This window comes from Moschus berezovskii, chromosome 11, assembly GCF_049115385.1.
Source record: "Moschus berezovskii isolate FMDL1 chromosome 11, NW_MosBer_1.0, whole genome shotgun sequence".
NCBI lineage: Eukaryota > Metazoa > Chordata > Mammalia > Artiodactyla > Moschidae > Moschus > Moschus berezovskii.
Window position 1 is genome coordinate 20529759 of NC_142470.1, and position 214104 is coordinate 20743862.

The 214104-nt window shown below is 46.4% G+C and overlaps 2 protein-coding genes across 8 annotated transcripts; one reads left to right on the forward strand and one right to left on the reverse strand.

Annotated features, from left to right (window-relative positions):
• Positions 1–44941: 44941 nt before the first annotated feature.
• Positions 44942–62276, reverse strand: E2F6 (E2F transcription factor 6). 2 transcript variants are annotated; one of them, XM_055400268.2, is made up of 7 exons: positions 61864–62276; positions 53288–53342; positions 50412–50628; positions 48037–48193; positions 47496–47609; positions 45970–46126; positions 44942–45514 (listed from the first exon to the last, which is right to left on the reverse strand). In XM_055400268.2, exons 1-7 carry the CDS (start codon positions 61960–61962, stop codon positions 45465–45467), a joined length of 849 nt encoding a protein of 282 aa, XP_055256243.1. In that variant the 5' UTR covers positions 61963–62276; the 3' UTR covers positions 44942–45464. The 2 variants fall into 2 exon arrangements, with proteins under 2 accessions (XP_055256243.1, XP_088697317.1); XM_088841191.1 differs by lacking the exons at positions 53288–53342; positions 61864–62276 and having other exon boundaries at positions 48037–48225; positions 50412–50519.
• Positions 62277–79001: 16725 nt separating this feature from the next.
• On the forward strand, positions 79002–210117 carry GREB1 (growth regulating estrogen receptor binding 1). 6 transcript variants are annotated; one of them, XM_088841193.1, is made up of 34 exons: positions 79002–79112; positions 137911–138067; positions 142748–142867; positions 144261–144437; positions 152303–152485; positions 154499–154642; positions 156016–156144; positions 161573–161686; positions 162188–162331; positions 164058–164243; positions 167231–167581; positions 168754–168882; positions 169555–169683; positions 170310–170507; positions 171153–171333; positions 173279–173471; positions 175455–175591; positions 177167–177506; positions 178661–178776; positions 180084–180283; positions 182100–182189; positions 182282–182326; positions 184385–184992; positions 187447–187549; positions 191834–191992; positions 192962–193104; positions 196512–196673; positions 197564–197768; positions 200218–200392; positions 201968–202186; positions 203803–203938; positions 205023–205223; positions 205893–206031; positions 207377–210114. In XM_088841193.1, the coding sequence occupies exons 2-34, from the start codon at positions 137911–137913 to the stop codon at positions 207538–207540; spliced, it is 5877 nt and encodes a 1958-aa protein (XP_088697319.1). In that variant the 5' UTR covers positions 79002–79112; the 3' UTR covers positions 207541–210114. The 6 variants fall into 6 exon arrangements, with proteins under 6 accessions (XP_088697319.1, XP_088697318.1, XP_088697320.1 ...); XM_088841192.1 differs by having other exon boundaries at positions 173276–173471; positions 207377–210113; XM_055399923.2 differs by lacking the exon at positions 79002–79112 and adding an exon at positions 79124–79602 and having other exon boundaries at positions 173276–173471.
• Positions 210118–214104: the final 3987 nt, after the last annotated feature.

Genomic DNA, 214104 nt, shown 5'->3' on the forward strand with positions numbered 1-214104 from the left:
GTTTTGAAGATCGCGCTGTGACTAAATAGCTAGGCAGTTCACTTCGCTATTGGACTTGGGTAATGATGGTTAAGCTGCTGGCTAAATTCATTAAGCTCCATTATTCCTCCTGTATTGCATCTGAGGAAACCAAGCAAACCCTTCCTGATCTCACCTTGGTGGAGAACCCTCTAAGGCACAGTCTTGCCTTCACGAGCATATAGCCTAACAGAGGACTAACAAGAGAGGTGAAAGTACAACAAACTGAAATATGGTGGGACTCTGTTCAACAAGAAAGGCTCTCAGATGCAAACTAGTATATATAGAAAATGGATATATAACAAGGTCCTACTGTATAGCACAAGGAGCTATATTCAGTATCCTGTGAGAAACCATACAGGGAAAGAATATAAGAAAGACTATACGTCAGTCACTCAGCTGTGTCCAGTTCTTTGCAACCCCATGGACTGTAGCCCGCCAGGCTCCTCTGTCCATGGAATTCTCCAGGCATGAATACTGGAGTGGGTTGCTATTTCCTTCTCCAGCTGATCTTCCCAACCCAGGGATCAAACCAAAGTCTCCTGCATTGCAGGCAGATTCTTTACTATCTGAGCCACCAGGAAAACCTATTTGTATGTATATATAACTGAATCACTTTGCATATATATATCAGTTCAGTTCAGTCACTCAGTCATGTCCGACTCTTTGCAACCCCATGAACCACAACACTCTAGGCCTCCCTGTCCGTCACCAACTCCCGAGTTTACCCAAACTCATGTCCATTGAGTCAGTGATGCCATCCAACCATCTCATCCTCTGTCATCCTCTTCTCCTCCTGGCTTCAACCTTTGCCAGAATCAGGGTCTTTTCTAATGAGTCAGCTCTTCACATCAGGTCTTCCCTGGTGGTATATATATATAAAACATATATATATATATAACACATATATACACAACTGAATCACTTTGCTGTAAAGCAGAAATGAACATGACATTGCCATTTAACAAGTATACAATGTTGTCAAATGAACAACTATTCTTCAATAGAAGAAAAGAAAGGAAGGAAGAAAGGCTATCAGCAGTTGAGTGACTGCTATATGTTGTTGTTCAGCTGCTAAGTTGTTTCTGACTCTTTGTGACCCCGTGGACTGTAGCCCACCAGGAGCCTCTCTGTCCATGGGGTTTCTCAGGCAAGAATACTGGAGTGGGTTGCCATTTCCTTCTCCAAGGGATCTTCCCAATCCAGGGATCAAATCTGGATCTCGCATTGACAGGCAGATTCTTTACCACCAGGGAAGCCTGACTGCTATATACCAGGTGTTATATAGACATTATCTCTAAATTTCACAACAACTTTATCAGGAGACATTACTATATGCCCTTAAAAAAAAAAAACCAGGAAACTGATGTTCCAGGAAGTTAATTAAGTCTTCCAAAAGCACATGAGTAGTAACTAGTAGAATTTAGATTTTTTGGGGGGAGACTTTTCAGTTTCTTTTTTAAAAAATATAATTTAGAATTTGATTCCAAATCTGGTTCATTCTAAAGCCAGTAGTCTTCCCAGAACAATGTATCACCGTCTAAATAACTAATAGATTACACAAGTAAAACCTTAATAATTCATGCATTGTATGATTCAGGAATGCCATTAAGGGCTATGCTTTGCCAAAACCATTCAAAGAAACACTGAAACATTCCGTCAGTCATCAGCAGTCCAGACTTTAGTCTAGACTGATTCCCAGTAATTTATGGGATGGGAAGACTTCACTAAATTAATTTACTATTCCTGTTTTGTGCTTATTAATTGCTTTGACAATCATCCAGATGCTTGTGTTGACTCGGTCCAGACCTGTGGTGCAAACCATGAGGGACACGGGGAAGGAAGAGGGCCTGGATGCTGTGTTTTCAGGGTCTCTGACTCAGGCAGGGGAGGGGGGCAGGCCAAGCTAGGGGTCAGTGTGTCCCCTGTACATTTTGGGGTGGGGAGTGGAAATGGCATTGGATTTGGAGCCCAAAGAGTGGTCTTTTCACTCTTAACCACACTGGCACTTAGGCAGAGTCCCTCTCCCTCCCTGAGCTCCAGCCTCCTCAACTTTAAAATGCCCTCGTTAAATCCAACTTGCCTCCCTCTCTGCATTGTAATAATTATGGCTATTAGTGTGTGGCAATCATTAGTTGCTATGTACAAATAATGGTTAAATTTTACTGGCACTTCGGTTTATTTCCTCGCAACCCTAAGAAAGCTGGTCCTATTATTAGCCCCATTTTACAGATGTGGCCACTGAGCCCTTAGAGGATGAAATAATTCATGGTCCCAAACCAAGTCTGCAAGGACCCAGAGCCTGACCTGGACAATCTACCATTTATCAGATTGTTATGATTGCCCTGCAAGGCCCTAATCCAGGAAGCCCGGGGTGTGACCTGTGCAGGGTTGGAACTAGGGAGGGGATGGATACTCTGAGCCTGATTGCCTCACCTTTTTCATCATCACCAAGGAAACGAGCCCTTCCTTGTGTTGCCAGGGAAACCATCTAAGCTCTCTCTTTCTCTCACCTTCACCATGGAGACAGCTGCTCCTAGAGTGGGAAGAGGTCCCCGACAAGGGAGTGGGGACAGCATGCCTCCAGACACTTCTTTGTTGCCTGCAGGGCCGCGTCAGTAGGAACCCGAGCTGGGAATTGAGGAATGTGGAAGCATTCTTGGAGCTGCACAGAGATACAGTGTCAAAGCCAGGATGCCCCTGGGGAGCACAGGTTACAAGAATAGTCTTCTGAATTTATTTCTAGAGGCTGCCTTGCCTTTAGTCAGCCATCGTCCAGTTCAAAGGAAATTCCCAAGTTTTTGTGTCTCACAAATGTTGAAAACCTGTCCAGCCAGGTCTTCTCTTTGTCTAATTATGATTCCCACCTGCTGGGTGACATTGGGTAACTTAACTGTGTTTCCCTTGTACCTGTCAAATAAAGTGTATGGGCAAGCTCAGTGGCTCTCACAAGTGCAGATTTCCCTATCATTGCAAGTTCTTTAAAAACATGAGGCTCCAACCTAGTCTGCCAGACTTGTGTTTTGCAAGATAAGGACATGCTTAGTCGCTTCAGTCGTGTCCGACTCATTGCGACCCCGTGAACTGTAGCTTGCCAGGCTCCTATGTCCATGGGATTCTCCAGGCAAGAATATTGGAGTGGGCTGCCATGCCCTCCTCTAGGGGATTTTCCTGACCCGGGGATATTCCAGACCTAGGGATCAAATGTATGTCTTCTGGGTCTCTTGCATTGCAGGTGGATTCATGAACATTTAGAAACTCTGTTTCATCTCCAGAGGAAAGATGGTATGATGATGAAGTGTGTGCAATGAAACCAGAGCACCAAGCTCAGGTCCCAACCCCAGGACATCCTCCTGCAGATCATGTGCTGACTTGATCTCCACATCTCAGTTTCTTTGGGGGTATAATTGGATTAATAATCGTACCTATCTGCCCAATACTACTAATATTAGAGAAATGCAAATCAAAGCTACGATGAGGGTGATTTCACATGGGTCAGAATGTCCATCATTAAAAACTCATCAAAAAGTAAATGATGGAAAGGGTGTGGAGAGAAGAGAATTCTCCTACACTGTTGGTGGAAATGTCAGGTGATGCAGCCTCTGTGGAGAACAGTATGGAGGTTCCTCAGAAAGCTAAAAAGGGGATTACCACGTGACCCAGCAATCCCACTCCTGGGCATACATTCAGACAAAGCTCTAATTCAAAAACATACATGCACCACCATCCCCTTGCCTCTTTTCATAGCAGCACTATTTACAATACCAAGACATGGAAACAGCCTAAATGTCCATTGACAGATGAATGGATAAAGAAAATGTGGTATATGTGTACAGTGGAATACTGCTGCTGCTGCTAAGTCGCTTCAGTCGTGTCTGACTCTGTGCGACCCCATAGACAGCAGCCCACGAGGCTCCCCCATCCCTGGGATTCTCCAGGCAAGAACACTGGAGTGGGTTGCCATTTCCTCTTCCAATACATGAAAGTGAAAAGTGAAAGTGAAGTCGCTACTCAGCCATAAAAAGGAATGAAATAATGCCATTTGCAGCAACATGGATTGACCTAGAGATTATCATACTAAGTAAGTCAAACAGAGAAAGACAAATACCATATGATACCACTTATATGTGGAATCTAAATTATGACACAATAGAAACTACCTACGAAATAGAGACTGACTCATGGACATAGAGAACAGACTTGTGGTTGCCAAGGAGGAGGAGGTTGAGGTTACAAATATAAGCTTTTATATACAGAATGGATAAACAACTGGGTCCTACCATATAGCACAGAGAACTATATTCAATACCCTCTGATAAATCATAATGGGAAAGAATATTAAAAACAGAACGGATATTTTACAACTGAATCACTTTGTTGTACAGCACAAATTTACACAACATTGTAAATCAACTCAACTTCAATAAATAAAAATTTGGTCATGAGAAATCAAGGACAATGAAAAATAAAGGGTGGAAAAATACTTTGAAATGCTTTATTTAATATTTTAAATGGCAAAAATTGATTTAAAGTTATATAAAAATATGTATGGAATAAAAAATAGAATCTATCTCTTAAGGTCCTTGTAGTGATAAATGAGATAAACTGCACAGAGCTTTTAGCACAAAACCTAGCACAATGGCAACACTCAAGAAATGCTAGCAAATATTATCACGATCACCATCATTTCATACAGATTTTAACAACAAATGAAGTAAAAAGAAAGAAAGAAAGGAAAAAGGACCCAGTCTAAGCCAAAAGACAGTGTTTCACTTGGATATACTTAGCTTTGGGAGGAATTCTTTGGCGGCCCAGTATTTAGAACCCAGCCCTTCCATTGCAGGGAGTATGGGTTCAATCTCCAGTCAGGGAACTAAGAAACTGAGAGCTGCAGGGCTAAAAAAGTAAAAATAAATAGCTTTTGGTAAAAGCCAGTCTATTTTCCTCAATGACTCTCCATTCCATCAGGCTGGAACAGAGAGTCACCACAATCTGTGCCTTTTAGTTTCCTTCTGCTCTAAGAGGCAATGCTTTTGTAACTCTCAACAACCTTGATTGTCCAAAAAAGTGTCCAGGGGCCCATAGCCAGAGATGAATGACAAATCAGGTGTTATAGTGATCAGCCTGCATCCGAGGCAGGCCCGACTACTCAGCAAGGACCTCTCTGTGCGGGGCCAGACGGTTTCAGGAAATGAGGAAGCATGGACAGGCAATCCTCCTCTGTGCCTCTGCGACATCAGGGTTAAGCCACACCAGCAGTTAACTGAGGTCCTGGGGCCCTGGTCTGGGGTGTTTCATCCTCTGCTCAAACTGTTTGTTTGGTCCAGTTCTGCCACACCCAGCTCCACGCCCTTGGTTGCAGGGACACGCAGAGCCCTCCAAGCAGAGGGTGATTCCGAGAGGCCTTGTCTTCCAATTTAGTCTCCCTCTGCCTCTCCCCACGGAAACTAGGTGGTAGAAACAGTCGGAGAAATCAACAAACAGGCAGAGCCAAGGAGACCGAAGATCCGAGAATCCAGAGAGAAAGGCCTTCAGAGGCAGAATGAGTAAGCAGCTTCGTCTTTGGCCTTGCATCTTCTTTGCTGTTAAACAGGGGCAATCCTGCCCACCCCACAGATGGGATGAAATGAAATGCGGGCTCATAATCTTAATATTCATTCAGGAGTGGGTCCAGGTTTTGTGGGGCCTGGGGTCGCTAAGGGTCGGACACGACTGAGCGACTTCACTTTCACTTTTCACTTTCACACATTGGAGAAGGAAATGGCAACCCACTCCAGTGTTCTTGCCTGGGGAATCCCAGGGACGGGGGACCCTGGTGGGCTTCTGTCTATGGGGTCACACAGAGTCGGACACGACTGAAGTGACGCAGCAGCAGCAGCAGCAGCAACTGATTCAGTTGGGAGAGGCCTTTTTAAGAAGAAGAATGCAAATTTACAAACACCAAATTGAATGTGAAAGGAAATGTTTACTTAGGAGAAAGAAGTTGCAACAAATGACAATTAAAAAAAACCCCAATACTACAAACATCACAAAATCCAGAACAATAACATATTTTATTAATTAACTTATCTGCTTCGATACTAGTATATTCCTAGTTTTTTGGGCTGCATATGCTTTGATCGCCTCTTCGTATTTTATAATAACATTTTCTATAGAGAGATGATAAAATCGAATCAGTCGGTTCCACAGCACAGCTGATCAAAGTTGGTTTTTTATTATGGATAGTTTTGAGTAGATGTCAACGAGGAGAAAATTCTCCGCTTGCCATCTTACCTATTCATGATTGGAAGAGTTTCCCTTGGACTTATTCCAACTTGCTGCTTCTCCGCAGCCCCACATTCTTGTAGCCAGCATGTGTTTATTCCACAGTACAGATTTTAGCCTTGCAACCTTGTCTCGGTGGGATTCACACAGCAGACCCTCAGAGGATGCCTGGGAGCCACTCTTCCCCAGAAAGGATGTGTTTTCAAAACATGTTAATATATCCATGAACCCAAACAAAATGTGTCTCTCGGGCCACTCCTCACATTTCTGCAGCCCAGGACAAGTCCACATTCTTGTGTTTAAAATAAATACTTGAAAATTATCCACCAAGCCAACAGAGTGGCTCGTCTTCCATCCTCCTACCTTGATAACCTTCAAAAGTTAATCACGCAGTCGCATCCGACTCTTTGAGACCCCGTGGACTGTAGCCCTCCAGGCTCCTAAGTCCGTGGGATTTCCCCCAGGCAAGAATACTTGAATGGGTTGCCATTTCCTTCTCTGGGGGATTTTCCTGACCCAGGGATCAAATCTAGGTCTCCTGCATTGCAGGCAGATTCTTCACTATTTGAGCCACCAGGGAAGACCCATGATAACCTGCAAGGCCAGGTTCAAATTTAGAATTCTCAGACTCCTCAGAGTTTCAAGTAGAATGCGTTGTGTGGCAGAAGTTGCTCCTGGCCCCCGCCCACTGCCTGCCCCCTTCTCTTCCAGGAGACAGCGCTGCGTCCATACCCACACAAGCACCCGGACACTGGCTGTCAGTTGTGGGAAGCTGAACTCATGTACTGCATCCTTGGGTGTAGTTGCTCTCTGGCTTCCAGTTGGGTTTGGCCCATGGGAGGCACCCACAGGAAATGGGAGGGGGTGAGAGGACAGAGCGATGGGGCATTCATTTCTCAGGCTCGGCGACACTCCTGCAGGCACAACTCTCACTGAGATCCGGTAACGCCTCCCTCTGTCCCTCCAGGCCCATGGGTGGCAGGGGCTTTCCTGTTCTTGCTGGCCCAGGATCTTCATTTGTCCATCCTGGTTTCAGCAACTCTGCTTATACCTTTGTAAACAGTCCCTTTATTACAGTCCCGTGAATCACCTCTTTGAAGCATGCCATCTGTTTCCTGCTGGGAGCCAAGATGATATAGTTGTTACTATTATCCCTACAATACCATGCCTTTTAGTCTAAGAAATATGTCTGATCTCCTGTGTGACCCTATGGAGCCTGCAATCCTTTCCAAGCCTCAGTTTCTCCATCTGTTAAATGGGAGTATAATAGCCAGCTCCTACTTCAGAAGGATACTGTAAGAATTAAATTAGTCAATATAGATGAAAATACTCTGGGAAAAAATATGATAGTAACTCTATTGCTAGATTTAGTAAAGGTAACGTGCATGCTAAGTCACTTCAGTCGTGTACGACTGTTTGTGACCCCTTGGGCTGTAGACTGCCAGGCTCCTCTGTCCATGGGATTTCGCAGGCAAGCATACTGGAGTGGGTTGCCATTTCCTCCTCCAGGGGATCTTCCCGACCTGGGGATCAAGCCCACATCTCTTAGGTCTTCTGCACTGGCAGGCAGATTCTTCATCACTAGTGCCACCATAACAATAATAATAATGTTGTTCCTGCCCAGAGAGCTCCTCTAATCCTTCTCTCTCCTTTCCAGCACCAGAGCAGTGACTGAGTCTTGTCTCTGGGAAGGCTGGTGTCCTTTTTTGCAAAGTTCTGTGCTGCTGAAAGATGAGACTTTGTGACCAGAGACACACAATTCACAGAGCTGTTGCCACCGCATTTTGACAAATGTCCACAGAGGGCCCAAGGCTGTGCTGCAGCCCCTTGGAGTTCTCTCTCCCCAGCAGACCCCAGGGCCCTTGCAGCCTGTATCTAAGCTGTATCTGCTGAGAGCAGAGCCTGGGGCCATGGCTGAAGCCACGTGAGAACCAGGGTCCCTCTCCGGGGAGCAGAGAGTGGGTGGGGTCTGACTCAGTAATAGCTGGTATGGACTCAGGCTGCTCCATGCTCCTGGCAGAAAGAAAATAGCTGCTGGAGGATGCATGACCAGGTGGGCTAGGATTGCCCTACTGGGTACGGGGCTGGTTTTCTGTGCCCATTTAATAACAGCAGCACATCCCTGAGGGATTCTCCTGCTGCCCCTGTCCAGCTTCTTCATCCATCAAGTCTTTCCACTGTCCTGTCTTTCCAGCCCACCCCCTCCACCAGGCTGACAAGGGAGGTGCATTAGGATTAGCAAGGTTAATCAGTGGCCTCCATGTGATCCAGAGATCTCTGCCCCACGTTGTTTGAAATCAGAAGTCAGTATCCCTGATGCTACAGAAAAAAACAACAGTGAATCAGCCATCTGTTTCCTCTGCAAAGCTGACCCCAAAGTTTCACGCATGATGTCACTGGCACATCTGGGTTCCATGGGTTTCTATGGTCTAGCCTAGGAATATAAACCCTCATTAATTACACGGTCCCTTTGGGGCGTCCCAGGTGGTCAGTGGTAAAGAACTCATCTGCTAATGCAGGAGACCCAGGTTCAATCCCTGGGTCTAGAAGATGCCCTGGAGAAGGAAATGGCAACCCACTCCAGTATTCTTGCCTGGAGGATCCCATGGACAGAGGAGCCTGGGGGGACAGAGGAATCTGGCAGGCTACAGTCCATGGGGTTGCAAGGAGTTGGACATGACTAAGTGACTTGACAACAACCCATGGGAAAGTGTTTTTTGATCTCAAACTCTGCGGTCCAGTGAAACTTTTAGACCAACCTTACGTTGGGAAATGTCTGAATTGACTCAGACATGACCGTTAGCTGTAATACAGCAGTGAGGCTGGCCTTGGAAAGCTGGGTGGGCTTTGGCAAGGGAGAGAGAAAGAGAAGCATAGGTGACATTCTGAGGCAGTCACCAGACAGCTCAGAAAGGAAGGTGCCCTGGGGTTCATCTCTGTCGAGAGACTCCTCAAGAGCAATCCTTCTCTGGTTCTGTTTACTCCCTGAGACCTTTCTTCAGGAGAAACTATGGGGGCAGGAGTATGAGGCAGAGGCCTTCTAGAGACTTCCAGGTTTAAACCTATCCCATGGACACGAGACAGAATCCCTTATAGAGAGCCGTATTATAGCCAAGTGCCAGGGTATATATTTATCTGCGCTTGAGATTCTCATCCTTGTTTAAAGAAAAAGCCACACATTTGGCCAAAAGACAAAGTGGAAAAAAATGTACTGTTGAACAAATATTCAGGATAGTTGCTCAGAATGTTCAAAATGATGAACTAAGTGGAAAAAAAAAATGCCTGTGGCAAATTGTCAGCAGGCTATATTTGGGGGTCCAAATACAGGGCTTCCCCCCCACCCCAACTGATTTCACACAACTCCGATGTTTTTCCATGACTATTTATAACTATTCCACACATTCACACACACAAAAATGCAGTGGACATCCGACTTTAGTTTTTAAAATGACTAAAATGTTCTAAACGTATCAGGTTACAGCACGTGAGAGCTTTTAAAGTGGCTGCCATTAGACTTGCTTACTGAAAAAGGGATTAATCAATGTGCGGAAAACAACGTAACAGGATCCTTTGGGAATCTGAAAGTATGAAAACAACTCTGAAAAATTTTTCTTTTTCAAAATGTAATTCACTTCAACAAAACTTTATTGGGCACCAACCATGCGAATGGGCAAACTTAAGACCTAAATAGAGGAAGACACAGTCCCTGGTCCCAAGGAGTTTTCTGGGGGGAACAGAGAGTGGAATAAAATATGTGAAAAGGACGATTAGTGCCTTAACAGAACGACTGACAAATGTATTAAGTACTCAGAAGAAGGGATGCACGTAATGGGTACTGGAACATCTCCCAGCACCCACTCTTCCTGCTCTTTTGGAAGACACGTGGTTCAAATGCTCGCTCCCCGCTTCAGCTGTCCAACACAGGACCAGCTTGGCTAATCAGCGCACTCTATTTTTCTGGGCACAGTGATTGGCTCGGGGTAATGATGTGCTCTAAGGCGGACCAATCAGAGTGAGGCTCAAGCTTTCTGCTAGATTGGTGCATCTTTTTTGTTGACTAGGAAGGAAGAAGCCAGCGTCTTCCTTCTAAAACAGCTGAAAGCTATTTTGTACCTATCAGGTGAGTCAACCTTCAGATGAGGTTGAAGGCAGATGTTGAGTGAAGGGAGAGAAACAAGTCCCCGAATCATCATAATATCCCTTATATAACACCATTTTTATTTTGGATGTTTTGATCATAGGAAACAATAAATTCCTCTTCTTGCTGACATCAGTCTGACTTGGGCCTTTTGAACTTCCTATCAAAATCATCCTTACCAATACAGAATGAAATAAGGTGTGCTTCCTGGAGGAGGTGGCTAATAACCTAAAACTTGAGGATGTGTAGGATTTGGATCAATGATAGGGGAAAGGGTAAGGATACGTTTATCCTGAACAGTTCAAGGCAGCTGGATGTGGGATGAGCCATATTCCTACCGAACCAACCCTGGAAAGATTATTGGTCCCTGTTGGATCATGCAAGTATAAAGGACAGGCTAAGAAATTTGCTCCTAATTTTGTAGGCAGTGTTTGTGTGGGTGTCGTGGGAGGCTTCCCTTGTGGCTCAGTTGGTAAAGAATGCACCTGCAACACGGGAGACCTGGGTTCGATCCCTGGGTTGGGAAGATCCCCTGGAGAAGGGAAAGGCTACCCCCTGCAGTAGTCTGGCCTGGAGAATTCCATGGGCTGTGTAGTCCCTGGGGTCACAAAGAGTTGGACATGGCTGAGCGACTTTCACGTGGGAGGTTGTCCCCTGCTTCCTCAAATCCCTTCTCAGGTACTGGGAGTTCATGGTACGCATTAACACTTTAGCATCTGCTGTTGAGATGATCATGGGTCCAACGTTACAGCAAATGTAAGACAAAGCCAGAATGCTCCAGTGAAGAAGCAGAGACTGACTGTACTTGTCTCCTAGGATTGTCAAACAAAATACCACAAACTGGGTGGCTTAAAACAATAAAAATTTTAATTCTCACACAGTCTGGAAGTGCTAAATCCAGGTGTCAACAAGGGCGTACTCCCTCCGGAGGCTCTAGGGGAGGTTCTTTCTTGCCTCTTCCTTCTTCGTGTGGCTCCAGGCTTTTCTCGGTTGTACCAGCACAACACTAACCTCTGCCTCTGCCTCTGCCTCCACGTGGCTTCCTGCCCTCCACCTCTCTGTGTCCTCTCGTCTCTCTCATGGGACACCAGTCACTGGATTTAGTGTCTTTCCTAAATCTAGGACTTCCCTGGTGGCTCAGACGGTAAAGCATCTCCCTACAATGCGCGAGACCTGGGTTCAATCCCTGGGTCAGGAATATCCCCCTGGAGAAGGGAATGGCACCCCACTCCAGTAATCTTGCCTGGAAAAAGCCCATGGATGGAGGAGCCTGGTAGGCTACCGTCCATGGGGTCACAAAGAGTCGGACATGACTGAGTGAATTCACTTTCTTTTTTCTTAAATCTCGGATAATTCATCGTGAGATACCTAACAAATTATATCTGCAAAGACTCTATTTTCAAATAAGATCATATTCTGAGGGTCCAGACAGCATGAATTCAACCCACTCCACTGACCAAAACCCACAGACAACTTACATCAGTTAAACCATTTCCTCCCGCTTTCCTGTTGGCAGCTCTAGGGACTTTGTGGGCATTGCTGGGCCCTCAATCCTGAGAGCTCCTCAACTGTGCCCACCTTAAAAATTTGAGCAGTTCATTTATTGAGAACTTTCACTAAAAGAAATACTGCCCTAGGGAATTCCCTGGTGGTCCAGCGGTTAGGACTCAGTGCTTTCACTACTGAGGCTCTGGGTTCAATCCCTGGTTGGGGAACTAAGATCCCACAAGCCGAGCGGCGTGAAAAAGAAAGTGAAAGTGTTAGTTGCTCAGTTGTGTCCATCTCTTTGTGACCTTGTGGACTGTAGCCCTCCAGGCTCCTCTGTAATTCTCCAGGTAAGAATACTGGAGAGGGTAGCCATTCCCTTCTCTAGGCATCTGCCAAGTGGTGTGGCCTGGAGTGAAAAAGAGAAAAAGAAATATTGCATGGCCTGGAGTAAAAAAAAGAAAAAGAAATAATACACTAAAAGCCTCCTCTTGAAGTGGAGGTACTCTCCTTGGCATCTGACAGGACAGAATTCTTCAGGGGAAGAAAATAGCAGAAAGAAGAACGTGGCAGAGAGGCCTTATAACACACCCGCTCATCCCCCTGCCCTATAGATTCGGCTCAAAAAAGCAAAGAGACTTGCTCAGAGAGGAGGGCACTGTGCCAGGGTTAAAGATACTCTGACTGCAAACTTACATTATTAACTATTCTCACACTGCTTTCTTGATTCAGAAGGACAAAAATAAGGGACAGCATGAGACTCTAATGAATTACCTGACTTTCAGCTATCCTGATGGCCAAGTTAAAGGAGAATAAAGGAAATTCACTATACAGTGTATTTGAAACCCTGAGCTCCACCTCTGAATTGACAATTTTTACTTTCAAGTGCTTTTAACGGCATAGTGTTGGAAAGGAGTAAGTCATCAGGAGATTGATGCGTTGGGGACATTTTGTTTCTGGGCTGAGCAGTGGCCTGACGGTTGCAGGGGCAGGTGAACAGGAAGACCTTTTGGAGGACATGCATGGATGCATGTTAAATCGCTTCAGCCACGTCCAACTCTTTGCAACCCCATGGACTGTAGCCCACCAGGCTCCTCTGTCTATGAAATTCTCCAGGGAAGAATACTGGAGTGGGTTGCCATGCCCTCCTCCAGGGGCTCTTCCCAACTCATGGACTGAACTCAGGCCTCTTACATTTTTCTCCTGCATTGGCAAGCAGGTTCTTTACCATTAGTGTCACCTGGGAAGCCCTTTGGGGGACATAATCCAATTTATTTATGTTCTCTATTTGAATCTGGAAGGTGGTCCTATCATGTCCTTGCTGCTGATTTCGTCCTACTGAGGGCACCTGTCACAAGTTGTGTCTCTCATGCTTTATTTTCTTTTTAATTTTATTTATTATTTGGGTCTTAGAGGTGGCATGCAAGATCTTTAGTTGTGGCATGTGAACTCTTAGTTGCAGCATGTGGGATCTAGTTCCCTGACCAAGGATTAAACCCAGGCCCCCTGCATTGGGAACACCACTAGGGAATTCCCTCTCATGTTTTCTTATTTCATTCATTCACCTAACATCCTCTGGAAAAAAAATACAAGGTAGAAAAACAAATGCCAAAAAGCGGTGCCAGATACAGAGTTTTGGAAACTGAGAGGAAAGGGGGATGAATAAATGAAGAACGAATGTGTCATGGATGAAGGAGCTGACAAGCAAGTCAAAGACCAAGAGGAGATTCCATCTACCTGATAGCACCTCCCCTGCCATGAGTGCTCATCTAATTTTCCATTGTCATCAGACATCTGCATACAGAATCATAGAGTTTGCCTTTAGCATGAGTGAAAGATCTCGAAGAATCTCAGAGGTCTTTAAGATCCCACCCGTCAAGATGCAGTAATACAAACTTTGGTGCTTCAAACTCTACAGATTCAAAATACTGAAGTGAAAAGGTGAAAGTTGCTCAGTTGTGTCCGACTCTTTGCCACCCAGGCAAGAATACTGAATACTGGCCAGAATACTGGAGTGGGTAGCCTCTCCCTTCTCCGGGGGATCTTCCCAACCCAGGGATCGAAACCAGGTCTCCCACATTGCAGGCAGATTCTTTACCAGCTGAGCCACAAGGGGAGCCCAAAATACTAGGTGTATGACATTCATAGCTCAAACTACCTCTGCTCCCTACCTGCCTATTTCATCTGCTGCTGAACATCTGGGAGATGTTAGGACTCTAGCCCCTTGCTTGTCTCCCGCCTCCACGTACCCCAGAGAGATTCTCCTCTAAGATAATGCCTCTGTCCCTTTACATTTCCCTCCCACTTCTGGTCAGAGTTCCTCTGATCCCTTACTTAAGATTTGGGTTGTGTCTTCTAGTGAGTGTAATGCCATGGATGCCTTTAGGGAGGAGGAATTCGAGGAGATGGGACTACAGCATCAAAGCTGCAATGCGGGGGAGAAGAAGGGAAGGGTTGGTTCACGTGGAATAAGAGGTCCCTTTTATGGTTGTGACTTACTTTGGTGGTTTTAGTCCTAAGTGCGGTTCTAATAAGCATTAAAATGAAATAGCCATGTACATAATGACAGAAACTTGCCATTAGCATGAGTGTCACATCTGCAAGGACTGAGTGATTGTCCAGTTCATGACCTTTATTTTGCAGATATGAAAACTGGGTCCTGGAACTTCCCTGGTGGTCCAGTGGTTAAGATGTTGCCTTCCAGTGCAGGGGATGCTGGTTTGATCCCTGGTGGGGGAACTAAGATCGCACATGCCTGCAGCCAAAACAGGAAACAGAAGCAATATTATAACAAATTCAGTAAAGACTTTAAAAAAAAAAATCAACATAAAAATTTTCTTTCCTTTTTTTAATTTTAAAAATTTATTTATTTATTTTAATTGGAGGCTAATTACTTTACAATATTGTAGTGGTTTTTGTCATACATTGACATGAATCAGCCATGGGTGTACATGTGTTCCCCATGTTCCCCATCCTGAACCCTCCTCCTCCCACCTCCCTCCCCATCCCATCCCTCAGGGTCATCCCAGTGCACCAGCCCTGAGCACCCTGTCTCATGCATCAAACCTGGACTGGTGATCTATTTCACATATGATAATATACATGTTTCAATGCTATTCTCTCAAATCATCCCACCCTTGCCTTCTCCCACAGAGTCCAAAAGTCTGTTCTTTATATCTGTGTCTCTTTTGCTGTCTCGTATATAGGGTCATCATTACCATCTTTCTAAATACCAAGAAATTCTTTCTATATTCCTAAGAAATTTCTAAATTTATTTTAAAAAAAGAAAGAAACTTGGGCCCAAAGAAGCAAGTGGTTTGCTCAAGTGAATGATAGAGACTCCAGGTCTCTGACTCCCTAGATTCAAAGTCTAAGTTTTTTCCACTAAATCAGTGGTTCTCAGCCTGGATTCACACTAGAATCACTTGGGGAGTTGTGGTTTTCTTTCTTTTTTTTTTTTTAATATTGATACCTATATCTGAGTGGATGGCTTCGCAAGTGGTAAAGAATCTGCCTGTCAATACAGGAGACCTATGGGTTCGATCCTGGGTTGGAAGATCACTTGAGGCAAAAATGGCAACCCACTCCAGTATTTTTGTCTGGAGAATCCCATGGACGGAGAAGCCTGGCTGGCTCCACAGGATCGCCAAGAGTCAGACTTGACTGAACAACTTGACACACACACATCTGAGCTGAGCTTTCCCCTGGGGTTCAGATGTAACTGTCCTTAGATGGAGCTCAAACCACTAGACAAGAGCTGGAAGCATTTTATTCCTAGCTAAGTCTTCTACCGGCTCCCCTATTCAGTCCCTTCATATGAAATAAAGAAAAAAATTTTTTTCTTTCAATTCAAATTAAAAGCAGAATATAGTTCAGTTAGCGAGTCAGAAAACATTCAAATGAAAATGGCATGAAAGACAAATTAGTCTGCTGGTTTCTTAAAAATTTAGCTGTGGATCCCTTTCTCCAAATGAATTCTTAAGGGGTTATGAGTTTAGTCACTCAGACACGTCCAGCTCTTTGCGACTCCCAGGCTCCTCTGTGCATGGGATTTTTCAGCCCACAGAGGATCTTCCCAGCCCAGGGACTGAACCCGCATCTGCTGTGTCTCCTGGATTGCAGGCAGATTCTTCACCAGCTGAGCCATCAGGGAAACTCTTAAGGGATGGCCCAGTATTTAAACAGTTAAGGTTGGAGCTCGTTGGGTTGCTATGGGCATAGGGGTCCGAGACCAGGCAGTGGGCATGACAGGGGGAGACAGGAAGCCCCCGGCTGCAGAGATGAGTGGGGCTTTGGCTGTGGTCTTCAGCGCAAACACCTGTGTTTCTCTGCTCATCTGTCAGGAAAAGTAAAATAAACTCAAGGAGGAGGAGAACTGATTCAGTGGACCAGGGAATGCAATTGGGAGGGGGCTGGTAAGTTTGTTACTTCCATTCTAAGATGTTGGAGGTTGTAAAATGTACTGTTGATTGAATAACAGCTTTCTGGGGATTAAAGAACCACTACTTGTTGATGTCTAAAGTTTAAGAAAAATTAATGGATGCGTGCATGCCAAGTTGTTTCAATCATGTCCGACTCTTTACAGCCCTATGGACTGTATCCTGCTAGGCTCCTCTGTCTACGGGATTCTGCAGGCAGGAATTCTGGAGGGGGTTGCCATTTCTTCCTTCAGGCGATCTTCCCCACCCTGCGTCTCTTATGTCTCCTGCATTGGCAGGCGGGTTCTTTACCACTAGTGCCACCTGGGAAGAAAAATTAATGGAGGGCATGGCAACCCACTCCAGTATTCTTGCCTGGAGAATCCCCATGGACAGAGGAGCCTGGTGATCTATATATAGTCCATGGGGTTGCCAACAGTTGGACACAACTGAGCGACTAAGCACAGCAGAGCATACATTTATCTGTACAGTTGATTTCTTTTGTTTGTTTTTTTGTGTGTACAGTTGATTTCATGTAACTTTCCTTTTCAGTGAACAGATAACATTTTTATTTAAGCATATCCCAACTGTGAAAATTCTTGTGAATTCCCTTCTGCTGTTGGCGGGCATGCATAGAATCCAGATGACGTGCGCTCTTCAGACCTGAACTTGTGACCTTGGTCCCGGGAGCACCTTTGGAATTGACTAGTATATTGGGATTCTAGATTGGCATTTCCTATTTGGTTAAACTCCCAGTTTCAGTCCTTAATTGAATGACCTATTACTGGAATTAAATCAATTTTCTTGGAAATCAGCCAGGAGCTTTTGATGAATGCTTGTTCTGGAGCCTGAGGAAAAATCACTTTTTAGTTAAGAACTGACTACATTAACCTTGCTTAACTTAGAAGCATCTAAGATACATTCTGAGAGATCTGGGGATTTCAATTGCATTTTAATGGGTTGGGACATGAGAGGCAGTGTTTGGCATATAAATAACTTTTTTTGTCTCAAGGCTGCTGTGCAGTGTAAGATTATGAAGACAAATTTAGATGAGAGTTAGAGATCCAAATTTAAGATTCAGCAATGCGTGATGGCAGCAGTGGGAAGAATTTGACTGTGGGGAAGATGGGGTAAGTGCAAGCATTCTGGGCAGAACTCGACCTTCTTCAGGCAGGTGATGGCCATCAGACCATCAGGGAGGACCAAGGCCTGGAGATGCCCCAACGGTTGTCTTTTAATGTTTGATGTTAGCTGTCGGCACATCTTTCAGAGCAGTTAATCATGTAAGAAAATATTAGGTAAATATGGAACTTGAAGAGGGGAGTTAGGGAGGAGTTTGAATTTTCTGGTTTGGGCAGGTGGGGACACAGAGTCATTCCAATTTACATATGTCCTTATTTTCTAGCTTGCCAGGATTCAAACACATCAGATATGGTGTCATCAATGGATAGAGAAGGAGGGATAAACAATCCTTTTTAAATTTTATTTATTTAGTTAGTTATGGCTACACTGGGCCCTCCCTGCTGCATTTGGGCTTTCTCTAGTTGCATTGAAGGGGAGCTACTCTCTAGTTGGGGTGCAAACGCTTCTCACTGAAGTGGCTTCTCTTGTTGCGGAGCATGGCTCTAGGTGAGCAGGCTTCGGTAGGTGTGGCGCAGGACTTAGATGCCCCACAGCATATGGGATCTTCCCAGGTCAGAGGTTGAACCCATGTCCCCTGCATTGGCAGGCAGATTCTTTACCACTGACCCATCAGGGAAGTCCTGAGGGATAAACCATCTTTCAAGTTCATTTTTTATGGACTACATTTTTGGTTTTAAGACTTTGAGCAAGAAGTCCAGGAATGCACAAAATTGCACGGGAAATGAAAGAAAATGAAGCCGTACAGTGAAGACTCAAAGATCTGCCTTTGGAAGATAAGAATGATCCATGGCTGTCTAGCAAAACCCTCCTCCAGGCCCTGCATGTGGAGAAACGAGGATACCCTTCCCAGACCTAACACAGAGCTCCAGACCAAGATGCACTGCACCCTTTTTCTTTCTGACCATAATGGTCCTTGTTGGGAGGCAGGGGAGGAGGGGGGATAAGACTTGTTTTCATTTTCAGGGGTCACCCTGACGGGTTGTAGTCCGAGAACAAGTGGAGGCTTTAAAATCCACACATACACAAAATAGTGCTGCAATTATCCTTCAATTAAAAGTAAATTTAAAAAAAAAAACCACAAAAAGACTAGCTTAGTGAAAGTGAGTTTGCTATTGTGAAACCAGAAGCAACATTTGAGACTTAATTCTGACCTAGTGATACTGTCATAAATAAACTATTAATAGAATCATTTCCATTTTGTTTGGTAATTTTAGATCACTGACATGGAAGGTCACGTTGTTTTGTTCTCCTGGTACATGAAGCAGACTTCTGGGATTCTCTCAGTAAACCCACACGGTTTCTGTACGATGAGGAAAGCTGCCCACACAGTTTCTGTATAATGAGGAGAGCTGGCTTTGTGCTTTTCCAGGCAGAATCCTAGTAAGTGTGCTTATTGGGAATTCTTACCCATCATTTGGAGCCATCACCTTAGTCATGTTTATGGACAAAGTAGGAAAGGATGTCTAAGTCTCTGCGTGAAGAGGAAGTGGTCCCAGAGTCCAGATAAAATCTTACATTGCATGGGTTTTATGAACACAATTGAACCACTTGGCATTTTAAGACTAAAGAATCTTTCAATCTCTCAGACTCTGGCAGGAGTAAGAGAACATCTTGAATATTTATAAAAATTCTATGGCCTCTTTCATCATCCCACTTGAAGGGATAATTCAGTTTTCTGAACCCCAGTTTTCCAAGGCTTTCCAGAATGGACATATGCCATCAGCTCCCCCTGCAGGTCTAAGTCTTTCCTGCCAGGGAATTCTTGGAGGTCTGCTGTGAAAATGGATTCTGGAGAGATTTACTCATGTTTCACAGATGGAAAGCTTCAACTGGCTGGAACTGACCATCCTTCTGCTGGGAACTGCCCATCCTGGAAAAGCACCTGGGTTTGAGCCTGTAAGAACATAAATCCGCCACAGGAGAACAAGGTCTCAAACAGGAATTCCAGGGCCCAGGGAGTGAGTTCCTTGCACAAAATGCATTTCTAAATATTCTTTTATCTCTTTTCTTTGTAAGCATCATGACCCTTTGGGAGATTCATCACAGATAAAATTGCCTCTGTGAGATCCGTGGGCTAAGAAATCAAACATATACTCATGGTGTGATAAGTTCACACGCTGTTTTTTCTGAAGAAGCTCTGGAGTGTTTCAGATTGTATATGCTAGTTTGCCGATCCATTCAATAAATACTATGTCAGGCATCCTGACGTGTGACCGATACACGGCAGATCTTGTTTTAGGCACCTGGATAAAGAGAGGACCCAGACAGACTAAGCACGGCCTGGTGGGACGTAAGCACCATGTGGAAGACACACAAACAAGAACATGAAGAACTGAATAATATAATTTCATGTGGAGATAGTGCTATTAAAAAAAGTAAAGCAGGATACAGGGCTGGAGTAATGGGGTAGGTGGTTACTCTTTCTCAGAGCGTAGTCAAGGTTTCTTCAATCAGAACCCGGATAAAGTAAGACAACAATCTCACCCAAGGTGTGAGTGGAGAGCCTTTCAGGGGCATAAACAACAAAAACAAATGCCCTGGGACTAGAATGAGCTCAGTGTGTGCCAGGAACAGCAGGAAGGCCTAGAATAGAGAGAGTTAAGGGGATAGTAATGGGAGATGAGGTCCAAGAAGTAGGGATGTAGGCAAGATCCATTCTGTGGGATCTTATAGAACTGATGCCTTCAAATTGTGGTGCTGGAGAAGACTCTTGAGAAACCAGTCAATCCTAAAGGAAATCAACACTGAATGTTCACTGGAAGGACTGATGCTGAAGCTCCAATTCTTTGGCCACCTGATGCGAAGAGCTGACTCATTGGAAAAGACCTTGATGCTGGGAAAGATTGAAGGCAAAAGGAGAAGCAGGCAGCAGAGGATGAGATGGTTGGATAGCATCACTGACTCAATGGACATCAATCTGAGCAAACTCTGGGAGATAGCGGAGGACAGGGGAGCCTGGCGTGCTGCAGTCCATGGGGGTCACAAAAAGTAGGACATGACAGCGACTGAACAACAAGTTAGAATACGGAGTGTAATTTTTATGAAATGAGAAGATTTTGGAGCCCTGAGAGTAGGGAAGTGACGCAATCTGATTTATGGTTTGAAAATTTCACACTGTCTACTGTGTGGAGGAAATGCTCAAGGAGAACATGTTTTCTAAGGAGAAACACTCAAGGAGGCAGAGAATCTAGTCAGGAAGCTTAATAATAAGAGATGACGGAGGCTCGCAGGTAGTCATCTCAGTAGGAAGAAATGGATATATTCTGGATGTATTTTGAGGATGAAGCCTTAGGACTTGCTAGTGAGCTGGCTGTGGGAACAGAGAGCAAGAAAGCTATTAAGTTTGACTCCTAGGACTTTGGTCCGGGCATCTGGACAATCAGCTGAGCTTGCTCAACCAGGGGAAGCACCCGCTGGAGAGGGTGGGCAGAATCAGGAGTTTTGCTTGGACAAGTTAAGTTGAAGAAACTTCTTAGTCATCCATCTGGAGACGTCAGGATGGCAGCTGGAGTTGTGAGTCTGGAACACTGCGCTCAGCGCAGGAACACCCGGAAGAAACTATTTCTGGAACGAGGAGCTCCCTTCTGCAAGATGTCGTGACACTGGGCTGGGAGCTGGCTCCTCTCCTGGGCCCCAGTTTTCTCATTTGTGAAGTGGTGGAGTTGGTTGGTCTCTTAAGGGGCCTTTCTGATAGGCAAGTGTAAACTCGAAATGTTAACTTTGAATTCAGGGAACAGCAGCTCGGGCAAGGCTGCTGAAGTTGGGACATAACATCAGAAAGAGGTCTAAGCCCCACAGGAGACTGGCAGCTTATCTTAGGATTCAGAATTGGAGACGTGTCTTTGCAACCATAGCCACTGCTTGTTTCTGAAGTGGGGGAGGGAAACATTTCAGCCCCAGAGGGTGAACTTCTCAGAGTCAAGCAGTGGAACATCCGGTGTAAAGAGGATTTAGGGGGGAAGGGCAGTGAGGTGGCCCTGATGTCAGAGCCCTGGGCCCCTTATCATGAGAACCCATAGCTTATGGACACCTGGGTCTGCTGGGAGCGCTGCAGTTCAGGAAAGAGAATGTTGAGAGGACAGCTGGTTTGGTTTTTTGCTTTCCTTTCCCCCCCTACTGTCCTACACTGCCTAGATAAAATTGCAGTTTAATTTTTGTCTCCTTTCTCTGAAGGAGTCCTTAGTGGAAAGAAACCTTACTGGTTTGTATTTTGTCTCACAGCTTCACCAAGTGCTATTGCGTCTCTTATCCCTTCACTTGAGCAGCAAAACAGTCCTGTGGGCTGGGAAGGTTATTATCTAATCTTGCTCTAGAGATGACGAAACTCAAGGTCAGAGAGGTTAAGTAATGTGTTCAAGACGGCAAAGACAATAGAGGGATGAACTTATTTTTGAACTCAAGCTCTGTGGATCCCTAACTCTCCCCTCTTACCATGATGTCATTTGACTTTCCAAACTAAGAGGCTCGATAAACATTGCTTGACCCAATTCCAGATACTAACTACTATGGCACAATTATTTAGTGCTTTCCTGTTTTAGACTGGAATGTAATTTTAAATGACTTTGTTTTACTTTATCATGTTGCTTTATTAAGTTTTCTTTACACTGATAAAGTAACAAGACCTGTGACACAATTCTGAAATAATTGTTGTTTTTTTTAAAGCACTTCAAATAAAACCATTAGGCAATATAGCAAGTTTAGAAGTTTTGGGATTTCTTTTCCATAATGATATGCAGCAGAAAGGAAAGAAGATCACTAAAACTGTACTATTAGAGGGAAGACTTATATACAAGTTCATGCATTTCAGTGCATGTGAGTTGTAGGATAAGATTGCAGGGACCCAGAAGAGCTTTATAGTTTGTTGCAGTTACTACTGTTGTGTAACTAATGATCCCCCCATCCCCCCCAAAATTAAAATAACTACTCTTATGGATTCTGGGGTCAGACATTCCAACAAGGCAGTGGGATGGCTCTGGAGCCTCATGATGCCTGGGAAAGTGACTCAGCAGCTGTGGGTTGGATGCTGACATGTCTGGTGGTCCATCTGGCTGTTGGGTGGGTGGGATGTCAGCTGGGGCTGTTGATTGGAGAATCCACATGTGGCCTTTCCGTGTGACTTGGGCTTCCTCACAGTGTGGAAACTTCTTATGTGCAGACCTGGTTCCAAAAGCGAGTGTCCCGGAGAACAAGAAGTAGCTGCATTGTCTGTTTAAATTAGCCTTGGAAGTCCTACATCATCAGTTTCACTTTCCATTGGTTACAGGCAAGTCACAAGCCTGCCTAGATTCAAGGGCAGGAAACAAAGAACCTGCCTCTGGATGGAGGGCTGGCAAGGTTGCCTTGTAGGTGAACCTACCAGGTATGATGGAAGTTATTGTTGCAGCCATCTTTGGAAAAAAATCACCTACCATTCTAGTGAGGATTTGCCACCTTTCAGTTCAGTTCAGTTCAGTTCAGTCGCTCAGTCATGTCCGACTCTCCGCGACCCCATGAATCACAGCACGCCAGGCCTCCCTGTCCATCACCAACTCCCGGAGTTCACTCAAACTCATGTCCACAGAGTCGGTGATGCCATCCAGCCATCTCATTCTCGGTCGTCCCCTTCTCCTCCCGCCCCCAACCTTTCCCAGCATCAGAGTCTTTTCCAGTGAGTCAACTCGTCGCATGAGGTGGCCAAAGTATTGCAGTTTCAGCTTTAGCATCAGTCCTTCCAATGAACACCCAGGATCGATCTCCCTTAGAATGGACTGGTTGGATCTCCTTGTGGTACAAGGGACTCTCAAGAATCTTCTCCAACACCACAGTTCAAAAGCATCAATTCTTCGGTGATCAGCTTTCTTCACAGTCCAACTCTCACATCCATACTACAAGACCTTTTAGAACTAACACCCAAAAAAGATATCCTTTTCATTCTAGGGGACTGGAATGCAAAAGTAGGAAGTCAAGAAACACCTGGAGTAACAGGCAAATTTGGCCTTGGAGCACGGAATGAAGCAGGGCAAAGGCTAATAGAGTTTTGTCAAGAGAATGCACTGGTCATAGCAAACACCCTCTTCCAACAACACAAGAGAAGACTCTACACATGGACATCACCAGATGGTCAACACCAAAATCAGATTGATTATATTCTTTGCAGCCAAAGATGGAGAAGCTGTATACAGAGAGCAAAAACAAGACCAGGAGCTGACTGTGGCTCAGATCATGAACTCCTTATTGCCAAATTCAGACTGAAATTGAAGAAAGTAGGGAAAACCACTAGACCATTCAGATATGACCTAAATCAAATCCCTTATGATTATACAGTGGAAGTGAGGAATAGATTTAAGGGACTAGATCTGATAGATAGAGTGCCTGATGAACTCTGGACGGAGGTTCGTGACATTGTACAGGAGACAGGGACCAAGACCATCCCCATGGAAAAGAAATGCAAGAAAGCAAAATGGCTGTCTGAGGAGGCCTTACAAATAGCTGTGGAAAAAAGAGAAGCGAAAAGCAAAGGAGAAAAGGAAAGATATAAGCATCTGAATGCAGAGTTCCAAAGAATAGCAAGGAGAGATAAGAAAGCCTTGCCACCTTTGGGTTTCACCAATACTGAAGGGACATACTTACACCAAATATCATTAAAGTATGGCTGGGGGGTATGGCTTATGGCCAATTACACCTGGCTGAGTTTGAGTCAATTCTCTCAACCATTCAACTAACCAACCAACCAACCAACACAGGAACCAAGTTGTCTAAAGCAACACTTAATGGGGACAGATACTGAGCTTAGAGCCAAGGTAACATCAGTGAATCGAAATATCTCCATCCTCAATGAGCTCCTGGATCTTAAACTTTAGTGTACATAAGGCTATCTGGGATAAAAGTTTAAAATAGTTTCCTGTCTCCCATCCTCAATCCTGATTCAGTTTGTCAGTTCCACTTGGAGTCTGGGAATCTGCACTGTAACAAGCCTCTTGGGTGCTTCTGGTATAACAGATGAGGGCTCTTTGAGACTACTCACGGATCTAGCAGAGCTAGCAATGTTGTTCAGAGAGTGAACTTTTTGCCTGCTCTGTAAAAGTCCGTCTGGGCCCTTTAAATATTGTCAGCCAGCACAATATTACTCTTTGTCGGTAGAGGGCACTAGAGAGACATTGCAGGAGGAAAAAGGGTTTATTTTCTGGTTGGGGCATCCCTGGTGGCTCAATGGTAAAGCCTCCACCTGCAATACAGGAGACACAGGTTCTATCCCTGGGTCGAGAAGATCCCCTGGAGGAGGGCATGGCTACACCCTCCAGTATTCTCGCCTGGAGAATCCCATGGACAGAGGAGCCTGGTGAACTACTGTCCATGGGGTGACAAAGAGTCAGACACAACTGAAATGATTGAGCACACGGCACACCACTGCAAATACAAGACAGGACGCGTGGGAGAATTCATTATTTCTTTTCATATTTATCACGGCACGAAGTGAAAATAATGCTCGCTTCACATTTCATCTAAAACATTTTGCAGTTCTGTATAGAGGTATTTACATTTCACTTTATCATTTTCAACTCATCTACTTAAAATATTGATGTAAAGAATGATACCAATGATTTCACTTTGCAAGTCATGGTGTTAATAGGGTATACCCCATAATCCTCACAGGAAAGGGAGAACTGGAAATTTTTAAATCCTCTCTTTCAGATCTGTACTGATCATAGTGATTTCTAGAAGAAAGGTTTTGATACCGCTGCCAAACTATGGCCCATAAACATGTGCCAAGTGAGCTGTTTTCCATGGGGATGGCTCATCCAGCTGGCGTCATGCTACACGGTGAGCTGCTAAAGATACCACGGTCTCAGGGCTGACGTCAAGCAGACCTGAGAATTCTACACAGCTGATGGCTTGCTCTGAGTCCCAAATAGGAAACATGAGCTTGCCCACATAAGAGGTTCCAACTAACCTGACAAATGAATCCTCAAATGCTCCTTGTGATCACTTTTTAAAAAAGGTCCAATGATTTTTCATTGTCTCAACTGCTGTGGAAATTTGCCTATCACACACACTCACACAAAAGACAAAAATCAAGTAGAGTATTTCCTAAGGCAGGGTAGAAAGAACAAAGTATAAAAAAGGACAAGCCGTTCCACTGCTGAAAAAAAAAATAGATGGAGATTCTTGATCAAGGAGACACATTTTTAGGAAAGTGAGCTGTACTGTTTTATTTTTAAAATAAGATGCCATGAATGACACACACTTTACAGCAGGTATTCTGTGTACTAACCTCTCCCCTGGTTTCATTTCAGTTTTTCTACCCTTATTTATCCTTTGCCCCAGTTTCCTTAACTCATTTTTAAAAAATCCTATATTGCATATTTTTATAAGATGGAAAGTTAATACAATGTGAAGTGTTAATAAGTAAAAAGGTCATATTTCAAAGTATTAATAGCTTTCTAAATTTTCTGTGACAGATTATTTCAGGTGAGTCTGTTTAAAATAGTTCAAATAAAATTATCTAATTGAATATAAAAATAAATCTAGATTTCTGAAATCAAGACCTAAATAGTTACCACAGAATACATACACATGTATATACATATACATTTAGACACTCATTATATATGCATATATAATGATCTAAACAATTACCCCAGGATATATAAACATATGCGTGTGTGTATATATTATGTATATGTATTCTGTTTAGATCATTTTTATACATAATAAGACATATAAAAATAAATATTCTAGATTTATGAATCAAGATCTAGTAATATCTAGTTACTCCAGAATACATATACATTAAAAATATATATACATGTAAATACACACACATATGCATTATACATACATGTGTATACACACATATACATATATACATGTATATATATATTTATGTATATGTATTATAGGGTAACTATTTAGATCTTGATTTCAGAAATCTATAATATTTATTTTTATATTTCTTATTATACATGCATGCATATGTATATATATATTTTTACATATGTATTCTGGAGTAACTGTTTAGATCACTGTATGTATATATACAAAATTTTCTATGTATGTATATATACAATATAACAGAGACTTCCAACTACAGTTCCAAGGATTTACTGCCCAGCTAAGACAGCCTTATTAATGAATTACAATACCAGTGTTACAGCAGCCTACTGTTTTAGTCAGATTGCTTCTTTTCACCTGGTATCCTTACACTGTACATATTCATACTCATATATACTGGTCAAGAGAAGAGAGCTTTGATCAGTGGTAGAACAAACAGAACCAAATACTAGCATGGTTTGATAGTTAACATTTGCTCCAACTTCTAAAGCATCGTCCAAAACTTGAGACAGTTTCTCATGCCTATAGCATGAACCAAAAGAATTCTAGAACCCCAAAACACATAGCCCAGCAAGGAGATCACTCTGTCTCTAAAGGGAACCTGGGACTATGAATCACACTGTCTCAGGTCCAATTCCTGGTTCTCATAATATCTAGCTGTGTGGCTCTGGGCAGGCATTCACTTAACCCTTTTGAGCCCCTTTTCTGTCATCTCTAAAATGAGGGCGATGATACCTATCTGACAAGATAATGTGAGGATTCAACTATTTATGTCTCTGCTTCCAATGACTGGCATATGGCAAGCACTCAATAAACGTTATTATTATACATGGATAATAATTATAACAGTCGCAAAAATGTAAAATGATTCATAAGAGCACAACAGACCGAGGTGTAGCTGAAATTGCTACAATTCACTGCCCAACGACATACAATATTTACCTACAATCCAATTTTCCTTTTTTACCAAATTAAGTCCTGCAGTGCAATGGAGAAGAATGATTCTTTGCCAGGATTGTAAATATATTTCCAAGGTGAAATACAAAATGAGAACCTGTCTCAGTGCAACCGAGTAGGCTTGTGGTGACGTTTCTACTGAAGCTGTCAGTAGAGGATCTGAAAGAATTTTGCAAAGTACTGGACATGATGTTCAGCTACTTGAAAAGCTGACAAGTACTAAGCAATATATTGCCTTGTTATAAATAGCAAGTGAGTGTCACGTTCTTTTCTCTCTTCACCAGATTACATGATTGACTAAGTCACCATATGTTAAGTGGAAACAAATTTTTAAAGGCTTCTAACTAAGCAAGATTTCTATCTTTCTTATAAGTCTGATATTTTTCACCATGAATATATTTAAAAATTAATTTTTATTGGAGTGTAGTTAATTTACAATGTTGTGTTTCTGCTGTACAGCCAAGTGAATCAGTCAAATATGTACATATAGTCACTCTTCTTTAGAGTCTATCCCTTTATAGGTCATTACAGAGTCCTGAGTAGAGTTCCCTGTGCTATATGGTAGATCTTTACTAGTTACCTATTTTATATATAGTAGTGTGTATAAGTCAGTCCCAATTTCCCAATTTATCCCTCCCACCTATTTCCCCCTTGGTAACCGGAAGTTTGTTTTTTACATCTGTGATTCTGTTTCTGTTTTATAAATAGGTTTGTACCATTTAAAAATATTTCACATACAAATGGTATCATGTGATATTTGTCTTTCTCCGTCTTATTTCATTCAGTGTAACAATCTCTAGGTCCATCCTTGTTGCTGTAAATGGCACTATTTCATTCCTTTTTTATAGCTGAGTAATATTCCATTGTTTATATATACCATGTTTTCCTTATTCATTCATCTGTCGATGGATATTTAGGTTGCTTTTATGTCCTGATTATTGAAATAGTGCTGCAGTGCACACTGGGGTGCTTGTATCTTTTCTAATTATGGTCTTCTCCAGATTTATGCCCAAGAGTGGGACTGCTAGATCACTTGGTAGCTCTATTTTTAGTTTTTTAAGGAACCTCCAGAATGTTCTCCATAGTATTGTACCAGTTTACATCTCCATCAAGAGTGTAGGAGGGTTCCCTTTTCTCCATACCCTCTCCTGTATTTGTTTGTCAATTTTTTGATGATGGCCATTCCGACCAGTATGAGTACATTTTTAACTATCCTAACGCTAACATTTTAACTATCCTAACATTTAAGTCAACCAGAGTTGTTTAAGAAATAGGCAAGTGTGGACTTCTTGGTGGTCCAGCGGTTAGGAATCATCTCCCAATTCAGGATACGTGGGTTTAGTCCCTGCTCTGGGAAGATTCCACGTGCCACAGGGCAGTTAAGCCAGTGTGCCACAGTTACTGAGCCCACGCTCTAGAGCCTGTGCTTTGCAACAAGAGAAGCCCACTGCAATGAGAAGCCCATGAACCTCAATGAAGAGCAGCCCCTATATGACGCAGCTAGAGAAAGCCTGTGCACAGCAGTGAAGACCCAGTGCAGACATAAATAAACATTTTTAAAAATAAATAGACAAATGTAAAGATATCTTACAAAATGAAAAATCAGTTTAACGTATGGATTCCAAACTCTGTGAAAGTCACCATGAGCCTGTTTCCCAGGGTTGGTTTCTCTCCTGCCGTGTGGTCTGTGGCTGACTCAGCTGCCTGGATTCCCTGCTTGGGCTTGGGTAGAATCCAGGTGCAAAGCCTGCCATTTAGGAAGAGCATTTGAAGGTTTATTTATTTAGGTCTTCGATTTTTCACATCAGCATTTTGTAATTTTCTGCATATAGAACCTGTACACATTTTGTTAGGTATATAATCCAAGTATTTCGTTTTCTTTGGAATAAACCATAAATGGTGGAAAGGTTAAGAATCTTTAAAAATTTGTTTTTATTAACAACAACAAATAAACAGATCTTAAATGTGCAGTTTCAATGGGTTTTAGCAATTGTATACACTGTCACCACTAAACAATACAGCATAGAGAATATTTCTGTAGATGAAAGAGTAGATGTTCTTCACCCCCCATGACACATCCACTGTTCTTAAAAAAGAAAATTGGTAGAAAGTTTTACTTGTTGGGTCAAATGCTTGTTGCATTTGAAGTGCTAGTTACAAGAAAATCAAATACCTTCAATGTATAAATGCTATTAAGTTTTTAAAGGACTCTGGAGTATAAGTAAGTTTGTTTAAAGAAATTTAGTCTATTCAACCTGAATCAGCTCTGTCAAACATTAATTAAAAGCCTCATTTAAAAATTAAAAAAAAAAAAATTGGCCACTTCCAGCAGCTTGTGGGCCCTCAGTTTCCCGACCAGGGATAGAACCCTCGCTCTCTGCATTGGAAGGCAGAGTTTTAATCACTGAGCCACCAGGGAAGTCCCAACATAGAGAACATTTCTGTCACCACAGAAAGTTTCCAACATTCCTTGGAATACCTCTTTCCAGTCAATTACTGATCCCACATTCTCACACACAGGCCCACAAAGTCTTCTCATTTTTTTCCTAGGGCTAAAGTTATTAAACTCTGAACTGTATTAACATGGAATTTTACATCATCTCAGGTTAGACTGACCCACATAATGGTGACTGTCTGAAACAGCTTATGTTGGAAGAATGAGATACTGATGTCAATTAAAATATTGGTGACCTTGTTCAAAAATGTTTCTTAATGAAATTTTTAAAAATTTTCTTGTAAGAGTATTTAAGTGATACTTTTTTTTTCTACTTTGAACTTTTTGAGTCTGAAAATTCATTATTCTGATTGAAATTTTTATTTTGAATGTTTCGACTTCATGAGTAAAGATAGATGGATAGAAATAAAACTAGCAAGAAGTGTGGATGATTTTTTACGTGTCTCTGCATTTTCCAAACTTTTTGCTACAATCATATGTTGCTCTTAGAATAAAGCAATAACATTTGCGTAAAATGTATTTTTAAAATTATCATGTTGAATCCCTTTACATGACCTTTGGTCAAAGTGTCAGATAAGTGTTCTCATTTAAGAAGCCCCACAGACTACAAGCTGTGGTACTTCTGTTTCTCCTCACCTAAACACTAATTGGCCCCCTTGGTGCTTTTATATGGACTGTGATGCATTTTGGGAAAAGATAAAAGATAGCATTATAGATAAGAGAAAGTATTGACCGGGTTTGTTATACTCACAGGAAGAGGCAAAGTTCCATTTCTCAGAATTTTAATATATATTCTTTCCAGCTCATAATACATATAATTTCTTTTTCCCTTATATTTTTTTGAGGAAAAATGAGTAGAGATTTAAAAAGCAATGTGAGTTTAGTGAAATGGTCATGCCACCTGTGCTGGACTGGATTTACCTGACCTTGGTATTCAAAACCCTGATGCTTCACAGCTGCTCATCAATCATGCTTCAAGCAAGCTAGGTGATGAGTTTATATTTCATTTACATGCATTCCACATTTGTGGATACCCTAAAATTAATGCTGAATATGCCTTATTGATAACTATGCCATGAGATAAATCAGCTTAACTGCTTTAATAGCTTTACCTTTTATTAGAACCACCATAATTAATCTTTGACAATGAAACATTTATTGATTAAACATTTTAAATACCAAAATATAATTGTTTAAGCTTCAGTTCAGTTCAATTCAGTCACTCAGTCGTGTCCGACTCTTTGAGATCCAATGAATCACAGCATGCCAGGCCTCCCTGGCCATCACCAACCCCCAGAGTTTACTCAAACTCACGTCCATCGAGTCGGTGATGCCATCCAGCCATCTCACCTTCTGTCATCCCCTTCTCCTCTTGCCCCCAATCCCTCCCAGCATCAGGGTCTTTTCAAATGAGTCAACTCTTCGCATGAGGTGGCCAAAGTATTGGAGTTTCAGCTTTAGCATCAATCCTTCCAATGACCACTCAGGACTGGTCTCCTTTAGGATGGACTGGTTGGATCTCCTTGCAGTCCAAGGGACTCTCAAGATCTTCTCCAGCACCACAGTTCAAAAGCATCAATTCTTCGGTGCTCAGCTTTCTTCACAGTCCAACTCTCACATCCATGCATGACCACTGGAAAAACCATAGCCTTGACTAGACAGACCTTTGTTGGCAAAGTAATGTCTCTGCTTTTTAATATGCTATCTAGGTTGGTCATAACTTTCCTTCCAAGGAATAAGTGTCTTTTAATTTCATGGCTGCAACCACCATCTGCAGTGATTTTGGAGTCCAAAAAGACAGACTCTGTCACTGTTTCCCCATCTATTTGCCATGAAATGATGGGACTGGATGCCATGATCTTAGTTTTCTGAATGTTGAGCTTTAAGCCAAGTTTTTCACTCTCCTCTTTCACTTTCATCAAGAGGCTCTTTAGTTCTTCTTCACTTTCTGCCATAAGAGTGATATCATCTGCATATCTGAGGTGATTGATATTTCTCCCGGCAATCTTGATTCCAGCTTGTGCTTCTTCCAGCCCAGTGTTTCTCATGCTGTACTCTGCATATAAGTTAAATAAGCAGGGTGACAATATACAGCCTTGACGTACTCCTTTTCCTATTTGGAACCAGTCTGTTTTTCCATGTGCAGTTCTAACTGTTGCTTCCTGACCTGCATATAGGTTTCTCAAGAGGCAGGTCAGGTGGTCTGGTATTCCCATCTCTTTCAAAATTTTCCACAGTTTATTGTGATCCACTCAGTCAAAGGCTTTGGCATAGTCAATAAAGCAGAAATAGAGTTTTTCTGGAACTCTCTTGCTTTTTCGATGATCCAGCAGATGTTGGCAATTTGATCTCTGGTCCTGCTGCCTTTTCTAAAACCAGCTTGAACATCTGGAAGTTCACGGTTCACATATTGCTGAAGCCTGGCTTGGAGAATTTTGAGTATTACTTTACTAGTATGTGAGATGAGTGCAATTGTGCGGTAGTTTGAGCATTCTTTGGCATTGCCTTTCTTTGGGATTGGAATGAAGACTGACCTTTTCCAGGCCTGTGGTCACTGCTGAGTTTTGCAGATTTGCTGGCATATGGAGTGCAGCACTTTCATAGCATCATCTTTCAGGATTTGAAATAGCTCAACTGGAATTCCATCACCTCCACTAGCTTTGTTCGTAGTGATGCTTCCTAAGGCCCACTTGACTTCACATTCCAGGAGGTCTGGCTCTAGGTGAGTGATCACACCATCGTAATTATCTTGATCATGAAGATCTTTTTTGTACAGTTCTTCTGTGTATTCTTGCCACCTCTTCTTCATATCTTCTGCTTCTGTTAGGTCCCTACCATTTCTGTCCTTTATTGAGCCCATCTTTGCATGAAATATTTCCTTGGTATCTCTAATTTTCTTGAAGAGATCTCTAGTCTTTCCCATTCTATTGCTTTCCTCTATTTCTTTGCACTGATCACTGAGGAAGGCTTTCTTATCTCTCCTTGCTATTCTTTGGAACTCTGCGTTAAGATGCGTATATCTTTCCTTTTCTCCTTTGCTTTTTGCTTCTCTTCTTCTCAGCTATTTGTAAGGCCTCCTCAGACAGTCATTTTGCTTTTTCGCATTTGTTTTTCTTGGGGATGGTCTTGACTCCTGTCTCCTGTACAATGTCATGAACCTCCGTCCATAGTTCATCAGGCACTCTGTCTATCAGATTTAGTCCCTTAAATCTGTCACTTCCATTGTATAATCATAAGGGATTTGATTTAAGTCATACCTGAATGGTCTAGTGGTTTTCCCCACTTTCTTCAATTTAAGTCTGAATTTGGCAATAAGGAGTTCATGATGTGAGCCACAGTCAGCTCCCGGTCTTCTGCTGACTTTTGTTTTTGCAGACTGTATAGAGCTTCTCCATCTTTGGCTGCAAAGAATATAATCAATCTGATTTCAGTATTGGCCATTTGGTGATGTCCATGTGCAGAGTCTTCTCTTGTGTTGTTGGAAAAGGGTGTTTGCTATGGTCAGTGCGTTCTCTTGGCAAAACTCTATTAGCCTTTGCCCTGCTTCATTCTGTACTCCAAGGCCAAATTTGCCTGTTACTCCAGGTGTTTCTTGACTTCCTACTTTTGCATTTCAGTCCCCTATAATGAAAAGAGCATCTTTTTTGAGTGTTAATTCTAGAAGGTCTTATAGGTCTTCATTGAACCGTTCAACTTCAACTTCTTCAGTGTTACTGGTCAGGGCATAGACTTGGATTGAATGGTAATATTGAATGGTTTGCCTTGGAAACTGTCGTTTTTGAGATTGCATCCAAGTACTGCATTTCAGACTCTTTTGTTGATCATGATGGCGATTCCATTTCTTTGAAGGGATTCCTGCCCACAGTGGTAGATATAATGGTCATTTGAGTTAAATTCACCCATTCCAGTCCATTTTAGTTCGCTGATTCCTAGAATGTCAACGTTCACTCTTGCCATCTCCTTTTTGACCACTTGCAATTTGCCTTGATTCATGGATCTAACATTCCAGGTTTTATGCAGTATTGCTCTTTATAGCATTGAACCTTGCTTCTATCACTAGTCCCATCCACAGCTGGGTGTTGTTTTTGCTTTGGCTCCATCCCTTCATTCTTTCTGAAGTTATTTCTCCACTGATCTCCAGTAGCATACTGGGTACCTACTGACCTGGGGAGTTCATCTTTTAGTGTCCTATCTTTAGGCAAGGGGGCATAAAATGACTGATGGGGAGTGATGGGAAAAGTTTGGTACAGTTCACTCTATTTAGGATTTTATTCTCATGAGCTTTATGTAGATTTCTGACAGACAAATATGTGAAAAAAATCATTACATCTAAAAAATAAAAGGAAGAAATTGAATCAGTGTAATTCATGCTGCTTTCACTCCTGTGTATTTGCAAGTAATTATTAGCTTAATAATAATAGCCTGAACATGATCACTAGGATAAGTATTCACATGTTTTGGTGTCAGGCGTTCATTTCCTTGTAATTATTTTTAAAACTTGAAGCATGACTTCTTCTTACATTATTGGGAAAGGGATGTTTTCCTCTTGAAAATTACTCAGAGCCCAGAGTTGTACCATCTTTTCTTAATGGGATGTTTCCTTTCATCATTTTCTTCATGAGATTTGACCGCTCCTGCCCACATTTTCCATCTTATTCTCCATTCCAGGGCATGGAAACAGCTTTATGGAAAGGCTAGCTTTGTGCCATTATCAAGAGGACAGACCAACCTTGAGGCCCTTGGACATGAAACCCCACCCTGCCATGCCCCCCACCCCTGCTGCTCTGTGCCCGGGCTTGCGGATCTGACCTCCCGGGGACACCATGGCCCTCCAGGTCTGCACCTCCGCCATCTTTCATGGGTCAGCTACAGTGAGATGGAGAATGGCCCTCTCAGGTCTTCACTTGTCCTATGTCTCATGGGCTTCCCATTTGGACCCAAGAACATTGCAATCAGCTCACCTTGACAGAGGTCTGTGCTGAATGGTTCTCCTTCCCTAAAGGAGCACAAAATTCCTTGGAGATTTCTGAAGACAGTCCACTGAAGACTTCAAAGTCTGGGAGGCCAGGCCTTGTGAACCAAGACAACTGAACCAGTGCAACCTCCTCCATGGCTGTCCCTGCTCCGGAGGATGGCTGGCCAGGAGGGCCATGTGGGTAAACTGTAAATGGGACTGAGAAAGCCCTGGGCCTAATCAGAAGCCTCCACACTGTGTGACTGCTCCCTCTAGGACTCTAAGGAGGCTCAGCACACAGAGGAAAGACATGCCCTTGGGGACAACAGTCACAGCTGGCTCTGTGAATTACCCACACCCAGCTCCAACCTCTCCACCTCTTAACAGAATTGATACACAGGCAAGGACAGCTAGGATCACTGGACACTAAATCCTGAAGACAACAGCACTGTGACCATCTTAGGAAATGAATAGCGAAAGTGCTGTAACTTCCCACTTTCTTGTGCTCAGTTGCTAAGTTGTGTCCAGCTCTTTGCCACCCCATGGACTGCAGCACACCAGGCTCCTCTGTCCATGGGATTTTCCAGGCAAGAATACTGGAGTGGGTTGCCATTTCCTTCTCCAGGGCCTCCCTTTCTTAATGGAAGATAAAATCTGTGCATCCCCATCTATTTCTCTGGGAGTTAGAACTCATTTGGCTGTGGCTGGAGTATTTGGTGCAACAATAATCTGATCTTGGAAGGCTGGAATGCTGTGGATTCCTCCATCCACCACTGTGCCAGGACATGGATCAGACAAGGGTCCTCTGAAAACAGCACTGTGCCCTCTACCATGCAAGGAGCCCCTCTGGTGGACTGATACAGATTCAAGCCTAAATATCTGTTTAGTTACCGTCTCAAAGCAGAATTCAGATCCACCTCATTTCTATTAGATTTTCAATTTATCAAATATTTACTATGTGCCAGTTCTGTACATTGCAATTGCTTCAAAAGTAAGTATGTAGAACCACTAATTCATTTAATCCTCACGCAACAATCCTACACATTTGTTATTGTCATTTTTGGATACATCTTTTCATCTTTCCAATCCAGTGCCCATTGACAACTAGGACCCAAACTGAACCCAGACTAAACAAACATGTGTATTCCAATGCAATTCCAAGTCACTTTTGAGAAGGGAATTGCTGCCCACTCTAGTATTCTTGCCTGGAGAATTCCACGAACAGAGAAGCCTGGCAGGCTACAGTCCATGGGGTCACAAAGAGTCAGACACAACTAAGCGACTTTCACTTTCTCTGAAAATTTAATCAAAGTTATTAAAAGCAAAACACCCTAGTTCATAACTTCAATATAACCTATACATTTTCTAGAATGGCTGAAGAAAATGAAAGTAATCTTGTTTCAATCTAAATGTCCATTGACAGATGAATGGATAAAGAAGATATAGTACATATATACAATGGAATACTACTCAGTCATTAAAAAGAATTAAACAGATACCATTTGCAGCAACATGGATGGACTGTCTTATTAAGTGAAGTAAGTCAGAGAGGGAAAGACAAATACCATATGAAATCAACTTACATGTGAAATCTAAACTATGGCACAAATGAACTTATCTATGAAACAAACAGATTTGCAGACATAAAGCACAGACTTGTTGTTGCCAAGGAGGAGGGATGGGTTGGGGGATTTGGAATAAGCAGATGCAAGCTATCATATATAGAATAGATAAACACCAAGGTCCTATTGTAGAGTTAAGGAAACTATATTCAATATCCTGGGATATACCATAATGGAAAAGAATATGAAAAGAAAATATATGTATAGCTGAATCACTTTGCTGTACAGCAGAGTTTAACACAACACTGTAAATCAACTGTACTTCAGTAAAATACATTAAAAAAAAAAATCTTGTTTCCTTGCCAGTTGTAACTTCTCTCCTCAAGCCCCCTTCACACCAGCAGGGAGAAACCTGATATTTCACTTTACTTCAGTTCTGTTCAATCACTCACTCACGTCTGACCCTTTGCGAGCCCATGGACTGCAGCACGCCAGGCCTCCCTGTCCATCACCAACTCCTGGAGTTTACCCAAACTCATTTCCATTGAGTCGGTGATGCCATCCAACCATCTCATCCTCTGTTGTCCCCTTCTCCTGCCTTCAATCTTTCCCATCATCAGGGTCTTTACAAATGAGTCAGCTCTTTGCATCTTCACATTAGACCATTATATCTACTACTGTGGGCAAGAATCCCTTAGAAGAAAGAGAGTAGCCATCGTAGTCAACAAAAGAGTCTGAAATGTAGTACTTGGATGCAATCTCAAAAACAACAGAATGATCTCTCTTCGCTTCTGAGGCAAACTGGTAGTCCAAGTCTATGCCCTGACCAGTAATGCTGAAGAAGCTGAAGTTGAATGTTTCTATGAAGACCTACAAGACCTTTTAGAACTAACAACCTGATATTTACTGAATGCTTATTCTAAGCCAGGTGCCACGTTTCCCACCTCAGGCTGACCATTTTAATGAGTAATGACCCTGAGCTCAGAGAGGTTAAGTAAAGGACTTATGGGCCTTTGCCATTAAGTGGAAGATCCTGGATTCAAGCCCCCTTTGTCCCCCTTTTAGAAGGTGGAGACCTTGCCTGTTTGTCTGCACGAATCTAACACTTGCACAATGTGCAACACATGTCTGCGGAACGGAAACAGATTCCAGTCTTCCTGACTCTAAGGGGCTCTCACTAGGATTACTGTGCTATTGTCTAAGATCCCAGCCTGACCTCACCGCTAACTGGTAAGGTTTATTCTCCAGTGACTAGAGCGTCGTGGAGGCTCTATCACAATGCTTTTCAAATTGTAGCTTGAGAATTATGAAGTCTTCAAAAAAATGAAACCCGTGGAAGAGTGTATTGCAGGGGAGTGAGGGAAGTGTTGTCAGGAAGCATCTGTGTGTGCGCTGAAGCTTGAACGTCATCCTTGCTGTCCTTTGACCTCTCTCTCTGCCTCTGCACATATTGTTGCCTCATCTGGAGTGTTCCTCCTCTTGCTCTGTCTGGGGCCCTCCAGCTGCCCTTCAGGTCAGCCACTCCATTCTCACCTGGTTAATTCTCACCCCTTCCTGTTTCCTGGGTGGGGGTCACTTGTTTGCCGCTCTCTCCCAGTGCTGTGGGTAAAGGCAGGGACCAAGTCCTGCTGGCTTTTATCTTTCAAATGCCTGTAACAGAGCTGGTCTCAGGAGGACTCAGAAACGTTCAGTCTTTTATAGATCCCTGCCTGCAGTTCACCTTTATTGACCATCCATTTATTTCTTAATATGTCATAATTTCCCATTATTATCATATTCAGCTTTTAATAGCAACATAATTCCTCTGTGACCAAAGCTTAAAAATAATGAAAAGGTTGAAGACAACTCATATCCATTATGATTCTTAGATTTGTCTTGAATGAGCTGAGGACCATGTAACACATTGGTGATGTCATCTGCTTTTTGTTTCCCCCTGCTTCCAGTACTGATGGAAGTCTGTTAGTCACTCAGTCGTGTCTGATTCTTTGTGATCCCATGGACTGCAGCCCTCTAGGTTTCTCTGTCCATGGGATTTCCCAGGCAAGAATACTGGAGTATGGTGCCATTCCCTTCTTCAGGGGGATATTCCTGACACAGGGATTGAACCCATGTCTCCCACATTACAGGTAGATCCTTAACTTTCTGAGCCACCAAGGAAGCCCCAGTATTGATGGAACCCCATTTAAATTAAGAATGCCATCGGTGCATATTTCAGAAGATCCATTCACTTTTTAGGGTAAAGAAATGATGATCAGGGAGATCAAACTGGTGCTCTGTGACAACCTAGAGGGGGGATGGGGTGGGAGGTGGGAGGGAGGTTCAAGAGGGAGGGGACATGTGTATACCTATAGCCGATTCACATTGATGTATGGGAGAAACCAACACAGTATTGTAAAGCAGTTATCCTTCAATTAAAAATAAGCTCAAAAAATTATAAAAAAGAAGTCAAAAGTATGAGGCAATTAGATGAGTAGGTAAGAGTGTATTTTTAAGAGAGCTTTTGTGGCTCCTTTTTAACGTTTGAGCAATGTAAATAAAGAATTTAAGTTGTTAAAATGGAAGGAAAGAAATAAACCGTGATCAAAAAGAGGCTGACTGACCCTGTAGGAATAAAGTGGGACAAAAAGATGAGTAAAACTTACACTCTGGGATTTGAAATTCTCTCTTCATAAATAAATTGATTACAGGCGACAAAAGACACTTAAAGGTAAGAAACCTCACGGAACTCTGGCTAAACCTGAAAATAATTCCCTCCACCCCATCAATTTCGTGCTTGCTCTTTATTTTTCCACTACAACAGCTGCCTTTGGGAACACCTAGAGTAAATTCGAGAAAAATAGGCAAAGAAGATCAGTTACCAGTCTAATGTGGGTTGGATGGTTTGCTTTTCTTTCTGCCTACACAGCACCTATGCTTCAGGACTGAAATGCTGCAAAAATGCTGGGCCGTGCTTTCCAGCCCAACCGCATGGCCGCTCCATTCATGAGCGGAGTGGCTCTGTGTTGGAACACACTCAGGGCACAGACCCGTGGGCTGCATTCTTGGCCCCACACTTCAGGGCAGTGTAAACAGCTGAAGTGGCCACCTTTGTAGATACCACTCCTGGGTTTTAAAACGACTGTAAGGTTTTACCTCCTCTCAGCAGAGTTTCAGGCTATAAATAGAAGAGAACTAGGTATTTACCTACCTTCCCCACAGTTCCTGCACCCACAACAGAGAATGTAAGGTAACCTTGGAGACGAGCCATGAATCATTGCGACCAATCCTCATCTCAGTAAAGGAGAGTGGAGAGGAAGGAGGGAGACGACTGCTCCCAATGGGACTGGCTTGTACTTACACAAGTTCAAACCGTCTTACCATCACATACCATCAGAATGCAGATCTCCCAGAAACTTCCCCTATCACAGCCATCTGCTTGGACTGAGGGTCACTGAGGTCATCTTAGACTCGGGAATCAATTTAGAATCATAGGCAAGGAGAACTAGAGCAACCCCTTGAACACTGTTAGGGGCACCCACCCTGTGCAGCTGAAAATAACTTCTTTTTGGTTGTGCTGGGTCTTCACTGCAGTGCGGGCTTTTCTCTAGTTGCGGAGAGTGGAGGCTACTCTTTAGTTGTGGTGCTTGGGCTTCTCATTGCAGTGACTTCTGTTGTGGAGAAGGGCTCTAGGACTCACGGGCTTCAGGAGTTGCAGCACACGGGCTCAGTAGTTGTAACTCCCAGGCTGTAGAGCACAGGCTTAGAATTGTGGCATATGGGCTTAGTGGAAAAGACTCTTGAGAGTCCCTTGGACAGCACAGAAATCAAACCAGTCAGTCCTAAAGGAAATCAACCCTGAATGTTCACTGTAATGACTGTTGCTGAAGCTGAAGCTCCAGTCCTTTGGCCACCTGATGCAAAGAGCTGACTCACTGGAAAAAGACCCTGCTGCTGGGAAAGACTGAAGGCAGGAGGAAAAGGAGTCGACAGAGGACGAGATGGTTGGATGGCATCACCAATTCAACAGACATGAATTTGAGCAAGCTCTGGGAGATGATAAAGGACAGGGAAGCCTGGCATGCTGCAGTCCATGGGGTTGCAGAGTCAGACACAATTTAGCAACTGAGTAACAATGGGCTTAGTTGCTCAGAGGCATGTGGGATCTTCACGGATCCGGGATTGAACTGATTGGCAGGTCTCTTGCATTGGCAGGCAGTTTCTTTACCACTGAGCCACCACACACAACTTTACAGTCTGTTTTCCTGTTTGTGGTTCCCCTGTGAATTCCGCATCTGTGGCTTCGACCAACCTGGGATCATATAATCCTGCAGTATTTGTTGAAAAAAAATCCACATGTAAGTGGATTTGTGTTAATCAAGGGTCAATGGTTTGATGGAATTTTAGTTAGCCTCCAGGTGAGATTAACAGGGTGGTTTCTCTTATGCCATAGCTGGCCAAGGGCAGGGCTGGGGCTGCCACACCTTGGGGCCATTACAGTAGGAAGTTTCCTCTCCTAGATCCAAGCCCACCCTTCTGTTCTGTTGCCCTGGGGCTGGGCCCTGCAGACTCCATGGCCCTTCCTTCCTGAGAGCTGGCTGTGTGCTGAGAAGGAGGCAGTGGAGGGAGAATGGATGGCGCAAGAGGAGAGAAGAGACTTCCCTTTATCTAGCTCCTGTCAGCATCCCTGCAGTGACAGAGCGCTGAGTGGCTCGTTTGCAGGTGCCTTTAGTCACTCCAGCTCCAGCCATGGTGTCCTCTTGGAAGGGCCAGCACTAGTGGCTGTGGCCCCATTAACAGTGTGTGCACCAATGTCTCTCCCCGATCAGACTTGAGCACCAATCACTAGCTGGGTGTCTCCTTCACCAGAGCACTGGTGTGGCATCTCCTCCAGAGATGTGAAGACCTCTCCTGTGGGCTCCCGCGTTATGGGAATGCTACTTCATCCTGGCGGGTGGCACCTGCTCCCTGAACTATTACTGTTTGCTACCTCGAGGTCCCTTTTTGCTACTTCAGCCTCCTTGTATTAACTCCCTCTGAAGCAATACCTACTGTGGTTTTTCTACTGGACCCTGCTTGATAGGATACTTGGTATTAAGTGCGTGTTGTACCATCTTCGGAACAAATGTATCTTACTGAAAACATCTAAGGCATTTGTTACTTTCTGTTCAACAGATCTGATGCATGGACCGACATGATGTTCTGAGAGGTGTGAAGACGAGATGTCTGCAGACTAGATTATGGCAAGAACAGAGACAAGGACACACTCTAGAATATAATGCTGATTCCGTAACAGTTGTAATTTCTTTCTTCCCAAGTTAATTTCATTTAAAGCTTAACATGCAATAGTATGAATTCACTGTATCACCAAGAATGGGCTCTGAAAATTTAGTCAATGCTATTCATTCTCAAGCAGCATCTGCTTAATTGGAAACAAGAGATCTGACAACTGTTAATCTTCCACTAGGTGGCAATCATTACACAAATTCGTGTTCGACTCCCATGACGCTAATAGCCAATAGATTCGACAGTTAAATTTTACTGCTCAGAAGCAACCCACAGCAATTGGGGGTGTGCCAAAGGTACAACACTGGTTTGGTGTGAGGCTGTTTTGAGTCTTTCACTTACTGACTTGTAGCAGAGACTGCTGTGTATGCTTAGCCCTCTAGGCTCCTCAGTCCATGGGATTTTCCAGGCAAGAATACTGGAGTGGGTGGTCATTTCCTCCTCCAGGGGAATCTTCCCGATCCAGGGATCAAACCCTCATTTCCTGCATTGCAGGCAGATTCTTTACCCACTGAGCCAGCAGGGGAACCCCACAGCAGAGACCACTGGTTGTCCCAAAGCATACTAGTTAGGATAGGCTTGATTATGTCACAGTAACAAATTATCAGCTCCAAACAAAATGATTTGACACATTTCATGCTGCACGCAGACTGTCAGGACAATTCCATACAGTCTCAGGGATCCAGGCTGACGGGGACCCCAGGATCTTAGAGTTGCATCACCTACAACATACGACTCTTTTGGTTGCTGGGGCAGGAACAGCTACTGCAGAATGATGTGTAGTCTTTTCACCACATCATTGCCTCCTCGTAGCTAACTGGCCAGAACTTCTCACGTGGTCTTACTAGGAGGTTGTCTTCCTGCCCAGATGGGAGAATAAGATGGTCACGTCTAACCCACTGTGTATCTATTCTTCTTTCTTCAACAGCAATAGAACTCTGTGTTAGCTGGACATGGGGCTGCCACTCCACCAATGAAGATTCCACTTCTAAATCTAAGGGGCTATGCCGGGTGTAACCTAATGAGAGGTGTAGGAAGTGTCTTCAAGTAGAGGTGTACCCTTCTCTCTTTTCGTCCTGCTTGCTGGCTAGTATACAGACACATGTCCGGGGCTCTTCTGGGTTCTGAAGCGACCTTGGTATTGGAAGCCACACCTGAAGAACTACCTGGAAGGAGCCCTGGTCCCTGTCCTCGTGGAGGCCACACCAACCCTGACCATCGGAAGTGACAGAGAAGTTGCATCTTCTATGCCACTATAATTTGGGGGTTGTTTCCTGCTACCTGCAGCTGAATTTAATCCTAACATGGGTTCTTTTCCCAAGAAGTAACATTCCTCCTCCCGTTCCACATTCAGAATTAACTGACAGACACAGAGGTCTGAGAAATGGAGGTCACAGTGACTCTATCATTATTAATAATGCTGATTGGAGATATGGCTTTACATTGGTGGACAAAGGTTGTGCAATTTCCTAAAATCAAACAATGAAGTTGACTCTGGCTGTCATAGATGACTTCTCTGTAGCAGGCAACAATGTTTGCTAATGTTTTACCCACAGTAAAGTGTCTTTCAAAACAGTCATCGAGCTTCTCAAACCCTGCTGCTGCTTTATCAACTAAGTTTATACAATATTCTCAATCCGTTTGTTGTCACTTCAATTTTCACAGCATATTCACTCAGATTAGATCCCAACTCAAGAAATCATGTTGTTTCATCAATAACAAGTAACTCATCTATCAAACTTTTTATAACAAATGTAACAATATGAAAAAAAATTGACATACTGCAAGAATTACCACAATGTGACACACAGACATGAAATGAGCAAATGCTTTTAGGAAAAGTGCTCACGGACTTGCTGGATACAGCGGGCCCAAACCTTCAGTTTTTAAAAATCACAGTATCGCAAAGCATAGTAAAATGAGGTATGCCTGCACACAGAGATGGGCAGTGCTGTTCAGGACAGAGCAGGCAGGAAGAGCCTGGAGGCCAGGTTTAATGATGTTTACTTTAACAGTTGTAAAAAGAAGAGACCAAACACCAGAAGCGGGAGTGAGGAAAAAGATTCATTTATGTAACATGCCTATAGTTTACAGAGGGCTTTTGTTTACATGATCTCGCTTTACCCTCAGAATGATTTGCAAAGTAGAACACTTCATCACATTTCACAAGGAACTGCTGCTTAGAAAAATGCTATCACCTGTGGCCATGCTTCCTTTGTGGGTTTTGGGGGCACCACCTTTAGCCATTTTTTCCCTCCTCTTCTTTCTCTCTTGGGAAAGGCTTTTTCTTTGGTGAAAGTGTTAAATTGCTCAGTTGGTCCGACTCAGCGACCCCATGGAAATCTCCAGGCAAGAAACTGGAGTGGGTACCTCCCCTTAAAATAAACGCTAACGGGCCTTTCCTCTTCTCCTGCTGCTACCCTCTCACTAGGTGGCCTCATCCACTCTCATGTTTATCCGTCACAGGTAACTGACAGCTGCCGAATCTACAATGCAGAGCCTGGAACCCTCCGCGGAGCACTTAACCTATACACACAACTTCTGCCTCGTGGCCAAGGCCTGCAGAGGCAGCCGGTAGGGACTGTGAGGAGAGAAGAGGCTGGTGTTCAGCTGAGGGACAGGACTGCAAAAGCCACTGGAGCTCAGAGGTGTGCGAATCCTAAATACTCAGCACAATTTTCCAGCATGTTGATTTTTTACTCCTAAACTAACTTTTTTCTACATGGTCCTAATCTCACGTTGCTTCAATTCTTTCTTTGAAAGCAAGAGATGTTTAAAATATGAATATGAATGATACAAGAATCTTGTATGGTATGAGCCAAGTATTATCAGTCTAATTCTACCATTCACTCACTCACTCGATTTATTCAAACATTTATCGAGTGCTTTTCAATTGCCAGGAGTGGCGCAAGACGCTGGGCTTAACAATGATTAAGACAAAGTCCCTCAAGGAGCTCACAGTCTAATGGTAAACTACTGAGTAAACTGGGGCACAGAGTGGTAATGACTTACCTGATGAGGTAGAAAGAGCGCGGTGCTCAGGAACGTGGGACTAGAGCTGGAGAGAGGGCAGGGGACCACTGACTCATCGTAAATAAACCCCTTTGGTTGAAAAGCAAGACTGCGTACAGAAACATATTACAAAATCTTGCAAAAAAGGTTAAAATAGTTTTCAACTGTCACCAGGACTGAAATAATTCCATGTCTTGCACGGAATTCAGTCATGAGCTGATGGCATTTCTACACTTTTCCCAAAGCTTGGGGCACATCACCAGTCTGCATGGACACAATGACTCTAGAAGAGCCTGAAGTCCAATTTTAGCACTGGGAAACCTACTGAAATACTTGCATTAAATCCACAAACTTTTAACTGCACACATATTTATGGTACTTCTACATGTAGAAGTTAGGGAAAAAACTCTCCTCTAACCCTCATTTAGAGGATTCTAATAAGTTATAGACAGACCACAGAAATTAGAGAATACGTTTGTTATTTTCCATATTTACATTATTTTGGCTATACAAGGGTGAACAGTCTCACTTAGACATATTTCACAAGTGATCTAGACATTATACAAATATGTACAAAGACGTCACATCAGGTGCGCGCGCACACCCATCCATGCAGACATGAACCCGTGTAAGGCACCTTCTTTTGTGATGACGACTCGTGATCTGCGCGGCAGAGGGCAGAGTCCACGAGGAGCTGTCCACCCTGCCTGCCTGTCTGTTTCAGTGACAACTGTGTGATTCAGTAATTTCTGTAGGCAAAATGACTGCTGCACTGGCAAAAAAGCAGTGAATAATTATAAAAAGAGCTGTTTTCAAATGCAGAAACCGCCATTATCCAGGAATCTAAGGAGCAAAGTGTTTGGAGGCACTCCTGGCCTTCTTGCGGCTTCCAAGAATGAGAAAACCGCAGGCACAATTTATTGCTCTGAGGACCTTTGTCCACACAGGAGTCCAAGAGACTCAATGCACGGACCCTCAAACACCATCAGTTGCTCACTTCAAGCACTTCTTCACTTTGCTGTGGAGGATTTTCTTCTGAAAGATAATAAACACGGGAGAAATCTTAAATGAAGGTCTCAAAGGCAGGCAGCTAAAAGAACATTCAAGACAAAATAGGAAGACCTCGGTCAAGAACCATATTCTTAACGTGAGTGGCATAATGTTTCCAGTCTCACAAGAATAATAAACCAGAACTTAAGCATGAGCCTGAGGGCCTGGGTCAGAGGATCAGACAGCCGTCTCTACAGAGACCACACTCCGAAACCAACTACGATTCTAACTTTTCACGGATATCAAAATTACATGGGATTTAACAACAGGGTTATTAGAAACAGTAAGCAACTATAGTAAGAATTATCCTGTAATTTTTAACTTATGTTTTTGTAGCTAGGAAGAGTAAAAATACCTGTAAGGCCATAATATAAAACTGTATACATTAAAAAAATCGTTAGAATCCTAAATTTTCCTAATAACAAAATCGGCCTATTTACCTTTCTCAGGTTGAGGGTACTCCGAAGGCTTGCTTTTGGATGAAGAGGTCCCTGCACTGTCTGATGTTTTATTCCTTGAGTGGGAACCCTGCTCCACTTCACACAAATAAACGTCAATGGGTCCTTTGGTGCTCCTGATATGTACTGTGATAGAATCCTAGCAAAAGATACAGAAAACATTAAGATGAATGAGAGAATTCATGAATGACATTTTTTCACTTACTGGAACTGTGAAAGTTTCAAGGGACACTTTTGGAAATTCTCATAAAGGTAGTTTCTTTGCTGTCATATATTTGAGAATATCATGTACTTGCTTCGCCTGAACCACAGGAAGCACTCACTAGGAAGCATCACCTTGAAGTCACAATTTGAGTGTGACTGGAATAAACAAAAAGTTTGTAATACACTGTCCAGTAACAGCTAGGGTCTCATGTGGACTGTGGTATTCTGGGGACAAAAGGGAAGGTGGGTGAGAGCGGCCTCACTGAGGGAGGTTAAGTCCCCTACTGCAATGAAGAGAACATGACTTCAGCACTCACAGGTCTATCAGGCCATCAGCACTCCATCCGTCCTAAGAAGGGTCTCACTCCTTGGTTCTGATTCCACCCTGACCACGCATCTACCAACAAGTATCTTTCAACTCAAACTTTCCTGCAAGCATCTGACAGCGTTTCCACTTACACAGTAATTTTACTTTTCATTTTAAATGTTTAATTTAGTATCCTCTGTTCGTGAGTCTTTTATGAGTTTGGTTAGTGAGTTAATTCCCCAGAGCCCTGTTTGGCACTGGATCTTAACACTGAGGCCAATTCTTGGTGATTCCTCTAAGAGGCCATAATAGTACAATGACTAAGAACAGACTCTGAAGCCAAACTGTCTGGGTTTGGATTCTGTTTCTCTCACTCACTGTATGATGGTAAGAAAGTTTATCTTCTTGTGCTTTAGATTTCTCACAATAATCATGACTAGAGTTTGCTGTGTTACTCAAAACACATTAAACACATTAAAATGGGTGAAGTGCCTTGAGTCGTGGATCAGGCATGCAGCTAACATGCACACACTAGTTATTAAGTTATTGGCACTGCAACAACGCACAGCTGAAGTAGCTGGCTTGCCTCCCTTTGTTGTTGTTTAGTCACACGGTTGTGTCCTATTCTTTGTGCTCCATGGACTGCAGTCCACCAGGCTCCTCCATCCATAGGACTTTCCAAGCAATAACACTGGAGTGGTTGCCATTTTCTTCTCCAGGGGATCTTCCCAACACAGGGATTGAACCCGCATCTCCTGCACTGTAGGCGGATTCTTTACTGCTGAGCCACCAGGGAAGCCCGTTTCCCTTTAAACCTTCTTAAGAACAGGTGGGGTGGAGAATTCTGGCTTGGAGAATCCCCATGTACAGATGAGCCTGGCGGGCTAAAGTCTATTAGGTGGCAAAAGAGTCGGACATGATCTGAGCAACTAAGCACACGCACACACACACAAACATGCATGCACATGTGCGCACACACAAAAGCAGGGCTACCTACCTCTCTAGGAGCTGGAACATCCAATCTGGTTTCTGCCGGCGCTTTAACTGCGATTACAATCTGTTCATGGAAGGCCTGGATGCTGTGAATGTCTTGATACGTCACATACGCTAGTGTAAAAATCAGTTAAGGGTCTCTAAGCAGAGGGTGGAGATTAAATGTAATTCTTACTCTTTCATCAACGATCCTTAGGATTTCATGAAGTGTTTTACAATGTAACTCAAAAGAATTCTTCTGCATGCAGCACGGGGAACAGGGCAGCAAAACTGTCTAGGAGACTTGGGAGGAGATCAGAATCAAAGACAATCTCCCCCTTTGGTCCCAGAGACACTGACCTGAAGAGCAAGACCATCCAACTGTGTCAGGCTTGGTGGCCTGGAAAGGCAGTTTCAGTATCATTTCTATGGCAGTTCATTCACTTCTAAAGGTCTGGTTTTGTATCTTAAATATATTAATTAAATTTCCAAGCTGAGCCTACTATTTAAGGTAACTGCTTTGGGAGAATTTTTTTTTTTTTTTTAAAGGTACAGATTAAAGGATATCTTTCATTTTCTTTGTCATCTGTTAACTCAAACAACTGCTGAGCACAATCCTTGATTAACTCATCCAGGGCATCTTCCATTGCTGATAAGTCAGACAGCTCCTCCTGCAGCTTCTTCTGTTGGGGCACTGCTCCAAAATTGCTAAGATCAGATCCACTTTAAAAGAGAAAGATCACCATCAACAATATCTGGGAGATTACAAATTAATACAAGTTAGGTTACTGGAATGTCTCCAGATGTTTATACCTGGTGTCTCCCACAACAGGTAACAAACTCCACTCCTGTTCTCCTGTTTTTCTAGACAACCATTACTTCTCTTTGGTTTTTGTCCCCATTTCTATTCCCTGACACAGAAACTTTAAACACAAAACCAACATCATAACCCTCTGGAAATCAGAAGTTGTACGGAAAGCTTCCTGAAGTTGAGTGAGCAGTGACCTGAGTCAGCAGCACCCGGTTTCAGCCAGCTTTACTTTCCACAGTATGACTTTTGACAAGTTCTTATCCTTTCCTGTTTGTGCTCAGTCGTGTCTGACTCCTTTGCCACCCTTTGGACTGTAGCCTGCCCGGCTCCTCTGTCCATAGGATTTTCCAGGCAAAGATACTGGACTGGGTTGCTATTTCCTCTTCCAGGGGATCTTCCTGACTCAGAGACCGAATCAGCATCTCCTGTGTCTTCTGCATTGCAGGTGGATTCTTTACCTACTGAGCCATGGGAAAAGCCCTTTTGACAAGTGACATTCTTTTAACCCTTTAGTTTTTACACTTGAAAAACAGCACAAACTGGCCAAACGACAGTTCATCTTCTCAAATTCTGTCTTAATTTTTCCCTACAGTGCATATTTAATCTGGTTCTACCTGAATATAATGATATTTTTTCAAAGATTTATTTTATTACGGTCTGCCCCAATATGATGTGACTTGAGCAACTACTGATACTCATTCTTTTCTTTGATCTTTATAGAAAATTAAGAGGGGAGAGGCTGTTACAACTTTACCTTTTGCTCGCTAGTTCTCAAATCTGATTCTAATTAATGATTTAGAACACAGTCTGACATTAGCCCCTAAAATCTTAGTTATTATTCAGCAAACTATTCAGATTAGAATTCAACTTGCATTTCTGTACTACTAAAAAAATAACCTCCTTTTTGAACCCCTTTCCTCTAATAGCGAAGTTAACTACTGAGAATCATTTAATGATCTTTGCTGGTAGATTTTTCTTTTGCCTGCAAGGTATCGAGGTACTTATATGCTGGAACTGCTTCTTACTGATTCAAAATACTTGTGTCTTGTTAACAGCTCCCTTCCTTTGTGTGTCCCCCACACTTATCTATATGTAATATCTACATTTATACCATAAGGTCTTCTTTCCCTGAAATCCTTCCTAATCATACCGATTGACTTTGAGATAGGCAGCCTCCTGATTTTTTTTTAATATTCCAGGAATCGTGTTTCCAAGCCTGACCTGCACCATAACCATTGGGGGTTGCTGTTAAGAAGGCGGGTATCTGCCTTCTCCCAGAACTGAATTACAGCCCCTTGGGAGGAGGCCTCTCCGTGTTCACCACACTCCAGTGCAAGAACCACTGTTTTACCGCCTTAACTGATTTTCCCCCTGGTATCAAGGATCAACTGGAACTGAGGAAATATATATTTTTTTAATTCCTACACAATCAGATGCCCACTTACCTTGAAAAGTGAAATTCCTAAAACTAATCATGACTCCACTCAGCTTTTCCATAATACTGGGATGATATTATATGGCTTTTATTAAAAAGCAGAGACATTACTTTGCCAACAAAGGTCCGTCTAGTCAAGGCTATGGTTTTTCCAGTGGTCATGTATGGATGTGAGAGTTGGACTGTGAAGAAAGCTGAGCGCCGAAGAATTGATGCTTTTGAACTGTGGTGTTGGAGAAGACTCTTGAGAGTCCCTTATACTGCAAGGAGATCCAACCAGTCCATTCTAAAGGAGATCAATCCTGGGTGTTCATTGGAAGGACTGATGCTAAAGCTGAAACTGCAATACTTTGGCCACCTCATGCGACGAGCTGACTCACTGGAAAAGACTCTGATGCTGGGAAGGATTGGGGGTGGGAGGAGAAGGGGACGACAGAGGATGAGATGGCTGGATGGCATCACCGACTCGATGGACATGAGTTTGAGTGAACTCCGGGAGTTGGTGATGGACAGGGAGGCCTGGCGTGCTGTGATTCATGGGGTCGCAAAGAGTCGGACACGACTGAGTGACTAAACTGAACTGAACTGAGGGGGGAAAAAAAACAACCACTCATAGTATCTAGTTTGTTTTAAGGACAGTATTGTCACTTGTTGAGGAGAAAAAAAAAAAACCATGAAGTTTGAAAACAACTCACATCCATCGAATATGATTCTTAGACTTCTTTTCAACCAGGTCGATTCCATCTAAGACGTTGGTGATGTCATACACTCTTCGTTTTCGTACTCCCAGTTTCGTTGCAACCTTGTTTAAGTCAAGAATGCCCCCAGGAGCAGATCTGACAAGATCCATAAATTTTCGAGTTAAATAAACCAGTGATACATCAAAACGAGGTCTCTTCACTTTTAGTGCTTCTGGGAAACAAAACAAACACAATTCGTAAAATTTTAAATAGCATTTCTTTCTCAATTCATTAAAAAGGCCATTTATTTCTTCTTGATCAATAACCACAGACATCTACAGATATTCTACCCACGGAACAAATCATAGCTAATTTTTACAAAATCTACTTCTCAAAGTGGATGAAAACTTATTAGCCTATTCCAGGTAAACAAAGCGTTAGACTTAAAGGACTATTTGAAATATGTAACCAGTTTCCAGTGAGTATGTGGATCTGAACGGCATCATATCAGACATAAATGCTGACCCTGCATCTGTATCCATACTGCTCTCAGGAACAGGATCAGAAATGATGTTTAGAATTAAATTTCTCATTTAGTCCTCAAGTCAAGAAATTCTTTACGAAGCAAAGAGAGATTTAGCTTTAAAAAAATGTTTAAAATGTCCCTATATGTGTCATAGTGTAAACCAACCTGATGAAATCTGTAAAGGGCTCAAATCAGTCTTCTAATTAGCATGGTTAGGATATATCTTGAGGGAAAGTGGAGTGACTATTTTTTAAAATATTCATTACCCTATACTAATAGATAAGCAAAATAATAGGGAAAAATCTCTTTAATTCCCTCATTTATTCATTACTATGGTTTCCCAGATACCCCCTGACACTACGCACACACTGTCACATGCTCACGTCAACATGTGAATATATATAGTCTTAAAAAACGAGAAGAGAAACATACCACTTTTTAACATATTGTTTTTTAATTCAGTATTATGAACATTCTGATATGTCAACAAATTTATTTCAACTTTATTCTTTACGGCTGCATGTTTAACTGCACGGAATATTTGCTCAACTCAGCCCAAGGCTGGCAATTCAAATTATTTCTAATTTTACTATTTTGCACAATACTTCAATGAATCTCCTGCTGCTGCTGCTGCTGCTAAGTCACTTCAGTCGTATCCGACTCTGTGTGACCCCATAGACGGAAGCCCACCAGGCTCCCCTGTCCCTGGGATTCTCCAGGCAAGAACACTGGAGTGGGTTGCCATTTCCTTCTCCAATGTGTGAAAGAGAAAAGTGAAAGTGAAGTCGCTCAGTCGTGTCCGACCCTTAGCTAGAAGCTAAATTTTTGCATGCGTCTTTGTTTCCTTTAGATAAGTTTCAAGATGTGGAATTGTTGAGCAAAAACATATTTTTAAATGCTGCCAAACGTGCTATTCAGGATGTGGGTTCGATCAGTTTTACAAAGTTTATAAGGGCCTCCTCTCTTGCCCTTGCCAAAACTGAATATTATCACTCTTTCCATCTTTCCCAGTTTGATACTAAAATAATAGTTCTTATGGTTTAGTGTGCAGAGGAAATAAATTCTACAAATAATTTAGCTGTCCTCCTGGTGTGGAGTGATTGCACGTCTTTTCCTACTTCACAGCACACCAAAGAATGCTTCAAAGGAAACAGGCATCCTATCTTCAATCAGAAACGCTCTTCTCCAGAACCTCTATGATATTATATTCAACTTAAAGACCACTGGTGGTTACTCCAAGAAACCAAAGGACATATTTTATAACGTAAATGTCTTCTATGTGGAGACTACTCCTATACTTAAAGATTAAACAGGATTAAATAGGAATTAAATTTTTTTAAAAAAGTAGAAGATAGTCACCACTCCATAAAACCTTGCAAGATTATAAATGAGAAATTATGACTTTAAAAACATTTACATCTGACTCTTGACCAAGGCAAGAGTTAACCTGTGTATAATTATTTACTATATAATTTGAATCCTATCTTCAGATTCAATCAACCCATCTGTCTGGCTGAGTGAAATCACCATCGTGTTTCTGTGTTAGAGACCCCATGGGCAGCGGGGAAGGCCTGGCAGAGACGACCGGTGTGGGCAGCTGTGCCAGGGCGGCCTGCGCAGGAAGCAGAACCTGACCCAGGGATAAGACTGCACGCTCAAATCTGAGCAGGGGGATGAATCCTGACTGGACAAGTTACTTAATCCCCCTGGGCCTCTATTACTTGTCTATTGAATAGGAATAATAATTCATACCTTTACTTTGAAAAGTTGCTATGATAATCCATTCAAAGAGCTGAATACAGGCTAGGCACTGCATGAGCTCAATACATGTGAGACATGAGTCTAAGTCATGGCATGGGGCAGACGAAGGAAACGCTTCCAGAGGAAAACTGGGGGCCAGATATGGGTGGGACTGTGGGGGTTGCCGAGGAGAAATGAAGGCTGACGTTCAGATTCACACTGGGTGTCTCGGCACCGTCTAGCCCCTGAGATTAGGACAGGAGCAGATGGAAAGAGCACAGGAGCCACGGGAAACCAGGAGGGCAAAGACTGTCCTCACGTTTGTTGCCAAATCGCCTTCAGTTCCACTGACGACAACTGCTCTCACACAACTCTAGGAAATATCCCTGAACATGGACCATTTAGGAAAAAAAGACATCTCCAAAGCAATGAAGAATAAACTGGCATTTGTGCAGTTTCGTGTGCATTGACAGCCCACAACCTCAGGAGATTTTGCTGAAATTCCAAGCTTGACATTTCAGTCTACAAATAGTACATTTTAAGTTACTCATCAACTCAGGTACCTTTAAAATAAATCACTGAAGTCAAACAGCAAAACCTAAAACCTATTCAGGAATCAACTTACTTCTCATGGACACATATTGTACATTATCTTCTAAATTAATCCTTATTTTTGATGGCTGGAAAAAAGAAGACATAGAAATTTAACTTAGTAACTTAAATACAAGCAAATGAATAGCAGAAAAAAAAAAAGCAAATGAACAACATTTTACTGGATAATACAAAGGTTTGTCCTTTTTTTTACCCTGGGAAATAATTGTGGTGTGAGGAAACCAGTCCTTCTCCTAAACTCTATTTATGCTGTTATCACATCTGACACTGTTTACACTTGCGTTTCTGAAACTGCACAGGCCTCCATAGGTATGGAAAGTGGAAGTGAAAGTCGCTCAGTCGTGTCTGACTCTTTGTGACCCCGTGGACTGTATAGTCCATGGAATTCTCCAGGCCAGAATACTGGAGTGGGTAGCCTTTCCCTTCTCCAGGGGATGTTCCCAACCCAGGGATCGAACCCAGGTTCCCCTCATTGCAGGCGGATTCTTTACCAGCTGAGCCACAAAGGAAGCCCATAGCTACGGAATCAGAGGTTAAAGAGAGGCAGTGGGGAGAGAAAGGAAGGGTGGTGGCAGTAGAGGAGTGCGAATATTGGAACTTACTACTACAAGGACATTAATTTATTGACTGTATCAGGTACTGGGGATAAAGGGGAATTCAGAGGTGATCAAGACTCTGTCTCTGATCAGGATCTGTCTCTGACTCTGGAAGGTGCAGGAGAGATCTACACCCAAACGAACAAATGCTCACCCTTTGCTAACTAAGTGTTACGTGGCTCCAGAGAAATAAGCTCACAAACTTTCATTTTCACAAGCAGCCATGCAGTCCCACAGTAATTAATGTAAAAACAGCATTTCTAATCATGGAAAATAATGCATGTAATGTAACTGGAAACTTCGGTATTAATAAAACACTTCTTGTAAATCCCTGAGGCAACCAGGAAATTAGTGTAACAGGAGCTCCACTGTCAATGCTCATCATTTTACCAGCTACTTGAAGGCTATGAAGGCTTACATAAACTTGTCAGAACATTTGCAGTATATTTAAAAATTGTTTTCTGCAAAACATATATAAATCCTAACCATGAGGCTAATAAAGAGAAACCCGTATTAACTTTTTGCTTAGAACAAAGTGTAATGATGTCATGTGTCTCCAGACAGGCTGTGGGCAGGTTTAGCTTCTGTTTAAGTGAAAAAACTGCCCTCAATGGGGCTGCAGCAAAACTGGGGGAAGAGGATTTTCATGAGCAGCTCTAAGAGCATAGTCACCAGAACTCTGGGGTGTAGCCAGCAATTCTCAGGAGAGGGACCCCCAGCCAAACCTTGGAAGACAAGCCAGATTTTGCGGAACCTGTGGGAAGTTGGGGAGAGAGGATAAATAATTCTTGGTGCAGGAAGTGACATGAATAAAGGTATGGAAACACAAACCACCTGGCACCTTTCACAAGGCAGCCTGGCTGGCCAGTGTGAAATCAACTTGTCACTGAGGCTGGAAGGGCCTGCCAGCACCATGCTTGACACGGAGGACTATGAAAGTCATGCCCTGGAGTTTGGCCTTTAGGTTGTAACCAGTGCAGAAATGCCACAGATTTCTGAGCAAGACACGACATCCTTGGGCTCACGGGTCAGAGATCCAAGAACGGTGGCAATACGGCAAAAAGACTGAGGAGTGGGGAAGCCTGAAGGCGAGGCGAGCAGCTAAGCAGCTCTCTCCTTGCTGGTGTTACTATAGGAGCCTTGCACAATGGTTCCCTCATCATTCACGACAAGACGACGGCATCTGTCAGCAAGCTAACTTGACGCGGAATAACTCCCCTGAAGCAGAATTCCACTGTAAAATTAATTTAGCTGTTGGAATTTAAACACCTGCAGGTGCACCTGCTGGGTGCAAAACCAGAGTGGGGAGAGCCCATCCCGGGGCAGGGACTCTGCTGGCTGGCTCTCAGCGCAGTGCTGACAACAGGGACACGCCGAGAGGAAGAAAGCGAAGTTGCTCAGTCATGTCCAACTCTTTGCGACCCGGTGGACTGTAGCCCACCAGGCTCCTCTGTCCATGGGGATTCTCCAGGCAAGAATACTGAAGTGGGTTGCCATTTCCTTCTTCAGGGGATCTTCCCGACCCAGGGATCGAACCCGGGTCTCCCACACTGCAGGCAGACTACCCTCTGAGCCACCAAGGACATTTTGAAGGGCAGTCCTATTGAAGCCAAACTTCAGACCAGGGTGACCAGCTGTCACTGTTTTACATTCAACCCTTCTGCTAAAAGACTATGAAACAGAGTTGAACTATTGATGCAAGATTCTTAAAAGAAAAAAAAAAAATCCATCCTCATCACAGGGACCTGAAACACCCATCAACAAACACCCTAAGTTGCTACACTACTTCAATGACTATAGTGTCACAATCGACCCTGAGAATGCACATGGATGGGATTAACAGAGCAGCAGCCCTAGGCTCCCACTCAGACTACCTCCCCATCTGCTCTCCGCATGTGCCCCAAGGGTGCCTTCCCTGCTCCAGACCCCTCCCTCTGGTCTCCTTATCTGCTGCTGCTGCTGCTGCTAAGTCACTTCAGTTGTATCCGACTCTGTGTGACCCCAAAGGCGGAAGCCCACCAGGCTCCCCCGTCCCTGGGATTCTCCAGGCAAGAACACTGGAGTGGGTTGCCATTTCCTTCTCCAATGTGTGCAAGTGAAAAGTGAAAGTGAAGTCGCTCAGTCGTGTCTGACCCTTAGCGACCCCACGGACTGCAGCCCACCAGGCTCCTCCATCCATGGGATTTTCCAGGCAAGAGTACTGGAGTGGCTTGCCATTGCCTTCTCCGGGTCTCCTTATCTAGAAGGCTGCTATTCATGGCTTGGCACGGGGATGATGGTACCTCAATTAATAACATGAAAACGTACGACTTTCTTTCCCCCACATTCTTTGCTCTAAACTACACATTGGCTATATTGAGATCTGTGGGGAAACAACATCCATTCATTTTGGTTGCCGTCCCCCGCCCCTGGTTCCCTAACCGAGCAAAAAAACCCTATCTCTTTATTTTGGAGGACTCACGATAGCATCATGGCCTCTCAGGGGCAGACCTCCCAAATAAAGATTGTGTAAATCCCACAGACCTACAATTCAGGAGATTTCCAATGTGTCACAGCCATGACACACTCATCTCATTCATACTCAAGAGTTCTTAGCTAAGATGGGGTTCAGGACCACCAGGACTTCTCAGGTGCAGGGAGACTCTTCCCTCACCTGTAATACAGTGAAGGGACAGACCTCTATTAGAGCCCACTTTCCAAGTTATTGTGAAGATCAAATGACCAATTCTGTAAACTGTAAAAATCCCAAGAAAGCATAAGAGACTATTATTGTTGTTGTCCTGTTTGAACCAGAACAGTTCTTGGCATATTCAGGCACTTGGTAAACATTTGTTAAACTAATGAATGGAAGAGTGAAATAGGATCTTGCCACAGATGACGTCAACTGATAAACAACAACGTGTATTTACAGACATAGGGACACCGGGAAAAGGTGCCCTCTTGGATATCCCATCCATAAGGATCACTGAGACGAGGAGGCCTCATGTTCTGTTTTCTAATACAAATTTATCACCTGGGGAGACTTAGTCTGACAATCCTGGTGAGCCTTCCCAGCTATGCTAACTCTGGTGAACCACATTCAACAGACAGGTGAGGAGCTTTTCGTTGTCTCACAGGCCTAAAGATCTGGAGGAACTATATTTGAGGATGTACTTAACAAGCTACACCGAAGTAGCCTGAATTCCTACCTTATTCTGAGCATAAAATCTGGTATTTTGAGGCTCAAATTATCCCAGATTTGGCCAATGGGAACCTTTTCAAAGCGGCTCCTGTACAGGACACATCTTTTACCTTCTCAGCGTCTCGAGGATGGCAGTCCTCAGAGGAACATCTTCAACCTTCTATGGCACTAGATGCTGCTGCTTCCAGTGCTGACAACCCACTCCTAGGGGCACTGCCAATGTTTCTGTTCCTTCAAGGAAGTCTCCCTGAGAAGCTATGCCCAGGCATTTCCCTGAGGACCTGCCCACGGACAGCCTGCTCTGCTCAGTAGCGTCTGACTCTCTGTGACCCCCCCGAGACTGTAGCCTGCGTGTCTCTGTCCATGGGATTTCCCAGGCAAGCATACTGGAGTGGGTTGCCATTTCCTCCTCCAGGAGATCTTCCAGACCCAGGGATCCAACCTGCATTTCCTGCATTGGCAGGAAGATTCCTTACTGCTGAGCCAGCAGGGGAACCCAAAGGAGAACCTGGTAGCAGCCAAACCTCAAGACTGGGCTTCCTTAAAAAGCTTGTGGTTCAAACACTCAAACTGCTCTCCTCACTTGTTTGGGTCTATTAGCTTGCTTCCATCTTGGCAGAGCCTCCAACTGAAGCCATTGAGGCTGTCAAATACTCAAATTGCTCCTCCCACTCATTAGGTCTATTAGTCTGTCTCCATCCTGAAACCACTGAGGCTGCGCTCAGTGCACACAGCTCTCTAAGAACCAGCAGCTCCTGGTGGGCAGGTCAGCACATTCCAAGTCATTTCACTTGATGCTCCAAGTTCCCACATCTCAAAACCTACACTTTGCAATTTGAGATCTCAAAGGAGAAAGAAGTAAAAGGTGAGTTTTAGGGGCTAAAATCTTAAAACACTGCTTATAAATTGGTTAAAAATGTCTCTATACAGAGATGCTTGCTTGTCCCGAAACAGCCTGTTTGGGGGAGTAATACCCCTTTAAGAGCTCTGCAGACATATACCTTTTTCCAGGGGTATGCTTTCTAGTCAGACATGCAAGTTTTCCTTATTTTTCAATGTGTAGACTAAATTCTATCTCGAATCATGTTGTGCCTTCGTAAAATTCCAGTTTTCAAGCCATTTACCCCTAGGGGGAACATCAAATACTCAGCTATACACGTAACTATTTTTTTGCATAGCATTTAATAATACATAGTTTACTAAATACTTCTAGTCATTCTCCAATTTTTCTAAAAAATGCTGAGAGAGGTGTTGAAATCACCATTTCACAGCCAGGAAAATAAACATTCATGCATTCAAACATTTAGAGAGTACCTACTTCATTCACTTAACAGCTATTTACCAAAATAGCTTTTTTGTTTTTGCAAGAAGCCCGAGATATGCTGGGGACAATGAAAGGCCAGATCTGCTGCCCAGGGCCTGAAGTGCCCCCATGGTGAGGAAGGGGTACGCAGGAGGCTCACAAGAGTGCCCAGCCCAGCCCACCGGCTGGGTCAGCAAGGCTGCCCACAAATGACCTGTAATGGGAACCACGGGAGGTAATAAGGGAAAGTGTGCTCTAAAGAAAAAAATTTTTAAAGGGGGAAGTGCAGAAATACAGAATTCCAGAAGAATATAGACATATGGAAAATTCAGCAACCATAAGCAGTTCAGCAAAGATAAACTCAGGAGTCTGATGACATTAAGTTTCTCCTCTATGATGAGAGCAGCTGGGAACCATGATAGATTCTTTAAGCCAAATGACGTGATCGGAAATACACTATAAAAAGACCATTATGGTTAGTTACTATGTGGAGAATATATAGAAAAATCAGGGGCAAGATGAGAAGCAGGAAAACTAGTTGAGAAGATAGCGATCCGAAAGGCAGATGACAGCTAGAAGTGGCAAGTACTGGTGACTAATTTCTATTAGACAGGATGGAGGGGGTCCATCTGGAAAAGGTAAAGATGATGCATGGGCTTCCCTGGTGGCTCAGAGGTTAGAGCGTCTGCCTCCAATGTGGGAGACCCGGGTCCGATCCCTGGGTCGGGAAGATCCCCTGGAGAAGGAAATGGTAACCCACTCCAGTATTCTTGCCTGGAGAATCCCATGGACGGAGAAGCCTGGTAGGCTACAGTCCACAGGGTCGCAAAGAGTCGGACACGACTGAGCGACAGAACGGAACGGAAAGATGATGCATAGGATACCAGCTAGGGCAATATGGAGGGTGTGGTACCATTTGTTGCAATATGAGATTGAGAGTTGTTGCTTAAGCAAGACAATGAATTCCACTTCAGGTATATGAGTTTGAAATGTAGGTAGAGGTGTGTAGTAGACAATTGGAAAGCTCTGAGCCCAATTTACAGATTTGGGAGTCATGACATGGTAACCAAAACTACCAGAGTGGATAGTTGTTGTTTAGTCGCTAAGTTGTGTCCCACTTTTGTGACCCCATGGATTGTAGCCTGCCAGGCTCCTCTGCCCATGGGATTTCCCAGGCAAGAATACTGGAGTAGTTTGCCATTTCCTTCTCCAGGGGATCTTCCCTACCCAGGGGAATGAATCCATGTCTCCTGCACTAGCAGGCAGATTCTTCACCACTGAGCCATCAGAGAAGCCCTACCAGAGTGGATAAGACTATCTGAAACTTCAAGGGATACGTGTATCTTCTGATATTAAATGCAAAATAAAGTGTTTTTTCGAGTAAGAGTTCAGAGCTTATACCAAATTCTAAAATAAAAAGAAGAAAGTCTATGACAAACCTAAACAGCATATTAAAAAGCACAGACATTCCTTTCCCAACAAAGGCCCGTCTAGTCAAAGCTATGGTTTTTCCAGTAGTCATGTATGGATGTGAGAGTTGGACTATAAAGAAAGCTAAGCGCAGAAGAACTGATGCATTTGAACTGTGGTGCTGGAGAAGACTCTTGAGAGTCCCGTGGACTGCAAGGAGATCCAACCAGTCCATTCTAAAGGAGATCAATCCTGAATATTCACTGGAAGGGCTGAAGATGAAGCGCCAATACTTGGGCCACCTGATGCGAAGAACTGACTCACTGGAAAAGATCCTGATGCTGGGATAGATTGAAGGCAGGAGGAGAAGGGGACGACAGAGGATGAGATGGTTGGATGGCATCACCGACTTGATGGACATGAGTTTGAGCAAGCTCCAGGAGTTGGTGATGGATAGAGAAGCCTGGTGTGCCACAGTTCACGGGTGGCAGGGAGTCAGACACTACTGAGCTGAACTGAAAAGAGTAAGACCACCAGTACAGATAGTAACAGAAGTCACAAGAGTGCTGAATGACACCCCACATGAAGAAACTGGAGAAGGCTGAAGAGCCGAGTAAGACCAACATGGAAGGGACAGGAAAAGGAAGAGTTTACAAACGAGTACACGAGAGGCCAGAGAGGCAGATGGAGGGCTGAGAGCAGGTGTCCAAGGGGACGTCAATGGTGAGTTTCCAACAGTGGTCCACCGTGTTAAAACCACATCCACTGGACCTGACAAGGTTGCTGGCGACCTTGATTAGGACAGTCCTAGAGTTGTGCTTAGGGCTGAGGTTCCCCCAGCAGCAGGTCAAGGTGGTAATGAGATGTGAGCAAGAATACCCAGAGTGCAGACAACTTTTTCAAAGAGTTTAGCTGTGAAGAGGAAGTGATATAGTAGGTGGACAGGCATAAGGGATTAAAGGAGGGATCTCTCAAAATGGAAATGGAATTTAGGACATGGTTGGGTTGGGAAGATCCAATGGAGAAGGGATAGGCTACCCACTCCATTCTTGGGCTTCCCTTGTGGCTCAGCTGGTAAAGAATCCGCCTGCAATGCGGGAGACCTGGGTTCGATCCCTGGGTTGGGAAGGTCCCCTGAAGAAGGGAACAGCTACCCACTCCAGTATTCTGACCTGGAGAATTTCTTGGTCTGTACAGTCCATGGGGTCGCATGAGCGACTTCTCACTTCACTTTAAGTAGTTGAGAATTTACCATCCACAGTCAGACACTGGGAGGTTCAAGCCAGGCTTTTCTACTTACTAACTACAGAAAAACCACTTAACATCTCCAAGTCTATCTTGGCAACTGTCAAACAAGAATAATCCCTTAGGACCGCTGTGTGGAATTAAATGAGATGGCGCTCATCAACTCTTTTGGAGCACTGAGTCCTCCTTGTGTCTGGATAATCTAACTTCAGGAAATGTTTATTCACTAGTACTGTGAAGAAACCAGCAGAGAGACGGAGAATGCGGGGAGAAATGGGAACTGATGGGCTCTTTTCATGGAAAAGGCCTGATAATCAAGGAGGGTACACTGCATGCACTCCAGAGCAACAGATGAACTGAAGGTTTCACAAGGAGTCTTAATCTTCCTTGCGTTTCCGCTGTCAAACAGGATGGAAGACGACAACGTGCTGAATGGGGGGAGCCGTGGGGTGGGACGTGTGAGGTGTGCACACGGTTTTAAGCGGCTGCAGCTGAGTAGGAAACGGGCAGACGAGGCTGCAGAGAACACGAAAAAGAGAGTTTGCAGAGACCCACTAAGATAAAGATGGAAGAGCATGCCAGAGCCAGGCAAAGCTGTGCAATTTTCTCCAACACTGCTCTGTGGCCCGAAGGACAGATCGAGGAGGCTGACGACGTTATTTTGGAGCACATGGAAAGGATGAGGCGAAGGGTTTCAGCGGACGACGACGGCTCTGGTTCAGATGACGTGACAGGCAGTGCGAGATCCCGGGAGCCCCAGGGAGCAGCCCCGGGGCCACCCTGGAGCCCGGGGACCGCCCCCCCCACAACACACACACCGTTCCCCGCCCCCCACCCTGGGAGGGGAGACTTACCAGCAGGCCCTCCACGTTGATGGGGTCGCGGCAGCGGCGGCGCACCGTCTCGTCCGCCGGGTCCACGAGCAGGCTGGGCAGCTTCCGCTGCTGACTCATGCTGCCCGGCCAGTCGCTCCTCGCCTCGCACCCCCGAGAGCTCTCCCGCCTTCTCCCGCTCCGCTCGGGCAACGCCCCCCAAACACAACACACCGGGGCGCGGGGGGCAGGGGGACGGGAGGGGAGAAGGGGGCGTCGTCAAGCAGGAACCGGGCCCCTGGACGGCTCAGAGGCGCCGCCTAACTAGACGGGCTGGCGGACCAGACGCGGCCCCGGGACGTGGGACGCCAGCGGGGTAAAGAGCACCGTGACCGGCGCAACTCAGGACGCCAGTCTCGCCATCTTCCCGCATGCGCAGTGCGCCGCCGCCCCTAGTGCGCATGCGCACCGCCGCCGCCGCCGCCCGAGCATTCCGCACGAGCCGCGCGCGGCCCCTCGCGGGGCAGGACGAGGAGGAGCCCGGGAAATCCCGGAGGGCGGAGTCCGCGGAGAGGACGGCACCGCGAGAGGAAGACGTGGTGCGGGAGGTCCAGACGGAGGGGTCGGGGCGGGAGGGACCCAGGCCGCTGGGACAGCTCGCTTGTGCCCCTCGGAGTTCTTGACACTAACCACACTAATAACTGAACGTTTTCAGTGCGCAGGGAGTTAATCTACATCTCAGGCACCTGCCCACTGCTGATGCTTATTCATCAGTGTTGGTCCCCGAACCGTCGTGGAATTATTGACTGATGTGCATCTTTTTTTTTTTTTTCCATGTCCTTCTTTCTTCCTTCCAAATGGAAATTTGAGAAATAAATGATTCCCTACGGTGTCGGAGATCGTGGTGGGCACAGGAGTTGCTTCTTTGAATTTGGCACAATCTCCAGTTCCAGTGGAGGAGAGAGATAAAGGAAATGTTTAAAGCTGGACGAATTGATGCTTTTGAACTGTGGTGTTAGAGAAGACTCTTGAGAGTCCCTTGGACTGCCTTAGCCAACAAAGGCCCCTCTAGTCAAAGCTATGGTTTTTCCAGTAGTCATGCATGGATGTGAGAGTTGGACTATAAAGAAAGCTGAGCGCCGAAGAATTGATGTTTTTAAACTGTGGTGCTGGAGAAGACTCTTGAGAGTCCCTTGGACTGCAAGGATATCCAACCAGTCCATCCTAAAGGAAATCAGTCCTGAATATTCATTGGAAGGACTGATGCTGAAGCTGAAATTCCAATATTTTGGCCTCCTGATTCAAAGAACCAACTCATTGGAAAAGACCCAGATGCTGGGAAAGATTGAAGGCAGGAGGAGAAGGGGATGACAGAGGATGAGATGGTTGGATGGCATCACCAACTCAATGGACATGAGTTTGAACTCCGGGAGTATACTCCGGGAGTTGGTGATGGACAGGGAGGCCTGGCGTGCTGCAGTCCATGGGGTTGCAAAGAGTGGACAGGACTGAACCACTGAACTGAACTGAAAACTGGAGCCACTTTGCTCTATAGCAGTAATTAATACAACGTTGCTTCCCAGGTGGCACTAGTGGTAAAGAACCCGCCTGAGGAGGCAGGAGACTCAGGTTTAATCCCTGGGTCGGGGAGATCCTCTGGAGGATGGCATGCAATCCACTCCAGTATTGTTGCTTGGAGAATCCCATAGTCAAAGGAGCCTGGTGGGCTACAGTCCATAGGGTCATAAAGAGTCAGAGATGACTGAAGTGACTTAGCACACATGCATGTAAATTAACTCAACTTCCATTACAACAAGAAAGGAAGTGTTTCAATAAGAAAACTTGCATGTGCCACAAATCCAGGAAGCAGGTAATAAAAGGTGGAGTTAAAATGCCTATATAAATAAATAATAAAACTGGAGCCAGTCGATGTGTTTTCTGATACTGGCTCCCCAAGCTTAGAAGTTTACAAGACCTGAAACAAGCTATTTAATCAGTCCCTGCCTCAGTTCAGTTCAGTCGCTCAGTCGTGTCCGACTCTTTGCGACCCCATGAATCACAGCACGCCAGGCCTCCCTGTCCATCACCAACTCCCGGAGTTCACTCAGACTCACGTCCATCGAGTCGGTGATGCCATCCAGCCATTTCATTCTCCGTCGTCCCCTTCTCCTCCTGCCCCCAATCCTTCCCAGCATCAGAGTCTTTTCCAGTGAATCAACTCTTCGCATGAGGTGGCCAAAGTATTGGAGCTTCAGCTTTAGCATCAGGCCTGGCGTGCTGTGATTCATGGGGTCGCAAAGAATCGGACATGACTGAGCGACTGAACTGAACTGAACTGATGATTAAAAAATGGGCAGAAGAACCGAGCAGACATTTTTCCAAAGAGGAAATGCAGATGACCAATAGGCACATGAAAAGATGCTTAACATACTAATCATCAGGGAAAAAAAATCAAAACCACAATAATATATAACCTCACATCTGTCAGAATGGTTATCATCAAAAAGAACACAGTTAGAAATGTTGGTGAGAATGTGGAGAAATGAGAACCCTCGTACACTGTCAGTGGGAATATAAATTGGTGCGGTCACTGTGGGAAGCAATAGGGAAGTTCTTCAAAAAACTAAAAATAGAACTACCATGTGACCCAGCAATTCCACTCCCAGATATAACCAAAAAGAATGAAAACATTGACTCTCAAAGGTAGGAGCCTCCCAGTGTTCATAGCAGCACTATTTACAATTGCCAAGATACGGAGGCAACCTAAGGGTCCATCAATAGATGAATGGATAAAGAAGATGTAGTGTATACACACACAAACACACACACACACACAATGGAATATTACTCAGCCGTAAAAACGACTAAATCTTGCCATTTGCAGCAACATGGATGGCTTTACAGGGTATTAAGCTAAGTTAGATAAATCAGACAAAGACAAATACTGTATGATGTCAGTTACATGTAAAATCTAAAAAGTATGACAAACTAGTGACTAAAAACAAGAAGTAGATGCATAGATACAGAGAACAAACTAGTAATCTCCAGTGGTGAGAAGGAAGGGGGAAGGGGGAGTGATAAGGTAGGGGAAAAAAAAAGCATTATTATGGGATGACATGAAATCATGTGCATGAAATTCTGAAAACTCTAAGGCACTCTAGAATTTTAAGAATCTTTTAATCAATAATAACCATAAAAAAGATGATTTATGGTCTTCCGCTTTCCAGATCAGTATCTTTTTTAGCGAGGTGATGCGGTGTCAGGACAAACGCATAGCAGGAGAGGATTGTTCTAGAGATGGAAGGATGCTGAAAGGGGAGAGGTGGGATGGAAGGAGGCACAGACAGTCCTGGGCTGGAGTGAGTCCTGCAGCCCTCATCAGACTCGCTGGCAAGCATCTTAACCTGTAGGATACTCAGTTTATGTATTTGTAAACTGAGGGTAAACCAACCTGCAGTTCTGCTGTATTAGAGATAAAGGACATTCAGTTCCTGCTGCGTTGAATCCATCTTCAATCTTAGTGCAAACTTCCTAATTTCACAGGGTCTGTCTCTAACCAAGTCTCAAAGCTCCCTACTCCGGAGACTAAAAATGGTTCTCAAATGACATCAAATGGAACAAAGAGCTGGGCGCTGACTCTTTGTTCTGAGGTTTTGTTCAGAACTTGATAAGCCTTCCTGAGAGCTCCCGAGAAGTTGCCGGCCCACGAAAGCTTTCGTTGGTCCGGACACACGGATTCAGTCTCTCCACTTAGCAACAGTATTTGCCTCCTGCTTCAGAAAAAGAAACAAAAAAGTAAGCCTGCAGTTAAATACACCCACAAGGGCAAATCCCTGTGAAAGCCTGTCAAAAAAGAGCTGTGGGAAAGATGAGCTATAGCTCTACGCCTGGGTGAACTCCAATGAGGAAGCCACAAAGGGGAGGGAGGGTGGGCATGCAGGCTTGTCAGTTCCAGTCCCCCAAAGGGTTTCAGCTCTTCCCTCCTCCTGACTCCCGCTGCCCCACCACTAACCTCACTGTCATTGTTCCAGAACTGTTTTAACTGCTTCCTAATTCATCCCCCTGTCCCTCCATCTACAAGGCACTGTATACTATCACTGTCAAATTAAACAGCTGCCTTTTAGGGTGCGGCCGTTGACCTGACATGGCAGGAGAAATTTTTCTAAAGTGCGGATCTGATATCATCACTCCTCTGCTTAAAATCGGTCTGTGTACTTTGTATTATACTCCAGGTTAGTATTTTCTGCTGCTGCTGCTGCTGCTACTAAGTTGCTTCAGTTGTGTCCGACTCTGTGCGACCCGGTAGATGGCAGCCCACCAGGCTCCCCCATCCCTGGGATTCTCCAGGCAAGAACACTGGAGTGGGTTGCCATTTCCTTCTCCAATGCATGAAAGTGAAAAGTGAAAGTGAAGTCGCTCAGTCGTGTCCGACTCTTCGAGACGCCATGGACTGCAGCCTTCCAGGCTCCTCCGTCCATGGGATTTTCCAGGCAAGAGTACTGGAGTGGGGTGCCATTACCTTCTCCAATTTTCCTCTGGGCCCTGGTCATTTGCCTGCCTGGCTGTCTCCAAGATTACACTTTTGGAGGGAGGCCAGGGTTGGGTTGTGGGGACTCAGGGATCCCAACCACCTTATCAGAGCCATTCTATGCATCGTTTTCTCTGGTGCAAGCACACTAATCTTCCTTCAATTCCTCAAAAGCCTTCCTTCACTGCTGAATCTTCTCACATATTGTTTTTGCAAGATCATTATCCCTTTGATGCTTCCCCTAGCAAGTGCTTCTTCCTTATTTTACACCTTCTTCCCACAGAAAGCGTTCCCTGAACCCCTAGATGCTGCTGGCAGCCCAGCCTCATCCCCATGTGTTGTCTGATGGGCCCACAGTGTGGACTGATGCCCTTAGCAATCTTTCACCACCAGTAGGTATATTACATAAATAGCATTTGGAAAAAATGTTATCTTTGCCATGTTGACTTTGAAATGTAAGTACTAAAGCAAAACATGACAACCCAAAATACAGAGGTAGTATTTTGTCTTAAATCTTCGAAGCGTACCTTACAATGGATTTTCTTATAATTTGGCATTATCAGATTATTGATGAGTTTAGCAACTTTTTCCTTTTTCCTTCTACCTAATTTTATGATACTAGCGTTCTTGGTAGGTCTTGAATATTGTAGGTGTACATTAGTTTCATTTGGGGAAAAGAATATTCATTTTATTAATTGTGTTATGAATTGTGCTGTTGTAAAAGCCATTTGTATTGATTGTGTTGGAAGGAGAAATACAATCACTAAACTTGAAACTTTTTGTTTTGTTAGATAGTTACACATCATTTTTATAATGAAAAAGATAAATTACAGTATCTTTCCCTAAAAGAAAAGAAAGCTGCCAAATATTAGAGAATAACCACATTGTTTTCAGACTTATGATACCAACAGTTCAAAAACATCTTTAGACCTTTGAGAAATTTTACTTAATGAAAATTAAGCAGAAAAAAATTAATTTTTTGAAGAGTTTCATTTGTATGACTCAAAATTCAAAAGGTACCAAAGAATAAACAAGAATGTCCCTTCCACGCCTGTCTCTCAGTAGTAAAGTCCTCTCTTTGAGGCTATTGCACTGGTTTTGTATGGATTCTTGCAGAGATATTTTATGCATAAATAGACATCTATGTTTCTTCCCTGAATCTTGTTTGAACACTGGTAAACCATACTGTTTCTCAATTTTTTTGAACCTACCAAAGTATCTTGCAGATTGTTCCCTAACAGCCCCAATGAAAGTTTTCCTTATCTTTTTTTTTTTTTTAATGTCTACAGAGTATTATATATGTGTATGTGCTATAAATCACCCAAGCCTTTCTCCGAGTCTAAACAGTTGGGTTATTTCCAATACTTCCCAACCATAAACAACACCAAATACAGAACAATTTCATTCAACCTTCCTTCCATATAGGTGGGAGTAATCTAAACGATAAATAGCTAGCAGTGAACGATGAGGCCAGAGGTGATTTTGATAGATAGTCAAATTACCCTTCAAAGAAGCTGAATCAATTTACCTCCCCTTTAGCAAGAGCTAAGGTGGGAAAATATGACAAATCAATTTTCAGTTGGCCTTTAAGAAGCAGCATTGCTTCCTCTGTCTTAATACATTAGTTCAACAATAGCATCATTATTCTTCAGGATAGTAAGAAACTACATCAAGAGGCTATCAACTGTTAGAACACTAATGTTTCTTTGCAGATGCTGTCAAAGTTTTTTCCAGTCATTTTGACTAAAAGGCTGACATGCTGGTGAGATATACATATGAATTTGGGAACACATCCCAATAATCCAGGTCTGCTATACATTTGTCTGCTATAGGGGCCTCCCTGGTGGCTCAGATGATAAAGAAATCTGCCTTTACAGATCTGCTATGCAGGAGACATGGGTTTGATCCCTGGGTCTAATCCCTGGGTTGGGAAGATTCCCTGGAGGAGGGAGTGTTAACCCACTCCAGCATTCTTGCCTGGAGATTCCATGGTTACATTATTACATTCTTGGAGGAATGAACTCCCAAGAGGAGTCTTTTGGAGAAAAAGAATGTGTGTGCTTAGTTGCTCAGTTGTGTCTGACTCCTTGCAACCCCATGGACTATAGCCTGCCAGGCTCCTCTGTCCATGGGGATTCTCCAGGCAAGAATACTGGAATGGGTATCCCTGCCCTCCTCCAGGGGATCTTCCCAACCCAGGGACTGAACGCAGGTCTCTTGCAGTGCAGGTGGATTCTTTACCATCTGAGCCACCAGGGAAGCCCAGGTTAAATGTGATGGCTATGGTGGTGTTCACATTCTTTGCGTTTATTCAGTCTTACATAATTTTGTTCTGTAAAGGTCATTTGGGATTATGAAGGGGTGTCCTTAAATCTTGTTGCACAATTGGCAGGTGATTTATTTCTATACATATTATCAGACAAAGGATCTTCTCCATCAAACTTTTATATAACTTAATCCTTTCTGGTTATGAAGGGCCAGTGCTACGTTGCTAGTGTGTGCTATGTTGCAGCCAGATTATTAGGGTCCCATGAAAGTTGAACTACTACATTTTATTCCACCTGAATTTTTCTATACAAATTCAATTTAGTTTGTTTGCTGATGTGTTACTGTTAAATGTGTTCGACTCAAACGTTCATCTCGCATACACTATCTCTATGAAATACACCAGTTACACCAAATTTGTTCTGCCCCCCTGATTTCCCCCCCACAAACAACTTTTCCCTTGTTTATCTAATATTTGATACCAGAGGATGAGGTGCTAACCACCCTATTACAAGCAGGGCTACCCTTTGCTGACATGTAATGTCTTGCCTGGAGAATCCCAGGGACGGCGGAGCCTGGTGGGCTTCCGTCTATGGGGTCACACAGAGTCGGACACGACTGACGTGACTTAGCAGCAGCAGCAGCAGTGTCTTGACAATCCGCCAGGTGGAGCACTTTCACCTTAGGGAGTGCAGTGAGTAGGGTCTCTGAATTTGGGGTGGTCTGTGTCCGCCTCAGCAGGCTTCAGCAATATGTGAACCGTGAACTCCCAGATGTTCAAGCAGGTTTTAGAAAAGGCAGAGGCACCAGAGATCAAATTGCCAACATCCGCTGGATCATGGAGAAAGCAAGAGACTTCCAGAAAAACATCTATTTCTGCTTCATTGACTATGCCAAAGCCTTTGACTGTGTGGATCACAATAAACTGTGGAACATTCTGAAAGAGATGCGACTCCCAGACCACCTGACCTGCCTCTTGAGAAACCTGTATGCAGGTCAGGAAGCAACAGTTAGAACTGGACATGGAACAACAGACTGGTTCCAAATAGGAAAAGGAGTGTGTCAAGGCTGTATATTGTCACCTTGCTTATTTAACTTATATGCAGAGTACATCATGAGGAACGCTGGGCTGGAAGAAGCACAAGCTGGAATCAAGATTGCCGGGAGAAATATCAATAACCTCAGATATGCAGATGACACCACCCTTATGGCAGAAAGTGAAGAGGAACTCAAAAGCCTCTTGTTGAAAGTGAAAGAGGAGAGTGAAAAGGTTGGCTTGAAGCTCAACATTAAGAAAACGAAGATCATGGTATCTGGTCTCATCACTTCATGGGAAATAGATGGGGAAACAGTGGAAACAGTGCCAGACTTTATTTTTTTGGGCTCCAAAATCACTGCAGATGCTGATTGCAGCCATGAAATTAAAAGACGCTTGCTCCTTGGAAGGAAAGTTATGACCAACCTTGATAATATATTGAAAAGCAGAGACATTACTTTGCCAACCAAGGTCCGTCTAGTCAAGGCTATGGTTTTTCCCGTGGTCATGTATGGATGTGAGAGTTGGTCTGTGAAGAAAGTTGATCGCCGAAGAATTGATGCTTTTGAACTGTGGTGTTGGAGAAGACTCTTGAGAGTCCGTTGTACCGCCAGGAGATCCAACCAGTCCATTCTAAGGGAGATCAATCCTGGGTGTTCATTGGAAGGACTGATGCTAAAGCTGAAGCTGCAATACTTTGGCCACCTCATGCGACGAGTTGACTCACTGGAAAAGACTCTGATGCTAGGAAAGGTTGGGGGCGGGAGGAGAAGGGGACGACCGAGAATGAGGTGGCTGGATGGCATCACCGACTCTGTGGACATGAGTTTGGGTGAACTCTGGGAGTTGGTGATGGACAGGGAGTCCTGGCGTGCTGTGATTCATGGGGTCGTGGAGAGTTGGACATAGCTGAGCGACTGAACTGAACTGAACTGATGTCCGCCTCACATGCAAGCAAAGTAATGTTCAAAATTCTTCAAGCCAGGCTTCAACAGTATGTGAACCGTGAACTTCCAGATGATCAAGCTGGATTTAGAAAAGGCAGAGGAACCAGAGATCAAATTGCCAACATCTGCTGGGTCATCGAAAAAGCAAGAGAGTTTCAGAAAAACATCTACTTCTGCTTTATTGACTACGCCAAAACCTTTGACTGTGTGGATCACAATAAACTGTGGAAAATTCTGAAAGAGGTGGGAATACCAGACCACCTGACCTGCCTCCTGAGATATCTTTATGCAGCTCAAGAAGCAACAGTTAGAACCACTCATGGAAAAACAGACTGATTCCAAATCGGGAAAGAAGTATGTCAAGGCTGTATATTGTCACCCTGCTTATTTAACTTATATGCAGAATACGTCATACGAAATGCTGGGCTGGATGAAGCACAAGCTGGAATCAAGATTGCTGGGAGAAATATCAATAACCTCAGATATGCAGATGACATCACCCTAATGGCAGAAAGTGAAGAGGAACTAAAGAGCCTGCTGATGAAGGTGAAAGAGGAGAGTGAAAAAGCTGGCTTAAAACTCAACATTCAGAAAACTAAGATCATGGCATAAGGTCCCATCAGTTCAATTCAGTTGCTCAGTTGTATCCGACTCTTTGCGAACCCATGAACTGCAGCACGCTAGGCCTCCCTGTCCATCACCAACTCCCGGAGTTCACTCAAACTCATGTCCATAGAGTCGGTGATGCCATCCAACCATCTCATCCTCTGTCGTCCCCTTCTCCTCCTGCCCTCAATCTTTCCCAGCATCAGGGTCTTTTCAAATGAGTCTGCTCTCCCCATCAGATGGCCAAAGTATTGGAGTTTCAGCTTCAACATCAGTCCCTCCAATGAACACCCAGGACTGATTTCCTTTAGGATGGACCAGTTGGATCTCCTTGCAGTCCAAGGGACTCTCAGGAGTCTTCTCAAACACCACAGTTCAAAAGCATCAATTCTTCTGTCCTCAGCTTTCTTTATAGTCCAACTCTCACATCCATACATGACTACTGGAAAAACCATAGCCTTGACTAGTTGGACCTTTGTTGGCAAAGTAATGTCTCTGCTTTTTAATATGCTGTCTAGGTTGGTCATAACTTTCCTTCCAAGGAGTAAGTGTCTTTTAATTTCATGGCTGCAATCACCGCAGTGATTTTGGAGCCCAGAAAAATAAAGTATGACACTGTTTCCACTGTTTCCCCATCTATTTCCCATGAAGTGATGGGACCGGATGCCATGATCTTAGTTTTCTGAATGTTGAGGTTTAAGCCAGCTTTTTCACTCTCCTCTTTCACTTTCATCAAGAGGCTCTTTAGTTCTTTTTCATTTTCTGCCATAAGGGTGGTGTCAATATCTGAGGTTATTGATGTTTCTCCCGGCAATCTTGATTCCAGCTTGTGCTTCTTCCAGCCCAGTGTTTTTCATGATGTACTCTGCATATACACTAAATAAGCAGGGTGACAATATACAGCCTTGACGTACTCCTTTTCCTATTTGTAACCAGACTGTTGTTCCATGTCTGGTTCTAACTGTTGTTTCCTGATCTTTATACAGGTTTCTCAAGAGGCAGATCAGGTGGTCTGGTATTCCCATCTCTTTCAGAATTTTCCACAGTTTATTGTGATTCACACAGTCAGAGGCTTTGGCGTAGTCAATAAAGCAGATGTTTTTCTGGAACTCTCTTGCTTTTTTGATGATCCAGTGGATGTTGGCAATTTGATCTCTGGTTCCTCTGCCTTTTCTAAAACTAGCTGGAACATCTGGAAGTTCACAGTTCACGTATTACTGAAGCCTGGCTTGGAGAATTTTGTCCCATGCCTTCATGGCAAATAGATGGGGAAACAATGGAAACAGTGACAGACTATTTTCTTGGGGTTCCAAAATCATTGCAGATGGTGACTGCAGCCATGAAATTAAAAGACACTTGCTCCTTGGAAGAAAAGCTATGGCCAACCTAGATAACATATTAAAAAGCAGAGACATTACTTTGCCAACAAAAGTCTGTCTAGTTAAAGCTATGGTTTTTCCAATAGTCATGTATGGATGTGAATGTTGTACTATGAAGAAAGCTGAGCATTGAAGAATTGCTGCTTTTGAACTGTGATGTTGGAAAAGACTCTTGAGAGTCCCTTGGACTGCAAGGAGATTCAACCAGTCAATCCTAAAGGAAATCAATCCTGAATTTTCACTGGAAGGACTAATGCTGAAGCTGAAATTTCAATACTTTGTCCATTTGATGCGAAGAACTGACTCATTGGAAAAGACCCTGCTGCTGGGAAAAATTGAAAGCAGGAGGAGAAGGGGACAGAGGATGAGATGGTTGGATGGCATCACCGACTCCATGGACATGAGTTTGAGCAAGCTCTGGGAGTTGGTGATGGACCGGGAAGCCTGGCGTGCTTCAGTCCGTGGGGCCCCAAAGAACTGGGACACTGAACACCAAGTGTCTCCCAGATGCGACTGGGAGACTGAACAGCAACAATAGTGTCCCTGGTAAAATGGAGGTGGACAGTGTGGAATGCAGTTGGAGTCTGAAGTTTCAGATGAGCAAGTGCCACATCCAGGTCTCAGATGCATCGTTGGTCCAGGTGAAGTTCAGCATCTCTGGTGTGAACCACCTGTAGAAACAAGTCAAATCCTACTGTTAGGGGCTGGGTTGCATTGCCCATTCCTGCCTCCTTGCAAATTCATACACTGAAGTCCTAAACCCCAGCAGTTTAGAATGTGACCTTATTTGGAGAGAAGGTTTTTACTGAGACGATAAAACTAAAATAAAGTCGCTAAGGGGGGCCCTAAGTCAATATGATTGGTGTCCTTATAAGAAAGGACATTTTGGACACTGACATACCTAGAGGGAAGACAGCCATGGGCGTCAAAGATAAAGGCCTGGAACAGATCCTTCTCGCACCACCCTCAGAAAGAACCAACCCTACTGACACCTGGATTTTGGGCTTCTAGCCTCCAGAGCTGTGGACCATATATTTCTGTCATTTAAGCCTCTCAGCTTGTAGTATTTTTGTTATTGCAGCTCAAGCAAACCAATATACCCGCCCCCCTACACACACACACATTTTGGGAGAATTTAAGTGAGCTGAGTTTAAGCATTTAATATGCTAGAAGTATTTGCTCCACATAAAGTGAGAGCTAACAATGTAAACCGAGCTATACTTTACAGATATTTATCAAAAGTGAATGAACTTGATGTACAGAAAGCCATGCAGAAATCCTCTTCATATGGGAACAAGTGGTGAGCTAACAATAAGTGACTCTATATTGCTTGACACACACAAATGGGGGCTGCTAAAGGCTCCAGCCAGCTCTTACTCTGTGGCATTTTAACTGCACTGCTGTGATGGAGGTGAAAAGAGGAAACTGTGCTTAGGCAGGAAATTAAGGAGATGCTGTATATATTTTTATGTGTTATGAGATGGTTGGAGGGCATCACCGACTCAATGGACATGAGTTTGAGTAAACTCCGGGAGTTGGCAATGGACAGGGAGGCCTGGCATGCTGCAGTCCATGGGGTCACAAAGAGTCGGACACGACTGAGCGACTGAACTGAACTGAACTAAGATAAGCAAATATATATATCTATGAAAACCCATGAGAGAATGCATTTGGGTCTGGGTGTAGTTGTGTGAAAATATGTGTATGTTAGAAAGAAAAAGTAGAGAAGAGTTGGATTTGCAAGAAACGGATATGGGAGTAAGGAGAATGTATTGCTAAGGGGAGAGATGTTTGTGTGACAAGTGTGTGTGTAAGAGAGAGAAGAGAGGAAGAGAAATCTTCAGTGTTGGTGGAAAGAAACACATGTGAGAGACGTATGTATGTGAGAAAGAGCCACGTGCATATTTGAAGCGTGTGCACCACGTGCATTTAAGGGAGCAGATATGTTTGTAAGGAACACATGTGTGCAGCACATGCACACACATGTAAAGGGGACATGTGTGTGAGCGTGTGTGTGTGAGAGGGAGAGAAGACTGTGTGCGTGATTCTTTAGGATAATGCTGGTGAAAGAAAAAATATGCCCAGAAGCCATGTCTAATTGCCTTCCTGACCCCATGGCCTCCGCGAACCCTGCCTCCTGAACGAGCTCAGAGATTGACAGTGCCTTTGTAAGTCTGAGGTTGGCCACCACAGTTTTTTAGTTTGGTCCTGTTTTTGTCAACAACATTTTAAACTAGATTGAGTCCCATCATGTAAGAAAATATCTTGAAATTACTGTTTTCAAGTTTTAGTTCAAGTTCAGTAAAGACAAAATAAGTAGCTTTTTCAGGAAGAAAAAGCTAATTATTTGTATTTGTGTGCTTGTCTTTAAATCAGTGAACTAGGAGCAGAGAGATGATTCATCAGGCAGGAAAAAAAATACACAACGAAAAAATAAAACATTCATTGAGCGTCATTTCTTATCTAATTCTTCATTGATAGGAGTCTTTCTATTTCTAGAACTTATTATAGATTTAAAAAATAGGATTCAGTGGTTTCCTCAAAGTCATTGTATCAATCAGCTGAGGCATGGGACATCTTCCTAAGAATTTTTCCTTAGCAGGAATCTCATATTCACTTCGATTCTTCTGGTGAATCAAATCATATTTTTGTCTTTATTAAAAGTGACTTCCTGGGGACTTCCCTGGCAGTCCAGTGGTTGGAAATTTGCCTTCCAGTTCAGGTGGCATGGGTTTGATCTCTGGTAATGGAGCTGGCCTCCCACATGTCTCATGGCCACAAAACCAGAAAACAAACAACAGAGACAATATTGTAACTAATTCAGTGGGGACTTTAAAAATGGTCCACATCCAAAAAAATCTTTAAAACTGACTTTCTTTTTAATGTTGGTTTTCAAAGAAAGGAATGCATTTTTTGAATGACTTTCACATAATGGTGGTTAAGCAGACAAACTATGGCACATGGGCCAAAATCTGTTTTGCTATCTAGCTGGTTCCAGATAGGAAAAGGAGTACGTCAAGGCTGTATATTGTCACCCTGCTTATTTAACTTATATGCAGAGTACATCATGAGAAACGCTGGGCTGGAAGAAGCACAAGCTGGAATCAAGATTGTCGGGAGAAATATCAATAACCTCAGATATGCAGATGACACCACCCTGATGGCAGAAAGTGAAGAGGAACTAAAAAGCCTCTTGATGAAAGTGAAAGAGGAGAGTGAAAAGGTTGACTTGAAGCTCAACATTCAGAAAACAAAGATCGTGGCATCTGGTCCCATCACTTCATGGGAAATAGATGGGGAAACAGTGGAAACAGTGTCAGACTTTATATTTTTGGGCTCCAAAATCACTGCAGATGCTGATTGCAGCCATGAAATTAAAAGACGCTTACTCCTTGGAAGGAAAGTTATGTCCAACCTAGACAGCATATTAAAAAGCAGAGACATTACTTTGCCAACAAAGGTCCGTCTAGTCAAGGCTATGGTTTTCCCAGTGGTCATGTATGGATGTGAGAGTTGGACCGTGAAGAAGGCTGAGTGCTGAAGAATTGATGCTTTTGAACTGTGGTGTTGGAGAAGACTCTTGAGAGTCCCTTGGACTGCAAGGAGATCCAACCAGTCCATTTTAAAGGAGATCAGTCCTGGGTATTCATTGGAAGAACTGATGCTGAAGCTGAAACTCCAATACTTTGGCCACCTCATGTGACGAGTTGACTCACTGGAAAAGACTGATACTGGGAGGGATTGGGGGCAGGAGGAGAAGGGGACGACAGAGAATGAGATGGCTGGATGGCATCACCGACTCTATGGACATGAGTTTGAGTGAACTCTGGGAGTTGGTGATGGACAGGGAGGCCTGGCGTGCTGTGATTCATGGGGTCGCAGAGTCAGACACGACTCAGCGACTGAACTGAATCGAACCCTTCAATAAAAGGTTTCCTGACCTTGTTCTGTAGAATTTTATTTGCTTGATAAAATTTAAGCTGTCAAAATGCAAGGGAAAAAAAGTAAGTGTAGTGATGATTCGTTTAGCAATTGTACTAAGTAATCTGCACCATAGAATCAGCATATTAGTTAGGATTAACACAGTTATTCTACACATGTTTTTACTGCAGTGGTTGAAAAGCAGTGCATTCCCTAGAAACACAAATGCAGTTGAGAATGTCCATTGCAGTCTTATTTCTTTTCATTTCTTGCTTTTGTGTGTGTGTGTGTGTGTGTGGTCATGTGGTATGTGGCATCTTAGTTTCTCAACCAGGGATTGAACCTGTGGCACCCTGCAATAGAAGCATGGAGTCTTAACCACTGTGCCAGGGAAGTCCCACAGCAATCTTATTTTTAATCTTGAAAAACTGATCAACTCAAACATCGATCAACAGAAAAATGTCTATACAAGCCAAGCCGTTCATGCAATGGAACACTATCCAGTACTTAAAATGAATAGCCTAGGGTCATATGTATGACAGGCTTCCCAGTTGGTGCAGGGGTCAAGAATCTGCCTGTCAAGTAGAAGGTGTGGGTTTGATCCTTGGGTGGGGAAAAATCCCCTGGAGGAGGACATAGCAACCCACTCCAGTATTCCTGCCTGGGAAATCCCATGGACAGAAGCACCTGGTGGGCTACAGTGCACAGGGCTGCAAAGAGTTGGATACAACTTAGTGACTGAACAACAACAACATTTGTATGATGAGATGACTCTTAAGCATAACATTGAGTGAAATGGCATAAAACAAACCGACTGGGTTACATAACGAAATGCAGAACATAACACAGAGAAAGCTGTAAAACTGGTAAACATGTTCTATTTGAATATGTGGATATGTAGTAGTAACTTGAACACATGCATATGTAGTAATGGTATGAAAACATTGCTGAGATGTTTTAAAGGGGTGCTGGGGGTGTTAATTTGGCAGAGAACCGGGATCAGGGAGGGCTGTCCAGGGGCTTTAACTGCATTGTGATATTTATTTCTTAGGAGAAAATCTGAATTAAGTATGGCAAGAGGTTAGGATTAGCTGGTTCTTGGGCACACACAGAGCGGCTGACGAACTTACTCTCTCTAATGTGCCTCTGAAATATTTTATGATAAGAAAAGTGATGGTACCGCCAACCAGAGGATGGGAAATCTACAGAGATTAAGGCAGTATTTTTACCCTGAGCCTGCTGAGTGCTGGCACTGGCTGGGGGCCGGACCCTCATTCCTCATGTAATGATTCAGCTCAGTGAACTGTGACTATCTTCCCCATCCTCAAGGACAGTGTCAGACTGGCCCAAGGCCACCGTGCGAGTCGTGGGGGTGAGTGCCCCAGAGGTTTCAGGGCTGGTCTTTGACTCTACCTCTGTGCCAGGCACGCAGGTTCCTGAAATCACAGGGGCCCCTCTTTTGGCTTATAAAGATAAAAGAAATCTGGAGTTTTACTCCTGTCCTGTGCTCATCCCTCGGGCTACATCAGCACCAGCCTCCCCTGAGAGGTCTGCAAAGATTTCTTGGAGGTTCCTGGGTTCCTTCCTTCCTTTCATTCATTCTACCCGACCCTGGGGCCAGGGGAGGTTCCACCCGCAAGTGCCTGGCATTTCAGAAGCTTTCTCTTCTGCTGGCCTCAGACAGGCTCCCTGGTGGGCCGCTGGCAGTTGGGGACCCTAGTCCCCCATGCCCTGCTTTGAGCCGTTGGCAGACAGAAGGGTGCGGGGAGCCGGGACCGTGGGCGCCCGACCGACGTGGCCCTCCGCCAGGCTCAGTCCGGGGGCCCGGGGTCCTAGGTGCGGAGCCTTTGGGAAGCCTGGGCTCCGCTCCTGCCGCCTCCCAGACTTGCCTGGCCGCCTCGCCACTGGGCGCCTGGGTCCCAAGCGACAAAACAACCTGTGTTCTCCCACGGTTCTCCCAACGTCTGTCCTAACTCTCGCCCCTACTCAGCCTCCGGGGGCCGGAGGGGCTCCCAGTGTGGCCCCGCGGGAAGGTGGGCGGTGTGCTGGGGGCGGAACGGGGAAGCTGCCGGAGGACTCCCCGGGGGAGATCGGAGAAGAAAGCCGGCGGCGCCCCTCGTCCGCTGCCGGGCCCGGCAGGTGGGGAGGTCGGACTTCGGCGAGGAGGGCGCAGGGCAGGGCGAGGGGACCCGGCCCGGGCAGGGGGCGCCGCGTTCTCGGCGGGGCGAGGACCCGGATCGGCGGGCGGGCGCCGAGCTTGGCTCCGGCCCTCGAACCTCCTCCCCTCGCCCGACGCCTCCCCGCTCTGTCCCCCGCGCCGCCCTCGCCACTAACCGTCCCCAGCGTGGTCCCGGGGGCGGCCGAGCCCACCGCCGGCCCTCCTCCGCGGTAGGCCAGAAGACCTGGAGAAGCGGACTCCGGGGGCGGCGGGGGGTCAGGGGTCAGTCCCGGGCGCTGGCCCTGCTCCGCAGATCCGGGCTTTGCCGCGCGCCCCCTGGCCGGCCGAGCCCGGGAGCTGGGGAGTGAGCGCGCGGGCGGCTGGGCCGGCCCTCCGACGGCGGCGGGCGCACCGGAGCGGGGCCGCGGCGGCGCGAGGACAAAGGGCCGCGGTAAGAGCTGCCGCGCGCCGGCCCCGGGGCGAGCGAGGGGACCGCTCGCCGCCCAGCGCCCCGGGGAAGTGCCAGCGAGGGTACGAGCGGGTGGACCCGGGCACTTTCCCTGCCCCGATCGCCGGGAGGCTGCGGAAATGTCGGGGTTCAACCCCGAGGGCGCGTGGGGATGTGGGTGCGTGCGTGCGTGTGAGTGTGTGTGAGAGAGAGGGATCGGCCAGGGTTAGAGTTGGATGGACTTGGAGCGCGCGCTCAGCGCGCGCACAGGGTCCCCGCTCGGTAGGTGAGAGCTGATAAAAATGACACTGATGGTGGTGGTCACTATTTTGAGGGTGTGCACGCGTGCATGCATGCGTGTCCACGCCTCTGTGTTTGGAGAAGCTGGAGCCGGAGGTGGCGGCTCTAACTTCCCAGCACTTGGGACGCGGCAGAAAATGGGGTTTCTTTCCAAAACCGCCCTGGGACCTTCCTGGAGGGGCTCCGACCCTTGGTAAGGCTGGTTCAGAAGAGGCGAGCGCTTAGTCGCTGGATCCCAGTTTGGGGTTTTGGGAACAAAGGCTGCTTCCCTGAAGTCCAAGAAGGTGTGTGTGTGTGTGTGTGTGTGTGTGTGTGTGGCCTCCAGGGCGCCACGCGGGGTGGACGCGATGGTCATTCATGGAGAAGGATGTTGGGCCATTTTGCTGTCAAAGCCTCTTTTGATCACTGGTCTTGAAGACCAGCAAAAAAGAGGAACTACTTAATTTGTGTACTGAAGCTTTGTTTAATAAACTTTGCTTATAGAGGTAAGTGTTACTCAGGACTTGGAAGATTTCTTTAGTATCTCTTTTAAACCATGTGCAAATTTGATTTGTTAAAAACTTTTATTCCTAGTGAGAGCATTTTAACACTGCTATGTTAGATCTGAGGGAAGGGTAGAGGTCTGGGAGGGTTCTGACCTTCATCTGACATAAACCAGTTGTTTTAATGTCACCTGGTTTGCAGCATTTTGTAGGAAAACGTTATTGGAAGTTTTAAAGGCCAGTTAGACTCCTACCCCTGACCTAGAATGTCTTAAATCTCTGGGCAGATTTGGAGAATTCCTTATATCCAATCTGTTGTTTCTAGAGCACTGTTTTGGGTTTGCTCAGAGAAGTTTGTTTCTAGGAAACAAAAACCAAATTAAAAATGTTAGACAATTAAATGAAACACAGGTGAGGAGTTGTTTCCAGGAGACTTTTCATACCAAAATCTGGTTGATTTAAAGTTTGCATTTGTAGTCTGTGACATTTTCCATCCCCCACAGCAGTGGATAAGGTGGGCTGCTGTTCATTCTGGAACAAGTTTTTTTGTTTTTTTAATGGAAGTGTAGTTGATGTACAATATTATGTAAGTTTCAGGTGTACAATATAGTGATTCATAGTTTTAAAGGTTATCCTCCATTTACAGTCATTATAAAGTATTGGGTATATTACCTGTGTTGCACAGTATATCCTTGTGGCTTTTTTGGTACCTAAGAGTTTGTACGTCTTCATCCCCTACTCTTCACCCATCCCTCATCACTCCCCACTGGTAACCACTAGTTTGTTCTCAGTATCTGTGAAGCTGCTTCTTGTTTGCTATATTCACTAGTTTGTTGTAGTTTTTAGAGTTCACATATAAGTGATGTCATGCAGTATTTGTCTTTGACTTATTTCAGTAGAGTAATACCCTCCACGTCCTTCCATGTCACTGCCAATGGCAATATCCCATTCTTTTTATGGCTGAGTAATACTCTACATCTTCTGTATCTGTTCATCTATTGACAGACACTTCGGTTGCTTCCATGTCTTGGCTTTTGTAAATAATGCTGCTATGAACATTGGGTACGTGTAGTTTTTAGAATTAGTGTTTTTGGGAAGAAGTGTTCTTTAAAGGGTAAGAAGTAAGTTGAGGTTGAAATTGAAATTCCATTCTAGCCTTTTTTGTTATTGCTTAACAAATGGCTTGTCTGTGGTTTAAGATGTTTTTAGCTAATGAAAAGAGCCACTTGCACCACTGCCTGTAATCTTTTACTGGGTGGGTAATTTGAAGCTACACTTTAATATCTGTATTTTTGCCTTGTCATTTTTAATAGGAGAGTTTATAACCTAGAGTCTGTCTAAAGATTTCTGTGCTTAGTGTGAAGTTGATTACTCGTTCATTTAGTAAGCAATTGGCTGAACTTTTATGGTATTACAGATGTTCAGTGTACTGCTACCATTTTAATTGACATTAGAAACCCCCATTTTAAGAAAATTGTGTCTAGTTTGTGGATTCAAAATTTGAATTAGTTGGCAATTCCAGAATGTTCACAGGCAATCTCAAAGTAGAGCTGATTAGTGGTGAAAATATTCAGAATGAAAAGAAGACAGACTATAATTTAAAGAGAGGCAGGCTCCCCACACCCTGCTCCATGCCCAAGCATAGTCCTCACTATTGAATGGGACCAGGATATTTAAACAAAGAATGTGGTATGGATGCTTCATGTTTTAAGTGGGGAAAGGGAGCTTGCTTTTAATAACCCACATTTCCCTGTCGTAGCATGCTTTAGTGGTTCTGTTCTGTTTCCCCTCAGAAGCCTCCAGGGCTTTTGTGGGGGTAACTGACTGTTAGGGCTGGCTGAGGGTAGCACGTAGAACCCTGGCCTGGCCATTCCAGAGGGTCCATGGACTTCGAAACCCTTCAAAAGATTGCAGTTAATCTTTGCAGTTTGTACACTGCTTAATGGGCACACTTGTCTTTTAGGTTCAGTTTCTGAGTATACAGCTAAATTATAGTACTTTAGCTAATCGCCCTTTACAAAAACAGTACAATGAGGAAGACTACTGTAGGAATTATATTTGTGACATAAAATTGAAAAACCTGCAGAAGAGTTAAAAAAAAGAAGAAAGTCGGAAATCTAAGATCCAGATATAATTACTGCTAATTCTTTGGTGTGTTTTTTCTGGTCTTAAAATTAAGTTCTGTATGCTTCTGATCATATGTATATATATGTATATATTATGTATATACATAATTATGTATATATATTTATCCACTTAAGAGAATACAAAATTGTAATTTAAAATAACATCAATGAAATAATAAGTGTAATTCATGCCATTTTGTCATTATTATGAATATGGCTTCCCTGGTGGCTCAGTTGGTAAAGTGTCTGTCCACAATGCAGGAGACCTGGGTTCAGTCCCTGGAGAAGGAAATGGCAACCCACTCCAATACTCTTGCCTGGAGAACGCCATGGACAGAGGATCCTGGTGGCTATAGTCCATGGGGTCACAAAGAGTTGGACACGACTGAGTGACTAACACTTTCACTTTTCATTATGAATATACTTATTAGTTCATTGATATTGTCATTTTAAATAACAATTTTGTATTCTTTTGTGTGGATAAATTGTATATTATCTAGCAGACTCTTGGGCTTTTCCTTTTATTTGTGCTTTTGATTTTCTTTCCATCTTGATAAAACATAATTGATTGATGGTAGTATATATTTCTGAAACTTGACTGCCTCTGTGTGTGTGTGTGTGTGTGTGTGTGCGTGCGTGTGCTGTGCACATGCTCTGTTGGGTCCTTAGAAAATGGCAAAAAGTTTAACTTCAGTGATATATATTGGGAAAGGATGCAGTTTTGCCTTAGTCTTCTCAATCTCTTATTTCCTCTTAATTATCTTTTATGCCATTTATTTGTCTTCGTAACACAATAATTTGCATTTTCTTTATCCCACCAAATTATGGACTTGAAGATAGCAATTTGTGTCTTCATTTTGTTTGACTCCCTCTAGTGGTCAGCCAAGGCCTGGCATGTCACAGATGTTCAAAATAATCTTTTGCAGGGAGTATATTTCAGGGCCTTTGTGGGAATCCAAGTCCTCATAAAGATGTGCAATGACAAATCTTGATCCAATTGACTCCTGTTACCTTTTTATTGTGGAAAAACTTCAAATGTCTACAAAAGTAGAAAGGCTGTCTAATGAACTTCTGTGTGATCTCACCCAGTTCTACAATTGCGAACACTTTGTCAATTTTGTTTTTTCGGTCTCCTCCCTCCCTACACTGCAACCCTCCTGAATTACCTTGAAGTAAATCCAAGACATTACAGCATTTCATACCTCAGTTCTCAAATTGTAGTTGCTGGACCAGCAGCTTTGGCATACCCAGAGAATGTGTACAAAATGCAGATTCTCAGGCTCCACACTCAGCACTACTCAGAAGCTCTGGGAAGGGGGAGATTGGCCAGAAATCTGAGGTTTAGCAAGCCTTCTAAGTGATTCTGATGAACAGCCATGCTTGAGAACCACAGATCTATGAAGGTAGCCAAGAGATCTATTATATAAACTCTAAAAACCAGAAACACTGCCCCCCACCCCACGCACACACAGAAACAAAAACCTGCTGGAAATTGTGCATTTACCCATTACTGAGTTTGAGAACTCAGTCCTATGTCAGTTTCTCCCCTTTGTGCAGAGTGATCTTAACCGTGGGGTGACTGTGAGATCTTTTGTTGATCAGGAACTCTGATTGATAGTTATAGTTCTTGACTCAAAAAGATTTGGAAAGGAAATTATCAGATAAAATCTTCCTGAATTGAGGTATATGTAGGCAATTTTCACTTCAAAAAATAAGAAAAGGTTGAAAACCACTTCGGGGGACACACCAGATTTGCAGTTCTGTATTCCTTTATTTGATGTCTTATCTCCCCCGTGGCACATGGTAACTGCTGTGAAGGAGCAAGTCTGCCTTGTTCACCGTCCTGTTCCAGCACCCAGCACCCAGCACCCAGCACAATGGCTGGCCCACAGTATGTGCTCAGTAAATATTTGAGGAATGAATGAGCTTTGTTCTTTAGGGAACTTACAGAACTCTGCACAGAGCCAAGCCTAATACTGGTAGAAACAATTGGAGAACTATTAAGGGTTCTATTTTGAGGTCTTGACTACAGTGTAGGAGGAGAATTTGAGCCAAAAGGTCAGTTAGTTTCGAATCTGTCAAGTGAAAGTATTTATTATGTTCTTAGCAATGTCTTCTGGAGAGATGTATGGAGGGCCACACAAGAGAAGAGTAAAACAAGGGGCTCATGCGTATAAGAGTATGTCATTGGTTGCTAACTACATTGCATTCCAGTGCTTTCAGGCACAAGAATTAGCTGAATAATATTAAATAATAATCGTTATAGCCACTACAATCTTTGGGCATCTACCAGTGAAAAAGTACTTTAAGGAAATTACCTAAATATCTGTTCCTTGATATGAACTAATTGGTACATTTTGAAATTTTGTATTTTAATAAAATAAATTAAAAACTCATTGATGTCTTCATTTGTAAAAATGAAAAACAAGGTTAGAAAGTTGTTTCCAAAATTTTTAAATATGTTGGCATTGGTGGTCTGTAAAGGCAACAGGTGTTTCAGCAACAAAATCCCATCAGTTATTTAACACATAGGTTTTCCTGGTGGCTCAGTGGTAAAGAACCCACCTGCCAGTGCAGGAAACATGAGTTTGATCCCTGGCTTGGGAAGATCTCCTAGAGAAGGAAATGGCAACCCACTCCAGTATTCTTGCCTGGGAAATCCCATGGACAGAGGAGCCTGGTGGGCTACAGTCCATGGGGTCACAAAAGAGTAGGAGATGACTTAGCAAATAAATGACAACAACATTTAATATATAAATATTTATCGAGTTGATATTTTGTGCCAAGTACTGGTCTAAGTGCTGAAGATACAGTAGTGAACAAAAGAGGCGATTCCTGCCCTGTTGGAACTTACATTTTAGCAGTAAGACTGGCAGTGAACCTCTGTGCTGTGATTTTCATTTTCATAGAAAATATGGTAAAGATGCTGTTATCTAAGATCACAAGGTGGCCACATATAAGCTATAACATGTTGCAATCCATGGAGTCTAGGCAGAGAGGTGTGGTCATTCTACCAGCCTTTGAGTTGTGGGGTGCCCATTCTTTCTTCATGATGCCTTTGCTGCTGTATGTGACACATGCATTGGGGGTGGTGGGTGCCAGGGTCAATGCATTACCAAGGCTTAAAGTACTTATGATTTTTAAAGTAAGAGATACATCATAGTAAAGATTCAATATTTCCTTCTTGCACTGCCCTTTAATAGCTTGGACTGTCATTAACAAAATACCATAAACTGAGTAGCTTAAACAACAGAAATTTATTTCTCACAATGCTGGTGGCTAGAAATTCAAGATCTAAATTCTGCTTGATTTGGTTTCTGGTGAAAGCTTTCTTCCTGTCTTGCAGGTGGCCAACTTCTTGCTGTGTTCTCACATGGTTATTTCTCCCCTCCTCTTTGAGGGTGGAGAGAGCATTCTCTGCTGTCTTTTCTAATAAGGACACTAACCATATTGATCAGGGCCCCACCCTTATGACCTCACTTCACCTTAGTTACCTCCTTTTAGGCTCTTCCTTCAAATTCAGCCACACTGAGAGGCAGGGCTTTCATATATGAATTTTAGGGGGACACAAGTCTTCGGTCTAGGTCACATTCCAAAGATTGCCCCCTCAGGTGAGCAGGCTCAGTTTTGGAATCTGCAGCTTTGGGATTGGTTTGCAATTGCACACAGGATCTCCCAGCACTGGTTTGGAGGGCTTAGAGGAGGAGTGGGACATTTATTCTGTAGCAGGTGGGGCGGGAACACATAGAGGTGACTCTATTGTTGTCAGTGATTTTTTTTGTGCCTGGCACAGAATGTGTATACCTGTGTGCAGCCCAGGGCACAGTACTTACCTGTAGATGTTTGTCGGTTGTTGGTAGGTAGTTTTGGACAGGAAACAGCACACAAAAATTGCTAAGTCCTTCAGAAAGCAAGCACTCCTGGATTGGAACCATCTGATTAATTCCCTGCCACACTAATAAGATTTCCCACCTTTATTCATACATTTCTTAAAGGCAGTGGTTTATTTTAATGTTGAACAAACAGACCATCCTTTACAAAGGGTTCTGATTCATGGTCTCTGCTTCTGGCCTGAGAAACAATTTTGTGCCTCTACTTCCCACTTGACATTCTTGTCTTCTGTTAGACTTGAATGTGACTCAGTTTAGGAGTAACGTATCAGGAGACCCATCTGGGCCTTCAATTTACTAGGACTTTTTTGCTCTGTCAAATCTATCGTTTCTATGTTTTAGATTGAGACGCTACTACAAAACTGGTCAGTTGCAAAAGCGGGACCAGATCCTCATACTGTATCTCCTAGGTGGTGAGGGGTGATCTGTGTGTGTTTCTGTGCATTTCTCTTCACCCACATTCACTCTGAAAGTGATTCTGCAGATGGCCATCCTGTTGCATTTCTTTTGCAGTTTTGACACCCAAAGGTGATCCTGTGTGTCAGGGATTAGAAACAAGAAAATGGAAGCCCAAAGAGTGACCCTGGGAACTGGTTCGAGTCGCTAATTCTGGCACATCTCGTAAAATTTAAAGCTTAAATACCTTTTAGTTACTCAAAGACATTCAGATAACAGAAACAGGGTCCAGCAAAGTTAGTAGCCCTCATTCTGCGCTCCGTTGAGTTTGGTTGTATTACCACATTGTACGAGTTTCACAAGAGTTTTATGTGGCTCTTCTGGCCAGGTTCTGGGTTGGGCTAATAGGGCCCATGAGGTGTAGTGTTGTCATTCTCATTTTATATGTGGGAAACCCAAGTCCAGAAACTTGGTTCAGGAACTTGGTCCAGATCATATAGAGATAAGATGCTGTGCCAAGGTTTGATCCACATCTGTCTGACCACAAAGCTATACAACTGTGAAGCCAGATCTTAGCACCAAAAGAAGAGAAATGTTTTGTTCATTCTGTCATCTGTTTCATTTCTACTTGGACTTTTCATTTGTCTATCATTCAGTCCCCCTTTCTTGGCTCCAGGGCTGGTCAGAGGAGCAGCCATATTTCAGGATAAACTTTCTGCCTTTTTCCTTTCTAGCATCTCCCTTGTTTCTTTCTGAGAACTTGCATTTTTTCATAGGCTTTTGTGGGGATCCAAAAAAACTCTTTATTTGGCCTTTTCTTTTACTAAGATTTTTGTTGGTTTTGTCTAGAGAATTAGGCATTATGATTTCTGTAGCTTCCATAAACCATAATGGAAAAGAAATGAAAAAGAATGTATATACGTATAACTGAGTCACCTTGCTATACAATAGAAATTAACACTGTTAATTAAATATACTTGAATAAAATAAATGTAAAAAGATAATTCGGAGAAGGCAATGGCAAGCCACTCCAGTACTCTTGCTTAGAAAATCCCATGGATGGAGGAGCCTGGTAGGCTGCAGTCCGTGGGGTCGCTAAGGGTCGGACATGACTGAGCGACTTCACTTTCACTTTTCACTTTCACACATTGGAGAAGGAAATGGCAACCCACTCCAGTGTTCTTGCCTGGAGAATCCCAGGGACGGGGGAGCCTGGTGGGCTTCCGTCTATGGGGTCACACAGAGTCGGACACGACTGAAGTGACTTAGCAGCAGTAGCAGCAAAAAGATAATTCATTCCTTTTTATTAGTGAGTTGTACTCCAAACTCTGGACATACCACAGTGTAACCATTAACCTGTTAAAGGATATCCAAATTGTTTCTGGTTTGGGGCTATTATGAGTAAAGCTGGTATTGACATTTGTGCACAAGGTTTTGTGTAAGCATAAATTTTAATTTCTGTGGGACAAATATGCAAGAGTGCAATGACTAGTTCTTATGCTAGTTACCGGTTTAATTTTATAAGAAACTGCACAACAGTTTTCTAGAATAGCTATACAATTTCCCACCAGCAATGTGTAAATATCCAGTTTCTCTGTACCCTTGGCAACACTTGGTATTGTCACTTTATTTTATACATCTGATGGTAGTGTAGTGATATCTTATTATGGGTTTAATTTGTATTTTCCTATTGGCTAATGATGCTGAACATGTTTTCATGACTTACATTCTTTCTATTTATTCTCTTTGGTAAAATGTCTTTTTATGTCTATTGCCCATTTCCTAACTGGATTTTTAAAACTTTTCAGTTAGGGAGTTAAAATGTGACAGGTGCTAGTCTTCTGTTGGATATGTGGTTTGCAAATACTTTCTTCTATTCTATAGCTTATCTTTTAATTTTCTCAACAGGAACTTTTGCAGAACAAAGCTTTTAAATTTTGATGAAGTCCAGTGTATCAACTTACCATTTTGAGGATTGTGCTTTTAGTTTCAAATATAAAAACTTTTTGCCTAGACCTGGATCATGAATTTTAAACTGTTTTCTTGCTTTTTTCCCCCTATAAGTTTTATAGTTTTGTTTTATGTGTAAGTCTGTGATCCAATCTGAGCTGACTTTGGTATAGAAGTTATAGTTTAGGTTAAGATTCACTTCTTTGCCTCTGATATCTAATTATTCCAGCTCGTTGAAAAGGCTGTCTTCCATTGAATTGCTTTTGCATTAATTTCTTTTCAGAATTGGTGCTTTTTATTATCAAGGCAAATATATTGGGCCACGTAAGTGCCTACGGTTTGTACAATAAATTTGGGATGCTCCTGCCGCTAATTACAGTCAGGAGCTCCATAAGAAGGGTGCAGCTTAGGGACCCTGGAAGTCAGGACTTGATGGCAGTTGCAGGGAATAAGAGTCAGGCCGGGGAACTCTGGGTGGGAGACCGAGTTCCTCTGAAGCTTTGTTGCTGCTGTGCAGCTGGGCAGCTTCCTCTTCCAGGCAGGGGTGGTGACACTGGGTGTTCTGGGTCAGGCTGGGGCAGGCTGACCTGCGGGTGGAGTTGACCTTCTGGAAGGCTTGGGCATGACCGGGTTAGGTTCCCACTTCGTCTCTTCCGTCACCCGCAGCCCTGCCTGAGCTCCGGCGATCTCAGCTGTCCGCTCCTGTGAGGTCTCCCCCACCCAATCCCCGTGATGTGTGACTTCCAGCAGCTGTTTCAAAACTCGTGTCCAGAACACGCAGAACTCCAGAGCAATCTTGTGTGGGCTTAAATGGAAAAAAAACTGTGATTATTTTTAAATGTTTTCATAGTACACACGTCTTCATTGGAGAAAGAGTAGAAAGCACAGTTCAACAAAATGTATCTGTAATCTCCATACCCTGAGGTATGTAAACCCCAAATTCTTAATTTTGGAAGAAAGTTTTTTGTTTTTATTTTTGCTTGTTTCTTTCACTAGCTGGACCGTGAAGACACAAAGCTGGTTTGGAAAAATAAAAAAATAAAAAAAAAGGAAAGGAAAAAAGAAAGTGTCTTCTCTTGGGTTGAATGTGGAGAGAGGTTCTGACACTGCAGGTCACACTGCCGATGAGGCCCATGTGTGGGGGAGCAGAGGTCAGCCCTGGGAAACACAGCCACTCCGAAGGGTGGGAGACCCCGAGTCCGGTGGGGCCAGTGCTGCCAGAGCATTCTTTTGTTTCCTCTGCTCAGCTGTCCAGGATTCTGGCTGAGGACATCAAAGACGTGGCTAAACAGTGTTATCTGGCCCTGTCATCTGCCCTGACTCTGGAAGGGGCCTTCCCACAGGGAGTCCTGCAGAACAGAGCCCGTGGCTTCTATCCCACCATTAATTCCAGGCAAGAGCGGATCAATAGTATTTGCATTAGCCATGTACACACCTCACCACTCTGTTTTGTTCTGAGAAAAATTTATTTATTTACTTACCCGATTAAAAGATTATACATTTTATTCACATTTCAAATGTTACTGGTGTTAATTGCTGGAAACTTATTAAACAAACATACAAAACCTAAAAACAATAGTTCCTCTACCTAGACACAGACATTATTCATGTTTTGGAAAGTTCTTCTTGTCTTTTTCATGTTTATATACAATAGGAATTTAATAAAAGATGCCATCATCCTGTGACTACAATTTCCCTGTAAGTGTGGTTAGGGTTTGTCAACCATGTCATTGCTGTAAACATTCAACTGCACAAAATTTGTATCTGCAGAGTATTTGATTACATATCACTCTTACATAATTTCTTTACACTTCAGAACTGTTGCTTAAAAAAAAAAATCAAGTTGGGATTGTTGCCTTTTCGGCTTAGCAAACAGTTCTTATTGTAGAAACTAAAATGTTGTGTATAAAATTACTGCTTTTGCTCATGGGAACTTCCTAAGTAGATTGTTCCTTTGTTAGTTAAAATGGTTCTGGCAGCTTGAAATAAGGGAACCTCTGAGACTGACTCAGTTTTGCTGAGCAAATAATGGGTCCTCGACGTCTTTACAGCAGGGAATGGATCCTGGTCAGACTTCTGAGCATGTGGGCACCTCTGTCGGGGAAGGCTGATGAGCGGCCAGTAGGTGGGTCGCCAACCTATTTTTCTAGGTCAACTTTTGGCTAAGAAACACTTGAGAGAAAGGGTAGAGAGTCCTGGAAAGCTATTTTGATTTCAGTTTTAGCCTGAGATGTAAGAAATGTTAACAGATCACGAGAAACCATTTTACTCCACGTTATCATCTGTGATGTGACTTGGCCGTGATGCAGGGCTCAGATGTGCGGTCCCGTGTTGAGTCACGCGCTGTGCCAGACTCTGTCTTTGTCCTGATCACCCTGCTTGTCATGCCTATTTGCCTGCGCCTTCCCTGCAAGGATTGACCAGTTTTTGAAGGCAGGAACCCAGGCTCTATCACTCGGGCACCCGCGGGATCCCGGTGGAGTGCTGCAGCCTCCTGGCCAATGAACGTGTTCAGCCCCATTAATTCAGTGGTGTGCCCTAAGACTTTGCAGTAGTTTATTCACTTCGGTCCTAAGCTCTTTTGAGTAAATTGCCGTCGTAGTTGGGATATGAGAGGCAAGAGTGTGTGACTGAGAGGGGGAAATCTTATTTCCATAAGGGGATTCGTTCCAGAATGGGATGTGAAGAAGTTGCTGTAACCCAGTTCATTACTAAGGGAAGGTGCTTTTCGATGCTATATTATACTGTACTTTTACTAGAGGAAAAGATCATTTTGAGTTGTGTCCAACCACAAACACCTGTGAAGTACCTGCTTCCTGTCAGGTGTACTTTATCTTGTTTTCAGGAATCAAACTGTTAGGGTTCCCTTTTTATTTATGTTTGGGCAGAACTGATTTAAAAAAAAAAATTAGAGCCTGATTTTCCTCTCAATTTTATAGAACCAGGACAGCTTGGCGCCTTGCTCAGTTCATCTGTATGTTGCTTTATTAGTTTATCTGAATAAAGGCAATGATGACAAATAGGATGAAAATATTTACTGGCCACAAGCATTTTATCAGGTTCTTCATCTGGGCCTCCATCTACATGATGCACCATTTCTCTGTAGCACTATGTATAATGAAGGCTCAGAGGGGGTTGAAGGAATGTAAAACTGGCTGCTTTTAATGAGCCCACAGAGGTTAAGTTTTACTGTCTCCATTTCACAGTTCAGGAACAGAGGTTGAGAAAGCTTCACGGACAGGGTCATGCTGCTGGAAAGGGTCAATTGGGATTCAAGCTGAAGTCTATGCAACCTCAGGCTGTCAACACAGGGTTGTGCCACTGGGTTGTCCAGCTTCCAGGGTGGGGTGCGGGCTTCACAGACAGAGCTGGAAAAGGAGGGGCAGCAGCACTGACTGACACGAGAGATCTCCAGAGGATGAAGAGAACACGTAGTTGTGAGGGTCTCATCTCAGCCCCCGGCTTCGATAGAGGTTTCATGCATGCCTTAGGTCAGAGATGACCTCCCCAGCTTAGACACTCTGGTGGTTTTAACGTTTTTGTTGTTAGGTCGCTAAGCTGTGTCTGACTCTTTGCAACTCCATGGACTGCAGCACACCAGGCTTCCCTGTCCTCCACTACCTCCTGGAGCTAGCTCAAACTCACGTCCTTTGAATCAGTGATGCCATCCAACCATCTCATCCTCTGTTGCCCGCTTCTCCTCCTGCCCTCAATCTTTCCCAGCATCAGGGTCTTTTCCAATGAGTCAGCTTTTTGCATCAGGTGGCCAAAGTATTGGAGCTTCAGCATCAGTCCTTCCAGTGAATATTCAGGACTGATTTCCTTTAGGATTGACTAGAAGATATCATTTACTCTTTTACTGGTTTCCTCAGAAATTCTCTGAGGAACTTCTGTGGGGAAAAAGAATAAAAAGGGTCTGCTTCCTAACCCCAGTAATTCCTGATGTGGTAGAAAAAAATCAGTCCCATCAGCCAGAAAAGTTTCATGTAGCAGCAGCTGCCACTTCTCATCTTAAAATTACCTTTAGATGTTGATCTATTTCAGCAGAATGATAGTATTTCCTTCCAACTTTTAATTTTGATATAATAGTCTTTATACAGTGATAACACAAGAATATTTCCAAGTCTCTGTATTATATATGATGAGTTTAAAGAAAGGCACACGCACATCAAAATCACGATCAATAATAGACACAGAACCAGAATATTGATTTTGTCCTTGAGGAAATCCAATAATAACAGATCAATTCATTATAACACATGATGAAAGTGATTCAACTTATTTGTAAACAGACATTGGAAGGAAAGCAGTAGTAAAGTATGCTACTTGGTTGTTGTTTTAGTTGCTAAGTTATGTCTGATTTTTTTCGACCCCAAGGATTGTAGCCCACCAGGCTCCTCTGTCCCTGGGATTTCCCAGGCAAGAATACTGGACTGGGTTGCCATTTCCTTCTCCAGGGTACCTTCCCAACCCAGGGATTGAACCCAGGTTTCCTACATTGCTGGTGGATTTTTTACCATAACTGTTAAATTGGGGGAAATGATAGCGTTTAGTGTTGGCAAGCTCTCAGGGGTGGTGCAGGGGGCAGAGAGACAGAGCATTTGCAGTTCTGCAATGAAGTGACAGACTGGCATTAAAGTTGCTGTGTTTGCTTATTGTTACAGTAATTATTTATTGAGCACCTGTCGTGTGTCAGGCGCCAGGGAAAGACTGGTGAAGCCAACCCCCACCCCAACCCTAGCTCCTGTGAATAAGTCTGTTCGGCCAAGTGGGGGAGACAGACTTTATCGCACAATCCCTGAATGAATGGGGAAGGAGGCACTCCGTTGGGAAGAGAGCCCCAGAGAGCAGAGACCAAAGAAAGCTGACCTGGACTGGAACTTGATATGAAGGTGACTTGGTGGTCACTGCAGGGCTGGCAAGGGGGTTTGTGGGGGAGGAGTGGTGTGGGGAAGGTTTGTCCTGACCCAGGAAGGGCTTAGCCATGTGGCACGTGCCTGCAATATCAGGGGGAGTGGATATCTAGTGTGCAGCCTCCTGGGCAGGTGGGAGACTGCACAGCCAACCTTTGGGGGTTTATTAAAGGTGAGAGAACTTAACCACAGAGCTATAGGAAACTACTTCCGAGGTCTAAGAGGGTGGGGTGGGACCGAGCTGGCTGTATAAGCGGGTGGTTAACAAGCCGAAGAGCCAGGGAGGGAACTGGCCAGGCTGCATGTAGACAGCTTCTCTGGGGACTGAACCTGTTTTAAAGGCCTAAGGGACACCAGACACACTTTCACATCAGTAAAGCCAGTGATGACAGCCCCTCTAGCCTGTGAATCTACGCTTCTCTTCCCAGATTGATGGTAGGCTGTTCTGCCCATCTTCTCCAGATCCGTGGTATTTTGTTAATTACGTTATAAGAAACCTACTGTGGCAAATGGAGACCATGAGGGCGTTGGATGGTGTCTTTACTATTTTTCCATTAGACCAGATAGATGCCTTTGCAATTAGTTCAGAACTGGTGGTGGCCTTCCCCTCAGTTCAGTTCAGTTCAGTTGCTCAGTTGTGTCCGACTCTTTGCGACCCCAAGGACCGCAGCACGCCAGGCCTCCCTGTCCATCACCAACTCCCGGAGTTCACTCAAACTCATGTCCATCAGTCAGTGATGCCATCCAACCATCTCATCCTCTGTTGACCCCTTCTCCTCCCACCTTCAATCTTTCCCAGCATCAGGGTCTTTTCAAATGAGTCAGCTCTTCGCCTCAGGTGGCCAAAGTATTGGAGTTTCGGCTTCAGCATCAGTCTTTCCAGTGAACACTCAGGACTGATCTCCTTCAGGATGGACTGGTTGGATCTCCTTGCAGTCCAAGGGCCTCTCAAGCGTCTTCTCCAGCACCAGGCTTTCCCCTAAGCAGACAGAAATAATTGCATGGTCCTCCCTCTCTCTTATTCGTGCATTTATGAAAAGTTTCTTATGCGTCAATGTTGTGACCTGTGCTGGGGAGGAAAGAATGTGGCCTGGGGCTCACGGCTTGGTTCGTAGGAGAGGAGAGTGAACGTGCAAACATGGAATATGGGTGGAAATATGTCAAAGAGCTTCATGGAGAAAGGTCACCTTCCATTCCATTCCACCGCTCAGTCGTGTCCGACTCTTTGCGACCCCGTGGACTGTAGCCTACCAGGCTTCTCTGTCCATGGGATTCTCCAGGCATGAATACTGGAGTGGTTTACTGTTTCCTTCTCCAGGGGATCTTCCCGACCCAGGGATCGAACCCGGGTCTCCTGCATTGGAGGCAGATGCATTAACCTCTGAGCCACCAGGGAAGCCCTTAGTTACTGCTTTAGAGAGATCACTTCATGGCAAACAGGGGAAACAACAGGACAGACTTTATTTTCTTGGGCTCCAGAATAACTGTGGACAGTGACTGCAGCCACAAAAAGACTGACTCCTTGGAAGAAAAGCTATGACAAACTTAGAGAGCATATTAAAAAGCAGAAACACCGCTTTGCCAACAAAGGTCTGTCTAGTCAAGGCTATGGTTTTACCAATAGTCACGTGCAGATCTGAGAGTTGGACCATAAATAAGGCTGAGTGCCAAAGAATTGATGCTTTCGAATTGTGGTGCTGGAGAAGACTCTTGAGAGTCCCTGGGACAGCAAGGAGATCAAACCAGTCAAACCCAAAGGAAATCAACCCTGAATATTCACTGGAGAGACAGATGCTGAAGCTGAAACTCTGATACTTTGGCCACCTGATGCGAAGAGCTGACTCAGTGGAAAAGTCCCTGATGCTGGGAAAGATTGAGGACAGGAGGAGAAGTGGGCGGCAGAGGATGAGATGGTTGGATGGCATCACCGACTCAATGGACATGAATTTGAGCAAGGTCTGTGAGGTGGTGAAGGACAGAGAAGCCTGGCGTGCTGCAGTCCATGGGGTTGCAAAGAGTTGGAAACCACTGAGTAACTGAACAATAGCAACAAAAATATTTCATATTGTATGTATATGTATGTATATATTTCAGATTCCTTTCCATTGTAGATTATTACAAGATAGTGAATATAATTCCCTGTGTTATAAGTCAGCTCTTGTCATTTATCTATTTTACGTACAGTTCAGTTTAGTCACTCAGTCGTGTCCAACTCTTTTCGACTGTATACAGAGTAGTGTGTATCTGTTAATCCCAAATTCCCAATTTATCCCCCAGCCACTGTTTAAATGCAAAGTATTTATGTCACTTTATATGTTTTGTGTGAATCAGATATACTGATTTTGATACAAAATTGTACAATAATTAATAACTCATTTAATCAAGAAATTAAAATATATATACCAGCTTTGCTGAGTGATGATATAACAGACATTGACATTTCCTCATGCTGAGTCCATAGTAACAACAAAACCATAGTAAGGGTAGCAAGAGTGATTGTCTATTCTGTTCTAGGCACTGGATCAGGTGCCTTATATTTAATAACAAGAAATTATGACAGTGAGCATACCAACCCCGTTTTACTATACTAAAGAAGTTGCCTAGAACTTGCAGATCTGTGAAATGGGTATCATTATTTCTGATCCAGGAGTCCCCAGGCATGAAGCTCCCAGACTCCATCCAGGCACTGGCCCAGTGCTTCTCAAAGTCCCTTCTGCCCTTTGAGGGCCAGGTTGGGCCACATGTCCAACCAAGCCTCTGGCTGTCCCCGCTCGAGACTGGAGTCCTGAGACCACGGAACTCGACTTGGTTCTGTCATCACGCTGGCCTTGGAGTGGGTGGGAGAGTCTATTATCTCCTTTCTGGGATTATTCTCAGTGGGGATTCTGGCCCTTTAATTCTTTTCATTAACTCATCTAAACAAGGACTGTATTGCTTTCCAACAATGAACAGAAGACATTTTCTCACACTGTAGCCTGGAAAACACAAAACCATGTCTGAGACATGTTTCTAGAGGCTTCTCGGAGTTTCTAGGCCATTTCTCCAGTGGAGGAGGCTTGTCCTCTTCGCCAGTAAAGGAGGGGCATGGGGGTGCGGGTGGGTGCAGGGGGAGAGAGGGGTAGAGAGAAGGAGCAGGGGCAGCTCCCCCAGGCTGTCCCAGCCCCGAGTCCCAGGCCTGCTCTCCTAGTCTCTTTCCACGCCTGGTGTCTGCTTTTCCAGAGATTCTTGGAAGTTGCAATTCCTGTTTCCTTTAGGCTGGACAACCCCACCCTTTATAGCCAGGGTTGGGCTTGCCCCCGCCCCCCGCCACCCCTCCCCACTCCCTCCAAGGGAACGTTTCCCAGAGTCTTTATTTTCCAACAAACAACAGGTCCCCCACAGACGCTTCCACAGAATGAGCTTTCTGGGTGTCGTCTCCGCTCTGTCCTTCACCTTGCCTGGGCAAGGCTTGTTTTCCTGTCCTTCCTGACATTTTTGCATAGCCCCTCCCACTTTTATGTGCCTGATTGAGAACACACAACCTTTCTGGGAACAAACAGTCATTTTCCAGGGCAGTGTAGGTTAAACCCCTGTTTAGAATGGAAGAAAACAAAACATCTTTTCAAAGCCAACAAACTATAGAGATTTGGTTTCAATGCACGGAAGCCCATTTCTCTTCAAGACGTACACCATTTCATATCATCGTTTGTGGGGTTAGACCCTCCACTAACCCTTGCTCAAACATCACCCAAAACGCCCTTTGAAGTTGTCTTCTGTCGCCAGAGATTCTGCCTGAAAGGTGAATCCAAACTTTTTCTCTTTATCTTTGATTTGTCAGAATCACCAGTCCAAAAGTTCCAGGGCCAAATCAGCTTTTTTGCCTTTTCAGCCTTTTATTTAATTTTATTTATAGAAAATTTAGTATTTTATTTATAGAAAAATTTAAGCATACACAAAATAAACAAGATTGATACATACAGTCAGGTGGCTCAGTGGTAAAGAATCCTCCTGCCACTGCAGGAGACGCAGGTTTGATCCCTAGGTCAGGAAGATGCCCTTGAGTAAGAAAGGGTAACCCACTCCAGTATTCTTGCCTGGAAAATTCCATAGACAGGGGTATAGTCCATGGGGCTGCAAAGAGTCAGGCATGACTGATCGTGAACACATAGAGTCTTTTCTTTGTGTCCATGGGTTCTAGATCCTAGGATACAACCAGCTGTGGATTGAAAATATTTGGGAAAAAAAATTCCAGAAAGTTGCCAAATGCAAAGCTTGAGTTTGCTGCTGTGATAACTATTTACATTGTATCAGGATTATAAATTCTCTAGAGGAGATCAATCCTGGGTGTTCATTGGAAGGACTTATGCTAAAGCTGAAACTCCAATACTTTGGCCACCTCATGCGACGAGTTGACTCACTGGAAAAGACTCTGATGCTGGGAGCGATTGGGGGTAGGAGGAGACGGGGATGACAGAGAATGAGGTGGCTGGATGGCATCACCGACTCGATGAACATGAGTTTGAGTGAACTCCAGGAGTTGGTGATGGACAGGGAGGCCTGGCGTGCTGTGATTCATGTGGTCGCTAAGAGTCGGACACGACTGAGCGACTGAACTGAAATGAACTGAACTGAGAGGTGATTTAAAATACTCGGGAGGATGTGTGTAGGTTATATGTAAATACTGCCATTTTCTAAAAGGGACTTGAGTGTCTGTGGATTTTGGTATCTGGTGGGGGTCCTGGATGGAGAAGGCAATTGCAAGCCACTCCAGTACTCTTGCCTAGAAAATCCCATGGATGGAGGAGCCTGGTAGGCTGTAGTCCGTGGGGTCGCTAAGGGTCAGACACGACTGAGCGACTTCACTTTCACTTTTCACTTGCACACATTGGAGAAGGAAATGGCAACCCACTCCAGTGTTCTTGCCTGGAGAATCCCAGGGACGGGGGAGCCTGGTGGGCTGCCGTCTATGGGGTCATACAGAGTCGGACACGACTGAAGTGACTTAGCAGTAGCAGCAGGGGGTCCTGGAACTAATCCCCTATGAACACCAAGGGATCACTGTATGTACTTCCCATCTTAAAAAATTAGCAACACATGGATAATTTCGTTTTGTCTCTTCCCCCAGTAGTTTTCCTTTCCCTGATGCATTATTTCAAAGCAAATTCCAGATGAACTATTTCATGCAAAAGCACTTTTGTGTTTATCTCAAAAGGTATTCTCTTTTCAAGAAACCATCATCTCACTGAAATAAAAAAATGAACAGTAATTCCATTTTATCCCAAATGTCCAGTTAGTGTTCCGTTTCCACTAAAGTTTCATTGACACGTTTTGCAGTTGATTTGTTTGTTGGAATGAGGATCCAAATGAGGTCCATGTCTTCTGATTGATAATAGTTTTTCTCCCTCTGCCATTTCTTTATTGAAACCACCAAGAGATCTTTGGCCTCTTGCATTTCCCTACTTTTTGGGATTTTTCTGGTTACATCATTGGGCTGATGTTTAGTTTGTACCTTTGTTTCTGTGTAATCAGTAGACTGGTGGTTTGATAGGTTTGGCATCTTCCCAACCCAGGATTCAAACCCAGGTCTTCTACATTGCAGGTGGATTCTTTACCGTCTGAGCCACCAAGGAAGCCCTCCTTGGGAACAGAACCCATTCCTAATTAAACAGCCCCCTTCTGCCTCACAGATGCACTGAGTCTCCTGGATCAGTATCCTCAGCTCTAAGCTGGGATAATCCCAATAGCCCTGTCTGTCTCTTAGGGTTGTTGCGCGGATTCAGTGAGATAATACACCTAATGAAGACCTCCACAGACATCAAGGAGCCCTTTCTCCCTGCCCATTGCTTTGGCATTTGTGTTCCTAGAAAAGCCATCTTGCTTCAGTCTCATCACACACTCTCCCTCACCAGGGATCTCTAGCGTGCAGCTGGCGGAATTTCCATGGCACAGGCACTGGAGTTACACCTGAAAACAGTGCCAGACAGAAGCTTTTTTCCCCCTAAAGTGAAGTGAAATTTATATAGCATAAAGTGGACCTTTTTCAAGTGAAAGATTTAGTGCTTTCAGCACACTCACCATTCCGTTGCTTCTGGTACCACTAGCAACTCTGTCTTTAAATTCTTTTATTTTCGTTTTTTACGGTTTTGGGAGGCACACAAATGCTACATTCCTATGGATCAGAATTAAACTTTTCTGTTCTTTGTGTTTGTTCTCCGTACTTTTTTTTTTTTTCTCCTTTGGGTGGCTGATCACGTCTTGCTTGGTAACCACATTGACAAGTAACAGTCTGGCCTTTCAGCCATACCCCCTCCCCTGTCCTCCCCGTGGACTCCTGTGGAAGAACTTGTTTCTTAGAACCATCCTTCAATTAAGTGGAACTGGAAGCCAGAAATGATCATTCATATGGGGCTAAAGTGGAAAATTGCTTTTTTAGTGCGGCAAGTGGGATCTCAGTTTCCTGACCAGGGATTGAACCCACACCCCCTGCAGTGAAAGCACAGAATCTTAACCACTGGACTGCCAGGGAAGTCCCATTAAGTGGAAATTTTTTAAAAAAATCAAAGAAGCAGCTCTTCCTATAAGTAAAATTAATTCAGTCAATAACTTTTTATTGAGTGCTTACTATGTGCTAAACCCTGAGTATTTGTCCTGCATTAAACAGATGGGACTCTGCCAGGATTTTCTTTTTCTTTATTTTTCATTTCTGGACATCTTTAATTGCACGAAAGATGATCTTATATGATAGCTGTTAGAAAATTCCAGATTAAAAATGGAATGTGTAATATGGTACTGAGTTTGCAAAGAAATCACATATACACACATACATGTTAATGCAAACACATACATGTGCATTTGCAAGTAATAAAGACAGTAGAAATACATTAAAATAATAATAGTTATTTCTGGCAGGATAACAGGTGATTTATATTTAGTGTTTATGCTGCATTTTTCTGTATTTTCTATGTGTTTAGAAATGAGTACCGGAGAAGGCAATGGCAAGCCACTCCAGTACTCTTGCCTAGAAAATCCCATGGATGGAGAAGCCTGGTAGGCTGCAGTCCATGGGATCGCTTTGAGTCAGACGTGACTGAGCGACTTCACTTTCACTTTTCACTTTCACACATTGGAGAAGGAAATGGCAACCCACTCCAGTGTTCTTGCCTGGAGAATCCCAGGGACAGGGGAGCCTGGTAGGCTGCCGTCTATGGGGTCACACAGAGTCGGACACGACTGAAGTGACTTAGCAGCAGAAATGAGCACAAACTGTTAAGAAAAATGCATGTGAGTAACAAATAGCCTAAAATAGTTTTTTCCCTCAAGATACCTTTTAAAAGAAGTGTTTACAGACTTAAGTCTTACTATCTTGAGAGCTTCTGAGAACTTTTATTTACTTAAAAAAATTAGTTTATTTTAATTGGAGGCTAATTACTTTACAATATTTTGGGTTTTGCCATACATTGACATGAATCAGCCACGGGGGTCCATGTGTCCCCCGGTCCCAAACCCCCCTTCCACCTCCCTCCCCATCCCTTCCCTCTGGGTCGTCCCAGTGCACTGTCTGCCAGGATTTTCTTGGCGACACCAGGGCCTGGGAGATTTGCTTGTATCCCAAGGCTTTAGAACGAAATTAGTCTTGAGCCGAGGGCCGAGGATTGTGGAAGAGCCCCTTGTTGTGATGGAAGGCGCAGTGAGGTGAGAGTTGATAACCTGGGTTGGGATTGTCTATCCCATCAGCCATGAGTATCCACATGGAGCTCCTTTCCCCCTGTGATCAGTGACCTGACACTGGACCTGAAGGCTCCTCTTGAGAACAGAATGAAAGAAATGCCTTTTCCCAACAACTCGGAGACATCTTGCGCAGTTTAAGCTAGTTTTATGTTTTACTTGAGTGAATACGATGTAAGATTTATACCCAAAGATAATTGGGTCAAAATGACCCTCCTTCAGTTGCTGGAGCCGCTTGGGTAAAGGCACCCAGGGACTGTGGTTCTTTCCTCAACCATCTGCCTAGGAATGGACTTTTTGATGAAGTCAGAGCATCTCTGTTCTTGAGCTAAAAGGAGAAGTTTAAAAATAATAGGTTTAATTGGACCTGATTGTTTTCCTGTTTGTTGTTCACAAACAAGACCATGTAAGTGGACAGGGTGGAGTTCCAGAAAGCTCTGCAGATTCACCAAATCTTTAAAAATGTATATACTTATGTCAGTTTTGTTTGATTTAGATCCTAAAATTTTGCTAAGTTCAGTTAAGTTCAGTTCAGTTGCTCAGTCGTGACCGACTCTTTGCGACCCCATGAATCACAGCACGCCAGGCCTCCCTGTCCATCACCAACTCCCAGAGTTCACTCAAACTCATGTCCATCGAGTCGGTGATGCCATCCAGCCATCTCATTCTCTGTCGTCCCCTTCTCCTCCTGCCCCCAATCCCTCCCAGCATCAGAGTCTTTTCCAGTGAGTCAACTCGTCGCATGAGGTGGCCAAAGTATTACTAAGTTACATGATTGCATTTTGCAGCTTCATATATGGGATTAAGCTTTTTTTTTTTTAATATTGAAATACAGTCGATTTACAATGTTGTGTTAGTTTCAGGTGTATCTTGTCTCTTTGATTTCCCAAGGATGGATAGTTTTTCACCTATCTTGTGGGTTGGTTAGAGACCCATAGCTCATCTCCCTGACAGAGTGGGGGATCTTTAACTTGTCTCAATGTGGGAAGAGTAAGGGCCTCTATGTCACCCTTGATGGATTTCAGCCCCAAATTGCAAGAATGGGCTTCTCAGGGACACCTTCCAACTTTTATTTTCATGGGCTCCAAAATCACTGCGGACAGTGACTGTAGCCATGAAATTAAAAGACACTTGCTTCTTCGAAGGAAAACTAGACAGTGTATTAAAAAGCAGAGACATCACTTTACCAACAAAGATCCGTATAATCAGTGCTCAGAAGGATGAGCACCGAAGAATTGATGCTTTTGAAACCTGGTCTTAGAGAAGACTCTTGAGAGTCCCATGGACTGCAAGGAGATCCAACCAGTCAATCCTAAAGGAAATCAATCCTGAATAGTCATTGAAAGGACTGATACTGAAGCTAAGTTCCAAAACTTTGGCCACCTGATGCGAAGAGCTGACTCATTGGAAAAGACCCTGATTCTGGGAAAGATTGAAGGCAGGAGGAGAAGGGGACGACAGAGGATGAGGTGGTTGGATGGCATCACCGACTCAATGGACGTGAATTTGAGCAAACTCCAGGAGATAGTGAAGGACAAGAGAACCTGGCTTGATGCAGTTCATGGGGTTGCAAAGAGTTGGACATGACTTAGTGACTGAACAGCTTCTCAGGGAAGGAAGTTTGAAGTACCTCAGCTATTGAAATTTCTAGAAGCACCATTTAAGATCTCTACCATAAATTGGACTCTGAGCCCTTAGCAGAGACCTGAGCTCCTAGGAAATCTCTTAGTCACCCATCAAAGACCACTTCCTTCAGGAAGCCTTCCCTATTCTCCTTATTGGATAGAATTTCCTCCTTTTCTGAACTTCTGTAGCCCTGGGTTGGAGTTTTGTTCAGATTTACCAGAAACCTAAATTAATAGGAGCATCCTATTTCCCAAGCATTCCAATTCATTGAGGGTTCTCTGTCTTGCTTTAAAAAAATAGGAACAGTGGCTTCTTTGTAATACTTCACACTTATTTAGTTTTTTGTGAAATAAACCAGTATTTATGAAACATTTTTCCAGGCCTGGCTTTTCTTGGTACTGAGTGTGACATGTTAGTGGGTGTTTGGCCTGGCGTGTCCCTCTGCACTCACGTGGGCTGTAGCAGGACTGGTTACAGCCACACAATTTGTGGTTTCATTCAACCAGTATTTTCTGAGAACTAGTCTGTGCCAGGTACTGAACTGGGCTCAGGGGCAGAAGAGCTGAAAGAGTTCTGGTCTCTGCCCTTAGGAGTTCATAGACTAGAGCGAGGAAACCGACTGAAAAGGAGTGAGAATAACTCTATTAAGGATCAGCTGGATCAGGGTGGGGGCTTCCCTGGTGGCTCAGCAGTAAGGAATCCACCTGCAATGCAGGAGACATAAGAAACATGGGTTTGATCCCTAGGTCGGGAAGATCTTCTGGAGGAAGGCATGGTAACCCACTCCAGTATTCTTGCCTGGAGAATCCCGTGGACTGGACAGAGGAGCCTGGTGGGCTCAGTCCATAGCATCGACATGACTGAAGCGACTTTGCACTCACACATGCACAGATATCAGTGTAGAAGGGGTGGGGATGGATGGAAGAAGGAATATTTTTGACTGAGAGCCTGGGCCAGAGGTCTAGGGTTGAATCTGTACAACCAAAGACAATGGGAAGTGAATGGTGTCTCTAAAGCCCAGGACACAGATGATAAGCAGTTGACGTTGAGGATCTAATGTATTTGTGCTGCTTATTGGGCTAGGCTTGTTTACCACAATCCTCCTGTAATCCTTTAATCAATCCTATTGTGTAGGTATTACCATGCTACCTATTTCATAGTGGGGAAACCACAGAATTAGAGAAACTTGTCTTCCCAAGTTATCTCCTGCGTTGTTGAGCCTGTAATTCAACAGTTGGGGACTGACTCCAAATCTGCTCCCATCCAGTGGGTGTCCACCTCTTTGCTAACATACCGTGGCCATATTTTCTGTTATCAAATGTCAGTGTTGTGTCTTCAGATGTGTGTGCTGTTCAACTGCTTTTTCTGGGAGGAGGTTGGCCCACAGAAATGCTTGTCAAGAAAAGAGGGAGGAGTATTGATTGATTGCAGGGGTCTCAGTAGAGGGAAAGAACTGGAATTAACTCTTTGGAGATTTCACTTGGGCCAAAGGAATGCCTGTGAAGAAATCCTGTGCTGAATACAGTGACCAGGAGACACTTGTGTATCTTTTGGGACTCAATCTGTGCAGCCACTCTCTACGCTGAGACCATTGCTCCTTCTCTTTGTTATAACTCTTATCGGGTATTGATTTAGTAATATGACATCTTGCCCTGTTGGACTGTGAGTTCCTTTGAAGTTGAGAGCAGGTGCCAATCATCACAATACTTCCAGTGCCTGGCACAGGGTGGGTACTTCAGAGTTACTTGTTGAATCCATTCATCTACCCACTCAGCCATCTCCCCATCCACATCTATCCATTCATCCAGCCAACCATCCAGCCAGCCATTTGTTCATTATCCATCAATGTACCAGTCCAGCCATCCATTCACCCATCTATCTACCTGCTCATCTATCCACTCATCCTGTTCATCCAGCCAGCCACCTACTCACCACTCACCTATCCACTCATCCATCTTTCTATCCATTATCCACTCATCCATCCATCCACTCACCCACCCTTCCATCCACCTACCCATCCATGCATCCATCCACTTGTTTATTACTTTATTTACTGACCCATCCACACATCTGCTGATCCACTCGCTCATTAGGTACTCTCTGAAGAGTACGATGTGCCTGGTATTATGGCTAACACTAAGGTGACAGAGACTGAATCAGATACAGACCGTGCTCTCAAAGACCTCAGAATCTAAGGATAATGAGAAGAAAATATTGCAAGTAGAAAAAAAAAAAAAAATGACCGAATGAATACGTCATTGTCTCTAAGTCTGGGATTTTCCAAGAAGATTTTTTTTTCCCGATTTCCAAGAAGTTGTTTTTTTTTAATCTTAAATGATGTAGATATGAGTGAGGCAACCCCTCCTTCTCCATCCCATCTCTCTGGTATCTCAGCCCCTCTGAGGCTTTCCCTGGCACCATCTGGCTGCTTCCTCTGCTGGAAGCCCTTTGAGACGTGAGGCTCTCTGCAGGAGCTGTATGCGGAGGGCAGGGCTAGGGGTGCTGACCTGGAGGCTTCAAGGTGGCCCTATCGCCGTCCCCTTCTGTGTCTCCCCGAGAGGAATGCTGCCTAAAAGGACAGAGCAGATGTTCTCTGGGCAGAGCCATCATTCATCAGCCCCTCCTCTGGGAACAGGAGGTGACTGCACATTTATCTGAGAGCAGAGGTGAAACTCTCTGACCTTCTTGATTCATCCATTCCAGTAGCTCTTTGGGACACACTTCAGTCTCCTGAGGGGCAGAGTGAATCCGCTCACCTCCTCCAGCCTTTGTGGTTGAGATGCCACATGGAGATGCTTAGGGATGCTGAGTCAGCCTTGCGGGACACGTGCTTCAGGCACGCTTCAGAACCCAGCCCCACAGAAGCCTCGTCAGAATCAGCGGTCTAGTATTTTCAAACTGTTCTGGCAAACCCATAATCCGGGTGTTTTAAGTGGAAGAACGGGCTTACCTGTCCTGCAGGACCTGGTGGGTTTCATGGCAGCAGCAGGATCAGTGCTGCCTGTGTTCAGACTTGGGTCTCCCTGCCTGCTGGTGGCCCGAATGCGTGCCATCTACGGTGAACTCTTCCTTGTCTCCTTGTCCTGGCCTCTCGTGAATGCACTGATTCTGTCCACCCGGAATGTGGGCATCTTTCCTTGCCTCCAGCCCCCGGTGGTCAGTGATGTAGACTTCTGTGCCGCCCTCTGGGTTTTGGGGAGGGGCTGTCCTCTCTCTCCCTGTGACTGCTCTGGTGCAGCTTCTTCTCTCTGGAGGGGTCTCCGTGGGGGTTCACATACCCATCACTGCACCCCCAGCTTCCAGAACCTGAGTCCAGTCATGTCACTCACGGTTTCCAACCCTGCTGTGCTTTCCCATCGGGACTCAGGGGCTGATAAGACCCTTTTCTCTTTACCTGTGTTCCAGCTGCCATGGAGGGAGGACCCGGTAGACGGAGAGAAGGGTCGCACCTTCATTTCTGCCGAGGCTGTTGGCCTGTGTGGATAAGGCATGAGCCAAGAAGCCTGGCTGATTTCCCCTGGCTGCCCTGCCCCCAGCTAGACCCTGGGGGACGGGGCATCTCATCAGTGGCGTCGAGGACACTGTGACTTGGCTGCAGACCGTGTGTGCCTCCTGCTTCCCGGTCTGCTCACCCTCTGGGTCTCGGGTTCAGAATTACAAGAGAGAGATTTGGCCCAGTGGCTCCTTTTGAGTCATTCCATATAAGTTCCTCCTCCCCATGCTGCAGGGGAGGCAGAAGCTGTTGTTTGAAATGGGGATCCTATAATACAGGTGGGGCAGGAGACCCTCTTCCTTGGGGAACTTGGTCAGTGGAATCTGAAAAGTCTCTTGGTGATGATAAGGCTTAAGCCATTGCTATGGACTGAATTTCTGTGTTCCCTAAAATTCATATGCTGAAGCCTAACCCCCAGTGTGACGGCATTTGGTGGGAACTTTGGGAGATGATTTGGTCATGAGGGTGGAGCTTTCATGAAGAGGATTGTTGTTGTTCGGTTGCTCAGTCATTTCTGACTCTTTGTGACCCCCGTGGACGGCAGCACGCCAGGCTTCCCTGTCCTTCACTATCTCCTGGAGTTTGCTCAGATTCATGTCTGTCGAGTCGGTTATGCTATCTGACCGACTCATCCTCTGCCACCCCCTTCCCCTTTTGCCTTCAGTCTTTCCCAGCATCAGGGTCTTTCCCAGTGAGTCAGCTCTTCACATCAGGTAGCCAAAGTATTGGAGCTTCAGCTTCAGCATCAGTCCTTTCAATGAATATTTGGGGTTGATTTCCTTTAGGATTGACTGGTTTGATCTCCCTGCAGTCCAAGGGACTCTCAAGAGTCTTCTCCAGCACCCCAGCTCAAAATCATCAACTCTTCGGCATTCAGCTTTCTTTATGGTCCCGCTCTCACATTCGTACATGACTACCAGAAAAACCATAGTTTTGACTAGATGGATCTTTGTCGGCAAAGTGAAGGGGATCCTTGCCCTTATAAAGGAGACCCCAGAGAGCTCCCTTGCCCCCTTCTGCTGTATGAGGACCCAGTGAGAAGACAGACAATAGGAAGAGGTTTCTCATCAGAACCCGACCCTGTTGGCACTGTGATCTTGAACTTCCAGCCTCTAGAACTGAGAGAAGTAAATTTGTTGTTGTAAAGTCACCGACTGGTCTTTTGTTGTAGGAGCCCGAGTGGACTAAGTCAGTCACTGTACCAGCTTCCCTGGGCTGCCGTCATGGCACCAAGAACCACAAGAGTGGCTTATAACACAGAAACGTGGTGTATCTGGAAGCCAGTTTCAGGGTGGCCGCTGACCTCCCTCTGGAGTGCCGGGGGAGGGTCTGCTCCAGGCCCCAGTTCTAGCTTCTGGTGATTCCTTGACTGGTGACAGCAGAGCTCCGCTCTCAGCATGGTGTTCTCCGTGTGTGCATGCCTGTGTCCACGTTCCCCTTTTATAAGGAAGGACACCAGTCAGATTAGACTAGCGGCCTCACCTCCTCCAGGATGACCTCATTTTAACTAATTACATCCGCAATACCCTCTTTCCAAATAAGGTCACATCCTGCAGTGCTGGGGGTTACGGGTTTTAGAGACACAGTTCATCCGTTACAGTTACTTTCATGGCTTGAAAGGTGCTTAAGACTTTGACAGGCAGTGACATGGAAGAAGGGCATTCCTGGGGGGCGAGGGAGGAGGTGGACAATAGGGGTGAACGCACGGGGTTGAGGGTGGGGGGCTTCTGTTTCTCCCAGAGCGGTCAACCACCTTGTACTTGATCTGTGGTTTGTTTTATCCTGCTGAGAAGCTTGTCCCTGGAAAAACCTTGGGCTTTTAATTACATGTATTACTTTAGATTTATGGGACTTCCCCCCTCCCCAGCTGGACCTAAGCACTTTCCCAGATAGCATCTGGGCAGCATAAAGGGGGTTAGAAACATGGTGATTGAATGCCCCATCCACTGATAGGAGATACTTGACTTCAGCCTGCATTTTGTGTTAGCTCTACAGTCCTGAATTGACCGTCTCTATTGATCGAACCAAGAGGATATGATCAAATGCCTATGTTACTGGGAGCCGAGTTTTCAGGAGTGATGCTGGTGTCATTGGGAGAATTTGCCTGAATGGAGAGTGAGCTGGTCAGTGGAGCTCTTCGCTCACTGTGGCTGGTGGGCCAACATGTGGGCCCCACCCCGCTACTCGTCCGCAGAGAGGACGCACGTGGCTCTGGGCACAGCGCTGTGTTGTCTCCCCAGCCTCCCGGGCTCCTGTGGCCACAGCTTCCCACTTTTCTCCAGGATCCGGCTCTGTCACACCACAGTCACTTGACCCCATTATTCCTGCCCTTGTCCTTGTGGCACTCTTCCCGGGGAACTGGTCTTGACATGGGGCTCAGACCAACCTCCTTTTGGAGGGCCCTGAGCATTCCTGAGTTTCGTCTGCTCAATTGTAGAATAGTCCCCACTGTGGCACTTTCCTCAGGTGGTCCCTCTTCTGCTCCATCCTCCCGGGGGTCCCAGGCTACTGTCTCAGGCATCACCGAGGCAACGAGGCAACATGTGCTTTGGAACTGAAGGAAGCCCTTTACCAAGACCTTGCAAGGAACTGCAGCATGTTCACTCATCTGTTCTCCAAGCAACTATCTGGTTAACAAAGATCTGTGCATTCACTTTTTTTTTTTTTTCCTGGCTTAAGTTATGACTGATGCTGTTCATCGGGTGAGTGACTTTTCCAGCATGGCCTTATTGTGTTTGCCAATATTTTTCCACTTGCTTCTCGTTTTGGAAGTGAGCAAAAGGTTATGGTTCCTTTACAAAATATCTATAAAATAGCATTTTATTGAAAACTTTTAGACATTTGGAAAGGTTGCATTGTAAGTGATCATCCCCGGACATTCCCATTTTGTGAATGTTTTTTTAAACCGATGACAGTGGAGCAGGGGTGCCAAAATACAGCCGGTTACACCCTTGATTCTACTATTATTTCGCATGTGGTCCTGCTGTGGCCAGGCTCAGTTTATCTGTTAAAAAAAAAAGGTGCTAATGATAGCCACCCCCACCCCCCAAACCACCTTCCCCATTCAGCTACTGAAGACTAAAGTGCTTGGTATTTTATTATCGCCCAGGATAAACTGGCTTCCTGCCCTGATAGTAGTCTGTTCAAAGGGACCTTCCCCCGCACTCATCTGCTCTTATATGTGTAGCTCTTTGCAGACCTAGGTCCTCTTGTTTTAATGTGTTAATGTAGTTCTTGTTTCTGTTACATTTAACAACTGGTAGCAAAACACTGAGGAGTAATTTAAAGCTGCTGAGAACTTCACAGGACCCAGAGAGCTCTCCTAGGAGTGGTTGTTTTTATTTTCCTTGTCTGTGGGCATTTTATTGGAGAAAGTGATTTAGTGCTTTTTCTTCTAAGAGCGAAGGAGAAAAAGGAACCGGGGACTCTAACAAAATGGTGCATGCATATTCAATTACTGGCAACAGCACTCTTTTATCTCCTGCAAACAGGTGGGTGGATGACCTACCCAGGAAGCCGGTGGCCTCTTTCCAGATAGGCGTCTCCTGTCAAGGTCATCAAGAACAGGAGAGTCCAGTCAGGGTGGGAGTTTACGACTTGACCATCATTGAGAGTTGAAAATGAACACTTCAGAATAAATTCAGTATAGGAGACAGTCATGCTCATTTAAAGGTCAATTTGGATTGTCCAGGTAATTGACGGTGTTTTCCTTTTCTTCTCAGTAGGAAGAGGTCTCTGGTCTCTCTGGGGCTACTCAGGGGTGCTCCAGGCTGTTAGCTGAGAGTCTCAAAAGTTCAGGGTTAGGGTGTCGGCCACAATGAGGTTTATCTGCAATTGGAAAGTTGCCAGGGCACTGATTAACTTGGGTCACCTATCCGGCTTGCCCTTCGGCCAGTGTTCTTTATTTCACCAAGGCTGAAACCTGCGGAGACAGCTCGCTTTAGACTCGGAGGGGATCTGAAAGCTCTGTCTGGCTAGGCACCCAGATGTCTGGTTGGGAGGACAGAGGCAGCATCTCATCCAGCTCCTCAGGCCCATGACCACTATCCAGAGGTTAAACTGGAGCAGAGGAGAGATGGAGTGGCTGTGTCCATCTGCATTTGGATCTCATCTCTGCCTCTTACTGGTTGTGTGTCCTTGGGCAAGACCTCATCTCTCTGGCCCTCACGTTTCCCCTCCTGCTGGTCTCACAGGAACTGCATGAGGATGAAATGAAATGATGTCAGATGCCTGTTTAGAAGGATCCTCCGGGGGCAGTTTGCGTGCCAGCCTTATCAGGTGGATAATCAATACCGAAAATAGCCACCTCGGCAGCCTTGTAAAATAGCACTTTGATATTTTCGCATTTGCCTTGCAGTACCGTGTCCTGTCTGAACACCCACGTCTCCCCAGAAGGTCAGCATGACCTCATTGTCTGGGACAGATTTCACCTCGCTCTGTTTTGGTCTTATCATTACTTCTCATCCCGTGCTTTCCAAAACACAGCACCTGTCTTCTTGTTACTGGCTGAACCAACGCTGGGCTCAGTGCGGCCGTGGCAGATAGCTCTGTCTATCGCCTTCTTTATTCCTGATTAATGGAACCCGATTGATGGTTTTGTTCATAATAGCAAAGTACCTGGCTAAAAACCCAGTTTTCTAGGCTCTGTTGGAGACTGCTGCTGCTGCTGCTAAGTCGCTTCAGTCGTGACTGACTCTGTGCGACCCCATAGATGGCAGCCCACCAGGCTCCCCCGTCCCTGGGATTCTCCAGGCAAGAGTACTGGAGTGGCTTGCCATGCCTTCTCCGCTGTTGGAGACTAGGTGGCCCTAAAGATCAGATTCCGGCCAGTGTTTTTATAAGCAGAAATCTACTGGTTGGGACTTTTGGGAAAACAGTTTGTTTTCCTGCTGCAGAAGTCCTGCTCCTTTTATCTTTGCTTTTGTCCCTTCTTCCAGGCTGGACTGTGAACTTCACAGGCTGCCTTCCACGGCAGAAGGAGCTTTGATCTTGAAGTGAAAAAAACAAGTAAAAGTGTTAGCTACTCAGTCATGTCTGACTCTTGGCAATGGCATGGACTATATGTAACTCACCAGGTTCCTCTGTCCATAGACTTCTCCAGACAAGAATACTGGAATGGATAGTCATTCCCTTCTTCAGGGGATATTCCCAACCCACGGGTCGAACCTGGGTCTCCTGCATTACATATAGATTCTTTACCATCTGAGCCACCAGGGAATGCCTTTGTCAAAAGGCTACCTTGGCTCTGGACTAGCTGCCTGCAGGTTTCCTAGTTACATGGGAAGAATGAGCCGCTCTTGGGTTGAGCCACTGTGGCTGGGTTTCTGTAACAGGCAACCTAATATGGTGATGGGTGTGTGGGGTGCTTGGTTGAGCTCACTCTGACGTGACTGTGTCAATTTACACGTTTCATGTGGCCTTTTTAAAGATGTCTCGGTCACATTCTCTTTCTTGTGCCCATTTCTTTTCATAATGGCATATCCTGTAGATTTACTTGGGCCTCTTTCTTTAGGCTTTTGGCAAAGACACAGGAAGGGGGAACGCCCCTGATGATTCAGAGGGTTAAAGAATCCACCTGCAATGCACGAGACACATGAGATGTGGGTTCGATCCCTGGGTCAGGAGGATTCCCTGAAGGAGGAAATGGCAACCTACTCCAGTATTCTTGCCTGAAAAATCATATGGACAAAGGAGCCTGGCCAGCTACAGTCCCTGGGATCACAAAGAGTCAGACATGGCTGTGCAGCAAAGACATGACAGGCTGTGTTCACACAGAAATGCTGCCTTTAGTGGTGAGGGGAAGCATCTGCTTAGGGGTGCAGTGACCTCTCCTCAGGCCAGGACTGCCCATCAAGGCAGAGACCAGCCCCATAAGATGTGGTACTCAGTCACCTGGAGGGGTCAGACTTGGCAGGGTTTTATCAGAGACTCACTTTTATAAACGCCAGCTTAGTTTGTTCTAGTGAAAAAAAGATCCACTGAGGCCTGGAGTTCATGTGGATTAATTACTAATGTAACTTTAGTTTTATCAATCGTTTTAAGCATTGTCCTTCACTCTTCCTCATCTTTGCCACTTTTTTTTCTTTCTTTATATCATATAGCATTTTATGAGCCCACATGACTCAGAGCTTTCTTCCTTTATGTCACGAGTTCCTTTAATATAAGAGAATAAGAGACAGACCCTAATGTAGTGGGAAGATTTGGCAGTTTGGATTTCAGTGAGCCTGCACTAAAATCTGAGCCTTTCCTAGCAGCTGTGCAATCTTGGTTAATGTCTATGAGCCTTAGTTTTCTCATTAGTAAAGTAAGAATTAAAATTAATTTTAAATTAAAATTAAAATTTTATTAAAGATTAAATAAGATCATATACATTGAATACTAATGACAGTCTTATTCTCTCTCTGTAGCTGCCCACCTCTTCCTCTCTTATCTTATCCTTGGGAGGCAGTAACTGTCAATCCTTTTAATGGATTCTTTCAGTAATTCCCCTGCCATTTCTAAAGGACATTTGTTGCTATTGGTTAATTGTTGAACTTTAGGTAGCATTTATGAACGTCCCAATTTGGAAATTTCACGTTTGCCGCATTGTTTTCATACAGATACACACGTCCTGCCCTCTACCATCCCAGTACAGTTATTTGTAATGTTTGATAGCTGGACTCAGTTAATGCATGAATGTGGCCAGGTAAACAGTTTGATGGCTGAGCCAGGTATATATTAATATTACTATTAGTTATTATCTTTTTCCTGCTAGCTTTTGTTTCCTGTAAAATTAGTCATTGCTTTTTTTTTTTTTTACCCATTTGTCACTGTTTATCTAGTTATTAGCACAAAATGGGAAAATGATCAATGCTAGTAGGTATATTAAAAGAGAATAAGAAATATGCCAATTCTTCAGGACAAAGGTCTTCCCTCCTGTTAGTTCCCGCCCCCCATTACATTCTTAAATCAGTTTCTATTCTGGGACCTCATATAAAGGATGTTGTGACACAGTGGACCTAATTTGTTAGTAAACACCAAAGCCAGTTCCATATGGCTCTTTTCCATGGTGGTGCTGAAAGAATGTTGCAATATCACAGAGTAACTCCGGGTAGATGATTCCATGAGGGAGTAAGTTAATGGGGCTGAAAATGTCTCGTGGTGAAACTTGACCCAAGAGTAAACTTGGGCACCTGGTGGGCTGGGTGTACAGCACGTCTCCTGACCTGTCTTTTCTGCTGGTCAGCCTCTCTAAATAGCAGGACTGCACTTGTTCATTCAATTAGGCAGTACTGGTGGAGACAGCCAGACGTGGGCTGGACTCTGGAGAGTCCGTAATCAACAAAACAGATGTGGTCTTTTCCCTCAGGGAGTTCATGGTCTAGTGGGACAACACACTGTAGCCTGAATTGTGGGTGTGGGGAGTGTTGTGAAAGAAGGCAGGATCTGTCACCGTCTCCCAAGTCTATCAGTAGTTGAACAGAGCCTGCCACCTTATTTGTTCTGCTGATAAGCATTCTCCAGATCCCTTAGTTTCCCTTTCCTTTAACTTTTTTGAAGGCTTATCTATCTCCTTTCTGCATTGACATGAAAACAGCTGTTGAGTAGAGTGAAACCCATAAGATCTCAGAATCTGTCTTTCTCAGGCTGTAAAATCAACCTCCATCCAGTAAGAAACTTGCTCAGGGAAGCAGTGCAATGGATATGGGGCTGGATACTCCTGTTCCCAGCTGTCCACACTAGGAAAAGGCCCTGAATTCACGTGCTTGCTGCTGTGTCTCAGAAACAGATCACAAAAATCCAGGGGTCACTATTCCAGTAGAGCAGAAGTATAATGACTTTTCAAGGCTGGGACGTACCACTAACTCCAAGTTCACAGTTACATCAAAGTTAATGAATGGCCCAAATCTCTTTCAAATCCATCCATAAAAGGCAAGAATTTATAAGGTACAAACACACTGGGTGAAAGTAGGAGGATTATTTGTTTGGATTAAATGTTCTAGTCTTTGTTTTTAAAATAATATAACAGTTTCTTATTATAAGGCAAAGGGTTGGACTGGGTGACAGTTCTAAGCCCCTTTAACTGTAAAACTTGTGTGACTGTAGAATCTTTTATAAAACCCTTTGCCAAGCAATGTTGTCCCAGGAGCATGTGGAACTAAGTCTGTATTTTCTAGGAGAAATCTTCAACACCAGTACTCATATGAAATGATATGTTTGTCAAATTTCACTGTTTTCTTTGCTAGCTATAGATATTTATTCTAAGAGAATGACCAGATAGCTTTGTTTAGTTTGAAAGTAATTAGATTCAGTGATTGGGCTTCCCAGGTGGCTCAGTGATAAAGAATCTGTCTGCCAATTCAGGAGACACTGGTTAGATTCCTGGGTCAGGAAGAACCTCTGAAGAAGGGAATGGCAACCCACTCCTGTATTCTTGCCTGGAAAATTCCGTGGGCAGAGGAGCCTGGTGGGCTACAGTCCATGGGGTTGCAAAGAGTCAGATTATGACTGACAGACTAACACTTTCTCCTACTTTATATGTTTATTTTGAACAATGACTTTGAATATTCCCATTTTCAAGGATTCATTTGAAAATAAAGGGAAGAAACTCTAAAAATAATGAAATTGCCAAATCTATATTAAACCTGTGAAGATGAAAGCGTTCCCTTACCCCCACTAGGGGAAGTGAAAGTGACAGTGTTAGTTGCTCAGTAAAAGACCCTATAAAATAGTCAATACAGAAACCAGAATACACTGTAGGACAGGTACTAAAACTACAAAATAAAAGTGAAATAGTACTATCTACAGAAATTTCTTTTTGGTTTGGTAAGATAAACCGAAGGGCTAGTTTAGGAATTTAGGAAGGGACAAGAGAGAAACAGATAATGAATAAATATATGAACACATGCTCAACCTCACAAGTAAAGACCAAGTGAAGTCGCTCAGTCATGTCCAACTCTGTGACCCCGTGGACTGTAACCTACCATGCTCCTCCATCCATGGGATTTTCTAGGCAAGAATACTGGAGTGGGTTGCCATTTCTGCAAATTAAAACCATAATGAGATACCCGCTAGCAGAAATTTAAATCTGACAGTATCAAGGGTAGGTAAGGATGGGGAACAACTAGACTTACTCACTCAAGTTGGCACAACATTTTTGTTCTAGGGGTTGCTATTCAAGTAGCCTACAGTGTGGATAGCGCCCCCTGGAGTTGTGCGGCAGCCTTGAAACCTATGATTGTTATAGGAGATATGTATGATAATGTTTATACTTGTGTTATTTGTAACAACACACAAGCAAACAAAAACTATTCATAGAAGTAGCTCAAGTAGTCATCAGCTGTGGAGTAGAAAAATAAACAGTGGTGTATTTACACAATGAAGTACTGTACAGCTGTGAAAGCAACTCGCAGGTCCAGGCAACATCATGTGAATTATACAAAAAAAAATATGTCATAGAAAAAAATATACAGTGTGAGTCCACTCATAAAGAGTTTAAAAGATGTAAAACTAGACAATATGTTGCTTAGATTGAAACAAGTTAAATTAGCTTGTCAGATGCTTCATGCTTTTGAACTGTGGTGTTGGAGAAGACTCTTGAGAGTCCCTTGAACATCAAGGAGATCAAACCAGTTAATCCTTAAGGGAATCAACCCTGAATATTCATTGGAAGGACTGAGGCTGAAGCTGAAGCTCCAATACTTTGGCCACCTGATGCGAAGAGCCCACTCATTGGAAAAGACCCTGACACTGGGAAAGATTGAAGGTAGGAGGGGAAGGGGATGACGAAGGATGAGGTGGTTGGATAGCACCACCGAATCAACGGACATGAATTTGAGCAAACTCCAAAAGATAGTGAAGGACAGGGAAGCTTAGTGTGCTGTGGCCCATGGGGTCGGAAAGAGCTGGACATGACTTAGTAACTGAACAACAGCAAGCTTGTCAAATGCCAAGAAATGTCAAATTTCAGCCTTTAAGGCAGATCAACTGAAATAGAATCTGCATGTTAACAAGATCCCAGGTGACGTATAGGTACACTGATGTTGACCTTTACCAAATAGGAAAACCAAAAAAAAAAAAAAGCTAAGTTAAATCTGTGTTAAATTTTAGGTTAACATTAAGTTAAATTAAGAATTTTGTTAAAATTATAAAGAAAAGCAAGCGAGTGATAAACATAAAATTTAGGGTACCAGATACCTGGGGGTGTTGATGGATGACAGCACGTGAGTTGGGGAATACCAAACATGATGAAATGTTCTCGTTCTTACACTGAAAGTGGGCACGTGGATATTTGTTGTATCATGAGTCTTTATCAAGGGATTATAGTCCCTTGAATCTATTTGTCACTTCCACTGTAGAGTCAAGGGATTATAATCCCTTGATAAAGACTCATGATACCCTAGTGCTGGGAAAGACTGAAGGCAGGAGAAGGGGATGACAGAGGATGAGATGGTTGGATGGTATCACTGACTCAATGGACATGAGTTTGAGTAAACTCCGGGAGTTGGTGATGGACAGGGAGGCCTGGTGTGCTGCAGTCCATGGGGTCGCAAAGAATTGGACACTGAGTGACTGAACTGAATTGAACTGAGTCTTTATCACACAAATAGTTACAAATATCTTTTTGTATCTGCACTGGGTCTTTGTTTCAGCACTCACGCTGTTCGTTGCGGCACTTGAGCTTCTCTAGTTGCGTACCATGGGCTCTAGAACTCAGTGGCTCTGTAGTTGCCACGTGTGGGCTTAGTTGCCCTGTGACATGTGGGATCTTAGTTCCCTGACCATGGATTGAACCCTCATCCTCTGCAGTGGAAGGCAGATTCTCAGCCACTGGACCACCTGGGAAGTCCCTATTTGCACAAATTTAATGAGCACAATTCAAAGACAGGAAGGAGTGAGAGGAAAGGTTGCAACAATGTGTGACAGCTTCCTAGAAGCAGTGGGCCCTGAGGTTGGCCTAGAAGGATGGGGAGTTTGGCTTTTGTGGAGGGAAGGCCATCCTGGGTCTCCCTTGGGTCAGAGATGCTGTGTGCAAGTCCATCCAGTCCAGCCCAGCCCAGCCCAGCCCAGCCCAGAACTCTGAAGCCAGTCTGGTTCCAAGAAGAAAGAGAACACAGGTGGTAGGCTGTGGTTAAGGGGCAGGTACCCCTGACTCCCTTCCAGTTTCCAATGGTGACTCAGGCCTGGAACTGGAGGGCAGCTCTAGGGATGTGTGTTCTCCATTCTGCCCCAGGAGGGTTTCCAGTTTATCCTGTGAGTGCTGTCACTTAAAATAGACAAGAATCTGTTGAGCAGGAGTTGTGGGCTGCTAAAGAGATGATGTAGCTTGGACTGTTCATTGTGCAGAGGTCAGATGACTGGCTTGCTGGGGAGTGGCAGTTGGGGTCAGGGTGATTCCAGCACTCAGGTCCTGTCATCTTTTCCATACTGTGCTGTCTCCAAGTGGACCTCCAACTTGATGGAACTTTATGAGTGTAATCTGTCCCTACACCGAAGTTGTTTATGCGTTTGTAAAAAATTTAGGAAATACAGGAAATTAGGAAGACAAAAATTATACCCATAATTTCATTTCCCCAAACATCCAGTGTTATCATTTCAGTGTATTTCCTGCCAGTCTTTTTTCTATGCATTTAAAAACTTGCAACTAAGGATGCAATATACTTTCTCTGAATTCTGTCATGATTTCATGCTTTTTGTCACTGAAAGGTAGCATACTAAATATGTAAGAAACTTTCTTGCTAATGAGTCAGTATTAGCCAGAATAAAGTGGGAAATGTTCACTGATTGCTGGAGAGATATTTAGGGTGGTTATCTCCTTTTTTTTTCTTGCTTTGTTGTTGGTGTTCAGCCGCTAAGTCTTTGCGACCTCATGGACTGCAGCACACCAGCCTCCTCTGTCCTCCACTATCTCCCGCAGTTTGCTCAAATTCATGTCCATTGAGTCAGTGATGCTATCTAATCATCTCATCCTCTGCAGTTCCCTTCTCCTTTTGCCTTCAATCTTTTCCAGCATCAGGGTCTTTTTAAGGTGTCAGCTCTTTGCATCAGGTGGCCAAAGTATTGCATTGGGTGGCCAAAGTATTGGAGCTTCAACTTCAACAACAGCCCTCCCCACAGTGAATAGTCAGGGTTGATTTCCTTTAGGATTGACAGGTGTGATCTCCTTGCTTCCAAGGGACTCTCAAGAGCATCACAATTTGAAAGCATCAATTCTTCAACACTCAGCTTTCTTTATGGTCCAGCTCTCATACCTGTTTGTGACTACTGGTTATCACCTATACCTCATCAATAAACCCTCTCATGGTTGTTATTTTGTGCTAGGAGCTTGGGAAACAGATGGGCAGAATAGGTTTCCAGGCGCTCCAGTCTGGAGCATCCATGAATATTATTCTTGTGTCTAGTAAAATGAAAGATGGAGTGTTAACAGCTTCTTGGCTAGGATCTTGCTTCTGAAAGGCAGAGCTGATAATGTCATGCCTCTGAGCAAAAGCCACAAAGAAATTATCTTTTCCTAAGCCTTTAGTTTTTGTTTTTAAGTTCACCACAAACTTTAGCAATGAAAAAAAAAGTGCAGTAACTGGGTCATTCTGACCTAGAACCAACCAAAATACTTCTAATTACTGAGACAGACAATGATGAATCATACCTAAGCTAGCTTGCTGCCTTTTCAGTCATATGCGCTCATAATCAGACTCATTGTTTCGTCGCCAGTAGAACATTTGCTCCAGCTTGTTTGGGTTTGTAGGAGGAGAGAAGTTTGCAGATCTTCTCAGCAGAGGATCTGCTTGGCTGTGCTAGTGTAGTGGGGAGAGGTCTTCATGTTTATCAGGATTTAAGCTTCCTTAGAGCAGGGCTGTGGCTTAGTCATTTTTCATCGTGGCAATACCAATAAAAGCTGCCATTTTTGAGCACCGACTATGTGCTAGACAGTACGAAACATGCTTTATGGTCTCTTGGTGTCATTGAAGCCCTTCAACAATCTTATGATATAGGTGTTATTATCCTCATTTTGCTGAGAAAACAGGCTCTGGAAAATTGTTGTTTTTCAGTCATTAAGTCGTGTTTGACTCTTTCCAACCCCATGGACTGCAGCACACCAGGCTTCTCTGTCCTTCACTATCTCCCCAAGTTTGCTCAAGCTCTTCTCCGTTGAGTCAGTGATGTTATGTAACCATCTTGTCCTCTGCTACCCCCTTCTCCTCTTGCCCCCAGTCTTTCACAGCATCAGGGTCTTTTCTGGAAAGTTAAGTCACTCAAATACCCAGTATATGTAAGCTAGGCCTGCTGAATGAGTGATTGAATTATTACTGCAAGCTAATGGAAGGGAACCGCTGAAGAGAGGACCTAACCAGTATGAGCCAAAAACTTAAAAGGTTGTTACCACCCAATTCTTCTTTTTTTGTTGTTGCAATTTTTCAGCTCCCAATTTGAGTAGCAGCGGAGGAGGGGAGGAGATTTCAATGTAGGCAAATAACATAAGACATGGATGAGGGAATAGGTTTGTAACCAGCCAAAAGATCAGCTTGACATAGTAAAAAAAAAGGGAAAAATACTTAAGTGTCAGTCACTGTGCTAAATACATTATCTTAAAACTCACAGAACCCCTTGTTATCTCTGTTTATGGGGCAGGAAAGGAGCTCAGAGAGAATGCGGGAGCTTCCTGAGTTCACACAGCAACTGATGAGTGAGGGCAGGATGGGAACCCAGGCACTGGCTCTGCAGCAGCTTTTCCTGTAAACGCAAGCCAGGAATGGAGGTTTCACTAATTATGCTTGAATTTTATTTTGTATTTGATGGGGGCGGGGCGGGGGAACCCGGATGATACACAGATTTCTTTTATACCAACAAACCCAATAACTGGCTCTGTCCCAGGAAGAGATTCCAGCTCAGTCAGTGCAGGGAAAAGGCTAAGGAGTTGATGAAAGATTTGGGGTTTCCAGAAAGCTTGGCGTGACTGGTGTGCAGTTCAATGATGGTGACCAAATTTTCCAAAATAGAATCAGCTTGCTCTGTCTGTTTGTGTGCACCCCCCAACCCTGCCCCACCCCAAGGATTAGAGAACTCCTGAAAATGTGGTTTGGATGCAGAAATACAGTCACACGGTCAGTTCTGATATAATGCAACAAATTTCTAAAAATTACTGAGTCATAAAAAATTGCACAATGAAAACCGCAGGAGTTATGGGAAAGTTGGCATTATAGGCACAGAACTTAAAAATTTAATCAATGACACATTGAAAAAAAAAAGGTAAATGTCTAATAGAAAAGGGAAGCACACGGGACTTCTCTGGTGACCCAGTGGTTAAGAGTCCTTACTTCCAATGCAGGGGGCGTGGGTTCTATCCCTGTGTGTGTGTGTGTGTGCGTTCAGTCGCTCAGCTGTGTCCAACTCTTTGCAACCCCATGGACTGTAGCCCGCCAGGCTCCTCTGTCCATGGGATTCTCTAGGCAAGATACTGGAGTGGGTTGCCATGCCCTCCTCCAGGGGATCTTCCCAACCCAGGGATCGAACCTGCATCTCCTGTTCCTTCTGCATTGCAGGCAGATTGTTTACCACTGAGAATCCGGGGAAGCCCCTTTGATCCCTGGTCAAGAAATTAAGATCCTGCTTGGCCAAAAAAAGGGAAGTACAATTCTGCATATGAGAAACGGTCAAGAAATACATAAAGGCTGAAATAAATATGGAGCTTGACTTAGAAGTGCAAGATGAATGGAGTTTTGTGTGCAGAAGTACTCATGGGAAGGGTTGGCGATTGTGTTACTGTGAAGGAGAGGAAGGAGAGAGATGTGGAATCATATGGAAAGTTCTAACACCGGAGACAGATGGCTGTGGTTCGTCATAGATACTGAGATTAGAGGTGGCTGGTGGGTGTTGGAGGTGTGTGGTTTGGTGTCTTCCTTAAGCAGCTCACTTCAGCTGGGCACCATTTTTCTGCATTCACCTTAGTGTTTCTTGCCAAGTAAATTACACCAAGGGCACACAAAATGCACAAAGTTTCCAAGTTTTCTGTAATTTATTAATCTGTTGGTACAGATCTGTGGTTTAAAAACAAGAGGTGTAGCAGAACTGACTGACGTGGAGCTGTGTGTGGCCCCCATACCTGTGGCTTTTCCATTCAGCTCTCGAGGTAGCCAGGGGTCCCCACTGGGGACTAAATGCATGTGTCCTCCCCACCCAGACTCACCTGCTGAAACCTAATCTCTGATGCAATGGTATTGGGAGTTGGGGCCTTGGGGAGGTGATGCGGTCATGTGGGTGGCACCTTCGGGAATGGTATGAATGCCCTTTAAAAAGACCTCCAGAAAGCTCCCTCATCTCTTCTCCCACCTGAGGACACAGTGAGAAGCTGGTCCATCTATGAGCCAAGAAATAAGCTCTCACCAGATACCAAATTTGTTGGCACCTTGGTCGTGGACCTCCCAGCCTCCAGAACTGAAGAAATAAATGTTTGTTTTCTGAGCCATCTGATCTGTGGTGTTTTTTTTACAGTAACCTCAGAGGACTAAGACCCTCCGTTGGCTCTAAACCAGAGGATGGACCAGGGATCACTTCTAAGATGTCTTCCTCTCTGATTTTCGAGTCTCTCACTGAATGGGCTGGGTGACAAAGTATGCCCACCCCTCCAAGTCTCTCAGAGGATAATAATTATAGGTTTTTTTTAAAATTTTTTAATCGTTTATATATCCCAGTTTTTTTCCTCTGGTTGGTTTAGTATCTTTTCTTCTCCTGGATGTTCTTGTCATGCTTCAGTCTTTCTTCAGAGGCCATGTGACCCTTGGATCTTCATGTGTGTTTTAAAAAGAGAAAGTTGGCTGGGAGATTTGCACCCATAGGTGGAGCTTGTGGACTGGCAGGGGTTGATTTTTGGGTGCTCAGGACAGCATTTTGGAGGCCTCTAAATACTAGACTGTGTCTATATTAGTGGCCCTAGTTCTCCTTGGTTGATTCAGTTTAATTGATTTCATGTTTTGCCAGGGGTGCACCACCTGAGTCCTGGAATTCTACACGTGGCCATCGAGTGAGACGTGGAGGAGCCAAGTGCTCTGTATACAACATTTCAAAGAAGTCCCCTGTTTTCAGCTAAACCTTGAGTCTGGGTTTCTGTAAGGCCAACTGGCTTCCTCTAGTTACTCCCCCTGTATCAGCCTCAAATCTTCTCTCCAGTCTGGCTTCTGGAGTTTCGTTAAACCTAAACAAAGACAGAAATGCTCAGGTCTCTTAAGGGAGGTCGGGTCCATCACACAACACAAGAAACTTTTGAGGTAGGTTTTGAAGAATGAGTAGGAGCTCATGTCATGAACGAGGTGTAAGGGCCTCCCATGTACACAATGCCGGAGTTGTGGGCAGTCAGCGTCAGGCAGTACCAGACCCTCACAGTTTGTACGTGTAGAGTAGATCGAAAGTGATCTAAAAACTCTCAGGGAAATAGTTTGTAAAAGCCACGGCCTCTTTGTTCATTAGTGGTGGTGACCATGGTCTCCAGGACATTCTGTTGCACAGGTAGAGACTTTTTGCCTTTTGAAGGTGATCACTTTCAGCCTCTGTGGTCACAAAAAAAGCCAACACAGTTGGCTGCTAGTTTGGTGAATCTAGTGGCTTCTCTGGTGGCTCAGATGTTAAAGCATCTGCCTGCAATGCAGGAGACACAGGTTCAATCCCTGAGTCAGGAAGATCCCCTGGAGAAGGGAATGGCAACTTGCTCCAGTATTCCTGCCTAGAGAATCCCATGGACAGAGGAGCCTGGCAGGGTACAGTTCATGGGGTCGCAAAGAGTTGGACACCACTGACCTCCTAACACACACACGTGGTGAATCTATCCATCCTTGTCACATATAAGGTGGAGGGGATTTGGCTGGGAGGTGGGGTGAACAGTCTTTGATATGAAATAGAAGAGAGTGGTTTACTGACACTGAGCATAGATGTGCGGATGTGAATTCAGCAGGAAGGCTCTTACCAGACAGACCCATCAGAGCTGACACTCAGGTGAGCTCTCCTGTGCAGGCATCTCTGTTATTTTCACATCAAAAGCCTATTTTGACAGCAGCAGGAAAGCACAGTCAGTTCAAAGGTATGTAATACAGGCCTGATGAAGGCAATTCCTTCTTTGCTAATTTTCTCCTCATGATGATGATAATTTATGTCAGTTTAAAATGAGCAAATTATAGAAAAGATTTAAGAAGCATTAAAAACATCTTGAATTGTTTCACTGTTATCATGGCCTTCAGTTCAGTTCAGTTGCTCAGTCATGTCCAACTCTGTGACCCTGTGGACTGCAGCACGCCAGGCTTCACTGTCCATCACCAACTCCTGGAGCTAGCTCAAACTCGTGTCCATTGAGTCAGTGATGCCATCCAACCATCTCATCCTCTGTCATCCCCTTCTCCTCCCGCCTTCAATCTTTCCCAGCATCAGGGTCTTTTGCACTGAGTCAGTTCTTTGCATCAGGTGGCTTCAGCATCAGTCCTTACAATGAATATTCATTGGCCTATACCATTCATGGCCTATACCATTAGTATTTCATATGTGCCCTTCACTGTTCTGACTACTGTCTGCATATTCATTCAAGAAATCCACATAACACCTGTAAGAAACTGGTACTTTTATCCCTTCTTACAGATTGCGGAAACCAAGACACAAAAGGTTAGGGAAGTTGCTCAGGGACAAATGTCCATTAAGTCAGAATTGAAACCCAAGCCTGGGTCAAACCCAAGGTATCACTCTCTAGATATGTTGCTTTTGTTGTCTAGTTGCCAAGTTGTATCCGACTCTTTGTGACCCCATGGACTGTAGCCTGTCTGGCTCCGCTGTCCAAGGGATTTCCCAGGCAAGAATACTGGAGTGAGTTGCCATTTCCTCCTCCAGGGGAGTCTTCCCGACCCAGGGATTGAAGCTGAGTCTCTTACATCTCCTCCATTGGCAGGCGGATTCTTTACCACTGAGCCACCTGGGATGTGCCACCCCGCCCCCACTAGATGTCTCTTTCTATAATAAAATATCATATGCTTTATATGACATATATGTGTATATTATATATGTATTTCTCTCTTTCTCTTTCTGTAACAATTTAAAATCTTTTCCTTGCCAAACGGTGCATCCTGAGTGTATCCGTATCATTTAAAAACTTCATTCACAAAGCCGTGTGGATTGCTGCTTTGATTACATAAGATCATAAACAAGGCAGCATTGTGTTTACATTTTTAAAATTATATACCTTAAAGCATGAAAATTAATTATCTCGAAAGCTCATAAAATTGAGAAAGATCTTTTTCCTATATCTCTTTATATTTAAACATCTAAAAATAGCCTTTACCTTGTTAAAAAAAAAAACCGAAGCACCTGCATACGGTTATTGGAGACTGCATGAAGGCTTCCTTCCCTGTTGGCTGTTTCTGTGGTTTTTAACACCGTGACAGACAGGGCTCTGAGTGGTGGACCGTGTAGGCCCTTCAAGCAGGGTCACTTCCTCTTCAGTCCCTGGGTCCTCAGATGTGATTTCCTCCCCCAGGCCCCGCCCCTTGAGAGAAGCCCGGCGGGGGCGGGGACTCCCGCAGCATCGCTCAAGCAGGGCCACCAGGGAGCGCTGCCTCACCTGTCCATGAAGACCTGGAGACAGGTGGGTTCTCACCTGCCTTGCTCGGGAGTAGGGGCTCGGCCTGGAAGAACAGATCTGTGACATGGGGCTCTTCCTTCCACCCCATCCATGTTTGTTTTGAACACTGAACCTCGCAGCAGCTGAGAATTCTCGTTGCTGTCTGAGACACCAACAAGAGTAATCCCGTCTTTGGGCTTTGTCACAAAAGGCAGATCACATGGGACCTCTTGGATCCTGGCCAAGTCACCTTGTCTAGCAAACGGAAAACCCTGGAAAGAAGATAAAAATCAAAGTTAAAGGGATCTGGCACATAGGAGGGGGGCACCCATGACTTCTTGTCTTCCCCTTTCTAGTTAGGATTTGAGCAGGATTCCCCGATTTCCAAGCATCAGTTGCAACAGGAATGTGTAGGAAGATGCAGACGAGAGCTGGTGTTTTCCATGATGTCCAGTGGGGTAGAAATGACTTCAGAAGGGAAGTCTGAGAACGAGCCTCATGTGACTCTCGGCGGAAACTTCTTCTGGGCGTGTGTGTCACCTGCTGTGTGTCCCCAGCCGGAGGCGGCTCTTTGGAGGGGTGCGTGCCTCCCGGGGTCGGGGCCACACATGCGGTCCTCTGGGGGCCACTCAAGCTTCCCGGTTCCCTGGGGCAGAACCTGTGCGCTTCCCTGACCCTTTGTTCTCTGCGCGAGAAGACATGGTTCCACGCCAAGTACAAAACTTTCATGTTTGAAAAGATTGGGTTTAACTGCTGGTGGTTAGACCAACAGATTGGTATGTACCTGCATGGAGAGCACTCTGACCCAGCAAAACACTTCAGTGCTAAGAAGATGGAAAACCGTGGCATTTGCCATCTGACCCAGCAGGAGCCTGGGGCAGATGGAGCTCAACTTGGAAAGTCTGCTGCTGCTTTCTTTTTTCTTTTTTTTTTTCCCTCCTAGTTGTTGTTGTAGCCCCAGGAGCAGATACTGCCTTTGAAACCTTCTTGTGGGCTGGCTTGGCCCGCCTCTGCCTCCCCGGGCAGGGGCTGGGGAACCAGGGTGTCAGGCTGCCCAAATACTTGTCACTGTTCTCTGGGGCATCGAGGGCTCCCTGCACGATCAAAGGCACAGCCCGGGAGACGGGGGCTCGGCAATCGCTCGCCCTCCACTGGGCTCAGCCTGCTCCTGGCTGGGTGCTTTCTGGCTGCCTGCGATGACCAGCTTCTTGTAAGGTACAGTGTGTTCCATGTTGGGAGCAGAGCGCCCGCTTTGGGGGTGAGGGGTTGGAGAGGTGGGCCCTGGCTTTCTGGCTTATGAATAACATGGCCCTGGCCTGTGTCAAGCAAAATAATGGCAAAGTGTTTGCCTTTTCAGTAAGCTGAGTGAATCCATTTAATGCATTTGTTTCCTGATTTTTTTTTCTGTTGGAAATGTTATCTGAAGGGATTGGAGCTATTTAGTTTTGCACAAGGTGGATCCAAAGCGGCAGGGAGTGGGATTATAATTGCTAAGGAAATGAGCCGCACTCTGTGGATCCTGCCTGGTGGGCTCTGGAAAGAGGTTTTGTGTTTTTTTTTCCCTGTAGTTTCTTCCTCCCTGCAAATCTTCCCTGGCTTTATTCTGAAGGTGCTTCTCTCCCCTTTCAGTTCTCCCAGCAGCCAGCGGGTGGGGACATCGTGTTGGCTTTGTGGCTCCATTCCAGAGCGCTTAAGGAAGGTCCCAGAGGGAGTGCCACCTGGCATTGTGTGGACAGATGTCTGGGTGGCATGGTGCTGTGGTGGTTTTATGCGGCAGGACCAGCCCGGGTTAGAGAAACAGCAGATTAGACAGAAGTCAAATCCTCAGCCTGCTTTTCTTCTCTAAATAACACCTGTGGAGTTTATGAGTTCCTCGACGGAAAATCTCAGAAATCTGCATGAGAATGGTGTTTCCTGCCAGGAAGACCTCAAAGAGTTTATAGGATGCCATCCTGCAGCCTGAATGCGTTTATGGCCATATCATATATACGGGGCTGACTCTCCCTACGCTCCTTGAGGGTCACGCCCACTTTCCTCCTGGAGGGCCCAGCAAGGACATGGGAAATATCGTCCTGAGAGGACTTTGCTTTTGGTTTTATTTTCCGAAACTTTGGACTCATCAGAGAAAAGTTGTCATTCTTGTGCGTTGGCTGAAAGATTCTTAGCTTTCGTTGTAGGGATGAGGGAGGAGGAAGGAACAGGGATCTGTGGCAGCTCCCATCCGAGCTGGAGTCTGGAATGCTGACTCTGGATGGGGCTGGGTCGGTTACCTTCCGAGAGGCCCTGAGGTCAGCAGGGATTCTGGGAGAGGGCCGTCTCTCAGAAAGGGCCACGTGGGAGAGGGTCTGAGGTCCTCAGGTGTGCTTTGGGTGAGACTCAGAGCGGAGGCAGATGGCAGAGGGAGCGGAAGACCAGCCTCTCGGAGGTCACGGATGGGTTTTCTCTCTTCGCGCACTTGAACTCCAGTCTGGACTCCAGGGCACGGCTGCTTTCTTCTCTGCCGTGGTGCCTCTCCCCGTGAGGCTGAGAGGATACAAAGGGCAAAGACATATGGGGCCCAGACTCACTTTGCACGTAGCTCGGTGGATGCTTGTGAGGGAACAGAATGCGAGCAAGGGGGTGACTAGAGGGTGCACCGAGCCCCTCTGCCATCCCCCGGCCTCTGTCCCACAGCACTGTGATGGCGGCACCACCACTGGCCTCCTCCTCTTTCTAAGCCCTGTCTCCCCCTCATTCAGCCTCCGCGTGAGCCAGGCTTCGTGCCCTCTTGAAGTGAAGTCACTCAGTCGTGTCCGACTCTCTGTGACCCCATGGACTGTAGCGCACCAGGTTCCTCCGTCCATGGGATTCTCCAGGCAGGAACACTGGAATGGGTTGCCATTTCCTTCTCCAGGGGATCTTCCTGACCCAGGGATCGAGCCTGGGTCTCCCACATTGCAGGCAGAGCCACCAGGGTTTACCCTCTGAGCCACCTTTGAGGCCATGCCCTCTGGAGTCCCAACATATTGCAATATTCTCCTACGTTCCTCCTTGGACGCCAAGGCAATCTCTCTCCCTTGCAGTCTGTTCCGGCCGGCCTAAAGTCCTTGCCTGACTCTGCAGGGTTAAATCTGACCGTGTACACAGGGCTCAGTCTAGACTGGCCCTCGTCACCCTCTTACACTCGTGCTCCAGCATCTTGAAGGACCTGCATCACCCGTCACACGTGGGTGTCACCCCCAGGGTCCCGCCTGCGTGTGTTGCCCACCTCCTGCCCACATGCCCTTCCTTCTCTCTGGCTGGCAAACCTGTGCTCATCCCCGGACTCAGCTCTTCCCGGAGTTGCCCTGAGACTGACCTGAGTCAGAACCTCACCTCCCATCTCGTTTCCTTCAGAGCTGCCCTCTTGCCTAAATCCCTGCTGAGGCAAGGGTCACACAGCCTTGTTTACCTGTGCTCTCCTCCCTACCTGCGAGTTTCTGCAGGTCAGGGACTCTGTGGCTTTCACTTTCACCCTGAGCTCCAAGGAGGAATGAAATGTTTCTTCAGTGAATCCAAATTAGACCGTTTAAGCGTTGCAGGTCAAACCACGGATCTAAGAGGGAGGTTCTCTGCTTCTCACGTGGGAGGCAGAGAACAGACATGGAGTTGTTAATCAGTGGCTTAGGAAAGACCCAGCTGTCTGACCTTGGGCCTGAGACCTTCCAGACCTCTGGCTGCGTCTTCTCTTTGAGCCCGAGGGTGGCCCCCTGTGGGGGGTGGGTCTCTCTCCCTGGCCGCCTGGGGCTAATGAGCAGAGTTGATGGCTGCTCCTTTGGCAGACCTGCTCCCAAGAAAAGTATTCTGGGCTCTGTGGGCAGTGAGTGAGCGTGGTTGCCCTCTGCGGCAGTTGGAGCTTGTGTGGAGGTGGGGAAGGCAAACAGACTCTGTGTGGCTTTGTAGGGGGAGAATCCCAGAGCCGGTGAGAGTGCTGGGGGGTGGGGGGCAGAAGGGGGAGCCGTGACCCTTGGCCTTGGTGTCGGCTGAGGGAAGATCAGGCACAAACAGGGCCCCCGGGGCAGAAGAGTGCTCACTAGGAAAGAACAGACGTGTACGTTGCGTGCTTGGATGCTCACGGGAAGGGCTTCCCTCTGACCCTGCTTGGAATAGAAGATAACCAGGTGAGTTCAGGTATCACCTGGGGCAGAGAGGCATGAGTGAAAGTGAAAGTCACTCAGTCATGTCCGACTCTTTGAGACCCCGTGAACTATACAGTCCATGGAATTCTCCAGGCCAGAATACTGGAGTGGGTAGCCTTTCCCTTCTCCAGGGGATCTTCCCAACCCAGGAATTGAACCCAGGTCTCCCTCATTGCAGGCAGATTCTTTACCAGTTGAGCCACCAGGGAAGCCCAAGAATACTGGCGTGGGTAGCCTATCCCTTCTCCAGTGGATCTTCCAACTCAGGAATTGAACCGGGGTCTCCTGCATTGCAGGCGGATTCTTTACCAACTGATCTATCAGAGAGGCATTAGGTAATACCCTTTCTGGATGACATCCCGGGGGATGAAATGGAAACCTCCTCTGTGTCTGCCTGGTTCCTCCCTGGGGGCTTCCGAGGCTGCATGTGAGGCTTTCCACTTTCCCACAGGACCACGCTCCGTCTCTTTGCCGTCTTCTTTGTAAACTTGAACACGTGGTCTCCTTCTCCCTCTGCCTCCTCTTAGGAGTTATTATCTGGGAAACAAAGAAGTGACTAGAACAGTTCCTGTTGTCAAGGAGCTTCACGTCTTGAGAGGAAGGGAAGGAAGCCGCGTGGAAATGATTACTATCTACTTGGAAAGGTACATTGCAACGGATGTACCCCTAAAGGAAGCCGGTTTAATTGTTACTACTGGAGTACAGTGAATCAAGTCGAGATCTCTGATGTTCTAAGTTGGCATCTAGAAAGGAGATTTATGAACAGTTAATTTCAATTAAGACAGAAAACTAGAATTTGTTAACATCTGCTATGTACCAACCACCCTAGACATGTTAGCTTACTTAGCCCTCATTGTCACTCTGGGAGGCGGTTTGTGTTTGTATTATGCTTAGTTTAGAATCTTCTTTCTTTCTTTGGCTGCACTGGTCTTAGCTGTGACACACAGGATCTGTTGTTGTGACACATGGAATCTAGTCCCCTGACCAGGGAATGAACCCAGACCCCCTGCATTGGGAGTGAGGAGTCTTAGCCACTGGGCCACCAGGGAAGTCCCTATCTTCTTTTTACAAATGAGGAAATCGAGGTTCAGGAAATCGAACTTACCCAAGGCCACACAGCTCAAAAGGAGCATAGTCATAAATTAAGCTGCTGTTGGTCTTATTCCACAGTACATGCTTTTTACTACTTAGCAGGCAGATTATGGGGCTTCCCTGGTGGTAAAGAATCTGTCTGCCAGTGCAGGAGACATAAGAGACAAAGGTTTGATCCCTGGGTCGGGAAGATCCCCTGTAGAAGTACTTCCACTCCAGTATTCTTGCCTGAGAAATTCCATGGACAGAGGAGCCTTGAGGTCTGCAGTCCGTGGTGTTGCGAAAAAAATCTTAGTGACTAAACAACGAGGCAGATTGTGAGCACTTTTGCGTTTGAAAGATTGTTTGCAGTTGGTAAAGTCCACCTTGACTGAAGGGTTTAATATCTTACAATCAAAGGGACCTGCAGAGCTGTCTCTGAGAGTCCTGCTGGTTTTGACCTAAGTGGACACTATGGCTTAGAACCAAAGAGCTTGCGCCTAGCACACCGCTGGGCTCAAGTCTCCACACACAGAGGGACCCAGCAAACAGGGTGCGGGTGAGGGCGCATCCACTGAAGATCTGGGTGGGGAAGGGCTGGCTCTGATGGGTGAGAGGAAGTGACCATTTTTATGAGCGGAGTGACCAGTGTGCAGCAGCCAAGGATACGCAGAGCTGAGTGTTATCTCCGGAAGTGAGATCCTGCCATTCCAGGAACTAATAACTGTTGTTGACAGATAGGAGCTCTGGGTTTAAGGAGAGGTGCCTCGTTACTTGCCCAAAAAAAGGCAAAGTGCATGGTGCTCAGAAAGGAACGGCGGAATCACTGAGGGCCCAGAGTTAAGCTGGACGCAGCGTTCTTCAGGGTCCCCAGTCAGTGCTGGTGAGCTTTGTTCTGTTTTAAAGCGTTTTTGTTGTGGAGCTTTTTAAGAAGCCTTTATTGAATTTGTTACAGTACTGCTTCTGTTTTGTTTTGTTTTCTTGGCCCTGAGACATATGGGATCTTAGCTCCCTGACCAGGGATTGAACTTGCACCCCCTGCATTGCAAGGTGAAATCTTAACCACTGGACCACCAGGGAAGAGCTTTTTCTCTTGTTTTTTTTTTTTTTTTAATATTTATTTATTTAGCTTAACCAGTCTTAGTGGTGGCACATGGGATCTTCCAGTGTCAGCATGTGGGATCTAGTTTCCCAACCGGGCATTGAACCCAGGCTCTCTGCATTTGGAGCCAAGAATCCTAGCCACTGGACCACCAGGGAGGTTCCCCTGGTGAGCTTTTAAAGTGAAATGGATTTTCTGCCACTGGGGCAAAACTTTTGATAATTCTGTTCTTTAAAAAGTAAGCAGATAGAAAAAGATCACTTCAAGGAAAGGCTGGTGCGAGCATAGTTTTCTTTGAAAGGGCTGAAGTCTAGTTTAATCCCTGCTTTAATCTCCAGGAAAGAGCTGATCGGGCTGTCAGAGAGGGGACACTGTCCAGACCGTGGGGGCCGGCCAGCTGGTGGTTTGTTTGTTCTTCCTCTGAAGCTGCAGTGAGGCTGGTCAACCTCCTCCCTCCGGGAGACCTGGCTTCAGGTAGCATTCTTAAAATGCTCTTGATTTTCTTTGTCTGGCTAGAAATGTGTCTTTTTAAGTTGGGGGCTTTTCATTTACTGAGGCTATGTTTTCTTGTCATGGCAGCCCTCGTTTTGGTAAAATACTACTAAGAAAGAGCCCAAGATTTCTAACCAAAAGATTTGGCATGTTTGGACAGGTGGACACCATTAAAAAAAAACAAAACAAAAAGAACTTGAAAAAAATGCTCCCTTTTCTGAAATCACTGGAAGCCACGATTCACTTGCTTAGAGCCCTTCTAAATCTAAAATTGTCTCAAATGTGACATTTTGGACATTCTCTTCAGCGCATCCTGCCTCAGTTTCCAAAAATATAAAATGAGAACCATGCTATGTGCATTTTTAGGGCCATGGTGATGATGAAATAAATGATAAACATAAACCAAGAAAAAGGTCTGCACCGAGTGAACCTAATAATTGATGACTATTATTTTGATTCTTACGTAAAATGCTCTTGGGGCTTTTGTTGCATTGCTAAAGGAAGTGATAAAGATGTGAATGAAGACAATAAATGCTTTTAAATCCCAGACACAATCTCTTCATGCAAAATGAAGACGATAGTACTTTGGCCACAGGACTGCTGGCACAAAATAGATACTAAACAAATAATGGTTTTCTTTTTCTTTCGTTCAAATTTGGCCCCTATATATGTGTGTGTGCTAAGTCACTTCAGTCCAACTCTTTGCAACCCCATGGTCTGTGGCCCCCCAGGCTCCTCTGTCCGTGGGATTCTCCAGGCAAGAACACTGGAGAGAGTTGCCATGCCCTCCTCCAGGGGATTGTCCGACCCGGGGATCGAACCCACGTCTCATATGTCTCCTGCATGTGGGTTCTTTACCACTAGTGCCACCTGTGAAGCCCCGTATGTATATTTAATTCCAGACCAGGCACGAGCTATGTGTCATTAGATAGCTGTACCAACCTCTCTGAGCCTTAAGTTTCTTCATCTATAAAGTCGGGATACAGACAGGGAGAGAAATAATGATCTGATAGGACTGTTGCTAAGATTAAAATCACTGATGCTTACAGTGATGCTTAGCAGGGTGGCTTGCCTTTGCCGGAGGTCTGTAGTTCACCTGATCTTCAATTGGCCTTCTACTTAGATTCTGTGGGACATCGGTCATCAGTTTTTATGACTGCATTTAATTTACTTTTTAAAAGTAACCTTCAGTTTTTAATAAAAATAAACATGCTCTCAGTCCAAAAAATTAAATGTTATAAACTTTAAAATGAAAAGTAGGACTTCCCTGGTGGTCCAGTGGGGGAAGTCTGTGCTTCTATTGCAGTGGACACAGGTTCAATCTCTGGCTGGGGAAGTCAGGGCCCACATGCCGTATGATGTTTTTATTTCGTAGTGCGTATACAAGTCATGTTTACTCTATGCTATAGTCTATTAATGTGCAATAGCATTATGTCTTGCCTGGAAAATCCCATGGATGGAGGAGCCTGGTGGGTTGCAGTCCTTGGAGTCGCTAAGAGTCTGACTCGACTGAGCGACTTCACTCTCACTTTTCACTTTCATACATTGGAGAAGGAAATGGCAACCCACTCCAGTGTTCTTGCCTGGAGAGTCCCAGGGATGGGGGAGCCTGGTGGGCTGCCGTCTATGGGGTCGCACAGAGTCGGACACGACTGAAGCAACTTAACAGCAGCAACATTATGTCTAAAAAATGTATGTACCCCAATTAAAAAATACTTTATTGCTAAAAAATATTAACCATTATCTCAGCCGTCAGTGAGTTAGAATCTTATTGCTGGTGGAGGGTTGGAAACATTGTGAGAATTACCAAAAATGTAACCGAGACAGGAAGTGAGCAAAGCCTGTTTTTTGTTAATTTTTATTTTTTATTGATGTATAGTAAATCTACGAGGTTATGTTAGTTTCAAGTGTACAGCAAAGTAGTTCAGTGATACGCATATATATGTATATACTCTTTTTCAGATTCTTTCCATTCTAGTTATTATTAGATACTGAGGATAGCTCCCTGTGCTGTGTACTAGGGCCTTGTTGCTTACCTAGTTTATATATAGTAATATGTTTATGTTAATTGCCACTCCTAATTTAACTCGACCAGGCCTCCTGCCTCCATGTATTCCCTCCAGTTTTATTCCAAACATCTCTGTCCACCTGACCTGCTTAAAACATGACCTTTATCCTTATAAATCCCTTGTTCTGAAGCTTCAGGGTTGTCACCTACTAAAGCAGTGGGCTTCCGTGGTGGTTTAGCAGTAAAGAACTCGCCTGCCAATGCAGGAGGCCCAGATTTGATCCCTGGGTCAGAAAGATCCCCTGAGAAGGATATGGCAACCCACTCCAATATTCTTGCCTGGAAAATCCCGTGGACAGAGGAGTCTGACAGGCTATGGTCCATGGGGCTGCAAAAGAGTTGGACATGACTGAGCCATGAAGGCCCTGGTGACGGGCACTACTTCGGATTCTGTGGTTGAAGAGCATCGCCCACCAGTGTTGGGAAGGGCTGGGCCAGGCCTTGGAAGGCAGGCAGCAGAGGGGTGGGGGGAAAGGAACCCCCTCGGTTTGCAGACTGGAGTCACTGCAGCAGGAAAATATTGCAGAGGCAGTGCCCAGGGAGCAGCGGTCAGAGCCCAGCCCTGGAGGTCACAGGTGTTGACCTGGATCCGCAAAGCACGGAGGAGGGGTTCGGCTTTGGGGTTTGGCCCTGAGTGAGGCTTTTCTCTCTCCTGACTCCTCATTCCCCCATCTGATGGTTGGGGGTTCCTCACAGGCCAGCGAGCCCCAGCAGGGCCGGCATCTTAGCCTGCTTTGCCCTCTGATCCCAGGCTCTGCCCCCGGGGGGTGGTCTCGTCTGTGAGCTGGAGCACTGCTGCGGTGGGTAGGCAGTTCCCACGCCACTCGACGGTCGTGCAGTGGGACGAAGAGCAAGGGCCACGAGTTGTCAGACGGTTCTCACACTCCTCCTCCATCCTCAGTTACCAGCACTTACTTTGGCTTTCAAATGCCTCATTGGATTGGGAGTGGGGTCAGTCTCTCTCCCTGTGTGCTTCTAGACTTTAAAGCTTTGGTGTGTGCTTAGGGTTGTAAAATGAAATTTCCATTTTTTGAGTGTGAGCACTGTTTCATGTTTGTCCCTTTTGTGTTTCTCCCTTCCTCCTCCCTTCCCCTCTCCCTCCCTCCCCCGCCCCCAATTCTGCTTTCTTTCCACAAGACTTCTTGCAGGTTGCTTATCATCTCCGAGGCTAAGATTCGGAACCCCATCTTTAAATTGGGCTTCATAATATCGCTCACGTGTGTTGAGCGAGGGAACAGGCCTGGTGCCTGGCACTCGGGAGCTGGACAGTGTTCATTATCTTTCTTCCTCTTTATGGCTCTGTCCACACCAGGTGTTGTTCTATCTTAACCCCTGGAGTCCTCCGGGCTCAAGGTGCTGATCAGGCGTCAGGTGTAGAGGACCTTGGGAAAGAAGAGAGGCTCTGGATGCCCTGAGCGTTTCTTTCAGCCCTCGAGCATGCTTCTGCAGGGGCTCCTCGTAAAATGGGCCGGACTTAAAGCTGCTTTCTGTGCGTTAAGCTCTTCAGACAAAGATCTATAGAAACAGGAGCCGTTTGTGATGTTATTAATTGATGGCAGCTTTCCATGGACCACCCCGAATGGAAATGCAGGCAAGGGCCCCCAGATGTGGCCGGGAATCCCCCTCTCTTGGATTGAAGGATGCAGCCAGTTGAGAGGAAAGGCAGATGCAGAGCCCTGGAGCCTCTTCTGACTGTTTGGTGGCTCAGCCGTTGCTGTCTGTCTTTCAGGAGCACTTTCTTTTTCGTTGGGGCTAATTCCTGCAGCAACCCTCCCACCAGCTCATTTCCCCAGGCGGTAAGCTGGGGCTGACCAAGGAGGTGTGGCGGAGGGGGGTGGGGAACCTGTGCTCAGGAGTTATTGCCGCAAGCAGGAAGTGTTTAATGGTTTCCATTTACTGTTAGTTGGAAGAAGGAAGGCTGGACCTTTCTTCCAACAGAAGCAGAAAATCAGCCTGAGGACACCGCCCCATTTTACCCTCACGAGGGAAACCAGAGCTCCTTAGGGCACCAGTGGTCCCATCTTAAAATTGCTCGGCTTCTTACAGCGCGAGGACTCAGAGAATATCTTACCTACATCTTAAGTCAATGTGATCTGTGAGGTGGTGCCTGGCACGTGAAGCCAGTCTCACAACTAGTGTGGCTGACTGTATGTCACTGTAATGAAACAGGAAGCCACTGTCCTGAGGTCACGTCGGGGCTGGCATCTTCTGCCATTTTTTTGGCTGCACCAAGCAGCTTGCGGGATCTTAGTTCCCTGGCTAGGGATCCAACCCGTGTCCCCTTCTGTGGAAGCACAGAGTCCTAATCGTTGGACTCCCAGAAAATTCCCCATCTTGTGCTTTTAAAAGTCAAATATCACTTTAAGAATCAACAGACATGCAAAATAGATGACAGCATAGAAAAGTTGAATAATCTGTTTTCATCCCTTTAAGAGAGTTGATCTTTTCTTATATGATAGCAGATTTGCAAAAATCCATCCAGCCTCTGTCTAAAAGAAACCCTTAACAAATTTTAAAAGTAGGTTTTAAAGGCCACGGTTGTGATTATCCAGTGAAAATTAGAAATTCATAATATAAGGCTAATCCTTCTTCCTCTCAAATTTTGACTGTTTAGAAATTAAACCTACATTTCTGGATAACTACTGCATCAAAAAGGGAATCAAAATGGAGATCATAAACTATCCAAAAAGAAATGAAAGGGGACCTCTTTACACTTAACCTAGGGGTCACAGCATAAGAAGCACTCAGGGGAAAACCTAAAAGCCTTAAATATCTTCACTAACAAAACAGTCATATGGAAAATAAAGATGAGGATAAAGTAGTCATTTTAAGAAGTTTGGTAAAAAGTACAAAACATTAAACTAAAAGGAAACAGGGTGATCTAAACAAAAAACTAAATGAAATAGAAAATAAATAGAACACATTTGAAAAGGACACGACTGAATGACTGAACTGAACTGAAACATTTAAATGCCAGTTCTTTGGCCAGGACTAAATACAGAGATTTAACCATATGTCTGATCCCAGAGAAATATGTGAGCGAGTATCTGAACCTTCCCTCAAGGGAATGCGATGCAACTGTTAAAACAGTTCTAACAGCCTTTGTAGGAGGATTGGGGGAAATGTTCATGTCAGATGAGAAGAGCAGAATCAAAAAGTGTATCACAGAGTGATAGAGCCATGTGGATACAGCCTTCCACGTCCCTCCTGTTTCCCACGGAATTAAGTCTGCAAAGAGTGCATAAGAGTATCAGAGAGAATGGAGTATTGACAGGTGCTCAGCGCAGAGGCCGGGTGCAGGCATTGCCTGATGGAAGGAAGGACCACATACTATATGATTCTATTAACATGTGTCTGCAAACATCAGGTGGCTGGCTAGGGCTGGAGGATAGAGGACTTGGGGGTGACAGCTAAAGGGTTTGAGGTTTCTTTTGGGGGTGAGGACAGTGTTCTAACCTCAGTTGTGTGATACCTGTACCACATGTGAGTATACTAAAAACCATTTATCTGTACCCTTAAAAAATTGAAGTATAATTTATTTACAGTGATGTGTTAGTTTCTGGTGTATAGCAAAGTGATTCAGTTATACATATATATATATATATATTCTTTTCATATTCTTTCCCATTATAGTTCATTACAAGATATTGTTATATATAGTTACTGGTAGGAACTTTATGGTAGGACCTTATTGTTTTTCTGTTTTATGTGTAGCAGGTGAATAGTATGGTAAGTGAATTAGATCTTAAGCTGCTACCAAAAAAAAAATCACATTGATTATCTTGGGGCATGGACGCAATGATTTTCCTCCTGGTTTTCCACCCTCTTCTGTAATCCCAGATTTCCAGATGTAATTTTTTATTACTTGTCTAATGGAAATCATGATAAAGTAATAAACACTGTAAGGCAAGAATGTTCCTAATTGGCCTTTTAGCAGAGGCGGCGGTGATGGGCAATCTGCTAACCTTCCTCCTGAGAAGGTGAGCGGAGGCCGGGTCTGGTAATCCTGAAATCGGTGACTGGTTGTCATGGATCTCTGCGCTGCCGGCACACACAGAAAGTGGCGCAGGGCTATTCTTCTGCAAGTCAAGGAGAAGAAAGCGTCGTTTTTGTCTGGGATCTCTCAAAAGCAGGATCACCTCTCAGGGAGAAGCTGGGGGGGTTGCTGTGAAACCTGTGGACGACTGAGAGCCAGTTTCTAGTAAAATCTCCTAAGAGGTGTCAGACTCTGCTGAGTGCTAAATTAGGGAAAGCTGTTACTTATATAACTTCCTGTAATTGCCCGGCAGGAGCAGTCCCTGAAAGCCACCCACTCCTCCTGTTGGCTGAGCGGGGGATACGGGGCCCTCCCTTCCTGGCAGCCCGGATCTCTTCTACCTTTGGGCTTCGTGCTCGGGGGTCAGGCTTTTTAACCGCAACTGAAATGCCATTTTAAACAGAAGACTCCCCTGTCTCTTTTGAAGATGGGAAACTCGTACGCTGGACAACTGAAGACCACGCGGTTCGAGGAGGTCCTGCACAACTCTATCGAGGCCTCCCTGCGCTCCAACAGCCTGGTACCCAGGCCCATCTTCTCCCAGTTGTACCTGGAAGCAGAGCAGCAGCTTTCCGCTCTAGAAGGTAGGAGATGCGTCTGTGCTGTTCTCTACCGTGTGCGGGAATATTCAAGATAGGGCTGGAAACTCCTCTTCCACTTGGTGTAGCAACTGTTGGGTCTAGCAGAATGGAATTATCAGGAAACAGAAAGTTGCATGTGCATCCTTACTTGGCTAAAACTCAGATTTAAGTCTCAGCCATAAAGTTGCAAGGAATGAGGTGATTCATTGGACTAAGAGGAGAAAGAAAGGCCGGAGTTAACTTGTGCTCAATTGGTTGTTACTTATGAAAAGTTTTGATGGTCTGACTTCGATAAGTAAGACATTTTAACATATTTTTGACCTTCAGTTATACATATATTTTTTCCTCTGTGATTTGTGGCCCTATCTTTGCAAAGGAGTGTAAGTACTTTTCCATGTGATAGCAGTTATGAGAGCCCTCTAGAAACTGTTAAAAGCCAAGAATAAACGCTTATGATTTTAATGTGTGCCAGCAATAAATTATCTTTGGGCATGGGGATAAGTTTGGGGTTTACTTAATTATGCAGAGACTAAACTAGTTGTATTTTTCAGTCTTTAGTTTGTACCTTTTATAGTCATGTATCTTCATGTCCAAAGTTGCCCCTTCCCCTTATTTATTGCTGAAGAAGTCGTTTTTGTTACTTGTCTTCCACTTGAAGTTACCTGCAGACTTCGCTTAGCTTTTGAAGTGAAAGACGGCTGTGGTTTACAACAAAAATGAACTAATTAAGGAAGCCTGCAATGTACCAGGCCCTGTCTTAGGGTGGTCGTGGTGTGTGCCTGTGTCCCTGTGTGTGTATGGTTGTGTATGCAAAGTGGGTGTGGGGAAGGTGGGCTGGGGACGGTTGCATTTTCCAAGGGAAAATGAGACATAAAGGGCCTCGTGATATCTGATCGTCCCTCTCTAGGAGGGAGGCTTTCCTTGTGTCACTCTTTACAACGTTTTTACAAAATTAATCTTGCAAGTAGCAACAGCTAAGCACCTAAAGGAACTGGCTCTGGGTCTGAGAGAAAGTAGATTGTGGTCAAAAGCAGGAGTCAGGAAACCCGAGTGTTCTCTGGCATTCACATCAAAGTACCAATGATTTCTGGCCCAGGAAGTTTTACTGTGACACTGGGGGGCATTTGAGGAATAACTGGGGCATCTTTCATAGTCCATGTTTTCAACTAGCTGAAAGACTTGTGAAATATGTATTAAATGATCATTGTTAACTTCTTACCGTATTGAAAAACTTAGCTGCTAATGGTAAATGAACAGTAGTACTCATGATAAGTACTCATGGTCAGCCATTCTCGTTTATGATATGAAATCCAGCGCAGGTCCTATCATTTTCCCATTTGTCTGGCAAGCAGCATAGAGAGACCGTCCCAGATTTTGTTTCTCTAGCACTGGGAAGAGTCGGGAGGGGGGTTGGCGAAAAGGAGGAGATGGTCGATTTGCTAAATGTCCCTATCAGTCGAGCACTCCGCTTGAGCCCCTGGTTTCTGCATCATAGAACGTGGTGCACAGTGTTTGTTTGGTCTGTCTGTCTGTCTCTCTGTCGGGGTCTCTTATCTTATTGCTGTCCTTCCTCGACAGTAACATCAAGGATGCTTTTTATGACCAGGGCGCTGGTATCCCAGACACCCCTAGATCTGTTAACATTTTCTCTATTTGCAAGGGTAGTTCAGAGGGGCCCTGTTACTTTGTTCTCCAAATTAGGGGTATGACCTTTCCTAACAGGGGAGAAACCTTTTATGTGTTATTTTTTTTAAAGGAAGGCCAAGCAAACCAAACAAATACACCCTTCGAATTTGGGATAAATGTTTATTAAACAAGATACAGGTAAATTCCTGTCATCCCACCCACTCAGAATGTCATACAGTTTCTTCTCATGTAAAGAAAACAAAATTTATTCTAAAACATCAATACTTTCATACACCATGGGGTGAAGTGCTGTCATGACATCTTTGAATTCCCATGGTTGAATTTTAAGATCCTAAGCTCCCAATCCAGTTAGTTTTGTCTAAGGCCATTTTAAAGCCCTCATTCTGCCAGAAGACCTTGGTAAACAGTCTGGTTTAGTCTGGCCCTGGTTAGGAAGTCTCCTCAGGCTTGCTGCTGGCTGACAGATTCCATCAAAGACCCTGGAATGTCTGATGTAGACCTTTGACCTTTAATCCCGCTTTCTGCTAAGAAAGAGGGATTTCTTAGCAGCCACTGGATTTTGAGCCCTTTCTTTGACTTTCAGAGGCTTAAGACCCTTCTCTTTCATTCTTTCCGAGAGAGTCTACATTCCTGCTGTTTTTGGTTGAACAGAATAAACATGCAGACATTCCTGTGCGTGCCCTCCGAGCTCCTAAAGCCTGGCTTTCTTTCCCCTTTTCACTCTAATTGTTGGCTCTTTGCTGTCCCCCTGCTGAGCCCTTGGAGGTGAGTCCCTGGTTCACAGACTAATCTTGATTTTGCAGAACCTTCCAAGCCACCCACTCTGTAGGCGGCTAAAGGGTGGTTTGAGCCCCCGTGGGGCCCATGCTGCATGGGTGGCACCTGGGGTCTGGGTGTGACTCTCTACCTTCTGCTAAAACCAACCATGCCTGCACTTAGTGGCAGGAAGGAAGCTTCTGAAAGAGGCTCTGGTGTTTATCCCTTCAACTCCCTTTGTGTTCTTCCTGGGTAATCTTTTTACAGTCTCCCCACCACCTCTGTGTCCTCCAGTCCTAGAGGAAGGGAGACACCAGGAATTCTTGCTTACTTCCTGCTCTGACCTTCCCAAGGTCATGGGCCTGGGCTGTCCCGAAATGTTCAGTTTCTTCAGCCTCTTGTCCTTCTGGCACCTTTAAAATAGAGTTTCCCTGGTGACTCAGATGGTAAAGAATCTGCCTGCAATACAGGAGACCCAGGTTTGATCCCAGGGTCAGGAAGATCCCCTGGAGAAGGGAATGACTACTTACTCCAGTATTCTTGCTTGGAGAATCCCATGGACAGAGGAGCCTGGCGTGGGGTCACAAGGAGTCAGACGTGACTGAGCGACTAACAGCTTTAAAGTGGTGACCACCCTGAGGCTGTACTTCCAGCATGCTGTACTGATTAAATCATCCTCGGAATGTTCTGTGCAATGCTGATTGCCGTATTTCCCACAGAGACTGTCACAGATCAAGGTGACCTTATATAACCACCTCATCTTAAAGAGGGAGGATTTGATGCACAGAGAGGTTAAGTAACTTTCCTGTGGCCGCACAGACAATGGCAGATCCAGGGACTAAAACTGGCATTCCCAGATTCCTAGTCCGTTTTTCTGCTGCACACGATTTCATCATTAACCGGAAAACACGTCGCACACTGAAGGGATGGATGAGTTGAGAGCCAAGGGAGGTGAGAGTAGAGGAAATGGCAGCAAAGGGGCTGGCACGAGGGGAAGAGACAGGAGATACAGAAGAGAAAAGAAGCAGCTGTCCCTGGCCTCGGGTATCCAAGGATGCCTGCAACAGCCCTATTGTGTGAAGAAGTCTGGGTGCTATTTATTAAATGACATTTAAAGATAGATAATTTGAGAAAGACTTTTTACCCAAAACATCTCTTAAAAGAAGTTTGAAAACTCACTAATGTGAAACCCTTTTTCTCTAGCAGGTTGGGTAAATAAGGGATGTGTGCGTGTGTGTGTGTGTGTGTGTGTGTGTATGCACCCACACGCGCTCTGTGTGTACTCCAAACAGTTGGGAATTACAATGATATGGAAAAAAATAAGAACAAACTTTTTGGCTAACTCAGTGGTTTCCTGAGTGTTGCCTCTGTGTGTATGACACATTCTGCTGGGGGCCTGGATTCCAGAATAACTACAGCGCCCCCTGGCCCCCTAGGAGCTGACCATGTGGGGAAGGCCAGCTCCTCTGCTGCGGAGATGGAGAGCACGCACGCGGAGAGTGGGGTTTCCTTGGCCAATTGCTGGCTCTCCTGGCCCGTTCCACGTTTGCCATTAGTCCTAAAATACTATTTCACTTAAAAAGAAAAGTTTCCTATAGTCGTAAAGTCGCTGAGGGGGCCTGGTTCGTTTTGTGTGTGTGACAACTTCTGGTGTGTTTATATTTCTAATAATGTATACATCTAGTTTTCCCTTGGGGATAAATAACAGCATATAGTTTGACTCCTGTCTTATTCAACATAATGGCTATTCACACTGTATTTCAGGTTCTAAACCAAGTGATGCAGTTTATGACAAGGACAGCAGCTTGGGCACCAGATACAGCTGGGAACAGGCTGGCTGTGCTGCTTAGCAGGTGGTTGAATCACTGGGTCTCTCTGAACCTCAGTTTCCTTACCTGTAAAATGGTCCCTGGGTTACACTGTGGTTCCTCCCACACAGCTGTTGTTGGAGTGCTTGCTGTGTGCAGACTTCATAGTCGGTTCTTGTCAGCAACTGTATACATACCGAGGCCTGTTGGTCACGCAGATATGTGCAGCTGTGAGTGCTGGGAGGGGATGTGGACCTGTATTTGAAGTCACAAGGCCAGGCTTGGAGCCAGAGTCTATGACCTTGGGAAAGACATCAGGTCTGAGTGAGCCTCGCCCCTCGCCCCTAGTGAAGAAGGGTGACAGTGCTTGGCTTAAACAGTGTGTCTCTGAGGACTGGTTAATTCCTAACTAACTGGGGCTCACTGTGTACTTACTTCTGCCTTGGTCATCACTCCCCTGTTCCACGTCTAGGTGGAAGCCGAGTGGACAATGAAGAAGAGGAAGAGGAAGGGGCCGGGGGGCCGGAACAGAACTGTCCCCCAAACCCCTACCAGATGCACCCCCCGCCTGAAGGATGCTGCACCACGGACGGTGAGATGCCCGCTGGGCTGTGCGCTGAGAGCCCCCAAGCTGTGAGCCGAGCCCATGTCCCCAGGATGATGGATGAAGGGGAACCACCCCACACTTGAGAGCTGGACCTGGCTCCATCCTGGCCCCCCTCTCAGAAACTTTGAGTAAATGACTTAACTTCTCTGAGCCTCGATTTCCATGTCTGCAAACTAGCGGCAGGACCACCTGCCCAAAGATGATCAAATGAAAGCTTTCCAGGGCTTCTCCCACTTGGTGCCTCACAGAGCGGGTACTACTTCCTGCTTTGCCCAGGAGCAGACGGGAGAACTAGGAGCCAGTGCCCTGAAAATGGTAAAGCAGATATCCCTGGAGGAGAATCTTACTAAGGTATAAATACCTTACGGGTTTGCAGGGAAGGCCTCGGGGTCTCAGAGTTCACATTAGCCCATTTGGTCAATAAAGATGGAAAAACACAGGGCATGGGGCCACTTGTGCCTTCGGGGAGAGAGATTCCCAGAAAAGGTCCATCAGGATAAATCTCAGCTGTTTCTCTTCTTTTTTTTCCTAAGTATTTCTGGACACTTAATTTTTAAATAAGAAGCAGGTTTAAGGGCTTCCCAAGTAGCACTAGTCATAAAGTATCTGTAAAGAGACGAGGGTTTGATTCCTGGTTTGGGAAGTCCCCTGGAGGAGGGCATGGCAACCCACTCCAGTATTCTTGCCCGGAGAGTCCCATGGACAGAGGAGCCTGGAGAGCTATGGTCCATGGGGTCGTAAAGAGTCAGAATTGACTGAAGCGATGTAGCACGCGCACAGACGTTTAAATGCTCTGAAATACAAAAAAGGTCAAGTGCGTAGAGCCCCCCTCTGCTGATGTGACTTCTCTGAGACCATCATTACCAGGTCTTCAGCCTGAATTCCTGCCCTTGGCCCATGCCTCATACACGTTAAGTGCAGGGTGGAAAAGACATCAAATTACTCTCAGTCCCTTCTGGATTTTTCGTCCACATTTTCATTTACCATCACTTGTCTACCCATCTCTCCAACTGACCTTCATTTGTACATTCATGTGTGTTTATTGTGTGGTAACACCAACAGTCATAAAAACCGCAAGTAGTTAAGTGTCATGAATGACGATGGTTATAATTTGATCTCCCAGAATTACTTTCATTCATTTTGTTTTTTTATTCTGCCCAGTCACTTTATTGCTGTGAATCATGGTAACTCACAAGTGAAGTGCATGTAAGGATAACATACCTAATAATGTTCTCAGAATTAATTTTAGAGTCAGCCCGGTCCAGGGGTGAGGGTGGTGCTGACAAAATCCAAACTATTTTCCTGCTTTGCCCGCATGGATCCTGGTTATGTGGGGCCGCTCGCTGGATGGTGTGTGAGCCCTATCCATCCCTCCTAGGGTTCTGCCAGGCTGGGAAGGACCTGCGTCTGGTCTCCATCTCCAGTGAGCCCATCGACGTCCCTGCGGGCTTCCTCCTGGTGGGTGCCAAGTCCCCCAGCCTGCCTGACCATCTCCTGGTGTGTGCCGTGGACAAGAGGTTCCTTCCGGATGACAACGGGCACAACGCCCTTCTTGGTGAGTTCCTCCTGGGCTCTGCTCTACAGCTCAGGCTGCATGATGGGTGGGGACAAGGAGGGCCACTGGTCCCCTTGGAAGACAGGCCACCTTTCAGCCTCTTCATCAGCATTCCCCACAACCCCATTCATTCCTCATCTGTGGCCTATTTCTTTGTGGAATGGAATGCAAATGAGATTTGTTTTAAAGTGTGACTACCTGGAGCTTTCCCTGGTGGTCCAGGGATTAACAGTCTGTACTTCCAGTGCAAGTATACTTATACTGCAAGGAGATCCAACCAGTCCATTCTAAGGGAGATCAATCCTGGATGTTCATTGGAGGGACTGATGCTAAAGCTGAAACTGCAATACTTTGGCCACCTCATGCGACGAGTTGACTCATTGGAAAAGACTCTGGTGCTGGGAAAGGTTGGGGGTGGAAGGAGAAGGGGACGACGGAGAATGAGATGGCTGGATGGCATCACCGACTCTGTGGACATGAGTTTGAGTGTACTCCAGGGGTTGGTGATGGACAGGGAGGCCTGGCGTGCTGTGATTCATGGAGTCGCGGAGAGTCGGACACGACTGAGCGACTGAACTGAACTGAACTTCCAGTGCAGGGGACATGAGTTTGATCCCTGGTTGGGGAACTACATGATACTGTGTAGCATGGCCCAAAAATAAATGAATCATGTAAAAGTAAAATGTGACAACTTTCCTATAGAAAGCCAGTCAGTTAGTACTACTTTTTTTGGTTAATGTGTTCATCAGAACTTTCCTAAGTGCCTACCTGTGTTGGGAATGTAATCCAGACCCCATCCGAGATGCTCTCGGAGGCCAGCAGACGCGCGGCAGGAGGAGAATAAGGCTGAGCATGTGTCCCCCTGACTAGTCTTGTTCCGAGGGACTGCCCGGCACCCTCTTCCATTCTCTGCTTTACCTTTTGCCTCTCACCGGTCAAGGTCGCCTTGGACCTGTTAATGAACTTGCCTGAGGGTGCGTGAGTAAAGGAATGTGGCCAGGATTCAGACTCAGGTCTTCCTGGCTCCGTATTGTACCTTTAACTACTGCGCAGTCACTCAGTGGGTCAGGGTCAGCCTAGAGAAGCTGTGGTTTTGACCTTTGAAACCACCGCTGGTCCACGGGATCCCCAATGTCAGTGCAGAGTAGAGGCCAAACCGTACCAAGCCTGTCTTCTGTTGGTTCAAACATTTATTGAGCTTTTACTGAATGCCCGACCCTGCGCTCAGCACACTCCCCCATAAGTGGAGCAAAATCGGGGGAGACATGAGGTTTAGACCAAGAGCTCAGGGAGCTGGCTCCAGCCCATGTCTGACCACAGGCTGCTGTGTGACCCTGGGCCTCCGTATCCTCATCCAGAGAGTGGGCAAGTGCTTTCCACATGGCCCCTCACCTGGCCTGGCGTCTCCTTGGCAGGAGAGCTGGGCAGGCAGGAGGGCTGGTAATGATCTGTCTAGCTGAGATGTAGCCTCAGTAATAATCTTCATGGCAGAAGCAAGTTTGACCATCAGAGTTTATGGGAAAAACTTCTAGGTTAAACTTCTCCTGCTGGCCCCCAGTTCCTTCTGTGCTTTCCCCGTGGACAAGCATTTAAACCTCAGTTTTACGCTTGCTATGCCCCCAAATCTGGGTAGGTAAACACACTTTCAATTCAGTTTACTTGCTCAGTCGTGTCCGACTCTTTGCGACCCCATGGACTGCAGCACGCCAGGCCTCCCTGTCCATCACTAACTTCTGGAGTCTACTCAAACTCATGTCCATTGAGTCGGTGATGCCGTCCAACCATCTCATCCTCTGTCGTCCCCTCCTCCTTCCGCCTTTAATCTTTCCCAGCATCAGGGTCTTTTCTAATGAGTCAACTCTTCGCATCAGGTGGCCCAAGTATTGGAGTTTCAGCTTCAGCCATCAGTCCTTCCAATGAATATTCAGGACTGATTTCCTTTAGGATGGACTGGTTGTATCCCCTACACACTTTAATGGGTATTTATTGAGGACATTGTATGTCCGAGTCTCTGTGCAAAGGACTGAAGGATAGATGTGGGAGAGCAAGGTTTGACCCAGAGAAGAGAAAGAAATGGTTCCTGCTATGAGGGCCGGGAGACACGACGGTGTGTACACTCTGAAACTTGGCAGATGACTGCTCACTGGAGCAACAGACATGACTCTGAGGAAACAACCAGCAGGAGAAAAGGTTTTGGCCAGTTCTTTCTTAAGGCGGGTCTACGGGTTTCTTGTAACCAGTTTTGAAAACAAGAATAATCCAGGAAATTTATTCCACCAAGGAAGCTCATTGCATCTGAGTGAATTAGCTTATCAAGGCCGCTCAGGACAGAACGAGTGGGGGAGACAGACTGGTGCCTTGGTGAGCGTTTGATCTGGCCTGAATCCCTCCCCTTTGTGACTGTAAAGGAATTGGGAGGGCAGTAAATCTAGGAGGCTCTATGTCTGGAAATGCAGAGGCAAGAATCTTTCAGTTCATTCACCACAGGCCTGGGAACAGCTTCAGCCCCTCGGGCGGGGAGCGTAGAGGAAGTGGGGTCTTTGTTAATTGCTTGCCAAAAAGCCATCGGAGGTGAGTAACAAGGGCTGGCTGGTAATAACCCATGCTTTCTTCTTTTTTAAAATAACTTTATACTCTCAGCTTGCACATTTAGCACTGTTTAGATTTCCTGCAATTAACCCTGATGGCTGCATAGGGCACGGTGGCCCAGCACCCCTCTGGGGCCGGGGCTCAGCACTTTTTAGTGACCTATTAAGGGGAGGCTCTGGAGTATCTTAGGGGAAAGTAACAGCTTTAAACCCCCCACCCTCCCCTAATTTATAGAGAAAGTAGTGCTGGTTTTAGTGACCGAATCAACTGAGAGATTTCTGTCTGTGAAAGCGAAAAGACTGAAATGTAGGTGTCTATTCCAGTTGTTTGATAGTAATTCATTGAAACTAGCTGATGGCTAAGACGAAGGAGAAGAAACCATCTATTTATACAGCTGTGCGTGTGCTTGCTAAGTCTCTTTAGTCGTGTCTGACTCTTTGTGACCCCATGCACGGTAGCCTACCAAGGTCCTCTGTCCATGGAATTCTCCCAGGCAGAATACTGGAGTGGGTTGCCGTGCCCTCCTCCAGGGGAATCTTCCTGACCCAGTGATCGAACCCATGTCTCTTACATCTCCTGCATTGGCTGGCGGCTTCTTTTCCACTAATACCACCTGGGAAGCTTCTATCGATTACAGCTGGAATGTTCATTTCTGAGATGAGAGTAAATGAGCTGTTTGTTCATCTAGCAGGCAAATAATCATACGTTTATTATTATTCATAGTAATAAATAGCTGAAGGTGGACTTTAAGTTCAGCCTGGGGCCCCAAAGCCAAGTGGCACTTGGTCCTTCCTGGAAGCTCAGGGCTGTGGGAGGACACAGGCCTTCCCTCAGAGATCCACATGCACTGCAAAGAAATCGAACTTCTGGGAAATCTCCGGGCAACAGGCTCCCACCGAGGGCTTAAGATGCTATGGGATCCCCAAGGATGCACTGACTTCTGGGATGAGAATGTCTCAGAGGGTGTCGCTGGTGACGCACTTGGGTCCTGAAAAATGGGTGGATTACCACTTGGAGAAAGACAGCAGCAGCAAATGAACCTAAACAGCAGCCACTTTACTTCTTATGCACCAAAGACTGTTGGAGTTAAAATGGAGTGAGTGAGGTGGGTGTGTTACTACCTAGCACTGAGATATGAAGAAACAGAGGCATGCGCGATAGAACGAGGTATGCCTGTCCTTACTGCTCGGGAGAGCCAGCGTTTCCATTTTGATTTCTGAACCACAAGGAGGAGCCCCTTCTGGTCTGTGGCCCTCCCTCTCTGCCTCTGGAACTGAACTGTGGTTCCACAGCCCACATTTGTCGTCAGACGAAGGCCTGTAACCTGTTGAGCTGTTTTGGGGAAGGGATGGCAGTGCTGGCCTTGGCAAGGTGCTCAGAGCACCCTTGGATTTGCAGTTGTGTTTCTTACTCATCATCTTTTGTTTGACCTCAGGGTCAGATCCCTTCCAGGGAGCTTGGAAGATTTCTCGGGGCCTCATTCTTGGATGGCAGTTGAGCTGCTCAAGGTTCCGGGTTGGAGACAAAAGAAAAAATAAAAACATTAGATTATGAACTAGGGAGCATTAGAAACATGAAAACATTAGGGAAAAAAAGCACATCACAGTGTGTGCAGAGAGGCTGCGTGTTCGCTCTGCAGTTGTTTCATCTCCTCTCTCTGCCTTCCCTCCCGGTGTTTGCTGGCTGTCTCTCCTGTGCTGGGCACTAGTTTGTATACGTGCACTAATGCACACAGATACAACCCATACCTCCCCGTGGACACACATGCTCCCGGTCCTGTGGAAGGATGGGGATGGTTATGGGGGGAAATACAGATTTTAATAACTCTAACATTGAGGAAGAAGTTATAAGGACTGTCAGCAATATAAAGTCCGGCCTAGCAGTAGGAGGGACGGGAGATAAAGCAGAGATGGGGGTGGTAGGCATTGGGGGCAGTCCTGGAGGCATGCTTGTGCATCCACACTCCGTTCTCATGCTAGAATTGCGTGCATCACTCTCTGGATCTACTCTGGACTACCACTTAGTCCCTTTGGTTCTCAGGTTTCCCCAAGGAAGGTTTAGCTGTCCTGACCAACTGGTGGTTGCGTCAGTTCAGCTGGGTGCTTTGTCTGGGCGACAGTGGATGGCAAGAACACTGTTGGTTTTCTCTGCATGTCAGTTTCCTTCATGTCCTTCTAACAACGAGTAAACATAGAGCACAGTGCTATCATTTTTTGGTACCTTAATCTATTCAGTACAGAGGAGATAGGAGTCTGGAAGGAAAAACTAACCTGTGCCTGCCTTCTTAGACCAAGAGATTTGTCCTTATTTCTAATGCCTTTTAAGGAATATTAAACTTGCTTACAATAGAGCAGATAAACCAGGTTTCTGTAATATTTTCTGTTTGGTCGCTAAGTCACATCTGACTCTTTGAGACCCCATGGACTACAGTATGCCAGGTTCCCCTGTCCTTCACTATCTCCCAGAGTTTGCTCAAATTCATGTCCATTGAGTCAGTGATGCTATCTAACCATCTCATCCTCTGTCGTCCCGTTTTCCTCCCGCCTTCAATCTTTCCTAGCATCAGGGTCTTTTCCAATGAGTCAGCTCTTCGCATCAGGTGGCCAAAGGATTGGAGCTTCAGCTTCAGCATCAGTCCTTTGAACGAGTATTTAGGGATAATTTCCTTTGGCATTGACTGGTTTGATCTCCTTGCAGTCCACAGAACTCTCAAGAGTCTCCTCCAACGCCACAACGCGAAAGCACTGATTCTTCAGCGCTCAACCTTGTTTGTGGTTCGACTTTCACATCTGTACATGACTACTGGAAACACCATAGCTTTGACGATTTGGACCTTTGTCAGCAAAGTGATGTCTCTGCTTTTTAATATGCTGTCTAGGTTGGTCATAGCTTTTCCTCCAGGAGCAAGTGTCTTTTAATTTCATGGCTGCAGTCACTGTCCACAGTGATTATGGAGCCCGAGAAAATAAAGTCCATCATATTTCTGTAATATAGGCATCTTCTTTCTCTATGGGGACATGTTTTGAACCTTCGCTAACTGATGTTATTTTGGACAGTAGTAGCCAGAGGCCTCCGGAGAGGGCAATGGCAAGCCACTCCAGTACTCTTGCCTAGAGAATCCCATGGATGGAGAAGCCTGGTAGGCTGCAGTCCGTGGGGTCGCTAAGGGTCGGACACGACTGAGCGACTTCACTTTCACTTTTCACTTTCACACATTGGAGAAGGAAATTGCAACCCACTCCAGTGTTCTTGCCTGGAGAATCCCAGGGAAGGGGGAGCCTGGTGGGCTTCCGTCTATGGGGTCACACAGAGTCGGACACGACTGAAGTGACTTAGCAGCAGCAGCAGCCGGAGGCCTCAGGACTATCCCCTGTAAAAAGCAGAGCTTGTGCACAGAACCCCTTGGCCCTCCTGGCCTATATCAAGATGCCCTTTGTAAACTTGTCAGCCAGAGGATAAGATAAAACAAATGAGTCTCAGCTTTAGGGTCTCTCCTGCTGAAGGACTTTGTTGCATAGAAACCAGACGTACCTGTGCACGAGGCAAGGTCATAGGGAAGGCCTTTGCGAGACAGTGAGCTTAAAGCAGAACGGTCTACTAGGTACAAAAGCTAAACCATCACGTTTTTCTTGTATTAACCAACTGACTCTGGTTTGAATGGACTTCACAATTTGTTTAAGTCTTTCAACCATGTTCTCTGGATTTTGATAGTTCATAAGAGGTGAAACTCCAATGCTTTGGCCACCTGATGTGAAGATCTGACTCATTTGAAAAGACCCTGATACTGGGAAGGATTGAGGGCAAGAGGAGAAGGGGATGACGGAGGATGGGATGGCTGGATGGCATCACTGACTCGATGGACATGAGTCTGAGTAAACTCTGGGAGTTGGCGATGGACAGAGAGGTCTGGCATGCTGCAGTCCCTGGGGTCGCAGGGAGTTGGACACGACTGAGTGAATGAACTGAACTGAGCTGAAGAGGTGGTTTTGTCATCACCTCTGGAAGGCAGCCTCTGCAGAGCCTCAGAGTTGAGCTCTGTCATCTCCCAGAAAGGCTTCCCTGGCCTCAGGCAGCAGGAACTGATACGAGCAGTCTCCTTCCATATGAGAGGCTTCACCATGGCTGCCGGGCCCAGATTTCTCTCACCATGATCCTGGCGTGATAAAATGCTTGATTTCTGCTACTTGTGGGATATACTTCCTTGATTCCTGGAGGGAATTTTGGATTCTGAAGAGGGCTCTCAGTGCATCCAGTCTCAGTGGTTTAATTGCTTTGAGACTCTGTGATTGGCTGGCACTGAAGACCATAGTGTGTTCGTGCTAAACTTGAGTCATGTCTCACTCTTTGAGATGCTATGGGCTGTAGCCCGCCAGGCTCCTCTATCCATGGGATTCTCCAGGCAAGAATATGGAATGGGTTGCCATTTCCTTCTCCAGGGGATCTTCTCCACCCAGGGGTCGAACCTGCGTCTCCTGCCTTGGCAGGTGGGTTCGTTACCCCTGAGCCACCTGGGAAACATAATTTCAAGTACTTAAGGCTTGTACTTACTTATACTTTAGTCAAAGCTCTCCCCCCCACCTCCATCCCCACCAACTAGAAGCACTTTGTGTGCATATTGCATACACAGAATATAGTCACTTTATTTCTGCTGGTGATGCTCCAATATCAAATAATTCCTTGACTCATGTGTTGGACTACAGTATAAACATTTATTGTTTATTCACTAAGTTGTGTCTGACTCTTTTGTGACCCTATGGACTATAGCCGATGAGGCTCCTCTGTCCATGAGATTTTCCAGGTAAGAGCACTGGAGTGGGTTGTCATGACCTCCTCCGGGAGATCTTCCTGGCCCAGGGATCAAACCTGCATCTCATGTCTCTTGCGTTGGCAGGCGGTTTCTTTACCACAAGCACCGTCTGAGAAGCCCAAAGACCACGGGGACAAACCAGATTATTGCAGGTGCTCAGTTAGTGTGGACAGATTAATGGGACGGGTGTGTCCCATAGGATGCGTAGGCTTTAAACATGCCCCTAAGCAAGCGCCGGCATCCATGCTTGCCTGGGCTTGTCTCTGCGACCCAGCGTCTCTTTGATCAAGGTCTTTCGTTTGTGTCAAGGTCATCTTGATCCCTGGACCAGCGTGAGCTGACAGAGACCTTTGCCCCCTGGACTTCTCGGGTTGGTGGTTCAGGACATGAATGCCTAGTGAACGATGGTTCACTTGGAGGCGTCTTGGGTGTCAGGTGGGGACAATCCTGGTTTGTTTGCTCCCCCCAGGTTTCTCTGGGAATTGTGTCGGCTGTGGCAAGAAGGGCTTCTGCTACTTCACGGAGTTCTCCAATCACATCAATCTGAAGCTGACCACACAGCCCAAGAAGCAGAAACACTTGAAATACTACCTGGTCCGCAATGCCCAGGGGGCTCTGACCAAAGGGCCTCTCATCTGCTGGAAAGGCTCAGGTGAGCAAGCTCTGTGGGGTGGGCCATGGGAAGAGGGCACCGCTAGGCCAGTCAGGGGCCTATTGGCTTGACTCTGGGCCGAGACTTCTCTGCAGTGCACATGGTGGCCAAGAGGTCAGCCCTATGAAATCAAAATGCAGTTTTGCCCTCCGGGCGTCCAGTTTATAGTATCAATCTAATTGTATGGGTGCTTTGAAAACTGACACAGGGCCACACGGTGCAGTGTCTTCTTGTAAGTATCTGGGACAAGATTCTCAACCGAGGGTGATTCTGTCCCCCAGGGATATTTGGTGATGTCTGCCGGGAGGGATTGGGGGAAGGAGGAGAAGGGGATGACAGAGAATGAGATGGCTGGATGGCTTCACCGACTCGATGGATATGAGTTTGAGTGAACTCTGGGAGCTGGTGATGGACAGGGAGGCCTGGCGTGCTGTGATTCATGGGGTCGCAAAGAGTCGGACACGACTGAGCGACTGAAGTGAACTGAACTGAAGACACTGTTGACCATCCTGACTGCAGGGAGCCCCTGGCGTCTCATAGGTGGAGGCCAAGGATGCAGTGCCCGGGGCAGCCCTCCACAGAGAATTGTGCAGCCCGGTGTCAATGGTGCTGAAGTTGTGAAGCCCCAACTTAGAGAAAGCTCAGCTCAGATAGCCTCCCTCCCTGCCCTGCAGTCCTGTCAACCACAAACAGAAAAGATCAGCTTCCTGGGGCTGGGGGTGGCAGAAGAGAGCTTTAGGAAGGGCTTCCCTCCATTCTTCTCTTCTGTCGCCCTGTATCCTCCTGACTGCAGTCAGCTCTGGAGGCAGAGGGAGGGGCTGGATTTTCCAGACCCCACTGAGATGCCTCTTCTTCCATCAACCAACTGTGGAGGGATGTGTCCTAGAAGGGTTCTCAGCGAGGTGCCCAGGAGAGGCAGCCTGTTGTCCCTCACTTGTCTGCATCGGTGATCTCTGGTCACCTGGACTATCCCAGCCAGCTTCTGTGAGTGGAAAAGAGGGGCTTCAGGAGGGGCTGGTTCTAGGCATTCACCCCCCGCCCCCTCCCATCACTCCTTTCCTCCCCGTCTCCTTTCCTGGCTTGCACGCGTGCTCGGTCGCTCAGTCGTGTCTGACTCTTTGCGACCCTATGGACTGTAGTCTACCAGGCTCCTCTGTGAAATTTCCCAGCAAGAATACTAGAGTGGGTTGCCACATCCCTCCATAAATATTTCTTGAGCTCCTACTATATCCATGCTTGTCATTTTTTATGTCCTGGAGAGGAAGTGGTTCTTTCCCTTCTGAGACCAGCCAAGCGTCCTTGATCACTTGCTGTGACCAAGCGCCTCTCAGGTTCAACACCTCGCTGGGAGGTAACTTCCCAACAGAGAGTGATGTAGCGGGTGGAGGAAAGTATTAGCTCTTCCTTTGTTGTTCTTGTGTTAGCCGCTCAGTCGTGTCCGACTCTTTGAGACCCCATGGACTGCAGCCCGCCAGAATCCTCTGTCTGTGAAATTCCCCAGGCAAGAATACTGGAGTGGGTTGCCATGCCCTCCGCCAGGGGATTGTTCAGACCCAGGGATGGAACCTGGGTCTCCTACACTGAAGGCAGATTCTTTCCGTCTGGGCCACCAGGGAAGCCCAGGTGTTCCTTCACCTTTGAGTAATGCTGTTCGTCTCTTGGACTTGAAGCTCTCACTTGCATCCTCTGTTTTTCCCATAATGCTGTTCGTCCCTTGGATTTGGAGCTCTCGTTTGCATCATGTGTTTTTCCCTTCTTCCCAAATGGTCACCACTGCTCCTGCTGCTGGCAAGAGGACTGCCCCTCAGGTGGCTTCCCCAGAGGCCGAGCCTGGGGAATGGCCCCCACCCCAGCCCCCCCGGCTGCACCAAAGCAGCAACGGGGAAGGCGTTGGCACCCTTGTGGTTATCTCCATGCCTGGCTCTCCCACAGGCCGGGTTCTGGCCTTGGAAGTCATCGGTCGCTGTTGGGGAGGAGCAGGAGCTAACTGTCACGTGTGCCTCTTCCCCGCAGAGTTCAGAAGCCGGCAGGGATCCGTGGGTGCGTGTTCCAGCTCTCTGTTCCCGCTGCTGGACAGCTCTGGGCCGCTGGCCCCCTTCCCTGGCGAGCCCGGTCCGGGGACAATCCCGAGTGCCCCACTGGGAGCCCCGCAGGCAGGTGAGGCGGTAGCGCAGCGCTGGAGGTGCTGGGAGTCGGTTTTAGTTTCCCCAACTGAAAAATGCAGACGCAAACATGCTCGCCTAGGCTATCATCAGCAGTAGGGTTTGATAGCTGGTATTTCTGCTTCGTGAACTTGGCCTTGGCCATGCAAAACACACCTGATAAGCACGACAGCTAATGGCAAGTAGACAGCAACCTCCTTCCCAAGGGCTCTGGTCGGGGGGGGTTGGTGGTTGGGGGTCCTCCTGCCCAGTGGGGTCTGCTGAGGGGCCCTGGGCCCCTGCTGCACATGGCTCAGCATCCACAGCGAAGAGGCTGCCCTGAGCGGGGAATGCACTCCCCCCAGAGGCCCCCTGTCTCCCTTCCATGTGGTATCTGCCCTCGTCCTCCCTGTGCCCGGGCCACCTGGGGCCTGAAACACCTGGGCAGCTTCAGGGATCAGTGTTTCTGCCGGCAGAATACCTGGGTGCGATTCCAGCACTGCTGCCTCCTAGCCGAGCGATTTGGGGCAGCTCATTTTAACTCTGTGACTCTGCATTTCCTCATCTGTACACTTGGAGAGAATCCTTTCTGTCTAATTTGCAGGGTGATTATAAAAATTAAATGTGATGACAGTGATAGCAAATACTTACTGCTTGTAAACTTCTGTTAACTTCCATCGTCCTCACAGCGGCTCTAATATTACCTGCATCCTCTAGATGAGAAGGTGGATGCACAGGGAGGAGGTGCAATGTTCAGGAAGGTTGCACAGCGAGTTTGAGGCAGCGTGGGGCCCAGACAGGGGTCATCTGGCTTCAGAGCCCCCCCTTCAACCCCTCGACATAGGGGATGTTTGGTGCTCCTCCTGACTCTGGAGTACCTTCCACACCATTCTGGCCCGTGTAGGTGACTTAGAGCAGAGCCCACAATTGCCCCCAGAATCCTCCTGAGGCCCAGGAAGCCCCAGATCCTATGCATAGCCTGGCTCTGGGCAATGGCAAACCTGACTGCTTTCCTGAGCATGTTTGACATGACCCTGAACCCAGGAGGGTGAGCGAGAGGGTGGGAGGAGGGTGGAGCAGGTGCAGGGGTGCTCCTGGAATCCCGGGGTCCCCAAGGGCCCTTCTCTCACTGGGAGTGCTCAGTGGAGCACGCGTGGGAGCGTGTGTCCTGTGTGTGCGTGTGTGTGCGTGTGTGCGTGTGTGTTTGTGCATGTCCGTGTGTCTCCTTTTTCGGGGGACTGGGGGGGACAGAATCACTCTCTCAAGAGTCCTGACCCTTGACGGGCTGCATCAGTGGAAAGCTAATATGTTAGACAGAAGGAGAGCCGTTTCCTGTTTGCTGGGCTCCCCGAGCATCCCGTGGTCTCCCCTCTTTGTCTCTGCTCTCAGGATCAGCCTCCGATCACCCCGCCCTAACCGCAGCCCTGGGTCCAGCTCTTTTCAATGGCAAAGATTCCCCGAAGCACCAGCCGCCGGTGAAGAACCGCCTGTCCACAGTGTCGCGTCCCTCGGCCTTAGGTAACCTTGACCATCCTATTCGGGGGTGGGCGGGGCTTGCTCTGCTCTGGGCCAAGGCGGTGGTGGGTGGGGGACACGGGAGCCACTGCACCGGGGCCCCTGAGCCTCCTGGAGTTGGAATGAGAGTCAGGCTGGACCAGCAGACACCTCCTGCATCTCTGGGAGTGTGTCCAGCCCCCAGTGCTGGGGGTAGGGAGACTCATGGCTTCTGCCCCCAAGCTGGGTGATGGGTGTGCGCCAGGACACAGCGGGAGCCCATTATGAGTGGTAACCTGTCTCCCTGTGGGCCGGTGACATTCCCAGGAACAATCATCATCGCGTGCACTGGTAGCCCAGTTTCTCCATGGAGCCTGGCCTGGAGGATGAAATGGGTGCTGGTGTAGAGAGGGGTCTTGCACCATTAGGGGCACAGCTGGAGCCTCAGAGTCCCATGCCTGAGGCCTGCTGTGGGCAGGGTGGACTCTGTTTCAAGAAACCGCTTCTGAAGCTACACGGAGTGTGTGACAAGGACTTGGGGGCTCAGCGGTTCTCAGCGGAAATGTTGCCTCCCACGGGATGGGACGGGGTGGGGGTGGAGTGGGGAGGGGGATGTAGGAAACGTGCAGAATCCCTTTCTGCATTGTCCCAGCTTGGGGTCCGGTTGTTGCAGTGCCTGTAGGGAGTGGGCTACAGTGAAGACTTGTCTCTCCCCAAATGCAAAATTGGGTCCCCCTTCCCAGCACCATCATGGAGTAGCCATCATGGTCAACAAAAGAGTCCGAAATGCAGTACTTGGATGCAGTCTCAAAAATGACAGAATGATCTCTGTTTCCAAGGCAAACCATTCAGTATCACAGTAATCCAAGCCTATGCCCCAACCAGTAACACTGGAGAAGCTGAAGTTGAACAGTTCTATGGACACCTACAAGACCTTTTAGAACTAACACCTCAAAAAGATGTCCTTTTCATTATAGGGGACTGGAATGCAAAAGTAGGAAGTCAAGAAACACCTGAGATAACAGGCAAATTTATCCTTGGAATACAGAATGAAGCAGGGCAAAGGCTAATAGAGTTTTGCTAAGAGAACGCACTGGTCGTAGCAAACACCCTTTTCCAACAACACAAGAGAAGACTCTACACAGGGACATCACCAGATGGTCAACACCGAAATCAGACTGATTATATTCTTTGCAGCCAAAGATGGAGAAGCTCTATACAGTCAGCAAAAACAAGACCAGGAGCTGACTGTGGCTCAGATCATGAACTCCTTATTGCCAAATTCAGACTTAAACTGAAGAAAGTGGGGAAAACCACTAGACCATTCAGATATGACCTAAATCAAATCCCTTATGATTATACAGTGGAAGTGAGAAATAGATTTAAGGGACTAGATCTGATAGAGTGCCTGATGAACTCTGGACGGAGGTTCGTGACATTGTACAGGAGACAGGGATCAAGACCATCCCCATGAAAAAGAAATGCAAAAAAGCAAAATGGCTGTCTGGGGAGGCCTTACAAATAGCTGTGAAAAGAAGAGAAGCAAAAAGCAAAGAAGAAAAGGAAAGATATAAGCATCTGAATGCAGAGTTCCAAAGAATAGCAAGGAGAGACAAGAAAGCCTTCCTCAGCAATCAATGCAAAGAAATAGAGGAAAACAACAGAATAGGAAAGACTAGAGATCTCTTCAAGAAAATTAGAGATACCAAGGTAACATTTCATGCAAAGATGGGCTCAATAAAGGATAGAAATGGTATGGATCTAACAGAAGCAGAAGATATTAAGAAGAGGTGGCAAGAATACACAGAAGAACTGTACAAAAAAGATCTTCACGACCCAGATAATCACGATGGTGTGATCACTCACCTAGAGCCAGACATCCTGGAATGTGAAGTCAAGTGGGCCTTAGGAAGCATCACTACGAACAAAGCTAGTGGAGGTGATGGAATTCCAGTTGAGCTATTTCAAATCCTGAAAGATGACGCTGTGAAAGTGCTGCACTCAATATGCCAGCAAATTTGGAAAACTCAGCAGTGGCTCCAGGACTGGAAAAGGTCAATTTTCATTCCAATCCCTAAGAAAGGCAATGCCAAAGAATGCTCAAACTACCGCACAATTGCACTCATCTCACACGCTAGTAAAGTAATGCTCAAAATTCTCCAAGCCAGGCTTCAGCAATACGTGAACCGTGAACTTCCAGATGTTCAAGCTGGTTTTAGAAAAGTCAGAGGAACCAGAGATCAAATTGCCAACATCCGCTGGATCATGGAAAAAGCAAAAGAGTTCCAGACAAACATCTATTTCTGCTTTATTGACTATGCCAAAGCCTTTGACTGTGTGAATCATAATAAACTGTGGAAAATCCTGAAAGAGATGGGAATACCAGATCAGTTGACCTGCCTCTTGAGAAACCTGTATACAGGTCAGGAAGCAACAGTTAGAACTGGGCATGGAACAACAGACTGGTTCCAAATAGGAAAAGCAGTATATCAAGGCTGTATATTGTCACCCTGGTTATTTAACTTATATGCAGAGTAAATCATGAGAAATGCTGGGCTGGAAGAAGCACAAGCTGGAATCAAGATTGCTGGGAGAAATATCAATAACCTCAGATATGCAGATGACACCACCCTTATGGCAGAATGTGAAGAGGAGCTAAAGAGCCTCTTGATGAAAGTAAAAGAGGAGAGTGAAAAAGTTGGCTTAAAGCTCAAATTTCAGAAAACGAAGATCATGGCATCTGGTCCCATCACTTCATGGGAAATAGATGGGGAAACAGTGGAAACAGTGTCAGACTTTATTTTTTTGGGCTCCAAAATCACTGCAGATTGTGACTGCAGCCATGAAATTAAAAGACGCTTACTCCTTGGAAGGAAAGTTATGACCAACCTAGCCAGCATATTAAAAAGCAGAGACATTACTTTGCCAACAAAGGTCCGTCCAGTCAAGGCTATGGTTTTTCCAGTGGTCATGTATGGATGAGAGAGTTGGACTGTGAAGAAAGCTGATCGCCGAAGAATTGATGCTTTTGAACTATGGTGCTGGAGAAGACTCTTGAGAGTCCCTTGGACTGCAAGGAGATCCATCCAGTCCATCCTAAAGGAGATCGGTCCTGGGTGTTCATTGGAAGGACTGATGCTGAAGCTGAAACTCCAATACTTTGGCCACCTCATGCGACGAGTTGACTCATGGGAAAAGACTGATGCTGGGAGGGATTGGGGGCAGGAGCAGACGGGGATGACCGAGGATGAGATGGCTGAATGGCATCACTGACTTGATGGACGTATGTTTGAGTGAACTCCGGGAGTTGGTGATGGCCAGGGAGGCCTGGCATGCTGCGATTCATGGGGTTGCAAAGAGTCGGACACGACTGAGCGACTGAACTGACTGACTCCCAGCACCCGGACACATGGCCATAAATGGTTGGTCCATAGAGCAGCTCCTGGTGACATCATCTTGGGAGAGCTTTGGGGAAGATCCTCTGGAGGAGGGCATGGCAACCCACTCCAGTATTCTTACCTGGATAATCCCCGTGGACAGAGGAGCCTGGCGGGCTACAGTCCATAGGGCCGTAACGTCGGACGCAACTGAAGTGACTTAGCTTAGAGTCCATGTAGAGGCAGTTAGCATCCCAAAGGAAGAGAACACCTGCCGACCTTCTGCCCTCATACTGAGGCCCCATCCCACTGCCCTTCCTCCTCTGGTAGTTTAATGTGGCTTTAGAGGAGCTGGCATCTCAGTCTGTGTGGGAGCTCTTCCCTGCTCTTGATCACAGATGTGTGGGGAAATGAAGATGTGGTTCAGAATGACATCAAGGTGCCAGAAGCTGCTTCAGAGGTTGTGGGGGTCAGAGGAGCCCACCTGTGGGAAAGCTCTTTGCAAGCAAAGAACTTCATGTCTTTAAATGTTTTATTCACTTTATTTCATTCATTTTCAGTCGGTCTAAAGAAGAGGTGAAAATAACTTTGGGTTATTTTTAAGAAACTCGAAAGCAATAATTCTCAAACAGCAGCACATCAAAGGATAAGCAGGGGTGCTTGTGACTAAGTGTTTCCTTTCATTTCTGGAGATCTGCTTCCGTAGGTTGAGATGTACTCAGGAGCAGACACTTGGAACAAGCTCCTCCTGGTTCTGTCCAGCTTTGTCTCTGGCTAGATTTGGAGAAACACTGCTCTAAACCAGTGGTTCTCAGCCCTGGTTGTAGTTTAGAATCACCAGGCGCTCAGGGCGGTGATGGGGTGGGTCACTGGGAGGTTTGTGGACATGCTGGGGTTCTGATTTCCTTGGGAGAGGGTTGCATCCAGGAATAGAGCATTTTAAAATTTAAACTTTATATAATGTGTCATGGTTGAACATAGAGCGCTAAAGGTAAGTGAAATTTTGTGTCAGATTGGTCCCCAAAAATGTGATAACCAATTCTTGGTATTTTGAAGAATCCAAGAACAGAGCATGAGTCACGCTCACACTGTTCTGGCGTGGGCAGGATGACTCACTAGCGGCAGTGGGTACCAGCTTCTGTTCCCCCGGATTTTTTTAGCCTGAAATTGGCTTTCAGGGCTGGGGTGGGGAGAGGTGCACAGGTGGATCGGTACTGCCCCCGAGTGGTGAAACTGTGGTGGTGGGTTGACTGCTGCTGGGGCTTGTCTACGGAAACAAGTATTAATTTACTGAAATGTGGAGACGATGATGGACTTCCCTGTAGTTAAAACATAAAGAATATGCCTGCAATGTGGGCGTCTTGGGTTCAATTCCTGGGTCAGGAAGATCCACTGGAGAAGGGATAGGCTACCCATTCCAGTACACTTGGGCTACCCTAGTGGCTCAGTTGGTAAAGAACCTGCCTGCAATGTGAGAGACCTGGGTTCAGTCCCTGGATTGGGAAGATCCCCTGGAGAAGGGAGGATCTGGACTTGGTGGCTACCATTTATTGGCCCCCAAATTTGTGCCTTACATATATTCTCTTTGGTCTTGATCAAGTCACCTTTCAGAGTAGGTTTTATGATCCCATTGTAATGATGAAGGAGGTAAGACTCGGAGAGCTAAAGCTTAGACACTGACACAGCTTTGGAATTAAACATTTATAGAGATCGACAGGATATTTCTTTAAGCCTAGATGCTTCCTCTAGACTGTTAGTTGCTTAGTCGTGTCCGAGTCTTTGCGACCCCATGGACTGTAGCCCACCAGGCTCCTCTGTCCATGGGATTCTCCGGGCAAGAATGCTGGAGTCGGTTGCCGTGTCCTCCTCCAGGGGATCTTTCAGACCCAGGGATTGAACAGGCTCTTCTGCATCACAAGCGGATTCTTTACCATGTGAGCCACTAGGGAAGCTAAAATGCACTGTAAAGCTGTGCTTTAAAAAGAATAACAAATAAGTGTTCTCCAGCTCAGGGGAACATTTTGCTGAAGCATGTCTTTGGTGACAGCCTAATTCACACTCTGAACGTTGTCTAGGTTTCTTATCAAACTCTGGACCGCCCAAAAAACGCCACAAAGGCTGGTCTCCAGAATCTCCATCAGCTTCAAATGGTGGCTACCCCCAGGGAGGGGGGAACAGAGCCAAGTATGGTAAGTGACGGAGCCCTGCCCCATATGCAAGGCTCCAGCACTGGTGGTGTGTGTGTGTGTGTGTATGAGCATGTACGTGTTCATGTGTGCATGTGTGTGTACACACATGCCTTCATATGTATGGGTGAGAAAGTTCTAGGGAGGCACACTTGAGTATGACAAAAGATTCTCTTTCTCATGTATTAGACTTGCTTCACAAAGCGCAGGATTCCTGTACAGTATTGAGTTTCCTGATCTTAGAGGAATTTTTCCTAAAAGCCTTGCTTGTCACTTGGCAGGGACATTGGAGAAGAGAAAACTGGGTTGTTCGGTGGGGAAGGGGGAACCCAGTGACCTTTAAGATCTTTTGACTCAGGAACCTGTGGTTCCCAGACTTGGGTGCTCCTGGAGGTGCGGAGAAGGTCAAGCTGTAGCAGGTGGGTTGGCCGGCCTGATGTCAGGTCTGCCGGAGGTGGATGCCCTGTCTGACGTATCCTCTTCACGCTCTGGGCGTGTCCCTAGAAAGTGCAGGTGTGACCTGCATGCCTCAGGTCGGCCTGGTGGGACCGGCTTCAGTCACCTTTCCCGTTGTGGCTTCCGGAGAACCAGTGTCCGTTCCCGACAACTTGTTGAAGATATGCAAGGCCAAGCCAGTGATCTTTAAAGGCAAGTACAGCAATGTGCTGGGGGCGGAAGGTCGGGGAGTCCAGGGAATACTTGAGAAACAGACAACATGACACATCATCCCAGTCTGACTCCACACCAAGTTGTCCTTCTGGGAAAGCTTCTACAGCCGTTTCCAGGGCAATGAGAGAACCAAGCAGATCGGTCACTGGGGTGGCCCCTGATCAGACACCAGAAGTTTCAGAGCCCATCACTGTTTTCCATGAGACAGCCCTGTTCTGTGACGACCATTTACTTGTTCGTTTGTTCTAACCCTCTTATCTGGGCCCCGCTGCGGCATCTTTGTGCCTCTTTGATGACAGATGTCACATCCTTCCCCTCAGAGTAATTCTTTGTGTTGCCTCTGATAAACCAAAATGTTTGTGAGTGGTGCTACCCAAATTGTGGTTCCTGGACCAGCAAAAACAGCATCGCCCAGGAGCTCAGTAGAGATGTAAATTCCCAGGCCCACCCATCCCAGAATCAGAACCAGGCCCCAGCTGGAATCAGAGGCTCTGTGGTGGGGTCTGGCAATCTGTGTTTTAGGAAGCCTTTCAGGGGACCCTAGCGCACCCTCAGGTTTGGGAAGCAATTTTCTCGAGGCTGTGAACTGTGTCCCAGTCTAGATTTCCCCCGGAGCTGAGCGTGGTGCCTGCACACAGCACACAACAGGCGTCTACTCAGTGTGTGGTGAATAAACAGAGGCCGTCTGAGTACACGATACCATGCAGGCACTTACCACATTTAATCCTCTCAGAAATCGCAAGAGGGTTTGATATCTTCACCTTGTTTTATACATGTGGAGACTGAGGCTTGGGGAAGTGAAGCTTCTTGCTGAGGATAACCTAGTTAATAAATAGATCTGGCCCTCTGAGGGCTGCCGTCAGAATTAATCTTGTACCATTTGCTGAAGCATTTGTCAAGTTCTGTCAATGTTTGGAGTCTCTGATCTGTACAGTGGTTTATTTTCCTAACTCAGCTCATCAAGGAGTCCTGGGGGACTGGGAGGCACAGGCAATGGCTAAGCAGCTTTAGTAATTCTCTCTGGGCCTTGGTGTGCTCAGCTGTAAAATAAGAAATTGGACTAAATCAGGGGTCTTCAATGTCTGGGATCTAATGCCTGATGATCGGAGGTGGAGCTGATATAATAATAATAGAAATAAAGTGCACAATAAATATATTGCTCTTGAATCATCCCTACATCATAATTCCACCCCCACCCTGGGTCTGTGGGAAAATTGTCTTCCGTGCAACTGGTCCCTGGTACCAAAAAGGTGGAGACTGCAAATGAATAGCAAATGTTACAGCCCCTGTCAGTTATGAGAGCAGGTGAACAAACCAGCATGTGCTGAGAGTTCAAGATTTCCCCACAAAGGACCTTGAGTTGCCTCAAGTGCATCTGGCCTGCATGTTTTCACTCCCTTGCATGCAGAGACCCCCAGGCTTCCCTGCTGGCTCAGTGGTAAAGAATCTGGCTGCAGTGCAGGAGGCACAGGAGATGCAGGTTTGATCCCTGGGTGGGGAAGATTCCCTGGAGGAGGGCATGGCAACCCCCTCCAGTATTCTTGCCTGGAGAATCCCATGGACAGGGGTGCCTGGCGAGCTATGGTCCATGGGGTCACAAAGAGTTGGACATGACTGAGCGACTGAGCACGCACGCGTGCACATGTGGGGACCACGCGTTGTGCCTGAGACCAGTTGCCAAGCGACGCTGTGTCCCCTCCCCCAGGCCATGGGAACTTCCCCTACCTCTGCGGCAACCTGAATGATGTGGTCGTGAGCCCCTTGCTGTACACATGTTACCAGAACTCGCAGTCCGTCTCCAGAGCCTACGAGCAGTATGGGGCCTCCACCATTCAGCCCATCTCGGAGGAGATGCAGCTCCTGCTGACTGTCTACTATCTCGTCCAGCTGGGTGAGTCCCCTCCCATTTCGTGGGAACCACTGGTGGAATAATTGCTAAAGGAGGGACGTGCACATGGCCTGATCATGGACCCTCACTCAGAGCCCTTCTGAAGACGGCCTCTGTCATCGGTTCACTGCAGTGGTCACCACCTGAGGGACTGGGATGGCAGTGAGAATTCAAATACGATTTCCTGGGACTTGCCTGGTAATCCAGTGGTTAAGAATGTGCCTTGCAATGCAGAGGATGTGGGTTCGATCCCTGGTTGGGGAACTAAGACCCCACGTGCCACAACGAAGACCCGATGCAACCAGATAAATATTTTTATTGTTCAAAAGTGATTTCCCTGCCATTCTAGGTGCAGAGATACAGCAGGAATACCACAAAGACTCTGCCCTCAGGGGTTCTAGTGGGACAGAGAGACAGGAGTCTCTGGGAGTGGGGTGGGTGGCTGTGGGCTGATTCAGGTCGTCGGGAAAGGTGTCTCTGAGTCGAGACCTGAGTGATGAGGAGGAGCCAGGCTTGTGAAGATCTCAGGGAGGCAGAGTTGGGGGGAGGGCGGCGCGGGTGGGAGCATGGTGCCCCGGGTCAGCAGGAGCCAGGGCGGCCTCTCAGTGAGAGCCTGAAAGTGTGAGTGTTGTCAGAGAGCCGCAGGGCCTCAGGCTAAGGTTGAGAGTCTGTATGTCAGACACGGTGAGAACAACTTGTGTTTATCTGCTCAGGCTGCTGTAGCAAAACACCAGACTGTGCTTAAGCCACAGAAGTTTTATCTTCTCATAGTTCTGGAGGCTGGAAGTCCAAGGTCAGAGTGGCCCCATGGTGGGGTTCTGGGGAGGCCCTCTCTTCCTGGCTTGCGGATGGCCGTGTCCTCCCATGGCCTTTCCTTCATGCGTGTGTGTGGGGACAGAGGGTGAACTCTGAAGTTGCTTCCTTTTCTTATAGGGACACCCATCCTACTGGCCTAGGACCCCATCCTTATGAACCCACTTAACCTTAGCTACTTCTTTAAAGGCCCTCTCGCTAAATATAATCATATTGTGGGTTAACACTTCAACGTATGAATGGAGGGGGACACAATTCAGTCCATAGCAGCACTGGAATGTTTTCAGGCAGGGGACAGATATGATCTGGGCTTCCCTGGTGGCTCAGATGGGTAAAGAATCTGCCTGCAATGGAGGAGACCCGGGTTCAATCCTTGGTTTGGGAAGATCCTCTGGAGAGGGGAATGGCAACCAACTCCAGTATTTTTCCCTGGGAAATCCCATGGACAGAAGAGCCTGGTGGGCTACAGTCCATGGGTTTGCAAAGAGTAAGACACGACTGAGTGACTTTCAGTTTCAGATATGATCTGATTTTATTTCATTAATGGCTGAGAATTGAGGGCTGGCTGATGATTGACCATTGGGTTGGGGCATGTGGAAACCACTGGCAACCTGGGTGGGTGGAGATATGAGGAGAGTGGAGACAAAACCCATAGTGGAATGGGTCAGAGGAGTTAGAGGTGAGGAGACAAGCATGGTGAGTGTGGGCAGCTCTCGCAGTTGCTTTGATGGGTGGTGGTGGTTCTGGAAGGGGCTGTGGGCTCCAGGGAAAGACTTTTAAAAGACAGGAGCTACAACAGCTTATCTAATCCAGTTTTGGCGCAGCCCCATGAGGAAGTGGTGTGATTCCTGTTTTTTCAGATCAGAAAGCTGTATCCAGAAAGCTCAAGGCTCCACAGCTGGTGCTGGGTGTAGCTGGATGGGGACACATTTTCTAAATCAAACTGTGGCTCTCTTTCCACTGGCTCACCCAAATGTAAAGTTCTGACATGTAAACCAGAAAATAGCTATAGGGAAAAATGTTGAAAATACTCAGTCTCGCTAGTCGTCAAAGAAGTACAAAGTTAACAAACCAAACAAATGGAGTTTTTCTCAATTCAGTTGATGACAAAAACCCAAACGATAGATCTAGGGGTGCAGTAGAAGCCGGGTTGTTGTGGTTTGTTAACGTCATGGTAAGTTGTCACATTTAGACCGTCTGGAGACAGTCTGATGATGTGTTACCAGTCAGCTCTGTAGGTCCATTTAGGCTCAGGAGGTTATATTCTTTACATAAAGCTGTGTCCTGCAGAAGTATTTTTGAAGGTGCTTACTCAGAAGCAATGCAAGGGTCAATGATAGATCAGTGTTGCTAAGTCTGTGATGGCACCTCCAAGTCATGGGACGTCACGTGGCTGGTTACAGTGCTGTGTGTGAAAGCTGTAAACATCATGATTGTGGTTTGATGCTGGCATGATGGTAAGGAGGCAGACACACCCTGAAGTCATTTCCCCACAATCGTTAACAGTGATTTAAACCCATTATAGTGATTAAAAGGGCTTCCCTGGTAGCTCAGATGGTAAAGAATGTGCCCACAATGCGGGAGGCCCAGGTTCGATCCCTGGGTGGGGAAGATCCCCTGGAGAAGGGAATGGCAACCCACTCCAATATTCTTGCCTGGAGAATTCCACGGACAGAGGAGCCTGGCGGACTACAGTTCATGGGGTCGCAGAGAGTCAGACATGACAGAGCGACTTTCAGTTCAGTTCACAGTAATTTAAACTGATGCTGGCAAAGATGAGGGCAGGAGGAAAAGGGGTCGACAGAGGATGAGATGGTTGGATGGCATCACTGCCTCATTGGACATGAGCTTAAGCAGGCTCCTGGAGATAGTGAAGGACAGGGAAGCCTGATGTACTGCAGGCCGTGGGGTCGCAAAGAGTCAGACAGGACTGAGCCACTGAACAACAACAAAAAATTCCAGCAGGTGGGGGAGAAAAGGCTGAGAAGCACTCAAAAATAGTGGTTCTTTTAGGCTGGTGAGATGAGGGCTGCGTTTGCAGCCTCCCTCTATTTTGGATGTTGATCATTCAGATTGTATCAGGTGGACATTGGGGTACCGCGCATCTCCCCAGCGCTGCCCCGCGGAGTGGGCGGGGCAGGCGCTGAAGCCCCTCCCACCCGCCTTGTCGTTGCCAGCGGCGGACCAGGTGCCCCTGATGGAGGACCTGGAGCAGATCTTCCTGCGCTCGTGGCGCGAGTCGCATCTGACGGAGATCCGGCAGTACCAGCAGGCGCCGCCCCAGCCCTTCCCACCCGTGCCGGGCGCCGTGGCGCCCGTGACCTCCGCGCAGCTGCCCTGGCTGGCCGGCCTGGCTGCCAGCTCCTGCAACGACAGTGTGCACATCATCGAGTGCACCTACTCTCTGGCCGAGGGCCTCTCCGAGATGTTCCGGCTGCTGATCGAGGGCAAGCTGGCCAAAACCAACTACGTGGTGATCATCTGCGCCTGCCGGAGCGCCGCCATTGACTCCTGCATCGCCGTCACCGGTGAGGCTGGGCCCTCCGCTGAGATGCTTCTGGTGACCCCCAGAAGCGTCCCCCCCCGCCACTTGGCTGTTGGCCCCTCTGGGGCCTGAGATTTGCATCAGCGCTGGTTAGTAACAGCAGTTAACACTCAGCCGCCCCTGGTGTGCCCTGAATAGCACTTTTCTGGAATATTCTATCCTTCCTGGAATGAAAGGTGCTGCAGTTCTGATTTCTCTGAAAGACTGGGGGCAAGTTTGGGGTCTGTATAGATGCAGGGAAACCCCTCTGCACCCCCCTTCCCCCGACCTTGATCACCTCATCATCTTCAACTACATAATGGAGAGAAAAAATAATGACCTTTCTGGGTTGTGTGGGTTAATGAGGCTGTCAGCTAATTAACTATAAAAACATTTATTGAAGCCCTACTATGTGCAGCCACTGTCCTGGGGGACGGGGATACAGGAGTGATGTCCTGCTCTCCTGGAGCCCATGTGCTGGTGGAGAGGCAGACACCAGGGGAGGGGGAATGTCCCCAGGGGGAGGGGGAAGTGTGGAGGATCGCAGATGAGGGGCTGATTTCAGATTGTTCCTCTGCCGGGTCCTCGTTGTCTCGTCATTCCTTCATCCTGAATGCCTTCTGTGATTTTTTTATTAAATAAATTCTTTACATTGATTTGAGTAGTACCTTCAGTACTGGTGAAGAAGGAAATGGCAACCCACTCCAGTATTCTTGCCTGGAGAATCCCATGGGTGGAGGAGCCTGGTGGGCTACAGTCCACGGGTTCGCAGAGTCGGACACGACTGAGCGACTTCACTTTCGCTTTCAGTACTGGAGCCTTTGCTGCATCAGGCATTGGGCTGCACATTTCATACACCTTGCCCTGTTTCGTCCTCACGATAGTCCTGTGAAGCAGATAGAGCTGCCAGTCATGAATTCCAGATGAGGAAGCTGGGTCGGCCTGGGTTACACAGCTGGTTAAGTGGGCAAGAGAGTCAGGTTCCAAACTGGGCTCTGGGGCATGTGTACTGTTCGTTCATTTCACCAGCAGCAGGAAGCCCTGCTCTTAGCCAGGCGTGGTGCTGGGCTTGGAGGATGGAGGGAGAAAGGGATGCAGGCACAGACTCTGCCATCGAAGAGCTCATGCACTCATTCTAAGCAGAGGGCCCCGTCAAAGCTGTCGTTTGTTTTCCAGGAAAATACCAAGCCCGGATTCTTTCTGAGAGCCTTCTCACCCCAGCCGAGTACCAGAAAGAAGTCAATTACGAGCTGGTTACCGGGAAAGTGGACTCACTAGGGGCCTTTTTTAGCACCCTCTGTCCAGGTACGCTGGTAGTCAGACAGGTGCAAGTCACCACACACTGATGAGGCAGAAATAAACACAGACACAGGGGGAGGCCATCTCAGAGCCCATCCCCGTGAGCTGCCGAGGCTGTGGATATACAGGGGCGGTGATCCTTCCATGCTGTGGGGTCTCTGGCTAGCCGATTCCTGCTCTGGCTGTGTGGTGTCTGTCCTTTGGGGGCACACGAGGGCCTTGTGCATGGTCCTCTCTACCTCCAGGGCTCTGTCCATCACCCGCCTGCCTCCCCCTCTCAGTTGCTTAAAGCCTCTTGTTGGAGAAGTGTATTCTCTGTGCTTTGTCCTGTGTGTTCCAAGCTTTGACTGCCCATCTCCCTTCTTTTCCTGGCTACTCGCCCTTCAAGAGTCACCCCATTTCCTCCCAGAAACCTTTGCTGCCCCCTGCTTCTCTGGGATGGGCTCAGACCCCTACCTCCTGACCTCTAGCCTCCTGCCCTAAAACCCACTGGGTCATAGTGTCATTTTCCTGAGGATATCTGCCTTCCTTGGCCGTGGACTCTTTCACAGGATGGGCCACCCTATCTCTGGTGCCCCAGGCCCAGGATAGTGCCTAACACACAGAGGTCGTTCCCTTGATGCTGAGTTTCCCTGAGATGGAAAACCTATTTCTGATATTCTCTCTGTTTGGGGGCAGAAGGCGACATTGACATTTTGCTGGACAAATTCCACCAGGAAAATCAAGGCCTTGTTTCTTCCTCACTTACTGCCTCCTCTGTCACCAAGTCAGCATCCCTGGATGTCAGCGGGGCACCTGCGTGCACAAGTGAGTGGTACCAGGGAGTGGTGACCAAGCTCCAGGCTGGTGGGGCAGCGTCCCGGGGCCCCCAGGGTCTGCAAAGAAGCACAGTTCAAGGCACATCCAGTGGGCAAGGTGTTTCCCTAGCATCAAAGTAGACCTAATACCTAACTTTCATTTTAGTCTTTAATGAGAACAGTCTTATTGTACCCTGAAATGTACATCTGTACACTTTCCTTTCTCTGAGTTGATTTCTAGTTTATCAATGCACTGTTGGAATGTTTTATTCATGCTGTGGTCCTGAGGGGCTCTGCTGGTCTCCTCCTCTTCCTGAGAACCTGCAGCCTCTTCGGAAGTCCAGTCTCAGCATCAGCTTCCCTGGGATCCCGTCCTTGTCCCCTCCAGGTGGAGTAGGTCTCAGCCCTTGAGATCCCCCAGTGCTGTTCATCTTTTAATTTTTAAATCAGGAATAGGGTGTGACATGACCAGCATGGTACATAGCCCAGAGCAGGCACTCAATGAATGCTGGTCTTTTCCCATTCCCTCATCCCTGTGTGAGCTGGATGGGGCCCTTGCTTGAGTCCCCGGCAAAGTCCAGGGCTGTAGTGGTCTGCTAGCGGTGCACCTCACCCTGACAGGGGCTCTGGTTCCAGGTTACCATCTGGAGCCCCACCGCATCCGGCCCTTCCAGCTGGCTGTGGCCCAGAAGCTCCTTTCCCACGTGTGTTCAATTGCGGATTCCAGCACTCAGAATCTGGACTTGGGATCCTTTGAGAAGGTGGACTTTCTGATTTGTATTCCACCCTCAGAAGTGACTTACCAGCAGACCCTCTTCCATGTCTGGCATTCAGGTATGGGCCCTTTTGGGGTTTCCCTGGTGGCTCAGCGGTAAAGAAGCCGCCTGCAATGTAGGAGCCACAGGAGACATGGGTTCTATCCCTGGGTCAGGAAGAGTCCCTGGAGGAGGGCATGGCAACCCACTCCAGTATTCTTGCCTGGAGAATCCCATGGACAGAGGAGCCTGGCAGGCTACAGTCTATGGGGTCACAAAGAGTCGGACATGACTGAAACAACTTAACAGGGCATGTCACGGGGCTTTCAGGGCATGTCTGATGTCTGTCTGGGCGTAGAAGCTCTGATGTACCTACATTCAGATTTGGATTCTAACATCATCTTTGCTTCTGAAGCAGAGAGGGCAGTATTAACACCCCCAGTTCATAGCTCATGAAGCTGATGCCCAGAGGAAGCCACTTGTCCATGATTTTATAAACTGTTAAAGGCAAGGCGTCACTAGAATATTCCCTCTGTTCCACTCAAGTCAGTGAACCATATTCTGGTATCTGACCTCCTGACTCATGTATATCTCCTCCATCCCTGTAGCCTCTGGGCCCAGCTTGGAGCCTGCCACATGGGAGATCCTGCTCAACGGTCTGTTGTTGACTTAAAAACCTCACAGCCATGTTTGGAGCTGCTGATGTATTTTCACTGTGTTGCAGGGGTTTTGTTGGAGCTGGGCTTGGAGAAGGAGCACGTGACCAGGCAGAGGGTGGAGCAGTATGTTCTGAAGCTCGATGCCGAAGCGCAGACGAAGTTCAAGTCCTTCCTGCAGAACTCCTTTCAGAATCCGCACACACTCTTTGTCCTCATCCATGACCACGCCCACTGGGATCTCGTGAGGTTAGACTGGCTGCGGCACAGGGCAGGGCTGGCATTTCCCTTATTTGAATGAAGATGTGTGGATCATATGGGTTTCCCTGGTGGCACAGTGGTAAAGAATCTGCCTGGTGACACAGGAGATGCGGGTTTGATCCCTGGGGCAGGAAGATTCCTTGGAGAAGGAAATGGCAATCAACTCCAGTATTTTTGCCTGGGAAATCCCATGGACAGAGGAGCCTGGCGGGCTACAGTCCATGGGTTGCAAAGAGTCAGATATGACTTAGTGATATGACACAACGTATGGATAATGTTTGCGACAGTGGGTGTAAGTGTTAAAAAGGCGAATGATGTTGGGGGCTTGGCATTTGTAGGCAGGTGCTGTGGGGCTGTTTCAGACCGTAGGGCCAGAAGTTAGCTGAGGGTTCATCTCAGGTGGCCTTTGGTGGTGGTTTAGTCGCTAAGCTGTGTCCGACGTTTGTGACCTCATTGACCGTAGCCTGCCAGGCTCCTCTGTCTATGGGATTCTCTAGGCAAGAATACTGGAGTGGGTTACCATTTCCTTCTCCAGGGGATCTTCCCGACCCAGGGATTGAACCCAGGTCTTCTGCATTGCAGTATGGATGCAGTATGGATTCTTTACCAACTGAGCTATGAGGGAAGCCCTAAAAGGCCTCTAAAAGGGATCATTATGGAAACTGGAGAAGGTGGGCATCTTGCTCAACATTGTAGGCTGGGTTGGGGGGAGAAGGGTGGCAGGGGCAGAATAGTGGGTACTGCACTGGTGCCAGAAAGGGACCCGGATGGGAGGAGCTCTACCCAACCCCTTCCTGACTGAGCCTCATAGCTCTGGACCATGTGGGTCATAGCTGCTGCCCTTCCCAAGGTGATTTCACTTATTCCGCTCAAATGAACATAAATCTGGATAAATTTCAGATGGTCTCAAGCTTGGAGTCTGGCAGGGTTCCTGAGAGCATTTCTGTGAGACTAGGGTTGTGTGTTTAGACACCGCCCCTGACCTGGATGAGGAGGGAGGGAAAATGATGGGTTGGACCTCGGAGGAAGGCTCTGATTTACAGCGGGTGCAGAAGCGCAGGGCTGGGCAGAGCCTTAAAGTTCACCCAGGTAAAGGGTGTCCAGTCTAGCACTGGGCAAATTTGAACATTCTGAGTTATATATAAAGCTATATTGTCCATTTTCCTATGGTGGGCAGGTTTTTCCGAGTGGTGACCTGCCACCCAAGAGGTGAGGCGCTGATTTTTTTTCCCATCCCCCTCAATTTACAGAAGACAACACTTGGGGCCCCTGTCCCACAGAGGAAGGCTGAGAGGTGACTGTCTCCTCCGCCTCTGTCCAAAGTGCTTCCTATTGCTGGTCCTGTGCTGTAACATTTGGTAGAGAATGTACCATTTTAGGTCCTCTTTGGATCAATTCAAGGTCACAGTACTTTAGAGAAAAGAACTTAAGGAGATGGGTGTACAATCAGATTGGACCAAGGGAGAAAAGGTGACTCGTTGACAACTGGGTGAGCGTCCCTGTGCTAGAGAAGCAGGTGGACTGTGTATTGTGCAAGTGCTCCTCTGTAAACACTGTTCCCCCAGCCAGGCTTTTAATAGGTCATGATTGGGGAGTCCCTGACAGGTACCTGAAGTGCACTCAGATTTTTTTTCTTTTCTTTTTTGGCCACACCCTATAGCTTGCAAGACCTTAGTTCCCCAACCAGGGATCGAACCCATGCCCTTGGCCTTGAAAGAGAGGAGTTGTAACTACTGTACTGCCCGGAAATCCCACTGGGATCTTTCTTTAAAATTTCATTTTCCTAGTCAAGGGCAGAGTTCTAAGCTTCAGTTGTTGGCAACACTGGGGGGCTCATTATCAATTGATCCAAATGTTTGATCCTGGTCAGGTGACAGGACAACGCTGGTCGTTCCATTTACCATTTCTTCTCCCCCTTTTTCTCCCTCAGTAGCGCTGTTCATAACCTCTACTCCCAAAGTGACCCGTCTGTGGGGCTGGTGGACAGATTGCTCAACTGCAAGGAGGTGAAGGAGGCCCCCAATATCGTGACACTCCATGTGACCTCCTTCCCGTACGCACTGCAGACGCAGCACACCCTCGTCAGCCCCTACAATGAGATCCACTGGCCGGCCTCCTACAGTGACGTGAGTGCCTGGGCGGCTGGGCCTGCTGCACCAGTGACCTTGGCTGGGAGAGGTTCTGTTCAGTAAAGATTTGACTGATGCGCCCAGCTGGGGGTCAGTGGGTTCCAACTCCTTGGTTCTTTGATTCTACCCAGGGTTAGAGTTAAACCCTTCTTGGTCTTTAGAAACCTTCCTGCAGTGCATTTCTTGGCTTCTACCTTAAGAGCTCATAACGTAGTGCCCATGGTTTGTTGTTTCTCTGGTGACCACTCTCTGAGTGGCTGAAGCTCTCACTCTCCTGGTGTTGGACATAGAGACTTCTAGGGCTGTGAGGACTTGGACTCCATACAGGGTGACTCTAACTTTCTCTAGAAGTGTTCCTATTTTTCCTATCCTTGCCTCCTTCAGCAGTGAGGTTTGAAATCTCCTTTCTCAAACTGAACACACATCCACAAACCCTAGTGAGTTTTATTTCAGCTTATCATCTGCCATTTTCTCACCAAAATAGCAGACAACAGTCATTCTTGTAATGTGAAAACTCTGGATGTTTGGATTCTGCCTAATTATACAAGCAAGTGGTAGACATCAAGTTCTGGACTTTTTCGAAACATCTCAGAGTCATCTGAGCAGCCTCTAAAGGTGCTAATGTTTGGTTTACAGCCAACTGACTCCGAATCAGAGGTAGAGACAGCAGTTGGGAACTTCCCTGGTGGTCCATTGGTTAAGAATCTGCCTTGCAATGCAGGGGACGAGAGTTTGATCCCTGGTTTGGGAACTAAGATCCTACATGTCCTAGAGCAACTAAGCCCACATGCTGCAACTACCAAGTCTGAGCGCCACAACTGGGGAGTCTGTGTGCCCCAAAGAAAGATCCTGCATGCTGCAATTAACACCTGACAGCCAAATATGTACACATATATACATACATGGTGACGGCAGTTGTTTTCATGTAGTGCTTACCATGAGCCTGGCAGGCAACGTTCAAAGTGCTTTATCTCATGAACTTGGATAAGATGCAGATGCTACATTGATTTCTGATTTACGAATAGGGAAGATGAGGCAGAGGGGATGGGTTAAGCCACTTACCTAAAGCCATGCATCTAGAAAGTTCTGGAGCCAGACTGGTATATGACCCAGTCCGGCTGACTCCATGGTCCTCACGCTTAACCCTTGTGCTACCTGAGGGTGTAGTTCATGGTAAAGAATCCACCTGTAATGCAGGAGACCCCAGTTTGATTCCTGTGTTGTGAAGAGCCGTGGGAGAAGGGATAGGCTGGCTACCCACTTCAATATTCTTGTGCTTCCCTTGTGGCTCAGCTGGTAAAGAATCCACCTGCAAAGCTGGAGACCTGGGTTTGATCCCTGGGTTGGGAAGATCCCCTGGAGAAGGGAAAAGTTACCCACTCCAGTATTCTGGCCTGGAGAATTGCGTGGACTGTATAGTCCGTGGGGTTGCAAAGAGTTGGATGTGACTGAGCGACTTTCACTTTTGTAGTTTTAGCATCCTTCCCCAACTTCCCTCTTCTCTGAAGTTTGATAAGCTCTGATGTTAGTTTGTGAGGAATTTTATATCAACATGAATAAAATTGGTTAGATAAATGCATTTCCTTCTACTGATGTAATAGCAGCTGAATGCAAAAATAATTGATTTGTCTATTCCTAAAACCAGTTAAAATTGTTGGAAAGAAGCAGTTTTAACAGAGAAAGTTGTGTGTCTAAAAAAAACAGAAAAGAAAACAAGGTTGATTTTCTTCTTGGCCAAGGCTCTGGTGTCAATTGAATGGAAAAATCTTGAGTGATGGGGAGGCACTGGCCTTTATGCATGGAGTGCTCTGTGCTCTGGGTCTGCAGAGGAAAGACATTTATAAAAGGTCACCCAGGGCAATGCAGAATCAGCTCAGTTTAGATCAAGATGCTATTCAGGTTACCTGTGCCCCCAGCATGTGACATTCACGGTTCCCGCAAATGTGTCGTTGGCGTGACCAAGGTGCATCTCTGTTTTAGGGCGTGGACTTGTATCCTGAGAACAAGAAGTACTTCGGGCTGTCTGAGTTCATCGAGTCCACACTCTCAGGACACAGCCTCCCATTGCTGAGATACGACAGCTCCTTTGAGGCCATGGTCACCGCACTGGGAAAAAGGTACACGTCTCTCTCGAAGTTCCTAAAACTGCTCAGTAGTCAAGTGCCAGGTGAGGAATGAATGTGCAGCCAGGGCACGTCTAGGGAGCAGGTCACCTGCCTTCCTTCCTGGGTGACTCAAGTCGCTCCGTTGAAGTGACCTTAGTTTATTCCTCATTTTGCATATTGGGCTGGTGATATCGTGTTGGTGCTCCAGAAAATTTGAGAGTAAGAATGGACAGAAATACGCTGGAATGTGGGCCTGTGTGTCTGAGACTCAAGGGAGGGCAAGAAAATGGGAGGAAGTAAGATGCCAAAAGACGTAAAGGGAGAGAGAGTGGTGATCGGTTGGCTTTGTTTTTATTTCCTTTGTTTCTCTACCATCTGCCTATTTTGTTCCAAGAGCCTTACTTTCATTATCTCATTTAGTCCTCCCAACCTCTCCAAGACAGCTGTAATTATTATTCACGTTTGCAAGTAAACTGAGACTCAGGGAGACCCCATGACTTTTTCAGGCCGTACATCTAGAAAGTGACAGAACTGGGTCCTAACCCAGAATCAGCGTTACCTTTTCACCTCTGTCACAGCAGAACCCCGAGGTGGGTGTCAACGTTGTCTCTTTACAGATGAAGAAACGGAGGCTTAGGGAGGTTAAGGGCTGACATCCACACAGTGTACACGTGGAAAAGGCAGGCCTAGATTTACAGACTGTCTAATAAAAAACATTTGGGGCTTCCCAGGTGGCTCATCAGTAAAGAACCCGCCTGCCAATGCAGGAGACGCAGGTTCAATCCCTGAGTCGGGAAGATCCCTGGAGGAGGACATGGCAACCTGCTCCAGTATTCTTGCCTGGACAGAGGAGCCTGGTGGTCTGTGGTCCACGGGGTCCCAAAGAGTCAGACACAAATGAAGTGACTTCACATGTGCATGCAATAGAAAACAAAATGAATGGCTCTAATGCTCACTGTGGGTGTTGAACTGAGCTCTGTCATCTCTCCTCGTGGCAGCTTGTTTTTCCCACTTGTTGACAAAGGGAGTGAGTTAGATCTGTACTTCCTAAACTGTGTTCCAAACTAGGCTGCTGCACACTGATAGCTGTTATGCCAAAAGGGGTTCCATGGTTATATGTGTTTGATAAACCTTACATTTACCAAAAGGTTCTTTTTTCCCAATGAGAGTTCTCAGTGCCTTCCATTGGCCACGTGTGCTGTGAATCTCTGGGAGACGGCTAGTGTGCAAGGCATGTCCAGTGTCTTGTGAGATTAGTGTTCCCCAGCACTCCCTTTGGGAAGCTATCATTCAGCTCTGGCGCTGATGGATATCATCAGGCCAGGTGGATTGTCAGCTGAGCTCCCGTAGCCTTGCCAAGGGAAGATCTCCTCCAAGATGTTACACTGAGGCTGTGTGAACTGACTTTTGTCCTGCCTCTGCTTCTCTGTTCAGTTCCCCAGCTCCTCTGCAGCAAGCATGCCCTCTGCCCTGGATGGCAGATGTCTGGTTACCAGTTGGCCCTAGAAAGTCTTGCTCTCCTGGAGTGCTTGGGCATCCTTGGAGTCACAGCCCTAGGTCACAGCGTGGTCTCTCTGTTCCTTGCAGGTTCCCCCGCCTGCACAGCGCGGTGATCAGGACCTTTGTTCTCGTGCAGCACTACGCAGCCGCCATGATGGCTGTGAGCGGCCTCTCGCAGATGAAGAACTATACGTCCGTGGAGACGCTGGAGATCACGCAGAACCTCATCAACTCCCCGAAGCAGTGCCCCTGTGGCCACGGGCTCATGGTCCTGCTGCGGGTGCCCTGCTCCCCCCTGGCGGCCGTGGCCTATGAGCGACTGGCCCACGTGCGGGCACGGCTGGCCCTGGAGGAGCACTTTGAGATCATCCTGGGGAACCCTGCCTCGGGCATCACCATTGGGAAGCACTTCCTAAAGCAGCTCAAGGTGGGAACAGGCAGGGACAGACTCCTAGGAGGACGGGTGGGTGGAGATGATGACCAGGGGGCAGGGATAGACACCTGGGAGGGTGGGCAGGATGACCAGGGGGCAGGGAGCAGAGAGGAAGGGGTGGACTAGTGATGAACTTTATGTCTCTTCCAACGTGGCCTCTGCACACCCGGCCACCCCTTCAGGCTCCTCTCTTAACCACATCCCTACCTGCATCTTTTAGTCCAGCTTTACCACATTATTTATAAAAACTGCACCTTCCCCAACACCCTGTTTTGCTCTTTCAAAGTTCTGCGCCGTGGCACAATTTTCTTTCTTTCCAGGGGTTCATTTCTTCTCCTGTTTTGTTTAGCTAATACCTGTCGGCCCACAGAATTCAACTCAGAGTCTTCCCTTCTTTTAGGAAACCTCAATTCCCCCTCTTTGCCCTCTGCCCCCAACCTGGCACAGGTTCTGTTTTCCCTGCCTGTTATCTGGCTTCTCCCCCAGAAGGGAGGGCAGGGACACCCCCACACATCTCAGCCCCCAAAACGAGCGCAGTGCCTGGCCCATAGACCTCTCTCTATGAAAGGCTTAGGGCAAGAATATTGAACAACTGGGAAGGAATTGTGAGGGCACAGCTCCACAATGGGGAGAGCATGGTACAAAATGTTAGACAGTTGAGGATATATGATATGAAGTGAAGTGTTAGTCGCTCAGTCGTGTGCAGCTGTTTGCAACCCCATAGACTATAGCCCACTAAGTTCCTCTGTCCATGGAGTTCTCCAGACAAGAATACTAGAGTGGGTAGCCATTCCCTTATTGCAAAGGATCTTCCTGACCCAGGGATCAAACCTGGATCTCCTGCATTGCAGTCAGATTCTTTATCATCTGAACCCCCAAGGAAGGCCTGAGGATGTATACTTTCTAGCAAAGATTAAGGCAGTCGGTTGGCAGATATTTCTTGAATGGCTGATGAGTGCCAAGCAGTGTTCTACGTGGCTGGGGATCCAGTGGTGAAGCTGACGGGGTGCTTCTTTGCAGTATAACTTTGATAAGGCTCAGATGAGGCATTGCAAAGGCTCTAAATCAGCAGGAGACATCAGGGTTCCCTCTGGGCGAGTCGGGAAGTGTGGCATCCCACAGTCGTCTCGCTCTTTAATTATCTGCAGGTGTGGCAGAACATAGAGGATGCAGAGTGGCGGCCGCAGACGTACTTGGAGTTGGAGGGCCTGCCTTGCATCCTGATCTTCAGTGGGATGGACCCCCATGGGGAGTCCTTACCAAGGTGAGTGAGTTGGGGGGCTGCGCTCCTGGGGGTCTGTGAGGAGCCAGCCGCCCGGGCAACCCTGGGGGCTTTACCAGGTCAGGCTTCCCCTGCCAGACTGTCAGTGATGTGGTCACATCATAGTCATCAGCAGCATGTATCTTTGTGGTGACAGTTTGCAAGCAAATGGCAGTGAAGGGTGTCTGGGCCTGGGCAGCTTTTCCCAGTTCTCAGACAGGAACCCCTTGGGCTCGGGGGGGTGGGTGTGGGGACTGCTGCTGGGCTCCATGGGTGGAGGCCTTAGAGCTGATGAGGGACCGAGGTTTCCAGAGATTAAGCTGGTATAGTGGATGGTGGACTCAGAGCTGCCTGGCTTGTTTCCACTAGGCCACACCACACTTATAGAAGGGCCACTTCGCATCATGTACTCACGGGCCAGCTAAAAGCGGCTCTAAACTGTTCGACCTTGGTTGTTGCTGTGTCATGGATCAAGTCTTCCAGTCCTCAGCTCCATCGGACTAAGACAATGCCTTCATCTTAAATTTGAGTGAACTTTACCAAACTCCTTTTTGTATCAGGCACTGTGCTGGACTTTTGATCTAGCATTTGTCCCTTGCAGCGTTAGTGTTACTACCCTGTTTTATAGGTGAGTGAATGAAAGGCCATTTTCCTGAGGTCACAGGAGCAGTGGTTACAGAGCCTGATTGCAGCCCCCACCCGCCTCTCTCTAAGCCCTCTGCTGTTCCCAGAGCCCTGCCCCTCCCATCCTGTGTGTCCACCCTTCCACGTACGTCATGACTCATTGGAGTGTCTTCCCAGACAGACTCTGGTTTCCAAAATGGCAGTGACTTGATGGCCATCCTCTCCCTTGCATGAGACATGGTCCTGGACACATTTTAAATGTTGTTGGAATAATCAGGTGTCTACTTACTGCATATATCCCTCATAACAGTACACTTAAGTGGTTATTAATATTCATTCATATCCTTCAGATGAAAAAAATCTGAGCCTCCCGAGAAGTTGCCCACTTTGTCTAAGGTCCTGTTGCCACAAAGAGGCAGGGCTGGAACTCAAGCCTCGCTGTCATCTGACCGGAAAGTCAGTGTTCTTTTGATTCCAGGCAGCTCAGGGCTAAGTACCCAGCAGGGGCCTCCAGAGGCTTACAGCCACGTGGACTTCGGTGCTCAGGGCTCACGGTGCGCTGCCTGATTTTCCACTGGCCTGAGTCTTGGGGGCCTACTGAGGCAGGCAGGGTGCTGGTCCGCAGCACGCAGCGGTGCCTCCTGGTAGAAGGCTCTCGATAGATCCCTTCTTCTGCTGCCTCCCAGGTCCCTGCGGTACTGTGACCTGCGGCTCATAAACTCCTCCTGCCTGGTGAGGACGGCCCTGGAGCAGGAGCTGGGCCTGGCCGCGTACTTCGTGAGCAGTGAGGCTCCCCTGGAGAAGGGTGCCCGGACCGAGGCCTTGGAGAGCGATGCGGAGAAGCTGAGCAGCACAGACAATGAGGACGAGGAGCTGGTGACGGAAGGTGGGGAGGCCGGTCCTGCGCCCCGGCCCCACTCAGGGTGGCCCTTGGCCTGTCTGCTGGTCGGCAGCTCCCAGTGAGAACCATCTAGATGCATCTTTAGGGGAAATCCTTCAGTGATTTCATATTTTGCTTCCCCTCCCCCTATATTTGGAGAAGGAAATGGCAACTCACTCCAGTATTCTTGCCTGGAAAATCCCATGGACAGAGAAGCCTGGCGGGCTACAGTCTATGGAGTTGCAAAAGTCAGACACGACTTAGCCACTAAACCACCCACCACCCCCCCTCATTTTTGGTGGTGTGAGAAAATGGAAATCCCATCAAGTTCTTTGAAGCTCTAAAATTCTTAAAGAGTAGAAAGAAAAATGGAGATTTCCTAGGGTTTAAGTCCATGCCTTGTTTGAATTGCCGGTGGAATTACTGGCTGGTTTAAGATTCACTCGCTTATGTCTTCCATGTGAATTCACAGGACGTGTCCATTATTGGGATTTATGGAAACAGGCCAATTTCGTCTGCAGACATGAGAGTCTGACACCATGTTTTTTAATAGGACACATAAATCAGGGCAGTGCAAGGCATCTGGCTGTTGTCAACAGGACAGGGAGGAAAAAATTAAAAGCTGCTGCCATGAAAGTGCAGGGCATCTGTGGGGTTTGGTGTAGTGAAGAGAGACCAAAGGAGAGCCAGCAGAACAGATGCTTCTTCCCCGCCCACCCCCCATCTCTGGCTATGTGCGTCACGTCACCTCTTCTAGCCTCAGATGGTCCATTCGTAAAGCGGGGAGGAAAGACCCTCCTTGCGCTGTAGTTGCTTTTCGCAAGTGTGGGTGGGACCCTGACATGAAACTGCCCATGGAGTGAATCCACACTCCTGGCCTCTCCCGACCCACCTTTCCCCCTTGCGCCTCTTGGCTTCTGGCCCCCATGCTGCCCCTGGAGCTTTGGCCACACTCATCTCATGGTTGTGCCCTGCTCTGTCACCTCTGGCCACACAGTTGCTCGCCCGGACACTTGAGTTCCCTATGCCGTATGCTTCACCTGGAAACCCCAGCTTGCTGTTTAGAACTTGGGTCAGGGTCACCTCTCCAAGGATGTCTCCCTTCTCCTGCTTCCTCCTGCTGGGTGGATGCCCGGCTCCTGAGTCCCAGATCTGCCCTGTCTGCCCTCCTTAGTCCATCCTGTAGCCAAGACCCCTGGGCAGGAGCCCCACTGACCTGCCCTGCGTCATACACTTGTCTCCTTAGTGCTCCCTCAGAGGAGGGGGCCTGGGGATGTGGATGGGTGGGTGGGTGGGCTGATGGAGGGATGGATGGATGGGAGGATGGATGGATGGAGTGATGGGTGGATGGGAGGATAGATGGATGGATGGGTGGATGGATGAAAGGATGACTGGATGGATGGGTGGATGGATGGATGGATGGGTGTGTCAAGGAATGGATGGATGGGTGGATGGATAGATGAATGGATGGGTGGACAGATGGAGGGATGGATGGTTGGGTGGATGAAGGAATGGATGGATGGACCAATGGGTGGATGGAGGAATGAATGGATGGATGGATGGATGGGTGGGTGGGTGAAGGGATGGATGGAATGGATGGATGGGTGGGTGAAGGGATGGATGGATGTAAGGATGGATGGATGGATGGATGGGTGGGTGGGTGAAGGGATGGATGGATATAAGGATGGATGGACAGATGGGTGGATGGAGGGACGGTTGGATGAGAGATGCTATATGTGAATGCACTTTATAAACTCAAGTGCTAGGGGAACAGACAGTACAACGATTACTAGGCCTCTTCAGTGTGTGTGTTTTGAAACAGGATCCACATCAGAGAAGCGGAGCCCCGTGAAGAGAGAACGATCCCGCTCCCACGACTCCGCGTCTTCATCCCTCTCCTCTAAGGCATCCAGTAAGTCTCCAGGGGATGAAGATCCCATGGTTGGACCGTTTTGGTTTTCTGAGACTTCAGAGACTGAAAAGAGATTCTTTATTTTCAACTAGAACTGGAAAGAGAAGGGATCTGTGAAGAACTGGCCTTTCTAGAGAGTACGTGTCTTTCTGGACTGGGGTTGGGGGTGATTCTGGGATTATGAGGGGTTTGGGCTGTGGTGGCTTTTGTCTCGGGAGGAGGCCTGTGCTGGGTGGTGTCAGAGGGCCACCCCTTGGTGCTTTGCAGGCAGCTGTTGGTTTGGGGAATCGGGGCAAGTAGCTGGGTGAGTGTTGCTGTCAAGTCTGAGGGTCGAGAAGCGGACACAAGGCTTCACTGGGGGAGAAGCAGCAAAACTTACCAAGTGTCCATTGACCCCTGGAGCCGACCGCACTTAGGCAGAAGAGTGGGGAATGTGGGTCCTGGGGGCCACCTCGGCCTCAGGGGAGCAGACCCGGGGCAGCACACGTGAGACAGATCACATGTCCTCCCACCACAAGCGTTTATGGAGAACCTACTCTCTACCTGGCTTGGGGCACTGAGGGACCCATTAGATACACACCTGCTCGCAAGGAATTCATGGTTCTTTGGGACCAGGCTGTGTTGCAGTAGGGGCTGCTGTGTTTTTTCTGCACACACATTCCCACTATGAGATGTTATGCTTATGTATAGGAAGAAGTTTGTCCCAAGTGGGGCAGATTTAGGGGTAGGGGGCGGTCCCTGCAGGTTTCAGAAAGCAGCTGGCCTTTGGGCCTTGAAGGTAGAGAGGTCCTAGGGCGTGAAGGCGTGTGTGGTGCTTGGGTGCAGTGAGTGGTCCTGGGGCGACAGCTTAGGATCATGGCGTGGCTGCAGAGGTCAGAGCACACCAGGGTGTTCGGCCTGCGGTCTTTGATTTCTTTTCTTCCGCCTCCTCACCAGCTCATGGATGACAGTGGATCAGACAGTGAGGGTCTCCCTTACAGATGTGCAAGAAGGAGTCCAAAGAGGCCTCCCAACAGGAGCGTGGACTCTGTGATGGAAGGAAGGTCTGGTGTATAGGCTTGAGTCAGTCAGAAAAGCCAAATGCTATAGCTTTTTCTTATCCTTTTGCCCCAAACAACAGAGGGATCCAGGGCACCAGGGCAACCTGAGGAGTGGATGCTCCAGGCCATTAGAATAGAGAGGTGTGGTGCTTTGTTCTTCCCTGATCCTGGGCTGACAGCTTTCTAGAAGGTTCTGGGACTTGCTGTTCTGTGCAGTGTTGTCAGGCAGAGTTAGAATATCCAGGCTGCCGGCCAGCCTCCCCATTCCTGTGAGGGGACTTTCTCAGAATTCCTCAGAGGACCCTGAGACCTTAGGGAGTCTCCAATGAGATGCTTCTTGTGGCCTTGGGTACAACCCCCACATTTCAGAGATGGGGAAAACCCCACCTTGCAGGAGGTCCAGGATGATAGTGTTGCTCGTGGTAAGGAACCTACCTGCCAATGCAGGAGACAAGAGACAAGGGTTCAGTCCCTGGGTCAGGAAGATCCCCTGGAGGAGGGCATGGCAACCCACTCCAGTATTCTTGCCTGGAGAATCCCATGGACAGAGGAGCCTGGTGGGCTGTGGTCCATAGGATCACAAAGAGCTGGATGTGACTGACGCGAATTAGCATGCACAGGGTGATATAAAAGCTGGACCAGGGTGCCGCTCCTGGGTGCCAGGAACCCACACTCACCTTGGCTTGCAATGTGGTCCACTGGTGGGGGAGGGCAAAATAAATGCTGTGTTTGGGTAGCTGCTGTGGGTGCATTTTCTCTCTTGAATTCTTCTGGAAGCTAAAGAGTCAAGCCTTTTCAGTCCTGTGAGTTTTGCTGAACTGGAAGCACTGCTCTGTTGTGCAGAGGGGAGATCTGAGCTCTGGGACCCACCTGCACCAGAGCAGGAGGTGGGCTGAGTGCTGCCGGTGAGGGTCTGGGATAGATGGGGCTGAGGGTGCAGAGGTTTGGAGGGGCATGTGGGGCCAGGGGAGTGGTGCTGGCTCTCTTCCCTCAGCACCTCTGGGCTTTGTCAGAAGGACAGAAAGTCCATATTTAACCAGAAGGGGAATTGCCTTGATGGAAATTCCCATCATTGCGGGTAAAGGGATTCAGTGCTGCAGAAGCAGGAGCTGGCGGGGTGGATCCGAGCCCTGACTGACGGGTGTCTCTCTGCAGGCTCGGCGCCATGCGGCGAGTCCTCAGCTGGACCCTCACAGGGGGAGCAGGCCCGGTCCCCACCGCCCTGCGGGCCCTCGGAGGAGGCCAGGGCCCCCGGAGAGAGACAGAGGCCCCGGGCAGCAGGGGGGCCGCCGTTGGTCATCAGCAGGCACAGCCCGGGGCTGACCCCACAGCCGGATCCCGGCCTCAAGAGTGGCCAGCGGGGCGTCCAGGTGTTGGCCCCGTCGGCATCTTCCTTGGGCTCGGCCTCCTCACCGGCGCTGCCCGCCGCCGGCCCGCTCGTCCTGCAGGCCTCCCAGTGCTCCATGACTAAGGCCTGCCGGCAGCCGCCCGTGGTCTTCCTGCCCAAGCTGGTGTACGACATGGTCACGTCCACAGACGGCAGCGGCCTGCCCAAAGCCGCCTCACTGCTGCCCTCGCACTCGGTCATGTGGGCCAGCTCCTTCCGGCCCCTGCTGAGCAAGACCATGACATCCACTGAGCAGTCGCTCTACTACCGCCAGTGGACGGTGCCCCGGCCCGGCCACATGGACTACGGCAACCGCGCCGAGGGCCGCGTGGACGGCTTCCACCCGCGCCGGCTCCTGCTCAGCGGGCCCCCCCAGGTGGGTGCTGCCCCGTGCGCCTGGGCCCCGCGGGGGTGGGGGGGCTTGTGTGCACACCCACAGGCTGGTTTGGGGCTGAGAGCATCCCAGAGCATCCCTTATTCGCGTTGCCCGTCCCCCAGGTGGCATCTCTCGTGGCCCTAAGGGGGCGGGTAGAGGGATCCACCTACTGCCCACGGCGGGGTGTCCTCCGTCCTCTGACCCGTTTCCTCCTTTGAGTGATGTGGGGCCGGAGGGGTTCTCTGTGGGTCCTTCTTGCTCTTTCAGATTATGGTTCTGCCTTTCCCACATTACTCCATTTGGTTCTCGCAGCCAGTCAGGGCGGTTCCCTCTCACTCTGACAGTGGAAGCTGACCGCTGCTTCTGTCCTGCAAGATTTTGGTGAAACAGAACAGGGAGGCAGGAGGCCTGTCTCCATCCCCCAGCTCATTGTATTTTTCTGACAACGAAAGACAGTTTCACCTGTCATCATGGCAGGAACCTGGGTGTGAATGTCAGGGGTTGCGAGCCTGTGATGGTGAGGAGGATGCATGAGGTTTGTAAGGGGTCTTGGGAGCGGGGCTCAGCCACACAAAGCTGGGGTGAAGGGTGGGCCCTGCAGGGAACTGCCTGGGGCTGGATTCAAACTAAAGCATCACCTGCTTCCCTGGGCCAGTTCCAGCTCTCTCTTTGCCTCAGGGTCCTCATCTGAGAAGGAGGAAGCTAATAGCTGTGTCACCAGAACAGGCGCTTTAGACAAGAGAGTAATGGTAGGGCACCTGGAACATGTCTGTGTGACCCCTAGAAAGCACTGTGATTATCCCCATCATCATCACTGTCCCTGTTCAAGACATGTTTCCTTTTCACTCGCATGTTCCTTCCTTCGTCAGGTACCCATTGCAAGAAACACAGACCCACAAAAATATGTATAAAAGTGCTCAGTTTTGTATTAGTAATTTATAGTAGTTAAATAAACTGGAAGCACCTTGAGTTCTGTTGGTCAAGCTTGATTGAATATACTTGAGCACAGGGGTATCATGCACTTCAGCCACAGAAAATTTGAGCTAGATCTTTATATACTGACACTGAAAGTTCTTTAAGATAAAGATCAAGTTGCAGAATAATCTATACATAGAGTCATATTGGAGAAGTAATGGCAACCCACTCCAGTATTCTTGCCTGGAAAATCCCATGGATGAAGGAACCTGGCAGGCTACAGTCCATAAGGTCGCAAAGAGTCAGACATGACTGAGCGACTTCACTACTTTTTTTATTGATCTGTATTTCTTGCACTTTTAGAGACACATATAGTACTTTGTGTAATTTTTTAAAAAGGGAAAATAAAATATTTTTTATAAAGGAATCCTGGTTTTTTCATACCCTATCTTACTGAATGTTATCAGTCTTCAAAATTTTTGCATTTTTGATAGGGGAAAATTATTTTGTATATCATAGTTTTATTAATAAAGGTGAATATATTTTAATACCTTTATTGGTCACTGGTATTTCTTTTACAATGACTTTCTGGTTTTGTTTCTCTTATTTATTTTTCCTTTAGTCATTTGACTTTTTTTCTTTTGCTTTGTCCTTTTAGAGTATAAATTTTAATCCTTTGTGAATTATACACGTTGCAAATATTTTCTCTAAAGCTCCCCCTGGTTGTATTTCATATTTGCATTTTGTAAGTTAGTTATTTCCATTCATCAGCATCTGTTGAATCCTTCCTATGAAACAGGCATTAAGCTGAGAACCTGGAGAGGACATTCTGAGGATGCCCAAGGTGGGTGGGAGAGGAGGCTAGCCCCCAGGTCCCCTTGTAGCCAGAGGTGACGTCAGTGCTCTAAGACCAGTAGTATACTGGCTAGTGCTGGCTTGACAGGGGTGGGGACCCATTAATACAAGAAGAGAAGGAAGTCCTGAGCTTAGGAGGAGAGAGATGTGATGCCAGAATTTCACAGCTCCCACAGTGAATGTTGTTATCCCGCTACAGGTACATCCATTAATATAAGATCACAATTTGCAATTGAGCAAGACTTGTAAGGCATTATTAAAACGTCAGTTCATTTTTTTTTTTTTTTTCTGAAGCAACATTTTGTTCAGCTTGTGATGGAGTCCTAGTTTAAACAGCGTGGCCAATTAAAATCTGGAAAGACATTTGCAATGATTGAGAAGCCGGTGGGTCTCCTGCCCATGGGAGTTCATCTGTCTGCCTGTGCCATGTTTCTTCAGGCCACATTTTCCCTCAAAGGTCTTTGCATCCCCCCAGCTCTCATTTTATGGGGGAGCCTGGTGGGCTTCCATCTATGGGGTCACACAGAGTCAGAAATGACTGAAGTGACTTAGCAGCAGCCCTCATTTTAATTGGGCGAGATGGTTAAGGTTGGTGGATGAGTGGAGGCAAGTCAGGTGCTCAGCCAGCGCCTGCACTAGGCATGGACGTGCTGATGGTCGGCCCCCGCTTCGCTGTCCCTGCAGATCGGGAAGACGGGTGCCTACCTGCAGTTCCTCAGCATTTTGTCCAGAATGCTCATTCGGCTGACAGAAGTGGATGTTTACGATGAGGAAGAGATCAACATCAGTGAGTTCCCTGTTGCTGACCCTGGGGCTTGGCATGATCTTCATTACTTTCTCAAGTGACATTGCTGGTGTCTTTTACTTTCAAGACGGAATTCTCAGGTTAATGATCTGACTCCTCCCAAGGGCTTTGGATGGCTTGTATCTTTCCCTTGTAGTCCTTTTGCTCAGTCCTAGAGTAGAGCCTGGGAGGCCTTGGGGAAGATAAAATTACGATACTAAAAATAACCGCTCTTTACTGAGTACCATCCAAATGTCAACCACTGTGCCAGATACGTTACATAAATTACCACATTCACTTCCTCTACCACACTGAGAGACAGATATTGTTAATCCATTTTTCTGCTAAGTAACATGTTCAGGAGCCAACTCAGGGGTAACACAACTAGAACCATATTAGATTTGGTTGCTGCCTTTAGGGAGTTTCCCAGATTGCTCAGTGAGTCAAGAATCCACCTGCCAGTGCTGGAGACACAGGTTCAATCTCTGGGTTGGAAAGATCCCCTGGAATAGGAAGTGGCAACACACTCCGGTATTCTTGCCTGGAGAATCCTATGGACAGAGGAGCCTGGTGGACTACAATTCATGGGGTCTCAGAGCTGGACACGACTGAAGTGACTGAGCATGCGTGCATGCTGCCTCTAGAAAGTGGAATTGTCCATCAGATGAGAATTCCCTTTCAGACCACTGAGCACATAAGTCAACATCTTGGGGGAAAATGAAAAAGACGTGATATGTGGGGAATAGGCTTTTCTCCTCATTTCCAGAGCGGAGTTTATCCTGATTAAGGGAAGACTGTCTTTGAACATGTTTCATGCTCAGGTAGAGCACCTCCTCCATTTCCTCTTCTAGCACTGCCAGTGGCTCTCAAACAGTCTACTGAATGAATCTGTTGGGAATGAAGATTTGTGTAAGGAGCCCGTATGATAGAGAAGGGGCCCCAGGAGGCTGCACTGGCATCTGAGAGGACTTCTGCTGTGTATGTTTAAGGTGCACAACGGGATGATTTGATGCACATTGTGGAATAATCACCACAGTCACCTCGCTTAGTGACCTTGCAGCATCATTCACAATAACCAAAATGCAGCAACAACTGTATGGTGTCCATTGATGGATAAACGCCCGTCAGCAGTTGAGTGGATAAAGAAGGGGTATATACATGCAATGTAGTCAGCCTTGACAAAGAAGGAAGTCCTGCCCTTTGCACACACAGAACTTCTTTACATACTCTTAACTAGGTTTGAGTTTTGACTGGGAGAAAATTTAGAACCCAGGAAGCCCGTCTAGCCCTTAATCTTTCCTTTGAAGGAGAAAGGAACCGTATCTACACTCATCTGCCCTCTGAGTTTTCCACTGTTTCCCCCACAGTTTGGAACCATATTGCAGATGAAAGTCAGTGGGTCTGCTGAGCTTCTGTCTCATGTTTTGTTGGGTATACCAATGATAAAGAGGATTTGCCTGAAGTGTGCTAAACTTCACAGCCTTATTTTCTCAAATATTCTCCTATTGCTTTGGGTTTCTCTTTGGCAAAATGTGCATAATTCTCCTTTTACAGGATGTTGTGAAGATTAAATGATGTTACACGTATGAAGGGCTTTCCTGGCCGCTCAGAGGTTAAAGCATCTGCCCACAATGCGGGAGACCTGAGTTCAATCCCTGGGTCGGGAAGATCCCCTGGAGAAAGAAATGGCAACCTACTCCAGTATTCTTGCCTGGAGAATCCCATGGATGGAGGAGCCTGGTAGGCTACAGTCCACGGGGTCGCAAAGAGTCGGACACGACTGAGTGACTTCACACTTTGGACACATGTGAAGCACTGAGCATCTATTAAATACAAAATAAGCATTCCTCTCCCTCTTCTTTCTTTCCTCTTTCTCATGGACATTTGCTGCTGCTGCTAAGTCACTTCAGTCGTGCCTGACTCTGTGTGACCCCATAGACGGAAGCCCACCAGGCTGCCCCGTCCCTGGGATTCTCCAGGCAAGAACACTGGAGTGGGTTGCCATTTCCTTCTCCAATGTGTGAAAGTGAAAAGTGAAAGTGAAGTTGCTCAGTCATGTCCTACCCTTAGCGACCCCACGGACTGCAACCCAAAATCCATGGGATTTTCCAGGCAAGAGTACTGGAGTGGCTTGCCATTGCCTTCTCCGCTCATGGACATTTAGGATATATATATATATTAGGACACATATAGCTATATTGACATAGTGTTACATATCAGTTCAGTTCAGTCGCTCGGTCGTGTCTGACTCTTTGTGACCCCGTGAACCGCAGCACGCTAGGCCTCCCTGTCCATCACCATCTCCTGGAGTTTACCCAAACTCATGTCCATTGAGTCGGTGATGCCATCCAACCATCCTATCCTCTGTTGCCCTCTTCTCCTCCTGCCCCCAATCTTTCCCAGCATCAGGGTCTTTTCAGATGAGTCAGCTCTTCGCATCAGGTGGCCAAAGTATTGGAGTTTCAACTTCAACATCAGTCCTTCCAATGAAGACCCAGGACCCAGCTCCTTTAGGACGGACTGGTTGGATCTCCTTTCAGTCCAAGGGACTCTCAAGAATCTTCTCCAACACCACAGTTCAAAAGCATCAATTCCTTGGTGCTCAGCTTTCTTTATAGTCCAACTCTCACATCCATACATGACTACTGGAAAAACCATAGCCTTGACTAGACGGACCTTTGTTGACAAAGTAATGTCTCTGCTTTTTAATTTGCTGTCTAGGTTGGTCATAACTTTCCTTCCAAGGAGTAAGCATCTTTTAATTTCACGGCTGCAGTCACCATTTGCAGTGATTTTCAAGCCCCCCAAAATAAAGTCAGCCACTGTTTCCACTGTTTCCCCATCTATTTGCCATGAAGTGACAGGACCAGATGCCATGATCTTAGTTTTCTGAATGTTGAGCTTTAAGCCAACTTTTTCACTCTCCTCTTTCACTTTCATCAAGAGGCTCTTTAGCTCTTCTTCACTTTCTGCCCTAAGGGTGGTGTCATCTGCATATCTGAAGTTATTGATATTTCTCCCAGCAATCTTGATTCCAGCTTGTGCTTCTTCCAGCCCAGTGTTCCTCATGATGTACTCTGCATATAAGTTAAGTAAGCAGGGTGACAATATACAGCCTTGACATACTCCTTTTCCTATTTGGAACCAGTCTGTTGTTCCATGCCCAGTTCTAACTATTGCTTCCTGACCTGCATACAGGTTTCTCAAGAGGCAGGTCAGGTGGTCTGGTATTCCCATCTCTTTCAGAATTTTCCACATTTTATTGTGATCCACACAGTCAAAGGCTTTGGCATAGTCAATAAAGCAGAAATAGATGTTTTTCGGGAACTCTCTTGCTTTCTCCATGATCCAGCAGATGTTGGCAATTTGATCTCTGGTGCCTCTGCCTTTTCTAAAACCTGCTTGAACATCTGGAAGTTCACGGTTCACATATTGCTGAAGCCTGGCTTGGAGAATTTTGAGCATTACTTTACTAGTGTGTGAGATGAGTGCAATTGTGCAGTAGTTTAAGCATTCTTTGGCATTGCCTTTCTTTGGGATTGGAATGAAAACTGACCTTTTCCAGTCCTGTGGCCACTGCTGAGTTTTCCATTTGCTGGTATATTGAGTGCACCACTTTCAGTATCATATGTATAAAATATCATATACATAAAATAAATGTATTTCATAATTTGGGGTTGGACCAACTAGAATTTTTTACCTTTTTGTTAACAAGCATTTAATGAGCACTGTAGACCACACTGATTATAATGTACAATGATACATGGCAAATGTGAAAACATGGATTGAGCCAGGAGTAGTGTTGGCATTCAGAAAGGGGAAGCCAGTGGATCTGAGCATTTATAAGTGTTTTCCTAGAGGTGTAGTGATAGGAGTTGGGCCTTACTGGCTGGGTCGCATTTAGATATAAGAGCAAGAGAAAGAACTGCATCAGTTTCTGCTGGCAATCAGTTTGGTGTATTTGAGGGACAGGGCCAGGGAAAAGCACAGAGCACAGGGTTACGTGTATTGGCAGGAGTGGAAGTTAGTGGAAATCAGAAGAGCAAGCCCATCCCATGGGAAACCCAGCATAAGGCTCTTCCTCTGGATAGAGATAGATCTGAATGCACGTTCTTGCTGAATTAGAAGAATCCTGAACATGGAATGTGTCCCTGGGTGTTTGCGATCCCATGGGAACTTGTAGACTCAGCATCAGTTCCACTCCAACCATCACCCTTGTGCACATTTGAAATAAATCCTTCTCATATCCCATTTTGTCACATGTCTGTATTTCTTCCGATCCTGTAGACCTCAGAGAAGATTCAGATTGGCATTACCTCCAGCTCAGTGACCCCTGGCCGGACCTGGAGCTGTTCAAGAAGTTGCCTTTTGACTATATTATTCATGACCCGAAGTATGAGGACGCCAGTCTGATCTGCTCACACCATCAGAGCATAAAGAGCGAAGGTCAGATTTGTCAAACTCTTGCTTCCACCTTCTTCCAGAGTATGTGGGAATAGCTTCTTAAAGGGATGGGCTAAATCTTGCTAGTGATGAACATATCTGATGGTGATGAGTGAACTGGCGATGCCTGTTAGGGCAGTGAGGTCACCACCTCTCTGGACAGGAAATGCTCTTCGACCCCACGAGGGAAGACTCACTGCTCCATTAGTGCAGAAAAAACGTGAGGATGCTGTTGATAGCTTTTCATGATTGGAATACTTTGAAGATTCTTGTTAATAGAAGAAAAAGATATATGTTTTTCTATGAATTTGGATTGTTACAACAAAATGCATCTATTTCCCATCCTGCCCTCGGTCTCTCATTTTCTCGCTCCTTCTTCAGGGACCACTAATTTTCACAGTATTATGACCCTGCCAGGTTTCAGGGTCACTGGTGACAAACGTTGGATGTGAGTGGCCAGTGAGATTATAAGCACTGACCGGGAAAGTTCAGTGAATGCAGTGTGAAGGGAAGATACTGGTCTCTTTGTCGATTCCATCATTTTATCTTCATTGAGCTCAGAGCAGAGCAGAGGCGGTTCACTGAAGCCTCCTTCACGCCTCACTTGGACCTTTCCAAATGGAGGTTGAGTGTTAAAATCTTAATGTTGCTAAGTCGTTTGAAATCCTAGAGGTGATCGTGTGCTTTGGAGCGTTTGCATCTTAAGTCAGAGATCGATTTACATTGTCACAGACCGAATCCTTGAATAGGTTTATAAAACATCCGTAGCAGGATGAGTGTGACGCCATGTGAATGTCGTGTCTAGTTGATCCCACCAAGACTCTGTCCTTTCTGGCCAGTGGCGTTGGCTTGGGGCTGACATGTGGGAGGCGATCCCAGGAAACCCTGTTGCAGTGTCTCGTTGCCAACGGAGCGGGAGGAGAGAGCATTAGTTGGGCCTCCCGCGCTCTTTAATGCTGGGATTTCGTGCAGACAGAGGGACGCACCGGAAGCCGGAGGACCCGTGCATGCGACGCCGGACAGCGAGGATGCGGCTGTCCAAGTTCGCAGCGTACAACACGTACCATCACTGCGAACAGTGCCACCAGTACCTGGGCTTCCACCCCCGCCGCCAGGTAGGACGGAGCCCCCAGGAGCCTCGCGCGCAGACGCCAGCGGGCGCTGCCACGGTTCTCGGCTACGTGTTCCACCTCGGCTAGCACCTCGGTTTCCTTCTTCTCGTTATGTTTGCATCCTGGAGTCAGGAGGTAGAAAGTTCTGGAAGAAGCCCTTTCGTCCTGAATCCTCCATTCCCTTCAAGCATCTCTGAAATTATTATTCACGCTACCGAACAGTGACTCCCCAGGGGTGACACGTGTGTTAGTGGCAGAGTTAACCGGCTGTCAGTGTCTTACTTTTCTTTACATCTGAGCAATATCTGGTTAGTTCAGTGCAGCAGACACTTCCTTAGTGCTTGTTATGTACTGGACACAGACTCAGAGGTGAAGGAAACCCCAGACTTGAGGCTCCCAGTCTAGGGATGGACAGGTACACATAAACAAAACTTCGGAGCAGGCTAAAGCTGGCAGGAAAGCGATATGGTTGACGTGTAGACATTATGAGGTTTAAGAGAGAAATTTGCATTTACTGAGCATTTACTATGCACTGGGCTATGTACTCGGCACTTTTTATATACCAGTACTTCCCAATTTTTTATGTAATAGAAAATGATATTTGCCCTGGACCCTGGGTAGATGGATAAGACTGCTCCCAGGGCTCTGGTTGAAGCAGTTTATGTTCAGGCAACACCTGTGACCCATTCATTCAAGGGGCACTTGGTTAGGAAACCATGCTGTTGAGTTTCTTCTTTAATTCTCATTAAAACCCCACAAGGCTATAGCATTATCCCCATTTAATAAATGAAGATATGATACTGGGCAGGGAGCAGGGGAGAAGGTTCTGAAGGATCAGTAAGAGTTTGCCAAGGAGCCAAGGTGGGCAGAAGCGGGGGGGAAGGAGCGAATGGCAAATGCAATAGCAGGGAGACCAGGGGTGTCTAGGGGGATCAGAAGTGACTTTAGTGGGTGTTGATGGAGCTTAGAGTGAAGGCTGGTCCCAGGACAGGAAGCTAGGTGGGTTGGCACAGACAGACCAGAGTCATCCATGCTGTGGGGAGGAATGGGGCCTTTGCAGTGAGAACTCTTAGCTGAGGCCTGATGGGGGCAAAGCTACCTTGGGAGGGAGTATGTCCTTCTTTTTATCTTTTTTTCTATTTTTTAAATTTATTTTTTCAGTCGATGAACACTTGATAAGAAAATTAACAATTTTTCCAGTTTTTTGAGGTATAATTGACAGATAACATTGTGTAAGTTTAATGTAGACAACATGATTTGATATATGCATATATTGCTAAATGATTGTCACAGTAAGCTCAGTTAATTAACATCCATCAGTTTTGAATAGTCTCTTACTAGTCTGTGAAGGGGCTTCCCTGGTAGTTCAGCTGGTAAAGAATTTGCCTGCAATTCAGGAGACCCCGGTTCGATTCCTGGGTCAGGAAGATCCACTGGAGAAGGGAAAGGCTACCCACTCCAGTATTTTTGGGCTTCCCTGGTGGCTCAGACAGTAAAAGAATCTGCCTGAAGTATGGGAGACCTGGGTTCGATCTCTGGGTTGGGAAGATCCCCTGGAGAAGGGCATGGCAACCCACTCCAGTATTCTTGCCTGAAGAATCCCCATGGACAGAGGAGCCTGGTGAACTGCAGTCCATGGGGTCGCAAAGAGTTGGACAAAACTGAATGACTATGCAGAGCCTTGTGGAGGTTTGTGGGGGCCTGTGGGCTGGTTATCTAGAAACAGATGGAGGGTAGGATTTTACACTTAGAATTTCTTTTCATTTCAGATGCAAGCAAGGAAAGAGGAGTCAGGGGCAGCTGGAGCTGATGGGAAACAGATAGCTGTGCAGCACCCAGGGGTGCAGGACAGCTCTGCCAGTCCATAGCTGCCCCAGAAAGGCCTGAAGGTGACAGGGGTGCCAGCTTCCTCTGTCTGTCCCCTTTGCAGAGGGAAACAGCAGATGGTAGCTTTAATTTTCCCAAATCTGCCTGGCCTTGAGCTTAGCTGCTACTGAAGTAGCACCTGTCTCCTCTCAGCACAGATTTTTTTCAAATGATGCAATTGTACTCTAGACAAAATTAAAAAATACATATGAGTGGTTTTTCAAAGGATTAAAAATGATCAGAAATTCTATTTGCTGCAGATAAGCAATCCTAACATTTCTTTCCTTGGAGATGAAGTTTTTCTTTCAAGGCAGAGAAAAATATAAGTGAAAACATTTTCTTGATCTTGAAATGTAAAGAATGCAGAGACTCGAAGGGTTCAGTGCCTGGTCCCTTCAGGATCTGCAGTGAATGAGAGGGCGGAGCCTGGAGGAGAAAGAAGGGGAGGGCAGGTCTGAGTTCCAGCCCCCGGGGCCAGCCTCTATGTAGGCGGGTCGGGTCTGGGGCCACACTTGCAGGGTTGTGAAATCAGGTCCCCTGAGGACACAGGGGCACATGCTGACTCCCTACTGACAGGTCACTGCCTCTGCCGTTTGGTTCTTTCTCCTCATTGCTCAAGGCTCCCCTGAGAGGCTGTCTTAGGAAATTCCTCGGTTATGTCCCTCTTTGCTCCCTCCCCTGGTCAGATTCTGTTTCTCCCTCATCTTGGCTCTCAAAGCAGAGCCACAGTCCATCAGATGTCACAGCCAGCACATCCTGGCCCGTGTCAGCCCTGCCCTGGTTCCCGTGGCTCCTGGGAGGGCATGGGACAGACTCGCTGTGCATCTGCAGGGGCAGCTGAAGGGAGAGGGCTCGGTAAGGCCCTGCTGTGGACGCCAGAGCCAAGGCCTGGAGGAGGCATACCTCTGGCCTGGGCTTAGCCGGGTTGGGAGGTCGTACCAGGAGCAGCGTGGGCACAGTGGCTGGGTAATGGGAGGACTCTTTAGACAGAGTGGCTGGAGGTGAGGCTAGACTTAGGGATGGGAGTGAGCCCAAGACCTCTGGATGTCCACCAGGGGAGTGAGGACCTAGGATTATTCATTGGTTCCTGAGCCTGGATGTAGTGTGTGAGATGGACACGCACAAGTTTACAGAGTTATTGTCTTCTGCTGTTACACAGATTAGCTGTGATGGGAAAATAAACTTCGTTGAAATTAAAAATGTGAAATAACCTTTGTTGAAATAAAAAATGTGACCTGGAGCACGAAGGCTTTGGTGCCCCTGCATGCCTCTGGGTCTAGTCCAGAGTCCAGAAGGGCTGGGCGGCTACAGAGGCATCCCCTGGGTAACGAGGGGTCAGCACGAGGATGGGAGCCTCTGGCCAATCGGGTGTGGCCTCGGGTACACACTCGCGAGACCTGGGTGTCCATGCTATGAACTGGCATCAGCTGGGGCAGCGGTGGCAGTGGCCTCTGTGTGGTCATGGCCGCAGCAGGCCTGGGTTCTTCCGGGAGGTCAGGCCGGACTCTGATGACAAGCTCTGTCCTTTCCCCCTCGCACCCCAGCTCTATGAGTCCACCCTGCACGCCTTTGCCTTCTCTTACTCCATGCTAGGAGAGGAAATCCAGCTCCACTTCATCATCCCCAAGTCCAAGGAGCACCACTTTGTCTTCAGCCAACCCGGAGGCCAGCTGGAGAGCATGCGACTGCCCCTCGTCACAGACAAGGTACTGGCCCTGCGGCCCTGGGGCTCAGCCTTGCGGACCCAGGGGCTATTATCAAGCAGTGAAAACCTTTGTGAAGTGGTAGTGTGGTCCTTTATTAGAGGGTGACCGAGGCTTTATTAGTTACTGTACTCCGTTTTCTAGATGGTTCCCATCAGAACTGGTTAGGAGCACCAGCTCAGTGCACAGCTTTGTGGCAAGTGCTTTGAGAAATCGAGAAGGAATAGAAGACCTAGCTTGGTTGTTGAGAAAAGAGTGAAAGAAAACACAGTTGTTTATGTAGAAGAGTCACAGCCTGAGTGAATAAGGAGCTAGGCTGTATGGCTCAGAAGTGAGGGCTTTCAGTCACACAGGAATAACGTGCACTCAACGTGTATTAGGCACCAATAGGTGAGGGCCACGGATTTGAGTCACTGATATAAGCCCATTAGTTCTGCTCACCTTACACACCATTCTCAAACAAACATTTATTTCGCTTTGTAGTCTGTGCACTGGCAGTTTGGGCTCGGTTCTGCTGGGTGGTTATCCTGGTTGCCATCCCTTGTGTTTGAATGAGTTACCAGGTTGGCGGTGGGGCTGGACTGTGGTGGCCTCAGTGGGATGCCCGTGTCTGCTTCTGTGGCCTCTTCTTGTCCAACAGGCTAGTCTGGGCTTCTCCCCGGGTTGGGGGTTTCTGAGAGAGGACAGAATGCCTCTGGAGGCCAGGCTTGGAACTGGCATGCCACACTGCATTTCATCCGTAAATCAAGTCCCAAGGCTAGGCCAGATGCAAGGCGTGCAGAAACAGGCACCATCTTCTGATGGAGGAGGCTGCAGAGTCACATCTCGAAGGGAGGGCAGTCCTCGTGGCCAGGCTGACAAACGCTTGACGTCTCTGTGCCCATGCTCTCCAGAGTCACGAATACATAAAGAGCCCAACGTTCACTCCCACAACTGGCCGTCACGAGCACGGACTCTTTAACCTGTACCACGCGATGGACGGTGCCAGCCACCTGCACGTGCTGGTTGTCAAGGAGTATGAGATGGCGATTTACAAGAAATACTGGCCCAACCATATCATGCTGGTCCTTCCCAGCATCTTCAACAGCGCTGGAGTTGGTAGGCCTTTTTTTTTTTTTTTCCAAATTTGTTGCAAAGTTAAATTCAAGACACGTTGACTTCATAGGAAATCCACTGAGAAATGTTTTTCTAGACCGAACACCTGTTTCCGCTTAGTCCCCTCCAACAGGTGTGTGCATATTAATTACATTCATTCTATAATCACTGCTGTCAACCACTGCACCACCTAAGCTGTGTGTGTGCTCTTCTGAATGTTCCTGTGTGTGTGCGTGCTCAGTGACTTCAGTCGAGTCCTACTCTTTGCGACCCCATGGACTGTAGCCCTCAGGTTCCTTTGTCCATGGGATTTTCCAGGCATGCATACTGGAGTGGGTCGCCATGCCCTCCTCCAGGGGATCTTCCTGACCCAAGGGTTGAACCTGAGTCTCCTACATCTCCTGCATTGCAGGTGGATTCTTTACCACTGAGCCACTGGGGAAGCCCCTGAATGTTCTTAATCAGCTCAGTTCAGTTTAGTTGCTCATTTGTGTCCGACTCTTTGCAACCATATGGACTGCAGCATACCAGGCCTCTCTGTCCATCACCAACTCCCGGAGTCTACTCAAACTCATGTCCATTGAGTCGGTGATGCCATCCAACCATCTTAACCTCTGTTATCGCCTTCTCCTCCTGTCTTCAGTCTTTTCCAGAATCAGGGTCTTTTCAAATGAGTCAGCTCTTTGCATCAGGTGGCCAAAGTATTGGAGTTTCAACTTCATCATCAGTCCTTCCGATGAATATTCAGGACTGATCTCCTTTAGGATGGACTGGTTTGATCTCCTTGCAGTCCAAGGGACTCTCAAGAGTCTTCTCCAACACCACAGTTCAAAAGCATCAATTTTTCGGCACTCAACTTTCTTTATAGTCCAATTCTCACATCCATACATGACTACTGGAAAAACCATAGCCTTGACTAGATGGACCTTTGTTGACAAAGTAATGTCTCTGCTTTTTAGTATACTGTCTAGGTTGGTCATAACTTTCCCTCCGAGGAGTAAGCATCTTTTAATTTCATGGCTGCAGTCATCATCTGCAGTGATTTTGGAGCCCAGAAAAATAAAGCCTGTCACTGTTTCCACAATTTCCCCATCTATTTGCCATGAAGTGATGGGACCGGATGCCATGATCTTAGTTTTCTGAATGTTGAGCTTTATGCCAACTTTTTCACTCTCCTCTTTCACTTTCATCAGGAGGCTCTTTAGTTCCTCTTCACTTTCTGCCATAAGGATGGTATCATCTGCGTATCTGAGGTTATTGATATTTCTCCCAGCAATCTTGATTCCAGCTTGTGTTTTATCCAGCCCAGTGTTTCTCATGATGTACTCTGCATATAAGTGAAATAAGCAGGGTGACGATATACAGCCTTGACGTACTCCTTTTCCTATTTGGAACCAGTCTGTTGTTCCATGTCCAGTTCTAACTGTTGCTTCCTGACCTGCACACAGGTTTCTCAAGAGGCAGGTCAGGTGGTCTGGTATTCCCATCTCTTTCAGAATTTTCCAGTGTTATACTCTAATTTCACTAACTGCAGGTTTTCTGGAATAACCTGTCACTTGAATTCTTTGGTGATAGACCCTTTAAAACACACCCTACTCAATAAAATTTCTGTGAATGGAGACTTGGGAGAGTCTTCTAGGTGTTGACTGAAAAGAAAAAGCACAATGAGAGCGTTGTGAGTTAAGTTTTACCGGGGGCAAAATGAGGACCAGAGCCTAGGAGACAGCCTCTCAGATAGCTCCGAGGAACTGCTCCCAAGAGATGAGGGGAGAGGTCGGTGTATATGTGATTTTGCTGAAGGGGGTTAACTGCCATCAGGCACACATATCAGCGGAGGGATGCTGCTGGTCACCAGAAGGATGGTGCTGGTCACGGACAGCAGATGTCTCCGTTAAGGGTTTTAGTGCTTTTTTAGATAGGAGACAGTGCACGAAACTGGGCTTATAAAATCTTCTCCTGAAAAATGTCTCACGATCTGGAGGCCTGTTCTGCTGCTTTGTCCTCGAGCACTGAGTGACTCATCCTCCACCCTGAACTGCTTGCAGGGTGTGTTGAAGGTCTGCAGTGGCCACTGGTGACCTCATCCTTGTAGAGGCAGATGGTGAGAGATGGTTTTTGTCCGCATAGACTCGAAAGACCTTTCTCTTTCAGCTTTCTGGCTTTTAAAGCTATTTTGATTTTTTGATGATTCTTTTTTTCTTCAATGCTCAGTTATTGGTTTACTCATGGTCTCAGCTAAAGCAAAGATAAATAGACAGATATGTGCACAAATGCCCTCGAACTTCCTCTCCCAAGTCAACAGCCTGTAGTGAGTGGATAAGGACTGCAGATAAGAGCAGGTAGGGCTGGGGCCTGGGTGGGCTTTCATCCAATTCTCGTTCTTAGCGGGGCTTTGTCCTGGGTGGGGGTGGGCACTTGGGCTGACCCGAGTCGGGGTGTCTGCTCATTTCAGGCGCCGCCCACTTCCTGATCAAGGAACTGTCTTATCACAACCTGGAGCTGGAGCGGAACCGTCAGGAGGAGCTGGGGATCAAGCCCCAGGACATCTGGCCTTTCATTGTGATTTCTGATGACTCCTGCGTGATGTGGAACGTGGTGGACGTCGACAGTGGTGGCGAGAGAAGCAGGTGAGAGCCCCTTTCCCGACGGCACCCCAGTAAGACAACGGAGCGGGCGCTCTGCCCAGTGGGGGATTCTTGTCCATCCTTTGAGGACCCCAGAGGGCGCCTCCTGTTAGACGATGGGGTGTGCGGTGAACAGAACCCTATCTGGGGTGGGCTCACCCGCCAAGCTTTTGAGTTTTTAATTGAAAACATTTTACTGAGGCATAATAGAGACAGAAAATAATGCAACATAGATTCAGTATAAAATATATAGGAAAAAGAAAGTGTCATACATATGCAGGTATTTTCACAAACAGAACACAGCCACTTAACAAACTCCCTGATGAAGAAATGGATCGTCACCATCACCGATGTGCCCTCCCCCACACCTTCTAGAACCTTCTCCCGCCCCAGCCTCCTCCTGATATGAAGCTGTATTTTTATTTGCTGTGTGACATTCGGGAAACGACTCTTTCTGGGGCACCTTTCAAAGGGGCACTTGCCCTTGTCCTAGAGGTTTGTTACAAGGATTAGATAAACCATGAATTGTGTGCCTGGAGGGGGGTGATGAAGTGGCACGAGGGAGAAAAGGCTCAGTAGATAGAGCTGCATCTGAGCATCATTGGGCAGATACCTCTGGGTGGTTTTTTGGCACAAGTATTTCAACTTTTTCTTTATCTTTGGCTTATTTGAGAAACAACTTGAATGCTTGGCTTGTGTTTTTTTTTTTTTTTTTTGAGAGACGATTAGTTCTTCTCTTTTGTGTTAGTGAGTCCTAAGTCCTAGTGTAACAGCTTCCATCCTCACCACTGTTCTTCCAGGAAAAAATGTGTTTGGTCTGATAGAGCTCACAGACATGACAACAGCAAGCTGCCACGCTTTCAGTGTTCTCACTGTCACCTTTCTGAGGGTGCGAGCTTGGCTAAGGACAGCGATGAGGAAGAGAACTAAGCTTTTTCCCTCTGCTTTTCTGAATTTCATTCTGAAGCAGAATGTTCAAGTCCTGGTGTGTCAGAGCTGGCTGAGGCCTTAGGGCGCTTAGTGGAAGCCCCTTGGCTGGGGAAAAGGAAGCCGAGATGCAGAGAAGTTGAGCCACTTACTAGGTCTCTCACACACAGAACTTTGTTGCCTGGGCTACCAGCCCCGGGGTTCCTCCCTTCAGCTGCCCTCCCTGATCATCAGGTGGCCCTCACTGTCTTCCCAGACCTCAGTTGCCATCAGGGTGGGGTGGGAGGTGCTTACACACGGCCTCCTCCCCTCCCCCCAACCTTCTTGGAATTGCCACCAGAAACGCGAGGTGGTGTGGCATGGTCCAGAGAATGTGGGCTCTGGAGACAGACAGCACCCTTCCAGTCGAGCTCTGCTGAGTGACACTGAGCAAGTCAGCCAGAGGCTCTTTTTCTTCATCTGTGAAATGGGGATGATGGTTCTATGTCACAGGATTGCTGCGAGGATCAGTGATAATGAATTCGAAGTGCCTGGTGGCTGTGATGGGTTCTGGGCACAGCAGCCCGCCCGGCATGTTCAGGGGAAAGCAGCGGCCTGGCTGGCCCAGTCTGCATGCCGACCTGGGGATGTCCGTCTCCCTCCTTCGAGCAGAGAATTTTCCTGGTCAGAGAGAAACGTGTCCTTGAAGTACATCATGCAGCACATCGAGGCATCCCCCAACATCACCCACTACGCCCTGATCGGCATGCGGAAGTGGTCCAGCAAGACCGGGAGCCACGAGGTGCGCGAGCCCTTCTCCCGGTGCCACGTGCATGACTTCATCGTCTTGAATGTGGACTTGACCCAGAACGTGCAGTACAACCAGAACCGGTGAGCCCCGCTCGACCACGGCTATCAGCTCAGCCCACGATCCCAGCGCCCCCCGCCCGACCACGGCCATCAACCCACGATCCCAGGGCCCCCCGCCCAATCATGGCTATCAGTTCAGCCCATAATCCCAGGGCCCTTTGCCCAACCACATCCATTAGCTCAGCCCATGGTCCCAGGGCCCTTTGTCCAACCACATCTATCAGCTTAGCCCACGATCCCAGGGCCCCCCGCCAACCGTGGCTATCAGTACAGCCCACAGTCCCAGAACCCTTTGCCCAACCATGTCCATCAGCTCAGCCCACGATCCCAGGGCCCCCCCCGCAACCATGGCTATCAGTTCAGCCCACAGTCCCAGAGCCCTTTGCCCAACCATGTCCATCAGCTCAGCCTACAGTCCCAGGGCCCTTTGTCCAACCATGTCCATCAGCTCAGCCCACGGTCCCAGGGCCCTCTGCAAGGGGCAGCCTTACTCCTGGAGGACCCTTGCTCCTTCCTTGCCCTGCAGGGATGGCACTGGCCTGGCCCCTTGCTTTCAGTCCTCATGGATTTTTCTTTTTTTTAGTATTTTTGTTGCATAATTTTAGGGGAGATTTGCATAAGACCATTCAACTTCCTTCACCAGTTCGCACGGTACCTTATTTAATGACTTCCGTTCTTCTAGATAGTGTTTCTCTTGCTTTTCTGGTTCCTTCTGTGAACACATTACTTTCTAGGAGCTTGAGCGCTGAAGGGAATGATAATTTCCTTGTGTCCCTCTCTCTGGATCTAGCCCCAGAAGTGCTCATGTCTCAAGAAGAATCTAGTCTCCACTGTTAGCAAGCTCTCTACCTGCCAGGGAGTGGGCACATCCCCGAGAGTGCCCACAGAGGAGTGTCTGTTTTGGAGCAGACTGACCTGCTAGGAATGTGGGTTCTGCCGTTTGTCAGCTTTGAAATTTAGGCAAATGATTCGCCATCTCTGAGTCTTGATTTTCTTAGTTGTAACAGTGGCTCATGTATTTACTCTGGGAGGTCAGTTGTGTTCTTTTTAACACATAGATGAAGTGGCATTTGTTAAGTCCCCTTCACGGTACCTGGCATGGGGTGCCAAGCTCAGTTGTGTCTGACTCTTTGTGACCCCATGGACTGTAGCCTACCAGGCTCCTCTGTCCATGGGATTTTCCAGGCAAGAGTACTGGAATGGGTTGCCATTTCCTTCTCCAGGAGATCTCCCCAACCCAGGGATTGAATCCCAGTCTCCCGCATTGCAGGCAGACCCTTTACCATCTGAGCCAACAGGGAAGCAATAAATTTACTCTGGGAGGTCAGTTGTCTTCTTTTTAACAGATAGATGAAGTGACGTTTGTTAAGTCCCCTTCAGGGTGCCTGGCGTGGCATGCACAGTTCACACATGACAGGGCTTCTGTAGTGAGAGCCTGAGTACACCCTGCCTTCCTGGTGCAGGGGCATCACAGCTTGTTTCCTTCTTGCTTTGCCTCCTGTGCCTCCCAGGGGAAGGTCTTTGGGGGCAGGAACGAGCTTGCTCGTCTTCCCAGCCCCCGATACGGGGGTGTCTGGTGGGACGTGACCACAAGCTAACCGGAGGCCGCCCCGCCTCACTCCTCTGGTTCCCGCCAGGTTCATGTGTGACGACGTGGACTTCAACCTGCGGGTGCACAGCGCCGGCCTCCTGCTCTGCCGGTTCAACCGCTTCAGCGTGATGAAGAAGCAGATCGTGGTGGGTGGGCACAGGTCCTTCCATATCACATCCAAGGTGGGTGCGGCCGTGTGCCGGGAGGGAGCTGCTGCCCATGGTGGGAAAGCTGGTGGGGAGGCCACCCGGGCACCTCTGAGTCAGCGGGGTGGGCTTGACGGCTGGGAAGCGCTAGTGAAGGTTTCCTGTTGGGAGCCCTGAGAAGGGAGACTCCATCGAGCTTCCCTTCTCATCTCCGGCTCTGTGTGTGTGTGTGTGCGTCTCCCTGCCACATGTGCACCACCAGCCTTCCAGTGTGCCCTTGCCCTCACCTCCCACCCCCACCCCACGTTCTCTCTCCGCGTGCTTTCTCGAGCACGTCTCCATCAGTGTCTTTGCTGCTTCCTTGTCCGGCTTTTCTGCTGACCCTTGGGGGTCAGATGTGGTTCCGTGCTCTTCTTAGGGTCCCTGGTACAGCGCCTGCTAAATACTGTCTGAATGGGACTGACAGGCTAGCTTGATGGGTGTGCCATCTGCCCTGGAGACAGCCTCCAGGTGGGGGGAGACGTGTCCTCGGTGATCTGTACCTCCAGGAACCCACAGGGCGCTGGCACACCCCTGCCTTAAAGGTCCCTTTGATCCATGGAGGAGAGTGGCAGAGATGAGCTGAAGAAGTAGGAGAACCCATTGAAAGGTGTCCATCAGAGGACTTGAGTAGTCTTATGTATGTCCATAGTCTGTCTGACTCCAGTCTGGGAAATATGTTGGTGATGGAGTGAGAGACTGTGGGCTCAGAGGGCTGGGCCGTCAACAGGAAGACCAGTGAGGTTGGACAGGAGACAGAGGGGATCTGGAGGTCAGGGGGAGGGCTGGCCCTTCCCAGAGGCTGACATCTCGGGATCTGGGGGAACATTGGGTCCGTGGGTTCTCTTATTTTTTTCTAGACAAGACAGCCAGGTCTCTGCATGGAGTGGTCATTGTCTGCAGTCACTGATCCCGTGGTCAGTTTTCACACGTCCTACTTTAGTTAAGCCAAATTTTCCTTAATGGAGAGCTTCACCGTGGACATATATGTTCTCACATCACGGCTGCACACAGCCATCCATGACGGGAAGGCCCACTCTGGGTCCCCGGGAGTGACTAACGCCCGCCCGTCCCCACGCAGGTGTCAGACAGCCCCATGGCCGTCGTGCCCGCCCAGTACATCTGCGCCCCTGACAGCAAGCACACGTTCCTTGCGGCCCCCGCGCAGCTCCTCCTGGAGAAGTTCCTCCAGCACCACAGCCACCGCTTCTTCCCGCTGTCCCTGAAGAATCTCGGCCACCCTGTGCTGTCCGTGGACTGCTACCTGAACCTGGGGTCTCAGGTAACCATCCGAGGGGGGGCGCTGTCGAGTCCATCAATCAGAGAAGTCCCTCAGCACGGGAGCTAGAACCCAGAACTTGGAATTATAGCACCCAAACTGCATCAGCTCTGGCCTGGCCCCAGCTTTACAGTCGATAAGATAAAGGCTGAAAGAATTGAAATGGTGTGCCCGCATATCAAGGGGCTTCCCTGGTGGCTCAGTGGTAAAGAACCCATCTGCCAATGCAGGAGGCACAGGAGATGCAGGTTTGATCCCTGGGCCGGGAAGATCCCCTGGAGAAGGGCGTGGCAACCCACTCCAGTATTCTTGCCTGGAGAATCCCGTGGACAGAGGAACTTGGCGGGCTACAGTCCATGGGGTCGAAAAGAGTCACAGCTGAAGTGACTTAGCACACACGGTGTGATATAGAAAGTTAGGAATCAAACTTACTACTCATGCTAGAACATTTCTGGTTCTCAAATGAGGTAACGAATAGATATATCTGCATAAGTCTTGGAGTTGATGTTTAGAACATAAGATTTGGAAATGACATTGAATATTATGTTTGGTCCTCCAAGCTTTAGCTTGACCTGGCAGTTAGTGTGTGTTAAATGCAAAGCTCTAGCACAGTGCTGTAGGGTGTTTCATGGAAAATGACTTTTCTCATGGATTCATTTTTCTGCCCCCCAGATCTCTGTGTGTTATGTGAGCTCCAGGCCCCACTCTTTAAACATCAGCTGCTCTGACTTCGTGTTCAGTGGACTCCTGCTGTACCTCTGTGACTCTTTCGTGGGAGCTAGCTTTTTGAAAAAGTTTCATTTTCTGAAAGGTAACTTCTTGTGCTCTTACGGTGGATCTTGACTTGAATGGCTGTCATCACTGGCACCTCTGTGGAGGTGAACCTGGTCCTCATCCTTTTTGCCAACGAGTAAACTGCGACTCAGGCTTCCCTGGTGATAAAGAATCTGCCTGCCAGTACAGGAGACATGGGTTTGATCCCTGGGTTGGGAAGATCCCTTGAAGGAGGGCATGGCAACCCACTTCAGTATTCTTGCCTGGAGAATCCCATGGACAGAGGAGCCTGGTGGGCTACAGTCCAGGGGTCACAAAGTGTCAGACACAACTGAGTGACTAAACAACAACAAAACTGCGACTCAGGGCTTGTGACTTCTCTGGCTCCCCAGGGAGGCCCAAGAAAGCTGGGGTAGGATCCCAGTATGGTTCTTCCCCTCTACCTGTTTGCACAGAGATAAGACACAGCCGCTTTCTTCCCAGTGACCAGCAGATACTTTCAACTTTTCTGTTGCTTTTCAGGCCAGGCTCTTAGCCTAAGCGTGCAGACCTCCTAGACGTTTTTTCTTCTTGGTGGATGAGTTCTTCTTCTTTGTCTTGGGCTGCTGCGTGCATCTTTACTTTTTTTCTAGTCTTTCTCCCTCTATAGGTGTTTTTGTGCTGGAGTGGTTGAGAGTGGGAAACGTTCATTCGGTATGACTTAAAAACACTATTTCCAATCCAGCCGGGATCCCTAATTGATCTTCACTTTTTCTTGGTTGGCCGTGATGCCCATCTTCCTCTCTGCGAGGTGTTGAGTGAGCACCGGGGCTTGCATAAGCTTTGGGGAAATAGAGGTTTCCACAACATTCTGTGCCCCTGGGAAACATCTTGTCTAATAGAAGGATAGGACGTGGAGGTAGGGGGGTGGATGGAATGAACACCCATGATTATTGATGTGTGCTAGGTGTTGAGAAAGGGAGAATTCATGTTGCCAGGCAGGAGGAGGGGCAGGAGGTGCATGGGGCCTGGGTGGGTGGCTGACTGCGATGTGTGAAGAGGGCAGGGTTAGGCTGTGGGGTGGGGTGTTTCCCACCGGGGCTGGAGCTGAGGATGCTGGTTTGTGATCCTAAGAGTCTGTCTCCTTCTTCCTGTCTGCTCCCTTCTTTGCCATCATTTCTTGGTTCCGTGTTGTCTCATCTGCCAGACCTGCGAAGTCACATGCTCACCATCTGGCTAAGATGGCGAAGCAGCCCCTGGAAACAGGCGCTCGCTGGGACATCTGGTCCTTCCCTTCCGAAAGCAGCATCGTCTTTTGTTCTGGCAAACGGCAGCTGGGCGGGAGCTTTCCTGCGCAGAAACTCCCCTGTTCCGTTCACACACCTCTGCCGTTGTCCACACAGGTGCCACCTTGTGTGTGATCTGTCAGGACCGCAACTCGCTCCGCCAGACAGTCGTCCGCCTGGAACTGGAAGATGAGTGGCAGTTTCGGCTGCGAGATGAATTCCAGACAGCCAACGCCAAGGAGGACCGGCCACTCTTCTTTCTGACTGGACGGCACATCTGAGGGTGGAGCCTGCCCAACCTCAGGCTGCTGAGGCTAAAGGAAGAATTAGAACCCCGGGGCATCTGGACAAGGATGGGACACAGAGGTGTCTGTTGCCACACCATGGTAGGTGCCAGGGAACCATAGGTCCCAGAGATGTGCGGAGACTTACTGAGAGCAACAGGAACAAGTGGATGGTGAGCAAGAACTCCAACCCCAGGCTCCTAGGTTCCGGGCCAGACTCCACCGCCCTGGCCCGTATCGAAGTCCATTTTATAAAGAACAAAATTTTGCCTACTGTCACGTCATCCATATGCTTCCATGGACACACTTGGACAAACTTGACTTTCCTCTTAGTTCTGAAGGATCCCTCTTGGATTATCTTGTAGAGATGCCAGCATTTCAGATGATGGATGTGATGTTGGCTAAGTAGGTTTCCCTCTAACCTACTCCAGAGCAATAGTCCAAAAGACCATTTTAACCGTAAAGGCTGGACACAAGGGAAAACAAAGTAGGTTCCCTTAATTACGAATTGTGTAAGTTTACTCATTTAGGAACTAGCCCAAAGGCATCAAATTTAATAAAGTAAAACAAATAGTTTCACTTCAGAGCAAATACGATTCTATTAAAATAGTATAGGGTAAATACCCTACCTCTTAGAAAGGGCAAAAGTGAAAAGAAACTTTTTAAAAAAAACTACAGGGGTTGCAGGAAGGAAATTAGGGTTGCAGAGATTGACCTTGAGAAACAGAATTTGCCTTACAAAGGAAAGAGAGCCAAAAGTCTTTCTTGAAACAAACAGTGAAAACAACCAAAGTGATAGGGAAAATAGTTGATAAGAACTAGACTTCTGACTCTAATTTATTGAAGCTCAATTTTTAGCTCCTTGAATTGCTCGTCTTCTCTTCTGAATGTTTGGTCCCGGTCCAGAGAGGAGGGGGACAAACAAGGCAACAGGGTTGTATTGTGATACCCATACTCTGCCTTGCCTGCCGGAATATTTTTTAAACCAGCATGTTAGGGTGCCCCCTAGAGGCCGGGCCCGGGGCCAGGTGCTTTCACAGTTGCTGTCTTGCTTACCCTTTCCAGTAGCCTTGTGCTGTGGAACCGTTCTTCCCATTTGAAAGATGAGCCAGTTGAGATGCAAACAGTGCATCTCCCCAGGATCACACAGCTGCAGACTCTGGGGAAGAAGAGAAGCAGAGCAGACTCCGGGGTCCATCTCCACGCCCCACCACACTGTTGATGGGGTGGCCCGTAACCAGAGGAAAAGTTGAAAGGTCCTCAGAAATGAATCAGCAGAATGCACTCTTGTCCATCCATCTTAGACATTTATAAGCACTCTAATGGATACTAATCCGAGAAGGAATTATGTTCAAAGATGATGCCAAAGAGTTAATGTCAATCTTTTCTTCCCTGAGGAAAAAAAATAGTCCATGAGTATAAAAAATTTAGATCAATGTTTCTAAAAAATGATCACTTTGTATATGTCATTATTCCTATTTTGGAATAAAAACTTACCTTTTTGAGTTCTACCTTCTTGAGTCTTTCATAAATGGTGGCTTCTAGGCTGCTCTTCCCATTTTATTTGTTAAAGTTGAACAGAAAAACCCTAACATTCTTGTTTGTTCCAGCCTTATAAATAAAATTCATAATGCATGTATTGTTTCTTTGGTGGGAATGAATTGCACTGTCTTAGAGAACCACCTGCTTGAAATCTCAATGTGTGACAGAAAGGGTAGTTTGGGAAAAAAAAGAATAAATTCATAAAAGTAAGTGTATATTAAGATATGCTCGTTGTTCAGCTGCTGAGTCATGTCCTACTCTTTGCAACCGCATGGGCTGTAGCACGCCAGACTTCCCTGTCCTTCTCTATCTCCCTGAGTCTGTTCAAACTCGTGTCCATTGAGTCAGTGGTGCCATCTGATCATCTCATCTTGTGTTGCCTCCTGCCCCGTCTTTCCCAGCATCAGGATCTTTTCCAATGAGTTGGCTTTTCTCAACAGGTGGCCAGAGTATTGGAGCTTCAACTTCAGCATCAGCCCCTCCAATGACTATTCAGGGTTGATTTCCTTTGGGAGTGACTGGTTTGATCTCCTTGCAGCTCATGGGTTGAAGCTCAGACTGAGAGAGTGTAGACCCCCAGGTAGGCAGGGTGCCTGAGGGGCCAGGCCTTTGTGAATAAGACAAGCTCACAGCAGCCCCCTCTCCGTGGCATTGTTTTGTCCCCACAGTCACTTGAGGCAGTTAATAGCAGACATGAGCTCCCTAGTACAAAAATAAACTCACAAGTAAAACTCATAACAAAAATAAAAGAAATGTTATAAGGGAGGAGGTTTATAATGACCTTTATAATGAGTCAATACAGCAAACAATCCTATAAAACAAGTGTAATTAAATTCAGGGGAAAAGATGGTTTTGTATCCAGGACCAAAACAAAATCCAGCAATTACAGATCTTGAAAGTTAAAACCTCAGTGGGCAGATGAAATAGACCAGCTCAAGAGTGAAACAGACAGCTGGGAGGTGAGCTGAGAAAAGTCTAGAGGACAGCACACGGAATGTTCCCAATCTCTGCTCACCCTTTACTTCTTCCTCCATTCACTGTGTATCAGCTGCCCGGCCCTCCTGGACCACTGGGGCCACTGCCAGGCTGCTGCCCACCTCTGCCCAGGGTGTTCCTCTTCCTCACATCTGCCTGGACCGCTCCCTCACTTCCTCTGGGCTCTTAATACTCAAAAACCACTTCCTCAATGTTGTCATCCCTCACTGAGTGTACCTCCTAACAGAACACAGTGTGTTTAGTTGTCTTTGCTTTTTTTCTTGGTCTTTCCCCTTGAAAGTAGGAATTGTATGAGATAGTTTCACTGCTCTGTTCTCAAAAGCCTTGATTATGCCCAGCACATGGTGGATGCTCGTGAAATGCCCATTGAGTGAATGAATGAATCTCGTCTATCTTAGCTGATCCCAACATGGGAGCTGGGGGTGGGAGTGGTCAGTGATGGAGGAATTGATAAAATGAGTGAAATTGAGCACGAATTCTTGCTTTACTAGGGGTAGAGGTGATTAATATAATTAGTGAAAAAGGAACATTTAAACATGTGTTAAAAACATTTGGAATAACTGCTAAAAGGGAAAAACTGGATGGCCAACACCTTAAACATCAAAGGGAAAATCAACACTGATAAAATCAGTGGAGGAGTTGAGTGGGCTGGGGAGGGGAAGGGGGTAAAAAGCAAGAAAACTTGGGGAATAAAGAACACATCTAAAACTATCAATAATCAAACTAATTTTCTTGACTCAGATTGTGTCAAGAAAGCGAATCAGACTAGGACTTCATATTTAAAAATTAAATTGGCAATGGGATGTTTTAAGTTAAAGTCCCAGGTTCTACTCAGGGTGATAAGACTGTCCCCAAACTTTGTAAAAATGCCAACTATGAAATATGAAGAACTCTGAGAAATGTGAGAAAGGGTAAATCGTGTAATCATAAGGGGGGACTAGTACATCTCTCGCAGAAGTAGAGAAAGAAGACCCACAGAAATGAGAGGCGGTCTACAGTAATTAGCCTTCAAAGAGGAAAGAATTCTTGTATAATAAAAAATTCCAGAAAATGTTCTAGGGTAGACAGTAGTGATGGTTGCATACATTGTGAAAGCGCTAATTTTAATGTGTATATAAACACAATAAAAAACTCTCCCAGAACCTTGGGAAATATGGAATCCTGTACTTCTGCAAGGCCAGATAACAATAGTAACTTCATACCAATAACACCGATTCTTTTTCCTGAATGCTTTCAGCAATCTAAGACTCTTCCAATAAAGGAGGAGAAATCATGCTCCAGGAGTAACATTTATATGAATGTCAGTGTTCTCAACACAGGATGTGGCAGTGCAGAGGGCATGGACTCTGAAACTGGGAGACTTGGGTTCACTCCTTGGTTCCTTTGCCAAGTCAGCTAGCTCCATATGTTAGCTATGAAATCAGCAACAGTGAGTAGCAAACTTTTTTCACCATATACTATGGTTAGGTATTTTACTAGATGACCAATTGTCCATTATTTCATTTAATCATCACAATTAACATTTGAAGTAGATCATTGGTATCATTTTACACAAAAGAAACTAGGGCTCAGAAGGGCTGCTGCTGCTGCTGCTGCTGCTAAGTCACTTCAGTCGTGTCCGACTCTGTGTGACCCCATAGACGGCAGCCCACCAGGCTCCCCCGTCCCTGGGATTCTCCAGGCAAGAACACTGGAGTGGGTTGCCATTTCCTTCTCCAATGTGTGAAAGTGAAAAGTGAAAGTGAAGTCGCTCAGTCGTGTCTGACTCGTAGCGACCCCATGGAGTGCAGCCTACCAGGCTCCTCCGTCCATGGGATTTTCTAGGCAAGAGTACTGGAGTGGCTTGCCATTGCCTTCTCCGTCAGAAGGGCTAGGTGACTCATTTGAGATCACACAGGTCTCAAGTGACAAAACGAATCTAGATTCGTCCCTGCAAATGTAAGGATAGTTTCATTAACATCACAGCTGCTTATTTTGAGTCATTTACTCAAAATTCTCCAAGCCAGGCTTCAGCAGTATATAAACCGTGAACTCCCAGATGTTCAAGCAGGTTTTAGAAAAGGCAGAGGCACGAGAGATCAAATTGCCAACATCCGCTGGATCATGGAGAAAGCAAGAGAGTTTCAGAAAAACATCTATTTCTGCTTCATTGACTATGCCAAAGCCTTTGACTGTGTCGATCACAATAAACTGTGGAACATTCTGAAAGAGATGGGAATCCCAGACCACCTGACCTGCCTCTTGAGAAACCTGTATGCAGGTCAGGAAGCAACAGTTAGAACTGGACATGGAACAACAGACTGGTTCCAAATAGGAAAAGGTGTACGTCAAGGTTGTATATTGTCACCCTGCTTATTTAACTTATATGCAGAGTACATCATGAGGAACGCTGGGCTGGAAGAAGCACAAGCTGGAATCAAGATTGCTGGGAGAAATATCAATAACCTCAGATATGCAGATGACACTACCCTTATGGCAGAAAGTGAAGAGGAACTCAAAAGCCTCTTGATGAAAGTGAAAGAGGAGAGTGAAAAGTTTGGCTTGAAGCTCAACATTCAGAAAACAAAGCTCATGGCATCTGGTCCCATCACTTCATGGCAAATGGATGGAAAAACAGTGGAAACAGTGTCAGACTTTGTTTTTTTGGGCTCCAAAATCACTGCAGATGCTGATTGCAGCCATGAAATTAAAAGACGCTTGCTCCTTGGAAGGAAAGTTATGACCAACCTTGATAGTATATTAAAAAGCAGAGACATTACTTTGCCAACCAAGGTCCATCTAGTCAAGGCAATGGTTTTTCCCGTGGTCATGTATGGATGTGAGAGTTGGACTGTGAAGAAAGCTGATCGCCGAAGAATCGATGCTTTTGAACTGTGGTGTTGGAGAAGACTCTTGAGAGTCCCTTATACTGCAAGGAGATCCAACCAGTCCATTCTAAAGGAGATCAATCCTGGATGTTCACTGGAGGGACTGATGCTGAAGCTGAAACTGCAATACTTTGGCCACCTCATGCGAAGAGTTGACTCACTGGAAAAGACTCTGATGCTGGGAAAGGTTGGGGGCGGGAGGAGAAGGGGACGATGGAGAATGAGATGGCTGGATGGCATCACCGACTCTGTGGACATGAGTTTGAGTGTACTCCGGGAGCTGGTGATGGACAGGGAGGCCTGGCGTGCTGTGATTCATGGGGTCGCGGAGAGTCGGACACGACTGAGCGACTGAACTGAGCTGAACTGAACTCCCACCAAATGCTGTATATTGGTAGGTGCTGTTGGCTTCTAAGACTCTGTGCAAGGAAAATTACTGATCCAGAATTTTCTCACTGAGAGGAGAGGTGTTGGGTTGCCTGTTGAAGGTGGTTCTGGGTTCACGCATGTACCATAAGCAGCACCTAAGTACCATCCAGAGTCCAGGAAACCCCCAGCATCAAGGTTTAGAAGCCACTTCCAATAAAGATGTCTGCACTAAACCTCTCAGGTCTGGCTTTAGATTCTGCAGACAGCCCTCATTTCAGGGAAAACCATGAACCAAGGGCAATTCCAGTGTCCACAGCTGCTGTTTTTCAGTCTACTGGCTTAAGAAGACTGCCAGCTCAAAAGGAATTAGCATTTTAATTAGCAAAACAGTTGGAAAGGCCAGTACAAAGTTTTCAAATCCTTCAGGTCTAGAGGAGAAACAGAAATTCTGTGACTGCATTTGTCATTCGCCGAATAGACTGTCCCAGTTTCCTTGTGCCTTTTCTTCTAGAACTCTGGTGAGCAGCAGTTTTTCTCTCTTAGGATCTTTATGCAAGGTTTTTCCTTGGGTGGCAATTCACCCTGCCAGAAAGAGTGGGCTTTAGGTGGTGTTGAGTGGAATTGTGTTCCCCAAAATGATACATTGAAGTCCTAAGGAGAGTGAAAAAGTTGGCTTAAAGCTCAACATTCAGAAAACTAAGACCATGGCATCCGGTCCCATCACTTCATGGCAAATAGATGGGGAAACAGTGGAAACAGTGGCTGACTTTATTTTTTGGGGCTCCAA

Coding starts and splice junctions, on each gene's coding strand:
- E2F6 (XM_055400268.2), bottom strand. CDS start 61,962: ATGAGTCAGCAGCGGAAGCTGCCCAGCCTGCTCGTGGACCCGGCGGAC. Junction 47,610..48,036: donor ATGACAAAGAAAATGAAAGA/TATCCTTTAATC, acceptor CTGATTTTTACA/CTAGCGTATGTGACGTATCA. Junction 46,127..47,495: donor ATGTTCCAGCTCCTAGAGAG/GTAGGTAGCCCT, acceptor ATCTTTTGCTAG/GATTCTATCACAGTACATAT.
- GREB1 (XM_088841192.1), top strand. CDS start 137,911: ATGGGAAACTCGTACGCTGGACAACTGAAGACCACGCGGTTCGAGGAG. Junction 168,883..169,554: donor TTTTAGCACCCTCTGTCCAG/GTACGCTGGTAG, acceptor GTTTGGGGGCAG/AAGGCGACATTGACATTTTG. Junction 171,334..173,275: donor GCCCACTGGGATCTCGTGAG/GTTAGACTGGCT, acceptor TTTCTCCCTCAG/TAGCGCTGTTCATAACCTCT.